Source organism: Zophobas morio, unplaced genomic scaffold, assembly GCF_036711695.1.
Source record: "Zophobas morio isolate AGI-343-1 ecotype UQ-CSIRO unplaced genomic scaffold, CSIRO_AGI_Zmor_V1 ptg000014l, whole genome shotgun sequence".
Lineage (NCBI taxonomy): Eukaryota > Metazoa > Arthropoda > Insecta > Coleoptera > Tenebrionidae > Zophobas > Zophobas morio.
In genome coordinates, this window is record NW_026972119.1 from 3,880,004 (window position 1) to 4,144,508 (window position 264,505).

At 31.3% G+C, this 264,505-nt stretch overlaps 1 protein-coding gene across 6 annotated transcripts; it reads left to right on the top strand.

Annotated features, from left to right (window-relative positions):
• Nucleotides 1-41,296: 41,296 nt before the first annotated feature.
• LOC135129211 (homeobox protein abdominal-B-like) lies at nt 41,297-243,289 on the top strand. 6 transcript variants are annotated; one of them, XM_064056344.1, is made up of 7 exons: nt 41,297-41,647; nt 135,050-135,095; nt 167,173-167,248; nt 229,130-229,220; nt 229,626-229,672; nt 236,419-237,174; nt 241,689-243,289. In XM_064056344.1, the coding sequence occupies exons 6-7, from the start codon at nt 236,460-236,462 to the stop codon at nt 242,138-242,140; spliced, it is 1,167 nt and encodes a 388-aa protein (XP_063912414.1). In that variant the 5' UTR covers nt 41,297-41,647; nt 135,050-135,095; nt 167,173-167,248; nt 229,130-229,220; nt 229,626-229,672; nt 236,419-236,459; the 3' UTR covers nt 242,141-243,289. The 6 variants fall into 6 exon arrangements, with proteins under 6 accessions (XP_063912414.1, XP_063912416.1, XP_063912413.1 ...); XM_064056343.1 differs by lacking the exon at nt 41,297-41,647 and adding an exon at nt 61,902-62,004; XM_064056342.1 differs by lacking the exon at nt 41,297-41,647 and adding an exon at nt 125,845-125,935.
• The last annotated feature ends 21,216 nt before the right edge of the window (nt 243,290-264,505 follow it).

A 264,505-nucleotide genomic window follows, 5' to 3' on the forward strand; every position in this document is an offset into this window, starting at 1 on the left:
TCAGTCAGATTAGATTAGCACCAGTAGGTCAGAGTAGTGTAGGTCACTTTCCAAGTGATGCGCGGATAAATGATAGGTAGTTACGCTAGACTTTTGGGGATGGTGTGAGATTAGAGAATAATAGCAGACTAATTTGTATGCTGTAATTCTAGAATCTCGAAATTTGTTTTGTTAATCTAATCAATGCATATCATTACTTGGTCTTAGTACCCGTAATGATAGAAGTCTTGCCTGAATGCCGGTCATTTCCGGGTCAGTGGTGGGTTTTAATAATAATAATAATTTTCTACAGGTGTTACTCAGTTACAGAAAATAATAATAAATTAACTAATAAATTTCTAAAAATAAAGTAAACTTAAAAGAATAGGAATGAAAAGAAAAGCCTACCATTTTTGTACATTTCCACGCTAATTATAACCCAAAAACGCAGATAACCTTTCTTTTAATAAAATTAATTTTGTCAAAATTTATATCACATCAAATTGATAATACAAGTGATACGTAAGAATCTACATAACAATGATTGTGTTACTTCGAAATACACAGCAATGAAGGTAATAATAAGAGATAAAGCAACTCTAAATGTGTTCAAATTTATGAAGTAAGGTCACTGGACCCTATATGGCCTACCTAAGCTTTGAGATTTTTTTTTTATTTTTGTAAGAACTTGAAATGGAAGAGTAATGATGGGAGTTGAAAGAAGTTACATTTTTGCACATAATAATTTTCAAATTTCAGACTTTTTCAAAATTGTAGAGCCCAACAGTACCCGGTTTAATTAAAGTGTGTCTTTAGGCTAAATTGAGTACATAGAAATAATGATACCCAATATGGCCTGTTTTTAAAAATAGAAAAAAAAACAAAAATAAGCACGGAAAAAAGTTTATTGACAAACAAATTGTTAATTTTCACAATATGGAGAAATAAAAATATCTTTATCATTATTAGTGAGATCTACGCACTCCTCGTGCAGGTATTTCTTACATACGGAGCATATTCTTATATCTTTTACAATATTTTCTTGGAACATCTCGCAAAAACAATTTTCTTGCTTCTTCTGTGAGCTTGCTTTTTGTTCATAGTAATTTAAATCAGCTTATTCACAAAAAAATCAAACGAGAACTGCAGTATGTACCTACCCAACAGGCCTACAGCCCGCCTAGGCCATATTGATTCCACATCACAAGCGAACATATTATCAGTAACCCCAACTGAAAAGCTGTTAAGAAGTACAACTAATGCAGATCATATAGGTAAAAGCGGAAAAAAGGAGTTACACAATTATAAAAATATGAAATTGCTAATGTAATTGAGGTTAAAACTATCCAGAGAAAAGTTAGTTAGTGGCATAAAATAGAACGCACACTGACTCGTCAAATCACCATCACAAATAATTCAGTTGTAGGTAAATGAAAGGGTGTATTACTTTATGATTGCACCTAAATGGTATAAAAACGTTCCAGAATGTATCTCAGTGGCGATCTACCACATTTTGTTTGACACATATGAGAAAAAGCCAATAGGCCATATTCGGTACTAGGCCATATTGAGTTGAGTTACCTTACTTGGTCATCAACAGAGTAAAACTCTCTGTGGAGTAAATACTTACTTTTTAATATATATCAAAAACATTTTTGCACTCATTACCTTTTTCAATGGCTTTCGAGCATTCACCAGGGTGCGGGAGTTCGAACTTCCCGCACACGTGCATTTTAACTTTCCGTTGCCATGGTAACCTTAAAAGAGTCGGGTAGTGTCAACACTGTGACGTGCTGACGGCGCTGTCAATGCCGTTGTTTATAAATAACTCACAGTTAATCTCTTCAGTTTAAAGGTTTATTCGTTGCAAAAAATATTGTACACAACAGATTCGTGAGCCCGTGAGCCTGCTTCCAGCATTCACGCAAATGCAGCACTCCCTTCGGTCGTGCCGCAAACAAGCGTTCATGCGGGAAGCAGGCTATCCCGAACTAGTTGTGTAAATTACTATTTAATATTTTATTCGCAAAATGATCCCTATGTGTTTTCCACGTAACACCAAGAGATTTTGTAAACATAAGTATATCTTTAACGTCATTTTTTAGACTACACAACACAGTGACAGTTGTTTTTTATTTAACGATAATTAGTTAGGAATAAACCAGTCTATTGATTAGGTTACAAGAAATATGTTTTTACTCTGGCTTGGTCAGCTGTTATTCCTACGTTGCCTATAGAGGTGTCACCTGCATAAAGTGTGACTTCTACTTGTCAATATAAAGGTAAGTCATTCGTGAACAAAAGAAATAAAATCGGCCTAAAAATTGAACCTTGCGGAAATCCGTACGCAATGTCGCAGGCACCTGAAAGTACTTCGCTAACATATGTGATTTAATGAGATTTTTTAATATGACATGATAAGTTTCACACTGTTTGGACAAAAATTGTAAAAATAAAGTTTACGTATTAGAATATCGTGCTGTACACAATCCAATGCTTTACTTAGATCTATAAAATCTGATTATTTTTTTCAATGAGATTAATAAGAACTTTAGAGATATATCGTTCTTTTTTGGATTTAGCATGTTATATTTTTCTAAATACTCTTGTGTTTAATTTATTAAAATTTTTTCATATGTATATAGATATTTTTGAAATCATGGGAAGCAAGTAGATACGTCTATACTTAGTTATTGGAGTCATTTATATCCCCCTTTTTAAAAATTGTACAGCTTTTCCTGTTTTTAAAGTCTGGACATAGGTATGCCTACTGCTTTTAATGCAAAGATTTATCAGTTTGGTGAGATATTTTTTATATCTTCAATAAGTTCCATGTTAAGGCCATTTACATTCTTTGAGGTAGGTACTTATTATTTCAGCTTTCGATGGAAATGATTTATAGCTCAAGATTCGTCTAACAAAGACGACAATAAAGAGCTATTTTACCAAAATTAATTAAGAAATTAATTACGCTCTTATTTTGGTCTCTATGACCCTAGGTCTTTTACAAGTATGTATAACTCATTTTCAGTTAATGAATTTTATTGGTTGCAAAACCGGGCAGTTCTAAAGTTTTAAAAGGGCAAAAAATCTACAGAGCTAATAAATTTTCAGATGGTACAAATATTCCTCTTGTGAACTGGAATGGGACACGTAAAGTTTTATCTTGTGCTAATAACATTTTCTACATTTTAAAAATAAAAATGGACAATTTTAAAGCATGAGTTAACAGCCTAATGACATACAAAATGGTTAATTCTTTATATTTCTCAGATTAGGGTGTATTTAAAATACGAGGACACTCAACAAAATACCATAAAATCAAAACGAAATCATAAAATATCGAGAAAATTTGAAAGATCTAAAATACAAAAATATTGGCAAAAAATTAAAACATATTAGAGTAGATGATATCAAAGCTTTTGAGGAAAAAACTTGAAGACTGTAGATCCTAAAACACTAATTTTTCATTCATCTTCTTCAAAATCCGGAGAATGTCGTATAAAACATTGTTAAATAAATTTCAGTATAAAATATGCGACGTGGGTTTTCGTTGTAATATACCTAAATATGTGTCCCAATATTCAAACATTGTTTGAATAATTGTGCAATGAAGGCTGCTTTTTATTTTTAGTTTTAATTACATGTAACGAAAAAGTAAATTTTAAGTGTAATAATAATAAGTATAAGGTAAATTTTATAATTCATTTGGAAGAGTAAGTACATGATGCACTTACTCCAATTATAACTAAAAAATACATCAAAAAAATTGTTTACAACACATGCAAATATAACAGTTTTCCTTATATTTGTTTAAAGTTATTGACATTAAATGTAACAGTTTCTCTTCTACCTCTTCGCTCACCCAATTCTCACTAAAACAAAACAAAAACCTGCAAGTCCGCTATAAAAGAGGATATAACGTCTAAATAAATCCCCCGATCATTAAAAGCCATAACTCATTGTAGAAGTAAAACGTTACAGTATCTGGTGTTGACAATAGCTCTCACGCAACACATAGTTACCTACTACCATAATTAAATTGAACAAATAAAATTTATTCCATAAATAAAAATCTCCCAGAAAAAAGCTCATCTCACATAAACATTTTCTGGATAGAGGTCGTAAAACGAGCAAAGAAAATGAATCGCTCCACACATGTTTTTCTGTTTCTTATGTCTTAATCTGATCTTAGCCTCACATTCTGGTGTTGAAAGCACTAAGGGGTGGGAAAGGGGATGACGCTGAGCTTTGGTTTAGTACTTCCGCTCAAGTGCTTCACGATTGCAACTTTGCGTGCGTCATCACTTTTCCATAGCCTGGAAACTGTTGCAATTTCGTTGCTTCCATAAAAGAATAACGATTTTCCGTTCTGGGATGGTTAATTTTTGTACAGCGGAGAAGGAATCTAGAAAATGGAAAATTGTGTGAGCTGAATAACCGATAAAAACGAATAATAGTCATAAAGTATATGTTAAAATACATGCGAGGAATCTGTTACAAGGTGGGCGAATATTTTTTCAGAAAAACAGGATACAAATTTTATTTTATTTTTTTTTATGTACAGCCTAGTTTAAATAATCTAAAAATTTAAAAATACAGTCATGGAAAAATATCCACATTTAATATGCGCAATCCCATTTTGAGTCGATTGTTTAGAAGCCACGTTTTGACAACATCTTTCTCTCGTAAGCCATTGACATTTACCGTTGGCTCTTTGTAAAAAGAAAAACGATGCGTTCAACCATTAGCTTTTGAAAATTGGTTACGTTTATAAGTTTGCACAATTGAATTAGTTCTATTTAGTTCTGTATTATTTGCCACGGTATACAGGCGCTTAAGAATGCAAGAAACAATCCAGTAATTTGTTTTCATGTAACTCACGTACATATTCCTTATTATAATTTTATTGCTGTAGTGGTAAATTCAATAATAAACGGACACAATACTGCTTTTGTTAAATTAGGTGACTTCGGAAATAAACATCGTTGTTAAGTAGTACTACCGTGCACAGACACTTTATTAATCAGTGTGGAACCTTTAATGAATTAATTTGCTGAAACTAATTCTGGTTGTTTGTTGCAGGACTCAGACGTGTCGAAGTACAAATGGCAATAGTATTATGAGCTCCGAGACGCATGTATAAGTAGAGAGCTACCAAGAAAGGCTATACAAGTAATTTAGCAAAGTTAGAAGAAAGAAGGCAGAGTAAGGAAGACAAACCAACAGACATTTTACTATGCACTTTAATTTGTGGATTGCAAATCACGTTTTTCCTCTGAACGGTTAATAGAATTTAGAAAATGATAAAATTAGATTGCATGAAACACATGATGTAAAAAATGTTAATTTAAGAACTATTACATTTTTTAAACTGTATGTGACAGAGATAGATCCTACCTTTATAGTTTTTGCTAATAAAATGTGGTAAATTAATTTTATATCGGTAATTTGTTATTGAAACATAATATTCTTTTAAATATTGCTAGAAATTTTGAAGATTACCATCAATTTATATTTTGTGTTCTATACTTAATGTCCAGTTAACGAAAATATTTCTTGTTTCATGACATTCATTCGACTTGTTTATTTAATGCATACCTACGTAAAACGGCTAGATGGAAAATACCTTCATTTACAAATTTCCATGGAGTAATAATAATTCGAATCTTCCATGTTATTTTCCGCTTTAAAGCCCTGTACCCACTATTGTCATGTTCCTTCTTTATTGCCTTTTAATGAGCGAGAGTAACATTCGTTATAAAACAGATTAAGGTGTCGGCACCCATTTATCAATGAGAAAACAAAGTTTGACATTTTCGCGTTTTTATTTGAAATTAACAAGCAATAAGTTAAAGCTATAACAACATCATCGTAATCATAAAATAGTCGCAATAAGCCAACAACCACAAAACATAATAAAAACAAAAGAAGAAACTGTAAAATACAAGAGCTAAACATTAAAAAGGCATAAAATAATTTTACTCGTACCTTTACTATAAGCGTATTATTTACCACAATGAATATAAATTATCCACAATGTATTCAAGTAATCGTAACCTATTTTTTATGTACTCGTGGCTCATAAAGGAGCACATAAATCGAACACCACAAATGAATATTTTAAATTGGATTGTAAAATGTCGAATTTTCTGGATGCTATGTTTTAAGCGTGGAACTGAAGTTAATGAAAATTCATACAAGCTCGTATTTTAGAAAAAGAGGATGTTTAACATGATGCTATTAGAATGAATTATAGCTTAATTTATTGTGTTTTTAGAGATTCTAAAGCGCTAAATGGTGGTTGTTATTGGAGAATAAATCTTGAAACTACAACTATGACGATTAAGTGCTTATTCTGCATTTTTTATTTCTACCTAAATATAACGAGTGATATAGAGAAAATCTCGAACTTTAAATAAAACTGTCGTGGTTTCAAAATTGGAATTGGAACACAGACGCATTTTCTTGTTTGAGCAACTTCGGTTTCACTTTAACTTAAACCAAAATAACTAAAAAGCCCGAGTCCCTCCCACTTCGAGATTATAAGCCGGCCATCGACCACAGCAACCACAAATTTTCAGGCAAGCTGGCATTTCCCTCCCAAAAAATATAATCCAATTATTTACGACTCATAAAGCACTTCTTCTCTGAATGTAATTTCAAGACCATGCACGTATGCAAATGGCTTACCATATTTTACGAGCGGGCACTTGTTCTGAAAGCGAGATGTCAAGATATAAAACTATCACCTGATATAATTGCCTGTCGAAAACGCCTGCGTGGATACTTTAAGGATTATTCGTTCCATTGTTGGTTGGGCCGATATCTGGAAAATAAATTAATCTCATCCGAAAGGTTCGTACATAAAATAGGGGCTTTATCGGCGGTTCTTGGCCTTCTTATTTTAATAAACATATATTTTAGATAGGTTATTATGTTATCTGATCCCGGCTCGAGTCCTGACATTTAGTAGACACATTTACTTCTATTTTATTTCTTTCCACCAATTGGTTCGGTTGGGTTGGAACGACGCTGGTGTCTATCTACCTGTAGGCTTGTTGCTTTATTTATTTTTGTTAACATGACGACGTTTAAAGGCTTGGTTATAAGGTGATGGCTGTTGGAGTTGGTCGGAGTGTTTCATGCATATTTCACACAGCATGGAGGTATGGTATCGTTTTCTTTTATTTGTAGATAGTAAATTATTGTTGTAACCCACAGGCAACATGGATACATTTTGATAGTTACGGGTTATAAACAGATTTTTATTTAATTTTTTTTATTGAAGATGACTACCTGCATATTTTACAGCAATTTTCAATTTAATTTTGGGACCCTTTATACTGCTTATAATTACAAGCGAAGACAGTTGTTATTTAAATGGTTCCATCAGATATCAGCATTTTTAAACGTTCACAAAATGTCAAAAGTAAAGTTATAACTCCATTTTGATACTTTCATTAATTATGAACCTGCTGCTAGTAAATCTCTGAATAAGATTTAATTTCTAGAATTTATACAAATATAAATTTCAGATCTTAACTTGGTTAACGAGAAACATAACAAAAACTGCAAAAGTCCTACAAGTTTTTTTGGTCAACTCGGTATATTATCAACATCAGCCAAATCATCTACTGAACATTTCACAACAGCTTATTATCGACGTGAACTTCTAATAGTCTGACAGAGTTAGAAGTACTATCTTTATTAGTAGTAAATGTCGGATATTGTGTTTTACTGTCGGTTAAGACAACTTTGTTGTTTGAAAACTATTTTTTGACCGTTTGTGCACTAGTGTTCTGCCTTTCTGTAAGTTCATTTTTAGAATAAGCTATATTTAAAATTGTTGTGTCGTTCAGTAATAAAATGTGGTGAGAGCTAGTCATATTTGAACAATGGACCCAAGACTAAACCTTCTGGAACACCTTGTACTACAATACTATACGCTATCATTAAAAAAATAAAATAATTACACGTCATATGCAACTATAATATTCTAAATTTTAAATAAAATTTCTTGGCTGATATAAACATAAACTGAAATTTCTTGTCAAAACAATCAAAAACATTTTTAAACTACTAACGTGTTTTTATTTTTCCTAAAGCTAAATTCTATTTTGAAAAACATTTTTTTTAATAATTAACCAGTTTTTTTTTTATCCAAGAATTTGTGATTTTGAAAACAACAACAAAAGGTTTTGCGATAAGATTGCTAACATGTTTAATAATAATAACTATATGCATATATGTATGTATCTAATAATACATACAATAAATGGTTTTCACTAACCTTCTCACTTTCACAAAGTTATAGCAGAAACAAAACCGGAAGAACTGTGTATATACCTATAACGTTATTTCTAAAGACAGAATTAAACGAAAAGTTTAATGTTAGCAGTGAGCAATTGTGTATTCCATTGTTGATGTATTCTCTCAGTGATTCAATAAGTCTGAGTATACCTAATAAAAAGAAAAAGATTCACTCAATATGGTATCATCGAATGTCATACACTGAGCGATTTTCATGATCAAAAGAGGCAGAGGTTTCCCGAACTCAAAAATTCTGCAAAACAAACAAATTTCAGATTTTGAAAAAATATCTTTTTAGAAAAACATGCTGAAAAGAAAAACTCATTTGCTTTATTAGGTACTTAAGCTCCAACGAGTAAGAAACCCAGTTTATTTGTCAATTCAAAGTCAAATAGTCAATAGAAAGAACCACAGAAACATGTACCTAATCAAAGACCTAAGAGTGTGAGAAATGAATGCTGTCTACTTTCTAAATAAAAGAAAAACTAGAAACGATTCAGCGTTCAAATAGGGCAAGATCGTTTACAAAAAATTTGTGAATCAAATTTGTAGACAATAAATTAAGTAAGTAGGTATATATAATTTTTGATTTATGAATTATAAATTACTCCAAGTGTTTTGTAGTTTGACCTTTCAAAACAACATCAGTCTGATGCAAACTAGCGACACTAAACATAATTTGTAATTTTGGACTTTTACCTGACTAAATATGTCAAATTTTTTAACCCATTTTGTAAACCATATTTTCATTAATAGATATCTTAATTAGATTTGTCAGTGGTATGTAGAGAATATTATAGATATTAGTTAAAACTTAGTTTAGGTACAAATTTTCACTTTATCTATTAGTAAATAAGATTTTGCGTACTTATATAACAAGTGCATTTCTAAAAATTAAGCACTCCAATTTTTTGTTTTTTTTTTTTGTTAAACATCATATATCTGAGCTTTTAACAAGTCGAAAAAAATATCAAAACTAAATAAACCAAATTTCCACCTATTCATAAAGTAATGGCGATGTATAATACATGGTTTAATAATAATCAGGGTTTTCAGTATTTGTGAAAAAGTTAATTAGACAAGCTTCCTCTAGTATTTTCAAAAATATGTGCAGTCCAAAAATTGTGAATAAGCTCAGATTGAGAATTCAAGTTTACGTTATAGTCGGTAGTTTAAGTGTTAACACCTTGCATGCTTCAAATCTGTTACTGAATGATTTGGCTTTTGAAGCTTTATAAAATATAGGAGTCCTGTTGTAGTAGATCATGGTAATGAAGCTTTTGATTTATGCTCCGTAGTGAACTTCAAAATTCTGGAGAATTAGGAGCATATAAAAGAACCAAGTGTAAAAATTATGTACATCAAAGGGCTGAGTGTGAAGATTCTCAATAGATCTAAACCTAAAATTGATTTAATTATCAAAATAATCGCAATATAAACATTCAAACATTCGTAAGTCAGAAACATCGATAAGAGCCAGGTCCGACGGATTGACCGGCCGACGGCTATTTGCTTAATGATAGGGAAAGGACGGACTTGCCCATAAAACTACTCATCTAAGGTGAAGAAATAATTGGGAAATATCGAGCGAAGAGGAGGAAGAGAAAAAAGGACTGGAAAGATGATGGTGAAGAGGAAGAAGATATTTTCAAGGAAAGCAGAATAGTAGGGAAGTCAGTAGTACAGTACAGGGTTGAAATGGAGAGAATAAAAGTGGAGGTGGATAGAAGAGTAGAAGATCTAGAAAATGAAAAACGAAGGACGAGGTAGTCCTCCAATGCTTAAAAATAGGTACAAAACATCAAGATATATTTAAAAAATGCGAGGAAAAATCTTATGGATAAGTATTCAATGTAAAGGTAGGAATTACAGGTTCCATAAAACTGGGAATTAATCATGTGTAGTAAAACTAATAAATCACACAAAAAATTACAGGAGCAAAGCAAAACTGTAAGAAAGAAAAAGGATATTTTTTATTCAAAAATTACTTTTCCCAAAAAAGGAAAACACATACATAAACAAGTCTGGGACAATAAACCAAAGGAAGCAAGTAATAATGTAAGAAATAAGAAACTGTAAATAGGAACGGAAAAATGGAAAAGGAAGAAAGAGGAAGTGACTCTAGAGTTAATAAGGAAAACTAAAATTTTAAAAATACCATTAAAATAATCCAAGTAGTAATAACAACAGTTATAATCTTGGCCAATCGAACAAAGTAGAAATGAGTAGGGAAATAGTTAAGACAATAAATTGACAATGCTAACCAAAAATAAATGTCTATGCAAAACAGAAAAAGAGAAAAGACCAAAAACACGATATGAACGCAATACCAGAAATTAAACAGAAGGGAGATCAAAAGATGAAAATAGTGGACTATACTTTTGTGATAGTGAAGGAGATAACAGAACATTAGGAACAAGGTTTATAATCTTCGCCAAAGAGCTTGAAATTGCACTAGTGGAATTTAAACCAATTTTTGTAAGAATAAATTTGTACCGTTGAAGAATAAAAAGCAAATACGTATAAACAAATACTTATTAATTATTCAGAGGATAAGAAATAGTGTTCATTTTTCTGATTGCTTAAAATAGCGAGATTGGTACCTATCCATAAAAAAGGAAATCCAATATTACTTATATCAACCATTGCCAACATTTTTTAACGTGCTGTAAACAATCAGTTATCATATTTTCTAGAAAAAAAACCTAATTTCTCCATCACAGTGTAGCTTCAGATCTAATAACTTAATAACAAACAATAGGTACTAATAAGTTAAAAAATATACTCGTAAGAAATATAAATAAGTCTTTTTTTCCCTAGCAGCCATGAAGCATACAAATGTCGACTTATTTACAGGTAGTACAGTTCAACTTGTGCGACCAAGGTTCAAAAAGAAGATTGAGGTTATATACGAAATAGTAGATGTAACTTAATTATGTCTTAAAGTGAACAAATGTATGCGACGACCATTACTTGAGTACACGCATGGTAGTTGACAATGGTGGAAGATAACATTTTAGTTAATCAAAAGGAAATGCTACTGCTATGTTACTAAAGAAAACATAGTAAACACGAAAATACCAGTGAAAATGGGTAACGTCTGACATATTTTCCAAGAGAGAAAAGAATAATCATTAAAAGCACATATTTAAAAAAAAAGGAAATACTCCGAATGGAGCTTATACCAACCAAATCGATCATCTGCTTGCAGAATAATACGAGTAAATATAAACCTATAACAAATATTCAGAACATCCGGGGGGCAGACACAGATAAGAACCATTTCTTAGTTGGCATAGAGCAGCCAGCTTAGATTAAGAAAGGAAGAAGTTAAACGAAAATTTAAAAATCTTTATAACTGAGCAAACATAGAAAGATAAAAATCTCAAAACAGCACTATGCTATAAAAAACAAACAAATAAAAAAAAGATATATTCCAGTACGACAAAATAAAATAAAACACGTGGAGAATGTTATTACAATGACAAGAAATTGAAAAAACCATAAGAATAAAAAAGCAACAAACCTGTCTGGGAGATTACACAAGGAAAGGATGTCGGCAGAAAATGTCTAAGTATATTTTAAAAGAAAACGGGAGAACTTGTACAGAACTACTGAATAGATCAAAAGATCATGGCGAAGATGAGGAAAAACTGAGCAAGCAAATGGAGGTGAACAGTTGGTGAGATTTATGAAAGAGTGTATGGACGCAAGAACAAATGCCGAAGTACCGCGAGCGGAAATAATAGCCCTATACCTAAAAATAAAGAATAAAGAACAGATTGTTCTAATTGTAGTGGGGTAGCAATCTGGAGTACAATGGATTCTACTATTCGTTGCAAGAGCAAAAATGTGACGTATCGCAGAGATGGGTGTCGTAAATGCTTTTTAAGTGAGAATGAGTGAAGGATTGTCTCTGATTCTTCTATCTTCTAGCGGCAGTAATTTCATTAAACTAAACCTGATGTAGTATCAAGGTTTATACAACCCAAAACTGACTCCAACAATTGTTTATCGTAAATAAGCGTTGGATTCCACACAGGATTTGCAAATTCGAGACGAGGACGCACGAATGCTTTGAGTAGTTTATAGAACAGTTGTTTTGGATGCCTTGATAAAGGATTTCGAAATTACATATACTAGAGAATTTTCTTCCTTGAGTACGCCAGCAGTATGAAGCCACTATGATAAGTCGGATGTTAGGAGCACCCTGAAGTCCCTGTGAGATTTACGCTTTGTACTATATGGTTTACGACAAAGTACGTTTTTTTTTGGATTGTTTTTTCCAAGATGAAGAATTCAACATTTTGTAGTGTTCGAATTGTTGCTGTTATTATATATTTTTAAATCATCCGCAAAAATCCCAAAGGTTAATTGTATGTTACTAACCAAATCGGCTTATAAGCTATGAAGAAACATCGATTGTCGTGAAACGCCACTTATAAGAAACCGTTTGCTGCTAAATTTGTCACATATGTTAACTGAAAAATGTCTGTCATTAAGGAATTATCCAATCCATTTTAGCCATGAATCTCTAGTGCCATGGTATTCGAGCTTATGTGGTAAACGTTGAACTGATATTTTCTTTTAAGTTTTTGCGAAGTCAAAATATGTATATAATGTCGACAGATGAGCAGAAAAAGCAGCTCCCTGAATCAGTAGTTAAGACAACCATAAGAGAATGTTTTCTACCAATTTACCAGGAAGGAATAGGTGTTGTTGTTTAAGGATAATGTCGTTCTCGATCAATAATTACAACATGTTATCGACAATTAAGAATTCCATCGTTTTTGCTTAAGTGATGTTACACTAATTGGTTGGTAACCATTCAGTTGCTAGTCTAGAAAAATCTGGTGGTGCTATCATGCAAGTACCACATGCAAACTCGTTCACCTAGACGCACTTCCACATCTAGCTTCCAACACATTGTTTAAAAATTCGAGGTACTGTGCTGCGTTTCGTCTATTCGGTAAAACTAAAGGTCCAACTAAGCGGTCTTTTACGATACCGGCCCACACTTTTATGGAAAACCGTCGTTGAAATCGTACTTCTTGACGAGCGTGTGGATTTTCGTCGAGCCAAATGTGAGTGTTGTGGGTGTTGAAAACAGCATTCCGAGTGAATTTTGCTTCATCCGTAAATAGAAAGCAATTTAAAAAGTTAGGGCGTTCACGACATAACAACCATTCGCAGTAAATTAATTACATGACGAAAATCAGCGGGCTCCAAAGCTTGCAGTTTTGGAACCTGGTATGGATGTAGGCCTTGTTCTTTTAATATACGATGCACTACAAACTGTGAAACTCCAAACTGCAAGTCGTCAAGTGCTGATGTTGGGATCTTCTTCGACACGGTCCAAAATTTGTTTTTCAGCTTGCAGTATTCTTTCGGTCCTATTACGGTTAAGATTGTGAGTTTGAGGCTTGAAGGTACCATGATATCGGAGATGCTGTACCATTGATGTAAATGTTCGCGCACACGAAATCGCTCGATTCGGAAAATGCTCGATCCACAATTCACGGCTCAACCTGGCGTTTCCATCAGCTATACCATAAAAGATTACCATGTCCACATGCTCTGAATTGGAAAAATTCACCATTACCAAAGACGTTAACCGAACATACGATGGCAACCAACTGATACAATACTGGCCCTTACCCTGTTTTTGCACGTTGCTTATCAGTGCGCATTCATTGAATAGTAGTTATGGTAGGTCAACAAACACGACCAGTGGCGTGTATAATAATTTAAATTTAATTTCAAACTATCTTTTTCTAGACATTGCTATACCACTTAGGAACGTGAACTTTACACAGTGCAATAAATCTCATTGTGAGCTATTCCCTACTTTTTTTTATTGCACACATTTCGAAATCACCCTGTATCTTATGAATAAGTTATAATGTACCTGTTATTCTTAAAAAGAGGAGCTATTAATTGCAATCAAAATTAAAGGTAAAACGTGATATTACTGAAAAAGGTAAATCTGGAATACAAAGATAGAGAAGAAGTTTGTGTACCGTGGTTTAGAAATTCATGGCAGCAGATGATACTGCAGTTGATACCGCTTCACAATCAAAGAACGCCTTATGATAAACGTTAATTAAGAAAAACAGAAAAAGAAACACGGAAATTAGTTGCACGCAAGAAACGATCACAGGATAAGAAAAAAAAGGTACAAGTCACTCCCGGAATGAAAAGCAATTTTATGGTTATGACGTGGAAGGATATTCAGCGTATGCCCATACACAACAGAGAAAGATGTGATCGCAGATTACGGGTTAAACATATTCAAAATCATAATGAGGCGTTTTTTTTTTTTTTAATATCTTTCTCTCAAAAGAATTAACCTGAATTTATAGTAAGATTGGTTAGTTCATGAATAAGTAACCCATGGTTAAATATTTGTAAAACTGTCCCATAAACTTATACAACAAATACATTTCCTGAAGTACGTTCCACAATTTGAACTTATTACCAAGAAAATCAAATTTAAAGATTTTTATAAATCTTGTTCAGTTGTTAACACTTGCATTATTGTAATGTTTTGTGTTGTTAAAGGTATTTTACAAAATATGTGACCTCCGAAATAATTATGTGTCTAACAAAACTTATCGTGTTAAAGTCATGCACACTAATCCCCCTGAACTTTCCAACGTGCCAAACGCCCCCTTTATGGATATTAGCTCTTCAGTATCCCAAATAAAGGAGGTTAAATTCAATTAAATCCCTCCAGTTCCATCAAGTTATGGCAGATCTTGCACAGGGGGGATTTGATTAAACATTGCATTAAGCGACTTATCAGTTGATTACTCGAGGACTAACCGGCACGTTTCGGATGTGGATCCGCCTTTACGACCATCGATCTGCACAAGAATTGCACACGTCTAAGACGCCATCATCCTCATTAAAACGATACACTACTTAATGCAATTAAACCCCAATAAAATCCACTTTATGACTCCACTCCATATCTAATTTAATTCGTAAAGTGCCAGAGTTATCGCATTATTCAAAACACGCGAATGAATTCAACCATTAATGAAATATATGACGTGCAAAGATAAAGGCATCTGCAATTTGCTGTATCGGTTTTGAAATGATCAATCCCTTCTTTTTATTCCCCGAGGATACGCTGTAGTTTCATAACTTCTAAGTATAGTACGAAACAGTTTCCGTTTTATGGACACTACATATTTATTATATTGTTCAGAATTCTTTGGGTATGTATGTATGTATACTTATATGTATATATCTTTTACATTTTAGGAGACGGCCTAAAATTGACTTATAGCAAATGTGTTTTTTTTGTCTAAACAGATGGTTTACAACTGAATTTTTCAATTGCTGAAAGGCAACCCCACATTAAAAAATGCAATTTTTCAAGTTTTATAGTAAATACATATATACAAATTAACACAACACAGTGCTTTTATTTTACATAATGTGAACAAAAATGAGCAAAAATAGGTCGGGTTTACATCGTCAGGTTGTTAAAAGTCTCTTGTTATATTGCTAGGTGAAATAACTCTTCCATTTTACACCCATTGGATAAGGAGATAAATATAGTGTTATCTCGTAGATATGCAACAAATGAAAATTCTGCAGACTATACTTATAATTGATATTGTTACGAAATAAATCCATACGCCGCCCCGGTACGACGCCTATGGGTTCTGGTATATATGGCGACGATGACTCATTGTCCGTGACGGCGGTCGAAGAAGAGCCTCGAACCGGATGAAACGACGGGTGTTCGAGAATAAGCCTAAAAGTGGTAACGGAGACCTTCGAGAAGGACCGCGCGGCTGTTTAAATGGGAACCAGTTATATATATAGTGTCGTCGAGAAAACGAGAGCTGAATTCAGTCAACAAGTCGGTCCCAACCCGTGTCGAGAAAACCCACTGAAATTGCGTCGGAATTATTTTGTACATAATCGCTCTGTAATTAGTAATGTAAATTCGAATTATTAAGAAATGAAATTGTTGAGTTTTACCCACGCCGATTTTAATAGATACCCGTTCAACGTAACAATATTATACATTTTGCACATAGGCTACAAAAGTGTTCAAAAGAATGCTAAACACGAAGAACGGGAATCTAAGAATAGACTGATATTATGCATTAATGGTGTATTTTCATCATCTGAATAACTTTTATTCATTGATTTTATATTTAAGTATCTATACATATTGTTATTTACCACGAATAAGGACTATAACAGGGTAATTTTGACGAACGATTAGTTTTACGGATTCTCGGCATTTTGCCGCTCATACAGTGTAGAATGCGAAAATGTGCACCAAACATATTGAACTGAATAGAATGAATTTTTAGGTATTTACTTTTAGAACATAGTGTAGAGTGTAGACGGTAATTTTACTCTATTAGTATTTAAACCTCATTTGATACACGCAGCTTAGCTTATTCATTTACCCGTGGTTTGATAATCCAATCTTAGGTATAACATACTAGCTGACTCGGTGAACTTCGTTTCACCTACAATTTAATTTTGAATCTGCAAAACCGAATGCTTTGAAATCTTGCAGATGTTTTAAGCATAATAAATTTCTATTCAAAATATATTTACTTATCCCCTCCAAAAAATTGATGACGTTAGACCAAAATTTTTGCCAAATAAATCCTATCTAAAATGTCCAAAATAGGATGAGTCTAAACTTGTGATTTATCATTCCATTCATATTTTTTAGATTTGCTTATATAGGGTGACTCAAAAAAATTAATGAATGGGTGAATTAATTTTATTGATTTAATCAGGAACTGCAAAATCGAATGCTCTGAAATCTTGGAGATGCTTTAATGTTATCATAGGCATGGTAATTTTTTGATTAAAATGTATTTGTTCATTTCCCCTAAAAAATTGATGCCTCACTTGAAAATTTTGCTGAATAAATCCTATCTGAAATGTGCAAAATATGATGAGTTATTAGTTGTATTTTATCACTGCATTAATATTTTTTTGCTTATACGGGTGTCTCAAAAAAATTAATCACTGAGTCAATTTATTTTATTGATTGAATCAAGAATTTCAAAACTGAATACTTTGAAATATTGCAGACGTTTTGAAGTTACTGTAAGCATGGTAGCTTTTTAAACAAAATATATCTCTTTATCAAGCCTAAAAACTTGATGGCGTCATCTCAAAATTTTGCCTAATAAATCCTACCTATCTAAAATGTGCAAAATATCATCAGTATATACAAGGTGATTGCGAAATACATGCAAAAAAAAAATGGGGAATAGCTCACAATATGATTATGTCACTGGGTAAAATTCACGGTCCTAAGTAGTAGCAGTGTCTAGAAAAAATTATTTGAAATTAAATGTAAATTGTTGTACGCGCCGCTGGACTGTTTTGTGACCTACATAATTACTACAATGAATGGAATAGAGCGAGTCGGATTAAAAACCAAAAAAGTGACTTTATCAGGCACTTTTTTAATCCCAACGTGAAAAACACGAGAAGGGCCAGTTAGCATCGAGCGGTCGGTGAAATCGGTTTATGGTGGAGTTTTCCCATGCAGATTGTGTCGATATGGTAATTGGTGTGGATGAACATTTGCATGAGTGATAGAAAAACTCCGAGATCATGGTACCTTCAACTTCAAACTCACGATCGTGGCCGTGATAGGACAGAAAGAAGAAGTTGGATTTTCACAGCTTGTAGTGCATCCTACATTAAAAGAATACGGCCACATCCATACCATGTTGACAAAGTAAAGGGTTTGGAGCCCGCTGATTGTCCACGTTGTGTAACTCACTTTTTGTCCGATCAAACTCCACATGCTCGTCCACAAATACGATTGCAAGAGACAGTTTTCGATAAATGTGTATCGGTTGGATGAAACAGTTCGTTTGTGGAAATCAACAGTTGTCCAGAAATTATCGAAGAGCTTCAACGAGTGAAAGTGGTTTTTACCTATCAACACACCTCTTGCAACGCTCTGACGCCTGTATTGCTAGTCAAGGACAACATTTTCAAAATTTCTTGTAACAAGGTAGTAGCATTCTAAGTTGCTCTTATTTCTGTTCCAATAAACAATCTAAAATTGTTGTGACAAGGACCAAACATCCATCAGAATCAAAATTACCAAAAAACTTTCACATTGACCTTTAACGATGATGAATGAGTAAATGAATGAACGAATGATAAGCAGCAAAAAGTCGGTTTTACTTTTAATTGAAACTGAAAGTGTTTAGGTCGTTTTTATTCGAACGTTTTTCCAACTCTGTTTACAAGGTGGCTCAGTGCCTTCGTATCGAGGGTGGTTCATGCGGGTTTTGCCCCATTCGATTTTTAATTTGTTTTTTCTATATTTCGGCTCTACTAGGGTGGGGGATGCCGTGGTTAAAATATTTGCACTTATTTCGCAGTCACCCTGTATATTCGTAATTTATCATTGCATTCATATTTTTTAGATTTGCTTTTACAGTGACTCAATTATGGATCAGTCAATTTATTTTATTGAATAACTCAAGAGTTGCAGAAATGAATACTTTGAGATCTTGCAGACGTTTTAAAGTTATTGTAAGCATGGTAAATTGTTAATCAGAATATTTATTTATCCCCCCAAAAATTGATGGAACGGCTCACTCGATTTTCGCAGATAATTTTGGGAATACAATAAGTTATTTTTAGTATTAGGTACACTGCACCAATCCAAGGTGATATACGTGTTGATTGTAAATGTTGATTAGGTCATCACAAAATTGTGTCAAGAAAAGACTCAACTCGAAAATGCTGAATATGTTTCATTATACTTTTGGTGCGAAGGAAGTTCTGTCGAAACAACGTTCGATCAATTTTTTGACAATGGTTGATATAAATAAAACACAGTAGATGCTCATACTCGAAATACGAAGTATCTACTCGAATATCCAATCAAAATGTTTCTAGTTTTTCTAGATGATGCCTAATACTTCAGTAGGTACCAGTTGATGCTCAAGTAGCATCTCGATACAACAAAAAAGGAAAACAGTGACAGTATTCAACCATCAAGGCAAAAATCGAATCACCAAAATAAAAGATGGGAATCTCTATGATCAGTGTATGACCGTTTTCCGGGTTGGAACCGTGTAAATTGAGTTCTTGGGCTCAACGTTTCGCACACTTTTGTAAGTGACATCTTTAGGAGCAGGGTTAAGAATCAAGCAAAAGAGCACGGTAACTCAGTAGGTATGTCAACCACACCAGAGGCGAAACTCTATTGACGAGAACGATTTTGTTACGACCTATTTATAGACATGGTGTGGGAAACTGTCGTGGTTGAAGCTGATTGGCCGACTCCGGAGGGAGTGGGGGGAGATGAACGAGCTTTTGCATCGAGTGCGGGCTTCCAAATATTTGACAGATATGGATAATGGCCATTCCCTCGGTTGAGGTTATATGGACATGGATTTCAATAGCTTCACGGATTTTCCGGTCATAGAAATGTGGTTCTTTGGACAGAACTTGGGAATTTTCAAACAGGATGGTGTGACCAGTTTCATGTTGGTGTTCAACTACGGCAGAGTGAGTCAGAAGGCCTGTTCTGAGATAACGTTTGTGTTGACACATTCCTAGCTTCGAACTATGTGTCTAAAGCAGGATTAAACAAAAAAGATTATAATAATAATAATAAACCAAAAGTACAGGAGGATGTCATTTTATAAAGTTTAAGTTGACGTCATCAGGTTGTTGGTGGGGATGATTAGACAAATTTCTCGGATATACTCGTTCTTAGTTTACGTTGAGAAAGTAAAAAACTATTATTATTATTATTTACAGATTTTGGTGTAAATCTTATTTTTTTAGACGACACTGGACACGAGTAAATCACAACCGTTAGTAAAATAATTAATCACAAATAATAATAATAATAATAATAATATTTTACAAGAACTAAAAATAAATTCCATCATTAATGTACAAGGAAGAGAAAATAATTCATATGTATAAACATCTAACTAGAGAAAAAATATATCTTTACCGAGTGTAGACTGCAATTCACTGGTAAATTCTTCAAGAAATTTATTCTAGCTGTATATGGCACGAATATAGATGTCGACCGGAAATTAATCCTTGGGATCCTTATTTCAATGCTTGAGCAAATATCCTGATAGTGTAGCTCACCTTGAATAAGTTTTTGAAGGAACATAGACTTTGCTTGACATTTATTATTGTCAAGGTTACTCAGTCATGCTTCTGCAGAAGAGTTTCATAATTAATAACTTTGCCTTTCCGAGTAACAGTTATCCAACTTATAGACAAATATTTCAAAGCCGTCGTTATAATGTTTTCAACTGTAATAACAATAAGTAAGTATAATCAGGGTCGTTAGAATGTATGGAAACGGTTAAATATCTTGAGAACCAATTGTACAAATCATTTCAAATTAGATATCGAGGTACAAGTTGTGCTCTTCGTGAAAAATTTTTTTTTTTGCTTCATTTGTTTTCGAGATGAAGGTCAACTTGATTTTTTTTAGGTAGCACTACCAAATAATTGAATTAATTTTTGAATGGAGCTTTTTTTTCTAAATTCATTAATGTAGCACAATAATTATACTTTCTTTCTGATTGAAATGGCAAAATAAATTGTTTTAAATAAGAATAAATAAAAAAAAAGATGACAGTTCACAAGATGTTTCTTGCAAAAATAGTGCACCTAAGTGAAACTGAGCGCTTACCTAGAATTATTAATGATTATTGGTTACTACGGTGGCGAAAGACGAAGGGTAATTTATTTGTTGTTCAATATTATTTAAAATTATTAATAATTAATTAATTTATTTAATTATTGTTTAACAATTTATTTTGCCATTTCAATCAGAAAGAAAAAAAAAAAAAGAAAAAAAGAAAGAAAGAAAAAAAGAAAAAAAGAAAAAAAGGAAGAAAGAAAGAAAGAAAGAAAGAAAGAAAGAAAGAAAGAAAGAAAGAAAGAAAGAAAGAAAGAAAGAAAGAAAGAAAGAAAGAAAGAAAGAAAGAAAGAAAGAAAGAAAGAAAGAAAGAAAGAAAGAAAGAAAGAAAGAAAGAAAGTAAGAAAGAAAGTATCAATGAATTCAGAACAAAAAACTGTATTCAAAAATGCATTAATTAAGTATGGTAGTGCAATTTAAAAAAAATCAAGCTGGCCTTGCATCTCGAAAACAAATGAAGCAAGAAAAAAATTTTTTTGACGACTAATTAGAGCACAACTTCTTGTAGCCCTGTACCTAATTTCAGGTGATTTGTATGTAGGTACAATTGATTCTCAATATATATATATATATATATATATATATATATATATATATATATTTAACCGTTTTTATACATTGTAGCGACCCTCTGTGTATGTATATGCTTCGATGCATATTGGAGCTTGCTTACAAATGAAAACTATAAAGCATTTACTACATTCATTTTAGAAAAAGATTTTATCGGCATAATAAATGTCACCATTTTCAGTTAAAACAAAAATACAAAATTTCCAGGATTAATCCATTTACTTCCTCCAGAGCTGAAGTTGCTTGAGAAATTGACAATATCTGCTGAAAACTCACATATTAAATCTATTTTTCTTAGGTTTTACCCTGACAAGTATACTAAACGTGAAAGTAGGTATATAGGTAGGTATAGACTAATAATATTTTTTCTTAACGCCTTCCTTTACAGGACATTTTACTGATTACCCTATGATCTGCATACGAACTGCACCCAACTAACAAGACAGCATCACCTTCGTCATAAAACAACACACTGCTTAATGCAATTAAAGCGCACTAAAACCCATTTTATCACTCCATATCTAATTTAATTCGTGAAGTGGCAAAGTTGTTACATTATTCAAAAACGCATGAATGAATTGCACGATTAATAAGTTACATAAATTACAAATGGTGTTATTTAAAGATGGTTTTACGACTTCAATTTGCAACAAAGTAATAAATTACGTCGACATTAAATCCCGCTTGGGTCTCCGAATAAATAAATTTTTGTCAAGGGAAGTGAAAAATGTCTGCACGAGATGCCGTATTTATGTGATTTATGACGAGACGTCATAGAGTATGTTTAATGATGTGCTAAAATATTAGTTAAGTGAGACATATCAAAGATGCGAGTTCTCCTCCATTTTTAGGGGGGCTACGCTTGTTCTCAGCATAAAGAGTTTTTCTAAAGAACCAGTCCAACATTTACCACGACCAGCTGTCACATAACTTACGGGGCCCCTCCTGGGCTGCCATGAAACATGCAACGCAGGCTCAGATTCAGTCCCATTTGCCTTACAAAACCCCTTCTTGTTCCACAAACTCTGATATTCCTTTCGATAATGGCCGGGGTTCTTGTTTCTAAATTGGAGATCGACGCAGCTGATACGCGAATGTGAAGTTTGGTTAATTGAACGAAGAGGTGATCGGGTCTGTTGGGGCTTAATTGGGACCCTTATATTGAGAACATTTTTTACAAGGAATTTTCATTAAGAGGTGGACGGAACTGGGTCGTAAATTATACCTTGGAGCTGTGATACCCACGATTATCTTTTTTTAATAAGACAAGCTTGTGGTTATTCTGAGAATGGTCGTCAGGTGCAACAATAGTACCAATAACGTGAAATTTAAAATAATTTTAAGAATGGCGGAGTTTAATGTACCTAGATAAAGATGAGGCAAGATGAACGTCACAGGATTTACACAAAAATATTTTATAAAATATTATATAAAATATTTGATTAATTTATAACAAATTTAACAACTTTTCAGTTATCTATGTAACTAATAAAAAAACATTATAGAACAATGGCTCATTCAAACTGTACATGAGTTTGACTCCATAAATTTAGTTAGTGTTTTGTCATTAAATAAGTATTGGTGTCTTAGACCTTAGCAAAATTTTAAAACAGTGAAATAAATTGCGGAAGTTGATTGTTCTTATAATATTTTTTAACAGTCACTCACACACGTAATGATAAAAAACAGAGCTGGATGATATAATATGCAAGTATCTTTAAAATGTAAAATGTATCGATTCGGTAGTTGGGAAGTTATTTACCTACAGGTATCATAAATTTTTAACAAACGAAAAAGAGATGCCTGCATTTTCACAGTCGACTAAGAAACGGGAAAATATTGATTTTTTTTAATATGAAAATTTACCGTTTTTTTTTAAATATTAAATTTTCTTTAACTGATTTTAGAACATTGTACAACATTAAACAATATGTCTACTTACACAAATCACCTGTCTATAGGTATATATATTTGTTTTTTAATAAGGTAGTATTTTAGTTAGTTTTATTTTAAATTACAACCAAAAATAATACTTAGCACTTCTTCTCAAAAAAATTAAGTAATGTTATTTTCAGTGTATTTGGGTGACCTTTTAATACATCACAACTTTTTCTGCTTCAAGTTTGATGAATAATAATTACTTAATATTAATGTCATGTTGAAAATAGACATTAACTAAACATTTAAAAATAAAAAGAAAACTTATTTACACAAATATTTTTTATGATCAAGAGGAATTTAGTTTTTAAAAAGCATGCAGGATATCTAGATAGGTATACCTAATAAAATCAATTCGAGGAAAATAAATTATAATCATTCATAAAAGATGAGTAACTTTACCGAAGCTGAGGCAAGTATCTACTGTAAGATTTGAAAACAATTTTTTTCAGGTTTTATGAAAAAATTTTAGCTAACGATATCATAGTTCAACTAAGTACGTCATAAAAAATCGCTTTTAATGTGTACTCCTAACATTTTTTATTACAATTAATTATTTTGCTTGCAGTTGCAATATTTGTATTGGGTGTTAAGAGAAAAGAAGTAGGTATATACAAAGCGAAATTCGTGGAAATTATTGTTGTTACACCTTAAGCTATGTTTTATACTAAAAATAAATTGAAACAATGTGTCTTTTAAAAAAGCTATGAGTTTTGATTAAATTTAAAATTACTTTCTATTGAAACAATAATTTATTATCCCAACAATCACTTCTGTAGGGATGATTAAGTAAAATAAATTTATGGTAAATTACGATTTATAGTGACGATAAAGTTACGCAGTTTAAAAAAAATTGTGTGAAATCTATAATTTTTATTTATAACATTTTGAGGCCAATAATTTTAAATATTGTATGTCCCATTTATTGGAAAAAATGATCGTAAGTAATTACACGAGTGCTTTGAAATTATCGGTAATTTCGACCCGAAAGCTGAGATCAAGTGATGACGAGTGTCACTTTGACGTTTCAATTTTCCGACGCGAAGCGGAGGGAAATTGGTCAAAGATGACACGAGTGATCACTTGCTCAGCTTGAGGGTCGCAATTACCTATAATTTCAAAGCACGAGCTATAATTTGGTAAGATTATTTACTGAATAAACCATTACATTTTCTCATGTTATAACCCCAGTCTTTGAAAGTTCTGGCCAATTGTTCTTCGCTGGTGGTTGCTGTCAGTTCGTAATTTCTGTCAGTGCAAAACGTCATAAACTGTTTCCACACATTATTTTTGCACTTTACCGTGTTTAATGGTGTCTTCTGTTTAATTGCTTTGTTAATTTCCGCTTCTGAATGATGACCAAAACGATTCATTTTGCGAAATTCAAATTATTGACAGACAATGAAAAAATTATTGATTCGTTTTCAGAGCAACCAACAAAATGACGAGCTACTTGAAAAATTATCGAAAATTACCGCTGTAATTTTTATCCTGTTGCTTTACTATTGGTCGAAATCTACAATGAAGTAAATAATCCAGTGATAATTCTGCTCTATAAATTCAGGTCTTTTAAGTTTACACAAACGTGCAATTGTTCTATCAAGCCGTTTTGATGACAGTTCTAAACGAATTTTTACTTTCGTTTAAAAAAATAATAATATTTTCAAGTCTGCAAGTTTGAGTTACTTTCCAGTTTCACTTTCTTTTCCAAAAAGAAATATGACAAGAATAGTACAAAAGAACAAAATATTAAAACTGAAAACTAGCATTGTTTTGATTTTTCTAAAACCTGTCTAATAGTAGATTTTTTTTAATATGCTAATGCTGCATATTTTTAAAAAATAAATTGCAAAATTACGTCACTTTTCCTGATTTTAAATACTTATTTAGAATTCGAGAAAATATTTTCAAACGCACGACAAGAAAATAAATGACATTTTCTCTTTCTGTTATCCCTCTGGTTGTTGGTGGAATGAAAAAAAGTTGAAGATATGTTTTGACGGATGAGGGCGCTCAAAGAACAGAAATGGGTCGGAAATTTTTTTTTGACGCACTAAAAACTAATTCAATATATGGCAATGTATGACCCTTCGACTAAAAAGTGAATATTTGGAAAACTGTGTTCACATCGTTAAGATAAGACAAGTATACTATAATTAAAACTGTTTAAGAGAGACGAAACGTTATTGGTTAATATATTTTTGTGCATTGCTTCAGCATCACAAATCTGACGAGGCTAAACATTTTTAAGTAAACGCCTCAAATGTAAATCGTGTGACATGTTTGACATAGAAGTTCTTATATTTTGATATTGAGTAAGTAATAAATAGTCAAAAAAATAATGTAACGCCTTAATTATACTTAAGTTTAGTTTTTGTATAATTTAAAATATGGCTTAAAATTATGTGTTGTAGAACTTCCACAAAAGTAATTTAAATGGTTTCGTTCACAATATTTTTAACATAATATACAATTAAACCATAGATCAAAAATTGGTTTTATCTTATTAGACAGAACTTTCCTTGTCCCCGAAGTGTTTAGGAAAAACAATACTAGATAATACCATATGATCAAAGAAAAACTCGTCTTATAGGTCATCCAATTTATTTTTAAAATAATGATGTTGTCATTTCAGCTTGCAGCTCTTTGACCCTCTATTTCACAGTCAAACTGAACAAATAACACGTTGGTGTTACGAATAATTTTTTTAATAATAATTTGCCCAGCTTAAGGAGTTTTCTTTCGATTATATGCTTCGAATCGCAGTGTAAAAAAAACGGGTGGAACTTGTTTTCCTGAATTCATTAATATTTCATACTCTAATCAGTAATCACCCATAGTCCACCATTACTTTTGATTCTAACTCATTACGTTACGAAAAGACACTCTATTGACTTGATGTTTGTATCCGTCTGATGCAGAGTGTTACTTCGCACTACTCCACTGATGATAGGAAACGGAAACTTAATTAACAATAATTGCTCCAAAAATATAAATATATAGTTAAAGCGAAGGGCTATTGGAAAATGTTCGGATCAACATTGCAGCAAGGACAAGCAAGTATGTCAATTCCGAAACGTGTAATATAACACTAATAGATAATTAAAAAAAATGGTTGTAACGTTTTTGACTTTATTAATAAAAAAAAAAAATGGAAATATCGCCGGGGATCGAACCGTGGACCTTTTATATGTAGGTAAAGCAGAGTGACCCTCCACAGGTCTATAAGTCAAGCTTATGTGTATTATGTTAGCAAAGAAAAATAAACTTTAAACCCTTAAAATTATAATATTGAAAGCATCGAATGCAGAGATATAGATGTATCTATGTATATGTATCTACATATGTACTAAGCCCAATGTAGAGATCTAAATAGATTGAAATCTAGTTTAGCCCCATCTCTTCGAACAAAAGTTTTTGCGATTTACAAATATTAATAAAGTGTATTTATTTTGGTATGTAGATACGTGTTAAGTATCGATTTAAGATCATAGCCCAAACCTGCTCCATTTTTTAACACTTCCAGATGGTCTTCACTTTAAATCTTCCCTGCAACCGCCTCATAAACAGTAGAAATATTTACACTAGTTAAAAAAAATCCAAACCATGTGTACAAAACTGACCTACTTCGCCAGCTGTTACTTTTCGCACCGCCTAGTTCAGATTCTTCGAGTTTGAGGCGCGATTTTCTTAAGACGCAAATATGCGCAGAACAATAAATTATAATCGACAGACTGAAACATTCAACCTTGTTGAAGCCGTCTTTTACGAGGTTAAGGCACTTAGGAATTATTGCAAGTTTAATTATAAAAGTAGGGGTGACGCTAGTAAACAAGTCCGCTTTATAGCTTATAGATCATCGGTAACGTGATGGCTCTTGTGTTGGCTTGCGTACGTAATTGGTCACAATGTAACAATCTTACCTTGCCTGAAATTACACCCCACACATCTATAACTGAAATTGTTAGACGGTTATGGGTATAGGTGATGGGTCTGTAATTACCGGGATTTTGCGCTGAGGGCACTCAACACTTAAGTGATTACTTATGAGGAAATGGTAATGTTATTGTGGAAAATGGTCACTAATAAATACACAATAATGTGATCGTATAAAAATTATTCCAGTGTAGGATGTTTTATTAACACTTAACAGTAATCCACATTTAGTACTTACGATTGTTTACAGAAAAAGATAGGGAAACACAATTGCATTTTTTGAGTGATGGGTTTAAAAGAAAATAGTATCAATTTTAATAATTATGGACGGACACTAAATTTTTTACAATTTTTTTACAATTTCAAATCCTGATTGTCTTTACTAAAATGTATCATGTCACATTCAGGAACATTGTAGGAAGTGTTTTATAATTTAGTTACAAACTTGGAAAAATTCTTCGGCCTGGAATGTATCCTAACACTCCTAACACTATAAACAAATATTCACCACAATACTATGTAGATACTATTGAAATATAGTAATCTTCCTAAATAATAATCACATTTTTTTGTACCTACTTATATTTTTTCAAAAAAATTACAATTTTTATATATTTTGTTCCCATCCAGGATCTAATTTAAATTTAACAATTCACCACAATTTTTCTAGTGGGTGTAATTTAGGGTTTTAAAGTTTATAGTTTATTAAAGAAAATTTTATACAATGTGTAGATACGTAAAAATGTTTCTTTTACTTTCTTAAATTCTTGGTTAAAGTTAATTTCTTCCAGCAGAATGTTCCTTTTTAATAGGGGCGTAATGAATTGGATTCTTGTAAGCTAGTAAGCCGCAATTATTTGAAAAATTTTCATGGTTTATTCAAGAATTCTTACAAATTTGACCTTTTTGAAAAAAAATGCTTTTGGCGTCTAGATGGGATTTACAGCCTTTTTTTCTTACACGGGTCACATAATCATAAAACATAAAGATAGACAATTATGTACTGCAGTAGGTACTTATGAAACTTCAATAAAGAATATAGTTAAAAAACTTATTACAACACTATCACATCAATACTAAATACCTAATGCAGATGACACTGAATGAAATTTTCCAAACCTTTACAAATAACTAACTGCAACTAAAAAACATTTAAATTAAAAAAAAAAAAAAGATTTAATCGGTGTGTCAACAACTCTTGCTTCAAAAATTGATAAAATACTAACTATTTAACAGAATCTGAAGAATAATTTGCAAAATACACCTTTGAATGTTGCAATTTTTAAAGAAGATATTTCTAAATTTCTCTATAAAAGTAAATAAACAATATTATTTTATTATAGGGTGATGATATGGAAAACTTAAGTGAAATTGTTGCCATGTGTGATATAAATAAGCAGGTTTTAAGAAATTTTTCCTACGACACTTTCCTATTTTTTTCGCACAATGATTCACAAACGATTTACCGTGTCCTAGAAAGACAAGTGGAGATTCCAGATGTTACCAGTTCAAGGATTGGACTTTTGAACTGTATTCCATTTTGAATTTATTACATCCAGATGTACCTATTTGTCAATAGTTTTGGAAATTATCCAAGGAATTTTTTCAACATACATCTCTATCAACGATGTACCTAACTCAAAAAAAAATAAATACAACCAACGCAAACTAAATAATGTAGCAAATGTCTTTACTGAAATATGTATTTTTTATCACAGAATTTCGTTTTGCATTTTTGATTAGTATTAAATATAACAATAATGTGAATACATTTACAAATATGTACGTGAGATAAGTATTCCTTTCAATGTAAATTTACAAATGCAAAAATTATATTTCTCTTCTAATTTTACATGTCATTAAATAATAATAATTCTTAAATAAGTATAAATCTTACTACTACTTATTAAAATTTTACTTTTATGTTTTCTTCACGTTTTTTGACCCCTAGAGTACCAAAAAATAGGTCTCCCTTTTCCGTCTGTCTGTCATCTATCTGTGTCGATATTCTCCGAAACTATTGGACCAGTTGTTGTCAAATTTTATATGTATGTTATTGGTAGGAATATCACATAAAACGCTAACCTAAATGTGGCTAATCATATTCATCAACAATTTACAATAGTAAATCTTATTTAAATTTTAGAACATAACAGACTGTTAGTCAAAATTTATCCGTCTATCCTCTGCCAAAAATTGATGACGTCACCTCAAAATTTTGCTGAATAAATCGTACCTAAAATATCAAAATATTATCGATTTATACTTAAATGGTTTATCAGTGGACTTACTTCAGAATTACTTACACAAGATGACTCAAAAAAATTGAAGAATTATGATAAGATTAGTATTACACTATCTATTTGAAACATACGCATAGTTTGCTTCTTTATTTGTACTTTAACAGTCCACACATGTCTTTATTTTAACTTATAAGAGTTATCATAAAAAAATTAAAATTCACCAAATTTAGTTTTATAATTTTCGAAGAATCTGGATTGTTCGCCTGTATTTCAAGAGCGAGGAGTCCATCAGCCGAAGTGCCACTTTCTCTTTCCTCGACGTGTCATGACCTCTACAGTACAAAAAAAGTGGTCTCCCGTTTCGGTCTGTATCCATTTTTATTAGACAAGTAATCTCCGAAACTACTGGACCGATTATTGTCACATTTTGTATGTATATTAAGAATGTCATGTAAATGGTTAAGCGCTAACTAAAATTTGGCTAATCATCCGCACCACCAATGGGATGTCATCTCCAGAATTTATAAGAAAGGGTTTTTTTAATTTTATAAAATAAGATACTCCTGCACTTGTGGTGTGTGAATCCGTGTCGAATTTTCACCCTAGATATCCAGAATTTTTGGAAAAAATTCAAAACTGAATAACAATATTTTGCAATAGGTAGATATAACTTTCAAACTGCAAAACCGATTACTCTGAAATCTTGTAAATGTTTTAAGGTTATTGTAACTATGGTAAATCGCAAAATTTATTCGTTTATTCCCTCCCCAAAAATTGATGACGTAATCTCAACATTTTGCCGCATAAATCCTATCCAAAATGTGCAAGAATGATGAGTTGTAATTTATCACTACATTAAAAGTTTTTAAATTTGTTATACAGGGTGACTCATAAAAATTAATGAATGAGTCAATTTATTTTATTGATTAAATCGGAAACAGCTCACTCCCTTTTCCTGAAAATTTGGGAATACAATCCTGTTATCATTAGTATTACACTGCGCCTGATATACGTGTCTTTGAAAAAATGTTGATGACGTCATGGGCGAGGGAAGTTTTGTCGAAATAATCTTCAACCAAATTTTTTTTCAGTAAAAAATGCCCCAACCACGACGGTAAATACACGGATGAGTCAAACAAGTTTATTATCATAAATTGTTTCATAAATTTCTCATTTTTTCCTATAGTAGATGTAGACACTCAATTGATTAATAAATTTTAGAATGACAAAAGTCATCGTGTTTCACATACCTACATTTCATAATATACAATAAGAATGCCCTTGTTATAAAAAAAATATCTAATATTACTAAGTATTTTAATTGTCCCGAAATCGCTACAAAAGCTATTGTCAGAGCATAATTTTAATGGATGTCTAATTTCATGTTTACTTGACATTTTACAGCTAGCTCATAAAATGCGAAAATGCAGATTTTTCGTTTCTGTTTGTCTGTCACTGTCTGTTAATTGATGGCCTCTAAAATCTTATTCGATAAATTTCAGAAAATGTGCAGTGGGACAAGTTCTTTGCCTGTAGTTTTGCTAAACTAATCTTTCTAAACTCACTCTTATTTATATTGCCTTAAAATAATTAAATCTAACCAACAAATTTGTCAGTGTTTGAAAAAAATAAAACAAGATCAGACTGTTAAATTACAGTTTATTTCAGAAATTGTATAGGAGGTATCTTTCAAATTTGGTAATGTAGCATTGAATTGTCACATTGTTTTTGTACTAATTATTATCAATGATTTACTTAGTTCTTTAATTGTTACTTGTCAGACAGCATTTAGCACAAAAACATAAAATAAAATTAATTAACATCAACAAAGTTACTGATCGTGACTCCATTTTGCTTTGCGACTTGCTTATGTTCTTTATTCATTTTTATATTTCTGATTTTCATAACATTTTCTTGAATAAAATCTTCAACAGTGTTGTCTTTTTCCTATCCTATTTACCCCTTTAAAAATCAAATAATTTTTTCTAAAAACAAAAATATTATCGAATTTCATTAGTGTGTAATGTTTGGATAAATTCTGTAAATAAGTAAATCAGTTTTATATCTTTTGAGGTCCTTGTATTCATAATGTTAAAATAGAGTTGGATTAAAAGCATCACAACACATTTCAGGTGAGTTATATTTAAGAAAATTTCGACAAAATTCTGAATCTTTTGAGAGAATGAATAGAAAAATTATGATTATAAGTTTACCATTTTCATGATGGTTTTCACAAGGAGATCAGTAACAAATCAGTAATCTATGAATTGTGATGTACCAACAGTTTCTGTAGTATAAAAATAAATAACCACATATGTCTATGACCCGGATCCATTACTTTCCAGTAAAAATCTAAAAAATGTCAATACCACTTGTTACGAACGGAATCACTCGTAAGAGAGCATATTGTATCTTCCATATCGAAGATGAAAATTACCAAACAGTGTTAATTCTACGCAGATAATACCTTTGGAAACAAAGAGCAGGTAGTTAGTTATATCTTGTTTTTGTATCTAGAAAAAAATATATACTTACATAAAAAAACAAATCAGTGGTTAGTATATTCATACATCAATACCGAGTAATGTGAAACAACAATTAAAATAAAAAATATATTTTCGTAGTAATGGCCATGGTAGAAAAATTCACACACCTCTCGATTAAGATATACAATACCTAACAGATTATTCATGTAGGAGCAATATCGATCCCAGGGCGTATTTTTCAATACAAATTTACATATTTTTTTGACATGACCTCCCCAACTCTCGTTCAGATAAACATTTTAATATACCTACAATTTTAACACTCATATTATGTGTACGTTGTTGTGTTAAAATTTCAGGGAAATTATTTAAATATTCCGTACATAAGTAATTACTAATTACAAATATATTTAAAAGCATAATACTTAGTCATATTATTTGATGAGCAGAGAATATTTATTTAACATATTTTCGACAACGTCATCAGCTTTATAAAGGAAATGGATATACATCCATAAATCTTAATGCATATTTTGTAATCATCGGATAAATATGAGTGTAGTACCAAAATATCAACTTTATTACGCAGTTTTAAAAGCAGACGTAAATGTACATATTATGTTATACATTTCAGATATACCTAGCTCAACAATATTTTCAAACATCATCAGTTTTTTAAAGCATGGGAAAGAATTCTGATTAGTGTTTTACCATCTTTCTAGCAACCTTCAGAGCAATTATTGTAAAACACTGTCTTGTAAGTAACAATGAGTAATAGCAAACTTTTTGTGATACCTGCATCGTCCTCAAGTTAGCAGTGGATGGCAGATGATAAAAAAGAGCTTGCATATGCAGCGCTAACGTAAGAACGTTTAATGGTGATTTTTATATAAAGAACGAAAATTTATTATACCTATATAAACAAGATTCTCAACACCTGAAATAAATGTGATATTTATATGATTATCGTAAATTTACTTAATATAGTTAAGTTTAAAAAAAATATGTTCCCACTATAAATTACACTAAAGTTCTTTTTATATTAGTTATGATCCAGTTAAAAATTATATTAACAGATGAAACACTTTTGAAAATCTTTGTTCTTAATTTGCTGCATTTGCACATTTCAAAGATCTACCTAGAGCCACAAAACTCGGTGCACAAATTAAAAATAAACCAACTTTAAAAAATTTAAAAAAATATAATTTCAAATAAGACTGCTTGAGGAAATAAAATAAAATTAAATTATAATTGTCGTTTCCGGTAAACGGTTTTGTATTATTGTTGGGATAGAATTATCATAACTCTATATCGATTTTAAGAAAACAGAATAGCACCATTCACTCTCAATTTTTTTTCGTGGATCGTATTCCCTTTCACAGTGCTTTACACCTTCCTACATTTTGTCACTTACAGTTTACAAAAACTGTTTAGTAGATGATATACAAATGGGCGTTACAAAAAAGCCATTTCAATAAACGGTGTACGGAGAATTTACCATGACACATGTTTTTACAGAAAATTATGACTCATTTTTAATTGCTTTTTTCAAACATTTGATTTATAAACTGTCAATAAGGTTAAAAATCTAATAATAACAAATCGACAAATTGTGTACTTTAGCTGTCGGATTTATCGATTTGCAAACAACGATTAAACCATTGCATCACAGAAAATTTTATTACACTGTTTAGTTTAGTGTTGCTATATTTATACGCAATTTGTACCAGTCGAGAAGAATAATATTAATTTTAAACATTTATGTTTCGAATATACTATTTTCAAACAAATATTTACACTCAGATGATGAAGGAAACGTATTAAGCGTTCAAATTTCAACCGAAATCAATTTTACAGAAGACGAGAAAATGTTGATATTTTTCATCGTAATAAGCTGAATTAAGAAAAGTTATGTACGTGTTTGCGGAGGTATTAAAACTGCAATTACCTCACTTTATGACATTCCGAGTTTGCATAGTATGCAGCTTTCAGGTTTACGATATTAATTTTCATGAATATTTACACTGACAGCTCTTGCAGGATTTTCAGTTAGGAATTTATTTTCCATGAATAAATTAACTTTTAGTTATGATTTCCGTAAACGTGGTTGCGATGATCTCAACTTAATAAAGGAAATTTAATTTAAAAAGTTTTAAAGGCGAGCTATAATTTCCAAAGAATAAATGTCATGATGAAAAATAGCCAGTTCTTTCTCGTTAATTTAGATATCGCCGTCCGAGAAATCCAACGGATTTATGCGGGAGACTAAATCGCCGGACACAAAAATAAATTCGTTTTTCTTTCTTTTTTCGATAAAACAACAATAAATCTTCATACCGTATTAAATTGCCCCGTCGTAAATGTCGTGCACTAAATTCTCCCTTCATAATTCGAAATGTTAGGAGAATGTCAAAGACAAACATCCTTAAATATATCAAACTCCAAATTCATTAAGCACAAACACCTCCAAGCACAAAAATTCCCTGTGCGCAATCGGCACGAATCTCGGGTTTAACACCGACTTAATTAACATTCTGGAGGTGAAACAAGCACACAAACCGCTTTGTCTTTAAATATTTGCCGAGCGTACACAAACACATAAGGTGTAAACAGCAGAAACATATTGCACCGTTTACTTTAAACTTTCCCAAACATATTTGCGAACGTAGGAAAAATAAATAAAAAGGGTAGCAAAAAGTGCGGCCGGCGATTCTTCTGAGAAACCATACAGTAGCCGAAACCCTTTGCGGCCAAGAGAACCCTTTATTTTATGCGGGCCAATTCGCTACAATTTATTTTTACAACACTCGGTCCCTACTTCTTGTATACGCTCTTTTATGTTCTGGCGATTTAACCCAAACATGCACAACTTTCGCTTTCTTCAGAAACTTTTTTGTCAAGGAGGAGAGTTCCGCGTTCTTGCAGACTTCGAGCTTTTGTGAACGGTCAGGAATTGGGTTATAAATATGTAAATTTTATGGTATGGAGAGGAAAAGGAATTCAACCTGATTGTGATTATGTACCTGACAGGGAGACAAGTAACATAAGTGCATCTTATCAGATATACCTACTTCATAAAATGGTATCTGATAGCGGAAAATTTGTGCCTCGTTAGTGATTAGGTTTACTAAGTATTAAAAGCATTATTTTAAATTTCGAATAAGAGGACTCTTTTTGTGTTTCCACAACAAAACTGTAATTTTATTTACAATCGTTTAATAAATTTAACAGCTTGTTTTAGAATGTTTTTAAAAAAGGGAAGCATTATAATATGGTTATTTAACAAACATCTAACTTGCCCTTGTCTGTCGAAAATTACACAGACGTTCAAAATTTGGAAGAGACACGGTTTTCTGTCGAATCAGCCTTCTCAAAAACAAAACTCAGTACACAACAAAATGTAAGATTTAGCAAACATTATTTTGGCTACAAAATTGATTTAGGTATATAAGATACCTATATGTCTTTTTTAAATTGATCACTGCCCCATTTTTAAAATCTCTTTTAAAGTCATCTTTTGCATAACGGTTTGTTGTATTAAGTAGTAATTATTTCTTTTATGTTGTTTAACAACTTGAGGAACTTTTAGGGCATGAATATATGGTTCCTGGCTTCTAAGAATCCTTAACATAGATATCTTCGACGTGTGGTACGAAAACTAGTTTCTCTAACCTTTACTTAAAAAGTTCGCGTAGTTGTATGAAGGTAGGACTACAATTTTTGCATACATTCCTGGTTGAAAACTAATTAAGCGTTGGTTTGACAGTTTTATTAACGTATTTTTAATGTAGATTTAGTGTTGATGCAGTGTACCTATATTATTAATTATATTCTGGTAATGCTAAAAAATACCCGTTCGTTATTAACTTACTATAAAAATAAAATTTAAAAATGTACCTAAAGTACAGTAACCAAAACTTTGCCTTTCGATACCCTTTTTTCCGTTTTGAATTACCGACGTCAATTTGGCGTCAGAATTATTACACAGATAACATTTTGATTAGAAAAATGTGTGTATCTATGTCTTAAGATTATTGTGGAAATGATAAACCATTAACCAACATTGATGTGCAAAGTAAACTGCCTTTTAAGTTATAGACAGTTTCTCTTAGAATTTAACCAAGCGAATTTATCCACAAAAATTAAATGTGAATTTGAATATTCCATGAAATATCCAAAAACTGTCAATCCAAATTAAAAGTTTTTTTTTAATTTAAAACCTATTTTCAAATTGCTGTTTTTGAGCTTGTGTTTCCTTATTTATAAAAATTCAGAGTGAGTATCTTTGTATTTCATCACTACTTTTTAAATAGTGAAATCCAGATACAAACTAAAGCAAATTTTTCTTCCATTTTCCAAAAAAGAAAAATTAAAAACAGCTTGTTTCTTAAATATAGTAAGAAAATATTTTTAAAAACATCCTTCAAGAAGAAAATTCACAATATTCCAAATTTTAAGACAGTGTCTGTTTTGACAACGAAGACATTTAATATTTTCACATCGAAAGTTTTGTTTAACACTTACTTTAAAACTTGTTCTAGTTAGAATAATACACCTAATAAACAGTAAATATATCCAGATGAAAAGAAAAATTCTTTGAGAAACTGTTTTGCAGTTCCAATCTAAAGTTTAATTTACACTGTAGTATTTTTATCCATTATGTGCGGTATTCCCCTTCAGTCCAGAACAAAAGACACTCGTACCTATGTATAAGTACATTTATTTCTAAACAAATAACATAAACAAAATAAACAAAATATCCTCATTAAATTATTTCAAAATAGTTTTGCAAAATAATCATTAGTCAAAAATTTTTGCTATTTATTTGATATTCTATCTGTAGAAATCAACCTCAATTATATATAATTTAAATAATACTTAGAAACATGTTTTGTGCATACAAATTACTATTGATTAGAAATTTTAAAATGTAACGTAAATTAACTTGAAAAAATCGATCGAATATTATTTCGTCCCTCTCCTTTGAAGTACACTACAATCCAGCTTTTCCGAAAAATTATATGATTTGATTTTGCGATCTTTGTTTTTGATAACCCTTATAAGTTAAAATAAAGATATGTAATGTTAAAGTAAACGTAAAGAAGCGTGCGACAGTTTGTTTCCAGTGAGTTTTACTATTACAAAATTTTGTGATGACGTCATCAACATTTTTGCAAGGACATGTATATCATTTTGGATGTAGTGTAATACCAATAATAACAGCAATAGATTCTCAAATTTTTGGGGAAAATATACTGAGTCGTTCTTAATTTAATCAGTAAAAGAAGTTGTCTTATCCAATACATTTTTTGAATCATCCTGTACAAGTATTTTTAAAAACTATGAGTGCATTCATAAACCACAAGTATATAAGTAGTTATAATGTTAGGCATATTTTAGAGAGGATTTATTCAGCAAAATTTTGAGACGTCATCATTTTTTTGGGAAAGGAAGCGAACACATTTTGATTAACGATAACTTCAAAACATTTGCAAGATCTTAGAGCAATCGGTTTTGCAGTTCAAAGTTAAGTTGCAAAATGTTGTTATAGGTATACTTAATTTTTATTTACTTTTCTCCAACATTCTGAATGTCCAGGATGAAAACTCAACACGGATTTATATACCACGGGTGCAGGAGTATTTTACTTTTTAAAATAAAAAAAATACTGTTATAAAATTTGGAGATGACAGTGACGGTGGGGATGATTAGCTAAATAAGCGTTTTACCATTTACATGACATTCCTAATGTAAGTACAAAATTTGACAACAATCTGTCAAGTAATGCCGAAAGTTATCTGTCTAATAAAAATCCACACTAACGACAGACAGACAGAGAGATCGGCAACAATAGAAGACCACTTTTTTCGTATTTTAGGGATCATGAAACTTCGAGAAAACATGAAAGTGACCAATGGACCCTATTACAATACTTCTTTCGCTTATGCTCTGGAAGTATAAAGTAAAATAACGCAAAAAATAAAAATTACAAAAGATAAATTTTAGTTAAGGTGTCGCTACCTTCAATCGATTCGGTAATTCGGACAATAATGTGCCTAATAAATTTTTAATAGATTGCAACCCAATAATTTTAGAAAATCTAAGTTCTTGGTTAAAACTGTCTATACCAATTTAACTTAATCTATGTTTTTCTCATTTTTACTTTCTAAGCGTAAGCTACGGAAATATTGTAAAAGGATATAACTAGTTTTATGTTTTTTTGATGTTTTATAATTCTTAGGGTATGAGACAATGTCTCCCATTTCGGTCTGTCTGCCGTACGCCGTCTGTGTCGATTGTTATTAGACAGATAATCTTTGAAACTACTAAACCGATTGTTGTCAAAATTTGTCTGCTCATCCCCACCAAGAATGGGATCTCTAAAATTTACAATAATTAATTTTATTTAAATTTTATATAATACCATACAACTTGTGGTTTATTAATCCGTGTTGAGTTTTTACTCTTGACATTCAGATTTTTAAAAAGAAATATCAAAATTGTACTTCTAACAATATTAGTTAGTTAGTTAATTTGCAAACTGCAAAACCGAATGCTTTAAAAACTTGTACACGTTTTAAGCTTATCGTAAATGGCAAATCGTTAATGAAAAGGTATCCGTTTATTCCCCCAATTAAACTAATGACATCATCTCAAAACTTTGAATAGTAGGTAAAGTTTGTCCAGAATTATAAGAATTTTATGGACTCCCAACGTTAATTCGTTTTACAACCCTGTCGTCAATTCTATTGTACAGGTAAAGAGCCTGTCAGGAGAAAGCCGATGTTTTCTGTACCTGAGTTCGCCACGCTCTTCAGCTGTACAATAAAATTGACAACAGGGCTGTAAAACGAATTAACTTTGGGAGTCCATAAAATTCTTATAATTCTAGACAAACTTTACCTAATGTATGTGCTCTATACTTGTGGTTTATCAATGCATTAATATTTTTTAGTATTACTTATACAGGTGGCTCAAAAAATTAATTCATGAAGCACTTTATTTTATTGGTCAAATCAAGAACGCCTAACCAAATTCTCCCGAAAATTTAGGTATACACTACAGTTACTATTAATCTTATACCACACCGATTCAAATCAATGTACTACGTATCCTTGCTAAAACGTTGATGACGTTATCATAAAATTTTGTAATGGAAAAGAACTCCCTTAAAACACACTCGCCGCATGCTTCTTTAGCTGTACTTTACACACTTTACACGGGCCAGGAAACTGCTATCTAAATAACTTTAGATCAATTATTTTGAACAATAATTACCGACTGAGTTTCAGTTGACAGCATTCTTTTTTCTCTTTATACCTCTAAACTAAATTCTCACCAAAATCGACTGTTTTGCCATATTGTCAACTTGTTCTTTGTTTTGTATAGTCATACTTCTCCTAGTTTCACTGTCTTAAAATATAAATAGGTACAGCACTAATTTATACCAAACTAAAACGTAATTGAAATACAAAATACAATACAAACGGATCAATTTTGCTTAACAATTTATCATGAGAACTTTAAAAGGTTTGCAGGATTTCAAAGCATTTGTTTTGCAGTTTCAAAGTTAAATTGCAAAATATGGTTATACAATTTTAAATTTTGTTTTTTCCAAAAATCTGGATGTCTAGGGTCAAGACGGATTCATACTCCTACACCTGTAAGAGTATGGTATTTTTGTAAAATTTAAATAACATTTTCTACTTACATCTAACTGTTTCAGATGACGTTATCGCATGGTTGGTGGGGATGATTAGACAGAATTTTGCTAACGTTTTATTATCAACACAATATTCTTGATACACATATAAAATTTAAAAACATTGGGTAGTTTCAAGGATTAGGTATCTGTCTAATAAAAGTGGATACAAAGGGAACAGAAGAAAACGGAAAACTTATGTTTTCGTACTCTTGGGGTCATAAAACGTCGAGATAACATGAACATTCGTCCGATGGATGCTACCTACTTATTACAATACTTCCTTAGCTTAGGTTTTTGTGTTATGTTTGCGTAGCTTCCCACGGAAATAATTTTCGATCCAATTCTTATTCTGAACAAAGCTGATTTTTATATATTTTCGAATTTAGAAGACTCACTTGACTGCTGCAGTGTGAGATCATAATAAGTAGTCTATTTCAGCGGAAAAATTTTAATTTGAAATAAACACCGATTCAACAATAATAAAGAAACAGAAAAAAATAATAGCAACGCACTTCCAAACACAGTATTGAGAAAAATTAAACAAAATGGAAAAATGAATACTTATAATAAGTAGATAAGTAGGCATATACGAGTACGTAATATGAACCTTGAATGTGAGCCGACGTTGTATTTACTAGCCCATTCAGCCAAATGTTTGACAACGAGGAAAGAGATTTTTAATCTAATGTTTCTTTAAACTTATGTCAAAAAATCTATTATAACCAAAAAAAAAAATTCTTTGGGTAGTACCTACATTCGAAAAAATGTTCATAACTTTTTGGATTTTTTTTTTTTTGTAATTTAATTCATACTTAGTATAACAAAGTATTAATTACATTTCATCTATAGCAAAAGTACCTACTACGATTTTAGTGGATATGAGTTGTTTCTACTAATCTCAAATTTTTCATTGCATGCAAATATAAATATGTAAGTAGATTGTGAAACGATCAATATAAACCGCTGTACCTTATTAATAGGTAGGTGTATGTAAGTTTTAAACTTTAATGAAAAGATACATACTTATTTTGAAATTTTAATTATATTAAAAATAAAATAAATATCACACACTGACATGATGAAATTAATTAAAATTATGTTTACATCAGATTTTGGCGAAATTCGTCGGTCGTGGATCCACCCCACCTAGAAATGTATTTTTTATTTTATTAACAAAACAGAATACGAAAGGAGGTACATGTAGCGAGTTTGATAAACTTGAAGACTTTTTACCTGGCATAATGTGACCTTTGTGGAGCCAAACCGCGGACGCGATGAGCAACATGAGACAAGAAAAACAGTTCGCCGAAAGAGGTAAAGCGGCTTACTCTGCTAATTAGCACATCTATACGAAATTCCGAGCCAGCTGCGCTCAGAGTTAGCTCAAAGCTTAGGGTTATTATATGATTTTATGGCGGCTCAGCTGTTGTTTGAATACATCCGAGACAGTCGAACTAAAGATGTTATTCTTCAATATCACAGTGTCGCGATAAGCCTAAAAGAAAAGACGTGTTATTATTTTTAGTGTGAGTGTTTCGTAATGGAGTGACGACAAGACAAGGGTATCACTTGTTTGGATATTTGTCTTTGACAGTTTACTAAATAAAGTAAAACGTAAATAATTTATACAAGTACAAAATGAAGTTTGTGACTAAGATCCTAACATGTGTTCAAATAAACTGTGAAACAAGAAATATGTTGTGCCCGCGTTGCCAAAAGAAGATTATTTATCGGTTTCTACATGTGAATCGATAAAAAATTCCTCGGATACATTATGGTATGTTGGGTTTTTTTTGACAGAGATTTATCTGTTTTTCAAGTTTTTTCACGACGGGACGGATTGGTGTATCAGCGATGGGCGTGTTGAACTTTGTTTATAATTTCCTCCAATTGACGCACGGCTTATAACTGTTTGCGCCTAGTTCTTTATTATTGTACAATGAGCGGGTGGCAAACATGCGATTGTAGAATCAGTAGGTGGCGATCTTTCCAAAGTACAAGTGACTTTGCAAGTGATCAAAGACTCCAAAACCGGAAGCTAGGTATTTCACTAGGTAGTGAAATGCAAACATATTTTTTTTACAAATAAAACTTAGGTACATGTGTGATACAAACACAAGCACTTTTATAAAATAATTATATTTAAACACTGGTTGGCATTATATAATAAATTCTAAAGCTTTTGTTAAAGCAAAAATTATAATTTATCTTTCGTTTCTTTCATTTTTGAGATCATTTTTTTTTTGTGAGACAATTTTTTATTATTACGGAAATATTCAATAGACTGATCAGTCTGTTCGGGCCTGATGAAAACAGACGCCCCAAATTAAGGTCGTCTTTTTCAAAATTTCACAAAAATTAAAATAAAATCGGGCCCGAAGAAGATCACTGCGGCGCACATATATTTCTTTAGTCGGTCTCTGTGCACGTGGGCGTTTAACATTTCAAATTAACGTCGAACTAACTTCTTTTGTCTCGTTCAACCATTGGAATATAGTAGATACTTTTGTACATTATTTATGAGCAATCAATCAGAAAACGAAATAAAACTGAAGCCAAAAAACTGTCCTGTGAATTTCTTTATCCTGTTTTTAATATCATAAATCAGAATTAAAACTAACCTCTTTTGTCTTTTCCGGCCTCCAAAACTCGAATACGCTGGTGATTTTTTGTGTAGGCGAAATTTTTCCCGCCGTCTCCACTGGACGAATTGATTCGTAAATCATAAAAGCAAAACCGGAAGCTAGGTATTTCACTAGATAGTGAAATGCAAACATATTTTTTTTACAAATAAAACTTAGGTACATGTGTGATACAAACACAAGCACTTTTATAAAATAATTATATTTAAACACTGGTTGGCATTATATAATAAATTCTAAAGCTTTTGTTAAAGCAAAAATTATAATTTATCTTTCGTTTCTTTCATTTTTGAGATCATTTTTTTTGTGAGACAATTTTTTATTATTACGGAAATATTCAATAGACTGATCAAACACCTGAAACTACAGAAAATTTAAAATTTGTGGTTTTATAATATCATCACCAAAGGTAAAGAGCTGTATTTAAGATCAACAAGTAAAATGTTAATTAAAACATATTTAGGTATATGTTTGAAATTCTGTTAGGTGCAATATAACGCTTACCTACCTACTAATTGTAACGAAATTGTGTTACCAGAATTTCAGGAATTCTTAAAATGATCTACAAATTAAACCGATTAGTAGGTACATATTTTAGAAATATCTGTTCTAAAAAATAAGCGCTTATTTTTATAATTGTAAGTTTTATGGAAAATTTAGTTATTACCTACTTTTTCGACATGATCATCAACTTTATGGAAAGGAAGAATAAGTAAGTTTGGTCTAACATTCTGTAACCTTTCAATTAGGGTAACTGAATTACCAAAATGTCAAAGAAGTTCGTGATATTCTAAAAAATATACAATGTAAGTATCTGGATAAACTTTCTTTAGAACAATATTATATTCTTAAGATTGTTGCCGCGATGAAGTGGATAGAATTAAATGATGCTTCCTAGTAAGCATGTAAAGAGCGATTGGTTTTCTATTTTACAATAATTCACAAATTCACAAATATCTCTTAGTTTGATTTACAATATTTTGTAACCTGTGAATCCCCATTTCCATTTTACATTAGGTATTTGAAGACATCTTTTTAAAAAACTGGAAGAAAAACCACAAAGTTTGTTAACCAGTTTATAAAGTCAAAAACAGAAGTAGATTATGTTCGAACAAGGACGATCGGTTGCTTACCTAGATCCTCCAAAAATTATTAATTAAAAATTAAATTAATTCACAAAGTAGGAACTAGGAAAATATTTAAACAAAGAGAAAAACAATTAACTATATCTATTATATTATTTTCAAAAATATGGTTTCTCGGTATCATAATAAATGACGTTATTTTTTAATTTCTGATTTAGTCTAAATACGATTAAATCATTTTACTATAAAAAATATTTCTTAATGATTGAAATAAGTAAAAAAATAAATAAATACCTACTCGTAAATGTGTCATGCCGATCATTTTTTATTTTGACCTGTACGACTATAGAATAGTATATTATTATACTAGTTTAATAAGACGTCTTATTGTGGCACGCATGGGTTTGGGGCACGACGAGCGCAGCGAGGAGTGCTCCAAAGGAATAAGTGCCACAATGCGTCTTATTAAACGAGTATAATATACTATTTTTTCTACTTTGCATCTTATCGGAAACAAAAAATTAATAAAAATTCAAGGTTATAATTTAGGGCCTTTTAATTCGAAAGGTTAGTTGTAGCGTTGTGGCTAACTTCACAATGTCAAAGTTTGACATCTAACCACCGAACACTAACAATCTAACCTAAGTTTGCCTCAAAAAATGGAAAAAGGGGGCCCCACTTCTTGCACGCCACCTGAAATACAGTTTAACAATTGATTCCATTATTAAACTGTTTTCGGTTTAATAATGAGGCCATTGTTAACGCAAAGTAGAAAAACATATTTATTTTGTAATAATAAGATTTATAGATATTATATTCCTCTATAATATGTTATAACGAAACTATATATTTAACAATTTTTTCTATGTTACTTTTAACCATATCATATTGTTATTCGTGAGAAGTAGAGAGCAATACCTGCAATACTATAAAAGTTATATAAGTTAACTTTTTATTTAGGTAGTTTATTATTTTTTTTCTTGTATTGAATAATCGGCTCTTTTTTATCTTGTCATTATATTTCCATCTTTTATTTTTTTAAATATGTTTTATCGAACCTGGTTTATCATACCTTACTCATAGTTATAAATAAAAATTCGATTACAAATTTAATAACTTCCATTTTATTACCGATTTATCAATCTTACATTTTCCTTGACAATGGGCCTCGCTATCAAAATAATAACTTTTGCTCTAGATAAAACTCCAAATCCCCACAACAAATAAATGAAGCTCAAATTATATTTTTCAATAAAGTTGAAAATAAAACAACCGTATTAAGCAAAATAATGGCTCTTGTAATTTACGTTTGAATGAGATACTATTAGCGAAATTGACCATAATTTTTAATAATGAGAGCACATTGTTCTTTTCTCTTCTGCAATAACAACAAGAATCGTTTTATAAATCTTATTATATTTACAATAAAAACTCGTAAATGTACACTAAACTTAATTAATTAGTTTATTAAGCTATAAAGTTACGGTAACATGTTTAATGTGTTTGCGAGTAGGTATAATTGATAATTTTATGATTAAGCTTTCTAGTAACACCAACAAGGTGTTTGAAGGCGCTTCTTTAACCATTTGAGACGCCCAAACTTTGAAAACAATGGAAGATTTATCGACGGAACCACCCAAAGCATAACCGTCCATTTTCTAAGCCATCTGACTCACACGATTTAATATGTAAAGTGTTGCACATAAATTCGTTAAATTCCACCTCATTTTAAGTATGCAAATTTATAGGCTGTAAACTCTTCGGCATTTTTGATGTTGACCATTATTTGGATATTCCCCGAGAATTTACTATTTCTTACATAATTTGTTTAAGTTAATGGCACATGTGTTTCTAGCCCGGCAACTGAGATACATTTTCGCAATTTGCTTGTTTAAATTAGCATGATTTATAGCTGATCAGTCTGTTCGGGCCTGATGAAAACAGACGCCCCAAATTAAGGTCGTCTTTTTCAAAATTTCACAAAAATTAAAATAAAATCGGGCCCGAAGAAGATCACTGCGGCGCACATATATTTCTTTAGTCGGTCTCTGTGCACGTGGGCGTTTAACATTTCAAATTAACGTCGAACTAACTTCTTTTGTCTCGTTCAACCATTGGAATATAGTAGATACTTTTGTACATTATTTATGAGCAATCAATCAGAAAACGAAATAAAACTGAAGCCAAAAAACTGTCCTGTGAATTTCTTTATCCAGTTTTTAATATCATAAATCAGAATTAAAACTAACCTCTTTTGTCTTTTCCGGCCTCCAAAACTCGAATACGCTGGTGATTTTTTGTGTAGGCGAAATTTTTCCCGCCGTCTCCACTGGACGAATTGCGTCGTAAATCATAAAAGCAAACGTTCGGTGTTTATCATGAGCGCCGATTTCGTGTATGTACCTCTGGGTGTTTTGCGCATCGAAGCAAAATTTCAGCTCCATGTCGATGTGCGGGTTTCAGCATCGCGGCAGGCTGATTATCGGTTGCCCCGGCAATACAAGTCGGTCGATACCGTGTCTGGTGCTCATTGGTCCGTCGGAAGAGGCCCTGTCATGGTTGATGTATGGCCGGGATACGTAATTTCTTCGAAAACCTGAAACACCAGAACGGCTTTTAAAGTTTCGACGAGGATGTTAACATTCGGCGGGGGTTTTTCGTTAAGATGCAACATGTGTGGAAGCACCATCTTGTAAATTTTGTGGAGCATTAGGATAAACAAGTTCCAGTTGAACGTATTTGAGTCTCTTGTTGTTTGCTTAGTAATTGAACTTATACTTGCAAATTAAGGAACGTTCGGTAATAAATCAGTTCAGAGGAAGCGGTTAGTTTTTTTTTTAATTTATCATCAGTTTACAATTACTTTGACGTCTAAATTAAATATCTGTCGATAATAACACGCCGGGATGCACAGTTAATTTCAAATGAGTAAACTTTTTACATCAGTTATTAAGAAATATGACTGTACTACACATTTCTAAAAAAATATTAAAATGTAATCTGAAACATTAATCCTTAAATATAGAGTACCATTTATCAAAATTTACCTAAGTGGAAAGAACTTTGACGTTCTGCGTTTTAGGGTAATGCACAAGTTCTCTTATCCATGCTATACCTAGCATATACCTACCCGTGAAATTAGCAAAAGTATGGATCTACGATGTATTTGTTTTTATTAGTCCATTTTGACCGAAATACTTAATTGAATTCATATACCTAACTTTTATTATAATTAATTAAGTAAATTAACATAAGTAGTAGTGAGGAAAAAAACTCATTTACAAGACGCGGTTGTAAGTTCTGAAAGAAATATTTCGACATATTTTGGACATACATATTTCTACATACCTATAAGTATTTTACATGATTTTATAATACCGTAATAATTTTTTAATACTGAACACAATCAATAAGTACTTATTCTTAAATTCTTAACAAGCAAGTAGAAAAACATAAAAGGTGTTATTATTTACTAATTATTATCATTTGATACACTCGATAAATATATCGTTGCATAAAATGTCTGTTAAATGCCGTCTAGAATTAGAAAACGGGTGAAACCAAAATTTGGGCTTTATAAACAATGAATGAGAAATCTCGAAACACAACTGTAAAAATGGCAACATTCTACCTACCATCTGTAGTTTTCATTTCTTTGCATCAATTTAACATGACAGCAGAAATTCAAGTGAGAAAATTATTGATTTGTAGTTTTTTTATTTTTAAATAGGTATAGGTATAGATAATATATGAATCCTTAGAAAACTTTGAGTCAAATGACGTTGCCTTTTCGTTAAGTTTTGTATGCGCTTCTAATCGATTTGTTTTCAAACGGCAAACAATAAATAGGTACGTTATATCTGGTAATTATTCTGAAACAAGTTTAAACTTATGAATTAATTTTAAGATGACTTTTTTTTTAATTTGATTTAAATTTTGAAACCTACATCACATTTATATCGATCTTAGTAGGTTTTTAATTTTTTAGATTTTTAATTTTAATTTCACAATTCTAGATTTTTCCAGATCGCAGCTCGAAAAAGAAAAAACTACAAAATGTTATTTTTATTTTGAGAGCATACCAGTCATTTTACAGTGACGAAACGCAAGTGCGAAAGCAAATGCTGCCCAAATCCTCGAGTAAGTGGTGCTACCCCGGGTTTAATAAAAGAAAACATGATTTTTGTGTCGTTTTTTTAAAGTAGGTATATGTATACCTAGTATATACACCTAACCTATTAAAAACACTGTAATAAATATGAATATCACCCATGTTGATTCGAAATTCATTACAAAAATTATATCTAAATTTTTCGCATGGTCGTATTTTTTAAACAATAGTTAATTTGTTTTAGTTTTGTATTTAAGATTATACTGATCATATAAATCTTTTTCCCATCTCAAATTATTGGTTGTGTGAAAATTAACGCTTCTCTTTATTTTCGCTTGTAATACATACGATTCCTACTGTAGGTACACGAAAATGCAGTTTCGTTTTCACTTTCTTATCTTCTGGAAATTACCAGAAGATAAGAATTACTAAAAACTGTTGAAGAGATAAACTTGGAAATTATTTTTCCGACTAACTACTCTGAGAGTTTAATTTTCTTCTCCGAAAAATTAATGACGTGATCTCAAAATAGAATGCTACATATATATTAAGTGAACCTCACTTAAATAGTTGTAAAATGTTCGTGTACCCACCTATATTTTGACGTACCATCCTTACTTTCAATTTAACATTTTTTTACATATTTAATTTACACAATTACTTTACTTTACATAAACTGCACTGCAGAATATTAACTAAAATTTATTTATGACTCCAGTTTAATTTGTTGACCAAAATTTTCTTTTGTAGTCTCTCACTTATAGAGAAGCTATTAAATAATATCAGTTTACGTTTTAATAACGGCCGTTCCCTTTCTTTCATTGTGCTAGAACATAATTTACATTTCAATGTTGTTCCATGTCTTTTTTAGTTTTTACGAGACCACTATTTTACACTTGAAAATCAATAAAAAAATCCAAAGAAATATAAAATGATACTCAGTTTTATTTATAAAATATTTATTTTAGAAGTGAAAAACTAAACTGAAAACATTTAAGCAAATGAATAATATACAGTGCATCTTTTTTAAAAGTGACCATATGGATTATCATGTTAAATTTTAGTCCCCATGTTAGCTTTTGTTAGGGTGAAAACACGGAGATGATTTTTACGGTGAAAATAGCCGCAGGGTTCTACTTTAATTTCCATTACCACTTTTTGTGGTAAATCGTTCATTTGCGTTTTAAAAAATAAAAATTATTTTGATTACAAATTTTTGGTACATCATAGAAGATTTTGACTTTTTTGACAGCATAATTTTAATTTAATCATTAAAATACTTTCTTTGGAGTTTTTAGAAAAGAAACAGACTGTTGGAATCAGACATAACAAGGCTGCCTATAATATTACCGATAAAAATATCCAAATAATTTTATTTTTTTAAGGATTATCCTTTCACTTAAAGCATAATCTTTAATAAAATCGACCAAGGATGTCGCAAATTACATCCAGTAAAAATTTCAGCTCTAAATATTTACTCAAACATAGGTTAACATGGGGTATAACATTTAACATAGGAATTCCTATAGCCACTTTTCTGTAGGTATATCATGATTAGAATTACATTGTACACCTACAATGTAATAAAATTTTAAAGTATCTTCTATAATATTAACTTATGCAAATTTATTTTCTTATTGTTATAAATAGACACATTAATAAAAGTGATTGAAATAAATTTTTCTCTTGATGCAGCTACTAAAACTTAAAAAAAACAAATAAGCACTCTCGGTATATATCCTTAAAACTACGTAATTGGTAACATATAAATACAATAACTTATAGCAATATACGTACAGGATCGCTAGAATGTATCGAAACGGTTAAATAGTTTGTACTTTAATTATTCGTCAAAAATTTTTTTTTTGCTTCATTTGTTTTCGAGATGCAAGGCCAACTTATTTTTTTTTAAATGACACTACCATATAACTAATGTATTTTTGAATATTTTCTGAATTTATTGATATGCTTAGCACAGTCATATTTTCTTTCAGACTGAAATTGCAAAAGAAATTATTAAACAATAATGAAATAAATTAATAATAATTATTAATTTCAATTAATATAAAACAATACATAAATTAACCAATAACAACCGAAACCAAAATTAAACTTCTGTTTCCTACAAAAGATGCCCAAAATGATATCTATTGATATAAACGTGATTCTTCAAATAGCCCCACAAAAAAAAGTCAAGCGGTGATAAATCTGGTGACCTGGCAGGCCACTCAATAGTACCCCTTCGGCCTATCCATCTGCCAGGAACGTTTCATTTAAATACTGTCGCACTTGAAGTTCAAAATGGGGTGGAGCACGGTTTTGTTGAAACCAAATAGTTTCTGCTGGTAACTCCGGAGATTTGTAATTGGGAAACAATTCTCTAAGTCTAGGTACTATACGTTCTGTACGAATTTAGATTCAATTTTTCTAGATGCTGTGTGGATTTGCTCCATCCAGTATGGATTTCTGTTAGACCAGTCCACCATTTAAACAAAGCGTAGATTCGTCAGAAAACAAATTCCTGTTGATAAAATTTCCATCTTGTTGTATTTTGTTCATAATAATTTTGGTAAATTCTACACTACGGTCAAAATCATCTCTTAAATATACCTACCAAATGGATTTTGTATGGGTGAAATTTTTCCATTTTCATTATTGTTTCAATTGATTTTCTACAAACATTGAGATTCAGCGCTAATTAATGCACTGACGTTTTGGGATTTTCTGTTTCGTCTAAGAGGACATTAAAACCATTTTCATCATTTGTAGCAGTTGTTGACCTACCAGGTTTTGGACATTCTTTAACACTTCCAATTTCCTTAAATCTTCGTAACGTTTTTGAAATCGTCGACTTAGAAATGGGTTCTCGTTCAGGATGAATTTCGTTGAAAAATGTTGCTACTTGAGCAAAACTTCGTCTTTTGTCACCGTAACCAGTAATCATTAATAATTCTATGCACTCAGCTTCACTTAGATGCACCATTGTTGCAAGAAACACTTTACATCTCAAATTAAAATTATTTTCAAAGGTAACTACGTCATTTTTCTTTTTTTATTTATTCTTATACAAAATAATTTACTTTTCCATTTCAATCAGAAAGAAAGTATGATTGTACTATATCAATGAATTCAGAAAGAAAGCTCTATTCAAAAATACATTAATTAGTGCCATTAAAAAATAATGTTGGCCTTGCATCTCGAAAACAAATGGAGCAAAAAAAAAAATTTTGAGGAATAATTAGCGCACAGCTTCTTGTACCCATATACCTAATTTCTGTACCTGTATATTGAATTCGAATTTGAAAAAATATCTATACATCCCACGTAAACAATTAGTTGAATTTGAAACGCGTTTGAATTTGTTATTTTTCAGTTTGATGATATTACAAAGGCTAAGAAAAACGACTTTATTACACATTTAAATGGATGTTTTATTGAGAGTTTTAAAATATTTTTGAAAAGTCATGTTGTTCCTCATACAGCACTTTCGACGTGTACAACAATAGTGCTAACTTCTAACCATCTCCGTGGCAACCATAGTCCAAATGCTATAGTTACTCTGACAGCTAATATTTTGACCATATCAAATAAAACATTTAAATCGTTTCCCATTACTAAAAAGTGGCAAATCTGCAATTTTTTAAATTTGACAGGTCATTGGATAGGTATAAGAAACATTTATGAAAGACTTGTATAAGAAACATTTATGAAAGACTTGTATAAATATAACATATAGTTGAATTTCATGGGCAAGCATGCAGGGTGTAAAGTCATATATATTCAAGATTCTCTGATCGATTAGACTTCACTAAATATTTGTGCTACCTGTCCGGGGTATCCCAATTTAACTTTTATGCGTTCACTCTATCTTTCATTCAATATCACGTTACCTTTTGTATATTTAAAAAGAAAAACAAACTTGGTTGGACGGAACAAAAAGAAAAACTACCGTGTAAACATTAGTCTAAAACGTGTCGGATATTATTTACATTGGCATGAGCTAGTTTAAACAGAGCCGGGAAAATCAACAAAAAAAGTGAAAACTAAATAAACACAGTATCGAAGAGAGTTCGGTGGATCTTTTGACATTCAAATTACTGGTAAAATTTTGCTTCATTAGTCAACGAGGCAATTTACTGATGGAAAAATTTCATTATGTCAGACACCTGCTATAAATATATTCCCTGAAATCCTACTTTACTAAACAGTCGATTAACGAGTCGTGTATTAATGTTGTAAAGTTAAAAGCTTTTTTATGCTTATGATGTGAAGCCTGGAACTCTTAAATCGAGCCTATCGACTTCTATTCCATTAATATTTCGTACGCAACCTATGATCATATATGTGCCATGAATAAATTAAAGCGTAATGTCACTGGCACACATTTCGCTATTTTTTTGTCTGGACACGCAATAAAATTAATTGTTTTAATTAAAATTCTTGGTTCATGTTTGCTCTTAATTATCCACTTTGTGGCATATATGATTTAAACTAGACCGTTATATGTCTGTCTACACTCATAAATCTAATTATGCTGGAGCGAGAATTGTACGGACAAAAGCTTGTGACAAATTGTGTTTAATTTAAAAATTTACGAAATAAATCTATTTTTGCATAACAAAAGCTTTCTAATTCCTGTATTTTAGTTCGAATATTTAGGAAGCAAACAGCAACCTTACACCTGCACTGGAGGTTCAATATCTTTTGTGTTTAGATGGTTACATAATTTCGACGTGTTAGATATTTTTTATAAAAATTGTCAATTTTTATATAAATTTTAAATACGCACTAAATATAAAATTTGTAAAATGTTAACTAATATTTTAATACAACAGTAAGCGTTTTGTTTCGAAGTTAATTGATTGAGTCTACATCACCTTGAATTATACAAGATGTAAACAATCATCTAACAAAGCTCACATATTAGAAAGAACAATATTTTCATTTTATCTTACAAACGTTAAAGTAAATTCTATAATATTAGTGTTTACTTTTGCACTAAAAACGTATATATATGAAGTGCGTTAATGATGTCTTGAGAAAAATAACAATTTAGCAAAAATTAAGAATACCTAGGATATAGGTACACGTTTTTGCACTTTGGGATGTGCAAACATTACTTTTTGAATAATCGCTTTTCGTCTCCTAACAATAAGTTATGTAAAAGTTATGCAGTTCTTAGGTATATATTTTAGTCGAAATTTTTAACTGTGTAGAAAAACGGGCTGTATCATATACTTAAGTAGCTACACGTAAATTTGAGAATTTCAATTATCCAGCAAAAACATGGACCTAACAACACCCACGTGTTTTAAATTATCGGAAACCGTAAACCCTTTTTATCAAAATCTACATTTGAAAACTATGTTTAAAATATTTAAACATTTCGAACAATGAACCTGTGGCCGCGTGAATATTAAAACCGTAAGATGGAGCAATAAAATACACGGTGTTCTACAGGAAAAAAACTAAAAGATGACTTTTTGAAAATTTTTATTAACACAGTGTATACTAAGACTCAATTTCATTGATACTTGAAAAAAGCACATAGGTACGTTTGCTTTACAACACTAATAGCAACAATAATCCTACCGGGATTTGTTTTTGTCTAAACCATTGCTAAAAATTTTCTAAAAAATTGGAATAACTTGGCAACGTCGTAGCAAAGTTTGGAAAATAAAATTAGTTTAAAAATAGGTCATTTAAAACGAAAAAATATGTTAGAAAAGAGGAAAACTAATTTGTATGTTGGACTTGAAAACAGACCACAAGAGCTTTTGTCCTACACTGTCGGGCCAAAATTAGTATATTATTAGCCAAGGTTGCAAAGCCAAGCATTCTAGACCGAGCGCAAATTAGAACCCGAGACGCGCAGCGTCGAGGGCTCTGAAGCGCGAGGTCTAGAAGTGGCTTTACAACCGTGGTTAATATACTATTTTTTTCACTATCAGTCATGAAGCATGCAAATGTCGACTCATTTAGAGGTAGCAAATTCAACTTTTGCGACCACGGGTGCAAAAAGAAGATTGAGGTTATGTACGTAATATTTGATATGATTATTTCTTAAAAAATGAATAAATGTGTGCTACTAATATTACTTGAGTATACGCATGGTAGTTGGTAGACGGTAGAAGATAAAATGATTAATTCAGCAACAAGTGTAGACGGTTTTCTTTGTGCTGAAGATTTAGATTAAGTTTGATTCGAAATCAAAACAAAATCATGTTGCGTCAAAAAAATGAGGTTTATTTTTTCAATTTATTATGGTTTCTACTAGTAAAAAAACGATTTTAATTAACCTAATATTTTAATTAACCTAAGATATAGTATATTATTAGCCAAGGTTGCAAAGCCAAGCATTCTAGACCGAGCGCAAATTAGAACCCGAGACGCGCAGCGTCGAGGGCTCTGAAGCGCGAGGTCTAGAAGTGGCTTTGTAACCGTGGTTAATATACTATTTTTTTCACTAGTAGAAACCATAAGACAATAAACTGAAAAAATAAACGTTCAATTTTTTGACGCAACATGATTTTGTTTTGATTTCTAATCAAACTTGATCTAAATCTTCAACACAAAGAAAACCGTTTATACTTGTCGCTGAGTTAATCATTTTATCTTCTACCGTCTACCAACTACCATGCGTATACTCAAGTAATGTTTGCAGCACACATTTGTTCATTTTTTAAGAAATAATCATATCAAACATTGCGTACATAACCTCAATTTTTCTTTTTGAACCGGTGGTCGCAAAAGTTGAATTTGCTACCTCTAAATGAATCGACGTTTGCATGCGTCGTGGCTGCTAGTGAAAAAAATATAATTTTATTGCTATTTTCCTCAGAAAACGGTGTAAATAGTGTAATACATACATACATACATACATTTATTAATGCACAAATACATGAAAATAAAAAGAATTGTACATAAGACCGTGTCAGAAAACTTAAGTGTTCAAAAATTCTTCTGTCGAGTAATGCGCTGCATTTCTTAAAATAGATACCTAGGTATTACGTTTAATTTGAAATTATTAAAACCCAAATTCTCACTATCAATACCGAACTTCCTTATTTTATTAAAACAAATAATACCTATAATATATTTTGGATTTTATTTACCAATTTCAAGGCGGGAGAATGGAGTTCTTCAATTATTATCATCGCTACATAAAATATAATTCTGTACATATCGCACGTCCTGAAATTGACAGACATTTCGCTTCATATTTAGCACTAAACTTAGAATGTACTTATAATGATGGTGCCATTAACAGACCATATTCTCTAAAAATTTGTCGACAAGAGGTTCTAGGATGTAACTTAATCATACTTATCTAATAAGCAGAAACTTTAGTAGTAACGCCTTTTACTTTATTATAACAAATTGTCGACGTTGGTCGACAATAGTATATTATTAGCCAAGGTTGCAGAGCCAAGCATTCTAGACCGAGCGCAAATTAGAACCCGAGACGCGCAGCGTCGAGGGCTCTAAGTGCGAGGTCTAGAAGTGGCTTTGCAACCGTGGTTAATATACTATTTTTTTCACTAGTAGAAACCATAAGACAATAAACTGAAAAATAAACGTTCAATTTTTTGACGCAACGTGATTTTGTTTTGATTTCTAATCAAACTTGATCTAAATCTTCAACACAAAGAAAACCGTTTATACTTGTCGCTGAGTTAATCATTTTATCTTCTACCGTCTATCAACTACCATGCGTATACTCAAGTAATGTTTGTAGCACACATTTGTTCATTTTTTAAGAAATAATCACATCAAACATTGCGTACATAACCTCAATTTTTCTTTTTGAACCCGTGGTAGCAAAAGTTGAATTTGCTACCACTAAATGAGTCGACATTTGCATGCGTCCAGGCTGCTAGTGAAAAAAAGTTATTTTAAATTTCATTAATCATCTTTTGCCAATTACGTCATAACCTTGAAAAAATTATCGAACCACCTTACATTTTTAATGAACAGATTCTCTTTGTTTTGTTAACAATATTGATCTTAAAATAGAGCAAACCTAATAAAATTTTCCATTATTCCTTTTAGGTGGGACAAGCAAGGATTCCTTTGTGTTGGTGGTCAAAGTGTAAAGCACATTCAACAAAAAAATTGATTTAAATTTATTTAGATAGTCCTGCGATGTCATTTTTGAATGCGATGAATGTATACCTACCTAATAAATATGTTAATAATGTCAGTTAATCACTAAGGTTTTAGTATTTACCTAGTGTCTTAAACCATCTTTCATCTTAAAATTTTGTGTGATAAAGTGATAACACCTGCAAGTTAAAATAAAAATTATCAAACCTCATAAGAATGAGCATGCTTGTCTTAAGTGACGTTTTCTTAATCAAATTTGGTAATCACGTTATCAACATTTAAAAGGAGGATATAAACACAATAATAAAAATTTCGGGAACTCAAATCAACTCAATTAAGTGGATATTTTATACAGACTAAGTATAAACAAAAATATATACCACCAAATCACAAAAAAAATCCATGTTAGGTCATATTAAATAAAACATTTAGGTATACAATAAAGTGTTGAGATGATGTCACAAAATTTATACTGGAAATAAATAGGCAAAGAAAAATTGATCATAATTAAATTATCATGGTAATGTTTTACTAAATTTTCAAAAAACTGCGAAATTTCGTAATTTTTGTACAATAATTCGTCCAAAATATTTTTAAAAATTTTGTATACTATGTGCTCGCAGCTTCAGTATATTTGCTGCTATTCACTTTGTTAAAAAATACTTATTAACTGATGTGCTTACTGTTCGTATACATAGTAGTGTCAGTTAATATAGCTACAATAAAATTTCAGTTCTAAACCAAGATTATTATGGTGCATATTTTTGTCTTCTTCCATATTAGTGTCACATCCGTTACTATAAACAGTGTTATCTAAGGTTATAAACTACAAACAGTATAGTGTAATTTTTTAGGTATTAAGTAAATAGGCACGTTACTTTTCTTATTGGAGTAATTTCTGTAATTTCGTTGAATTTGTACTAGTGAAGTTAAAATAACACTTGTAAAATCTTAACTTTTCTTGAAATTTTAAGTAAAATTAATTGTAATTAGTACCACGTCCCATAACTATGCAGAAATTAAAAACCGCCTCCCATGCAATATACATTTGTAAACTGGTGTAACAAAAATAGAAAAAAGTATCTAAAATTTAAATCAGAAAAATCACACGCAGTAGTAGAGTAAGTAAGTATAAGTATGTAAAGAAGTATTAAAATATTAACACTAGATGATATCAATAGTTATGTTTGTTTTTTTTTTTCAAAAAGTTCTATTTTTAACCCGTCCGAATAGGTAAAGATAATAACATGTAAAGTGTGCGCAATATCCAGAAATCTACAAAAAAATAAATTTTGATTAAATCACTCTTAAAAATAATAAGCTTCTGTGGATCCTCCATAAAGTTTATTAGCCCAAACCGCACGAATTTAAAACAAACACAGCTGGTTGATTAATAAATGGCAATTATAGCAATCAAGAACAGTAATAATGCAAAATTATGAATAGTAGAATGTTAATCACGTAGATTTCTTATAGCTTCAGAATCTTAGCTCCATAGAGACGTTAATTTTTGCACTATTTATCTAGCTCTTCTTATTATTTTTATTTTGATGACAAATATAAGTTGAGTTGTTCAATTAAGCGCTTATTTCGATAAAATGGGCGATCATCAACTCCGGTCCAACGTCATATCTCATAGTAAAGAAGTTAAACTAGTGGAAAATTTTGAACAGCAAAAAAATTTGCAATATTATGAATACCGCATTTATACGTATGATTTTGAAAAATGTGTGTCAAATATAAAAATATTACCTATGTTATAATTCATAACAAATTTTGTAACTTGATGAATACTAAGTAATACCTATTGTTTAAATAAACACTCGTTTAAATCATTTTTAAGATATAGGTAAGGTAAATGTGTACCAGAGTGCGAATATGTAGGTATAAGTGTACGCACTGATGATTTCTGCTTATTAGTGCCATCTGGGTAAGATGAAGTGATATCTTTCAGAATCCAGTAAGATACAGTTCTTTTATTGTATTTATAGTAATAATTTTCATTAGCTGTAACTTTTAAGGTGTCGTTATACACTAACAGTTTTATACTTTCTATCCATCAAAAGCTTTTAACTTTGGAAACATTAGGTTATGTATATACAAATGTACAAGAGTGCGCAGCGAGGTATTGTATAAGAGTGCGGAATGCTTGCGATGTCTTGTAGACACATGTCATACTATATATATATCTAATGAATTATTTAACTTCACTACTTTGTACTGCTTCTCAAGATGTGTGCTGGTGGTTATGGTGATGTTTTCTTTTATTATTTTACTTCCTGAGCGTAAGCGAAAGAAGCATTGTAATCGAATCCGTTGACCGACTCTCTACTTTCACGTTTTCTCGACTTTTCAAGACCCCTAGAGTACGAAGAAATAAGTCTCCAGTTTCAGTCTGCCTCTCGGTCTGTCTGTCACCTTTCCGGATTTTTATCAAAGCCTCGACAGTGAAAGTCTCAAATGCTGTCGAATATTCCATTTAAAGATGAATTGGAAACAAACGTCAAAGATACAAAAAAACAAAAAAGGTATTGCTAAGCTGAAAACAATAAAAAAGTAGAGCAAGTGTGCACTGCCACAAACACACGGCAAAAAAAAGTCTAAAGGACAGCAAATTATTCATTGTCTCGGATGTGGTCTATAGAATATACGGAACCACCAAGTGAAGACTGGATTATGTGTAGTCTGTAGTCACTTATTCCCATTTATTTTCACCTTAGAAAAAAAATGTTTTCATAAAATGTAATGCGCACTCTTAAGCGTTCAAATGCGCACTCTTGTGCAATGAAATGTCTAAGAGTGCGCATTTATATATCTTGACAAAAATTGAAATTACTCTTAAAATATAGTGGTCTTTGGACGTACAATTAAATATATCTGGTGTCTAAACATATGTCATATCATAAAATTTGTCTATCCAAAAATATTAAAAAGTTGTTAACAGTTTTACATTAAGTGCGTACTTTTGTACTGTAACCTCATTTGACATACACCTGTTAAAACTTTTATGACTTAAGTGGCTTAAGCCAAATCACCCTTATAAGTCAAACTAGCTATTGTATTACTTAACTCAGTTCACAGCTACATTATGCCTACAATGGACAGTAATAATCTTGAGATTCGGGTCCACAAAGCTTACAATAGCCAGTTTGACTTATAAGGGTGGTTTTGCTTAAGCCGCTTAAGTCATAAAAGTTGTAACAGGTGTATGTCAAATGAGGTTACTTTACATCACATTTACCCTACCTACTTATTCGGTCCATAATCCAAAATGAACTGAATGTGTTCCCGTACTAAATATTTAAACATGATTAGAGTGAGGTGGATAGGTATTTGCCGAACCGGGAGTTAAGGCCAGCCCAAGGAGCGAACATAACCGTAGACCGGAGTTAAGTGTAGGATTAGTGAACGCCTGATCTAGACCGGAGTTGAGGTTCTCCGGAGAAAATAGGACGTTCTTCCTACAAAAATTATAGTAAATAGAGTACACAACAAGCCGGGTTACGCCTTCATTGTAGGTACTTACTATACCTACGCGTCGCTTGTAGGTATTGTATTAATTTCCTCAGACATGGTTGCGTAACAAGCTTTTTACCACCTTAACAAATTGATGCTGAAGCGTATAACAAGCTTACTTTCAGTAAAATTTTAAGCATAGTCAGGTTTACTGTTTGTTCTTTTGTTGTTAACATTTAGTAAATTGCATTTAATACTCGTACTTGTATATCTAGATGTTAATTAAAGTTTTACAAATAGGCTAGTTTTTTTTTAAGAATCACGTGTCGAGAAGAAAAAAATTAATTCTTATTGTTTGATTGACAACCGCTTTTTTTGCCAGTTACCACACATCTACTAATTGGTCGAAAAAGGCCTGAATTCAACGTTTTTGTCAAAACTTCCCTGAATTACGTTTCATTATGGATTAACGAATTTTTCTATTCTATTCTGATTTTTAAATAGGTATGTACCTACATACAACCCTTTTAAATTTAATTTTAATTTTTTATTTTTTTTGTTTTCATACAATCACTCGCAGTTTTATAATACTACCTACTCGGTGGACAAATTTCCATTTCAATAAATTTTATAGTAAGTAGGTACCATTTGAATTTAAATAAAGCATATATATACATATAGATACTTATGTACCTACTGAAAATTTTCAGATAAAACTCGTCACTTTAAACAAACTCCTAAAAGAATGCAAGAGATAATAAAACACCTGAAGTTTATTTGGCTAAATTTTTGCTTTGGGTTTGAATGAATTATTTGGGAAAGCAATCCGTTTGTTTTCAGTTTAATAAGTTCCTGTAGAATTGTAAACCACTGTTAAAATTAACTTGGCTTGACGCAATATTAGCTGACTCCGGAATCACATCCTTTTTCTTAAGTAGGTACCTAATTTTTACGTTTCTTCGGCATTTTCATCAAAAATAATCGTTTGTTCAAACAAACAAATATTTTTAAATTTTGAACACTGAACTTTATGTTTAGTTTTACAATGTATCTAGGTACATATCGAAAATAATATCTAGACAACAAATGTTAATGGCATGATATTAGGTACATTTTTTTTATTAGCCTTGTTTCAAGTATACCTAGTCGAATTTTTAAGTATAAAGTACTTTATACTTTGATTTAATATTCTGACGATACTTTCGTTAAGGTCGAATACCATACAACTCTCAAAAACTTAAATTTGATAAGTAGGTAGATGATTTTGCAAAATTTCACAAAAATTGCTTATTGGGTTTATTTCAGCTGAGAGGCATAATAAACCAAATTAATTGAAAGTAAACCATATAGCTAAATATAATTTTTCGTTAAAAAAATGCTGTGTTTTCTGTTATCTGTTAAATATAATCATTGTCCAAAAATGATCTTTGATGCGAATGTTTACAGTGTATCTAACAACGTAGAAAAAGTGTAATATTGTGTACACAGACATCCGTCGTCTTTGGAGTACAACCGGTACTTGCACTGAATTTACTTCAGGATTTTTAACTTTATACATTTTTCGAAGATGTAACAAAACGGTGCACGTGAGCTTGAACATAAAATAAAATACCGATTTTCAGCTGACAGAAAATGCATTTTTGTGCTCCTAAGTAGCTTTTATGCCACATGATCGAAGATTACAAGAGGGTTTGAAAAGAAATGCGTGTGATACTTAGATCTAATAAATACCATGAACTGATATGTTTGAAAATATACTTTAATCCTGTCGCACCTTCCTCTACTTGAATAATTTTGTAGGAAGACAAGTTAATCGAATGAAAAGGAAATGAATTAAAATTTAATCGCCTTTTTTAGTAGAAAAACTATAAAAAATTAATAGTAAATTAGTTCTTCCGGTGATGTATTTAAATTAATGCAACTTTTTATACCATAACACTGATAGTTATAGCAAATCATTTTTGGTAATATTTTTTTTCAATAGAAAATATAAACATTTGCTTTTTTTAATGTTTTAATCGTATGTGTTTTTGTTTTAATAATTTGCCTCATTTGTCAAAAATATTTCAATTGTCTTAAGTTTCGCCGGTTTATTTTCCTCTCTCTACTACTTCGAAGCTTGCTACAATAAAATCCAGTATCACATGAATGGAAACCACTTTATTAAACCGTATAGGTATATGGAGTAACAACAATGCTAATGGCAGCAATTCAAAAGACATTTAAAACAGGTGTCGCGTCTGAAACCAATAAATTAAAAATAACTAATGAATCCAAAAATACCCCATAACCATTCCTTGGGCATATATCAATCGGAATGCCGAGCCTAAAACCCTATAAAAATCTTGGGATAATGGCCGTGCAGCTCCGAAAGGGAGCCTCTTACGTGCGTCCCACGGGCCAGACCGAGATGGACCCATCCCAAGGCGCATGCCCTGCGAAGTCGCCAGCATTTGCTTGCCGGATCCAGAATAGATTAGTAATGTCTTCTGGTGCAGTGGCGCAGGCGCCTTGGAGTTGACGTGTGGAGGCTCCTTGGCGGGCGTAACCACTCTCGAACTTCGGCTGATACCATGAATCCAAAACCTGCATAACAAGTGTACTGTGAGTGATAATAGTTCGGAAGTAATAGTGAAAATAAAAATTTTATTAAACGTTTTATGGATTCTATTTTTGCCGCCACCGTCGCCACAATACGTCTTTGAATCTGTGCGCCGCTGGAGTTATTGTTATTGTAAGTGTTAATGCCTTTATTTATTAGTTCTTTAAATTGACGGCTTTTTAACCGCTTTAGTTTACAAGAGGGTGTCAAAGCATTTTTTTTTTATTTTGGGGCCGAAACTTTAGCAGCTAAATTTTAAACGATTTGTGGCTTCAGAATATCTAAACTAAAATATTTTACACAATTATCTTACTATTATTTAATATTCTTTACTATTAATACATTCATTGATGGATCAAAATATTACAAGGAAATGGTTATATAGATATGGGTGTGCAAACACTGAAACATTGATACCAATTGGAAAGATAATAGTTCTTATTAGAATTTGTACAAACTCGGCATTTGTTTAAATTGCTGCGCGCCAAAAAAAATTTTGTATGTATAATTATAATTTCACCGTATTTGTTGCTGCAAAAAGCAAAAAGCAACATTTGTTATATACTGGGCAATTTAACACATTTAGCATTGTTTTAGTATTTTAGTTAATTGAAGCCTCTTTGGGTATCATTATTTGCTTTAAATGGAAGTACCAATCAAATATTTAAACATTAACCCCTGTTGGTAATTATAAAAATATATACCTACTCCTATATTTTTACTCTAACCCGCTTTTTTATATACTTACGTTTTATAGTGACAACAAACTTCAGTTTTTTTTTCTTTAAAACTTCCATACATTATTTTTGTTTTGTTCTTGTTGGTATTTAAAGAATAACTACTTATTCCGAAAAGTAAAAGATTTTGTATAACATTTTTTTAATGACGCGGCCGTCGTATTCGTGTGCAATGAAAACGTTCGTGATCGGCTTACGCATGTTTTTTTTTTCAGACCAATTCACATCTTAGCAAACAAATTAATTATGAGAATTACTTAATTAAAGCAATATGATAAGTGGTGTAATCACAGTAGCAACGTAGATTTACAACGGATTATTTTTTTATTTTATTATTTTAGATAGTCCTACGTATCTTCGAAGGTACCTTCGTCTTCCGCCAGAGTAGTACGTTTTTAGCGTTATTACGGAAATTATATTGTGAGACTCAAATGATAACATGAAAACATTACTTCTTTACCAATTAGATTAATCAACAAAAAAGGTGCTAATTAAAAATAAATTTTTGAATGAGATTTAAACGGTACCATCATCTTTTTTCAATAAATTCTTACATAATAGAGTTTTACGCAGGTTACAACTTCCGCAACACTACAGTTATTACACAAAGGAAATTGATTATTTGATGCAATATAAATTATGAGTGACAGAACTAAATATCCCATTAAAACGACTGGATTTAATAGCAGTAAAATACGTTTACACAGTTCTAGATTTAATAAAAACCTGCATGCATCGCATAGTTTAATTTTAATTCAAGTTTATTAACTAAAGAAAGCGAAGAGGCAATGTTTACCTTTATGCACTTTTAAATGTAACTTGAATGTTAAAACTGTGTAAGGTATGGTGTAGTCAGGTGTAAGTTGTTATTTTTTAAATCGTTTCTTATCTTAAACAAAACCACATAAACAAAATAGAAATTTTGTCTTCTCTTTGACTATTCTTTTCCCTACATTAGGTATAAATAATTTGAAGAAATTTTGAAAATTTAGCATACAACGAAAGTGTTATTTTGTTTCGTATATGAAATAATGTATGTAATTATATTCAAAGGTAAAATAAAGCCATAAATCATATATGTACTTATAACTGAGGAAATTAATATATTAAAAAATTATGCACCTGTATAAGTACATTATGTATTCATTTGAAAGTAAATACTAAATTATTACAACAATTTCTTTTACATACAAAACCGTGTTTATTATTAAGAAAAAGATATGAAAAACAGTTTAAAACATATGTTTGATGGTGCCAAAGCGAATTAAATATTTAATCGTCAATTAATTTAATAGAGGACTAAAATGTAGAATATGAGCCCGTGATTGATTAAAATATGCACGTTGCCTAGCAACGGACCTCACTTAAAAGTTAATCGCAAATTAAATTTAATTCGCGTTTTATAAACCGGGTCTCTAAATGTTGTATATTTCGCTATTTTTTTTTTAACTTGTAACTTTTTCGAAATCAATATTTTCAAATTATATTTAAAATAGATTATACATAAACATATTAGTAGATAATTATGTCGCCGTGCCAGAATATAGTTAAAAAAAATTGCCCAGCTAGGGGAGGGTCAGGAAAGATATAAGCCGACTGCAGTGCATTGTATAATACAACATATCAGCACTAATTTAGTTTATTCTCGTACATTAATCTGATGAACCTCGTCTTCTTCAAGTTTATACGAAGTACTGGACTATTCTGGTAAATAAAAATATAAATGCATTCTTAGTCAGTTCAGCGCATGATTTTTGTAAGCAACTTAACAAATTCCATTCTTTTATTCATTATTACAAATTTTTGAGCTAGAAAATATAGTCTTGATGCACAAGGCAATTGAGCCAAAGTTGTTGATATTGTAGAATTTGCACTATCTGTTTTATGTAAAATGTCAAAAATTTCGCAATTGGCTGTTTCATAAAACGTAGGTATGTTGGGACTTTTTAATCTCCACTTATTTCTTTTTGAATTTCAATTTAAACGTCATGAACATGACTGCCAACTCAGTGACTTTTTACACAATCTATGTATGACTAAGTATGGATTAAAAATTTTGTTTCCAGAATCTTCTGCTATCACGAATTTTGTTGCTCATCCCTTACTTATAAGTATGGGACCCTAAAGCTCACAAAACAAAATTGTTGGAAAATTATTAAATTTAGATCAAAAACTATGGCCTTCTCTATTTTGCTCAGCAAAAAAAAATAGTAGAAAGTTTGCATTTTTAATTTCGATCCCACTTCCCAGTAAGATTAATTTTAATCGACAAATTCATTTTATTCATTTCACTGACACGAAAAACTAACTGTCAAAATCTGTTAATAGAAAAATCATATTATGCATGTTAAATTTAATTACTTTTTAAATATGCACTGAACGGCAAAAAAAACCGACCACCCTGAAAAATTTCGCAAAACCATTTTAAAAATTATTAATTTAACTAGTGATCGTTATTTTATTAAAGAATCATTCACTATTGACACGTGATGTACAAATTAGCAAAAAAAAAGAAGACATTTAAACGCAGAATTAAATTTAATTTAACAAAATAACAGAAACAGACCAAGTACGATATTTTCTTAAAAAAAAAAAAACAAAGGAGGATGTTGTTGTAAACAGTGTTTTCATATTTGATTATAAGTCTGGCAATCAATAAACTTTTTCACGCGAAAATAATTCCGTTAACTCTTACAGACGTCTCTCAAAGTGTCGTTCTGTTTCTGTTAAGTGTATTAAAATACAGCATTCTACTTCCTAGATTAAAACAAATATTAGGTACTAAATGGAAATCAAAAATTATCCTTCAGTGCTAAAGACTATTTAACAATTATTATTATTAATCAACTATACCGGGACATTTTTTAACTCTGAAGGTATGAAAACAAGTACTCTAATTCAGTTTTAAAAACATATCAATGCCACAGTAGATATAGAGAATATGGTCTCTCATTAATGTATTGGAAATATGCAACGAATGTTAGTTAGGTAACTCAACTTACTTTATATAAAAAAAAACACTGAATGTCAACTTGTTATCTATTGTCGTAAAATATTTTACAAAAATGTAAACAATCGATGCGTCGAGTATAAACACCACTAAAGAAACAGAACAAACGATATTTCAACTGAAGAACAGAAGTTAAATATGTTATGTTACGCAGTAAAACACCCAATTTCTTCATTAGCTTCATTTCAAGTACCTACTTTGGAATTTTTATTTCTATAAAACCAAGTATGTATTTTAGTTATACCTACATTGCCTTTTCATTGATGTGTGTGTGTGTGTGTGTTTTTTTTTTAACTGAATATAGAAGTTAAGCCCATATTTCTTTTCTTCCCTAAGTGTATTTAAAGTTAAAAAAAATTGTCCCCGTTAAACATCGTTACGTTGCTTGGGTAGTCAATTTGACTTTTATACTAACCTTAGCAGAAATTTGTTTTTTAGAAATAATAGTTATACTTTCTGTTTTAATTTACATACCTACATATTTTTTTAATTTTCCACTATACTATACACTTGTGCCACAACATCTTACCACAGAACGGTGACATACATTTACAATTTGTCACTTAATAGACAGTTTAAAAAGTTACATGACAGAAAATTCCAAATGGACACAATATGCAAAATCTTCTATCGCAAAGCTGAATAGTGAAAAATGTCTACTAACTTTCAATAAAACTGCAAAAATTAGATTGTGTTACAAATGTTAATCATTCATTGATACTTATTTGTCCTTCATAAATCCAAATTCGTCTTTTATGTTAAGTAAACAAATTGTTTTTAAAAATATTTCAAAATGGCTTTTATTTGTGATAATTACTTTTGAAACATTTCTGATATCAAATTAGAACAAGTCGATATGACATCTCCATGTAAAACATATACATCACCCAACTAGGGAAAGTTAAAACAACTTGTACGCGTTAAACATTTAATAAATGGAAAATTACTTTTTTCCGCTTCCTATATTGTGAATACAGTATTATGACATCATTTGATGGGAGTAAATCCATTTTGCTACACAAGTTTTGGTTGCTATTAACATTAACACCGGAAGTAAGTCGGCAACCTATATCCATGAGGGAAGTGAGAGAAAACATTCAGACTAAAGCAACTCCTAAAAGTCTGCTTCCTCAGTTTTCATGTTTCGCTCATTTTCATTAAAATCCATTTAAAACAAATTCGACTCTTTTAACACTGTGAAACAATTGGATGAATGAAAGCCACAGCAATCAAAGGGGACCTTACATGAACGTCAAATTGTGCATTTTATATAATATAATATCATAAGCAAGTTTTTTTAGTTAAAATCAGAGTATTGCTTCGATTAGTAGTATTTAGAACTAGCAACACAGTAAACGAGAAGTGTGAATTAATTCTTGGCACAAGAAAATTAAGTTTTTGAAAAAGATATGGGCCGTCAATTTGACTCTTAACTACCCTAAGCAGAAAATTGATTGTTAGAACCATACACCGCATCTCTAAAAAATTAAAGTTGAATTTAGGTAGTAGGAGTGACTGGCCATAACCTTTTTAGAAATAACTAACTGTGAAGATAATAAACAGATTTTAAAAATCGTCTTTGCAGTTAATTATGTGTCCTACATCTTTGGTATTAATTTCACCGATGTGATCAGCAAAAGTTATTAACTTTGATCAAAAGATCAAAGTTACCAAGATCTTTTTCCACCAGGGTGCGATTTAGAGGAGTATCTTGAATTTTGTATACCTAAATAAAGTAGGCAATTTTGTCGTCTAATGAAGATTTTGGATAATTTAATAATAAACGGTGTTGCAAATACCAGTTATCAATTATATGATTAATGTCGGCTTGAATAATCTCAGTTTCTATTGAAATTATTTCCATATGTAAATAGCTTCAAATCACATGCGAATGACAACTTTCCTGAAGATATCACGTCAACTACATTATTTATAAAAATTAAAATTAACCTAACTTAGTACCCTGTGGCACTCCGCATGTTGGGACAAATGGGGAAGAGTAGTAATTGTGTTATCTTCCAACTGTTTCAAATAGCTATGACCTAATAAAGGTAATTAGAGAATCACTGAAACCACAATAACGTATTTTTTTAATAAAATAAGGATATCTACTGTATCGAAAGCCTTCTGAACAGCGAGTATAATTTATGTCAAATTGACTTCGATTTTCGATCACTTCCACGATATATTGAATAAAAGAAGCCAGGTTAGTGATTGTAGATCTTTTCCTAAAAAAAAAAACCATGTTGTAAAATTGATAGCGATGTACAAACCAACTACGAAATAAATGTAGGTATTTATATAAAAATCAATCCGGTCATAGTGTTTTTAGAACGTCTTGGCGCGTTACAATAACGAGATTTTTGCAAAAATGATTGAACACAGGTACCGGAAATATAGAATATAGACGCTACTAGGTAAAGTAGTTTGCAAACGCGTTACATATTTCTGGTGCAGAAAGTTAACAATCGTTATACAGCATAGGTACATCTAGAATAGAGAGAGCAACAAAATACAAAGACAGAGAGCCATAGATTTTTGAAGATTTGTCTTCGATAGTCTTGTTAGATAACCTTTAGTTTGAAAATTTGAGTTGATTTTCTTCGCAAATGACATCCGAAATAAAAGCCTGTCAACTTGTTCTATTATATGCGACAATTTCCAAAACTACTGGAGTGATTACTGTTAAATATTAGACACATATGCAGAACGATTATCATGTGGACGTGAAACGTTTACCAAAATTTGTATGTTTATATTATTAGCAACCAAAAACTTGATGTGTGATCTCAAAGTTTTGCCACAGAAATCTAGCTTCAGATTTATACTATAACATGTTCCTTTATCTGTAGTTTCAAACTGTGTTAATATTTTTAACTTTATGCATAGCTACATCGTAATGTTTGGTCTAATAATTAAGATCATTTACTAAATTTTATGCATTTTTAATGTCACTATCCCAAAAAATTGTAGAATAAATGTTTTTAAAAAGTATGTCCTGTGATTCTATGTTATTTATTTTGCTCATACATTTTTACTTTTTATAGTTACTTGTTACTCGAAAGATGAACAAAGAAAGTAATTCCTTTATTATTATCAGTAATGCCCTATTAAGAAAACCTTGACTAGATTTAATAATAATAATAAACATATGTTATTTTCAGTTTTTTTTTTACTTTAAGAACAATTTTTATCGTCTTGTATTGAAATTTTGCTTCATAAGTTCTAAACAAAAAGTACTTAGTATTGGTTAATTATAATTATGTTATTGCCAGAAATTTCCTTACAAGGTTTAGAACTGTGGATGATCTTAGAGACTCACTATACTTACTCTTAGTAATAATATTTGATCTTCTCGCGCCAAACTGATGCTATTTAAAATGAACAGTAGTGAAATTTAATTTAAATTTACTACAATTTTATTTACGACTACAAGTTATTAAAATCACATCAATAAATCAGAAAGACCCATGCTATTCGATTATCACTTATAGTTCTTACACTATACTAGTGAAGCAATTTTTGTGACCTTTGCTATACCATATAATTTCCTTTTAATTCTCACTCGACTTTACTACTGCGGGATATAAGGTGAAGAAGGATCACAGTAAAACACATTTCTTATAAATGGCGTCATAAAGGTGAAATATATTTATTAGGTTTTCGGGGTGTAACTGTTGTACCCTATTCAATTATTGTTTTATTAAGGAAAACACATAAATTTGACGTAAATAATATACATACTTACACAAATGCCAAGAATGTTTTCGATAACTGAACAATGTTTTTCTATTTGTAGTTTAACACTATGTTTCGTAGGAAATAGTTTTCTATTTATTCTTAGATACTCGTAGGGTAAATGTGTACAAGAGTGCGCATATGTATAAGAGTACGCACTGATGATTTCTGCTTATTAGTGCCATCTGGGTAAGATGAAGTTATACCATTCACAATCCAATGCTAAACTTGAGATAAAGGTGCAACAGTGACCTGTATATAGTTTATAGTTTGATCGTACTGACGATTTTATGTTTACGCGTTGTGTGGATGTAATTTTTACTGCTCATAGTTTTAGTTTTTTGTAAGGTACGTACCAGTTCTTTTATTTTACAGTAATAATGTTCATTAGCTGTAACTTTTAAGGTGTCGTTATACACTAGCAGTTTTATACTTTCTATACATCAAAAGCTTTTAACTTTGAAAACATTAGGTTATGTACAAATGTACAAGAGTGCGCAATACTTGCGATACGTAGTCTTATAGATACATATGATACTATAATGAATTATTTAACTCTACTACTTTTTACTGCTTCTCAAGTTGTGTGGTGGTGGTTGTGGTGATGTTTGTTTTTTAATTTTTACTTCCTGAGCGTAAGCGAATGAAGTATTGTAATCGAGTCCGTCGACCGACTCTCTACTTTTACGTTTTCTCGAATTTCAAGACCCCTAGAGTACGAAGAAATATGGATCCCGTTGTATGTGTAGTCTGTAGTCACTTGTCCCTATATATTTTCACCTTAGAAATAAAGATTTTTTCATAAAATGTAATGCGCACTCTTGTGCAGTGGACTGTCTAAGAGTGCGCATTTACACATCTTGACAAAAATTGAAATTACTCTTAAAATATAGTGGTCTTGGGACGTACAATTAAACATATCTGATCTCTAAACATGTATATGACGAACCCATATCATAAAATTTGTCTATTCAAAAAAATTAAAAAGTTATTGACAGTTTTACACTAAGTGCGTACTCTTGTACACATTTACCCTATGTGAATTCCCCAGACTCAGTTTTGGCAATATTTTTCTTGTTTTTCTCCGGAGTGCTATTTTTATTTTTTTCCATGTTTAGTCTACCATTGTTCCTATTCTGGTAACTCGTGTCTTTACATATTTTATAATTTACAAAGTTTTGACTAACGATAAAAACTGTCTTTACGGGTTAAATTTATTTTTTTAATTAAAACAAATATAAATCAGATACTTAGTACTTTTTACCAAGTAAAATTAATCAACATAGATTCGTCTAGCATTCAACTGGCAGTTCGAAAAAGATTAACATTTTAATTTTGGAAAAAGTTTGTATTTTTTCTTACTCTTAATTGCAAAGTTATCTACTATAAGTTGCCAAAGCACTTAGTGTTTTTGAACACAGGTAGCTATCCAACCACTGAAAAAGTTACCAGTTCTAGATTTATCATGCATTTATAATTTTATAAATACTAGATACAAAACTTAATGTACATCTTAATCTATTTACTATTATACTTATACTTTTTTTTATTTACATCAGTGTCCTAAGTTATTTTACGCTATTTTAAAATAGTTTTTTTCCAAAAATTTCCGAAGTTTATAAAATAAAACATTAAAGTAAACATTATATAATAACATCTACGTAAATAAAACATAAATTTTAAAATGACGAGCTGTTGAAATATTAATTTGCTGAGGTAAATATTATTGTGGACAATGGTTTTTTTTATATTCATGTGTAGGTATCTACCCATAGGTTTAATTTTTATGTTTCAACATTCCGTATATGTAATTAGACGGTTATAGATATATAAAATATAATTAAATATGAAAAGAATTCTTTAAAAGAGACAGACAGTATCAAACAAAAAGTGAAAAGAAAACGAAGAAATGAAATTGCTAATAAGATGTACATACTGGGTAGATACATGTAAATCATTCACATCAGTATTTAAAATCTAAAAAAAAAATTATCATGTGCAATTATGAGCATAAAGTAATGATCTACAGTACGAAGTTTTTGCAAGTAAAAGTATAACATATTATAGTGTTTTGCGTGATGCTGTAATACTTCATACCTGATTAGTTCTGTGTATGAAATAAAACTGATAAAATCTGCAGTCCTATGTTTATGCTTTTAAACCCAATTATCCTACCATAAAAGATTAAAAACCTTGTTATCCCACTGATCAAATAGAATGCAAATGTGTCAGCTACCACAATGCTATAGCTCATTTATGCAGTTTATGTGTTAAACATGCAATTAAATCAAAATTAACTGCTTTTTATGCCAACAAATAATGTATGCTCCGTCTCACGAGAATAATGTATCTTAAGCACCTTGTTTAAATCAACAAAAGTACATTATCAGCGACTAAAATTTTGATAACAATACACAACTTACATAAAACAGTGAAGTATTTATTGATGCCGTTCTAGTGGCAGCAATAAATATTAAATGGCTTAGAACAATAAACTAAGTACAAGTAATTTACCAATATACGTCTAATTTCTTCTGAATCAGTGTATTTTTTTAAATCATACGAATTTATAGTCGTTTTCTAATCTTACTAACAGCCGAATAACATCATTCTTTATGTAAATTTTATTGTGTTATGACTAATTTAATAATGGCAGTTTACTTCGTTCAGGGCATTTGTAAATATTTTGCATTTGCGACCAAAACATTGCGAAGAAATCTACCAATTATATGCTAAATATGTAAGCAAATGTGAATATTTGCTAGCGTAGGAAATATCACAACTAATGATACTGCATAAAAATGCACTGTCTAATGCATGCTCTATAGAGAAAGATATAAAATCTATTCATCCATTACGTTGCAAGTATTGTTTATATTTTACAGTTATAAACGCCTCATCTTGATCACCTGTGTTTTATTTCAACAATAATAGCAAACAATAGAAATTTTAATTATTTCACCCCTACGGCTATGTCGTAACTTATCAACTTATTTTGAACTTTTACTACAGCATCTTTAGCAATAAAATAATATAATAATTACTATTAGATGCTTTCTCTACAAATTGATTTTTTATTAAACTTTGGAAATCTCTTTAAAAAATAATTAAAAATTTGTACTTGTCCATCTTTTTAGAAGAAGAATTATAATGTTGGTCAATAAACAAATATAAAAATGGTGCAGTTTAATTCATGTACAGCAACCAACTAAATTAATGTCTTACCAAAACCGGAATACTGTTTTGCACAACGGCTGCGTTGTACATACCTACAACATTTTTATACTTAACGTTTCTAACAAAAATATATAGATATATAATTCTGACCAGTATTTTCACTGAACTGTCTTGTAAACAGGATGATATTATTTTATTGCTTGCTGATATTCATTTTATTGGTGTTTACTTGAACTTGTCATGACATAAGAACCGTACAATAAAGTGTCTGTTAATGTTGTGGACTTTACACAAGTTTCTCAAGACTTTGGTGAATTCAACAATGTATTGTTATTATCTCTATTTATTAAATGATCACAAATTGTCATTATTTTAAATATTTTTTTCTCTACATGTAGTAGGTATTACACGTAGCTTCGTATGAATCCATCGTTAACTTGATGTGGTCTTTTCGAAAGAACGATAAAGTATTCAGATAACAGAAGACGTTAAAGCCATCAAAAATATAAGAACGATTGTGTGCCCAAACTGCAGTGGCAAGTCTGTACGAACTATTATACGATTTATGTACAACAATAATAAAAAATTGAACTAAAGTTATTTGAATAGAACTCTTCTCGCCTCTGAAACATAAATTCAATTTCTTAGATAAATTATTATAAACGTTGATTCCGCTGATCCCAGATTTTAAAATAAAAACTAGCAGTGCGTTCGATAATTTTAGGAAAATTAAATGAACCATTTTGAATTTAATTTATAAAGTTAACTTTCCTATTCATTAATGTCTTATCTGGTATAAACAATTCAGAAACTAAACATACATAATTCAGATTGCCTACTCACGAAAACAGAAATACAGTTTCAAAACCATCTTTGATATTCCATACCATTTTAAAAAAAAATTAGAACATGGTTTTCTGTTTTGTGTAACAACACTGACCTAGTGTCAGATATTTTCACAATTAATGCAGAGTGTGTTCAAACAAAAAAAGACTGATGTGATTTTGATTCATGGTGAGTGCCTCACGTTACTGCAGCGAATATTATCTCTGATAATCTCTTGTTTTGAATTTGTTGGTTTTTAATTTTAACCCACCTAATAATTGATATTTATGTCTAAATTATCAAAACCAAACAGCTAAGTATGTTTAACTTAAAACAGAAATGGTGGTAAATATCAAAGACTGCTACGAAATTGTACTGTTGGTTGCGTCTTTAATTTTTCAGGCGTGGAACTTCTCATGATTAACCCTGTATAATATGCATATTTTTAATTAAACATATATTCCACACTTTTTTGCTATGATGTCATTAGCTTTTTGGAGGAGATGAATAACTAAATTTTATTCAACACATGTGTGTACATACAAGAGCTACTGTGGTGATTTTTAATAAGTAAAGTGGTTTATAATTTATCAGTAGATTATAATTTTAACTCACTAGTGAGTTATAAGGTATATAGGCAAACAAAAACAAATAGAACGTAAGTTAATTAATACAAAATTTGGCCAATTTTTTTATGTCACCTGCCTTATAAAACATATCAGTAGTTTCCCTAAGTCTCTAACTCACTGTTACCATGTACCTAACCTCCTTGTTTAGAAATCAGATTAATTATTATAATCTCATATAACTTTGACACAAAATATCGAAATAATTTAATTTTGACTAAAATTTTGTATGTTATGGCTCTAAATCACTTGAGAAAATTGCTTCTTGATCGGTCGAGACTAAAATTTTTTGCGGCGTTTTTTTAAATTACTTATTAGTCTTTTTTGTATAATTATTAGGTAAATTACAGAATAATGACTACAGATGGATTTTAAAAAATAGGTACGTATATCTATATATACCTATTTTTTAATCAAAGTAAATGTTTCTATAAACTTTGGCATCGAAATGTTCACAGTTTTGATTCTGTACAAGCGGTGCAAAAGAATAAACAAAAAACAAAACAAAACAAAAAGACTACATGTTTTAAATTTGAAAAATAATTTGTTGCTGACTGTTAAAACAGTACCTATTTGAGGATTACTGCACTTGTTTTTAAAACTGTTTTAATAAACTTATTATAAAAACTTAAAGTTAATTTTGTTAATTATGAAACTTTTCTTAAAAAAAGGAAAGGCATTTATCCATTAAATTAACGTCATAACTAAAGTTAAAGCACCACTGAAACGTTATTTTTTCCAACGAAAATATTTCAAAGTGGCTTTCCTTTACATAAACTTAACAAATAGGTATATTTTAAGGCTCCTACAATTTTTTTTTACAAATTCTTCATTCAGAGTTTTAAGTCGTAATTTTTTTTGCCTTGCACAACCCTACTGGCCCAAAATTGTTTTAAAAACTTTTTTCATTTGCCATTAACGCCCTCGTCTTTTCTACAGGTTTCCCATTTTCTACTTGCTCTTTTCACCTAGCCTTTAGGCTTTCTTTTCCTTAAGTTCCTAATGATCCTGTTTCCATAGCTTCCCTACAGATCTTTTCTTTTCCATATCCAACTGGATATGTACCAACTGTTTTAATGATCTTCAGAAAATTAAGCTCTTGGTGGGTACAGCTTTCAACGTTCTTTATTAGTTATTGTGATCACTGCTATCTTTTTTTTTAAATACCTTTTCTACTTGCTCTTTTCACCTACCCTTTAGGCTTTCTTCTCCTTTAGTTCCTAATGATCCTGTTTCCATAGCTTCCCTACAGATCTTTTCTTTTCCATATCCAACTGGATACGTACCAACTGTTTTAATGATCTTCAGAAAATTAAGCTCTTGGTGGGTACAGCTTTCAACGTTCTTTATTAGTTATTGTGATCACTGCTATCTTTTTTTTTAAATACCTTCTCTCTAGAATTTTCTTAACCTTCTTATTGAATTCGGTCTCTCCTTTCTTTATTTCTTTTCCTAATTTTATTTATTTTTTTTCTACATACATTCTATAGGTATGTGTCTACTTATTCCATTGAAATTAGTCATGCGCCCTTCTGATGGTATATTTAGCGTCGTCGTCAATCTTAATTTTTTCCTTTGTTGTAACAGTCTCTTACACTGATTATCAAACTAGTCTTTTTCCCCGAATTTTTCGGATTCTATTTATTTTTATTTCATTAAAAATGGCTTTCTGGGCTCTCCCATCATTTCCAGTTTATATCTGTTGATTCTCCATTTTATTCCAGTTTGTTTTTTCTTTTTACTATCTTCTTTCATTTCCTTCTCTTTAAGTAATTCTAAATTATACATTCTTAATGTAATTAAATTATATTTTGAATACTATACTGGGTGTCTGGAAAATGGCGGATTAACTCTCTGCTACGCTCTTAACAATCAACTGGTGAGTCTGGGAAAAATAGTAAAAAAAATCCTTCTCACATTTTAGTGGAGTTATGATAATTTTAAAATTAGTTATTTTACTACGTTTAACAACTAAACAACTCATTCATTATCAGAATAACTAGTAGTAAAACTTTTAGTTAATATTTTTCTCTCGCATGACCATGTTTAATTACCATTTCAGTTAGAATGCACAAAGATATGGCTGTGTTGTTTTTGTAATAATTTGATAAAATTCCATTTGACAACAATGTTTGCCTGATAAAAAGCGAAGGTGAATTTCAGTCACCATCGTTACTAAGAAACCAGAAAGTAAGCCGGAGGTATTCACGCAGTAGGTGTGTACAGTGTTGCCATTTTTCGTTGTCATGTAGGTATGTGTGTTTAGTCATAATAGGTTCGTACCTACATGTTTTCTTTCTCCACTTTGATGTTGAAATGAACTAAAACCACATCATACTTGGTATTTTTGAAAAGACTACCTACTTAGGTACACCTAACTACTCAAAGGACTGATATTTTTCTTTGTAATATATTTTGTTTGACTGCATCAATTTTTTTATAACCTGTTTAATTCATCATGAATCTCCCTCCATTCGTTTTTCCGTTACATTCACTAGACTTGAGTGCATATTCTTATATTTTCAATGTCGTACTTTCTTTCTATTTCAATACTTCTCTTAATTTTAATACTTCTCTCAAAGGTTTCAACTTGTTTTTTGCACCGATTTGTTACCTACACATTTCAGGATGACATTTATTAGTTTTTTGGATCATTTATTAGATACCTTCCTATCTTTCCTCTAATTTTTTAAAGTTATTATTTAATTTTATCTCTTCTTTCTACAATTACTTACTTCTGATAACTCATCTTAGCTTTTTTCTCATTGACTTTGCGTTGCTTCACTATTTTTGGATTACCACTTTTCAATAAGATCGTCGTCACTGAAAATTTTACTATTCTTTATATAATGTAACTTATTTTATATATTTTAACTTATCACAAGTATCATTTTCATCCTACTTATTTTATTCTATCAACTTTAACTCGGAGGTTTTTTATTTCATTTTTTAAATTTTTATTTCCTTTCTCAGTAATTTTATTTAGCCCTTATTTTTGAGAAATAGGGCTAATTTCACGTTTTCTCGACGTTTCCTAACTGCTACAAAATAGAAGACAGGTCTCTTTTTCCGTCTGTCTGTCAGCTTGTGATTTGCTGTCTGTTGGTGATTTTATTAGATAAAAAATAAAGCAATGATTACTGTGAAATTTTTGGGTGTATTTAAGCAATATTGTATACCTAGATAGTAAAGCTCTGACTAAAATTTGCTAATCATTCCTGCTAACAATTTGATGACGTCATGTTTAGATTTTACTATGTAAATCCTACTTAAATTTTATAAAATAAAGTACATACTTCCATGGCCGTGGGCAATGAAACCGGCCTTATTTTTTTGCCTTTTATCAATCCATTAATATGTTTTTGATATTCTTATACAGATGACTAAAAAAAATCAAACTTGAATGAAACAGTTTACTTCATTGATTAAATCTGAACCGACTTATCTACTTCATTATTCTAAAATTTTGGAAATACAGTAGGACTGCTGTTTTTAGTATTACCTACATAGTAAGTATTACACTGTACTTATCCAAAAATTAATTATGTCATTAGTTCATTACACAATTTTATTATAAAAAAACTTGCTTGAAACGCACCCATAGGTTACTTCTTTATATACCTGTATCAAAAAAAAATATATACCTATAACATGATTTATCTAAGAAACTAAATTTGTTTGATTGTACTTCAGAAGCAAGGAAAGTTCTGTCTAAATAATACTAGATCATGTTTTTCAATTTGGTATAAGAGATGTTCATGACTTCGACTTTGTCTCTAATATCTTATCTCTGCTTATCGTATCTAAACCGGAAAAAGCCAAATGCCGAATCGACTACTCATAGAATTCGCTTTTATCTGAGGCCATAATATTCCTTGCCAGAAAATGAATAAAATTTCATTCAGTTAGGAATAAAATGATACAAGCAACGTTAAAATAAACGCAATTCTTTCACTGGAATCCTTAGGAGACCTATATATATATATATATATATATACAGTGCCCTTTTTTAAGCTGACCATAAAGATTTATCCACATGCTAAAAACTTTAGATCGTGTTATTTAGATTTTTAGCAGGAATTTTCAAGTGAATACTAATAGAATATTAGACTGGCATTTTATAAATCATCAGTTTATTTTACCGTATGAACAAAATAATTTAATTATTTAGAAGTAATAAAAGAAGTACACTAAATTCGTCACATAGGTAGGTATGCTTACCTAGGAGGCCATGTCACATTTTTTTGTAACCAACTTGGCAGCCATGTGGTGAATTTCATTAATAGGTATGTTTTTGGTGTTTAAATTGTTTTAATAAATTAATAATAATAATAAAAGGTAATTCAAATATTGATCCATAATTAGTTCTCTATAATAAGAGTAGGTAGATAGATACCTACAAATATTCTAGTTCTCGTAAAAAATCAGTCATTTTTACAAATAGAATTGATTTAGAAAAGCTAGAAACTTCGCTTTGTAAAATTAGTGTAGGTATATAAGTACAATTATACACATCTATCATAATTTCCGCAAATTGCACGCTTTACCTACACACTGTCATAACAAAAACAAATTTGCCTTATCCATTAGAACGACTTTAAAGTTAATAAATGTGTAAAATGCAACTGAATCAGAGTTTACGGTTTTTTAACCGACGCAAAAGTTAGTGAATATAAATATGACATAAAATGAAACGTAATAATTTTATCATTTGCATATTGAAGAGACGTGGTTTTATTGGAATAACTGATTGTTGTTAAATGCAGATTTAGAAACGGAAACTCACATTTGAATTCTGGTACCATCAAATATAAACATGCAATAAAACGACTATATCATTGTTTTATGACAGGTATAACAATTAACAGGCCACCAAACGCTAATTATTCTTATTATACCTACCTGTCTGAGCCTCGTCTACCGTTCATCTTTTACAGTCACTCATATGTCTAGTATTTTTATGGAGGCCATTCAGAATTTTTATTTGTTTACAAGTTTATTTAACTTAATTATATTGCTGCCTATTAACTATTTACACAGCATGAAAGTAAAAGTACTAAAAACTGACCTATGCCATGCACTAACGGTGTATAAATTATGCCATAAACATTGTTTGTGGCTCTGGTTAGTAAGTACTTTAAAACAGAGTAAAATATTAAGACTGTTTGCTTATATGTTTATAGGTTCATTTGTGTATTTAGCTTTATCATTACATCAATCACATTGGGTAAATAGCTGCCAACAATTGACAATTACAAAGAAACAACCACTGCCTAATTTATAATGGCCACAAATAAACCACAATCACAATTCAAGCCACTATTTACACAGATTCTTCATCGTTAAATGCCAAAGCCCTCTCCCACACCTTCTCTCTTCTCACTCCCCCTTTATGGTAATTTCCTAAATTACAAACTCATGTTTACCTCCCTTTCTTGATTAAGCCCCAAGCTCCCCAAATGCCGATAGGCGTGGCCGAAACTTTAGACCCGGTAATTTAGTAATGGCTTCTGTGACGTCATCAAACGCATCCAATCGGTTTGCAGCGCGGTTCCCCCCTTCTTTGAGCAAAGTACGCCGCCATTCGCTCGAACGCCATTAAAGCACTTGAGGACGGCCATAAATTTTGACAATGTCATTGGTAGTGGGTCGTAAATAATTCGAGAAACGGGATTCTTGCAAGTTTAGATGGTTGGCGCTAGGGCGCGTTCTCAATTTGAGGGTTTGAGGATGGAATAGAAAGTTGCTTTAATGGAAATTATAGGGCGCTGTAATCGTTACAGGTAATGACACAGCGAAGAAATCTGCATTAGAGCTATTTAGTTTGGAGGTGGAAATTAACTGCCCAAATAAGAACAAGAAATACCACAAAAAAAAACTGTAATGACACTGGATGGTATTTTCTGAATTTTAAGTTTGATAGTTAAATTGATTTTAAATGAGCGCAACACAGATTAAATAATTATGTGATAGATGTCGCACCTATCGTTTTAAAGGGTTCTGCACAACATATTTTGTTGGATCGATGGAAAACTTATTGAAATATTCACTGGGTGCGCTGCCTGTTATTAATGCATTCCGGTATGAAGTCATGCCTGCTTTAAAAATTAAAAATGCCACAATAAAATGAAGTTCATTTTTAATGAACTGCTTATATTTTAAACCAATATAAATGCGCTTTTTTGTTACTATAAATCAATTTTTAAAAATATTTTACGATATAATTTGTTTAAATTTTTTGTACATTCCTAATGTTGATTTGCTTACAATTTTAGGTATTTTTTCTGTCTTAGATATTTCTATTAACTATAAGTGGGCCGTGTTGAAATTTTATTGCGAAATAAATTATTATGAAATACTAACTTCGTATCCTGTTTTCATAATTTAGATAATTTAGTGGTCTTATAAAAAAGAAAATTTGTTTTTTCATGAATAATTGCACATAGCATAATTTATGACTTATTTTTCCCTTTTTAAAAAAATAAATATTTACATACTTATACCTACACAAAATTTATTAGATTTTTTTTTTACAATTTTTATAAAATTACTGTTTTTCTGCTTTACAATTAACAAGTGACATCAATAATTTCATAGTTATAAATATCCAAAGATATGAGAAATGTCTCCAGTACAAATGTTCTAGTCACGTACAGCCACGGCCATAGAAACTGGATCAATTTGACATATAACAAAGTTTTAGTCGTTATGTTTTTTTTAATATTGTAATAGCAATTTGAATGTACGTTCTTAATTTGTAAAGTAGAAAAATTATTTGTTATGTCAAAATAAAAATTAATGGCTATTTTTTTTTTAAATTGGAAGTGTGAGTCAAACCTAGTGGTCCAGTTTTCTATGGCCGCGTTTGTAGTTACATTATGTTAATAATAAACCCAGTAATTACCTACACTGAAAACGAAATTGAAAATATGAAATACGCTGTTGTCCCAATAGGTGTGAAAATTAGAAATTATTACTTTTTCACTTGCAGCACATTTTTTCTTAATCATTGTAGGTATAAAGTACCTACAACTCGTAGTGTAGTTTTTGTACTACTGCAAAGTTTTAGGTACACTTTCTGTACATCATGCTTTTGTTATTGATACAATGTAGGTATCTACTCGTAGCAACATAAACATATTTTCTGTAACAAAATATACCTACTTAGCTTTTCTTAAATCTGATGAAATATTTGACTTCTTGCAATTGCCCTTTTGAGTGTTTCCAATAAGTAAAAACTTTAAATTTTAATATTTTTTAAGTCTTAGAAAACACCCCTCTAATCAGAAAAAAATGTTCGTTTTAATGAGCACCTGTAATGTCAACCTTGTAACTAAAACGAGCAAATTTACTTTTTACTACATTACCAGCAACGATAAGATTTGAAAAAAATGTAGAAATCTTAAATCATCATCAAATCGGTGGCTCTATACATACCTATTATTATTTAACGAGAAAAGTTTAGAGTGAACTCAATTATTTTTCAGTTCTTCAAAGGAAATGAAAGGTTAAATGTAGTAAATTTCGTTGTTCTTATTCTTGTCTTTATAATATTACATCAGATAGATTAGCTAAATTATGTTTCGATTTGTCAGAACTACTTCAAAATTATTCTCCAGTGGTGTAGTGGCAGCTTGTTTTAATAGTAGCAAACGATACCTACAATAGGTAGGTATCTGATTTTTTCACTTTCAACAACAAAGTGTTTAATTTTAAGTATGCATGAAATCTATACATCACAAATAACGTTCTCTCGCAGTGTAAGCGCACATTTATTCAAACTATCTTTTTTACTTTTCTTATAGACGACACTTAGTGTAATCTGTATACTTTACGATCAGAATACACATAAATTACGAGCAAATATATCCCAGATACAACTAGCTGTTCTAATCCTCACAGAGTAGGCGACTGATGGTTTTATGCAACGTTTTTGAAAAGGTCATTTCTTTGTTAGATCTGCGTGGTTCATACATAGGTAGGTATACATTGTAGCCTTCAGTTTGTTCTACAATGACAAACATGTGGTAATAGAAAAAATCAATAGTTTCTTTTTTTGTAAAAGTCGTTAACAGACATTTACATCACGTTGCTTTGTGTTTTTGCAAATCGTAAAATATAACGGTAAACTTATTTGAAAATAAGACGATATCAGATGGATCACATATTTAAAGATGTTAACGATACCCGTCCCATTTTTTCTGATTATAAAAAATGTAACAATTTATTGTTGTTCACTATACAGTAATTTGTTTTGTTAATATTATGCTATTAGCTATCTTAAATTCTTATTTTTATTTCAATGGAACGACCAAACTACTTCAGATGAATGTAAATTATTATTAAGTATTAATAAAAAAAATCAAAATTTCTATAATTTTTTAAACGTGTTTTTTAATTAAAAGACATTAAACTTGTTCCATATTATATGCGTAGGTACCTATAGTCGCAGCCATACAAAGCTGGCCCACTTTGACATAACAAAGTTTTACTTAGTTATACCTATATATTTTTTCAGATCATAATAGCAACTCTTCTAGCAACAGTGATTTTGTCAAAATTATTTGATTTCTCAAACAAAACATTAATTAAACCGTATTATTATTATTTTAATTTGGAAGTGTGTGTGTCAAACCTAGTAGTCCAGTTTTCCATAATAAATTTTTCAGTTAAATTCGTTTTGAAAACTGCTTTACTAAAACTGCTTACCTATCTATGTTGTCATATTTTTGACAAAAAGCACAGTAAATTCACTTCTTTTAGTTTAAATTCAAAAATGTGGAGTTTGAACTAAAACCTTTTTATAGGTATTAATTTTTAACGTCTACTTTGAGAAATCCTATACATAAACAATTTTGTTATCTGTGTTATCATTTATACTGAATTTTAATAATGCCTCATTCCTTAAACATGATAAGAAATTCATGTACCTACAAATAAGTGCTATTCCAAACATGGAAAGAATGAGTAACATTTATATTTAATATTTACACAGGCACACCAATAATTTTGGAAGAATATTTATGTATTTATCTGATATATCAAATTGATATACCACAATATTTACCTCCACAGTTTTAATGTTTTTTCTAGAAAAATAAACATGAAACCTAGAAAATTTCATAGCTTGAAAAAAAATTAATAAATAAATAACAAATAGACGATATACCGATAAAAGGTTTAGAAATTCTCTCCTTTAAAAACTTAAAAATTTTTATTGATTACCTATATCTAAGTTGAGTCTAGTCATTAGGTGTCTACTTATGAATAACAAATTATCATGTCTTTTACCCCAAATTTTAAAAATGGCATTTTTACTAATTTCTTTTATTTATATAATACAAACATTTAGACAACGCAATGAAAATCTGTAAACTGCAGTTTCGACCTCCTTAGATCTTATCAGTTCAGCATATTTCAGTAGTAGTCTATTATTCAAATTCTTAATCCTTATAAGCCTATAAGCTACATTGACGTTGGTGAGATAGTTTTCTTACCTCAAGCTTATATTTAAGGACAAGAATTCGAATACTAGAAAACCATTGGAATATGCTATATTGATGTGTTGGATGTATGATTGTTATTCATACATACGTACCGAAAAAGATTGATATAAAATGAAACACAAACATGTGCTGTGTAACACTGTATTTACTTGTTGTTGACAGTTCGGAGTCTATGTACAAAGTGGTTAAAATCGGAAGCGATACATTGCAGGTAGAAGAGAAAGTTGGGGACGCTTGTTGACAAGGGTTGCGGTTGGTAGGTAAAACCGAAACCCGAACATGGTCCGGCGCCTTGAAAGAACTAACTTTCAACATGGCAAAATATAACAATTGCAAATATGAAATACATAATATGTGTCTACATGACAGGTGCATACATTGACAATGAAATAGAGTACAGAACACATAGAAAAAAAGGGGTAAATTTAGACACTGCACATTTGTTTATGTCGGAAGCACACACAGCTTAGTCACTTGCAGGTTAATCACATCATGCGCGGTTCTCACTATCATTACGCGAATGGGGCCATGTAGACCGGGATGAACAGTAATAACGCGTCCCAGTGGTCCATATAAGCGGGGGTGTGTGGTCTTCCTTAACGACCACCAAATCGTCCACCTTATGCTGTTGCGGCTGGCCTTGGTCCATTTTGGGCGATGATGAAGTTGACCCATATGTTCTGCTGTCCACCGTTTCCAAAATTGCTGCTGAGTGCGGCTGAATTGTTGCCACCTGGAGAGCCGGTTCGTTGAGACCGTGGTGACGTTATCCTCTGGAATAACAGTTAGAGGGGTTCCAACGAGGAAGTGACCGGGAATTAAAGGAGTCAGGTCATTTGGATCTTTGGACATGGCGGTTAACGGGTACGAATTCAAACAAATTTCGACTTGTATTTGCAACGTCGGCATTTCTTGCAAATTAAATAAAAATATACCAGTAACGCGCTTCAACTGACTTTTCGCAGATTTGACCATTGCTTCCCCGATAATCCCCATATGTGGTGCGGAAGGCGGAATGAAATGAAAATTCATGTGGTTAGTTGTCAAATGAGGATCATCCCGCCACAAAATTTGTTCGTATCGTCTTTCTTCGGGATTAATTAAAATTTGACGGTACATCTTGCAAATGTCCGCTGTAAAGGCAAACCTATACGTTCTAAATCCAATTATTAAATCAAAAATGTCGTTTTGTACTTTTGGCCCTGTACTGAGACAAGCATTTATGCTTTTTCCGAATGATGGTTTGGCTGACCCGTCAAATACTACGCGAATCTTATCAGTGACCCCGTCATTTTTGAAAACCGCGTGGTGAGGCAAGAGGTAATAGGGTTCACTTTCGATTCTATGCTCTGTCAATGGACCTAGTAAACGCATATGACCCAAATTAATGTATTCTTTCATAAAATCGTGATAATTTATTTTTAACATGACATTTTTTGCGAACTTTCGTTCCAATGTGTTGAACCGTTTGAGCGCGATTTCTGTCGGATTCCCCAAGTTTGGTAAAAATTCGTTAAATGTTAATCTGACTTGAAATCGTCCGTTGGATAATTGAGTGGCATTGTTAATAAAATAGTTCTCATGTTGTATTTCAAGAGCTGTGGGCGGCTTATCATCGTTTGAATAACTTTCAAGTTTCCAGAACTTTTCAACCTGGTTTTCTAAATTGACATTATTGACCGCGCAATGTAGATTTTGACGAGTGTTACTGGTGGGGCATCCATGCAATGGCCCTCCTGCAATCCAACCTAATAAAGTTTTTTGTAATATTAAGCCATGTCCTATCGTTTGAATTTGACCTACACATAACAGTTGCCAAAATAATCCAGCTCCGATTAACAGATCGATTGGCTGTGACAAATTGAAATTAGGATCGGCAAGTTTTACCGCTTCAGGTATGTCCAGCTCATTTTTAGAAAAGGTACGGACAGGTATGTTCTTCGAAATTTTTGGGATTACCAGACAATTTAAAGCTGTTGTAAATGAGTAATGCAACGACTCGATCTGTACCTGAACCTTTTGTCTAGCGGTCGTATTTGAACATTGAATACCTGCTACGACCACATTTGCATTTTCTGTACTTAAACCCAATTTGTTAGTGGCGGCTTCAGTAATAAAATGCGATTCTGAACCCACGTCTAACAAAGCCCGGAATTTTTGAAATTTGTTTTTACAATCCTTTATTAGAATTATTGCTGTAGACAAAACGGCTTGTGGAAAAAGGGCGGATGAGCAATAAACTCCACTGGTACTAGGCTGGTTTTCGTTTGAATGGGAGGGTTGGTCACTATGTAAAAGTGTATTATGTTTCAATTGGCATAATTTACATGACATAGATTTACAGCTATCGGACGTATGCGATGGTTTGAGACAATTTTGACATAATTTCAACCTATCTACCTGAGACCTTCTTTCCGAAACACTGAGTTTTAAAAAGGTAACACAGTTGTAAATTAAATGAGATTTTTTACAAAAATAACAAGTGGATTGTGTACTATTGCGATTTACTGCCGCTGTAAATGTAGACACCTTTTGTGTTTTAAATGTATTATAAAAAGGTAGCCATTCAGTATAAATTCCTCTAAACGGTTTAATAACATTCGGGAGCAACTGCACCGATGGTGACGGTGTGCTCGTAGGTGCGTTACCTTGCGGTGCAGGTGAAGATGTGTTAACGCGTTTTTGTTCAATAGCATCTTCGACATCTGCACATAAATCGTAATACGCGTTTTCAAAATAAAGTCTTGTGGTAGCTTGTTCTAAATCGGGGGTGGCGTCATCAAGAGCTTCAATCTGAGAATGGATTTTGTCAAACTGAGCCTTAATACGTACAAAATCGCGCAATCTTACTCTTAGTCGAGAAGCGGATGTACTTAGATTGTTTGTTTCAAACCACAACTTGAAACGCGATATTTCGTCGTGAATGCGATTTCTTTTTAAGAGTAAAATTTGTAAATTTCCTGCATCCTCTGGTGTAGGATTTGAGTCCGAAAATGTTTCGGCATTGTCGTCACCTTCCGCGCCTGCCATGTGTGGAGCATCGAAAGTTTGCGAACGCGTCATAACCATTTGAAAAACCGCTTAGTTGAAATACGTAAAACTGGTACAGTTCGGGCAAGGTAAATGGTACTTGCCAATGAAATTTAAATAAAATGACGTACAATTACGGTCGAATGCGTGCTTGACCGGAAATAGATAAAGAAAAGGAATAGTTGGAACCCACTCACCGCAATAAGGCCCTCTGGCACCTGGGACGGCTAGACTGATTCGCTGCTCTCCTGTCCGGTTGGGAATTTCCAATGGCTGGATCCCGTCTCCCGATGCAGGCGTCGAAAATTGCCAAAACCGTAATAAGATCACCTGGAGCCTGGGTGAATTGACTGGATGGGCTGAATTCGCTGCTCTCCTGCTCGGTAGGGAACTCCGATGGCCGGTAGGTCACGTCTCCCGATACAGGCGTCGAAAATTACCAAAAACGTGATAAGGTCACTTGGAACCTTGGATGAAACGACTGGATGGGCTGGATTCGCTGCTCTCCTGTCCGGTAGGGAACTCCGATGGCCGGTAGATCACGTCTCCCGATACAGGCGTCGAAAAATGGCACCACCGCGTTTTATTGTTGAATTCACAGCACTGGATCACACATGTGGAGAGATCCGGCTCGAAGGACCAATGTTGGATGTATGATTGTTATTCATACATACGTACCGAAAAAGATTGATATAAAATGAAACACAAACATGTGCTGTGTAACACTGTATTTACTTGTTGTTGACAGTTCGGAGTCTATGTACAAAGTGGTTAAAATCGGAATCGGAAGCGATACATTGCAGGTAGAAGAGAAAGTTGGGGACGCTTGTTGACAAGGGTTGCGGTTGGTAGGTAAAACCGAAACCCGAACATGATGAGACCTAAGGAGGTCAAAACTGTATCATTTGTCTAAATGTTTATAGGTGAAAAACGTATAAAAACATATCAAGAAGGGGTGACACCAGTGATGGCAGGTGTAATCCAGCTTCCGGAAAGTAGCTGTTTCCACCACTTTTAACACCAGTGACATGAAATGACACTTTCAGCGTTTCATGACAGACGTCAAAAGGCTTACGTTTAATATACTACGTTCGAGGAGAGATTGAGTGACAGAAAAGTTACTAAATCTACACGAAGAAAAGTGTACCATCCGCGAGAAATTTGAAATTTCAAAATAAATCTTATCTCAACTGCTATGAAAAATAAGTTTTACATTACTCGAGAAATATGTTTGTAGTGAGTTTCGTTTAGGAGCCCTAACTTTACGATACGAAAATGTATCCTTGGCTTCGAGTTCATGCTTTTTGCTACAAAAATCTCTCGTAATAACAGAAAACGACGCCTATTATCATTATACCTCCGTATTCTCCTGAAAATTGTTTAACATATCTCCTCATCTTTAAGGAAGCACTGGAGATGAGAATCAGAAAAGTGACCTAATCTCAGTAACGCAAATCTCAGTAATTTTACATTTGCAGCAGAGACAGCGACAACGTAGGAATTTCAGTGCATTTTGTAGTGGTAGGTTGCTGCCAACTTAATGTCAACTGTCAAGAAATCCCAATCTCTCATCGGAACTACTATAGTGTTTGTATAAAAATATTTTTTCTTAACCAGTACATCCAAACGCAAAAAACAAATAGTGCATCAATTAGCTTTGCCTAAATCAGAACAAGACACTTTTTTCCAGAAATAGAGGATCGGTTAACAATGCATTTAGATTCAGCATATGAAAGAGTTTTTGTTTTTTGGAATATCATAAAAAACCAAAAATACGCTGATGAGAGGGAATTCTACATTTCCCTATTAGTTTTAACCCACAAATATCTGTATCCACCTATCTATACTGCAGTGTATTCTGAACAAAACTCTAATTGCTACAGCTTATAGGATGTTAACGGAATAAATATATATTTTTATTTCCCGAACGTACCTACGCTAAGGAAGTATAATATATTGTAATCGAGTCTATCGGGCGACTGACTACCTTCATATTTTCTTGTTAGGTCATGACTTCTAGGGTACGAAACAATAGGTCTTCCGTTTCCGTTTATCTGTCTGTCTGTCCGTGGCTGTGTCGTTTTTGTTAGGATAATCTAGGAAACTACTGAACAGATTGTTGTTAAATTTTATGTGATGTGTATTACGAATACTAGGGTAAATGTGTACAAGAGTACGCACTTAGTGTAAAACTGTCAATAACTTTTTAATTTTTTTGGATAGACAAATTTTATGATATGGGTTCGTTATATACATGTTTAGAGATCAGATATATTTAATTGTACGTCCCAAGACCACTATATTTTAAGAGTAATTTCAATTTTTGTCAAGATGTGTAAATGCGCACTCTTAGACAGTTCACTGCACAAGAGTGCGCATTTGAACGCTTATGAGTGCGCATTACATTTTATGAAAAAATCTTTGTTTCTAAGGTGAAAATAAATGGAGACAAGTGACTACAGACTACACACACAACGGGATCCATATTTCTTCGTACTCTAGGGGTCTTGAAATTCGAGAAAACGCAAAAGTACAGAGTCGGTCGACGGACTCGATTACAATACTTCATTCGCCTAGGCTCAGGAAGTACAAATTAAAAAACAAACATCACCATAACCACCACCACACAACTTGAGAAGCAGTACAAAATAGTAGAGTTAAATAATTCATTATAGTATGATATGTATCTACAAGACTGCGTATCGCAAGTATTGCGCACTCTTATACAATACCTCGCTGCGCACTCTTGTACATTTGTACATAACCTAATGTTTTCAAAGTTAAAAGCTTTTGATGGATAGAAAGTATAAAACTGCTAGTGTATAACGACACCTTAAAAATTACAGCTAATGAAAATTATTACTGTAAAATAAAAGAACTGATACGTACCTTACAAAAAACTAAAACTATGAGCGGTAAAAATTACATCCACACAACGCTTAAACATAAAATCGTCAGTACGATCAAACTATAAACTATATACAGGTCACTTTTGCACCTTTATCTCAAGTTTAGCATTGGATTGTGAATGGTATAACTTCATCTTACCCAAATGGCACTAATAAGCAGAAATCATCAGTGCGTACTCTTATACATATGCGTACTCTTGTACACATTTACCCTATGTAGATAGCAAAACGCTGACCGAACTTGTCTAATCTTTCCCACCGACAATATGATGACGTCATGTCAAAATTGTACATAGTAAATGGGTTTTAAATTGTATAAAATATCATACACCTACACCCTACACCTGTACCTAATTTATAAATCCGTGTTGAGTTTTTACCCGAGACATTCAGATTTTTGAAAAAAATCACAATTTTAGAACTTTTTACAATTTGATTTTGAATATTCAAAACCGAATGCTTTAAAATCTTGCAGACGTTTTAAAGTTATTTTAAGCATGATAAATTTTTAATCAGAATATATTGGTTTATCCACCTCTTCCCAAAATTGGTGACGTCATCCCAAATTGTTACTGGATAAATCTTGTTTAGAATGTGCAGTGCAGTCTATGCTTGTGATTTATCACTGCATTCATATTTTTTAGAAATGCTTATACATAAAAGGTGACTACAAAAAATTAATAAATGTGTCAATTTATTTTATTATCTCACGAAAGGCTTACTTCAATTTTCCGAAAATTTGGCAATACAATGCTGTTATTATTAGTATTTCATGCATGTATCCAAACTAATCATCACAAAACACACGCTTTTTAACATTCATTTTAACATTACACACGTACCTTTTATATTGACTTTGAGGTTCTCATAAAAAAATTTAATTCAAAATCAAATTTTATAATTTTTTGAAAAAGTTGAATTTTATTGTAGTTACTTCAGGGGCGAGGAAAGTTCCGTCGAAATAACCTTCAACCACTTTTTTTTCAGAGAAACTAACGAAAATATTTTGTGACAGATTCAATGTTTTAAGTGTTAATGAATTTAGTTATCTACCAATCAAAAAAAAAATTAATGTGACAAAGATTTTATGTTTTTCCATACATCTATAAAAACTGTGAGGTATAGATAGTTTTTTACTGCATGTTATTAAAATGATTAAAATTTACAGTTTTTTTTGTTGTTTACACTCAACACAGCTTGTTTAGTCTTAATTTTAAATGAATTTTTGCCAAGATTGCTAATTATTAATTCTTTATGAACCATTATTAACACAGTAATAATGTTAATATATCTATACATATACACATATATTAAAACTACTTTTTTGGGAAAATGACTCTTTTCCTTATGTACTTATATGATGACGTTATCTCATACTCTCATATTTGCACACACTAATTCTAAGATAGATTTTTGTGTTTTCATATACACATGAAAATTTTATGAATGTTATATCTTACTTTATCACCAGCTTGCTTACGGTCTGTATACTGAATTCTAAAAATAAGGACATATAGACGTTTTACGCATACTAGAATTTTTTGCAAAATAATTCAAACATTGCTTTTGAGTTTATAATATTAAGAGGGACGGCCGGATCGTATTAACTTATGTTTAATGAACGATGTAATCATTAAACTTGATGCTAAGCATTGCAGTGCTTTACTAATAAAAAAGTAACATGCCAATAAGCAAATGCTTTTATAAAATTGTTATTTTAATAATGAATTATTTAAACTGTTTATTGACTTTATTTGCAACGTCGTGGTTTGAGCTTTTCTTACCAATACCTGTTTTTTTGTAAAAATTATAGATGCTTTTCGCTAATTCAAAACGTTTATAGTGTACAAAAAAATACAAAGGTTTTACGACTTTGACTCCTTCATTACCCTTGTCAACAAATAATGCTTTATTAGATGCAAATTTACGACACCATCGCAAACTGTACTTCAATGCATTCCTCTTATTTATCTGTTTTGGGGACGGCTCATCTATTTAGGGATATTAGTTTGAAGATGCTCTTTCCTCGCAAACTTCGAACACAAAGGTTTCTGTGGATGGACCACAGTTTTAAAGAACGCCTTAACTAGGGAGGACCTTACACACTACGTTCTTGTTCTGAAGACCGATATCTCAACAAATTTAGCATTATTTTCAGTGTGCTAGTATAGTGAACCAAGAGTTATAAGGTTATATGGCCATCATAAAATCATCCCATTGTGTCGAAGTTAAGTTGTTTACAATAGAAAAGGTTTTAGGGTCGTAAATACCGTGTCCACTGCAGCTCGACCGGCTCTTGTGGTTTCGTTCAGGGGCGGCTTTCACTAAATATGAAAATCCACCACTCCACTATTTCTTTACTACCTGCAGCCGCTGAGGGTTCCGAAATAACCACTCGCTTTGAAAGCCGGCCCTGTTAAATATGAGCAAGAAATGTTTAAAAGATGATTTATTGCCAACCGGTAAGCTTAGTGCGAACCACACAAAGGGGGTATTTATTTGCGGTCAACTACTTTTATGATGGCCATATAACCTTATAGGTCTTGGTTCACTATACATAAACTTTGATTGTGTCAAAATTTTTGCATCTGCGCTGTACCTGTTCTCATTGATCTGTTATATTTTCCGTTTTTGTATTTTATTACAGTGTAATAAGTTTTTTATTGTATCGTCAATTGTTTTTTCGGACCCTATCTAATCTTTGTGCTATAATAGTTTTTCTACAAACAATATTGGTGCATAGTATTCTACGCAAGATGTTCCTATTTGGCTCTTAGTAGTAGATAAAAATGATGAAAAACATGTCGATTTGAATTATATGAAGCAACATTGAAGACTGCTTTTTTTAACTGTAAATATATACGTAAGTTTATTATCTAGATTATACTCATTACTATTAGGGTAAATGTGTACAAGAGTACGCACTTAGTGGAAAACTGTCAACAACTTTTTAATTTTTTTGGATAGACAAATTTTATGATATAGGTTCGTTATATACATGTTTAGAGATCAGATATATTTAATTGTACGTCCCAACACCACTATATTTTAAGAGTGATTTCAATTTTTGTCAAGATGTGTAAATGCGCGCTCTTAGACAGTTCATTGCACAAGAGTGCGCATTTCAACGCTTATGAGTACGCATTACATTTTATGAAAAAATATTTGTTTCTAAGGTGAAAATAAATGGGAATAAGTGACTACAGACTACACATAAAACGGGGGACCTATTTCTTCGTACTCTAGGGGTCTTGAAAAGACGAGAAAACGTAAAAATAAAGAGTCGGTCGACGGACTCGATTACAACACGCTCAGGAAGTAAAAATAAAAAAAAATCACCATAACCACCACCACACAACTTGAGAAGCAGTACAAAGTAGTAGAGCTAAATAATGCAGTATCGTATGATATGTATCTCCAAGACTATTAGACTACGTATTGCAAGCAATGCGCACTCTTATACAATACCTCGCTGCGCACTCTTGTACATTTGTACATAACCTAATGTTTTCAAAGTTAAAAGCTTTTGATTGACAGAAAGTGTAAAACTGTTAGTGTATAACGACACCTTAAAAGTTACAACTAATGACAATTATTACTGTAAAATAAAAGAACTGGTACGTACCTTACAAAAAACTAAAACTATGAGCGGTAAAAATTACATCCACACAACGTGTGAACATAAAATCGTCAGTACGACCAAACTATAAACTATATTCAGGTCACTTTTGCACCTTTATCTCAGGTTTAGCATTAAATTCTGAATGGTATAACTTCATCTTACCCAGATGGCATTAATAAGCAGAAATCATCAGTGCGTACTCTTATACATATTCGCACTCTTGTACACATTTACCCTACTATGTACTTAGTGTAGAACATAAAAGGTACACCAGATGCCTATACTGTACACCACTATAGATTGTCTTGCCTCCAGCCGACAAACAATTTGATCATATCATTTTAGGTAATTTTAGGTAATATTGAGCTACTTCATGTCAATTTTTCTGCCTCAAGCATTTTTGAAAATTAATAAATTAACGATTTTTTGTTCAAACTAATCTGTCATGAATTTGCCCATGCACATGCACTATAATACTATAATAAGAGAGGAAATAACACTAGTTTATTATATCCATACTTACTATAGTTATGTTACTGAATTATTTAAAGAACGATTTAGTAAAGACACAGTCAGACAAACTATTAACTTTTAGAGAAAGTTCGATCCTATGAAAAGATAATTCTGACAAATTATCATTTATATATTTAGCTAATGCAGAACTGATGTTTAGAAAGTTAAAATAAAGTATTCTTAGCTAGGTGTTCAGTATAAAATAAACAAAAATATCTGAAAAGTCTTTTGTTTTGTCAGGAAACCTAAACTGATTACCATACTTTGAGCAAAGTAAAAACATACCTAAATAACGTCAGAGCAAACCTTTTATTGTACTTATCTAAATATGTAATTTAAGTACTTGTAACATTTTTTGTTTATGATTACAATGCATAAAACTGTAATGATATAAACGGCTCTGGAATTATGATCTTATTTAGGTAATCAAGTTAATCACAAGTTTTTTGATCACTACTCTTTAGTCAGATAAACTCAGTTCAAAATTAGTTTTACTCCTGACAAGAATCCCTTCTCGCTTCTAAGCAAGAATATCTGGCCAAATACTTATCCTGATTTGCAAATTCAAGAAACATGGGTAGAGGCTCACATTAGATGTGTAAGCAAGGGGAATTTACTGTAAGACCTTTAGTATCTGAGGAAGTTATTCATGAGTTGAGACGACTCGAGCAAAATCCGCAAACCGCTTTGACAAAATTGTCTCAGATGAATGGAATCCTGTTGCAACATGAAATTGAACAGTGGGTCCAAAGCATTTGTATAAGGATTTTACAAAACATTTTTGAAAATAAGAAAAAGAGAAAATGGTCAACATTTTCAACATTTATTGTGATGTTTAACCACAATATATATACAAATTTGTTTCTTCTTAGTTTTATTTATTAATCAGATATGGAGCATTTAGGCAACCGTTTTTACAGATACGTGTAAAATTTGTCGTGAGTCCTTGAGCATGTAGTAAAGTCCATATAAAGTGATGCGCGGCTCGCGTTTATAGAAACCCTGTATAACTATTTATTCATAAAAGAGTAATTAGACCTTATCTGGAGTAGGTATGCAGACAGTATATGATCGTCTATCCATTAGACATTTACAGGGTTGTTCACAGTGATGAGTCCAAATAAATTTAAAACGCAACCCAAAATACACTGCACAGCTTTCGTTAACGGTTTTGTAAAAAATTCATGCAAGTGTTAAACATACCTAATGATCTCATTGTTGGTTTGATTAACAGTAACCTCAAATTTGGGGTTTAAAAAATGTATATATTTTTCCATTATTCAAGTAGGTATAACTCAGTAGGTACTCAATGATTACAACAAATGTTCAAAAAGCCGTTTCTTAATGAAGTGTCGATTCGGTCCTGAAAGACCGTTTCATGCACCCTGTTGTTAAGAAAGACAACATTAGTAATATAGCAGAGATTTTTCGAGGAAGCTATGAGAATGTTTTCTTGGATTGCATTTCTAAAAAAATTGGGCTCATGGTCACTCGTGGGAAATCCTGTATTTTCTCACTTGACTATTGCACCTAGTGTACCTAGTGTTTACGTTTTAGGTAGTGGATATTCAGTTACTCAAATGATTTCCTTCTAAAGCCAATCCAAATTCGGTCGTTATCCAAAATATAAAAAATAGTAGGTACATTTCCGTTAGGTTTTTTGTTGGGTTGTTTAGTAATTGAATTGATTTTCTTGTTGAAAGCTGTAAGATGTTCTCAAATGACTGTAAGATTAAAATTCTTAAAAGTGCATAGTTCAATCAACCTTGATTTAAGTTTGGATTCTCTTGTATGGGTTCTAATAAACGAAAAAGACGAATATTCATTATTTTTGTATCCTCTAAAATTGTATGGGCTGATTAGGCGCTAAACGCCACAATAACAAGGTTGGTGATAAAAAATGAGCCTTGCCAACTAATATTCAATGAAAACACTAAAGTCGTAATTGAAAAAGTTGGGCCCATAGAAAATAAACGCCATACAAACAAAATAGCAAAATATAAAATATTTTTTTAAACGCACGGAACATTTTTTTCACTGTGAGCATATGAAAGTAAGTAAGGGCTTCATCCCTATATTCAATTTTAAAAACGCACATCGGTGACTTGGAAGTATGCAACCAATGTTACATCAACCCACATGTTTTAGAAAAAACAGTAAATGTCAACTTGTTTGAATTATTATCGTAAAATATTTTACAAAAATGTAAATAATACTGTGTGCGTCAATAAACACTACTCAATAAATAGAACAAATGATGTTTTCACTGAAAAAAAGAAGTTAAATATCTTATACTAAGTATTATGCATAAGAAAACCGAATGTCTACATTAACTTAATTCCAACACTTCCAACTGCTTTGGAATTTATTGTCTACAAAATCAAGTGCGTATTTTTGGCATAACATTGGTTTCGTACTCTCAGTGCACTGATGTGTTTTTTAAAACTGAACATCGGGATAAACTTTTTTTACTTTCATACATTCAGAGTTAAAAAGATGTCACAGTTTACCTACCTACAAGTTCGTGACAGTTGTCACTCCGATGTCAAACTCAGCAGTCACAACAGTCGATGTGACAAGCGGTTGACAGCTTTCAAAATTCTTTTCGCAAACGACATACGAAAAAAAACAAAATCTGGTGACAACACTCTTGACCAGGTTTTTCTTTAGACACCTGATATTGCCTTCTTTAAGTGTAGGTGTCTCAACTGAGCAGAGTTGTGTTAAAGTAGAATAAACCTTCTTGACACTAACTAACAAATTATGAGTTTTTTCACTCAATAATGATTTTTTTTAATTCATCGTTGTGTAAGAATCAACGGTTTGGATAATTTGTTCAAGTGTTACTCAAAATATTTGCATTCACTCAGAATTTAGACAATAATGCAGTGAAACACGAATGACAAGGTATTACCATTTTTATTAAGAGTTGTTGGTGGTTGACGAATCATAAAAACCTTCACTGTGATTTAAAACGTAAAGATTTGCCAAAACAGAAGAATCTCCTTCTTAGATTAAGTGTTAAGAAGATTGCACATACTTTACATTTCTACACAAACATTCTGTACCTACACAATATTCGAATTAGTTTTGTTATAATAAAAACAAAAACTTTGCAAGAAATGAAGTGGACGTTATTACATTATAACAATAGTTGTAGATATGCACTTGATCGAAAATATATGATCATACATTGTTTCGGATAATGTCATCACTCATCACTGTAACATCATGTTTTTTGAGAAATTAATTAACAAGAACAATGGCAGCTCACTTTCAAGTGTTTTTTCAATAATATTCAGGTATGCAATCAATTTTGAGCATAAACTAACTCAAATTTTATTGAATTCTAGGTACAAACAATGGACTATAATGTAAAACTCAAAATACCGTCAATTTATGAAAAATATCCACCCAAAAGTACATTTGACGCCGAATTATTTAGTTAAATTATTGTACCACATTATGAAACACTAATTTTTGATACAATTTTAATGAATATGACATAAAACAATATTGTGGATCTCTTGATGAACACTCACTAGAAATAGATTCAAATAGAGGTCATTTTAGTAACAATAGCTTACGTGCCTAAGAGGGAAAGGGATGTAGGTGTTGTTCACGTTTTAACTTTTTTCAGCATCACTACGATATTTGACGTTTGGATTTACGAACAACTTAATTTCCCAGAAGTTTTATAGATTGTGAAAACGAAAATATCGTCCTACCACTTTGTTTTGTCTCTCCGTGATTTTATTAACTCCATGATATTAATTATTTATTTGAGGTTAACTTGTGACTGGCGAGGTTCAAGTATTTTATCGCACTTTACTTCAGACTGTGTACTTAGTACAAATAAGATATTTCAAATGCTGTTTAGGAAGCAAGGACCATATTCGAAACTTCTGGATTGATTTTTCTAATAATGGCATATACAAATTTTGCTAAATAAATAACTTTTAAAATACAGGCTATTTCTTTTATTTGATACAACTCCTGTAACTTTTTTATTCTTGAAAATAAACCTGTAGTTCTTTGAGCAAATTTGTATCATTTTAAAAGATCTGTGTGAAGGCAACGTTACATTTTTATCACTTCCGGTAGAACCGGGAATGACGTGAATTTAATTTTTTTATAGAACATTAGGTATATTTTTTCATAAATGGAAAGATTTTTTACAAAAAAAAAACAAAATTAAGCAATATTCTAAAATCATATATAAGTACCTACTTAAAAAGTTATTCAATAAAATAGACGAAAAATTCATATTTATTGATGACAGTCAAAAAAAAAAATTGACACTCGTGCCATTTATTTACATAAGTGATCTTTTAAAATGATACAAATTAGCTCAGAGAACTATGCGTTTATATTTAAAAATAAAAAAGTTATAGGGGTTGTATCAAATAAAAGAAACACAAGGTATATATTGTGGCAAGTTTCTTTATCTATGTATTCATATTTTTAACTTTACGCATGCGGATGATTGTAAAAAAATGGTCTTATGTTACTAAACAGCGCTTCCCTCGTCCCTGAAGTACAAGCCAACAAACCCAGCGTTTTAGAAAAAAATATAATATCGGCTTAGTGTAAGAAAAGTGACTCATAACCGGATCGAATCCGCCATGGGATCAGACTCTTAATTTTCACGTTATTAACACAAGGCACTAACCAACTGAGTTGTTATAAAAGTTGAGTTTTTTGTGAAAACCTGGATGCTTAGAGTAAAAAATCGAGGCAGAATGATTAACCACGAATACAGGAGTATGTTATTTTGTAAAATTTAAGTAGCATTTATCATGTAAAATTTTGAGGTGATGCTATCAAATTGTTTGTGGGGATGTTAAGATTAGATTCGCGAGATGGACGCTATTACGAAATTCGGGAATGAAATTTTACAAGCTGTCTACACAGCAACAAATTTAACATTTCGTCTAAGAAACTGAGCTTGCTTAAATTTTAAAAACAGCTCACTTTGAATGACCAATAAAATTCATTTTTTTTGGGTCACCTGTATAAATAATTGTACACTGTAAAAAAAAGTGTAATTTTACCGTACGTACCTAAATGTAATAATTACCCATAATAAAGATGTGATTTTACCTTAATTTTTAGGTAAAATCACAGGTGAAATTTTATTTTACCTCCAAATTAAGGTAAAGTCACTTTTTTAATGTGGGTAATTATTACAATTATTACGTGCGGTAAAATTACACTTTTTTACATTGTAGAAAGTATGACTGCATTGATAAACCACAAGTACCTATAGATTCATTATCTTTTGCACATTTTAGGTACTACGATTTATTCCGCAATATTTTGAGAAGACGTCGTCATTTGGCCTTAAAAGGTCACAAGATTTCGGAGTCTTCGGTTTTGCAGATCAAGAGTTGGATGGTAGAGTAATTGTAATTTTTCCAAAAATTTGGGTTTCTAGCGTCAAAATTCAAGACGGATTTATAAACTACAAGTATAGGAGTAGGATATTATATTGTAAAATTTAAATAACATTTACTACGTAAAATTTTGAGGTGATGTCATTACGTTGTTATTCAGGCCAGTTGGACAAACTTTGATTAGCATTCTACCATCTACACGATATTCTAAACAATCGGTCCAATAGTTTCGGAGATTATCTGCCTAATAAATCGATATCGACATAGACATACGACAGATAACCATAGGAAAATGAGATTTATTTTTTCATGCTCTAGGTGAAACTTCGAGAAAACAAAAGTAATCATTCGCTGGATGGATCCTATTTTAGAATACTTCCTCAGCTTACTCTCGAGAAGTAACAATGCTTTTATTTAACGTAGTGGTTCCAGCACCACTTTTTTTATCTTTGACACTTAGCTGATACCTATTAAGCAAATTTTCGATGTTGTAATTTTTTTTGACTCTTAATAACGCTCAGTGTATGTTTTCCCTCCAGTCAGCCACTATGTTTCTAAGACTCACCGATTTATGAGATAATATTTCGAAGTAAAACCGCCAGAGGGTGCCACATATTTAAACATCGGGAAACCACATCAGTGTTACTACATTTTAGAATTCTACAGAAGGAGCAGCTCACAAGTCTATAATATTGACAAATTTAGGTTCAGTTTATAGAAAGCAAATTAAAATTAATGCCGCATTAAATATTTAATGATGTATTAAGTTCGATTTTGAGAATTTGATTTACTGATTTTCATCACATGATTAGTTTAACGCTTTTATGAACCAAGTTACAGTATTGTTGTGTATATGTGGAGATGTGAGGGCCGGGAAGCACATCATTTTTGATCTCATACTTCTATAAGTTATATGTATGTAATATAATTATTAATTAATTGTAGACGGTGGTTTCAAACGAAAAATCTGTATGTAGTAATGATCATATTTCAAATATAAATTTGCAGTAAACGTGTTCGTACAGCAGCAGTTTCAGTATCTGCACCAATTTATGTCCCAACCTTCACCCAGCGCAATTAATTGATATTTACGCCTGGTAAATTCTCTCTGGCCGCCGCAATATAAAATTTTTATTTTAAAGTTAATACGAGAAGGCACGAGGGGTTTCGCAGATAAATTATTATGAATGCCAGGCCAGCTTAGTACAGATGGTGGATCAGTATAAATTCAGCCGTCGCATGGGAATGGCTGTTTTACCGACGGGACGCAGCACTCATGGCGGCCATTAAGCGAACGTGGGCCGACTCTGCCAGCAATTAAAACCCTGCTTTAATCCTGTTGTGACTCCCTTGTTCCCAACTAGCTCTCTGTTTATAAATAGGTACCCTTATCTCGTTTACATCTGATGCCAACATGGAGGAGACCGCAGCCGGATAAAGGGTTAGATGACACGTGAAGGGCATACGGGCTGCTTGTGATTCAATTAAACTTCTATCGTAAATTTCGAGCTAGATTTGAATTTTATTAAAAGTTGGTTGCGAAGGATTGCAGTGACCTGTGTTAAGATGGGTGAAGTCGTAAAATGGAGAGGAGTTGGGAAGGGGCAATTTGTAGTGTTGTTGTTAAAAAATCATATGGGGTCACAAATGTATGACACCTATTTATACAATCTCTCTCGAAGAGATTTATTTTCTCTCTTTCTCATCTTTCATCTGACTCACTCATGATACAGAACAAAAAAAGCCATGTCTACTGTGCAGAGATTCTGAAATAATGTGTAAAGTTGAGTTCGCTAAATAGAGAACGTTGACTTTTTGCTTCCAAAAGTGCTCATTGAAAGTTTCCAATAAACTGTTCAGAATTACAATGCTGAATCGGACATCGTTGATCATGCAACCTAAAATGTGGAATGCAAACGTAATTTATAGAAATTTTGTTCCTTTTAGCTAAGGAATCGGAGACGAGGTCAGGGTGTAGATTATCATTACCATCATCCTAAACGGTTTGCCTGTGGCTTCCAATCGATAGAAAGTGGATGTTCACTATTTGGCGGACAACGGTTCTAAAATCCTAAATTAACCCTTTTATTCTTCCCTCCCGTTTTTTATCTTCTTTTTGATTTCCAAACTTCCTTCATTGCATTTCCATAACATATCTCTGTTGTCTCTTATCCATTTCTACAAACTCGGCATCGTTTATCTTTTTTTTTTTCGTTCAAAATTTCTTCGCTCTCTTGTCACGCCTTTCTCGTTTATGACAGTTATTCTGTTATTAACTTTTCATGTTGTCGGTTGTACCTAGATTTTCAAATCGGTTTTCTCCTTTTTTGGTTATCGATATTTCCGGTGGCAGCACCAGTATAATTTTGAACTGTTTTCCACATTTTTGTATCTGTCATTAAACCAATCTGTTTAAACCAACTCCACAGGAAAATGTGCAAATATGTATTTAAAATGGTCTTGCCGCTAGGTAATTAAATTTTACACAATATATACAAGCACATAGTAAAAAGTCTTTGACAAATGAAAATTTAAAAATTTCAGTTGCAGTATGAGCAATATTTCTGATTGCCCCCTCCCCCCTCCATCCCATAAGTTTTAGTTTCCTAAGCGCTAAGCGATAGCTAAGGAGATTTTTGTATCGGCCATTCACGTTTGCGAAGACAGAACGTCTTAACTAATACCTCTAAATAGATACGCCGGTCCTGTTTAGGAGAAGTATGTCGGCCAAATACAACAAAGAGCTATTAAAATCGTTAACAAGAGTAGCGAAAGAGGCAAAGTCGAAAAGCCACTATTTTCGTGGATGGTCTATATAGGTACTCATTTTGTGTTGCAAATTTGTTGAACAGATGATCTTTGAAACTATCTTTCTGAAAATTTTGAAATTTAACACATATAGCTTAATCTAAGAGATCTTAATACAGACGTAATCAAGATTTATCGGTTTACTCCATCCCAAAGAGTAATGTCAACCCAAAATGATTTTGGCTTTTGTAAATTGTATAAATAAGTATTTCTACACTTCCATTTTTAGGATTACGTTATAGGTTATAATCAAAAATAAGTTTTGTATAAATAAAATTTACAGTTTGTATCTAATTTAACTAAACTAAAATTTAACTTTTGGAAACATTAGAAAGACTGTTCCTACTGTATCATAAATGTTACACTTGACATGTTACTTTAACATGTCTTTGTCTACCCAAAATTTATTAACACTATTTTCAAAAAATTACAACAGTAATAAAATACAGGATGTTATAATTGAAAAAACTGAAATACCTATCGATATTTGAAATTTCTTATGAATATTTTTTATAAACACTTTGCGCACCTTTATTTGTAACACAGCAATGTGCGTATTTTTATTTATTTCTCGACGAAACATTGTAAGACAGATTTAAAAAATAACCCTATTGCGATTTTTTGTGAATATTTTCACTGCTAAAAAATTTTAAGAAAATTGGAAAACGTCGCAATAGAATTTCGAAAACAGATTGTAGTTATAAAAAGAAGGGTTCAATCAAAATATGTAAAAATAAATAGGGTGTTTGATTTGAAAAAATGAAGTTGTATGTTACGCGTTAAAAACAGACCACTCTATTAGTCGAAAATAATTTTAGTATATGGTCCTCAAAGAACTGTACAACTGTGGTGTTTAACTTTTTTTTTATTTCTAATGATTAAGGAGACACGTGATGAACGTGCCCTCACCCTGTATAGGTATACACACATTCTTGTACTAGTTTAATATTAATTAAAGTAGTACAAGATTGATATTATTCAACCATTTTTTCGATGTCAACCAGATCTCAAAAAAGTAAATATTTATGTAGAATAATTTTACGTAATAGGAGTACCTATCGTAAAACCAGCTTATGTCACATCATTCAACTTTTGAAACACCATGTAATTATCTGAAGAAGTAGAGCATACCAATTACCATTTACTTGCTGCGTCCTCCAAAAAGCGATAACGTAATTTTTTAAAAACGTTGATAGAAGTGCTTCTATATCAAATACTGATATATACGGCTTATGTATTTTCATCCATTCAAAATGTTTTCTTTTTTGGAATGCGGTTGTATTTTCGTAATTTTAAAACAAATATGCAGACAGTAAATATTTTGTAGGCGATAATTATAGACAATAAATTTATAGCATACCTATGTTATAATAGTTTCAGTGACAACCATAAAACTTTTAAAAATCTGTCAATTGTATTTCTGTAAATTTCTTTAGTAGGTATAATTAGTGCAGTAGGTACATTAAACATTTTATTGCCTAAACTTTTTGTTTTTAAATCGACATGTGACAGAAGAATATCTGCTCTTGTTTACTACTTGGGAGTGTTTAAACACCTGAACAAATTGATATTTTACCTGAAACGATATAAACAGCAAAGTTTTTCTAACCCCATGATTTACAAGCTCGAAAAAAAATGGTTTGTCAAAGTGAATTTTGTAATAAAAATAAAGAAAAAGAAGGTGTCTTTCTATCTGTTATCACCTGACGAGAGCATCTTCTTTACGCAAAAAAGCTAAACGGATTTTAATTTTATTTAATTAAAATAGAATTAACAAACATTTTATTTTATTCATATATGTCGTATTGTTATATCGCACTGTGACGTTGCTATTTTTGCCTTGGCGAAATTCATACCTGAAGTCTATAGGACCATAATGTATGCATTTTTAATTACTCTACGTCTAGCATTAAATTCGCTAGGTATGCTCATATTTATAGTAGCCTGCATAGATATTGTAGCCGTCCATAGAGTCGAAATTTGCGAATAAAAATAAAATAAAACCGGCTCAAACGGAGCCGACGACGGCTTGCAAGTTCTGTCACTACGGCACGCGTCGTATCACACAGGGGCGTATTTAAGACCGATTGCACAAAATCTTAGGGTCACTGTAATCTTACTATTTTCTATCTACGACAAACGATTTGTCACACAGCTACGAAACCCACGATCTAGAGAAAGATGGAAGTGTGAAAATGTATTTCAACAAGTGTAATAACCGTTTGGTGCAACGCAATTGGTTCAAGCAAACTAAAATATGACAGGAAACAAACAGTCCACGTGGACTAGTTTATACCCGCGTTTGCTGCTAAGATGACCAGGTTTTTCGCTCCACCTACCTCCGCAACGATGAATATACCATACCACAACTTGTTTACAGTGAACAGAGCTTCGTTTTTATTGACGAGATTGAGCTAAGAAATGAAACAGATTATATCATAACGGAAAAGATGACATTTAATATTAAATACGTCTCTGTGCAACGTGTGCCAGAGTGATGTCAGAATTTGCAAGCCACCGTCGGCTCCGTTTGAACCGGTTTTATTTTATTTTTATTCGCAAATTTCGACTCTATGGACGGCTACAATATCTATGCAGGCTACTTATACAAATGGTAACAAGCTTACGAATATTAACATATAATTTACTAGGTCAAAAAATCTTAAATTTACATTTAATAAATGAATTTACCATTATAGAAGGACTAAATTAGCAGAAGATTACATATCACACAGGATTTTTTCGAACACACTAATCAAAGAAATCAAGAAAGCTAGAAATAACTATGAAGAAAGTATTGTAAGTAGCGAGAATCCTAAGGTAGTATTCAAATATATAAAACGCGCATTATCGTCTGTAACAAAGGAATTGAGGTTAAATCGTCCAGATAACTCTAAAACTATGAGTGATAATGAAACTGCAAATTTGTTGGCAGAATTTTTCTTAGAATCATATAATAATATCAGTCATAAACTGCCGTCACCTATTAAAAGTCATACAGATGGAACCCTTTCTGATATCACATTTGAGATTAATATGATCTCTAAAAATTTAGAGTTGATTAAACCAACATCTTGTCCTGGACCAGACATGATATCCCCAGCTGTATTTAAACACTGCAGTCAATTACTTGCAATACCGTTACACATTATAGGGTAAATGTGTACAAGAGTGCGCATATGTATAAGAGTACGCACTGATGATTTCTGCTTATTAGTGCCATCTGGATAAGATGAAGTTATACCATTCAGAATCTAATACTAAACCTGAGATAAAGGTGCAAAAGTGACCTGAATATAGTTTATAGTTTGGTCGTACTGACGATTTTATGTTCACACGTTGTGTGGATGTAATTTTTACCGCTCATAGTTTTAGTTTTTTGTAAGGTACGTACCAGTTCTTTTATTTTACAGTAATAATTTTCATTAGCTGTAGCTTTTAAGGTGTCGTTATACACTAACAGTTTTATACTTTCTATCCATCAAAATCTTTTAACTTTGAAAACATTAGGTTATGTACAAATGTACAAGAGTGCGCAGCGAGGTATTGTATAAGAGTGCGCGTTGTTTGCGATACATAGTTTAATAGTCTTGTAGATACATATCATACGATAATGAATTATTTAACTCTACTACTTTGTACTTCTCAAGTTGTGTGGTGGTGGTTATGGTTATTTTTTTTTAATTTTTACTTCCTGAGCGTATTGTAATTGAGTCCGTCGATCGACTCTCTACTTTTATGTTTTCTCGATTTTTCAAGAACCCTAGTGTACAAAAAACTAGGTCTCCCGTTTTATGTGTAGTCTGTAGTCACTTATTCTCATTTATTTTCACCTTAGAGACAAAGATTTTTTCATAAAATGCAATGCGCACTCATAAGCGTTCAAATGCGCACTCTTGTGCAGTGAACTGTCTAAGAGTGCGAATTTACACATCTTGAGAAAACTTGAAATTACTCTTAAAATATAGTGGCTTGGGACGTACAATTAAATACATCTGATCTCTAAACATGTAAATGACGAACCCATATCATAAAATTTGTCTATACAAAAAAATTAAAAAGTTATTGACAGTTTTACACTAAGTGCGTACTCTTGTACACATTTACCCTAATGGATCAGTCCTATAAATTGTCAATACTACCAAACGACTGGAAAATCGCTCTTATATGGCCCATTTATAAAAGTGGTAATAGGTTTGATGTTAAAAACTATAGACCAATTAGTCTCACATCTCCAGTAGTTAAAATTATGGAAAGCATAATAGTTGATCAGCTAGATCTTTATCTGCAAAAATATGAATTACTTCCTAGGCAACAATTTGGGTTTATTAAATGTAGATCTGTTGAGCAAAATCTGTTAACTTGCATTAACGATTGGTCAAAAGCTTTAGATAACTCTGAAACTGTTGATGTTGTCTACTTAGATTTTTCAAAGGCATTCAATAAAGTGCCTTTAAAGTTACTACTAATGAAACTAAATTCTTATGGTATTAGTGGAAAATTATTAAGATGGATAGAATGCTTCCTTACTAACAGAAATTTTTTTGTTAGAGTTGGAAATGGTTTCAGTGATATATTCGATGTATTAAGTGGAGTACCACAAGGGTCTGTCTTAGGGCCCAAGTTATTTCTTCTCTACACAGCCGATATACCTAAGTCAATAACTTCCTCCTGTGCAATGTATGCCGATGATATCAAAGTGTACAATCATATTTCTAATGCATCTGTTTTACAAAATGATATTAACGTTATCTTTGAATGGGGACAACAATGGGGTATTCTACTCAATAAATCTAAATGTAAAGTCCTTCGCATTGGTAAGGATAAATCGAACGCAAATTATCAAATACAAGGTGAATGTCTATCGAGAGTCACAGAACATAGTGATTTAGGAGTTCAAATTCACAGAAATCTAACATGGACAAATCACATAATAAAACAAGTGAAAAAAGCTAATTTAAGAATGTACACTTTATATGAAACGTTTTCAAAAAAGAATATTTCTTTAATGGCAAAGATATTTAAAACATATGTTCGCCCAATTTTAGAATTTGCGAATGTTGTTTGGTACCCAAATAGAATTCAGGATCTTGAAACTTATGAAAAAGTACAACGTAAGTTTACTAGATGGCGCTTTGGCGCTAGAAGACCCAATTATAACAGACGTCTAAAACATATGAAATTGATAACACTTTCAGATCGTAGACTAAGAGGGGACTTGATACATACATTTAAAATTTTGAAACTTGGAAAGGAAGGTCACCAAATTTTTCAGATTAGAGGATCCCAAAGATTAAGAGGGCATAGTTTGTCACTGTCCGTACCAAAATTTAAAACCGACATTATGAAAAACTTTTTTCCGGTTCGTGTAATAAAAAGTTGGAATAGGTTACCTACGGAAATAATAGATGTGGTAAATGTTAATTTGTTTAAGAATCGCATTGATAAGTTCTTTCAATGGTAATACAAGACACATTGATATTCTATTGAGTTATATAGTTCCAAAGGAAATCTACTCTATATTATAATATAATAATATTAATAATAATAATAATAATAATAATAATAAATTATAAGATTTTAAAACGACCTATAGGGTAAATGTGTACGCACTGATGATTTCTGCTTATTAGTGCCATCTGGGTAAGATGAAGTTATACCATTCACAATCCAATGCTAAACCTGAGATAAAGGTGCAACAGTGACCTGTATATAGTTTATAGTTTGATCGTACTGACGATTTTATGTTTACGCGTTGTGTGGATGTAATTTTTACCGCTCATAGTTTTAGTTTTTTGTAAGGTACGTAGCAGTTCTTTTATTTTACAGTAATAATGTTCATTAGCTGTAACTTTTAAGGTGTCGTTATACACTAGCAGTTTTATACTTTCTATACATCAAAAGCTTTTAACTTTGAAAACATTAGGTTATGTACAAATGCACAAGAGTGCGCAATACTTGCGATACGTAGTCTTATAAGGTAGATACATATGATACTATAATGAATTATTTAAACTCTACTACTTTGTACTGCTTCTCAAGTTGTGTGGTGGTGGTTATGGTAATGTTTGTTTTTTAATCTTTACTTCCTGAGCGTAAGCGAATGAAGTATTGTAATCGAGTCCGTCGACCGACTCTCTACTTTTACGTTTTCTCGAATTTCAAGACCCCTAAAGTACGAAGAAATATGGATCTCGTTGTATGTGTAGTCTGTAGTCACTTGTCCCTATTTATTTTCACCTTAGAAATAAAGATTTTTTTCATAAAATGTAATGCGCACTCATAAGCGTTCAAATGCGCACTCTTGTGCAGTGGACTGTCTAAGAGTGCGCATTTACACATCTTGACAAAAATTGAAATTACTCTTAAAATATAGTGGTCTTGGGACGTACAATTAAATATATCTGATCTCTAAACATGTATATGACGAACCCATATCATAAAATTTGTCTATTCAAAAAAATTAAAAAGTTATTGACAGTTTTACACTAAGTGCGTACTCTTGTACACATTTACCCTAACATACATAATTCAGTACCTACCTATTAGGTTACATTGTTTATTTGTTTTTGTCGCTCACTTATTAATTGAACTAAACTAGTGGGTGGAAACAAGTAGAAACATATTTCAAAATAATGACAGATTAGAAAGATTACCTAATTGGTCTTATTAGGAAAATACAAAATTCGATTAATACAGATATAGAAAATAATAAAATATAGTGGGCAGAGAAAATAAAGAGATAGTAAATAATATTTTAAGGTGGTGTATAAATCGTGGAATTATTTTAAATCACTGAAATTATTCTCACTTTTCTTCTGTGATCTTTGAAAGCTACTTGTACTTTTGTTAACAAGAGCCGGTGCAATAAACACGTAGCCAACCTATCTTACTTAAAAATTTTAATTAAATATGATTATCGCTTCACTCACTAACTTCATGCACATAAAAACTCCTGTTTAATGCAAATTCCGATATAACGAACATGCATTTACATGAGCAATAATTTATTCGTACAAAGATTTGCAACTTTTCATAGTTTTATCTGTTGAATAATTGTCGTTGTGCTGTTTCTATTTGAATATTTTTAAACACTATGATTATAATAATAAATGCAACAAGTTCGCTCCACTTAAAAAAATAACCCATCGGCTTTTTGCGAAGGCGGGAAACTGAAACGTCCTATCCACTTAAAATCTAGCAAAATTTTTATGGACCAATTATAGCATTTTAAAGTCGCCGAACAAATCATAAATAATTTATGACCGACACTATTTTTTATTTTCGAAATGATTTGAATAAATCAATATTACATTAGATGCCATCGACTTGACTAATTGTTTAGTTTTGTTTCGTACACGAACTTCCTATGAATTATTTATTTTTATTTCGAAAATATGTATTTATGCTGATTCAAAATTTCCACGGAATTTTACAACACGACAAGTGGAGGTTTTGGCATGTGAGTTTTGGCGCAGATAAACATCAAGTTCTTGGAATGGAACGCTACATGTTACGTAACTGACAGCTAGAAATAGTAACAAAGCTTTTTCGGATTTCAAACCGGTTTAGGAGTTTGTGCGATTAAACCGGTTTTGGAAGAAAATTACTGCAGTGCAGGTACATAAAAACATTTTCGGCTAAAGCCTAATTCAGTTAAACAATCCGTTTTAACATTGCAGAGGATGATAACGATACAGATAAACGGATTGTTTACCTAAAACTTGTATTTACTCATTTAGATAAGTAGGTAACCACCTAGTTTCAAGAGATATTGCTTACTCTTAAAAAAAATATTTATATCAATGAAACATCAATGGCATTAGTTGAAGTAAGTAGATACTGTATTTTAGAAAATATTTTTTTTATATATGAGCTAATGTCGTTAGAAAAATAGAACAGTATTCAACTTGCATGGGGTATCATTTCTCAAAACTTGATAGCATGAGGTGTCAGCCGACTCCCTAACTGCTATTAAGTACGAATTTGGGATATTCTGAGTTTCTAACTTCTAGTCGACTTCACAGTCGTCAGGAACTGTAATATGGAAGTTCGTCAGTTATTTCAGGAGGGTGCAAGTAAATCGCCTAATCTCCAAATGTGAGAGAAAATGAAGAGGGTGTAATTTTAAACGAAACAGTAATTAAATGCACGCCCTTTCAGATAATGGTTATAGAGCAATTACATTTATGCAAAATAACCCTTTGAAGCCCTCTCGATTATCTCCCAACTCTTCACCAGCTCTTATCGCTTTAAATAATCACGGATCGTAGTTTCAACTTCCACAATAAAAATAATGTGGCATGGGATGGCCAAAACTTTAGTAGTAACTGTATATCAGTAGACATAACTCCAGAGTTCCAAACATCCCTATAAACATAACTAAGTTAATTTAGTGTAAGACATAAAACAGAACTTCTGGGTCATAGACAGGATCTTCTTGCTCTTTCCTGTTTGCGGAATTTAATTTCCGGAAAACTGTTCTTGGATAAATTCTCTATCAAACTTGATTTGAATAAATTATTGCGGTGTTTCCAAGAATACCAGCCAATAGCGTAGCAGAATTTCCAATACTTTCAAGGGGAGGCATAAATATTGTAATGTCTGGATAAAAATTACTTTATTGGAATTTGGGGTTGGCTTTGTTTAAATCTAATTTCAGAAATGGACGTTAATATCCGAGGCGGCAGTATAAACAGATAAAATATTCAATCTACGTGTTTTGTCTTGGCAGTTTTATTAAAATCTCTTTAGACATTTATTACCGTGGATCTTGCAGTAATGTAAGCACTTCAGAGTGGTTGCTTTTCAACTCGGAATGTTTTATTGGATAAGTTTAATTTTATAGGTGCACAATGCAAAACTTGAGGGTTGCCGTATTTTCTTAAACGCTCACATGTGTTTTCATAACACCAATTAAACTTACTATATCTTACACTTTCTCATGACATAAATGTGCCTCAAGAGTTTTGTAAACAAACATATTTTTTGTGAATATGTTGTTTAACAAAAATTAACTAACAATAAGAAAAGTTTGTGTGATGATTTCAGTAAAAGACTCAATTATCACAATGTCAGGTCATGTGAGTTAGTGTATTATTCAGTACGATAAAATTCATTGTTTGATTGTTTGGTTATGAATTAATATTAACAAGATACTCTTATACCGAAAATGATTCTGTAATAAGGTTATTCTTCCAATCAACGTCTCATTCAAAGCAGTAGTTCTGTCAAAAATCATAAAACTGTTCATCCCGACGTAATTAATTGGCAATAAACCTAAAAGTTTGTAAACCAGCCATTGATTTGCGGAACATTCGTAGAACAGATGACAAGAAGAACATCTTTAATTCACGCAGAAGCTCTAGCATCCGCCAGATGTACGCCTTCAGTCGGATTAAGCCAAGAAAAAATTAAATATGGTGTAATTAGTACATAAATCTGTCAGTGTTCTTGAGTCATAATCGATTTTCGGTTAGAAGGGGATGGTTTCCGACGTTCCAACGTATCTTCTTAAGAAGGGTGGTTGTTTCTTTACGCCCATATTATTCATGAGCTTTAAACAAGTTTTCATGTCATTTTCACGTCTTCCCTGGGGAAATAATGCAGTTCTTTTTTCGAGTATATTTTTCTTCGTCCTTTTTTTATGTGTCCTTATATAATTATAAATTTAATTAAAGTTTCCCTCGTAAAACGGGTTTTATTAAAAAGGCAGCTTTCTTATACTATTCGACTCGAGTTAATGAACTAATTTTGGAATTTACAAGAGCCTTTTGTCATTATGTTGGATATACCAAATGAAATTGTTAACTCTGACCAAAATGGCGCAGAAGCGTGACGGTTAAGAGAAATCGATTTGCGTTCTTGAATTTTTTTCTCACAAGAATAGCGCACAATGGATTACAAATTGATAAGGCGTGCCCTCTCTAAGCAATAACTTTAGTTTATTTTAATGCCAGTTGACAGCTTAAAATAAATGCTGACCTTAAAGTCTCCATCATGGGTTACAATTTATCAGATTATCCTGGCGGTCTTTCTTTCACATCGGGTGTGTCACATTTCCAGTGAGCAGTGGGTCGTTATAATGTGAAAATATTACACTTTTGGGCTCAGGTTCCGCTTTTTATTTACTTTTACCTTAACGGGATATGTAGGTAAAAAAAGTGAAAGAATATTATTTTTTACCTATTCCATTTTTTAAATGTTTGTATAGAGCAGTATAAATTGTTACACAGGCCTGCAAAATTTAAATGTTAAAGATCTGTTTTTGTTTAAACAACTGTTGTATTGCTAATTACGAATATGAACTTCATTGTTTGCTTTCACGTAAGGATAATATTATAATATTGCCCGAAATTTTTTGGAAACGACTGTAAATTAAAGAAAAATTAGGTATCTATGCGTTTTTATAAATACTTTTGTCCACTTATCAAAAATTTTTGTGAAATCGTTGTCGCTTCTCCTCAAAAATTATGTCTAGTGTTTCTCTCATGAACTTTTAGTGATTATTATTAACGGTCCAATAATGCACTTCAAATGTACTTATAATATAATATTATATGAATTTTTAATTTTATTTTTTTAACTGTACATATGTGGTGAAATTTTTTAATTAATTTTACGGTAATTAACATCCGAAAATCTGTCACATTAATCGAAAAATGAAAATTTAAATCCATTACAAATTAGAGTTCTGCTTAATTTTCTGAATAAAAATCTCAGTACAAACGCCATGTTTGTAAAAAAATGAGTATAGAAAAATATCTTTTTTTTGGAGCAAAAGTTCTGATTTAAACCATACAATCGAAATACTAATAAAATGTAATTACTAGAGTCTACGAAGATCGAACCACTCTCTGACTTCTGATCTGTGATTCAATTAACTGGCTATTTAATGAACTAGGAAAGCGCAATAAATATAAGGTAATAAAAATACAATAACGAGATTAATAAATATACAATGTAAAAATAAATGTGTGTTTAATGAGCGCAAATAGCCATTATCCCGATAAAAATATTGGTAAAATTTTATGAATATTGCAATAAAACGACTTCTAAAGGAAAACAACTAAAAGAATAATAAAAAATAAATATCCATCATTACCGTGATTTATGTCACTTGCATCAAATCCGTCTGGTTAAATAATGCAACAAATGAGGAACTCATACTTGAAGCAAGGTGCATTAAATTTATGTTCAATGAAAGACCGATTCATTTCATGTTGACAACTTTAAACCCCATTAAATATCCTATAAACTCTCTTTATTTTTCTTTAACGCAACGACGTTAGTTTTATCGTGTCTGCACTAACCCTCTCATTTCCAATTTCCGCCGATAATCGAGCGCAAATCCCAAATCTCTACATTGTAATGAGTCTAAAAGTAATCCGGTGTTCTTCTCCAAAAATTCGCCATAAACCGTCCCAACTAAAGCGCAAAAGCTGGTATCAACCCATATAAGCTAACGAACCGTGGATCAGACGCCGCAAGAACTCTGGCATACATAACTCAAACACTTTGACGTTTTCGGACGCTTTTGGCTTCATGTGGATGGTAGGAGGTCTTTGTTCCTGTTTCGATGGATCGAGTACGATGAAGGATGTGGCTAGAAGACGTGCAGGAAGCGGCAGGCGGGAAAAATAATCGGCTAGCCGCTTTGCCAACGTTGGAAAAGAAAAACCCCAGGAGCCAAGCGGGCGACTTGCTCGTAAAACTCGGGGAAAAAGAACAAAATACGGTTATGCTGCAAAAATAGATCAAGTCTCAGCAAAATATATTTTTTCTTCTAGGAGGGATGATGTTATTTCAGATGCTGTGGGGTGGATTTATGTGTGGACGGGTGGCGAGAAATAGAACAAATTGAGGTTTTTGAATGTGCTGACAATAGGGCGGACGGGGTGTAAAAGCAGTGAAATGGCTGGGATTTCGGTAAATTGTCGTCTTCGAATGTTTTTGAAACGTGATATAATTTCATTTCAGCACAGTTACTTTCTGGTTTTGGGAGAATCATCCATTCGTTATTGCAATTATAATGGTTAAAAAATAGTATTGTATTTTAAAGTTTATTTTTACAAGAAATTTTCTTTCAAAATTTTCCTCCCTTTTTTTTCTTTTTTCCAGTTTTGTTTAGTCGTTTCAGTAATCTTTGAACAAATGTACAAGATTCTTTTACTGGCTGTTGTCTTTCAAGCTACTTTTTTGATAAGCAGTTAAATTATTACCTTAAAAATACATTTCTACCCTGGACCTAGAATACCTTGCGGCGACATGATCAATTTTCACTTAGATGTTTTATAAAGGAAATTTGATAAGAATGATGTCAAACATTTCTCGCATACAATCTTCCTGCTTTTTAGCGTAACATATTTTTCTAAAATTTTAATATACACGCATTAAAATATTGAATAGTACAATGAAATTCGTACGTAGAAATTGTAGAAATATTTGTTGATCACTTGGTACACGAAAAATTGGTGACGCGTTTCGCAACCACGTTGGCATTAAATAGACAATTTTGTGTTTTTCGGTGTTTGTGGGGTAATAAACCTTAGAGTAGGTATCTCTCGAAATTTTAGATCTTTGGAACAAAAATACTGAAAATTCAGTAAAAGTTGATGACTGAATTTTTCTAGTTCATATAGCATTGTGACTTTTTCCATACCTTTCCAAGGATGTCAGATTTATTATCACAGCTTTTAAAATGAACTGTTGATAACATTATAGTTTTGAAGTATAAGAGGTGACAATCAGTCACGAAAATATGACCGTGAACGCCAAAAACACAATTTTATTGTTATCTTTACTACGCTAAATTAATTATAACTTTAGTAGCGTGGGCTGTTGAACACAAAATTTTATTTTGATTGTATTCACTTATAAAATTAAGTTCACGGAATAATCTTATAAAATTATGTGAAATGAGATGAACTTACCGAGATTTAACTGAAAATGATTCAAATTTCTTGAAGTTTCAAGGACCTACATATATATACAGAACTCGAGAATATTCCCAGGATTAATTGGTTTTTACATTAAATACATTAGGACTTTTTCCGTATCATTTCCTGACAGATTCGATTTTTTTAACTTTCGGAATAAAGAAAAAGTTCTTTGAAAGAAACTTATAAAAAGATCAACTGAAGAGACACGTAGCTCTGAATTAGGTTATGTTTGTTATACAGGAAATACTAATCACGTTTTTTTTTAGAGATTTCAATATCATCATTCATCACCATTACAAATAGTGTCTATTTTTTGTTAACATTTTTAAACACTGGTTAGTAAAATAAATCGAAATAAATTTCTTGATTTAAAGTACTTTTGAAAGTTATTACATTTTCACACTAAGATTTCACTATTGTTGAAAAATTGTTCTTATGTGAAAAATTTATCCCGGCCTGTTTAGTTTGAATAGAATTCTAAATCATTAATCTTACATAAGATCCAACTACATAGATTTACTATCCTCATACAGTACTATAAGTAATTTAAATCTAAAAAATTTTAAGCAGTTTCATCTACGTACGTTTCAATCATGAAGAAATTGGGATAAAAGCAATAAGATATGCCTAGAATTTTGTTATTTTGCAAGACGGTTCCTTGAAACATTCTAACGAAATAAATTTAAGTCTGTTAAATTCATATTTTCTTTTTTAATTTTGATCCTCCTCCTTTATGTAATTTTTTACAATCAATTTTATCGTTGTTCTGCATTTTTGCAAGATGGTTCATTTTTCGTTTTAAGATTATTTTAGACCAAATTTTAGCTAGTTGTATGACTATCTATACTATCTGTACCACGATTACATAACTAATTTTTCATTTATTAGTTTATTTTCTTCGCATTGAATTAATTTCGTCAGTCTATATTTCCTCCAATAGTTACTATTCTTTTGAAATTAAAATTAATAAAGTTCGATTTAAAGTTGCACTAATTTTTTGTTCTGACCCCAAACTTAATTTTGATATAAAAATGTTTTTTCTCTGTAGATATACCTATCGGTGTTACGTTGACAATGTTGTTAAAAATCTTTGTCACCGTCTTGGATTAGATTTTCTTCAGAGAAATTGACGTTTTTATTGGTGAGATTATCTGTTTTATGGCCTCAGTGAGTATCTTAGATATCAAGGCCACACGAAAATCGTGCTTTTAATTTAGTATCCTTAAAATAGTGTCCTCTGATAATAATTCGAATGGCGCAAACTGAGTAGTTACTACCTGTTGGTCGTGAAGCACCTATAACTTGGCTTTATTGCAAAATCTGGTCGCATGGTCATCCGTGTTATTGATGATTTTTGTGCTTAGCACTGACACCAAGAAAACATGGTGCCATTAAACTTACCTGGAATGATGAAGTAGTATCCTAATGAATATATGTGTTCTTGCTGATGACAATATATTTTGGTTATAATCCATGACCAAGATACCTAAGTCCTGAAGATGCATTATTACTAAAATGTAGATATAAGTTTTTCTATACAGGCCTACATGTTGTTGGTTTTATACCAGTGACATTTTCACGGTTTTCGAATTATTTGTCTGTATATTTTTAACAGTAGACCTATACAGTTTTAATCCTTCAGTCTTTCCATTACATACATCGCGAACCTTGCTGTTAAGACCAATATGACACAAACAACGTTTACTGGGTCTGTTTTAGTAGAATTTTATTTATTTTATTAATGTTTTGAAACTTTAAAAACTTAGGAGCAGTTTAGGTTTACAATATTATACTGATATTAAGTTAATCACGCATTTAACGAGGCGTTTAGTGACGTCTTTGGCGTAGAGTCGAATGGTACTTTAACGCTATATTAAAAATTTAATCGCAATCATATACCTATTTAATTGAACTTCTGTAAATCGGGTCTTAAATTTTCATATACCTACAGGCTAAATCCCTAGGCGCACTTCTCAATATCTAATTAATAACAATTATAAATTGAAAAAACAGTAAAACTTCTTTGAGGACTATACACTAAAATCGTTATAAAATATACAGGTGTTCTGATTTTAAGGCATAAGACACAACTTATTTTTTTTTTGTAATTGAGTGTATGAGTAGGTATATGTACATATCAGTCAGAGACTGATATTTTCTTAGGATTTGAAACAACAGTCTCTTTTTGAAAATCTCATGCGACGTTACCACACGTATTTAAAATTTTTTTGAAAACTTGCCTAGGAACAGGCCTCAGTTAAAAGTTAATCGCGAATTAACTTTAATTTGGCTTATATACCTAAATCGGCTCTCAATATTCAAAATGTTAATAGGAAAAATTAAATTATTACAATTTTCAAATATCGATATTTTAGTTTTTCAAATGAAACAGCCTGAAAATTATTTTGTTTTTTTATGTCTTTCTTTTTTATATCTTTTATATTTAATGTTGATAGTTATTGTGAATTTTTTAAGTTTTTAAGAGACACACCGATATAGTGAAAGAAAGAGATCAAAAAATAGAGTAAATTCCAATAATAAAATACAGGATATTCTATTAAAAAAAACTGAAATATCTATATTTGATGATTTAAGCATTTTAGCATTTTTTATGAACGCTCTGTATGTGTTAAAATTTAATCGATATCAAAACAAAACGTATAGGTATTCTATTTATCTCTCCAAAAAGTAAGTATTTTAATACAGATCTTAAAAATAACATCACTGCGATTTGACTTTTTTGTAAACTCTTGCATTGCTAAAAAAATTCAAGAAGTAATAACGAGGCAATGGCACATCACAATTTCAAAATGAAAAGATGGTTGTATAGGTAAAAACCTAGGAAGAGACCAATGAGAGTATGTAAAGGTGTTCTATTTTAAAAAACTAAGTTGTAAGTATGCTATGGCTTAAAAATAAAGCATTCTCTATAGGTACTCAAAAATAATTTTAATGTTTGACATTCAAAGAACCCTGCAATTGTAGGCGCTAACAAAAAGTTCACTAAAATAATCCATGTCTCATAGAACCGCTAAATTACTTACTTAAGGATTATTAGACATAATATGAAACAGTTTTACCAGATTTATAAAAAGAAATTATTTAAAATCAGGCACATCCGCTTAAACGCAATTTTACATATGTTCTTTTTTTTTGAATAGTAAAACAAAATAATTCATATTTCAAAAATTATGATAGGTACATCAGCGTATGAATACCATCAAAACTCATAATGGCTTAACAGCGACCAAAATATTCATATGTAAAATTAAAAAAAAAATGAAACAAAAGTCGAAATATGCGCTTTTGCCAAAAATTAAAAACTTATATAGGAGTATATATAGATAGAGTTACAATTTGTAAAGTAATCGTAATAACATAATGTCGTACGTATCAACAATTTAAGCATGTAATTTTTAAGATTTTTTGTAAAAAGAAACGAATTTTAGGTCAACATTTATTTCTTTATTATATCTATTTATTTTTGGGACGTGTTTTTCACTGTGATGCCATTTCAGATTTTAACTGCTTCCATGTTTTAATCATCTTACCCATTAATACATTTTGTTCTTTTCTTAACAGTTAAGTCAAAGCAGAAACCACTCTATAGAAAAATAAAAGTTTTTTAAAATTTTAAAAATATATTTAAACAACCTCATCTTAAAAATTTTCCGCTCACGAGTTTGGCCGGTGTTCAGGTTCACAGCCCCCTCTTAATTAGCATGTCATACCTGACCTCCGCGATAAACAATTCTGATTATCGTTGATTTACAGCTCGATCTTATCAAATCCCTTGTTCATCTTTGCATCGTCCACCCCGTATACAAGTGCCAACCTATAAAATTTATGTATAACGTGCGAGGTGTGCTTTTATGCCACGGCAGGGTCCTATTAGCCATCTCGATAATTTTATTAGATATGAAGTTTGCTTGACGAATTGGAAACAAGCCGTAAATAAAACAAACAATATTTTCTCATAGGTCCCACGGCGTCTCCGCAATAAAATAAATTTGTCATCCGACTGTCAAACTGGATGTCTAAGGTCAACAAATAAAGTAACAATAAAATATGCATGGAACTTCAAAGGTGCTTGTCGCTCTGAGAAGAATAACGTCTTTATCCCCCATCAATGTTCCAAAGTTCACGTATCTGAAGTGACATTACCCTTCGTCAAGGGAGTAGGGCTGTTTATGGCATCACGCAACGGGTTGATTGCTTTCCTTCGAAAACGACTCCGGAGTGATCTCTGGAAAACGCTCCAGTCATTATTTGCCCAAAGCTCATCAACCAAAACGGTCTCCTTATTTCTTATCGAAGCCTCTCATACCAGACGTGACCCTTGATCTTGCCATCACTCCCTTCCGGACTCTTTATAATTCATTGATTTGTTCTCCCTTCTCCTTGTTTATACAAGACGGGAATTTTTCCTTGATTCGGCCCTTTCAATTTTCTCATTCATATCAAACTGTATACTTTTCAATCTAATAAAACAACAATCGTTTACGTTTTACGACTGCTGTTACTCCGAAATGCGACTACAATAATAAGGAAAATACTGTTTTATTGTTTGCTTTTTTTAATGCATTAATAATTTCGGCTTTATTGCTGTCATTAGGGATGTAAAGTTTTAAGTGGCTGTTGACAGACGTTGTCTTACAGGAAATTTTACTTTCAATAAATTCGAAATCGATTATATATAACTTTCGAGAGGATATACCTATTTATATACAGGTACGTATGCAACAAAAGTTGCAGAAAGACGAGTTTTACATAACATGTTATTTAAAATGGTCGTCGCAAACATCTTGTCTTAACTGAATGAACTTGACAGATTCTGTATGTAATATCCAGTTGCAATGAAACGACAAATTACGAATAATAATCGGTTGCACCTAAAGAAGTCGTAGGTATTATTTATAAAACTGAAGACAAACAAATTTAGTTCTTAATCTGTTTAGAAAATAACTAAAAATACTTACGTACCTACTAACCTTTTCGGATTGATACAGATTTTTATTTAATGATATAATTTATTTTCATGTAGGTATTAGAGTTTAAATTATAATTACACTTTTTTTTAGCGAACACGATGGAAGGTTTTACTACATTAAAAAAAAACGGCGAAGTTATTTAAACAAACTTTCCTCACCACTGAAGTATGTACCACCAAATTGTGTATCTTTCAATAAAATATCCATTTAACCGTTTTTTTTAAACGATGAGGCCATTGCCTTTAGGTAGTCATTTTTAAATAACCATATTAATTTTGAAATGCTCATCATAACTTTATTGTAGGTATTACCAAAATTTCTGAGAAATTAGCTCAACTGTTTTTGAGGTAATTAATAAAATTAATCTGCAAATGTATTTGATTTTTGGCTTAAAAATACAACATTTCAGGAGATATCTTTTCAAAAAAATTATTTTAAACTATATACTTACATATCTGAAATGGTTTCATCAACTTTGGGAAATGAACCAGAGAATTAGTCAATTTAGTCTATTGTCATAAAATGACTATGAAGTAACTTCATAACTATTACCTACTCAAGCAGTTTATAAAATAACCTGTAAAATTTTGTGATTAAAAATTTATTATTTTTGCAAAACTCTTCTGAGTAAACTTAAATATTGTTCAGGATTATTAAACCATAGGGAACGAAATATGTCATAAAAATGAATGAAAATAATTTTGTTATAGTTAGGTATTTTTAACGACTAACGAGGGTGATAATTTTAAATGATATACGCATACATACTTATTTAATTAATAAATTGCAAGCAAACATTCAACGACAGATTCAGCTAGTCAAAAATTATTATTCAGAAAATTAAAACAATAGTTTAGTGTTCACCATTAATTAAATAAAATTATTCAGGGTGGATTTCACCAACTTCAGCGATTGTTTTTAACTGTTCGTTAACTTTAACTGAAATCCACCCTCAGTATTAAAATTACGTAGAGAAGTCAAATTCATGCCCTTTTTAGAATGGTACGATATATTTTTATTCTCCTGTATTCATCTTGATATAACCACTGCAACATGTTTTTGTAAAAAATAAAATCAAAATTAGTAGGTTGGTATACCTATTAAAAAAAAGCTGTGGAGAATTTAATCGTGGTTGGTACGAAAAAGGTTAGATTGTAACACATAACGGTTAAATGTTGACAATAATAAACTATTAATAATAATTTGTAGAGTTAAAGACATCTTACGTCCCCACAAAATAATACGGAATATTATTTACACCTAGTTACACCTAGAATTTATTGCCGGATAAATCTCTTTCTGTGTACATACGAACAATATCGGTTTGTTTTTTGAACGTTTATTATTATTTATTGTTGCTTAATGTAATGACACTTGTAATGAGTACCAATCTTGAAAACATAAATTACACCAGTTCTATTACGAAATTCAATTATGTTATTAAAGCACTCAATTAGGTGCTTGAACAGCTCGACTATAAAGGCGAAATAGAAACAGTATATTAAAAAACAAGTTTCATAAAACGTTATTTTAGAGTACGAATGGCAAAATCTAAGTGATGAGTGCTCTAAATTTTCTTATGAAATGTGTACCTATTTTATACTTTTATTCTACTGTATTACATTCCGAATCTCATATGTTTAGGTCAGTAGTGTGTAAGTCTAAACATGTCCAGATGCTCCAGAGCTCCACAGGTGCAGTTAGATGAATCACGTAGCAGTAAAATGGATATCGGTGAAAATAATTTTCAGCAAAAGCACCTTACAATTCCTTGTAATAATTGTACATTTCATTGTAAAATTTAATTTTAATTAAAAATATCATTTCATTCTTTTGGTTATTTTGTTTGTTGTTTGACGGTTACATTTGTGGTGACTATTAGTTTTGGAACCATAAACTACAGAGTTCTGTGAAAACAATTAATTTAGGTGCTTTAGTAATTCGGTTATGGACACGAAGTAGAGAAAAAATGTTAGGATGAAAAATTAATATTCGCTAAAAAAAGGTTTTTTTAGATATTTAAAATCAAAAACTACTTTGTATGTCTACGCTTCGTTGTAAGAGAAAATATTCATATTACAAAACTTGTCAATAAAATTTTATAGGGTACAACGATATTTCCTAAACTATACCTACCAATAATACGTTTTTACAAGTTTTTTATTACTTAATTACTCTAATTCCTACTAATTTCATGAATCGGTTGAAATAGAAATTCATACAGATTTTGTAGATAGGTACACAAATTTGTATGTAGGTACATACCTAAGTCATTATTTTTATTATGTTAACGCACTGTAATAAAAGCGTTTATGGTGGAACTGATTTAGGTCACATTGACAGAAGTAGTACTACTCAAAACTTGGACACTGTCATCCAAATTTATTTTATCTAATAACACCCTATAACAAATGTTGCTTTTAACAGTGTCTTTATTTAGTAAGTTATTTTAAAATCTGATATAAGAACAAGATTTTAGAAAAGTGGTAGTAAGTACAAACATTTTCAACAATACTTAGGGACGCTAATTGAAAAGAAGCAGATCAAAGAAATCAACAAAAATATAAGTCTGAAAAGGGTGATCTAATTATTCACATGAATGATACTATGTAGTACAAATTTTTGAAAGAACCTGAAGAAACTGAAAAACTCCGAACTTGACACTTCATTAAGATTTCAGTTTTGTTAAGGAAAACAAAAGTTCAAGGACTGGAATACCTAATGGACATAAACATCTATCAAACGAGAGAATACAGAACATATTGTTATCATAATAAGCCGGTAAGAGAGAGAAAAAGAAAGAAAGAAAGAAACTGGTGTAGTTGACAATCTTAACAGGGAAATTAAGGTACAATAAATCAAAAATTATTTTTTTTTGTATAACATCCCTGACTTTTTTCAATTTTGCTTGTTTCGAAATTATTACAAGTACAACTTTAGAGTCTTACAATTTACACCTTGAACTATTTGCCATATTGTATTGTAAGTACTTAGGTACTTAAATTTATTATCAAGTTAAAATCATAATTTAAAAAAATATTTTTTTTTGCACTCATGACCTTTTTTGATAGCTTTCGCGCATTCACCAAAGTGCGGGAGGTCGAACTTCCCGCACACGTGCATTTAACTTCCCGTTGCCATGGTAACCTTAAAATACTCGGGTAGTGTCAACATTGTGATGTGTTGACGGCGCTGTCAATGCCGTTGTTTATAAATAACTCACAGTTAATCTCTTCAGTTTAAACGTTTATTCGTTGCAAAAAATATTGTACACAACACGTTCGTGAGCCTGCTTCCCGCATTCACGCAAATGCGTCACTCCCTTCGGTCGTGCCGCAAACAAGCGTTCATGCGGGAAGCAGGCTATCCCGAACTAGTTGTGTAAATTACTATTTAAATCCCTGTTAAAAAGTAACAAATTTTATGTTATACACTTATTTGTACCTACTGCAAAAATAACAGACTGAACAATTATAGCTTTCGAGCTATCAAGAATCTTTAGTTTTATAACAAAATTGTTGTGAATGTTATTAAAAATAAGTAAATAAACCTGGTTTACTAGAATTTTTCATAGGTAGGTAGGGTAAATGTGTACACGAGTACGCACTTAGTTTAATACTGTCAATTACTTTTTAATTTTTTTGGATAGACAAATTTTATGATATGGGTTCGTCATATACATGTTTAGAGATCAGATATATTTAATTGTACGTCCCAAGACCACTATATTTTAAGAGTAATTTCAATTTTTGTCAAGATGTGTAAATGCGCACTCTTAGACAGTCCACTGCACAAGAGTGCGCATTTGAACGCTTATGAGTGCGCATTACATTTTATGAAAAAAATCTTTATTTCTAAGGTGAAAATAAATAGGGACAAGTGACTACAGACTACACATACAACGAGATCCATATTTCTTCGTACTCTAGGGGTCTTGAAATTCGAGAAAACGTAAAAGTAGAGACTCGGTCGACGGACTCGATTACAATACTTCATTCGCTTACGCTCAGGAAGTAAAAATTAGAAAACAAACATCACCATAACCACCACCACACAACTTGAGAAGCAGTACAAAGTAGTAGAGTTAAATAATTCATTAGAGTATCATATGTATCTATAAGACTACGTATCGCAAGTATTGCGCACTCTTGTACATTTGTACATAACCTAATGTTTTCAAAGTTAAAAGCTTTTGATGTATAGAAAGTATAAAACTGCTAGTGTATAACGACACCTTAAAAGTTACAGCTAATGAACATTATTACTGTAAAATAAAAGAACTGGTACGTACCTTACAAAAAACTAAAACTATGAGCGGTAAAAATTACATCTACACAACGCGTAAACATAAAATCGTCAGTACGATCAAACTATAAACTATAAAGAGGTCACTGTTGCATCTTTATCTCAAGTTTAGCATTGGATGGTGAATGGTATAACTTTATCTTACCCAGATGGCACTAATAAGCAGAAATCATCAGTGCGTACTCTTATACATATGCGCACTCTTGTACACATTTACCCTATCTTGAATTAGATTTTAGTTTATTGTATTAGGAAGACACTATAAGTTTTCCAAGAACAAAAACTTATAGACTTAAAAACGAAAGTTATTTTAAATTTCAAGTGTTACGATCAATTTTATGATGTGCCTAAAATAAACTTTTTTTATCGACTTGCTCTTTCGCATAATTTACTTCTAACTTTAATTATTCAGTTATGGTGGAAAATCCTATACATACCTACATGCTCGATTTCGGAAGCTATTCTTTCAGTTTTTGTTAATTAATTTAACGTTAAAGTTATATGTTTGTAATTTTCATTCTTCTCAAATTAATTTAATTTTACTTGTTTAGGAATCGTTTTGTGTGACATACCTACTTATTATAAATAGCACGATAATTTTTTCTTAAAAAAAATAGTTGGATACACCAATGAGTATTTTGTTGCAGAGAAAAAAAAATGATTTTTTAAAATCTTAATGTCAGGCTGTCGAATACACAATTAGGAACTAGGGCAGAATTACATTTACCACATATAAATTCATTACATATTTTTTTAATATTTGCTTTTACATTTCGGTGGACACATTTGTTAATAATAATCTAATAATAATAAAAGATTAAAATTAATTAATAGATAAACTTATGAATACAAATCAAAAGAGACAGAGAAATTTTGAAAAAGTAGTATTTTTGATTTACCGATGTTTATGTAATGCCTACGCAAAACACATGAAATAGCAAAATATGTCATAATTTTTTGCATATTTTTAAAGTGCCAGCATCGTATAAGTCAAAAATTTATTACATGTCATAATAGTACTCGACCATTCATAACAAGTATATTTTATTATCCCCAAATATCAAATTCAAATCGTAAGCATTTTTCTCTAAAACACGAAATTGAAAATGTGTCCACGCACATAAAATCGGTAAACATCTGATACGTCAGATCGCTGTCACATTTAATTCGAAATTTATGTATAAGAAATGTAAATTCCCCGGTTCCATATTACGTTACGTGGTACTTTTCAAGCACACAAGTATATGTCACCTTGAAGGCAACGTATCATATGAAACACCGACATATAGTGAAGTTGATTGGTGCGTGAGCGAAACAACAGCCGTTCTTTTCCCCTGATCAAGTACTCGCCGCTATTTCCAATAAAACTTATGAGCACAAACAGTTTCGTGCGAAATAGCAACCGGACTGGATGTTTTGTTTCACAGACTGGTCCGGGAATTTTAAAAAAGCCATTAATTGCCCTTAAAAAATGTGAAACAAAGTGCCTTCGCTCGACTCATTAAAGCTTCGTGTGCGGCTAGTTATTTCAAGAATTTCGTTTAGGAACATCGGGATTTTGTGTTGGTGCGACTGTTATTAATTTTCCCCAAACGTGCGTCGAGCTTAAAATACTGAGGAAAAATCGCTGATACAAATCAAACTTGTTTTACCTCCCGTCGCAGCTTTGGAGAATGGTGTCTTCGTTCCACTCGAACGCGAGGGCATCTTCTGTTTTTGTCGTCCATGGGCGCCATGTTCGCTGACCACGCTGTCTTAAAATATGTAACCTACGCTAAGTTGGAACGCGTTCAAGATGGTTACAAGACACAACATCTTAATAATGCACTTTATTGACGGGGCTCCATTGACTTTTTTCCTTCGGGTGATCCAGTGATGTGTGCGCACAAATTTTATCACCGCCAAAGGTACACACAACACCCAACACGAGTAAGATTTTTATTAGTTTTCTCTCAAACATTCATTAAAAATCTAACACGACTAATAGCAGAGTGTTCGAGTTGCGTTAACGTACACGAAAAAGGCTGCGAAGTAAAAAATGGATAGATTAACGAGAGATATAGATTAAAGTCTCCAGATACAACATCTACAGTTTGTCAAAAAACTGTTCTATGCGTTTGGGGGTTTTTATAAAATTTGTTAGGTTACGGTTGTCATTACTGAGACATATAGATAAGTACACTAAAGTGGTAGAATTTTTTTTGTTTTTTGTGGCTTATATTTTGAAGATAAAGCTGAAAATCCAAACACACATTTGTTATAACTTTGGACAATTCCAATCTTAGCGAAAGATGTACTCTTATTATAGATCACAATTAGCATAGGTATAAATGGATTTTTATAAAGAAGTAATCCTTGTTCTAAAGAATGAAAATTTTAAAAACAAAAGTAAAACGATAATTTTGATGTTCTACATATTTTATTAATGACAGTGACTAATGAATTGGGAATTTTGACTGTTTTCTTCCGTTTTAATAAACAATAATCAGAAGATGTGTAGTTTTAACGACAGATGAAATTTTGATAAATTTTTTTTTGTTCATTATTTTTTTTTATACAGTTTTATTCAAAAAATATTGGGCAGTTGTAATTTACTATGTCATAACTTGTAAAATGTGCTTTATTTAGATAACCTTAATTTACTGACAGTAGTGTCATATTTGTCGGATATTAATAATATCAAAGGCATCATTTGTCAAAATAGTTTTTTGAAAAGTGTCAAAATGACAGTAAAACTTGAATCACATATGATTTGTCATAAATGATAGAATGACAGTGCCTAATATTTTTTGAATAACATAGTAATTCTTTATTCGTTTCGTTTTTGCTTAACCGTTACCTAGGTACACAAAAATTATTTTCAGAAATGTTAATTTCACCTCCGCCAAAAGTAGATGATATCATCTTAAAATAAAACCTTGAGGTACGATTTAGCATTTTCTTTAATAATATTTTTTCATTTTTAAGAGCCTACACTTACGTACTGATGTACTTATTTTGTCGATTATTACCTAAAAACTATTCATCTGAGGATTAGTATCACGTTAGATATATCAAAATGACTATCTCAAGCACGTTATTATTCCGGTAGAACCGAAAATTTCAACACACTGTCGACGTCTTTCAGTAGTTACGCTGTCGTTTTGAACTAATAAAGTTGACAACGTTGCTGTTGAAACCCGCCGACAGTTTATTGAAATTCCCTACATCAATTTGACGTTCACTTATAAAAAAAATATCGATTTAGATAGGTGAATTAAAAAACGTAAAAAATTAGCCACTGTTGTTAGATTCATTCTGGATATTTTTTAATTTTTTTGTAATTTTATAAAATTATTTTGAATAATGAAAGTACGATAGACATCATGTACCCAACACTAAGTAATGAATGAAAATATGGTCAAATATCTAAAAGAAAAATTATACCTACTTTGAAGACCTATATCTTCTACATTTGGGCCGAAGGATTTTTTAAATAATTTTTTCTTTGTTTCATAAACAGTTGGTGTGCCATTTCTTGAGCACCCTGTATATTTACATTATTAATAAAATATTAAGATAAAATTGGACAGACACTAAGCACAAAAGCTTTTTCATCGTTAAGTTTTGCTGCTGCTGAGTTAACAATAATTCTATTTTAAGGATTAGGTACTTGTGCAAGAAAAAAAAAATAAAAACTCAACTACATTTGTATATAGGTAGTAGGACTACACTTTGTTTCAAACATTGTTTTTATGATACATTGGTATACCTAACAAAATCTGCATATAAACTACTTAACATTCAGTTATTGTGTATTATAATATTTACTTACTTAGTATAATTAATAAATATTAAACTAATTAAATGATAGGTAGGCTAGTAAAATATTATCTTCAAGCTTTTGAAAGGAATCACATTATATGTTATCAAATTTTATAATTTAACTAACGAGATTCAATCAATTTTATACTTCAAGTTGGTTGTGCATTATTAAACATTATTTTCTACAACCGTTATCACTCACATTAATTTAAGACCTAAAGTTAAATGATATTTTCATTATTGTATATATGTTTGCATATTCATATATAGCATATCCTTTTGAGAAGTATTTTACAACAAATTTTCCACTTGAATTAATTAACAACTTTTCTTTTTTTAATTAATCTGTCTGTAATTTTCAAAATTTTTCTTAATATTCGATATTTTTGGCGTTTGTCCTAGCAATAATTCTTTCTTTTTGTCTGTATTTTTATTTTTAAAATATAGTTCAAAATATTTTCAAAAAATGTTACTATTTTTTAAACAAAACTTGTACCATGTTATCCTCAGAAAAAAACTGTAGTAGACCGTGCAGTTTATTTTTAAAATTGTTGTTGGCATTGCATCGATTTTGAAAATTTGTCTTTGATCGTTGCATTTTCACCTTTCAAATTTCCAATATTCTGTCAAGATAAAAATTTTATGAAAGATAAAACGTCAAAAGCCCATGGTTACCTTTGATCGTATTTTTTATTGCTCTCCAGGTTTAAACTACAACTGATAATATTTTTTGAAAATATAAAAAAAGTAAGGTCATAGTACCCAGAATAATATACTTAAGAAAGGTGGTGACAAAGTAGATGTTTGAACAGAATTTTTTTCTAAGCAAAAAATTATTTTTGTTACGTATTTCCCTAACATAAAATTAAAAATATGTAGATAATATGTAAAGTGCTCTTATTTTTTAAAAATTAGACACGCACATTGACGCACCAGTTTAACATTGTATTTTAAAAAACTGTACGGTATATATGTTATTCACACTTACATATAGAAGATGTTCCAAAATTCTCGCAGAAAAATTTTCGAGCAGTCTATAATGTGTCAGCAACAACTTTAAACGAAATTTCTCTTTTTGTCTCTAGCTTAAAAGTTCCAGCGCCTTTAATTAAAAAAAAATAAATGTATGTATCTAAAAATCTATATGAATATGAATGCCTAGACGCACATGGACGCAATTTTGAACATTTGCTTTAATCTAACTTTTGTTTGTGTTTTTGTTTAATTTTTGTTTGAATTGTTGTTCGACTTTCTTTAATTTTTTAGTAGACTTGTAATTAATAAAGTGGTTACGGTGCAAAAATTGTATATTCAACATTATTTTATTTATTAATGTTTCCTATATAAAATAAAACAATTTTCAGTTAACGATTCACACAATATGTTTATCCTTATATTTTTCTACGAAAATTTTCGAACACTTGTTGGTAAAAAAATAATTTTTGGATTTGTCACTCAAAAAAAATGTTTCACGTGGAAAGTAATGAAAACTAAAGAAATCACTTACTATCGAACAAAAAAAGTAATGACGCACTTGGAATAACTCGTAGATACATTTTCGCATTTATAAATAACCAAAAACGTCTGTAGGTACGTAAGCGTACCTATGCATTTTCCTTATACTTACGTCACAAAAAAATTACAAAAACTGGAAAATAAACCAAAATGAAGGCAGTATTTAAGAAGAATCATCTTTTTACAGAAAACTGGAAATGAAGTGTAACATTCAAAGTCGCATAAAAAATAAAAATTTGCATTTAATTAGCTTTGTGTACATAATATATTATAACACATGGTTTAAAATTTATGGGTGTTTTTCTAAAATCAAGGCAAATAAATAATTTAAAACAAAATTAATAACTTTCATTTTAAAAAATACGGTACAGAATGTCATAATTAATATACTAATATAGATTAAAAAATGTACAGAATGTTTTGTGTAAATAAATCTGAACCATTAATTTTTATTTTCAAAATTAAATTGTAATGTATTGTTCCTTGACAACCAAAAGTGGTTTATTGAAATGTAATAGAGTTGCGAATAATAACCGAAAGTTATCTATAGTGTGAGAATAATCATCACATGTGACATGAGTATAGCATAATCAAATTTAAGTACCTATAAAATAAAAATGTTGCCATTTATGAGTACTTAGTTTTATCTAAATCTAAACCACATGTACACACATTAAGCACTATTTAGGGAGCTAACAAGTTTTTAACAATATGTTAGCGTAAAATTAAAATTGTACGACTTTAATTAAAATCTCAACACAAAAACTACAGTGGGAAATCTGAACAGCGAACAAGTTTTTAAAAATCATTATAAAATTAGAATTTTCAAAATCCTAATTATTTATTTTTATAAATTATATAGCCACCTAAAATAGAAATTCTTACCAAAATCATTTATTCGTTGGGTAGTAATTGTCACATTTAAGTTAGAGCGACACCACACACATGCCATTTGTTAACAGATCATAGACGTTGAACCACAGATTTTAAACCAATTTAGCTAATTAAAACATTCTTTTTTACAATCAGACGTCGTTTACAACGAATCCCCAAACAACTATCTCTTCTCAAGAGCAAACCGCAACTATTCTGCGGTTTAGAATTAACCACAACCCTCTCAATTACCTGAAAAGTGAAATCTACATGCAAATGCAGAGTTATTTACGAGCGCAAACATTTTTTCTACGTGCAGACCCCTCGAGCATTTTAAACTTAGACTTTATGGGTTTATTGGTGTCTTCATTTCACCCTGGTAATTATGCAGCGGGTTGACGTGTGTTCCATCTAGATAAAGCCGACCGTTTACATTCTTTAGCTGAACAACTTTAGAGGGGTCCGAGGCTGCTACCCCTTGCTAAGTCACTAGTTTACGCTTCTGGGTTCTGGTTGGTCGCTTCAGACATGGTTCCGATTCATAGCGCGTTTGTATTGTTAAAGATGTAGATGTGTTTTTGCACGAGTCGAAGGACACTGAACTTGAGGGATGATGGCTGAAAAAAAGTGGTGAAGTGAAAGTGACAGCCAAGGTCCATTTTGCTTTGCTCGGACGCATTGAGGTATGGTGGAGTGGTTTTGAGTGCGGGGGCTGTGGCTGAAAACGTTAAAAATCGAGTATTAGTGGTCGAATTATAAATGTTCTGCATTATTTGATTGTTTTTTTAAGACTTCTATTGTTTATTTATTTATTTTTTTTTTGTTAAAGAAAACGCTAAAATGGTAATTAAACTTTTCAATCATGAATTCTGTTACTATAACTGATACAATGAATATAATTTTTCTACGTTACTGATAAAATTTAGTAAAATGACGAACAAATTAGAAGATTTTGTGAAGACAGACAAAGTAATTATTTTGTTTAGTATGTCTGGTCAGGTGCAACGGTTGATATTACTAATGTAAACGATGACATGATTTTATAAATGTTCCTAACATCTTCTAAGTAAACTGAAATATAAAAATTCATTGATGATTTAAATATTGATAGTTAAAAAAATATTATCAGATATTGCTACAATAAATTTGTAAATTATAGGGATGTATTTAAATAGTTTCCATTAAATACACTACTGTTCTGTTATATGTTATTGTCCTGAACCCCATACTATGATATTTAAGTATCATATTAAGCCACAATTTTATCAGTTTGCCTACAAATGTTTAAATTTTAACGGTTGTAGGTTCTAATATTTTTCATTTAATTAATTCAATTCGGTAATTATAAAGAGGACAATTATTTATTGAATACTTCTATATTACATTAAAACTACTTTAACAGAATATTACAATAATAAATTATTAACAACATATACATTAATTCAGATTTATTGTATGCCATACATTTTTTACCTCGTCCACTTATTACCTATCAAATAAAATTGACCATAAAGGTGACATCCACGTGTCAATCACTGAAATTAGTTACGACTTCATAGCTGTAAAAAATTTGCAAGTATTGAAAACTCTTCCTTTATATATCAAAACATTTAACAATATTTTATTTAGAGCGTAAAATCTACTACTAAACAACACATGGTAGTCGTGATAGTTGCATATAAAATTGTATAATTTTTATTGCAATGAGTAGGGGCGCTGGTATTAATTAAAAATTAAATTTTAGCATCGCTGATATCCTACGTTTGATGCGTGAATTTTATATAATATAAATTATTAGCCTAAGAGCAGAATAAATTTGGAATGCAACAGAGAATACACAACAACATGTCAATTTATTTGTTGTTCGGGTAACGTGTTAATAAAAAAATCTGCAAACTGTCTGAGATCATCAATTACAATTTTTAAATGGCAAATCTGTTTTCATCGTATATTTAAAAAGATAATAAAAATGAGGATGTAATCTTGTATCGGATGACACAAATATCGAAAAAAATAAGTAAATTTATGTATCCGAAAATTGAACAAATGTCAACAGTTTCATACTGTTCAGAAATACTTAGTTGACAGGGAATCTAAACGTAACTGAGAACCACAGAAAAACAGCTACCTAAATGTATTTTTATTTTATTAGTTGTGCTTTGCACGTGTGACGTATGATCATACGTGAATACAACCGCGTAATACTACAAACTTAATTTCGTTCCACAGAAGAAGCGTGCTTAATTTTATTTTTGTATTGATACATTAGGTTTGTCTTATTTTTTATTTATTTTGCATAATATAGATCTTTTTTTTTTCAAAAGTAGTACTGTAAGAGATATGTGTTAAAATGTATCCATCGTATGTATCCATATAAACCTATTTATATTATTATTATTATTATCATCAGTAAACACCCTATACATAAATGATTAAGAAAGAAATGAAATAAAAATTTTAGGCATGTTTTACATTTGTTTTTATTTTTTTTTTACATCTTTATTTACATTTTTCTGGTTTCTATTTATTGATCTTTTTTTCAAAGTTTCAAAAATGTAAATATCTAGGTACTTTTATGAGATCAGTGACTTTTATAATTATGTTTACTTACGTATAAGTAATTATATTTTCGCTATTTACAATGACTTCATGAAAGACGAATATGCCCAAAAACCATTAAACAACTGAGGATCAAAACCAAAATTTAACATCTTGGAACAACATTTAGCCACACAAAAATACGAGAAATCATATATAAAGTTATAAATAAACTATATCTATTAATAAATCATAAAACTAAACAACTTTGCAAAAATTGTTATTTTCATTCATTTTTTTAAGTTTTAAATTTAAACGATTTTAAAATATAACTTAAAGTTTTATTCTTTGCTGCTACCCCGACGTCCAAACATATGTTTAATCATAATAGATTACCTATACTTACGCAAACCATTTTGTGTGTTTATATGTACATTGGCAATCTATTAAATAATTTAAATATTGTCATGGTATAATGTAATTTTCCATTTTCCATGTAATGTAATTAGGTATATATTATTTTATTTCATAAAATAAGAAACATTATTTTGAAAACTAACAAAAATTCAAACAAGATAGGTATACCTATGCATGCTTAAACATGTAATATACTTTTTCATGGATCTATTAAGCCGTTAAAACTTTACGATGGCTACTTTGTTTTGTCTGAAAATTTTAACTCGCGATCATTAACAAAGTGTTACTTTTATTGCAATGATTGCAGTTAAAACCGTTTATTAACCAATTAATATTTACTAACTAATAATAAATAAAATTGCATAAAACTCAAAGAATAAATTTAATTTATTGCCCAAATATCTATATAGGTACATATATTTACATCTGACGCTGGTCTTTATTACTTTTCCAATCAAGTTTTTATCTGTTCGTAGGCATAATTCTTGATTAAAATTTAAATTAGGTACCCAATCTTCAAACTGCCTAAACTATTTTCTTTCAGCATTTGAATGTCTTAATTATTTCCTGTTTAATTAGAGAATATTTCGTTAGGAAACCGTGATCTTAAAAAACTAACCGGTTTCGAGCAACAATGACTTAATAAAAAATGGGAGTTTATAGATGGCATAAAATTATCCGGGATTATGATTAGCATTTGTCATGAGGAGACGAGGGGTCCACAGCAGGAAACCAAAAAAAGACATATTCGGAATTTCTGTAGACCGAGATTTCTAATCGTGGAGGTCTAATTATGGTTACATGATTTACTAAACAAAAACAGATTTTACTTTCTCGATTGAAAAAAATTAAATACAAAATTTCAGTTTTTGAATGGTTGTTTAACACACAATATCGTCTAGAAGTAAGTGAATCTAACGTCGGTTTCTTGTTGCACACCTTAGTAACAACATTTTTCAGCTATCGGCGTGGTTTATCCTTATCATAAATAAACATATCCTGTACACGTTTTGGGTAACTTTATGCGAAATTTATCAAAATTAAGCGTCACACTTTAGTTGACTATAATGAGAATATCGTGGTCTGTCCCTTCTGCCGATAACCGTTTTATTTAATTTATAGCGAAAAATTAAACCGAGTTAGATAACCGGTTAAATATGCATGAACCTTAGATTGAATACGGTTATCCTTTTAAAAAAGCGCGATTAGATCCGCGTGTGTTGTGTAATTTAAAATGTGAAATTAAAGTTGTGAAATCGATTCAAGCAAAGCGCTTTCAGGAACGGATTTTTCAGCTTTTGTCAAAAGAAGTATCGTGGTTTATTGGCGAGCTAAACCGGTTTCATTATCTCCATTAAAATTTCTCAACATGGCCGTCGCTCGGCGGCTACGATAATTATTAAATGCCTCTAAAGATCGAAACTGGAAAGTGACCGATTATCAGTAAAAATGGGCTCGATTATTTCACGGTAATATTTTCAGTCATGAGGTTGGCAGCACGTGCAGCAAACATAAAACTAGTGTAAATTTTCCTCAAGGTTTTCATATTTTAGTACATACGTAGAGGCTTGAGTATTTACGTTGATGGTGTGTTTTTAGATATTTCTGTAGAATGAAACGATGTAAAGTTGTTTTTCGACGGGAAAACGTCATCTGATGTATATGATGTAGTTTTCTCGGTTTCGCTATGATAATTGCGTTTACAGATTTTCGCGTAATAGTACGTTTGAAATAAAATTTTTATGGCGAAATGCAGGACGTAAAACGCAGACGAGTTTATTATGATTGCTTACTTGGTAAATACGCATTTGATTTCTAAATATTTAACCAATCTGAGTAAAAATTGATTTTTATTGTATACTCGGAAATTGTTTAATTATTGTTTATTTTTTTCAGAACTTCTTCCAATCCAAAGAGTTTAAAGAATTTTTTCTCTTTCGAGGTGAGTCTTGTTGTCTGTCATTCTAGCCCTACTAAAATTAAAGTTTTATGTCAGAAAGTGTGGTGTCGTGTTGATAGCATCTGAAGGCGGTTTGTACGTTCCGTCGGGTTCTGTCGTCAACTGTATAAATTTTTTATCTCTATAACTACTTGAAAGTGAAAAAAGCCGTTTTATAAATAATTTACTACATACAATACTTAAAAATTATTTCAACGACGTATTCGATTTTTAAAATGAGAACAATAAATTAAACTTTTTTATCTTGAACACGAGTTTGAAATGTAAATGGCTAGGTATAAGTATTTTTATTCGACTATAGTATGCTAAATAACAATAAGATAATTAAATGATAATTTTTTCTCTGAATTTGCCATTCTAAAACAGAGAAGAGGGTTAACAGATTACTTGATGAATTATATTTTTACTACAATATCAAAGCTTTTATTCTTGTTGATTTAAAAATATATAATGTCAAAAATATTTAAGACTAAAAAATGTATAACAAAAACATTTGTCAAAGTTTGTGTTTGGGTGTATGTTATACCTACCAATATGCTATGATTAATTTTTTTTTGTCAGAAATCTGAGTTTATTTTGCTAGATATTCGAGAATATTTGACCACGTTTATGTACCTACCTATTTAATTTAGTTATTAGGTTGTCACCCATCGCGACAATTCGACTAGAACCTTCCGAAAAAGTCATATTCTTTGATTAATTTCGAATATATTGAAGTTGTTAAATTTACAACTCAAAACCTAGAATTATAATCTTCTTGAGAAAAAAAAGTGGCAACCATGTCAAAGTACCTAAAATCTGATACTTATAGTACCTACTTTATCTTAAATAAGGATTAGAGTTTGTACCGTAATTGACATAAATGATACCAATATTTTTTTTTTTGGTGTAATCGCTAATCAGTCATATTTGTATACTCTCAATAATTTAGGAGATATCAGAGAATTTCATGATGTTGACTCACGCGCTATTGTTTTAAAACATTTTGACAACATTTTTGTCGCATGAATCTTCACGTTGATACCTAAGTGACTCAGTTTATTTCGTGTTCTGTTTCTGTATCGAAATAAAAGTACCTATTACTTAGTATTGTTTTTCCGAAGGCTTCAAACAATTGACATACGAACTATACGAAATAAACAAGCTTTTTGCGATTTCTTTCATTTAGATTCAATTATTTTCTAGCGTACTTTATGTTTTATTTTAGTATTTATCACTCCTGTTCATGATGCATAAGTAGGTATACCAAAACAGCAACAAATATCCATTTAATTTTTAAAAAGATTTTTTTGCAAATATTCTGCTACAGCTTGTTTGAATTTTGTAAAGTACAACTTTCTGTTGAAAGTAATTTACACCATTTTTCACTTACCTACATTAAATTTATTTTGTGGATGTGTGGTATAATTTTTTTAAAATGCAAGCAAATCTTTTTGTTGATTTAAAACGATAATAATTGGCAGTATAAAATGTTTAACACCCTACGTTTATACACACTATTCAACAAATGGAGCACCAACTCTAATATGACACGTTGCTCAGGACTATTTTTGAAGCAGAGAAAAAATAATTTAAAAAATCCTTTTGTCCAATTATAGAAGATCTAGCTAAATTTTTTTTTTCGAAATTTCACCATGTCTATTTCACTATTTTGTGTTGGGTATCTGAAATCGATTGGGATTTCACTATTGAAAATAATTTTGGACACATCTTGTCTTTATCCATGGATGTCTTCATTTTACAAAAAACTTAAAAATTGTTTAGGATAAATGTGGCGAATGTCACGTTTTTTGATCTGTTTATCTAAGTCGATGTTTTGTTTAGGTAAGTGAATATCAAATTAACCTAAAGAATTTTTTAATGATTTTTCCCGAACTTAGACTTGTGGTGAATTCACTTATATATCATTGATGTGGTGCGTCATTTTTTGAACACACTGTATGTAGTAGAATCACGTAGTATTGAAATTTTTTTGTGTAAAAAGATAAAAAATATAATTTGGAGAACTGAAAGAGCTAAATCGACCTCTTTGTTTGAGTTTTTCCAAAAAAAAGTATTTTGTAAATTTATAATACCTACTTAATTTCTTATATTAGCCTACATACTTACAATTTGGTTTTTCTTTTTTAGAAACACCCTATATATTTTTACATATTCTCATTAGCCTCATGCTTAGGCATTTTTCTGACACTGACGTTTCTAAACACATATAAGCAAACTTTGATACAATTCAGTTTTGAAACATTTTTTGTAATCTAGGTTTAAGTGGAAACGGTATTATAGGTTGCCTATTTTAAAAACACAAATGGGTCATCTTAGCTGAATCAGCCTGTATATTCTAAGTAATTAGATAATCTTTTCCTAGGTTATGAAACCATTTTAATTTTTGACATTTGGTCTATTCCAATTGCATTTTTTTGACAATGCAAGGCTTCATAAAAAAATAGCAACATTGTTACTTTTAAGATTGTGTTGCAATGTTTTATGGAGTGATAAGCAATCGACGCACGTGCTCTATTTTGGCGTCCATTAACTAAAATTTTAACATACAGGGTTTTATAAAAATTTGAACATTACAGTTCTTATAACTATAATTAAGTATATTTCAGTTTTTTCAAGTAGAACACCTTTGATTTTATTACTGCTTCCTAATCTATTTTTTATTCTCTTTCTTTCGACATGTCGGTGTGTCTCTTAAGAAACTAAAAAATAAGATGCATTAATAAAATATTAAATAATATACCTATTTGTTCTGTTTGAAAAAAAAAACTGAAATACTTATCGATATTTAAAAATTGTAATAATTCATTTTTTTAGTAAACACTCTGTATAATAACAATCAATTTTATTCGTACCACAACAAAGCGCGCACATTTATTTATCTCTCTAGAAAATATTGTACCTATCATCAGACTTTAAAAAATAACCCTACTGCGATTTTTGTGAATCCTTCCATCACTGAAAAATTTCAAGGACATCGGAATAACATAGTAACATTGTATATATTAGGTACATCACCTTAAAAAACAGAACAGCCTGTATTTTAAAATTTTTGTTACTAAAAATTACTCCATATAATGTTCTTTCAAAAAGTCAGCGTATACTCTTGCAAAATGAATAATTCTGGGTTTACCATACATTATATTTCACTGTATTATGCGACAGAAAAGTTTTAATTGAATCACCCCTAAAATTATTAGTTCATGAGCAATATTGCATCTCTAATAAATAAGAAAAATGTTGTAAGTAGTTAAAAAGTAAAAAGTTGTAGGTATTACCTACATACCTATAATTTGAGAGTTCAAAATTAGTGACAGATTTTGGAATATTCACGTAATTAATGTAGTAGCTACCAACAAAAACATTATTTATTTATATCGCTGAAGGACTGTTTATTATGTTATATAGAGTGCATGCTAATGACTAATTGAATATTTTGTTAGGTCATTAGCCCATAAGTAAATTTTAGTTTACTTACATAAATTTAAACAAAAACATATCTATTATTTATTTATTCTTTTTGTACTCAATATATCTAGAAAATAGTCGAAAAATATGACAACTACTTATGCATTTAGTATTAACCATACAAAAAATTCTAGTAAATTAGTTAAAATATTTTTAACATAACACATGTTGTTACTAGAGAAATAAATTTCTGTTTTTACACAAAATTTTATAAATGATTATTAAAAGTATTTTCTTTTTATTTCATTCATTTGGTTGACATGTTTAGGGTTTTCATTTGCAAAGCATTCGCGTTCGGGGATAAAACATGGATTGCATATCATAAACTACACGAATCAGTTAAACCTATAAGTTTGAACCCAAAGTGTTTGGGCCGCATTCCATTTTTTCCTTAAATAGGTAAAATGGTAACAAATACTTGCTGACGTCTAGGATACTCTAAAGACCAAAGAAAAAAATTTAGTTGGTCGAATTGTTCCATGTCCCTACTCAAAACCGTAGGTCGTCTATTACGTTACCTTCAAGTTGGAGTTTATAACTTCATTTGTGTTTTATGGGCAAGGTTTGCTATATAATAATAATTAGGCATTAAAACAAATGTACCTACTACCAGCTGTAAATAAATTTCACAAGGTTTTGTCCATTGCTTCTTTGTAGTGTCGATATCTTTACAATTCCTTTTGCTTATTCAAAGTCCACATTGCGTTTCCTATTCGACGAATTTGTTTTATTTTTAACCCGCTCGAAAATCCCACGAAACCCTCCCCGATAATCTCCACTAGTATCGTGTAGATACTTATATCTTATATCAGAATTCTGAAAGCAACGTTCATAAATATTATTGAATATAATTTACGGCCAAGTCTACATGTATATATAAACCGTCGACCCACTCGCTTGGTCATTACTGCAACCACCACACGTAAATATTCTCCCTCTTTGTTCGAAACGTCATCCATCTTCAGCGAAAAGGCGCAACGTGTGGCCCATAAACAGTCTGATTGCAATTTGCAACATTGTATGCCGATGACTATCTGGTCTTACAGGTTTCTGCTAGATGAAGTTACAAGTCGTAAGTCATTTATTTTTTCCCTCATTATCGTACACACTACGCATTCCATTAAAATGCACTTAATTGGACGCCATTTTCATACACGCTGCATAAAGGTGAAACGAAATTAATTCTCGTGGCAACAAAAAGATTAAAAATGCAAAACAGCAAAACAAGTTTTATGCGTATATCGTTTTGTATTTTTTATTTCATTAAATTATATGTAAATGGCCGCGGAATGCTAAATACTACGATAATTTGTAATAAAACTTGCATTGATCTTTTGACCACTAAAAAATTATGACTGTTACTACTACTATACTACTACTACTACTGCTTGTTTAGAGCTGAACAATGATATCTCTGACAATTTGTCAAATCGGGTTTTAATCAGAAAAATGTCTTTCCGGATTAATCCGGCCTTTAAGCGCTGAATTAGCGTCGATCGGTGGTTGTGTATGGGGTTTTAAGAGTGGCTACTGAAAATTGCATTAGTTTATTGCTCGACCTCCTCATAAATCAGAGGAGAATGCGTCTATACGGATGCAGAGAGAAGCAATAATATTTAAGTTAATAGCAATGCATATAGGTAATGGTTTTATGATAGCTATAACATTGCATGCTTTGGGGGAAATCTTAACAGCGTAAATACAAATTATTTGTGTAATTTATATCAAGTGCACCGGCTATAGGAACCGCTACTTCGTCGTAATTCTCTTATTATTCTTGTTGTTATCATCTTTCGATCGGTTAGGCTGTTTTAATGGCATAGTTAATGACGATAAGCATTAATATACTAGCTACATGGGGAGATAATGACTGTAAAAATAGACTAGTTAGAATATTAATATGTAGGTAATTCTAATTTATTTTTTAAGTTTACGCACTCATCATTTGCAAGTCTAATATTTTTGTAAACAAGTCGATATGCAAAATTATGTGGAATGATTTACTTATTCTAAATTGTAATCGGAATTAGAACTCCTTGCGCAAATGTCTTTTTTCAAGATTTTCCAACATATGATCACAAAATACAAATTTTTACACTCCATAAATGCTAAGTGACAACTTTACTATGTGATCCAACAGGATGCAAACATCTTTTAAACATGATGTTTCAAAATTGTGCATCGGAGAAGGTACTAACAATGAAATTATCACAAACTTCAACCGAAACCTTCCCTCCTACATAATAATTGTTGCATATTAATTAGTTTCCCACTTAATTTGCAACCTACATGCGTCAAACCTTTTTTCTTATCTCGACCGTCCACACAAACACTAGAATTATAAAAAGCCAGCGTTTAATTTATGCCGATTCGCTGCCAACTGAATGAAATTTTAATTCATTAGTCCCCATTAACCCCAACTACATTATCACTTTCCGATAAAAAAATCCAATTATTTAAATGAAGCAAGCTCGTCTAAGAATCACTCGAAAACGATCATCTCGGCGTTTGCGCGCGATTTTAAGAGAAGAAATCGAGTTAAGTGACGTCCGCCATTAAAAAGTTTTATTGTCACGTTAGTGTGGTAGTTCGCACGTGGCTGAACGACCCATAATGATATTGTTACATCAATAAACCTATCTACTACATCTAAACATTTGACACAACTTTTATATGTCAATAAAAATTTAATTTCGAATATGATTGACGAACCTGTTAGATCATTAGTTAAAGTTCGTTTAATGTGCTCCGAGTTAAGTTGGGTCAGTGTATTAATTACCTGTCAAGAATCTACGAATGATTTATTGATTATAACGCATGCAATTTAAGTGTAATAATGTATGCTTTACGATTTGTCATATATCTTGCGGAGTGACTGCATAATTCACACAATAATACTAAGTACGAAAGTACCTACACAACGTGTACATTTCCATTTTTTTATGCATAAGAATTAAATTGTTTAAAACTAGATGTTCAGATCTTCACTCATTGCAACTCTAAAAAACTTTACTAAATATTGTCATATCTTCATATATTAATTTTAACGTGTGTTAGAACTAATATTAGAACATTTTTATTTTAACAGATTCATAATTTTTGGGAAAGATACATATAATAAGATAATGTAAAAGATCTTAAACTGATAAAATAATGTGTTGTTTTCAAAGAGCTAGGTTTTTCAAAAGTGTGTGGAATAAACTATGTTTCTGATGTTTGAATTGGTAGGTAATATGTTTACCTTAGAGCTAATGAGAATTTTTTATGGTTATTAATTAAAAATTTTATGGAATCGTAAATATACTTAGCCCATACTGACAAGAAATTTGTAGTTTCCAACACTTCGTGACAGAAAAATTTCAGAATATTCTTTTCAATCAGTTCATGTTAATCAGTAAATGAAAATTTCTGTAGCAGTCAGTTTTGAGAAGTATTTGATAATTACAAAAATACTAAAACTAAACTAAGTAAATACTTCAAATTATTTTTCTTAAAACGAATGAAGTATAAAAAACGTTTTTTTGATTTACATCTAAGTAGTTCGTGAAATACTGTAGAAGATTTGTAGTCGGTACTGTCATTGTGATGATATTTAATTGATCTGATTTCACAATGTACGACTTCATTTAGATGCGATTTTTCTCAAGAGATGGAGCTTGATTTTTTGGTCTTGATATACATAATTTAAATCACACTTTGAAATGACAGCTGTTATAAGTATATCTAAATGACTTAATATATAAAGTGTTATACAAAAAAAAAAACTGTATTCGTATGTTAGTGCTAAACATAAAAAGTTAAAAATCAAGAAAACTGCTTGTAATATTAATAACATTTATTATTTTAAAAGACTAATAATAAATAAAATGCCAACAGTTATACATGCGTTAAAACTTTTTGAATTACTATTTATGTGATCGTAAAGTCTATGTGTTTTTATGTACTCATATATTTTACAAAATATGTTGTGTATTTGTTTTCGCTATTTATCCATTATAATACAAAATGCTAATAAGACATTTAAAGAAGTATTATTTCTTATAATTACCCATTTTCATTGTGCTATTTTGTATTGATCGTTTATAAAATGTAAGAGAATTTCCAAAATGATAAATTTTAGTTTATTACGACAATTTTCAAATTTGTAAATAAGTTTATCGATTAACTATTATTGTCCACTATATACAATGCATCTTCGTAATAATTTTTTATTCAAATTATAGACCAATATGAAAATCTGCATCTGTTTTTCACTAATATTATCTTATTTTTTAGATTTGTGCAGCATACTAAGATTGTGTTTAGCGTTGCAGTGTAGGCATACAAAATTAATACTACATTTACTTCTGTTTATTACTCCCAAAAAATACGACATTATGTCAAAAAATTACTAAATAAATTTTTATTAAAATACTACAACCTTAAATTTATATGTATGTGATGTATTTACTGTTCTTCAGAAGTAAGAGAATTTAGATAATTTTTGTAAATTTTTAATTCTGTTTAGGGAGTAATAAGGCATACTTGTAAAGTCGACGCTCTTCGGAAACTATGTGGGCAAGTGTATTTCTGCCAGTGCCAAGATAGTTGGCAAACCACTGCAGTCATCTGTTAAGAAGTACATGTCGTTTTTAAGTTGGAGAAGTTAAATTTTGAAAATATTTTCAATCTTATTATTAACTACCATATTTCAATTTAAACTGTGACCAGTGACCACCCATATTTGAAACATGTTTAATCTTCCTACATATACAAAAACTAAAATTTTTTGTAACACTATGGAAAAACTAATTATGCATAACGATTTTACTTACATCATTTTTACTTTTGCCTTAAGCTTATGAAATAAACATGCAAGGTGACTTTCATCCAAGAATGATAGAGCTGTATTTATTAATTCTTGTATGTAAATTCAAAATGGAATAAGCCTTGAACGGACGTATATTTCAATGTTAATTTTTCCTTATTGGACAGGTGTTGGCCACAATTCTCTTGGACTCAATTAAAATAATTAGCCACATGTCGTATGTAAAAGTTAACCAATTACAAATAAATAAGTAATGAATACCCGCCTCTACATCAAGAGTGTAATAGGATAGCACCAATGTTGCAAAATTTATGGATCGTAATTTTATACAAGTGTGCATAATTAAGAAAGAGTGATAAAGAAGCGTCATGCATACTTAATGCATCGTTGATTATAAATACATATTACAATATAACATTATAAAATCTTGAAAAATATATATAAATGAGTGCATCATTTGAATAACACTACTAAAGAAATTTGGTTCAAAACCTCCCTTGAATTTTTTTAGATTAGAAATATATAAGTATAATAGAAGCTTTGTGCCGAAAAAAAATTTTGTAGATTGTGATATTTGACTGGACCAATATAACACTGAACATTGAAAGAACTGTAGTTGTTTAAGTAGGTACCTACATCAAGGCAAATTTTTAGGTAAACATTTTTGTGCGTACTGCAATATATTTTAACATTCCAGTAAAAATTAAATCAAAAGTAACGTCATCGGAAGCTATGAAAATTGCATTTGGAAGTAAAAACAGGATATTACTAAATGTCACAATGTGTTAAATTTTTAAGGTCAAACGGAACATAAATAAGTATTACAACAAAAACTAATCAGTCAGTGTCAATGAGCAATAGTCAATGTGAAGGATCATGCAGATATAAAAGTGTAAAATGTGATGGGGAGCAATGACTTATTATGGCGTTTATATTTTTCTCGTAAAGTTCGTTTTAAGTTGTAATTTCATGGCTGATCAATACACGACGAATGTTCAAGGATTATTTGCCATTTGATTATTTTTATTGACCTCTGGGAACCTCAGTTACAGATATTTTGCATTAAATTTAAGTACTCCATCTTTCCCCACCTTCCCCTAATATAGTTTACCAATAGGTGTAGATAATTGTGCACTTTGTTGCCGTCAACGTAATTTGTAATATAAAAAATGAATTTGCATTTCCTTTAGTATGTTTTAATGGCTCCTAACACAAATCTATAAAAGTGCCATTACTTTTTGCCGGACAGCTATTAGGTGCTTACTCTTATAAATAAAAGAGTAGTAGCGAGGTGATATATGGGATTTAAAAAGTCGTTTTTTGTGTGTACTGTAACAATTACTGCTACCATAAAATTTAATTGATTGTTTGCTTACGTTTATCTAAAGTTGAGCGGAAAATCAGAAGTCCGTTTTATATGTTTGCTCAAAAATTATACCATAATTTACGATCCATATATTACTTTATGTAAAGAGGGTTATTTTACGTTCCTTCGAGATTCCATCCAGAAATTGTGTCGTACGCCTTATAAAGTTTAAATAAACTTTATGAAAATTCATCACAGGATTGATACATCTTTTTTATGACCGCTCTATTAAATTTTTCTTCGGCATTAATTTTATTATGGCGTGCATCTCCAAAAAGTGGCCCTATCGATCCTCCTATGCAACTTTTGTGCAACAAAATCCTACAGCTCGTAAATAAAATCGCAGTATTCATATTGGCAGTAAATAAAAAGCAGGATTGAAACCTAATAACTATCAAGAAAAAACGCGTATCATAAATATCGGCCAAAAGCAAAAGGAACTGTGTATCCCATTACAGTTGTAGCGTTGCAATTTTCCTTGCATGTCAAACCAACTGCGATATTTTAGTTCAAGTCTTGCACAAAAAGAAATGGAGTGAACCGTAAAAGTCACAAACTTGAGTAAAATAAGAGCCAGCGTCGGCAAGTTTTCTTCCAGCGACTGCAGTAAATGGAAAAATCTAATCGAAAACCTTAAAATATACAAATGGAGCAATTCCGCTGCTAAAATAAAGATTTATGACACGTTCCCTCAATAATTCAGGAGAAAGCAAATTAAAAACGTTCCGAGTTTAAACAAATTTACAGAATGAAATTCATGATCTGTGAATATTCTAAAGCAAAGCCGTTTCTTCCGTATCATTGACCGCGAAGAAAACAACTAAATTTATTGTTGATTTTAGTTGGGCAAAAATAGCGCTGTTTTTTGCAGCGTCGGCTCAATCCAGCCAATAAAAACGGGGATGTTCTCGTAGTCGTGGTTTCTTTTAGAATATTGCGTTATTTTAAATTTATTGAACGAACGTGCGCTTATCTTATAAAATAGTCAGTTTTATTACAAAGAGTAATTTAGACGCACGAATGCATTTGCGGTTAATAGCTTGCAATCTCGGAATTATGTAGCTGGGTGCTTTTGGAGCGGCGTGTTTGGTCATGCAGAAAATGCAAAAAGCAAATGGCGTATACACATAATGACTCATTCGATAGCAATTAACGATAAACTATGCCAAAATAGCTTCCACTTTAATTAAGAATATTTCTAGGTACCATTTTATCGCGAAGATAAAAAATTTTTTCCGATGCAATTTTACAACATGATATTCGCTTTCATCGGACGATTTCTAAACAATAAATTGACACCTTATATTGTAAGAGTAATTTTTGTTACTATGTACTTACGAGCCAGAAAAGAATACTCTCTATATTCTTGCTCTCACTATGTACAAGATATCTGCCACAAGATTTAGACTTCTTGCAATCTTTCCATCAGAAAATAGGAATAAACGTTCTGCAATTGTTAAACATATCAGAATCCAATAAAATATTTTAATGGATATTTTCTCGAAACGCATTTAATTATTAAAACGAATATACTTATACTTACTGTTTGAAAATTGTTGCTTCTGATATTATATCATTACCTATCAGTTAGACGTCATTTTCTGGCACTGACACGGCCGTGAATATTGTAACGTACAATACATTTTGAAAAATCTAATCAAAGTATAAGTTTTTGGACAATCAGTGCAAAGAATACTGACAACTTTCATCGTCGCTACACGTTCAAAAAACGAAAGCGAGTATTTCAGGATAGGTACATCCAGGATAACTTTTTTTTTAACATTTACAATGTTTTACGAATCTACGAATCTGTATTCTAAAAGCTCAGTATATTTAATATATAAACATATACCTATTAGTAAGAGAAATTGAAATAAAAAAAAATTACAATTTAAAATTTTTTCCAATAACTGTGCACACGATTTGAACCAGTAACATTTTCGTTGCGAAATAATTCCTTATCTGCAAAGGTAAATAAGCGTCGGAATATCAATCAGGCAAATGCGTTCAAAGGAAGTAGGTATAGTAATAATAACCCTTATGATATCCTTCTATATTATTAGATGAAATTACATGCTGTAAAGTAACCATAGTTTTTGCATAGTGTTAGACTAAACAGGTAACATTAAAGAACAATAGAAACGCTGACGGTTTCGGTAAATGCTAAACAATTATTAACGAGTTTAAATGCAAGTGTTTAATTAACGGTTAAATAGCACTGTTAGATTGCTTTACCGTAGAAATATATTATCCATTAAATCAATAATGCCAAACGTAACAAAGTGAAAGTGGAAAGTGCGTGCAAAGGTAAAATATAATAATCTGGAAACCTAATTACATCAACTTACCTTAGCTTCTTCAGCTTGTAAACGACAAACAATACCGCATAATTCTCAAGATAGCATGGATTTATTATTTATTCATTTATAGGAATATCATCCTTAACTTTTACGAGCTAACATGTACGAGCTATTTATTAGGAGTCATTAATGAAGCAGTTCTATATTGTCAATTTTCGAATAATTAAATATTCACAGTGCATAACATACAATAGGTACCTAAATATTTTTTTATTTGTGTTTAAAACAGTGAACTGGACGTTTCCCAACTTCAAAAATATATCTTAAAACAAAACAAAAAAAACACGTTGAGATAACTTCCGTGTTCGAAAAATACGAAATTTTCAGTTTATTATTGTAGCGGGACTTCGTAAGGGATTAACTTAGTGCAACTAATTTAAAACATCTTCCATCGAATTACGAATCTGTGTAGCTACTCTTTTGTTTTGTATGACTTGCTTACAGGGGTATGTCATAAGAGCAGAAATTATCTGTAACCTCTTTCTAAATAAAAAATAAATTATATTTCAAAGATTAAAATGACACTCTAAATATTGGGGAGATAAGAGTTAATGAATGAATCCAGAATAACTTCCCAATTGACAAATTTTGTATAGGTAGTTCCTAAAGAGCAAGTCAACAGTGTCTAATTCATAGCGGTTTAGGATACGAAAAACTAGTGGATTAGCGCTCTGTTAAAAATACATGATTTGACTTCACACATGTAAAAAGCACCTGTATGTACTTACGTATCTACAAACGACATTTGGTTTGAATTAGTTAAAATATAGTACCTATAAAAGCGAAGGTAGAAGCTATTCAGAAATTGGGCAATCTTAACTCTCCGTTTTTGAATCCTGTGGTGTTTATTTATCAACGTCTTATATTTTTTAAGATCTGAAAATATCCACCCCATAAAATATGTATGCTGTATGGTGCAATGCTAATTAAAATTTGTTTGTTCTTCCCCTACAACAAATTTGATGACCTTATGTCAAAATTTTTCAAAGTAGAAGTTCATCCAAATTTATATAGTGGTATGCTTCTTTATCTTCTTTCTCTACGGTTTAATATTGCATTAATATTTTCAAAATTACACATATGGGATATTAAAAAGAAAATAATTTCTGTTAAAGAAATTTTTGCAGTTTGTCTCAGAACCAATATAACAAATCTCTTTGACATGTTAGTAGGACACTAAACTTGATCAAGTGATTCCAAACATGAACTAAAATTTTTCTAGTAATTCTCTACAGAAATTTAATCAGGCTATCTTCAAAAAATATGAAATAATAACTAATTAATTAATAATACCATGAGACCCAATACTGTTCGTATTTTGGTAATCTAGTTATATTTTTTGAAGATACTAATATGCCTAGGATTCCCAAAAAATTATGACCAAGACAACTTCTTTATTGATTAATTCAGAAATGGTTTATGTAATTTGTCTGAAATATATAAAAACACAGGACTATTTTTATCAAATTTTTATGTTAAAATCTATAGATACATTTTTTCCAAAAAACTTATAAAGTCATCAACATTTTGTTAACAAAATTTCACATTAGTTCACCCAATTCATCTGCCTGTGGTTTAATAATAATAGATCAGTTTTTTGATTTTGCACATATAAGTAGTTTATTTAAAAATCCTCCTTATTAAAATTTATGATTTATCTAAGAAACTAAGTACATAACAGACACCGATAATTCCAAGATAGGTAAGTCATACATAAAAGAAAACTAAGTATATATGTAATAATTTTCAGAAAAAAACCTATTAATATGTAAGAAGAAACTACTACTTGGACTTCCTTTAACACTTTTAGTAAAATATTAACTCACATTGATTTAGTGATTATTTACAAAATTGTAGGTATTTTTATACTTTCAAAAAACTGGTGACGTCAGCCCAAAGTTTCGTTAGGTAGATATCACTTGAAATGTCTTGAATGACATGCTGTTTTATCTGTGGTATAATAATTCACCCTTATCGTTAACTTTACACTTTATGTCAAAGTCCTAGATAAAATTATAAAGTTATAGGTACCATAACTACCATTGCTACCTCACCTGGATCCTATGAATTAGCTTTAGTAAACATTTTTACTTCAAGAAGAGAAATATAGAAATATACAGGTAGCGAAAAAACATATGGCAGCATCAGTCAAATATCTCGAAACCATTTATTGTAGCTAACTGTAAACTATAATCGAAAATTTTTACGCAGACTTCTTATCTCAATTAGTCTATCAAATTCATCTTAGCATAACTTTTTCTTTCTAATTCCTTTTTTGAATTCAGGACCTTCATATAGGTATACGAATTTTTAGTGAATAAGAAATATGTTTATTATCAAGTCCCAGTTTCAAGTTATAATGTTTACACAGATCGATTGGGATTGCTGCATAGTAAATTCAGTTCACATCAGCGATGCAAAACCAGTTTGAAATTTGACCTCAAGTGGATGAAATGAAAAAAAACTCTTATTGTGTTCCACTCCATTAAAATAAATCATTAATTTTTGTTTTGTTATACTTACTTACTTAATACCTAGTCATTCAAAGGACTCGCCATTTATTTCGTCACAGGAATGAAGACCTATACACTTTCTTGGGATTTTCAATTTTAAAATGCCCTAACATTTTGAACCAGAACTTCTCGTTTTTAAAACACAATCACGCATTCCAGTGTCTTATATAATGATAAAATTTGATTTGGAGGACTTTATTTTCGTATGATAACGACTAAAAATTAAGTTGAAGATCTGTTTGTATGGACCATTAAACTACAGGTAAAGAAACATGCTTAATATGCGTACCTATATTTCTCATGAGTTTTTCATAACAAAAATTTGTGACGACGTCATTAGCATTTCAGTAAAGGTACCCACATGTATTAATATCAACAAATTCAAGAAACTGAAGTAAACCGTTTTTAAATGTTCCACGAAATAAATTGCTTCGTTCATTTTATTTTTTGGAAACACTTTGTAAGTATATAAGATGCATATGTTAGGGATGATGTCATTAAGTTTTGGAGGATATAGACAGATACATTTTTATTAACTATTTACCATGCTTACGAAAGTCTTAAAACGTTTGCAAGATTTGCAATTTTTAAGTTCAATTGTAAAATATTGTTAGGCAGGTACCTACACGGTTTTGATTTTTGTACAAAAATCTGGATGTCTCAGGTAAAAAATAACCCGGAATTCATAAACCATAGGTATAAAAATAAGTTAATTTATCGTAGTAAATTTTAAACAGGATTTAATTTGCAAAATTTTTAGATGATGTCATCATCAAATTGTTGATGGAGATCGGTCTTAGCGCACGATATTCTTAAATACCTTGAAAAATTCACAACTTATATGACAGAAAATTAAAGGGCCATTGAAAGAAGAAAAAACGAATAGGAAATGAGATACAGTAGGTAGACATAATAGAGATATATATAGCTCCTTCGATACATCTGTTTTTTCTGCGATTGTAAAGTCGAAAATGTTGCCCTATGATTTAGAGTTCTGTGAGCTGAAAACAGTAGTGTAAACTGCGTTCCGAAATTTTTAAATAATTAAGATTTTGGTTTTGAAGATGCGCGTGATGCAAAAATTTAACAAAAATTTTAAAAATAAGATGACAGTCAAATGTTTTTATAATAACTGCCCTTGCGTTATACAGAAAAGTTGTGGACAGGTTATATTTAAAATTTCACAACAATACCTAAGTCTGTTAATAATACTTGGAATATCACATTTGGAAATGTATTGATACCCCACAAGTAACTCGCCTTAAAGGAGAAGGAAGCCTAAACTCCTTAGATTATTTATTTTTAATTTTACGGCACCATGAAAAATTAACCTAAAGAAAATAATTTTTTAAATTACAAAAGACAGAGGGCTTGGAGTATAACGTCGTCAAAACATTTAAGAAAACTATGAAAAAAAAATGTCTCTTGTCTTTAATTTGAACGATTCGAGTTGTGCTTGAAATAACACACAGTTTTACATTTTCAAAATTTAGAATATTTCATACATACACAATATAACAAATGTTTCGAAATTTTAGAAATAACATTAAAAAATGCATTTATTCTACTCTCCAGAAAAACAGTAGATAACTTCGTATCAATAAAATATTAAATAAATTAGAATTGATGATGTTTTAGTAAAAAATACTTAAATTTATTTTCTACTAAGTATTTCTTGCATTACATATTGGGTGTTCATTTGAAAATATCATCTAGTCTACGTTTGCACAGATATTTTCTAACATATAGGTAATAGGATTGTCTCAAAACCTTAATATTTCGCTAGGTATAGGTAGGTACTTGATTGGAAGGAAAATCCATTCCGGGGATCTAAATTTTCAGTTTTATTCTGCTAGATTTAATGCTTCTAATAAAAGCCGCTGTAAATATTGTTTTCTTCGTGGTTTTATCATCTTCAAAATATTCAATATTCAATGATTCATCTGTAAATAATTGCAGTCCAAACACCAATTTTGGAGGTTGTAATGCATCTTCAATAAATTCATGTGGATTTTTGTGACCCCAAATTTTTGTATTTTGTAAATTTGTATAGGTACTCATTCACGTGAAGTCAATCTTTATATTCACAAGCAATTGCAAAATTTTGATCGTCGTAGAAGTCGACCGGCAACAATTGTGATACCGCTATGACACTATAGATATATGGATAAAGTTCCAAATCCTAACGTAAGAGTGTGTGGGTTGTTTCAACAGGAGCATTAAGTTGTTGGTGTAACTGACGATTCGACGTTTTCGGGGCATTTTCCATATTTTCTTCGGCATAATCAATATTCTTTTGTACGTTTTACATTTGCTCAACTCCCAGATTTGTAGTAATTTTGAATCAAAAACAGTTCGTGCTCTAAGGTGTAGGTAAGCGATAGAACCAAAGTGAAACTGTTGCTGGTTAGTGGTGAAACAACACACAAGCTCAGAGTTAAACAACTGTGCCAAATGTCATTTACAGCATAGTAGTATGGATTAATAAAATACATGCCTTTTTCGCTACATTTTCTTCTGTCAAAAAAATAACGCCACCTTGATGACTTTTTAATAGAACATCCCTTATATTCATCCCCACCGAAACGTTATTGACATCTTCTTAAAAATATAATAAATAGATATTCACTAGCTTGACGTGCAAAAGGTATTTAGTGTACTTCAAAGGCTAGGAAAGTTCTGTGTAACTTTGGCAACATGAAGGGGTCCAGCACACATCTAAAGCTGTTTAGATTTTCGTTCTTTCCCTGGATATTTTTAAATGTCTTGTTTTCACTGGGTCACTCGAGCCCTTTGTGCCCCTCGCTCGTTGCTCGGCCACGCACCCTCCCGCCGCCTTACCCGGGTGTGCCGTCCATGGCGCATGTTCGTTCCGCCGCTGGCTGTATCGAGCGCGTTCCCGGGCCCGTATTGATCCGAATCCTAGCCAAGATGGCCTCCGTCTGACAGCACATTGGTGCTCGCTCCGATCCCCTATCGTTTACGCTAGACTTGCACGGCATGATCTCCCTGCTGCGCCCCTTCCCAAGGCACCAGGCCGACTTGATCTACGATCCGACACCGTTTCAAACGAATCGCGACCGCACGTCCCGTGCGTTTAAGGTCGCGTTTCGCTCAGCTTTTTAACTACGTGCTTAGAGTCTGGAATGGATTCCGGGAATAAAATAAATTGCAAGACATGCTTGCTATCTCAGAACTTTTTAGAGAGACTGATGCCTGCAATATCTGGCTGAATTCCAAGCAAGAGAAGTTGTGGATGCTTTTTTCCTTTTCCCAATTGCTGGCGCGGTTAATGGGGCGGGGATTTTTTCAGCAAAGCGGAACAATAATGTTTGAAATGTAGCAGCAAATAAATTATGGAGCACAAATACAGAGACCACAGTTTTGAAATTGCATGACAAGGTGTCATAAAATATATGTATGTTAGTGATGTCATAAGCTTAGATATTTTAAATTGTAGCTTGTAGCTAACACGGGACATTTAGAAAATTTTTGCACGCACATTTGATATTTATCCTTTAAATTTTAGTAAATCAAACCTCGAAGACGAAAAAGAAAATCTAAATTTTTGTCAGCTGCAAGCTTTCCCCATAAATGTGTCTTCTCGTTTTCATGACGATATAAGACATCGGGTTTTCCTGCCTTTTGACAGTTTTTGTTATCAATGGCTGATTAAATCAAATTTATCTTATACATTTACATTATTAGACGTGTATCTACCTAATTCACTGTATCTTTTTAAGTTGTCGAAACTATTTTTTTTAATGTTCGAAAAATATATCAGTACTTGATTGATTCCTTAAAAATGCCCAGGTCCCAGATACCTATAATCTGAAAATATATCTGCCCGAGTAAATCAAATAATTGCTATTTCACATTAATTCACTATAAGGGAATAGTAATAGAAAACCTTTTATATAGTGAGATTTTTTAAATTTCTGCTCTAGCGGCTGACGCCTAAAGCAGAAATTTAGAAATTCACCCTATATTATTATACCTGTAGGTTTCATTATTCCTGTCTGTTGGCAATTTTGTTTAACATGTATGTAAGCTCCGAAATGACTGCAATTGCTGTGGAATTTTGGGTATCTATACTTTGGGGAAGCAATTTCAAGTTGATTTTGCGACGTCGCAACACGGCGTTGCTGTGGTGGTATAGCAAAATCTATAGATTCTATTTACTAGATTTTTGTGACACCACTATAGCAACTCCGTTTTGCGACCTCGCTAAATCAACTTGAGATTGACTGTCTAAATCAATCTCAAGTCACAATAGTCTATATTGTGAAGATGTTAAAAGCTAACCAAAATTTGTTTGTTCATTTTCATTAAAAAATTTGAACACGTCGTCTTAAAATTTTAGTAGGTAAATTCTCCTTAAATTTGATAAAATATTGTAGTTCTAACTATAACTTGTGATTCATTAAACTGTTCTTATTTTTTACTTCAGATAAGTACCAAGGTTTTTAGAAAAAAATGAGGGATTGTAAGTACAATAAAATTTGAAAATTTATTGTCAATGTTGGAAGTCTTGTCCATTATTCTTACAATTTTTGTGTCAGATTTATGGTAGGTATTTGTTGTCGTTTAGCTCTGCTTTATTGTAGTTTCAACAGGACTAGGAGATTTTCGATTAATACATATACCTATCTATTTAACAAAAGAGAGGTCTTAAATTAAATCAATGTTGATGATGTAGGTATAGGGTAAATGTGTACAAGAGTACGCACTTAGTGTAAAACTGTCAACAACTTTTTAATTTTTTTGGATACACAAATTTTATTATATGAGTTCGTTATATACATGTTTAGAGATCAGATATATTTAATTGTACGTCCCAAGACCACTATATTTTAAGAGTAATTTCAATTTTTGTCAAGATGTGTAAATGCGCACTCTTAAACAGTTCATTGCGCAAGAGTGCGCATTTGAACGCTTATGAGTGCGTATTACATTTTATGAAAAAATATTTGTTTCTAAGGTGATAAATAAATGGGAATAAGTGACTACAGACTACATATAAAACGGGAGACCTCTTTCTTCGTACTCTAGGGGTCTTGAAAAGTCGAGAAAACGTAAAAATAGAGAGTCGGTCGACGGACTCGATTACAACACGCTTAGGAAGTAAAAATAAAAAAAGAATCACCATAACCACCACCACACAACTTGCGAAGCAGTACAAAGTAGTAGAGTTAAATAATTCATTATCGTATGATATGTATCTCCAAGACTATTAGACTACGTATTGCAAGCAATGCGCACTCTTATAGAATACCTCGCTGCGCACTCTTGTACATTTGTACATAACCTAATGTTTTCAAAGTTAAAAGCTTTTGATGGATAGAAAGTATAAAACTGTTAGTGTATAACGAGACCTTAAAAGTTACAACTAATGAAAATTATTACTGCAAAATAAAAGAACTGGTACGTACTTTACAAAAAACTAAAACTCTGAGCGGTAAAAATTACATCCACACAACGTGTGAACATAAAATCGTCAGTACGACCAAACTATAAACTATATTCAGGTCACTTTTGCACCTTTATCTCAGGTTTCGCATTAAATTCTGAATGGTATAACTTCATCTTACCCAGATGGCACTAATAAGCAGAAATCATCAGTGCGTACTCTTATACATATTCGCACTCTTGTACACATTTACCCTAACATACATTTTTATATTTATCTATCTAATTAAATTGCGTTAATACCTGACAACCTAAATATTGCCAATTGTCTAAATTCTAGTTATTCTCCTTTTAAACTGAAGATTTATTTTGCAAATTAAGTACAAACCCGGCTCTCTAAATCTTGCACTTTTTAAAGTTATTCTAAGTATTTCTAAATTGTCATAAAACTGTGCAGTTGTGCAAACATTTTTCCATATTTTTGACCATGCCTATGCAACTTGGAAAAAATTCAAAAATGTATCTACACCAAAATTTTAGAGTTTGTCTTAGAAACTACTAAGTTGCTTGATTAAAATTAAACACATGCTTTGAAGTTATCACCAGGCTGATAAATTGCTAACTAAAATTTGTCTATCCAGTCTCGCCAAAATTTTTAAAAAATCACTTCAAAAATCAAAATACTTAGTTATATTTAAAATGTTTAAAATAATAAGTGTCTATAGGTATGTGTATTTTTTTATCTACCCAAAGTCTTATTACAATATTCTATTGGTGTATATACGGGGTGAGTGATCAAGCGCGGACTCCTTGATATCTCATTAATTATTAAAAATAGACAAAAAAAAACTAACATGTACGGTTCTTTGAAGTCCTTACACTCAAGTTATTTTCAGTTATACAGACTGATCTGTTTTTAAGGTATAACGCATATTTTAGTATTAAACGAGATACTCTATATACATACTATATACAGTTTATTTCTGAAATTCTGATATGACGTTGCGACGTTATTAAAATTTTCTTGAAATTTGTTAGTAATGCAAAAGTTCAAAAAAAATAATACTGTTATTTTTAAAATTTGGTTTACAATATTTACAAGATGTGAGTTTTGTTGTAGTATAAATAAATTTCACCCTTAATGTACAGAGTGTTTACATTAATTACTTATTACAATTTTCAATTTTTTCAAATAAAACATTCTGTATTTTACTACTGCATCTTATTTTGTTTTTTGATCTGTTTCTTTTATTATGTACGTTCTACAATCTACAAAAAGCAACAATTAAGGTGGATGGGTCATGTTAACACAGACAGCAGAGTTACAAGTAGATTCCGCACAAGCACAGGGGTGCCTTAAGGCGAAAAGGCAAACCAATAACGAGATGGAAAAAGGTGGTAGAGGAAGATATGAGGAACATTAAAATGAAGAACTGGAAGCGGAAGTGTCAACAAAGAGAAGAATGGAAGAGAGTGGTTAAACAAGCTATGAACCAACTCGGCCTAAAATGTTACCTAATAATACCTACCTATAATTTCTACGTCAATTAAAGTTGATAATTATTGCTATTTATACTTTTTTTAAAGATACACCGACAAATTGAAAGAAAGAGAACAAAAAATAGAGTAAGATGAAATAATAAAATACAGTGCTCTATTTGAAAAAACTGAAATATCAATATTTGACAATTGTAACATTTTAGAATTTTTATTAACACTTTGTAGATTAAAATTTAATTCAATTTATACCTACTACAACAAAGCGCGTCCTTTTGTTTATCTTTCCATAAAATATTACAACCCAGCTGTTAAAAATTACTTCCATATCGCAATTTTTTTGTGAACTCTTGAATTGCTAAAAAATTTCAATAAAATTGGAATAACATTGCAACGTTGCATCGGAATTTAAGAAATAAACTATAAGCTTATAAAGTCTACGATGAGGCTAATAAGAATATCTAAAAATGTACTATACCTACCATACAAAAATAAAACATCTACCTAATTCTAAAAACATGTCTTAGTATTATGATGTAGTTGCATATCAGACAGTTGCAACATTTTTCAGTTGGATAGTTTCAAAATTAGGACGTCATCGACTTCTTTTAAGTGATAACTGTACTTTATGATGCAGATCAATCAAAATGTCCAAAACTATTTAGGTAGAGATTTTTTTGCCTACCAAATGCAACAACTGTGCCTATGTCAAAGAGTAATTTTGAACAAAAATTTATGTTGTCATTTTTTGTAAATATTCATTTTTATATATTTAATACCTATGCTATAGTTTAGCACTGCCAACATTACTTTGTTCTAAGAATTTAATAAACAAACTGAGAACATATGGAATCGAACCCATAACTTTTCACATTTCAGTTGTGCTCACCATTGAGCTCCGTAGGGTAAATGTGTACAAGAGTACGCACTTAGTGTAAAACTGTCAATAACTTTTTAATTTTTTTGGATAGACAAATTTTATGATATAGGTTCGTTATATACATGTTTAGAGATCAGATATATTTAATTGTACGCCCCAACACCACTATATTTTAAGAGTAATTTCAATTTTTGTCAAGATGTGTAAATGCGCACTCTTAGACAGTTCATTGCACAAGAGTGCGCATTTGAACGCTTATGAGTACGCATTACATTTTATGAAAAAATATTTGTTTCTAAGGTGAAAATAAATGGGAATAAGTGACTACAGACTACACATAAAACGGGATACCTATTTCTTCGTACTCTAGAGGTCTTGAAAAGACGAGAAAACGTAAAAATAGAGAGTCGGTCGACGGACTCAATTACAACACGCTCAGGAAGTAAAAATAAAAAAAAACACCATAACCACCACCACACAACTTGAGAAGCAGTACAAAGTAGTAGAGTTTAATAATTCATTATCGTATGATATGTATCTCCAAGACTATTAGACTACGTATTGCAAGCAGTGGGAACTCTTATACAATACCTCGCTGCGCACTCTTGTACATTTGTACATAACCTAATGTTTTCAAAGTTAAAAACTTTTGATGGACAGAAAGTGTAAAACTGTTAGTGTATAACGACACCTTAAAAGTTACAACTAATGAAAATTATTACTGTAAAATAAAAGAACTGGTACGTACCTTACAAAAAACTAAAACTATGAGCGGTAAAAATTACATCCACACAACGTGTGAACATGTTAAATCGTCAGTACAACCAAACTATAAACTTATATTCAGGTCACTTTTGCACCTTTATCTCAGGTTTAACATTAAATTCTGAATGGTAAAACTTCATCTTACCCAGATGGCACTAATAAGCAGAAATCATCAGTGCGTACTCTTATACATATGCGCACTCTTGTACACATTTACCCTATAGTATATTACGATAAAGCCTCCAATATGTCATATTTACAAATCAACTCTGCAAGGACATCAGCAGAATAATAAAACTGAGAATAAAAACATTACTTTCAATCAATATTCTTTATGTATTAAAGAAGTTACGAAAATTTTAATGCCCGTACAAATATTATTTTCTTTTACGATAACCAATAGTAGGTACATAGGTAAGTACGTTTAGACTTCAATATATTTACAAACTGTCTGTTTAAAAATTGCTCATGTACCTATACCTAAACCACAGACGTTGAAAAAATATGAAATTAGACTTACCTTAAAATGACAAGCTTACACTTGGGAAGCAAAAAGAATAGAAAATTGAATATGAGTATAAGTGAAAAATTACGTAAAAATAACAAAATATTTGACTCGATTGTATTAAAATAATGAACGACCTTTTTAATTTTGTAGTATGTACATACACTATAAGGAATAATTCCAAAAGCTTTTAATGTTATTTCTCTTGAAATGAATTACGCCAGAGTGAGGTTAAAAAAAATAAAAAAAAGGACGAACTAACAACTTAGTGTTATTCAAACTTTCAAAGTAATGTAAACATGGCATATATTAATAATGTTTACATGAAATTACCCACAGTGCAGTTTATTTTAAATAGCAACAATTACGTAAGAGTGTAGATATCACAAAAATGATACGACCATGTCTGTATTTTTAAATAGTGCTTTTGAAAATTTGTAAGTCAAAACGTTTAATAATGTCTTAACTTGCAACATTCTCTTATAAAAGAGTTGAGTTCATAAAAACAAAATTGTTAGAAAATATTAAACTTCTTTAGTGATTTCACATTTTAGTGAATATTATTTTTGGATACTTGTTACAGTATAAATTATAATAATTATTCCTATATTATAAGTGCAAAAAGAAAAATTCGTACTTAAATAAAAAACACAATACTTTTAACATCACAACCAGTAAATAAGAAGGTATTACCTACTTACAATATTAAAATTAAATATAGATATACTTATTTTTTACTTTTGTTTTACAAAATAAATATTAACAATACACATACTTAACAGCTCTTACTTGTTGTGTGTTCCTGACAGGAGTTTAAAAAAAATTAAAACTTTTGCTTGATAAACTAATTTTAAACAAACTTAACTGTGATTAAACTTACGAATCAAATTTCAGGAGTAAATAAATTGAAACACAGCAGAAAAATACATCGTTTCAAATTTTCTGACAAAGAAAGGATGTCTAGTCCTTTTTCCAACTGCTGTCACGCTTAATCGAGCGAGGATTTTTTCCGAAATTGGTTCGGAGAAGATAAACAAACAGAATCGTAAAACAAAAGGAGAGTTTGCAAACGATTGGGTTTTTGTGCGGGATATGGGTAAACAGAATAGTACATAAATCGATGATTTATTGTGCGGAGTCACGACAGAAATGAAGTGTTGAAGTTTATCTCTCATTGTTTTAATGAATGGAGAATTGTTTTGTTTTTTGTTTATGGTTGTTACGATTTTTTGCTTGACGAAAGCGCACAACTAGCGCAGAAATAAACGGGTCGTTTATTTTAATTCGAAATCTTTATGATATTTTATTATCAAATCATAAGCAACTGAAGTTTAAGTTTAAGTTTCTTGAAGAATTTTTAGTTTTGCATTTCAGGTTAACAATTTCAACATCATTAATATAGTTTTAGTTATACTACTGAATTTGTAACTACGAGTACTTTTTTATCAACTTATCATAACGATACGATTTTTTTCGTCGTTTCAAAACACTTTAAAACTGTAAGATCTTGTGAACGTAATCTTAATTACCACTCCAAAAATTTAATTTGTAGGTATTTTTTAAAAGTATAACATAAATATATGGATATAAAGATATCACTATATTAACTTTAAACTTAGTACGTTTGATTTAAAGTATTCAAAACTGAAAAAATATTTAAAATACAAACCACTTGCAACCAAGGAAATCTAAACTAGCTATTGTATTTTATAAGCGCTATCACTTACCTAATAGTTTCCAAAACAAAGTTATAAACCATGTTGATTACATAAATTCATCAAACACTAAATTAACGTTAGCATATTGCCAAAATAAAAAAACGGTTTAGTAGATTCTAAGAGAAACAGTAAACCGGTAAACTTCTCTAGTTTATGTTCGGGAAGTAAACATTGTCTGCATTTATGGCTTTGATCAAAAACTTTTTGGATTAAAATCTTTGTTTCACAAACCAAAAAAAAATATCTTTCTTTAACATAGGTAGGTAGTAGGTACTCCTTGTTATATAAAATTTTTCAAAATTTGTATAAACAAATACGAATATGATGGGTTATAGATAATGAATAAAATTTAATATTGTTTCTGCCGTCTCGTTACAATTATTTATATGTAGGTATTTATGTCTTCTAGTGTATAAATATAGATGTACCTCACTCTCATTTTGCAGAAAAAGTATGATTAATTAATAATCGATAATTTTTATTACTGAATTTGTCTTACGTCGTAAAATTTGACATAATAATTATTATAAAAACGTAGTTATGTAATCGTCATTGAACTCTAAAATAAGTCTAGACAGTTGTTGGTGTGTGAAATACAACACAACAGAAATAAGTTTAAGATATGTGTGTCACAAATTATAAATAATAGGTACAACATAAAGCGTTAAATTTACTTTTGCCTATTAACAATTAGGTATGTTTTAAAGCCATCATTTACATATCTATAACAATGCGTAATTGGTGGTCTTAGGTATTTAAAATATTTTAGAAATATTTCCTGCCTATTTAATAAATTTCAAATAAAAAGTTCACTTCATTTTTGAAAATGTGAGTTACAATTTTTGAGAAACTGTTGTAACTGTATATTTTTATGAATAATAATTATGCCTAATTTAATCAAGTTCTCTTTTTTTTGAGGTTTTTATTAAATAGTTGGGCTGCTCAGTTATTTTAAACGTGCAGACTTAATTATATTCCTTTAATTTCATCTATACCTAACCTCATAACTCAAAAATATCAAGGTGATTTTTTTTTTAATTTTTGCTGTTGAACATGTTACAGTCGGAGACTACAACTAAAAGTTCAAAACAATTTGCAAAAAACCGACTAACACAAATTAATTTTGTGGCGTATTTTTCACTTAAAATAAAATTCTAAAATTGTGTTGTCTTACAATCTGAACTCACGTATGAAACGTAATTTCAAACATTGACAAACATATCACAATTATAACCAAAACACTTTACAGCACTTCAAAATTACTTACTGTCGCGACATTTTCCTGGTTTAACACATTAGAACAAAGTTACTTTTAATATTTAGGTGTTATTTATAATTATGATCACTTTACACCCAGCAGTGTTCAAAATTCCTACCAAACTGAAAATATTTTGTCATTTTCGACCAACTCACCCCAGTAATATCCGACCCTGAAATCAATTACATCCCATTCTGAAGAAAGGCACTCTCTCCTGAACACACGAAACGTAAATATTGTAACACTTTCATTTCATGCTTTTTTTTTGCTGTAGGGTTGAAGATACTGACCTAGAAACGCCAAATTTCAACCCTTTCCTACAATTTAGTGAAATCGTATGTCGAAACAGGTAGTTTTCTGAAAGTGTAGGTATGTCATTTAGACTCTCAATTTTGTTAATTTTGATGACTTGACCTCTGCGAAACTGTGTTTACAACAGACGTTTTCTCATTAGCCATGTTTTCTTTCCCTCCTGAATTAAATTAAGTGGGTGTATTAAATCCCGGCACCTAGTTTATAACCTTGAAGGCGAAATTAAAAATATATTTGCTCTTAAGGTGCGGCGAGAATACATAAACTTAACAATATTATTGCAGAGCTTGACAACTATTATATTCTGTATATTGTAAACGTGTTGTCAGAATGTGAAACGGTCTGCACGTATACAGATAACGTGGACTAAAATAAGTACAATTTTATGTCAGTAAGGCGTGACAACATGTAAGGCATTCCCCGATAAAAATAAATATAAAAAGGCACTTCACTCGGTTCCACTTGTTTACTGAAACGATATTTTCTTAGATACTTGCAGCTTTTATTATATTTTAGTTTCGGTTAACCAAGCTTTATTAAAATAAACCGAGTTATCTGGAATTCTTGCCGTTTAGCTCACAGTTATTATTGTAATTTGTATTAAAATATTTCGTTTTTGGATCAGAATCTCATGCATATGCAAATAGAATTTAGTTTAACAAATTCTCTCTGAATCGTAAAATGCGGAGATTAAATTCTTGATTTTTTATAGCTGTCATCTGCGAGTCGAGAAATTTCGACATTTTTGATACACGCACTGATCCAAGCTTGGCAATTGTAGCTACTTTGTTAAAATTCTGATGAAGGTAGTTGAACAGGCGAAACGTCTTTGCTTCATTAGCAGTCAATTTTTTTATTTCTTTTATCTAATCGCATCCATTTAATAACTAGATATCACTACATCTTTCATCAACAGAGCGATAAGGTAAATTACTAGATTGATTTCTAATCTTAATTCCGTCAATAAAACGAGGTCACCCTTTAATTGTCGTCATAAATTTTTCCAAATCCAATTTAACATTTCTGTCACTAACGATTTCGAAGAAGATTTCCCGTCCGACGGAATTAAATTACCAACACATTATTAATTAAAAAACGTATTCTTTCTGGGTACCGGTATAATATTTAGTCTTACCGAATACATTCCTCACGTTTGAATAACAGAGTTGAAATGGTATTCGTCTATAAAATTCGATTTGTTTAAGTGTGAAATTAAAACTAAAGTGACGCAAACAAAAGCTTTTAATTAAGTAAAGAGTAATAAAAGCCGGCTTAGCGTACATTTCTGTTAACACTTAACAAAATGAAGGTCTATTTTTAGGCTTTTTATTAAGTAACGCAAAATAAATACAGTGAATGTGGAAAGCTACAGAAAATTTAATTTTTATTTTAAAATGCTTTTGGCTATTGGAATGGCGTAATTTTATCTAAAATGGTTTGGTACATTTTGTGCTTAAAATAACTTTTAATAATAGCAGCGGCATTCGCAAAAAGCTTTATCAATCAATGAATAATTTATTGTTTTTGGTATAAAAATTAATATGTATATTATTGTGTATCTATGTGCGTGCTGTACGTGCCTATATGATGTGTTCCAATAATCATTTCAAATGCAATATTAAGTATAAATGTGTTATGACTAGCTTTTGATAATATTTAGCTCATTAGTTCATTCTCAGAGGGTTTACACTTCCACACAGCCACCTCAAAAATGGCACTAAAAGTCAAACAAAAATGTTGAAATTTTCAGTACAATTTTTTGGTACCTTACGCTTTATCGAATTGAGTCTTTTTGTTCTATTTCGAAATTTTTAAGTAAGAATTGATTATTTTTTTTAACGATATGTAGCCTCCAGAGGGTGCTTCTGAAATGAGATTAATGACTATCTAATTAACATATCTAACAGTATCAAAGAACGAAAATAAGTCTGGAATGTGAATAAAAATAGAAAGTATTAAGAATCACTTTGTGTGTGCATTTTTATCTACCTATACGTTTCCCATTTAAAAAAATAAATAAATAAAAATCGATATACATTTGAGTTACTTTCCAAACAGTCTTAATTAACTACCATAAATAACTAAGAATGTCAACACTTTTTGTAATTTCATTACGAACAATGAAACATTTAAATAAAAATTGTAGAAAGTGTTACGATTCATAGAATTATGTATTTATTCTAGTTAACTTAATAGTTAACTACATACAAGATGCGAATTTTATTGAATAGACATAGTTAACAATGTATTTACGGGGTATTTTAAAATTAACATATGTGCATGCCTTCTAAAAAAAATAGTGGTACCTACCTATTATTTCGTGATAGTATTAAGATCTCATTGCAAATGTAGATAAAGCATAGCATGCATACCTGAGGATGAAAATCTTAAACTAGAGTTTCAAGATTAGATAATAATTAAAAATAGATTATGTAAAATGTAGAATAATTTGCCTAATACTTACCTAATAGCAATATTTCTCTAAAAAATTCTATCCTTTTAAAAACATATTTCATATGGTAATCTCTTGTAGAGAAATGAGGATTTTGCAGCTAAACTCCGCCCTTCAGCTCAGGATGAATAAAATATTATTTACTCCGTTTTTTCTTAATATACGAAGTCTTCTTTTCCCAACAAGAAACTAAAAACATATTTAGCTATCCTGTTGCTGTACGAAAATTCTATATATTAAAAAAAAACTAAGATTAAGCTCCATGTAATCATAGTAACATTTAATCAAAGTGTATCTGTTGATCAACCCCATTTCAAAATTTTGCCGCATAAATCCTTTCTAAAATGTAAAAAATATGATCAGTCTATCCTTGTAATTTATCAATGCATTTATATTTTTTAGATTTGCCCCCTATTTTCTGAAGGGTATGGCATTTGCCAAAATCAGTTTTATCTTAGCAAGTACAATCTATTTCAAAAGCATTTATATTAGCATAGGGTAAATGTGTACAAGAGTACGCACTTAGTGTAAAACTATCAACAACTTTTTAATTTTTTGGGATAGACAAATTTTATGATATGGGTTCGTTATATACATGTTCAGAGACCAGATATATTTAATTGTACGTCCCAAGACCACTATATTTTAAGAGTAATTTCAATTTTTGTCAAGATGTGTAAATGCGCACTCTTAGACAGTTCATTGCACAAGAGTGCGCATTACATTTTATGAAAAAATATTTGTTTCTAAGGTGAAAATAAATGGGAATAAGTGACTACAGACTACACATAAAACGGGAGACCTATTTCTTCGTACTCTAGGGGTCTTGAAAAGTCGAGAAAACGTAAAAATAGAAACTCGGTCGACGGACTCGATTACAACACGTTCAGGAAGTAAAAATAAAAAAAAAATCACCATAACCACCACCACACAACTTGAGAAGCAGTACAAAGTAGTAGAGTTAAATAATTCATTATCGTATGATATGTATCTCCAAGACTATTAGACTACGTATTGCAAGCAATGGGCACTCTTATACAATACCTCGCTGCGCACTCTTGTACATTTGTACATAACCTAATGTTTTCAAAGTTAAAAGCTTTTGATGGATAGAAAGTATAAAACTGTTAGTGTATAACGAGACTTTAAAAGTTACAACTAATGAAAATTATTACTGTAAAATAAAAGAACTGGTACGTACCTTACAAAAAACTAAAACTATGAGCGGCAAAAATTACATCCGCACAACGTGTGAACATAAAATCGTCAGTACGACCAAACTATAAACTATATTCAGGTGACTTTTTCACCTTTATCTCAGGTTTAGCATTAAATTCTGAATGGTATAACTTCATCTTACCCAGATGGCACTAATAAGCAGAAATCATCAGTGCGTACTCTTATACATATTCGCACTCTTGTACACATTTACCCTATGTTCGAACTGTCGTCAAATGGTGATAGTCCATTTGTTTCACTTAGGACCTCTCATTTTTTTTATGTTTATAATTTTGTTTTTCAATTGAAAATGAAATAAATATCATAGTGTTGTATATCATTGTAATCGTAGTTTAACGGCCTGTCAAAATCTTTTAAACAAATATTTGTTGCAATTTAAAAAAATATAGGTAGATATAACCTCACGGTATGTAGGTATGCTTCATAGTTGAAATGTACTAAATTAAGCTTTCCCCTTCAAGCTAAAAACAGTGGCGTTTACAAAATTTTAATATAGCTGTCGGTTCTCAAGATACTAAGCCGTGAAATTTTAACGGGGACACTTGTAGGTATAGAAAGGTACATAAGAAATTACGTAGGTTTTTTTTTAATTTTGGTATATCTAACACTAACGTTGCTTTAGTGATTAAAGAAAATTAACTTATTAATTAAATTGTGTTCCAAACAACGAATAAGTAGATATATTAAGCAATTTATTTTATTTAAAAAATATTAATAATCTGTCTAATAGGTTAGAACAATGTTTATTACTTTCTGATTATGTCCCATGAACATCATAATAAACTGTATCAGACTTGGTAGAACAATAAAATTCGTTTTAGACTTACAAAACGTTACCAAAACAGCCTACTTATTCATACTCTCCAGAAAGTTACGTATTTAATAATAACATTTCACAAAAAATACATGAACCTGTACCGGCATCAAAAAAATTAAAATTAAATTAAAAATTGCAGAACCCCGAAAAACCATGGCAATTATTTCTCAAAAAACTTAGGACCAATCTTCAGAAATGATTAAACTGAATATTTTTTATAGTGAAAAGTAATATTTTCTGTCTTAAACAGGTAACGTAATTTCGAACACACACATTACTTTCGTTCGATAACACAATGTCAGAACTAAAACATTTTGGTGGTCTTTTAAATCAGTTCCTGGCTCAAAAGCTACACACTTTCAATGCCAACTCGGAGGTAATGCGGAAAGCTTTAAAAATTACTGGTCGTCAATTTATGTGCAGCCTCTTGAACACAAGCGACAACAAACACAGAGTAGTTGGCATAAATAGACCACTTCACCGCTTAATTGTGATCAATTCCAGACTTTATAGCTGGTCCAAATCCAAATATTCCTTGTTATTTACAGTCGCCCACCACCATACGAGTCCATCAAGCCCCTGGGCCTCAGACCACATCCTCTAGCCTCTCCAATAACAGCATTATTAAGCCTCATCTCCCATAATATACGATACTAATTTAGCAAAAAGCAATTAAAGGTTGAAAAATTCCAGATCCCCCAACTAACAAGCATGGAGTAAAGAAGACGTCGTGCAAGTTATCTCGCATCTGCCTGGCCAGCCATCTTAGGTGAGTAGACATTTTGTTCTTTTTGCGGCCACATCTCGGTAATTGGAAAGGCAAGGCGGAGTCCTTGTTGACATATTTATCTGATACAGCCGGTTTTATCAGCCGCGGTTCTGGTTTCAGAACTCGTATATGTCAACCGGCTTCATTAACTATACTATCTAATGCATTCGCCCGGAATATTTTTATTTTCGTTGGCATCTCTACTATTCTGTCTCGAATATGTTTCTTCCATCAACGTTTTAATTAATGACCGCTTTTTCAGGTATGTGAAAATATGTTCATCTTTTTTAAAGGGTTAAGCACCTTGCGTACGTGGGAACTAGTTGATTTTTTTTAAGTTTTTAGGTTTATTCACATCGTTAAAGAATCGTGCAATTATTTTCACATTTTCACGCTTGGGTTTGTTTGGACATTATGATTTACTAATTTAGTTAGGCGAAGAGGGGACTACTGTGATTTATAGTTTACAGTCGCATTAAAAATTGCTATAAATCTGTCGAAATGATGTGCTAAAGTAATTTGTTTAGAAAATTATATTTCATATTATTTATAATGTTTAATCAAATATCATCAGAAACTTTAGTCTGTGAAAAAATCAAAATATAAAAATATTCCTTTCAGCAATTTTGAAAATTTTTGGTCTATAATTTTGATTTGTCGAATTTTTTAATAACGTTGTCCATATTCAGTAAACAAAATTCTATTTAAAAAACGTTCAAATAGGCCTTAACAGTCGCAACCTAATGTATACTTTTAATCAAAGCGACAAAACCTTTAATCAACGTATTTATTGGAAATATTTGCGCTTTATTAGATAATATCCTAGAATCATTTTTCAAAATTTTTAAAATGTTCAAATAATTCTCTTTATAATAAAATTGGTAAAATCATTAAATTTGTTGTCGCAGATATTAATAATGATCAGAGTTTATAGGCTTCTTTTTTCATGGAGAATTTTTTATTTAAAAATAGGTATACTTAGTTAATTTTACTGAAAAATTAACTAAGAAAATGAATCCAAATTCATAGTAAGCAAAAAATCAAAAAGTGTGTAAGTAAATAAGTAAGTAGGTATGTGGCGGTCATCAATAGATATTCATTTACCTAATACCTATTATTGAAGTTAATATTTCTCGTTATTAACTTATTACCTATACAATATACCTAACATAAATTAGATAAGCGTTTAGGAGATAAGTAAAAAACAAATACATGAAAATGATCTCGAATTCTCAGAATTCTTAACTTTTAACTTATAGGTATACCTATTATATCTATATTTTAACAATAATGTACCTCGTACGACTTTTTGGAATGATGTACCTACCTAGTAGATAACTTTTACATGCACTTTTGATTTTTTTTAGTAGGTACCAATTATCCTATTTACGTATGCTTAATTTTGCAAAATTGTATTTGTTTTATGATAAACCCTATGAGTAAAAAAAATATATAATAACACGAGAAAAAATGTACACTCGGTACAGCACAAGTCCGATCAATCATCAACCCCACTCGACTACGAAGCATTTGATGCAGAAGTGCGATATCAACTATATGAACCACATGTACAAACAAAATTTTTGCTAAATAATTGTGACAAAAATCAAGGCGGATTCATAAACCACCAGCACAGGAGGATAATCGAAGATTATCTTTGTAATAAAAATCGCCACAAACGACAGACAGACGGAAACGCGAAACCTACTATTTCATAGTTTATGGGTGGGAATGAAACGTCGAGAAAACATAAAAATTGTTGGTCTTTCGTTAATTTGTTGGTAATGCGATTCCATATTTCACAGACATTTGTTTAATTTTATTTCCCTAGTTAAATTTATTCCATGAACGAAACTTCGAAATTGACAACCAAATTCTTCCTATGTTTGAGCAACATAAATTTGCAATTCATAAACCTTCCACGTCAAAACAGTCTCTATCGCCAACAGATTATCCTCCAATAAACATTTCAAATTTTTAATTTACGCCGATCAAAACCTGATTAATTACGAATTAAAAAACAGCTGAATTCAACTTACAGGTGTATCGACATTATCTTATGTAAAAATTCGACTCACAAATTTCGATTTTTTATGCCCTGTCAAAATCTTGAGGTTAAATTAATACCCCAGTTAAGTTATTTCAAAAGTGGTTTACGTTGGACTTATCAGAAATCGGACACGAAGCAATTTCGAAAAGAGCAAGGTTTTAAATTAAGAAAAATACACAAGTGTTACAGCATTTTCTTAATAATCGTAAATAATCTGCCATGCGATTTTATCGATAACCACTTATCGATTTATGCAAATTTGCCTTTGGTCGATAGCCTTGATTAGGTATTATCGCTGTTACAAGGAGGAATGTTTTACAAACTTTCCATTAAGCAAAATGAGTTCTTACGAACAATTGTAATTTGCGTATTAGCTCAAGCACAATAATAAACATAAATCATAGACTTTCAAAGAATCGAAAATTAAACGTTTAATTTACAATAATAACTTACGTGTTATGATGAATATTTACAGTTTTTTTAGTTGGTGTTTGTTCTAATGTCACATTAAAAATGTTTTGTTGCCGAATCTTGTGTTTAATTGCTGTAGCATTTGATGTTGTGTGTTTTAAAATTCCCAACACTGCACAACTATAGTGTGACAAGTTATTAAGACCACTAAATTAAAATTTTTTTTAAATATTTTGAAAACAATTAAGAGTTAAGTCAGTTGTCGAATTACTGCCTCAGATAATGCTATATGAAATGAAAATTCAAAATTTTATTAACTCACACATTTGTTCTTAAACTTTAATTAAGTAATAACCTTCCTGGTATTGCAAAATTTTTGCAAACACTAGAGCTTACAATTATTTTCTAGTCAAAATAACGAGAAACAGTTTGTTTGCATCAGATACCTATTGTAATAAATATGTACGTAATACTTCAAAATTTTCAATAAGTAGGTACATAGAAAGAATGATCTTTCAAAAATGTAAAACTTTTATAAGAAATTTTCTGGTGGTAATTTGTCTTTATGCTAATATTAGAACTAAATATAAGTAAATAAACATGAATTTAAAAAAAAAAAAACCTCAGAGCGTCGGAGACAAGGAAATTCAGTCTATATACCTAATGTTACACTGTTTTTTGAAACATTGTCAGCTGTTTCGAAATTATCACTTTTAGAATAAAGTATCACTTTCGGGAATTTTAATTCTCTGTTATTTTTAAATAAATACCTATGCTTGATATTTGGTTTTACTATTTTATTTAGTTGTTTTTTTTTTTGTTCACTATTGGCTTTTTATATTTCTGAGAAGAAAAGTAGGTATGTCTTAGATACTCTTGGCGTCATTTTAAAGTTTCTTTACAAATTTTGCCTGCATTAAAAATAAATATTAAGTAAAAGACAGAGCAGTAAGGCTACGTTCTTGTAGGCGTGTTTAGTTAATTAACTGTAGCAAACATAAATTGCCATAAAATAACGCAAAATTTTTGTAATAAACTAAATTTTAACTGGTGGGAAATTTTAGTAAATAAAACTTTCGCAACCCTGTATAGGTAAATAACTGATTTATAGGTATATATTTTATTTCTTCTTGCGTCATAAGTATTTGCAAGCATTATTAAATTTGCACAATATTCCGCACAAGTTTAATTTTCATCACGCTAATGCAGTTTTTTGCCAGTCAGCCCCCTCCATGGCAGCTTGTGTTTTGTTTTTGCTTAAAAAGGCAGCAATAAATTACGGTTACGGAAGCATATAAGCACGTTTTCAGGAAGAGTAACTAAAATGCCGGTGTTTGCCCCAGGGTGTCATGGACCGGCTCGTAGACGAGCATATGCAAAAACAGAGATAAGATTTAGGTCCTAAAAGTAAAAGGGTATTTTGCGAAAAGCAAAAGCGTATCTAAATTTAGGCTTTGTTATGCTGAACACGCCGTCGTACGCCCGCACCCTTATTTTACGACAGGGGTTTTCATTTCCGAAGGTTATATTTTTTGATAGTACCCTTTGAATATGCCAAGATTATGCAAGGGCCTCGGCTCCCATTTAAATGACTACGGCATTGTAAACTATTCGGAATATGTTCGGCTTTGTGTAAGTTTCTGGGAAGGAGAAGGAGAAACAACGAGCAAAAAAGGCAATAAACGGGAAGGTCAAGGCGGCACAAGTCGGTGTAAAGTGGCGAAATCATAAATGGGTTAAATTTTACACAACATCATAAAATTAGTGGATCAAATTATCTTTTAGAAAGTTAATTACAGTAAGTGCAAAAAATTGGGGTATTTTTTTTATAATTTCATTTCTTTTTATTTATTATTTTTGAAGAAAAAAGGTAATTATCTGATGAACTAATGATACAGTTTTAAAATCGTTGCTACTTTTTAAAAAGAATGCTCAAAAAAAAGAACTAATTTTATTATTTAATTAAGTATAACTACTTAATTATCTTAAAATTAAGATTTTATCTCAACAAGTTTAATGACCAAATTTTTACACACTTTTTTTTATCACAAAATATTTAATAACAAAGGAAAGTTTTTGAAACTGGGAGCAAAGTTTTTAAAACGGTGACTCCAGTACCAATAGGATTATCTGAATTTTCCATTAGAAAATATCGCATTTTATCCAGTTTTTTTAAAAAAACAAAAAATAGTTATGGCAACTTTAGCTGTTCTTAGAAGTAGAATCGTATTCGCCTTGAATGCATTGTTGATTCATGGAATGTTAATGACAAAACCGAAACGAATTGTATAATAAAACAATTTTTGAAAACTTGTTGTAAGGTTAAGAAATTAATATCTATTTAATACAAAATTTCCTTCAAAAATTAAAAAATAGTATGAATGAGTTGATGAATGACAAGTATTGTTTTGCGCATTTCAGGTTCGTGTGATGTATCGGGTGAAATTTGGTGGTGACGTCATTAATTTAGGGTTACAGGGAATGGGAGGGAAAAGTTTCATTATCGATTTTCTATACTTACGACAACTTTAAAACGTTTGCAAAATTTCGAATCGCAACGTTGTCCGCTTCTAAAATAAGATTGTAAAATGTTAAACAATTTTGATTTTTTTTCCAAAAATCTGAGTGTCTTTGGTAAAAACTGAACACGGACTCTATGTTATTTTACAAAATTTAAACAATATTTTTTCAGTAAAATTGTAAGATATTCTCATTAATTTTGTGTATAAACGGATACATTTTCATTAACGGTTTACTCTGTTTCCAATAACCTCAAAACCTTTGCAAGATTTCAGAGCATTTGTAAAATGGTAGGTACCTAACTAATGTTATAAAATTTAAATAACATTTCCTTCTGTAAAATTTGGAGACGACGTCATCAAATTGTTGGTGGGCATAACAGAAAAGTTTTGGTCAGTGTTTTACCATCTATGTATAAGACATTCCTTAATATACAACTAAACTTTGACTACAATCGGTCTTGTAGTTTCGGAGATTATCTCTCTAATAAAAATAAACACAAACGATAGAAACACAGACAAGAGAGACAGATAAACCAACAGACGAAAATGGAAGACCTATGTTTTCGTACTCTAAAGATCATGAAAGGTAAAGAAAAGATGTAAGTAGTTATTCGCGCCGAATGGACACTACTACAGTACTGCCTTAGCTTACGACCGGAGAAAAATAAAAGTGACATTTATTTACTTAAATAATTAAATAATAATTACAACAGTTGTTTGAAATTACGCCTATTAGAATTTATATTATTCAGTCACGATCTTTTCGACATAGGGTTGTCATTAAAATCTAGTTAGTTAGTTTGTTTGTAGTGGGTATACAGGGTGTTATTGAAAGGTACGTAGAACAAAATGCACAGTTCTTCGCGAAGTCTAAGAAGTCGGAAAAACTTATTTTATGTTATCAAAATTATAACGGGAAAATTAACCCTTATCCAATCTCTTTAGACGCTACTGAACAATAAATAGGTAAAATTAATTTATTTTAGTAAATCCTAGCAACTGTAACAATAAAACTTTTGTCAAGACTAAATGTTGCTACGGAAACGAAAGATGATCTTTTTATCAGAAGCGTAGGTACAACGAATTTGGACATAAACTTTAATATTTTTTATCTCTAAAAGGAGAACACTTTTACCTGAACTTTTTTTAACTTTTAGCACCTATACTTCGAGACCAATTGCCGATTTTATTTTGTACGTACCTTTCAATAACAGGCTGTAGAATAATCACAATTCCCTCAATTTTTATTGTTAGGTTATGTTGTTTAAATATAAGATTAGGGAATGTGTCAGAAACATGAAGATTGTTGCTAGTATTTTCAGCTGCAATCTTTACGAAATTGAAAGTAATATTTTATTATTGCGGAAATTATTTGACATTGACAAAATTAAACTTTTTGTTTAATTCCTAATTAAAGAATGTGTCTTATAAAGGAGACAGAAATCTAGCAAACCAGATCGAAGTAACTGCCAGGATACTTATGTCAGACTACTGACAGTCAAAAACTACACCATCGAACCAGTTTGCCCAAGAAGAAAAGAAAAGAAAAGAAAAGAAAAAATATCAAAAAATTACATTTTGCCTGCATCTTCTGGAACATATTTACATCAATATTTTCAGTGGCCAGTCTAATGCAGTTCATAAGTTCTTCTTGGTCATCTAATGCACTTGAATAAACATGCTTAATTTGGCGCCAAAAAATCTGAAGGTATCCAGTCATGTGACCTGGCAGCCTACCTAATAGGACCGTTATCCAATTAAACTTTTAGAATACTCTTAATTTAACCAACAGAAACCATGTATTAGCTATAGTATAGGTACGCTCAATTATGTTCATCCCATTTCTGCTGAAGTTGGTTTTGTCAGTCCATAACATGCGATGTATGAAATTTAGTTCTTCTGCTAAGTAGCAAGTGTTCTAAGAAGCAATTGCAGAAAAGGGCCACTTTCCATAGCAAAGATTGAAATTTAGTGAGTGGTATGAATTATAACTATCTTTGTGGATAACATGATTCTCTTCTCGAAATACAAACAATTCTGTAACTTTCAAGGCAAAGTATTCCCTGTGGTGTAATATTTCTAGTGTCCCTAATTCTTTGATATTTCTTCCTGAACACATTTACTGGAATTTCAAATTTTCACTTAAATAAAAAAGAAATAAGTTGATCATAATCAAGCAAATTATTATAAATTTATTAATGACTAAGTATTTAACTGTATATTAAGACATACAACATATTAAAGTATATATCAGAATTACGAAGTTAATGAGATATAATTAAATTCAACTGCGAATTTTAATGTTTTTTAAAGTTTGACTCAGCAATTTCTTTAACTATTTATTTTAGACACGTAAAATTATAATGACAATTATACCCAATTGTATCTAAGACGCAAGTTATGGCATGTTATATCTTGAATCTGTAGTTAAAACTGTGATCACATTGCATGTGATAATAACTCCTAATTAGTCAAGGTTATAAGATGATAATGTGTAAAATCTCATTTGCAATTAAGTTGTTCAAGTAATTAAAGGTTGCATTTAATAAACTGTTGAGCTGGCAGTCCGAAGGCAGTTAGCGTCATAACACTTTTGTTAGAAATATTATCTACTTAACATACCGTTAAATTTGATTTTTACTGCGTGCAGATATCTCCGCTAATAAACCAAATATTGCGTAGTAGGCACTGGTGCTAGAACATATAAGTACTTTATAAAATATCTTAACGTTAAATATCTATCACAATATATTTATATCTTGCTATCGAGTACCTATAAATTAACGTAGTCACATGACTATAGTAACGCTACGTATTTCTGACGTATTTAAGTACTTAGAAAACAGTCTACTTTACTAATATCAGTGTAAAATGTGGTAGTGATAAATAACATAAACTTTAAGAAAAAAACAGGAAAAAGTGTCAAAATAATTAACACTGAAGACAATTGTCTGAACTGACGACATACCAGTGTCACCTACTTTGTATGAGAACTTTATTTGAACTTCACAAGAAAATTACATAAATTGTATCGAAAAATTTTTACAAATTTGTTGCAGAACTTTTATCATTATCTGTCTGATCACCTAAAACTTGTGAGCATAACTGAACTGATTATTATTCATGTGAAACAAATATGTATCTAATATTAAAAAAATATCATATTGTGACTTTGTTTAGTGGAACCAATGACCAATATATCTAATATTTACAGGAATCGTCAAGAAATTTTCATTAAGGATAGGCTGTGGGAAAAACCTGAGGCCTCAAAAGTCAAATTCGTCAAATTAAATTTAGAATAAGGTTATGTTTCTTTTCCGACTCATGAATGATGCGTTGCCTAAAGTAAAGGCGCTAAAACTTCGAAAGACGATTTCATGGTGGCAAAAAGTTCATTTTAAATTCGTTCTTCCAATATTAAATCACTTGAATCGTGGTTTTCCATTTTGATTTTTATATCTTCGATTTATTTACATTGGCATTTATGGGTTTATCTGTTTAATCGAAGAAATGAAAACAATTTGATCACCCGTTATTAAATTGGCTGCTCAACCAACATTGTTTAAACTTACCACTTGTAGGTTTAAGAAACAAAGTAGGCGTTGAATATAAATTCTGTCAGAAATGAACACAACTTTTATTTTGTAAATTTAAGTGTGTTCTTTAAATCTTTCCGAAAAGGTTGTCTCTTCAGTACACTAACATGAAATTTTGAATATCAAATTCTCGAAGCATATACCTAAGTTAGCGGAAAAATTCAAAATTTATTAGATTTTTTTTTAGTTCTACGATAATCGCTTACATGGCAATAGAATTCTAGTGTTATTCAAAAATTTTGTTTTCTAGTATGAGATAAATTCTTGTTATATTTACGTTGGCAGTCTTTTAAAAGAATGTTGGCAAAACAAATAGTAATACAGTAAAAAATTGATTTGCTGCGAAATTAAAAATACTACCAAGTTTCTGTCTGTTTTGTAGTATTATTTATCTATTGGTATAAGTGAAATGACCTGTATATACAAAAAATCATTGTCTGCGAGCATTTCCATCATTCTTCTTTAATTTTAAGAAATTTGATAACTTTTTTGACAAAGGACTCTTTTTGTATTTAAATACAAACAACATTTCAACGGATTTCGCGTGCACATGTACATGTAAAAAAATATATAAAATATATTTATTACCAAAGCAATTTCTTGCAAAAAATAAAAATAGGTATTTAAAATATATAAAAAAAAAACTAAAAAAAGAAGAAGAAATATCGTATTACACTTTTTAAAAATGTTTGAATATAATTTCTGTTGCTTCAAGAACATAATAATCCATATAACACTTAAACGCAACACCTAATAATAACAGCCATAACCACTTCTCTTACGATTGCACTTATAGCAGAATTTATAGTACTTGGTTAATTACATCTTTAAAACGATTATCATACCAAATGTTTAACAGCAATTTAAACGAAATTGGTGTAAACAAAACACAAAAATTTTATTATTTATGACACTCTTGTTATAATTGCAATTTTATGTCTTAATTTAATGGGTTTTTATGGTTAAGTTAGTGCCATAATAAATTATTACATTAATGCTTTATCGCCTGACAAAATACAATTAAGATTTTTGTAAGAAACATTTCGCTTTTAAAATTATACAGGTTTCGTCCACAGAAGCGCGAAATTGCAAAAATTCAGTCACTGGTAAAGAGATGGCGCTGCTTCGGACCGGGCTTTAAGAGAATCGATCCGAGTTTGAAATGGACAAGCTTAAATAATAATTACAACAATACTATAATTACACTGAACGTAGTGAATTCAAATTTACAACAATTTGTTTATCTTATGTTATTGCATTGATAAAACATAACTGGTCAAGATCAATATTTCTAAGCTTGTTAATGGGTTTCTAACTAATTATTATTATTGGTAAGATATTAACCATTATTTCTTTTTTTATTGGAAATGGCTAGTGTGGTTTTGTTTTAAAGCACTGACGCTTAAATAAAATTCTGAAAAGGCTTGGTTTTATGAACACTGAATGTGAATGAAAATAGAAATCATTTGGAATTGAATGCTACTAAAAATAAAAGGTTTTGTATTTCGAGAAGGAAATACGAGTTCAAATGAAGATCCAAAGCGCTCTAAAAACATCCGAAGTGATTATCAAAAAAAATAGATGAGTTTGTGTTTATGCTTTTAAGTTAATACTCAAGAGCCCTCTTAATTTTCCTGTTATAAAATACACACAAGAACTGATTTACTGTTTATTTCTAACTTTCAGAGTAACCTTAAATAAATAGATATAACTTAAAGTTAAATAAGTATATACCCATAATACGCGTTTTTTAATACCAAATATTATTCTTATGAAAAGTTTTAACACTGGACTATATTGTAAAGTTGTAACTATTTTAGGAAACTGGATATAACATTTTTATCGTTACTACAGTTTTTACTGTTACTAGTCCTAAAACTAAAATTAAACGTAAAATAGGGCTACAGAGTTCTAGAAATATGTGCATAACAAGAACATGCGTAACAAATTTTTACTGAATTTGGCATTTTGGTTTTTTAATTTTAATCAGTTGGATTAATTACTAAACCCTTACAAGTCAGTCGTCAGTAGTATAAATTTCTGAGGAAAAAAGTTCATGCCTATTATTATATTATTCGTTAACTTCCATCAGTGTAGACTTACGCATATTTCAACATCCATGTATAAAATTCTTTTTTTAATACATTTTAAAGCCGCATAACACTTACTTATTATACGCAAAGAAATCTAAAAATACATGATTATATTTATAATCCTTAATCAAATCTGTAATTCAATTGCAGCAAAAAATGGAGGGTGTTCTTTTATTGTGCATTAAAACTACAGTTTTTTCGTCTTTACATTGTTAAAAGAATTAAAATACCTACACGTTAATTTCAAAATTAATACTCAAAATACAAAATTCCTTAGTCTAAAGCAATAAACTGACTTCTCTATAATTTTTATTTTTTAATTCTTCTTATTATTAAAACTATCGCTACCTTATTTAAAAGCATAGAAGAAAAGGAAAATATACTTAGCATAGACAGGTGCTATATATTTGTAATTAAACAATTAAAACGTGACTTTTTTTAAAGTACCATGTACGCAAATGAGATTTACTTTTTCTAATTATAGCACATCACTATTTACAAATTGAAATGTAGAAAATACCTAAATAACAGTTAAGACATTTAGATTAAAAAAAAATACATAGGTAAATAATGAATAAATAAATACGCGTAGTTTTATATTTAGAAATCAACCTACTTATAGAAAGTTACTGTTATTTAATTCATACTATACTTATTAAGTATAAATCGAAAAATATTGACACTTTGAAAAAGGACGCTTATATTTTTTACTCTTAAGGTTTCAAAGTGGTTTTGTGTGTTTATTTTAAAGCTAGATTCGAAAATTAAAAAAAACTTACGTAAGGTTTGATAAAATAATTAGGTATTGAATTTATGTTTTAACTTTCTGTTATTTAAAATTATAGTAAGTATAATCTCAAACCAAGACACATAATTTCTAAATATTTTAATGTAGCTATTTACTCGTATAATTTTGTTATATGGTCCTTTGATTTCAATTTTGATTGAAAAATAAAGCTGTTCTCGAATTATTTAGATTCTGCTTGAAAAATCAGTGTACCAAAACATGACTAAACCTACAATAACTTTTAAATATGCCAGTAACATAAATTTACATATTTTTTTTCTTTTTAGTGGTTGAAGACATAATAAAAGTATCATGAATCATTATCAGTTCATCGTTACTCTAACAGTAAGTACCTGCTTAAAAGCAGCCTTCAATTGGTTGAAAAATTTTAAATCTGCCGATAAGGGCGTAACATATGTAAAATATTCAAATGTAAAATAAAGCTAAGCTCAAGTATCACGCTTATATTTTTTTTGTATCTTCAAACATTAAATTTTTTTAATAGTTTTAGCTACACAAGCGCCAATCAGACATAACATACCAAATGAACAAAACATTACTAAAATATAAAATCTGAATAACTTGACATAAATCTTTTGTTATACTTATTTATATGTTATATTTGTTGCGCGCTTTTGCCTTATACAAAATATTCCGAATTTAAAAACTAACTTATAAATAAAAATTAATTTCTAAAATGTAATACGTTATACGTAATATCCTGACCGTATCATTCAAAAAGCATCTAGTAAGTAGATTAAGAAAGTTAGTTAATTGAAATACCCTCTCTCTTATGAACAATAGTCATGCGACCATTTCCTAAATTATCTAGTCACAATTATCATAAAAAGATAAATTATCCGACATATCTCCTTCCTTTTTAGTCTTCATTTTCCACACCACCGACCATAAAGCTCCACCTGAATATCAAAATTTATGTAAATAAATTTCTCCATTCCTGGAAAACTTATTAACATTCTCTTCCTTCCAACCCGGCAAATTTAGGCGAACACGTAGACACAACATGGAGTCAACTAAGCCTTCTGTTCAAAATATATTCAGCAGACAATAGATGTATAGGACGTTCAGCCATTGAAATGCAAAACAGTTTCCCTCTTCTTAATTAAATTGCAGCAGGTTCTCGCTCTCTCCAGTTAATTTCCTCCTCAAGTCCAATTTCCACTGCAGGTGTGGGAGGTCATTACGGCAACTGAAACAACATTTGTTTAAAAAAGGAGTTACGACACGCTAAAAAAGCCAAAAATAAAAAACATATTTGCGCACGGAAAAATTAAAATAATTAAACTTGTGGAATTTTTGCCGCTACCCTCGTTAAGGGCCGGACTTTTATTTTGGCTATCTGGCATTTACGGCATTAATTCGTTTAACGAGGCAACTGTTCTATTTCAGAGTGTGTGTATGGTGGAAGAACGTAGGTAATTAAGGCATTCGAGGCATTTAAACTTAATGAACGTTACGCGTCACCACCTTTTGGGACGCTGTGAGCCCCACTAAATACTAAAGTACACATTTGATAAACAAGCATAACTACTCGTAATTAATGTAAAATACACGTATTGCTGTTATTGCCTGCGTGTTTTACAACGCGTTAATTCTGCTGGTTTCACGATGACTTCTGAATGTGATCGGAGAATGGAAAACGTGAGCTCGATTTACAAACGAGAGTAAACCGGAAAATGGGATTTTAGGATAATATTGATACAGAATACAAGTGCTTGGAAGAGTGTTTAAACACGGCTAGAATACCGTCACTGGAAATACACGCAGGAAGGGGCAGGCAGGGTATAAATCACGTTTATTAATTAGCTGTGATACAATGTAGTTGTGTTACACTTCACAGATATTATTTTTATGGCATCCTTGAAGTTGTTGTTTACAAGCTTAGAAAAGTACATCGAAAAGGAGCTTATTTTATGTACAATTCCATTACGATTTTAACCGTGAAGTACTCTAATTTATTATGTTTACGTGCAAAAGTAATTTGATAATAATTAACAATTACTGAATATTGCTACAATTATACCAATATTAAAAAGTATTACCATGTTATGTACTACGTCACTTTAACAAGAACGTGCATAATATATGATAATATTTGTACTTAATAAAGACTGATGCGAAGAGTTGATCAAAATATGTTTGCAGTAACATATATTTGAAATAAAAAATCTTGGAGCCCATGCATTGCAGAATCTGTATTGTTATTAATAATAATTTTTTAGTTCTGAAAATGTGCCCACGCCCGTCGTGAAGATAACTTCACATATTAAACTGATGTAGTAAACTAACTAATTAGCTGACATAAGTTTGAATTCAATATTTCCTATTAAAATATAATAATTTATTTGTCCTTTTATTATTTTTTTTTTGCACTAGTATACCTTAACTGAAATTAACTAAATGGTATTCTTTTTTATACAAAAAAATACCTTCGAGCTGATTTTTCCAATTTCTCTAAATTTTGGTAAAATTCACTTCACATTTGAAATTAAAACAAAACTCACATTTAGGTATTACTCAGTTACAAAAAATATAGCAGACAAGCAAGCAGGGTTCAAAATGGCGTACTAGCTCTATGATACGTTGATAAGGACTGTTTTTGAGCAGAGAAGAAATAATTTTAAAAATCCTTGGACCCAGGCGTTAAAGACATCCCCCAACGTTTCATTTTTCTTGTCAATATTTCATGATTATTTAATTCACTAAGTACAGTTGCGGCCCCCCAAAAGTGCACGATTTTTCGTTGTCATGGAATTTTTTGAATTTTTAAATTAATGTAAGTCTGGCTATTACCAGTGGCGTAGCATTTTTGAATAAACAAAATGTCAAATTTGACAAATTTTGTTATTCGAGCGCCCATGATTTGAAGACACATTTACAATAGAGAAAATTATCATGCACTTTTGGGGAGCCGCAACTGTACTTACTACATACATGAAATCCATCGGACTTTCATTCCTCAAAATAATTTTGGAGGCATTTTATCTTTAGCTATCGTTTTCTCACATCTTACATTACGATATCACAAAAAAATTAAAACTCTTCAGAATAAATCTGACAACCGTGACTAATTTTTCAGCCTTTTTAACTGCTTATCTCCATCGATATTTTGTTTTTGTAAGTAAATATCTAATTGAATTGGAATTTTTCAATGTTATGTTCCCCGAAAAAAATACAGGATAAAATTAGGAGTCTTAATATTGCTGTGAAATGGTAACCGTGGATTTTTTGGAAATTTTAAAAATCAGCGTTAAGTTTCTTTTAAATAATAAGTACAAAAAGAAAATGTACCTACATCTAATGATTAATTATATCAGTTGAAATAGATATTAAATTATTTTTTTATGTTATCGGTATACTTCAGAATTAATTCATAATTTATCAGATTTTTTTAATTTCTGTTCTTCGTTTATATTGTCTTCTATAATATTATCACGTCGTCCTCGTATATTTACAAAAGATCCTAGGTTTAGCGGGATATTTTTAATAAATAATGTTGTATTTATTATGTGTATAAATTTTCATTGACAATAGAGTCATAATTAGGGTAAATGTGTACAAGAGTACGCACTTAGTGTAAAACTGTCAACAACTTTTTAATTTTTTTGGATAGACAAATTTTATGATATAGGTTCGTTATATACATGTTTAGAGATCAGATATATTTAATTGTACGTCCCAACACCACTATATTTTAAGAGTAATTTCAATTTTTGTCAAGATGTGTAAATGCGCACTCTTAGACGGTTCATTGCACAAGAGTGCGCATTTGAAGGCTTATGAGTACGCATTACATTTTATGAAAAAATATTTGTTTCTAAGGTGAAAATAAATGGGAATAAGTGACTACAGATTCCACATAAAACGGGAGACCTATTTCTTCGTACTCTAGGGATCTTGAAACGTCGAGAAAACGTAAAAATAGAGAGTCGGTCGACGGACTCGATTACAACACGTTCAGGAAGTAAAAATTAAAAAAAAATCACCATAACCACCACCACACAACTTGAAAAGCAGTACAAAGTAGTAGAGTTAAATAATTCATTATCGTATGATATGTATCTCCAAGACTATTAGACTACGTATTGCAAGCAATGTGCACTCTTATACAATACCTCGCTGCGCACTCTTGTACATTTGTACATAACCTAATGTTTTCAAAGTTAAAAGCTTTTGATGGATAGAAAGTATAAAACTGTTACTGTATAACGAGACCTTAAAAGTTACAACTAATGAAAATTATTACTGTAAAATAAAAGAACTGGTACGTACCTTACAAAAAACTAAAACTATGAGCGGTAAAAATTACATCCACACAACGTGTGAACATAAATTCGTCAGTACGACCAAACTATAAACTATATTCAGGTCACTTTTGCACCTTTATCTCAGGTTTAGCATTAAATTCGGAATGGTATAACTTCATCTTACCCAGATGGCACTAATAAACAGAAATCAGCAGTGCGTACTCTTATACATATTCGCACTCTTGTACACATTTACCCTATTCATTTGAGTTTATGCAGACCATTTTCTTTTCTATCATAAAATTTCAGTTTTGGTAAAATATAGGCACGAATTACTTTAGTATAGCATCACAGGATTTCTTTTACACAACAATAACGAGCGATCAAATAAAAAACACCTCTAGTTACTTCTCGATGTTCAAATGTTTTCTGAATGTATGGCGTAGCTACCGTCGTAAGAATAATTTGAGGTTAGATCGATAGATCGAATAGTGACAGATTAGAGCAGTAATAGAAATGACAGAACAAGTTCGACACTGACAGGTGATTATTGTACAATGTCAGCTACGCCATACGTTCAAAAAACATTTGCGCATCGAGTAGTAGTACCTGGAGATGTTTTATTTTTGATCGCACGTTATAATCTTAATAAAAAAAAAAGTTGTACAACCTCAAATCTAGCTTGCTTTACTCAATTTGTTTCCGTGGCGATAGATGATATAAAACAAGTTGATGTCATTTATCTCGACTTTACGAAAGCCTTTAATCAAATCGATCATTTCATATTGATTGATAAACTCAGAGGGTTTGGTTTCTCAGATAGCCTTATACAGCTATTTCGTTCGTACCTTTTCAACCGTGAGCAATATGTGAAATATCATAACTATCAATCCGATATCATCAGGCCTACTTCTGGAGTACCGCAAGTGTCCAATTTAAGACCGTTGCTTTTCCTATTATTCATTGATGATATAACAAATGCTTTATCAGGTGAAAAACTTCTCTTTCAAATTATTTCTAAAAATTGACTCTTACAACGATTGTGAAATTTTACAACAAAACACTATCAAAGATCTTGGAATACTGTTTGATTCAAAACTATTTTGTTAATCACATTAATAATATTGATATGTTAACTAAAGGATATGATATATACGGATTCCTATATAGAAACTGTCGAGACTTTCAAATACAGACACTTTGTACTTTATTTTATTCCTTAGTAAAATCAAGACTCGAATATGGTGCAATAATGTGGTTTCCTATGTATCAAATCCATATTCGTAATATTAAATCAGTTCAGCGATCATTCCTGAAATTTGTTACTTTCCTATTAGATAGCACTTACCCACAGAAAGGCTATGATCACACATGATTGCTCAATAGGTTTAATTTCATTTCCCTTAATACAAGACGCATAATGCTTATTATCAAATTTGTGGTACAAATTGCCAATAATAAGGTTGATTGCCCTTCGATTCTTGAAGAGTTAAACGTTTTGGTCCCTAGAACTAGCTCTAGACAATATAATGTGTTCTATTGTGCCTCTAATAGAACTAAGATTTTAAAGCGGTCCCCAGTAGTATTACCGTGCGACTTATTTAATAATAGATAGGTATATCTCCTTTTTGCGACATAAATTTTAATTCAGTTAAGTTTATCAACGACTGTGTCATTAAGGTTTTTGGTAGATAGGAAGTTTTATTATGTTATATTCTTCATATAGGTACATTTATGTTATGATAATCATACACATTCTCTTTTAGATTTTAGTTTAATTATTTTCAGTTTCCTGTAACTGGGTTTTGTAACCTGTAGGAAATAAAGTATTATTATTACTATTATTATTATTAATAAATATTAATTTGTACCTGGTACGATCCTATAATCCATCGTTACGGCAAATGATATACAGGGTTAGTCACGAGAGAATTACTTCTGAAAATTATTTTTACGCAACCCAAAATACTAATACCCTGTACCACTTGATATTATTTAAATTTAAAACGAAATGCCTAATCCATGATTGCTTTGACTTTGGCAGTGTCACTTTGACGTTAATTGATTTTTAACATTTTTTTTTTTCATCGTTGACTCGCCTCTAGAGCCCCATTGCTATCGTGCCCATTGGATCGACGACATACAGTCAGATCGATCTGGGCTATACTGAAGCCGTAAGTACTCCACCAATGTTGTTCACCGCTCTGCGTCACCTAGAGCCTCTTCGAAGTGCAAATCTGCAACCTCTGGACTTCTTCGGCCATCCATTTACAAAAAAGCCCAACATTTTCAACAGATTAGTAGTTAAATAATTTACTTACTTATTTGAGTTTGTGTTGTAACCTTTGAATAAAATGGCGTAAAAGGAATTTTTAGAAATAATTTTCTCGTGATTAATCAGTTGCAAAAGATCAAGAGGCATACTGACTAATTTATTAGCGGCGCCGGAGGAGATTTCCGACTGGCGCGGGACCACCATAGACACTCGCGTAACCTCCTTTTCCACAATTGTCAAAATGAGTTTGCCAAACTCAAAGCAATCATGGATTAAGCATTTCATTTTAAATTCAGTTAGTATCAAATGGTACATGGTATTCGTATTTTGGGTTGCGTAAAAATAATTTTCAGAAGTAATTCTCTCGTGACTAACCCTGTGTTAGGCCAAATATTGTATGTAAGAGGAAACTTCCACTTTGCTTTAAATAATCGTTTTTGGATTTTTTTCTGTATCTTTATACAAAATTTGGATAAAATTTATAAACTGAAGCGACTGTGAATATATTTGCAAAATACTGGTAATTAGTAATTACACATTTCTTTGCTAGCGCTGACATTGACAACAGGAGCGTGTTATCCCTGTAATTAGTTTAATAATTAATTTTCTACTTTTTTACTTCCCGAGCTAAAGAAATAAGTACCTAATAGAATTCATCCGGGGAACGGCATATTTCCTCGACCATTCATGATTCCTAGAGAACGCAAAAGTAGGTGTCACGTTTCCGTCTGTCTGTCTGTCTGTCGTCCGATAATCTTCGAAACTACCTGACCGATTGTTATCAAATTTCATACCGATACATTTATTTAGCTCTGAACGTGTGACGGTAACTATGGACTTAATCCCTATATTCAGTTTTACAAAATCCACATCACTGCATTGGAAGTATGTAACCAATGTTACGTAAAAAATACCTAGTAAAAGGTATTTAATTTTTTTCTTCAGTTAAAACACAATTTGTTCCATTACTTTTGTGATGTTTATGTTCGACCTATCCAATATAAACATTGTTTAGGTACATTTTGTAAAATATTTTATGACAATAACACAAGCAACTCGACATTTAGTTTTTTTAGTGAAAGAACCTTGATGTAACATTTATTGCATACTTCCATTGCATTTATTGTACTTTTTTAAACGGAACGTAGGGATTAAGTCCATGCTTCTTATCTTATGTTCAGGGCTAAAAAATGTCCCAGCATGTTAGGAAAATCGTGTAGATAGTAAAACGTTAACCAAAATTTGTCTGATCATCTCCACTATCAATGTAGTGACGTCATCTTCAAATTATGCAATTGTAAATGGTATTTAAGTTATGATCTTTTACCTTAGATCCTAGATTTCGAAATTTTTTATAGGGGTCATCTTAAAAAAAATTGCAAAATTAAATTCTATACCTAATTTTTCAAAAAGCTGTAGCTACCTATTCGTCTACCTGAGGGGCGGGGGAAGTTCTGTCTAAATATTGTTTTCACTGTCGTAACTCTAATTGTAATTTCTGTTCGTCCAATTTATTGCATTTATTATTTGCAAATTATTAGGTACTACCTTGTATATTATTCAAAGTTCTTCAGTAAAACTACATAAGTCACATATCTTTGCTTCCGGCGCGTTAGCCAAGAAAGTGTTACGATCGAGTGCAATGGGCGATTCGCTACTTTTATATTTTCTCGACGTCTCATGACCCGTAGAATAGGTCTTCGTTTCCGTTTGTCTGTCTGCCGTCTGCCGTCTGGCATCTGGCGTCTACCATCTGTCCGCGTCTGTGTCGATTTTTATTGCGCAGATGATTTTGTACGTATATTAGAAATATCGTGTAGACGATAAAACGCTGACCAAAATTTGTTTGATCATTCCCACCAACAATGCCAAGATGTCATCTCCAAAATTTACAATAATAGATATTATTTAAATTTTATAAAATAACCTCCTCCACATGTACCTACTTAGTGTTGAGTTTCTAACCTAGAAATTCAAATTTTTGTAAAAAAAATCAAAATTGTTAACACTATTTTACAATTTATCTTTGAAATCGCAAAACCGGTTATTCTGAAACCTTGCAAACGTTTTAAGTTTTTCGAAAACATGATAAATCATTAATCAAAATTAATTCGTTTTCATCTAAGAATTTCATAAATTAAATCCTATTTAAAATATAGAATCTATATTTGTGATTTATCATTACATTCATATTTTTTATAAATTCTTATACAGAGTGACTCCAAAAAATTAATGATTGAGTCAATTTAGTTTATTGATTAAATCAGGAACGGTTAACTCCATTTTCACGAAAATTTAGGAATACAGTACTGTTAATATTAGTTTTCATCTAAGAATTTCATAAATCAAATCCTATTTAAAATATAGAATCTATATTTGTGATTTATCATTACATTCATATTTTTTATAAATTCTTATACAGAGTGACTCCAAAAAATTAATGATTGAGTCAATTTAGTTTATTGATTAAATCAGGAACGGTTAACTCCATTTTCACGAAAATTTAGGAATACAGTACTGTTAATATTAGTACTACACTGCACCTATCCAAATTGATACAAGTGTCATTGCAAAAATGTTGATAATGTCATCACAAAATTTGTAAATAAACTGTTAGAATTCACATGGGTTATCTACAAAATTTTCAAAACAGAAGTTTCCATGATTTCGTAATATCAAGTGAAAGTCATAGATAGGCTTTTAATAACAAATAAGTATTAGTTAAAGTTTTAAAATATTTTATCCTGTATATGTGTATATTATACTATATGTTTATATTTTGAGCGTAAAAACTTTGTCTTGTCAATCTGGTTATTTTTAAGTGATCGATGTACAAGAAAAACAAAAAACACGTACAATACTTAATAAAGTTGTCGTTTTTGAAAAAGTTATACAAACATATAATGTAAATTAAAAGTAATTTTGGTACAACAAAAAGATTTTTATGGCTTTGTGTGTTTGTTATACAGGGCTTTTATAAATGATTCTAAGGGCGTCATTGGCCATGGATTTCAAAAATTCCGCTTCGCTAAAATTATGCCTCATTATGACAGTTCTCACTTGTCATTAATGTTATTTGTGACCTGTCATTTAAAATCATTGTTTTTATTGTTTTAACGTTTTTCAATTGTAAATTACAGTAGTTTTCATTTATCCAAGCTCAAAATAACAAAATAGCTGTTTTCAAAATTCTTGGTGGTTGGGTACGAAAATTTTGTTTTTGTGTTAGGAAGCGAAGACGTGAAAATGTTTTATTCTGTTGAATAAGCCACTTTAATTGTCATGTCTTGTTATCGCAAAAGGACTTCGTAAACGAAGAGTGTGTTCAAGAAACATTGTTAGAGGCTCACATTAGAGATGCAATCAACAGATTTGTTCGAATTGGCAGTGTCAACAAAGAGAGATCTCGTGGAAGACCTTCAATATCTGTGGAAGTTTGTTGATGATTTGAGACGACGGGAGCAGAATCCGACATCTTTGACAAAGTTTCCTCAGCAGTCAGGATTTTCTGCTGCAACATGAAATTGAACAATGGGCATTGACGAAAGAATTACAAACGTTTTTTAAATTAAAAAGAGAAACTGAACATGTGTCTTGAACAAAATGGTGAACCTTTTTTACATTTACTGGGATGTTTACCGGCAATAAATTTTTAAAAAGATACGAAGAATTTAGCCAACCAGTTATACAGATGCGTGTGGTCTTTGCCATGCGTCTTTGGACATTTAGTACAGTTCTAATATGAGAGGCGGCACGTTTACATGACCTACTGCGACCCTACAATCATTTTTAGAAACCCTGTACAAGAATACAAGCAATGTAAGTGCTAGCTTTTTGTCCTGAGCTAGTTTTGTTGTTTTTTATTTTTTAAACGTCGGTATTCAAATCCAATGACTTTTTCAAAGACGAATCTGTAGTGATTTTACTCAAAAAAATGTTTTTCATAATTGATTTTTGTTTCTTATCCTGCATATTTGTTAGATAAGGCATCAGCAACGTCATTCTTATAAGATTTTGTAATGGGTAACAGATTTTTGGAATTTATATCTCCGTGAATTAAATTTTATAATGACATTTGTGTTGTCTAAAATGGATATAAGTCACGATAATTTGGTGTCCTAATTAAGAGCGTCAATTCTAGAAAGAATACAAAATTTTGAAACGCTTGTGGTATCTGTCAAGTACATAAATCATAATGTAACTCCATTTCCAGTTTCAATTTTCTGTCTCTCAAATAATACGTTATAACTTAATTAATGTTTTATATACTTAGTTACGTTATTTATCGCAAAATTGATTGCCCATAGTTGTTGTTTTCAAGACTAAATATTATTGTTTCTGAACGTAGTCTACGAACAAACTTTGCTTTACAATCTAATTTCATTGCGACAAATACCTACACTGACCGGCAAAAAAACCGGCCACCCTGAAAAATTTCGCAAAACCACTTTAAAAATTATTAATTTAACTAGTGATCGTTATTTTATTAAACAACCATTCACTATTGACACACATGTTGTACAAATGAGCAAAAAAAGAAGACATATAAACGCAGAATTAAATTTAATTTAACAAAATAACAGAAACAGACCAAGTACGATATTTTCTTGATTCAAACAATAAAGGAAGGTGTTGTTGTAAACAGTGTTTTTCAGCATTTGATTATAAGTTTAGCAGTTAATAACCCGAAAACAATGCTGTTAACTCTTTAGGACTTCTCTCAAATTGTCGCTCTGTTTCTGTTATTTTGTTAAATTAAATTTAATTCTGCGTTTGTCTTCTTTTTTTGCTAATTTATACATTATGTGTCAATAGAAAATAGTTCTTTAATAAAATAACGATCATTAGTTAAATTAATAATTTTTAATGTTTGGTTTTGCGAAATTTTTCAGGGTGGCTGATTTTTTTTCCGGTCAGTGTATCTTGAAACTTTCACGTATATATTTTTAATTATAATATTACATTGTACGATATAGATATCTTTTATTTGTTGATGTTTGTCTTGCTAGTTTTTCCGAAGAATCCTGAAACGTTTACACACTGAAAGTTATTTTGATATTCTTATTTTACATGTATTACTATGTGTGTGGTTTATATTGTTGGGCATTGAACATTATTATTAATGATGAACAATTTTGGCAGCGCATTAGCTTATAAAAATTATAAACATTAGTTCTGATTTCATTACGAACCCAAATATTTTTAAAGAACACCCAAATGCACAACCTTGACAAAAACTTATTTATAAATATGTTCTTTCTTTTGATAGCTTCACGTCTTCATAAAACAGAATAGACTCTCTCGACAAATGATGGATGTTTCCTGACAAAAACTAATACACAGTATATACCGCCACAACTCGATTTATTATTATAGACCAAATCAATACCCACAAGCTTTCCAAATAATCGGCAACATGCACTCAGTTTATTCGTTTATTGAACCTAACCTGCCTGCAGGGTAGGTGAAAATTCAATATGTACCTATTACATTTTATGTACCTAGGTATGAGCATGCAATGTGTACTTAATATCTAGCAGCTCCCCTACCTGCAGAAACTAGATTTTTTAACCTATAGGATGTTCATGAGATATTTTTCTTTTATTAAGTAATAGTGTCATTGGAAAGATAATGAAAACACACCTCTTGCTAATACCACCAAGAATGCAAGTACAAAATAACAGTCGGTAAGATGGGTGTAAACAGTTTTATCCAATTTGAAAATGGAATTTTGTAGATATTAATACTTACGTGAAAAACGTCAAAACCGAAGGTGTTTGTTAAATTCTTCGAATCCATCAAAAATCTAAAACATTTAACGTAACCAGAATTTTCTGTCCGGTGATATTTCTTGAAATCCTGTTTTGCAGCTCCATTGCGGATGTCTATACTTCATATCCGTCATTAAAAAAATCGTTTAACTGCATTTAATGTATATGACGAGACAAGATCATTAATACGATCTTCAAGTCATGGGAACCTTCAAATTAATAAATTAATAGTAAATTCATCGTTGAAGGATCGTTTTCGATCGTCATTAACATACCCATACGAAATAATTTATCCTCTATATACCCAGTAATCGTCTCGGGATTTTTCTTTTTCAAATAAGCTCTTGTCGGTTGATTCCATATCACAAGGTACCCCAAGAATGTAAAAGCTCCTCTTCCAAGTTTTAATACTTTGCAATTTGTTCCTTCCTCGTCTTCTCCGCGAGCAGCTCACGTACCCGTTGAAAACGACCACCCAAGTCGCTGACGTCACTTTTCTGACTGCTGATCTTCCTAATTACTTTGCTCCGAGCCAGTTTGGTTAAACTCAACTAAAAATTTATTGCTAATTAATTTGGGGGGTAGAAGCATGTCGGAATTATGAAGCATGTGTCGATCAATAGTCGACAAGGTATAATTTAGGTGTGTGCAATGAGGTTTTATTTGCAGCTTGCAACTTTATGGCTTGCAGGAAAATAAGTTTTCTACAATGGATGAAAAAATGTAGATTAGCTACTCAGGGTTTATGAGTATATAGCGTCTCGAAAGAAAATGAGAAACAAAAAGGTTGGTGCGGCTGACTAGGCTGAATTTTTTTCATTTAGTTGCACGATGAAAACATAAGGTTAAACGTGTCAGGTTTTTTTTCTATATTTTATTTGCACTTTTTGTAAAATAATCTACAAATTAATACGATTTTAAACGATGACATTTTAACAAATTTCGGACGTGGTTTGTCCTCTGGCTAATGTAAGAATCTTGAAATAACGTGAAGTCTGATTATAACAAGTGGCAATATCAGTATGCGTGAATTATGTGCAATAAAAATCAAATATCAGTTACAGTGCATATTTTACTTATTACTGTTTGTTTAAAGTTCAAGAGAGTGTAAACACGACGTAATTTTTATTGTTGTGCATAATTTACAATTTTAAAAATTTGACGTTAACTAGAGATATTGATGTTACGAAATTAATCATGTTGCACGTACTAGTAGCACGTACCTAGTAAATGTTCATTAAACTGTCTAATAAATACCTACATTTAAAAATGCAGAGTACAAATTTCAAAATAAAAATTATTTTTTTGAACTGTCAAATTTATGACGTTGCAAACATTTTTATGCACCTGCCTATATTTTAAAGTGGAATAAAAAATTATTAGGTGACTGTTAGTAAATCTTTACAAGAAATAAGTATAATATGCCCGAATGTCGGACCGCCCATTAATAATAGTATACCTACATGTAGGTACCTACTTATTTGTCCAAAAACAAATTTTAGAAGTTGTTTGTTTTTATTAACGCTTTCACAGTTAGGTATAAGTTATAACATATAACACCATCACTTTTTCTTCACGAAAAGAATAAGTTGCCTATTATTTAAGTCACAAAAAAATACACACTCATCCGGTCTTTTAAAATCAAAATACGAAAGTTCTCGTTCTCAGAAAGATATTGGTTTGGAATTGGTTTCATCAGCTTTAATATCTTTAAGCAAAAACTTTTAACATTTTTTTCAAAATTTGTAGTTCTTGTTCAAAATCTGTTGACAGTTTTTGCTTGATTTTATTAACAATTTTAGTGCAACATTTTTGGTAATTTTTTTACAATTTTTATTACAACAGTTTTTAATTTCTTTTAATATTTGCGGCGAAATTTTAGAGCGCAAGCATTACCAAATGTTTAATCGCTTTGCAAAAAAAATTCAGCCAAAAATTTGTCTCTTATCACTTTTTAAATAACTTATATTATTATATACATTATGACTTATGATAGTTAAGAACGCAAAAGGAATACGTTTTCTATTTATTATGTAAATAATGTTTACAACTTTAATTAAAAAAGTCTGATAAATGTTACTAGGCCAAACACAAAGAAATCTGAGAAATTCATGATGCAAATATCACGACAAACGTGACAAATCAGTTTCTGTAAAATATTACTTAAAAAGTAAAAATTAAAGAATACTTAATACCTTTTTGGAAGTAATATAGGTAGGTATATCAAAAAACCTGATGGTCACTGTTTATTTAGTCTTTCATAATACCGAGAAAGCAATAAAAACACTATCAAAGCCATCATCGTGTTTTTTCCTGCTCTCTCGGTGAATAATTAGATATTAATTAGAAATTAATTTTATTATTTAATTAACTTTGTTTTGTAAAAGTAGAGAGACAGAAACATCTACATACCTACATCAACATTTCTAAAAATTTATCGGTACATTTCTTTCATTTCCAACAAAAAAAATAAATAAATATTAAATGAATGAGAAATTATTTTATCTTGTTATTTTATGGCAATAAGTTTTAAGCATTTTCCTTCGTGATTTTACAAATTTAACGTCACATAAAACTGGATTGATGAACAATTTAAAATTTTGGTATACCTACCGGTTTTGAGATACAGGGTGAATCACTAAGCGCGCGATTCTCGATATCTTATTACAACTTACTTACCAGAGATAAAATAAAGTCGAAGACGAAAGCTGTATTGTGCTTTGAGGATTATACTACATAAAATTATTTTTAACTGTACAGAGTGTTCTCCCTTTAAGGCATAACCCAGCACTTAGTTTCTTTAAATAAAATAGCCTATGTATTTTTATAGACTCTCATTTGACTTTTCCTAAGCTGCAGTTTTGTTTTGAAATTTCAATGCAACGTTGCCATTTATTCCACTTTCCTTGAAATTTTTTGGCAATGAAAGGGTTCGCAAAAGGCACAATATTTGTGGAAATGTTACAATATTTTGTGGAAAGGTACACGCTTTGTTATAGTATCAATTAAATAAAATTTTAGTATCAGAGTATTCATAAAATTTCAAAAATCGATATTTGCGTTTTTTCAAACACAACATCCTGCATTTTATTACTGTATCTTACACTATTTTTTGTACTCATTCTTCTAATGTACCGATGTGTCACTTAAAAAAGTAGAAAACTGCAAAAAAATCAATTTGACGAAAAAGAAAGAGAACAATTAATAGAATAAAATGCAATTGTAACAATTAAATTCTCACCTGTAGGTATATGAAATTTTTTTGTGATTCATTCCATTACTAAAAAATTTACATAAAATTGGAACAACGTGGCAACATCGCATGGGAAATTCAAAAATAAACTATGGTTGTAAAGAAGAGGTCAATCAAAATATGTAAAAATGTATAGGTATGGCTTCATTTAAAAAACAAAGTTATGTGTTGTGCGTGAATAACAAAACATTTTATATAGATAAAAATAATTTTAGCGTATAATCGTCAAAAAACTGGGTAAATTTGATCTTTGACTTTTTTTATATTTTTAATAATAAATGAGATATTCAGTAACGCGCACTTAGTGACTCATCTGTAGGTAGGTAGGTACCTAGGTATATCTAAAAATAAATTATATTTATATCCGCAGTTCAACGTGTCAAATTTATTGTGAAAAGATAATGTTTAAAATAATTCTTTATTGTACCCACTTACGTTAAACAAAGAACTAAAAAAAATATTTTCCATCAACCATTTAAAATTTTGGTGATTGTTCATCTAGCATGACGATTCAGATTTTCTAAACTATATATAATAATAATAATCTTTATAAGTATGTGATAACTGATGTAGAGATTTCATAAGTCGGTAGTGAACCTTTGTTGAACACTTTTGACATTATAGAATTTATCGCTTTAGTTTATTAAATTAATAGCAATTGTTAATTAATTAAATTGATACCCGAAAATGTAATACGTACAATCAAAACAATCTCAGTTGTGGGTATACGAATTTAAGCTGCTTAGAAGTCAAAGTAGGAAATTACACATAAATCAAAAATGCAGTTTTTAAGGACAAACTAAATGTCCTAAAAGAAAACGTTTTTATGAGTATTCAGAAATTGTTTAACAGTTGACGAGGATGGTAAACTTGTCAAAAAATTGTAATGAAACCCCTTTCTTACAGATAAGTACCTAAGTATTCTGCAAAAATCGATTCTTAGTACTGAGAAACAGATTGCGGAAACATAGTATTGTTATTCCGATAAATAATATACTTAGATATATGTGAAAAACAAATTTTTTGATGTATTTTAATCCAGAGTATTTTTTGAAGTTTTTTTTTATACTGCTGTTTACTCTTTAGACAGACTAGTAATAATAATTTGTGGAATATTTAACACTAACGTGTTTTAGTTCTATAAATAACAAAAACTGAACTTGATAACTATACCTATTCTTTACTTTAAAAAATAAGTATATATTGTAATAATTTGTTTAATTAGAAGTTGGTTAGAGTGTCATTCGTGAAACTGATTAATTAAAAAATAGCATGTTCAAGAAGAAGGTACCTAAACATTATTCTAGACGAAGCTTGAATGTAAACAGTTTTATATTTTAACATGCTTTTAATATTTGAATTTTTACATTATATTCGTGGGTAGATTTTGCTATTAATTGCAAAAATTTATACTTTTGTTTTGATGCATATCGAAGGCTTATTTTTTTTAAGTCAAATAACATCTCATCTCAATTTTTACAGCACCATTTACACTCTGAAAAGCTGCCAAATTTTCACAGAGCGACGCTTCTACAAATAATCTTAATTCCAAACAACGAACAAAGGCAACAAAAGAATTGGAACAATTAAGAAATAGTATCAAATAAACAAGTAGTAGATATTTTATGAAGTAGCTGTAATTTGTTAAGAATATAAACACTTCCACTACTTTACTGCTAAATCGATCATAAAGTCGTAACTTTAATGTTTTATGGGCAAACCAGGTGTTTAAGCTACAAGTGGTTCTGAATTCGTAATATTTTTTACACACATCGAACATGTGTCTACAAGCTGAGTAAAAAGCATTTTAAGAAAAAAAACAAAAGCCCAATTTCGGAAATAATGGAAATCTAAACAGACGGCAAAGTGTTAGTCTGCATAAAACGTTGAATTTATTTAGTATTTACACGAAATGTTCTTCCATAGATGCAAGTCTTATAATAAATTATAACTTTATAGCGCTATTCACTTTTTTATTATAAAATATATCAAAATGCTTGAATAAAATTATTTGAAACTAATTTTATTACAGTTGGCAGAGCTTTCAACAGAAATGGGCGTGTGTGCATATTAATCTAATATTTTTCTTAATATAGTAATTAAGAAACGTTTACAACAGTTAATTTACTTTGCTTTACAACTTTCCCATTATTTAGATAATTTATCACTCATGCTTAACTATCTTCAGTTAATTAATAAAAAAACAATTTCTGAGAAAACGTTAATATGCAAATCGCGACGAACACGACGTCTCTATTGAACTTTAGAAACCAACTATAAAAGCAAATCTTTGTCTTTTTGTATAATAAGAGAAAGGAATTTCTGGCATGGCTCTATAAATAATTCAGCACGGTAAGATGGAAGCTTCAGTTTTAGGTGTCGTCTTTTAAAAATAAGGTTTGTTTTGAAATACTTCGGCCATGCTTCGGTCTGGTTAATATAAATCTGAGTTTATAAATGTGTATTTATTTACTCACCGCCTTTTGTTTATCCTTCACAAGACAGCAGACGGCGAATTGAGCTGTTTACTTGCAATGGCGTCGGAGTAGACTTCTACTGGTAGCTTAAAGGCGGTTCATCCATCCCAAATATAACGAGGGGACCATCATACAGCTGCACACATGGTTGCTAACCATTTGCCTTCAGTGGAAATGGGAGGGAAAATTAAAAACGAAATCGAAAGTTCACTTTATTCAGGATGTTTGCTTTCTTTTTTTGGCTGTTTGACGTGTCAACGAAACTTATCAGATATGGACGGATGGATGATGTTTTTCGTTAAATTTTCAAAAGTGGCGATAAGAATTCCTGGGATTTTGATAAGCACAAGTACGGCTCGTGACTTTGGTTTGGTAAAAAATTCCATGAATTCTTGAATGTGGCGACGTTTTACTTGCATGCCTTAAATTATTGATGGGGCGATATTAAAGTGCGTAGTGCGTGGAGAAATTTTGCAAGTTTTTATCGAGTAACAACGTTGATTTAGAAATTTTATTTTGAACATTTTTTTATCACGTAAAACTTTGTTTTGGAATAAAACAGGTGAATGAAAAAATAAAAGAAGGCTACTAATAGATATACCTAATGTAGAACCTTGCTTAAAAAAATCGTTACCATTTCTTTATTGTTAAGCATTTCGGTACTTATTTTTAACAATTATCTGACTCGCAATATTTTGTGCAGGTAATTTTAATATACTTAATCCCACTTTTTATTTTGAGTGTGAATTAAATTTATAGCAACAAAAAAAATCAAAAATCCAAAATACAAAGAATATAAACAAATCGTTACTAATTAACTTAAGTTAATCATGATAAAGAAGAGCTACATTTTGTAAAATGTAAAAATCAGATTATTTCTTTTAACATTTATTGATTTGAAATAAAAACGTGAAAAAGGTTATACCTAAATTTAATTATTATACCATTCAAAAAAATATCAAGTATAAGAGACTGAATTAGGTACATTATAGTTTTACTTCTATTAATTAAATTGGTTTTATTCTTAAACATGGAAATATACAGGGTGTTTTTAAAAGGTACGTACAAGAAAATTGATAGTTACTCGCGAAGTTTAAGAAGTCTGAAAAACTTATTTTGTGTTCTCAAAATTATAAGGGGAAAATTAACCCTTATCCAACCTGTTTAGACGCTCCTGAATGATAAATGGGTAAAATTAATTTATTTTAGTAAATCCTAGCAACTGTAACAATAAAACTTTTGTCAAGACAAAATGTTGCTATAGAAACGAAAGATAATCTGTTTATCAGAGGCGTACAACGAATTTGGACATAAATTTTAATAATTTATAGGTATCTCTAAAAGGAGAACACTTTTACCTGAACTTTTTTTTTACTTTTAGCACCCATACTTCGAGACCAATTGCCGATTTTATTTTGTACGTACCTTTCAATAACACACTGTATAATAATTATTGTTCAATATTTTATGAGTTATGCTTATTTCAAGACGTAGGTACATAGGAAATTTCTTTGAAATTATGACAAACAGTAATGGATTAGTGAAGGTGAACTTAAATACATATACCTAATCTATGTAGGTATTTATCCTTTCTAGAAATTGAATGACGTTATTAAATAAATATAGGTATGGATGAATCTTATGTATAATTGGATTAGTTCTTTCGAATTATGTATAGGCACAAGATATTAAAATACAATTAATCTATGAAACCATCTACATTAAATTATCTCAAAAATGGGGATTATCTCATTTGTATTTTTCTAAAATACTATTAGCACCACAATAACGAGTATTTGTCATATCAAAATGAATGTTTATTTTCATCAAAAACGTAAAAAATGTTTGTTAAAACTGTTTATTGAATCCCAAATGTAAGGAATAATGATAAATGATTAACATTTTTTTACATTAAAATGAACTAAATTATTAAAAAAATTCTGTTTTTGCTAACAAACCTTGACACTAAAAAATTAGTTTCTTTAGTACAAAAAAAAATTGTATATATATACAATATTTGCTTTTCAGTGTCCTAAACCATATTTATGCAAAATGCATGATTCTAACAAATTTATCTAATCAAATGTAGTTAATCTTGAAATATTGTGAAAGACAAAACAAATATATCAAATTTTTTTTATCATTATTTGTAAACTTTAGAATTGGTACAAATTTAACCATTAAAAACAGCTTCTAGGATGTCTAGATTTTTCAAAATTTCTACATACAAAATTTTTGTTAATGCTGAGTGCAACGAGACGTAAACGAGTGTTTTTTTTGCGGAAATGATAAAACATTCTGAAGTAATAACACTAATAACATCATGTTCAAACGTTTTTCATTTTATACCCAAAATTTGAATTTTGTACCTAAACTTATTTTACCAAATAAACATACAAAACAAGGTCAAATTATTGAAAATAAAAAAATCGCTTACTTACACATTATTTTTAATCAAGAAGCGATAAGCATATTTGCATGGAAACTTTTGGCCACAATATCACTTTTTACAATAACAAAATTAGCACATCAAATTATGTATTTTAAAAATTCGCCTAACATCGACCTTCTACTCTGCACAAACATTACTTTCCTTGACTGTAAAACGCACTTAAACAATTATTTTTATTGAACTTGTTGTTGCACTTTATTTAAAGTAGTATTTTGAAATGCAAATCTGTATGCACTTTAAAAGGTAAACACTAAGTTAACCTAATATGATATGGGGCGATGGATTTGCGAATATAATCCAAATCATAAAATTACTTTTACGATCATTTTATGATCAACTTGTCATGTCAGCGGTGGACAACTCCTACTGCTTTCTTTAATAGGGGATAAAGAGATAAGGTTTATATTTAAACCTCTCCATTTTAAAGTCGTGTTTCGCTGGTGGCATATTGTTGCTCCCTCCCTTTTAATCTAGGAAAATCGCTGTGCGCATCGGAATTAAGAATTAAATGAAGGTAAAAAAGGTTGGCTTTGGAGGTACATGTTTGAAATGTTTATTTTTCGCTTTTTAAGACACATTATTTTTGGAAAAAATAATTAGAATAATAAATTTGTAAAATTTAGTACAACTATATAACACATCAAAATTTTATTTCCCCATTAAACAAAAATAACAATGCTGATAATGAGCCAAGATTACATACCCCTTTTATAAGAATTTGTTCAATGAAACAGAAAATGCTGCACAATTTACTCGTAAAAAATACCTACTACTTATCACATTATTAGACTTTTTTTATTTGTATACCACTGTTAAAAATAATATTTATAAAAATGAAGAAGACTTAGAATATTGTATGGGTTGCACATCTGTTGTTGCAAAAATGTTTGATTTATTTAAAGGAGTTTTGAAAAATGTAGTTCTATTTTGCATGTTTGTTTGCTTGTTAAGTCCGCATTAAATTATTCTTCATTTTTGTTGTAGTGTAATCTGGGTGGTTGTGTTAAAAATGAGTTTTTTAGATAGCGGACAATAATTAATCACTCGTGTGAAATTACGTTGAATAAAATGTGTCTGTATTACTGGTTGCCTTTAAAATGGTCGAAGGTTTATTAATTGAATGATTACACTTTTATGACCGTGTAATAAAAAAAAATGGTCAAAGGTTGTTTCTACAGAACTTCCCCCTCCCCTTAAGTACAAAGAAACATCTAGGTTTTTCGAAAAATTAAACGGACAGACGGCAAGACGGAAACGAGGGACCTATGTTTTCGTATTCTAGGGGTCATGCAACACTGAGAAAACAAAAAAGTAGCCGGTCGCCTGATGGCTTATACACACAGGAAGTAAAAATCAAATTTGGTCGTTACAAACAAATATCACATTTCAGTAAACTTCGCTGAGTGTTTAATTTTTCCAGCACAACTGCATTTTCGATCTTCCTTCGGTTTGCTGTCTGAAATTCCGTACCCCCGTTGTGCCATATGCAAGTGGCCTAATCCGATTTCGTTCATTACCCGAACATAAAATGTTTTCGTTTTATTTTATAAAAAGCAATAACCCGTAACTGAAGTGCTGGAGTCAAACACGAGCAAAGCAACAAAATGCAGACATTTTATTTAAATTTTAATTTAAAACCTTGTCTTTTCCCCATTCCGCATACATAATAAAACTGGCGGCCATTCGTGTCTCGGCAAACTGGATGCAATCGCTGTAAATTAGCATTAGCGTCTACTAACTTCATGCTATTTGTGTCAAAATAAGCCCACGAACCTCTAGCCCTGCCAAGACTTGCCATTTAAGTTGATATTAGCGACATAACTGGACGATATAAGTGCAGCTTATTTGCACAAATAAAAGTGCATAAACGAGATTCGAGAATGGAATTTCGAGTCAGACGACATCTTGGCTCAGCGTTGAGATAAGAGGATTGCATGGATAAATCAGGGAATGAAAATATTAAAGTGATTTTGGGAGAGTGTTTTCGGGTCTTTTGTCGGCGAGGATTTCTTATGTTTTTTGTTCCTCATTCAACTTGTTATATTTTTTCTTCGCGACGTGATACAAGACAGCGCAGTAAAAAATTGTTTCATTTTAACATTCTAATAATAAATAATCTTGATTGTCCAACACTGTCATATATAGGACAATAAGAAAAAACATGTCAAAAATTGTGTACAAGATAGGTATAATGAAAATAAAGAAATTATAAGCAGAAACAAAAACATGAAGATCCAATTTCAATTTAGTAACTTAATAATTAATTTAAAAAAGGAAGTTTTTTTTTTCTCATTTTTAGAAATTTACGAAAACTGGTCTTGTTTTAAACAATCTTAGAATTATCTTCCAATAAACACTTCAGTTTACTTTTTTAACGAGGTAGGTACCCCTGATTTTATACAAGGCTTTAATTTTTTTAAAGCTTTGAAAAGTATTTTGTCCAAGACTAAACGAAATAATTTCTGGCTCCAGTTAAATACTATTAAATTAGTGACATTGTTTAACATGTCTAGTGATTTCTACTTTCTGATATTTTAACCAATTTACATTTTTTTAACTTGAATCCACGTTAATATACAAAACATCAAACTCTTGTGACAGTGATGCGCACAAATCTCTCGTCGGAGCGATCAATCTTCAAGTGGCTAACTATATGATACAAGAAAAAGTTAGTTTTTCCTTCAAATTCACGTAACTATGTCTAGCTGCTTTTATACTACACATTGGATATAAAACGTAGAGATGATCACATTGCAAACTGAATTTTGTGGAGGAAAATATTGAAAGAACAATAATTATTAACGTACATAGTGTCAACTCACGAGTACCTACTTACTTGAAGCCAGTCGCTACGTTTTCTATATGGGATTTCAGTACATTTATTAACAGAATTATGGCTTTGAAATTTTAAATATAAAATATCCACAACTTTCTCTATTAACGCAAGGGCAGTTTTGTTAAAAACAGTTTATCATCTTGTTTTTATTTTAGTGAGATTGTTGCATTAACGTCTCTATAAAAATCAATATCTCAATTATTTACGGAAATTTCGCACTTGTGTGGTACACGCTGCTAGACGCTTCTTTTTACTGTCTCTCGAGGTTCCAAGAATAAATATATCCGGTACGATTTCTAAAGATTTGGAAACTGAAAACGGTGGTGGAAAACGCGTTCCAAAATTTACATAAATACTGAGGTACCTTCTGATTTTTTAAAATACATGATGCATAAATTTCAACAAAATTTAAAAAAACTGCTCCCGCATTTATATAGTGAAAGTTGTGGACATAACAACAATTATGTTAATAATGGAGATATTACATTCTGAAAATGTATTGACACCACCAAAAGAGCCAAACGTATAGTGACTCTTTTTAAACTGCAACTTAACCCTCACTAAATGCAGTAAGAACGCGAGCCTATAGGCGAGGTTACCCTCGTGGGTCCGGTCTCTGAGTCTATTATTAGAACCAATTGCATTAAAACTAACGTATGAATTAACATTTATTTTGTTTACGCTACCAGTTTACACTAATTAGGTACATGTTGGTTTTCATTTGGCGGATTTGAATTTTTTAATTAAAACTTGATGAAAATTAGTCAATTTTCTTCAAAATCTGAGACAACTAGAATTCTTCTTTAAAAACGTAAATATTTATAAAATTGTACGTAGGTATGTGCTTATTATTAATAATAACATTTTATAAATACTTAGGTATATTTTTTTTAAAGACGGGTAAAATCTGGCATTTTAAATTTTCGTTTTCTTTAGTTATTTGATTGTCAGTTATTTATATTTTTGTAGATTTCACATGCTGAACTAACCACAATATTTTTAATTTGTGTGATGTTAAACATTAAATACTATTACATGTAACAACATACAAACAGACATGAAAAGTGCTTTTATATTTTTAGTAAAGTAAAAATGTAATAAAACTAAAATAACGGAAAATTTTACACCTGGATTTAACTTAGGAAAGATTAACATGGTCGTTTTACCACAGTTTGTCAATTTAAGCAGGTTTATTAAATAATACTTAATAGGTATACGATTAATAATGTCCTACAGCTCGTTTCAAACTTAAAAGCATTCGAACAAATTGGAAAAAACAATTATAATTAAAGAATTATGAAATAATAAATAATATTAACACGCTTGTTAAACAAACATTTATTAAATAAACGTTTATGATAAATCATTTTCTGATTAAAAGTTTATACCTAAATGGTTTCATTTAACGTAAAAGTTTTAATATTTACTACTATTTTAAATTGCCTATATTATGTAGGTTAATTTAAATCAAATATAAAACACACAGTTGTATAGAAGGTAAGTTTTGAGGATAAAAATAATTTATGACATGTTTACGGCATTTGTTATACTTATATACAATTTAAGTACGTGGTAGGTTTCTAAAATTAAAGTATTTTTTACTATTATTAGCCAGTACATCATTGTTGTTCTTTATTTGGTAATTATGCGTATAATTCATAACATTTAAATTGATTTGCACTCACGTCGCATAGATTTCTCAAGTCAGGACAGGTCATATTTACTATCGTCTATTTTATTAACAAAACAATAGGTAGAGGTAGAGAAAAACTATTAAACTGGGAAAAATATTGCAAGTGTTTTGTAAAATTTTAAAGAAATTAGCTTAGAGAAAAAAATCAAATCATTTTGATGAGATTTAATTTATAAAAATGCATATTTTATTTAAGTTAAATGTAAACAAAAATTGAATACCGAAAATAATGAAAATCGGAGAGATTATTCAAATTTTTCTCTACAAGTTGTTTCTTACACAAATGAACCCCGAAATAGGGATACGGTGTATTTTCGCCCACGTAGATGCAACTGCAATTTATAACCTTTATGTTTCATTGCTCAACGCAAGTGCAAAATTCTGGAAAGATGTAAATCTTTCCATGAAAACTCAATTTGTCAAGTCAAACTCCACAACTCAAGCGTTACTAATATCAACAACAAAATTTTTGTAATTTTTAGTATTACCTTTATTAAGTTACCTTGAATAAAAGTTAAAAAAGAAACCCGATATCAATGTTTGCGGGACGGCCATTTTACAGAAATAGAAACCTCTTCCCCACTCGTACTATAATAGGGGAACTAGGGGCTTGTTGTAACAGGGGTAAGTTGTAACACTAAATTTTTACCCGGAATTTAAAGTTTTTAACGTCAGATTTTTTACTGAATTTAATTCTTGCACCATAAGACATCATGTCATCACAACCACTGTTCCTTGAGATAGCGCAGTGAGTGGATGTGTGCACGTGTTTCGTTTTGGCCAAGTAATGTAAAATATTGCTTTAATAAAATTTGGTTTTTCGTATCAGTTATTAATTAATTTAAAACGTTTAGTTTTGCATGTAGCTCAAAAATTACTCAGCTTTGATATTCCTTACACATTTTGACGCTAAGCCACATAATTTTGTCGAAATGTAATTAAATGTAGAAAATTGTGCTACGGGGCATGTTGTAACAATAGCTTTGGGGCAAGTTGTAACATGTTATAACTTATCCCAAATTCACTTCTACAAATCTCGTACCTAGCATACGAAAAGCGAGCCAAAATTTTGACCTATGCCATATATCGCTTTCCAGATATATTAAGAAAACGGAAGACAAAACTCAAATCTTTAATGTTGACTCTTTTTCTAAAAGTTTATTTCAGTTTTACTGAAAAAAAAATTGTATATAATGAAGTGTTGTGTTGTTTTGATTACATCTGTAAACATTTGTATAATTTTAAAATTTTAAAAAATTAATTCAACATGATAATTTAAGCATTTCTCTGTCGCGACTACAATTTCATAAACAACAAATTAAAGCTCGTCAACAATCTACGCTGACAGAAATTTCATTCGACTGTTTGTTCGTTGGCCCGACAGCCATATTTCATTATAAATTATCATTTAATAGACAAAACATTAACCCGTCGTCGAATGATTTTTCTTAACAAGTTTGTCTCTCCAGTGAGGCCCAAGTTCCGTCCATGCTTCCAGCATGTTATGTAAACATAACTTCATTAAATTGATAAACAAGTCGTAAAGCATCGACCCATAAATCACCCGAAAATCGGCATATCTTCAGAAGGTTTTTACTTATCACAAATCGAAGCAATAAATTTAATTCGAAAATGGTTCCATCAGGATCCACTACGGCTCCTGAAAATATGCTGGATATTGTGGGCTTTATAAACCGAAACCCACACGCCAAACACGTCTTAGCACAGTCGTCTGTAATTCCTCTTTACATTTGTTGCTCTTTCTTTTCAAAACAGAAACGTAGCCATTTTCAGACGTTTTATTTCGAACAACCCAGACAAGAGCCACACTGAATGCAAAATAAAAATCTAAGTTATGCTGATAATCGATAATATCTAGCAGGGCGATGTTACTGACTTTGTTTGAATAACGTTTTTTAATTAAATTAAGATTCAAAATAAATTTTGATGTAATGTAACTTTTATTGTAAATGCACAGAAAAATGTTTCCCTAAATGTTATATTCTGAAACATCAGACGATTTTCAGCGATGATACTTCAAAAAAAAATTAAATCTAATTTTTCAAATACAAATAGGTAATATGTTCATGCTAAATTTCAAAACGTGTACAATAACACTAGTTTTGAAAACAAAAAGGTAGCATGCGTTAAATATTTGAAATAAAAATACGTTTCAGCGTAAATTGGCAGCACGTACCTGAAAAATCGCTGGAGATAACACACTCTTCAAACTCTTCCTCACATCTCGTTGATATACAGAACACTAAAGGAGATTTCCCTTGTAGGTACTTTCATATAAAACCACCGCAACTTTCTAAATTTTTTGCATCTGAAATGTGAAATCCTTCTGGGAAACTGTAAAATTCTTCCATGCATTTAAATGCTTTATTTGCTTATGCATGGCGCAAAAAATCTGAATAATTTCAGCCCCCGACACAAACACTATATTATAACCGTGTACCCTTTGTTGGGGAGAAAATGGGTCAATTACTTTGGGTAAGCTTTCTTGAGAAGCGGCGGGGTCTCAAAGGGTGGGTTTCACGCCTCGTTGTGGTACAATGGGGTTGTGGAAGAATGAGTCCAGTTCAGTTCAGATCAAAATAAAAGTGATTTTGTTTTATTTGGAAGACATGTGTGTTGTCAGCTGGTTTTATTACGAAAGTTTCAAGCGAAATTCGTATGTGTAATCATCTTTTCCTTACGTGAAGCTGCTTCTCATAAAGTTGGCGATTTGGTAGGGATGATATTTTGGGGCAATGATGGAAACATCAATACAGAAAATGATATAAACGTCAAAATACTTGTTAGTTTATTTTAAAAATGAATTTATTAGTGTAAATATGTGTCTGTGTGTAGGTATAACGACAACGTGCAACGTAAAAATAATTATAGACGTAGCTTTCTAATTATAGAAATTGTAAACACATTATTTGTGTCACCGACTTTACATCTGAAAAGTTATGTTTATAAACAAAAATTGACTGGGCTGTAATAAGTTCGAATTATGTTTTGGTTTCGCATTAGCTGCATGTGTGTTTATAAAGTTGATATTTTAAATGTTACGCAGACTATTTAGGTAATTTAAAAAGTTGTAACTTTCCCAAGTTGTAATTAAATATCTATGTATTGACAAAATCAATTTCTGAAGATTATTTTCGTAATTTTTAGAGACGGATTTTTTTTTATTTTCACATTGTAAAAAAACTGTCTATTACACATACATTCTACTATTTATTTGAAAAAGATAAAGGTTTTTTCATTCTGCTGACCGGTGGTGAATATAAATTTTACTTACGCATACAGTGTGATTCTTTTAACAACAAAATAGATTTCTAAAAGTTCGAGCTAGTCAGTAAAATAAAGTAAATAAAAATTTTAGGAGGTTGTATAAACCATTTTTGATTTAATTAATGAAATTGTTTCATTCATCAATAATGTGTTTGAGCATTGCATAAATACAGGGTGTTATTGAAAGGTACGTACAACAAAATGGACAGTTCTTCGCGAATTCTAAGAAGTCGAAAAAACTTATTTTCTCTTATCAAAATTTTAAGGGGAAAATGAACCCTTATCCAATCTTTTTAGACGCTACTGAAGGATAAATAAGTAAAATTAATTTATTTTAGTAAATCCTAGCAACTGTAACAATAAAACTTTTGTCAAGACTAAATGTTGCTATAGAAACGAAAGATGATCTTTTTATCAGAGGCGTACAACGAATTTGGACATAAATTTGAATAGTTTTTATCTCTAAAAGGAGAACACTTTTACCTGAACATTTTTTAACTTTTAGCACCCATACTTCGAAACCAATTGCCGATTTTATTTTGTACGTACCTTTCAATAACAGGCTGTATAATAAAAAAAATACAAAATATAACATTAGTTTATTTATTTAGTTATAGGTACCTTTATTCTAAGTATTTGATGTAATTAACTGGATGAGAAAATAAGTAAATAAAGTGTAAAAGCTGTTCTGTAAACAATAAATCAATGTTAATAACTAGGTATATGGTCAAACTAAAAAAAATATTTCGCAAATTCTACGGCAAACTTTAAAATTTGCTTTTATAATTTTTTTATGATTGCCTGCATGTGTATGTTTAAAATATGGATACATTATTAATAAACCACAAATAATGGAGCACGCTACAATGTAAATTTCAAGCAAAATTTTCTTAACAGAATTTAACATCACATTTTTAGAAGTAACGAATAAATGAATTGGATTTAGCGATTTAATTTTTTCCAAAAACCTGCATACCTACGTAAAGTTGAAAATCGAGATGGCACAATTTAAACAGCATTTAATTCGTAAAATTTTAAAAGATTTTTAGCATTTTATCCACTACATGATATTCTTAAAAGACATCTAAAATTTCACAATAATCAATCAAGCGGTTTCCGAGATTACGTAAGTGTCTAATAAAATCGCCAATATACGACAGATAGACGAAAACAGGAGATCAACTTTTCAAATTCCAGAAGCTACGAAACAAAAGAAAACATGAAATTAGCCATTTGCCAAATGGATCCTATTAAAGACTTCCTTAGCGTACACTCGGGAAAATAAAAACTTACGGAGAGCATTGAGTTGCTAGGAATCATTAATACAATGCAAGATAAAATTCACTCTCAGTTTAAAAACACGATTGTCAGAAATTTGCAAAAATATAATTAAATTAAAACCGTGCACACTGTCAAAATTTTTTTTTTTTTTTTTGGTAGAAAAAAAAGGATTTTCATAAATTTTATAATAATTCTTTCTTAAATTACGGGATCCACTTTTAAATATTAAACACGACTTCATAATTGTAACATATTTAGTGGGCAATTCTTTAAAAATGTTTGAATAGGTATAGATAGAAAATAAAAAAATATATTTTCCCAAAAAAACACAAATTTAATACTTATTTAATCTGTTTCTTTTAAAAGTTCATGGATTCTATAGCAGTAAACGACTTTATTGATTTTACTGGATGTAAACAGTAGCCTGATCTTGTTGAAAATAACCTGCTTCATCGTCATCAAATTGTGGTATAAAACTTGCCAAAATTTCTTGCTTATATCTAGCATCGGTTAAGATTACCTTGAAGAGGATTACATTGAATAAACTAGTTAGTCAAATGACTAATTGCAACCCAAACACCAATTTTTTGAGAATGAAGGAGTCTTAGCAAAAAAATTACGATTTTCGTTGTTCCGTATTATTATATTTTGAGAATTGATGTAGCGACTCAAGTGAAACCAGGCTTAATCTGTAAAATAGGCTTCTCCAACAGCTGATTATCAAACGTGTCCAAAAACCACTGACAACCCTATAGCTGAAAAATAGGCTCCATGTAATTCTTACACACATGTTAGGTATTCGGTAAGGAAATAGTGCTAAATGTTAATATTGCTCGGTAGCCATCCATACGTTAACTCCATTTGCTGTGTTAAATACCACATGGATGTTGTAGGGGTTTGATTTATTATTTGTCTAACATTTCCAATATTTTCAGAAGTTCTCTTATCTTTCAAGCTGCCACTTCCTTCCTTGCTTTATAGAAACGAGTTTTTCGAAACTTTGTCACAGATTGTTTTAATACTGAGTTGCTACAATGGGCATAGTCGACAATGTTGTTGGGAAATTCTTCCCGAAATTCATACCAAGCCGCTTGAATCGAGTATTCTCATACCTTCTGTTCGCTTCGAAAATATAAGTCAATCAATCATAAACGCGGATACGCAAATAATATTCTGAAAAGAACTGTTTTCAATACTCCTAATGTAAATATTGTTTCTCCAAGAAACAATAACAAGCAAAAATACAAGAAAATTAAGGTTAGAAGGGACGTTTCATGTAGCGATTGTTAAAGTCACAGCGACATTGATTAATAAACTGACGCAAAATTTAAATAATAAAGTTAAAAATAAATTTTTAAGGATCTGAGTTTTTGCCTTTTTGGATGTCTAGGTATTTGAAATATGTACCTAGGTATCTATTACGTATAAAATTATTGGCAATTAAAATTCGTTTTGTTAAAAACTTTTCTGTGACGTAACTTCAGACGCAACATGAAACATATTATTTCAGAGAAGATACTTATATGAATTCAATTCCAAGAATGACTCGATTACAAATTATGTTAATTATGACTTCTTTTTAAAACCAAAAAAAACGTTATTACATCAGTCAGGTCAGAAAGTGTTTGAGTGGTTTTGTGAAGAAAAAAATAACAGAATGTAGTGTGATTAGGTTAACCCATTTCACGATGTACTAGAAGAGCCCGAGATTAATGATAAACATTAATACATATCACTGTAAACTTGTTTAAGATTTGAATGAAAATACTTGAAAAAATTTAAACTCGTGGGCGATAATTTTTGAAAGTACTCCTAGTGAAAAATTTTCAAAAATTTTCACGTAATTCGCATCTTATTGCCCAAAATTAAAAAAATTCAGTACTCTGGTTAAAATGTTCTGAAAGAAATGATCGTCATAATTTCTCGCAAAGTTTTTTTTTTATTTAAACTACAGCGTAATCATGGAAAACATGTGTGCATGCAGGTTTATTATGGTAAATTGACAATTGTAAGTTCCAATTTCCAAGTACAAGTAGTACTTACTAAATTATCAAAACAATAAACTTTCGATAGAATTAATTGTCATAAATGAATCGCAGACGTAATGACAACAAACGCAGTATGTTGCAGACAACAATAAAATGTAAAATAATAATCGTAATCTACAATCTGGAAACGACACACATTAGAATTTAACATGCAATTTCTGTACGGAACATCACATTCCATCTTACAACCACACTACATTAGTATCAGATGATTAATTGCATGAAACGAGATTTTCACGCATCGAAATCTATACGTTTTGTGTTATTTCATTCTATCGTAAAATCAATGGAAATTCCAGTCACAGGTATTGAACAACCTACAAAGCACGATAAAATCCAGTTGGAAATTATCAGTGACATGCACCGATGCACATGGGAACAAAATTAATACATCATATATCAGAATAAACTATTGATTTTCACAAGAATAATAGACAGTTGTAACAGGTGGTGCTGCTACCACGATCCAGTAAACGTCTTAGTCCGGGCCTTTCCTGAAGTTCCGGAATATTTGCATTATCTCGAACGGTGCATGTTATTGGTTTAAAAGTGGTCATGATGCACTTCCCCACTCCAAGCATGCAATAGTTGCGGCTTTGCCTAGCCTAGACAAACAGGTCGATATCACCTCCACTCAATTTCTGGTTCCCTAGTGGGAAATATATTCAGAATGCAATGTGTATTAGTTTAAATAATACAAAACAAATTGTTTATTTATAAAGCGTATGAAATTTTCCGTCTCTGTCTAGGCGAGGAGGTATAGGACCGGCAAAATTTGGCAACAGGAGTGGGGAGCGCACAACAAACCTAAAGAAACTGCAATTTGATTTAATTTCGCTGAAATTCGGCATGCACTTCAAAGGGCAACGCTCAGAAAATCAGTGAATGCATCTCAGGTTTTATAAAAACGCATCCTTTTAAAATTTCGGCCCATTTCGGCCCGCCTCCATTAAATTAAAAAAACAAAAACGAAACCCCGCAAACTGCATCCAGATTAAATTTTATTGTAAAATACCTGTTCCAAAAGGCCCGAGATTCGCCCGTGTAATGCAAACGGAATATAAAAGATAAGCGTGTTGGTACTAAAGCTGCATCGTAATGCACTTGCAGCTGCATTCTTGAAAACAAGAAAATAAAATCTGGTAAGTACACCAGCGGTTTTATCAACCTGGTGTATGATCTGTTCCTACGTACACACTACCAGGGAACTAGAGAGGAGGAGAAGGTGCATGTTTATAGCATGTTATTATGGCGTACACATCACATGTTAAGTGACCTCTATGTACGGTATTCCAAGTGTTGCGTGCAGAAACTGCATAAACCTGATTGGTAAGTTGGTGCAATTTGCAAGACAAGTTTGCGAAATTCCTGCAGGCTGCAGGCAGAGGTCGATTGCTGGGTGCTTCTGTTTTATGGTAATTGCTGCCTTATAGTCCAGAGGTTACTTTTTGGAAAAATTAAACAAAAATCTTCACTGCAACAACATCAGGGCCGGCTCCAGCGTTACCAGCCCTGAGGCAGCCCCTAAGAAATTTAACCATTTCCTCCCAAAATACATGAGATTCATAGCTAATCGTAATATAATAAGTATTATTTTAATGCAGAATTTGAATAATTATTATAATTAAATAAATTATATTAATTAGTTTAAAAGTATTTCAAACGGAGCTTAATGAAATTATTTTACTTCCACGAACAAAGTTGTATGGATACACATTTGGTTTAAAAAACGATAAAATTTATGGCGATATTTTTCTAAAGTTTATAGTTTTCTGCCAGAAAATGACATCCTAGCTGAAGCCAGTTGCCAGTATACTGGATATTTTTCCATGTTGCGGGAATAATAATGTACATATTTGAGTTAGTATCGGTGCATCGAATTATCTTTCACAAGATTCTTATGCTAAAATCGTCTAGCAGATGCAGTGACGAAAGGGTACTATCAACTCGTGAGTAACGCACTTACTGTTCCTGTTGGTTAGAATCCCGTGTTTTGAAACCAGATCTGGGGATCTTGGCGCTGACTGTTCAATGTTGATACCACATTCACGTGATTACTTGGGTGATTTTGGTCAAATATAATGTATTTAAATGTGTGAGCAGCAAAATTAAATGTTTACAACATACAATTTATTTCCTTGAAAAAAGAAACACAAGTTTAAATTATGTTTGAAATAAATGCAGATTGTACATTGTAAGTATATATTCTAAACTAATCGTGTCCTCATAATTTTTCTTTTGTGGTAAAGTCTTTTATACAAGTAGGTATTTGAGAAAACTTAAAAATATCTAAAATTGTCAGATTCTCATATTTACCTATAATCGTTCAACAGGGAATATTTTTGTGATGAACGTATTTGCTTGTATTAACCCTCTAATATATTAAATACATATTATATAGGTACATATATACCTAATATGTCAAACCCAGAAATACAGCGTGGTTGTCCAGTACCTACCAACCAACTATATCCTTAATAGGCGGTTTTTGTTGATACCATCTAGGTATGTGTTATTTAGTTTTAGCTTTGTTGTAGACCCATATATAAACACCAGAATTGTAAGTTAAGTATTGTGTCTTGAAATTATTTTAACAAGACATTGTTAAAAATCCACCGAACCATGTGGCACTCAATACAAGTGATCTGAAACGATAAACATAGGTATATAGTTTTTTCTTCAGCTTTAAACTCAAAGAGAAAACATGAACGAATATGTTTTGTTTATTATATGTCTTTTTGAATAAAAGTTTCACCATTCAGTTAAAATTTATCAGTATTGAATAAACATTTAAAACATATTTTAAGCAAAACAAATATTAAAGCGTGTAAAGAATTTTAAATAAAAATTAAATTGTTTCACTGGGAATTATTTAATTATATTCTTTTAGAATGTACACAGAAACAAAATTTAAGATATTCAAATTTAGGATAAATTCTAATCTACAACCAAATTTTAACTAAATAGGTATGTAATAGAAATTTATTTTCTACACCAATCTATGCTACACCAGGAAGAATCTTCAGAAATTCGGTCGTTTGAACAAGTTTGACAAAATTGCCTCCAAAAAATAAGTACCTTTGTAAAGTAAAAAGTAATTTGTAGTTTAGCAGCAAAATAACAGCGATAAAAAATTTTTCATTTAAAATATCCACAGCAAGTTCTTGTTCGTATGAAATTTTGTTATTTGATTTGTTAAATTCTGAGCTGAACTGTCAGCAAAACTTCTAAAAGAGTGCAAATTTTAAAAACTATACGTACCATATCTACCGAGGTACCAAGTTTTTTACTCTCCTTAATTTTGTTACGTTAAAAATGAAAATATAATACATAGGTATGTTCGTACCGTTTGGCTCTCCCTTTGATGAGCTTGACTTCCTGCCCTAACGCGGCTCAACACTGAATACCAAAAGTACGATTACTCGTAACCGCAACTAAAATAAAACTGCACCCTCTATGTATACCTAGTAAAATTATCTGTGTTCGGTGGTTGAAACAGTAAAATTGTACGTTGTCGAGCATGTCGTGATATCACAACGTGTGTTGGTGTTTTAAATTTAAATGAACCAAGTTTTTGCGCTATTTGACCGAATAATTGAAGGTCGTGAAGTCTGTTTGGGCGAGAGAAATAAATTGGGATAGCGTACAATTCTAGTTCATTGAATGTCGTAATAATTTATGTGCGTTCATGTAAATAAAGTCAAGTTGTGCTATAAAATGAATGTGATTGACCTAGTTAAAAACAAACTGGGTAAATATAAGATGCCGATTTTTAGCAACACGTTGAACATATGTCGGGAGTTAACTTGTTAAAGAGGAGTTCTTATGTAATGAAACAGATGCACGGTATCTAATTCTTAGATGTAGATTTTTTTTAATAAAACTGAACAATGTTACGGTCATAAGAACTCATTTGTGTTAATTATATATACATTGCCAAAAACAAGTCGCACGTGTGTGGTTTCGAAATATGTCGATTAATGTTAAATTTGGTAAGTATAACAGAATATACATAATTTATGCATTAAAAAAAAATTGAAAACAATCTCATAGACATCGGCAAGATGATCCTGTATTGGAAACTATTTTTACTAAAATACCAATGCTTAGAAGTCTTCTAATACCTACAAGTCCATTTTTTTATTAAAAACCCATTTTTCTAATTCCAGAATCATAATTCCGCTACAGATATTTCTATTACGTTAAGACATCATCTAAACTCAATTTTGTATACCTACCTACCTACATTTTTTCGTAAATTTTGATAAAATCTCAGTTGTAATTTTTAAGTGTTGTTTTTCATTGTGTTAGATGCGTCGATGTATTAAAACAAAGACACCCAAATAAAATAAAAGCCATGAGTGATAAGTATTTGCCAAATTACCGGAAACTATCAAACTATATTTCTAATGAAACAAACATCAATTTGAAAACGTTATTTTTTTTACAAATGACGCCATAAAACAAAACAGCAAATCAGAAAAAGTTAAATTCGTGAAGCAGTTATAAGATCGTTGCGTGTTCCAATAATACTGCAACATTTTGTTTCAATTTTTTTTAATATGACTTCAGTTTCAGAATCAGGTTTCAGCTAAAATATAGCTTACAAAATAATAACGGAATAAAACATAGTTGCACGAGACCAATTATATATTAATATAATTAATTAATTGCTGTAAACCGAACTGTTTTAAATTCGCCGCTCAGCTCCTTTGATCTTTATTTCATCACATCTAAAAAAAAAATGTAATATGACTCTTCTAAATCAAGCAATACTGTCATAATTATTCTCGTAAATGCATGAGCATTAGTGTACACCTAATTATTACTAGTAATTTGCAACGCATTGAACAAGGAATAAAAATAGCATTAAAATACAATGTCTAAAGAATTAAGTAATCGCCAAACATAATATTATTGCTACGTATCCAATACCTACAGATCAAAAAGAAAGCTAGTTAGAATATATCGTACTTATAGGAAGTAAACATTTCAAACTATTTTTATGTTTCTAGTTTGCGTGTCTAAAAAGACACACTTCTATTGACCTAAATCTTATTCCTGAATAAACAACCTTCATACATTCTTCAGATATTTTTGCAAAAAATTGTGGTTATAATTTACACGTGTTACACCTTATACATTTTATATTTGGTAGGAAAGTCGATACACAAGAAATGAAGTCGACGAAAACCGACGTGTATAAAAATTAGCATATAGAGAAAATATGTACCTATGTTCAATTTTACGACATTTTAGTATTCGTAAGGGGTAGGATGAAGCTTCCCCACAAGCTATATTTATTCTCAACTTACAAACAAGGACCCTTTTGTTCGTTGATCGAGGCTCTTTTATTACACGCTCTGTAAAACATACAAATCGGGTCTTTTCTGGTTTATTTAAAGTGTTTAAAATTTTATATGCCATAAATCATAATTTTTTCTAATTTTGATAGAATTCCCGACGAGGGAGCCTTTCTTAGATTATTTTTTTACGCAAAACGCAGGCACTAATTAAAAATGAAACTGTAAAATTATGTTGCCTTATGCTGGGTGCTGCAAGTAATCAACGCTAATTGGTTAAGTAAATTAATCTTAAAAACTATTACTGCAGATTTCAATTATTAGAACTTTCAGGAGGACACAAACAACTAGATCTTTTCGTCTTTATATAGGTACATATATTATTTTATTAAAATCTGAATAATTAACAAAATCTCTGTGAGTTAACTAACAATAAATGGTACCAATAAACAATATTTTGATAAGTAAGTAATCAACATAATACGACTATTTTGTCTCAGCCGTGACTTCGACATTTAATTTTTTTGTTTGTTTTCATTTACAGTGATCTGCACATTTCTTGTCATAGTCAGCTACTGCTGTTCTCACAAAAGAACGAAATTTCGTCATGAATGTATTTTCAAGTTCTAAAATATAACACGCAGACTTCCAAGAAGTGAAAAAAAATCTTATACTATCTATTTTTTTTTCTCACGTTTTGAAAATCGGAACTTGAAAATAAATTAATGACGAAAATTCGTTCTTCTCGTAGGTATACCTACTTAAAAATACACTGCCAGGCAAAAAAAACCCGGAGACTTTAATAAAGCTTATAACCAAGTAGTTATTAAGGTAGGTATATAGGGTAAATGTGTACAAGAGTACGCACTTAGTGTAAAACTGTCAACAACTTTTTAATTTTTTTGGATAGACAAATTTTATGATATAGGTTCGTTATATACATGTTTAGAGATCAGATATATTTAATTGTACGCCCCAACACCACTATATTTTAAGAGTAATTTCAATTTTTGTCAAGATGTGTAAATGCGCACTCTTAGACAGTTCATTGTACAAGAGTGCGCATTTGAACGCTTATGAGTACGCATTACATTTTATGAAAAAATATTTGTTTCTAAGGTGAAAATAAATGGGAATAAGTGACTACAGACTACACATAAAACGGGAGACCTATTTCTTCGTACTCTAGGGGTCTTGAAAAGACGAGAAAACGTAAAAATAGAGAGTCGGTCGACGGACTCGTTTACAACACGCTCAGGAAGTAAAAATAAAAAAAAATCACCATAACCACCACCACACAACTTGAGAAGCAGTACAAAGTAGTAGAGTTAAATAATTCATTATCGTATGATATGTATCTCCAAGACTATTAGACTACGTATTGCAAGCAATGCGCACTCTTATACAATACCTCGCTGCGCACTCTTGTACATTTGTACATAACCTAATGTTTTCAAAGTTAAAAGCTTTTGATGGACAGAAAGTGTAAAACTGTTAGTGTATAACGACACCTTAAAAGTTACAACTAATGAAAATTATTACTGTAAAATAAAAGAACTGGTGCGTACCTTACAAAAAACTAAAACTATGAGCGGTAAAAATTACATCCACACAACGTGTGAACATAAAATCGTCAGTACGACCAAACTATAAACTATATTCAGGTCACTTTTGCACCTTTATCTCAGGTTTAACGTTAAATTCTGAATGGTATAACTTCATCTTACCCAGATGACACTAATAAGCAGAAATCATCAGTGCGTACTCTTATACATATGCGCACTCTTGTACACATTTACCCTAAGTAAACCTATATTTTAAGCAAAACACAACAAACGAAAATAACTTGTTTAGCAAATCATTTTGCATTAAATTTTGGAAATTAATTACAGAGCAAAAGGTTTTGAAAATTTAAATTGTAGTCATTTAATCTAACCAAAACACAAAAATTCATTAGCCTTTGATAAAATGAGTTCAAAACAAAAGTTAAATAATTTTATTTAAATTGTGAAAGATCGGCATGTTTCAACAAAAAAATTTCAATTTATAATAAGTAGGCACCTACCTATAGGTATATATAAACTCTAACTTTTTTATTATTTTTTAGTTATTCCCAAATTTTCAAATCGCCTCATATAGAGTTTAATATAGGTAAGCTAATTTTGGTAGATATTTAGAAAAAATTAAAGGAGAATTTTCGAAAATATTTCTGCGTATGAAATTACCTACTGTAAGAATCGCACTTACTTTTTTAGACGAAGTTCACGAATTTACACAGTTATAAAAAACGATTCCCACGAATTGCTAAAGAACTAAACACACAGGCATTATAATTAGAAAAAAATACATTTGTTTTTTATTATTTTATGCTTTTGCGTACAAACGCTTTCGTTTTCTGTAAGTTTAATTTTTTACGTGTAGAAGTAAAAATAAACGCGCAACACATTGTTCCCAGTTGACAAATTCACACTTGGACTTCAAAAGGCCTTGCCGCTAAAAGAAGACGTCATTTAAGCAGCCGATAGTTTAGAAGGGTTATAGTCTGTATTTAGTGCGTTTAAATGCGAGAATATCGTAAATAACTCAAACAAGCGTATTTTCCACATATGCTTTTAATTATTTCCATCACGTAGAGGCCAGAACGGCCGTACAAAAACCCGTTGTAACTATTTAGGGTTCCGTGAAAGCCGGTCGGATTTATTTGACTTAATTATTACAGTCTTAATTTTTACACGTGGACCTTTTGTCAAACGCCGCCGAACTACATATTAGACTTTGGGCGTGCCTTATTGCATTTAATGAAATGTAAAATGTCTGCAAGAGCGCCTGTATTTTATTGCAGAAAGGATTGGAAGAATGAAGGAAGAGATTGCCCTTTAGGGAGGAAGAGCGAACAATGAAATCTTCTCGCTGTTTTATGTCATTGTCCCCGAGAAAGGGTTACGTTCTATATACATGCAGACGGGTAGCTAACCAAACTTAATATGTTCTTGGCAGATGAAGCTACGAGATAATTTAATATCGCTTAAAGCCCAGTGTTAAGTGTACCATAAGCGGCCATAATTGCTCGAATACTTTATTATTAAAACAATTTATTATTCCACAACAAAAGACGCATGCGGGGACTCATTAGAAAAAATTTACGTAATTAATTCAGATATTCCATTCGGCTTGATTCATAATTAAAATTAATTGAAATTCATGTGTGGTCTGGCTCGTTATAGAAAAAGAGGACTGGGAGAGTCGGACTACCGTTTTCAGCTGCGAGTAGTTTATAATGTGGGGGGCAATTTTAATATTACGTTATATCTTTCGGAGATCAGTCTGATTAATCTCGCCTCGACTAGAAAAAAATTAACGAAAAATATTTTAGAAGTTTAAAATATTTATTCTACATTTCGTGCATAGTTTTAATTTTAAATGCATACAAATCATGTGCCAAAGCCATGTGCGATTATTCTAGAAACATGTATGGAGTTTCATAAAATTTTAATAAATTAAATAAATCTTAATACATTTTCAGGTTATTTACTTATTTATGGCCCGATACGTGGACAATGTTCAAGGCTAAAAATAAATAGTTTCTTTGTCGGAATAAAAAAAAGTTTTGTGTTATTTATTCCTTTAAATTAAAATGTTACTCTTTGTTGTTTGACATATTTATTAAAGCGATGAACTTTTTAATCCACAAAACCTAATGTAAATTTCTATATAATTTGTGGCTATAAATTAGTCTCAGAAATTCTAATATTTTTTCAATGACAAGACAAACATCAAAAGGTAACGGTTTAAAATTAAAAATTAAAGCGAGGTTAGAATGTCACCTGTAATTTAAATTCAAGCCACTCTTTTATTTAAGATAAAGCATGTAAAGAATTTGTAAACAAATAAATGAAAAAATACCAAAGGATTAAGTTTTGTACAATGCGTCACCTTAAGGTTGTACTCCTGACATTTAACAACCGCATGAAATCGTGTGAATTTCTTATTATTTACACTCTCCAGTTTTTGTCTTAAATTAGTTCCAATCCTCAGTATAATAAATTTATTGCAACTCTATTACTGTACTATGGTTTGATTATAAAAAAATACCTACTAAAAATAAGTAGGTACTTCGCAGAAATTTAGAATTTTCAAAAACGAGCTTCTTTGAGTATTGGTTTATATTTTAATTTTTATTTGATAATTTTTATCTTAAAATTGAGGCAGGTATTCTCTTAACATCATGAGTGGATTCTAGAATGTTGTTTGGCACATTTTGATTTTTTTAATTATTTCTATTAATAGAAAAATAGTTATCATAATAAATTTAATAAAATTTATAGACCTACGTTTACTATCGTATCTTGTGATTCTTCTTTTTTGTAAAAATTTTTAATCTTGAAAAATTAATACTGTGTGCAACTGTTAATAGCGTATAATGTACGTAAAGTTGGTCTAAACTTATAAGGAAACCGCGTCAATTACTTTATGAGAAACATTTGCCAGCTTGCAATAAAATCATATTTATTCCAGGTAGTACCTATTGTTCTGACCAGTGTCTAACAGAGCCGGATTTAAATTCTTCTATGAAAACTGCATTCGTTGACAGCTTTGCACAGGGTTTTGGTCCCAAGGAGAGTCAGAAAATTAAAACTCTTCATGAAGTAATTGACGGCGCCTGAAGGTTACAAAATAAAAAAAAATCTTAACTGTATTACAGTATAAACGTGAGTCTTTTAGTAACTTCAAATTTTAAACAACAATGAATATTTTACATACTGTACTAAATTATTTCACGATACAGTGTGGTAAATATTTTATAGAACTAGATATTAATTTCGGTTATTAACTTAGCTGTTTGCTTCGCAGTACCCAAAGTTAAAAGGGCGGTAACATTTTTGAGTAAACAGTTAATTTGGGCAACATTTTAAAATCTGTTATTTATCTTAATTATTAACATTTTCCATAAGGTACGGGTATATGTTACATATGTTTCACAGTTAAATGATTTTTTAAAATAATAATTAAACAAGAGTTGAAAACAAAAGTTCATTAATAAAAACTGATCATGATACAATTTTATATCGGCACTAAAAAATCATAGTACCTAGTTTGGTACAGAAAATGTGTATGTAGTACACAATTTATTACAAATTATTACATTTTTTGCCCAAATTGCCAATGGGATTCTCTAAAAAATGCAAATTACAGCTGCGTCGCTTCCGTAATTCTGTATCAATTTTCTCCACCATTTCCATCGATACAGAGTAAAGAGGATGAGCAAAAAAATAAGAGGACTTGATTTTATGGCCACCTAATATCCTGTATATAAATAAGCACCTCAGTATCAACTCTCTTGAAAATGAAAAATCCCAATTTCCAAAATTAACTTCCAAAAGCCAAAAATCCCCTATGCGTGCCTCCATAAACCTAAAGCGTTTAATTATTCCTCCGGGTCTGCAGGACTTTAATATAAACACGTGATTAAGCCGTGAAATTTATATGAGCGTCACATCCCAGCCGAAAAGTCCCAATTGAAATTCTTATCTGCTGCCGTCTTTCTTGTTTTTAAAATAAATTCGAATGAGAGAATACCTGCGTTCGATCAGCAGCAGGAGAAAGGCTCCATTTCCGGAGCAGAGTTATCGCGTGCGCAGGAAGCTACCTTCCATAAACTGAAAACGTTCGGATCCTACCAAATCCTTGACGCTTTCCTAAATCCCCGCTTTGCATTCAGCAAACGTCTACAACCTTTCGAGGCGTTCCCTCCAGCCGCTTAATACTGTATTCCTCTTCGGTAGCGAAAGCTCTTAACATCTGAAAACATTAGACATAATCACAGTTAAATGACAATATTGTAAATAGGAGCTTGATTTAAGGTGGCTTTGTCACTGGCTGAATTTATTAGCGTTTTTATGAGCGATAAACAAACAGGTGTTGAATAAATTATCGTTTTCGTACACATTCACAACTCTGCATAATCACAATTCTACGGAAATACAACAAACTTCCCACAAATAACAACAGCATTTGTTAACACTGTTCAAATATATTTTATTTTAAATGTTGTGATTTAAATAAGAAACACATTTTTTCAGTCAGGGCAAATGTTTTTGGTTTCTCCCTACGTTTCAAGGAATGAACGAATCAAACAAAAAAAAATAGGAGTATCTACTCACTGTCGATTCAGTTTTGTTACAGCCTGTAGTACTACCCTGAACAAGATAAATCCTAAAATTTTTTAAAGATTTCTTTTGTTTTTCGGATCAACAGCTAAAAAATGTTGCAAAGATCAAATCTGGTATTATTTTTGCGGCCAAATGTTTCTGAAATTATTTTTCAAATAATAATCTACTGTTACATTTTGATGAAACAATAATAATAATCTAACATTTTTTATAAATCTAGCTCTGCTACAAGAATGGAAAATAATGATAGGTTTGTCAGCGTGATGTCTTGGCACTAGATTATTGTTTAAATAAATATACCTACATCGTCTTTATTAACACCAAACAAAATATTTGATTGGTGGTGTTTAACACAATAGCTATTCCTTCCCTGAACCACCATCCTAAGAGCTTGGGTATATATCTCTGACATATAGGTACATTGATTTTCGGAACACCGTCAATAATTAAGCGATGAAAGGCGTGAAAGAACCCAGAAATTGTCACAAAAGTTGTTACTGCAGCAAATTCTATTTTTTTTCCTTCTTAAATGTATCTTTTAAAAAAATGAAAAATTGCAGAAATCATCAACTTTAGATATAGAAAATACTTAACGAAAAAACAACGACAATAGAATATAGCCTAAGCGGCTTTAATAAAATACAGGACTTTCTATTTGTAAAAACTAAAATATTGATGTTTGAAAATTGTAATATTTTAGAATTTTTATATAAACACCCAGTATAGTACGACTTAATTTAACTTACATCACAACAAAGCGTGTACCTATCTTTGTTTTTTTCTCAAATAAATATGTATTGTAACACAGATTTCTAAAATAACTCTATTGCGTTTTTAGAAGACCTCAAGAAAATTGGAATAACCTGACAACGACGCGTCGGAATTTCACAGACAGATTACGGTTCTAAAACCTAGGAAGGAGCTAATGAGAGTACATAAAAATATATAGAGTTTTTTATAAAAAAAAACTAAGTTCAGTGATAGGTGTCTCAAACACAGAATACTCTCCCTGTACAGTAGAAAATAGTGTATTACATTTAAACAACCGACTGTAATTTCTCACTTTTAGTATTCAATAATGAATGAGATATCGAGGAATGCACTTTTAGTGACTCACCCTATATGTATATAGAAGAGGTAAAAGAATTGTGATTTTAGTTTAGTACCTAAATTTCCAATAGAGCAATTTTTTGCTGTAAATTCGAGAATATTTCCAACAAGAAATCTGTTTTCAGAACTCAAATCTAAGAAAAAAGGAATCGATGACATTTCAAGTATAAGTTCTCAAGTAGAATTTCGATTACAATTCATGAAAGATGATATAGGGAACTGACAATATTTTGAAAAAGATCCTGACGTATTTCAGAGGAAAAATGGTGGCTATCATTAAAGGGTCGAAACGGAGAAATTTTCAATAATTCGAGATGTAGCAAAAAGAGATACATCTGGTACACTTCATACCTTTTAAAAGAATCATGTGTGAATGAAAAAAAATCTAGAAGAAAGTTGGTACCAATGGAAAATATTGATAATGTGCACTAACTTTCTTACGAAATTCGAAGTGTGGATATAAAGAAATTCGGGAGAGCGAACTAGAATAGGTATATTTGGCAAGAATTTTTTCCCAAACATACAAAGGAAAAAAAATTGAACTTTAGAATATATTCTAAAATAATGTTATTAAGGAATCTAGCAAAGATCTGTTATGAAATAAACAATAGAAGAAAGGTTCTTAATGGGTGTCTAAAACATTTCGTTCGTAATACGAAATAAGGAAAAGGAAATTCAATGATGTTTTTCAACATTCTGTTGAACGCATTTCAGAAAGTTTCAGTCATGGTAGAAGAAAAAGTTAGAAACTAAAAACAGTTATTGGAAGATTTTTTGTAGGTATGTCAGTGAGAGTATAATAATACCGTATATCGCTGTAACAGACGAATACACAATTAACCAACATTATCATTATTATCAACATACTTGTAGATATGATGAAAAACTTGGTTTGAATTGATCTATATCGTAAGAAAAGGTACATACAAAAAGAAAATGTTGCAGTATAATTATAGGTACAACTCCGGCGATATCTCAAAAGAAAAAATCATATTCTTTTAACAATACCTCAAAATCGTTATGATTTGTTGTGACCATTGTTATTTATTGTCTGTTATTGTTATTATGCAAAGAAAATACAACAGATTCAGGTGTGAAGCTCTAAACAAAGATACATTGTATTAAATATTTTTTGATTTACCTACATGCAAAACATAATGAACCAATTTTTCAGTTAAACTGAATTGTTATATGTCAAAATAAATATACAAGAAATTATCACAACTTTTACAATCTAGAAGGTGATGAATTATAGGTACACAATGCGAGTATAAATAAAGTAATGACAAAATGATTTATTAGGTAATGTAGAGTAGCACAACTAATAACTCAGAATTTAACGCATTTTGTTGAAGCAGTAAATTCTCCTTTATTTAGTTTAATTAAAACAGCTCTTCCAAATATTTTATAAGTTGAAGTTAATTCTGTAAAATATTGTTTACTAAGTACTCTTCGCATCTTTAAATTCTCAAAATTTCCACCGAGACTCAATTATCTCGCTCCTCCTTGTGCACTTTCTTCCCTAACGGACAGTCTATTTAAATTTTTCTTATTTTATCCGAACTCATTACAGACCAACGACTTTCTTTGTGTTTTATCTTTAATTAAATCATTATTTTCTCCCTCGGGCTGCAAGTTACTGCAAACAACAAAAACACTCTTTATTTAAAAAAGGGAGAATCTTTTTATTCGGGGAGGATGCGTAATTTAAAATCAATACTCTATTGACTTTATAATAGAGTATAAAATACATGTGTTGCTTCATAAATACTTATGTATTCATACTTCAAATGCATAAAATATATTATGTAACTGCATTACTTGGCAAAAATAAGGTTTTTATGCGAATGACTAACCTTATGGTAACGATAAAATGACCACATGTTCCGAATGTATGGACTTTGAGAGTTTACCTAATATCATTTGTTGGAACATGACAAAATATTTGATTCTGTTGATTACTTTTTCCCTGCTGTTTGACGACTTGCTTCTATAGAACTTTAAAAATAGTTTCATACAACTGTTTAAACCTAAAAAATCTCTTCTGTGTCGATCTTTCCGTTCAACATTTATGTGAGGTGTCGTATTGTTTTAAACTATCGAAGTAGTTTTTTAAACTTACTTACTTACCTATTTTATACCAGTATTATAAATTTAACTTATTATTTCTTACAATTTGAAAGATAGTATCATTGATCAAATAGTTTCTTAGTACATTTACTTAAGTAAGTATATTTCGCAGGAATAAATTAACAATTATATACCTACACAAATAATCCTCAGTAGGTGCATATAAAGAAAATGTGGGCATATCAGAAAAAGTGGTACACATTACATAACACTGAATAATAAAATATGCAGAAGAAAGAAAGCGGAATTATTTTGTCTTATAGATATAAACAAAATTTGTAATCGAGTCATTCTTGAACACAAAAACTTGATACTGTGCTTATAACTCAAGTCATATTTTAAGCAGCTGTAGACAAAAAGTTTTTTGCCAAGAATTTAAACATTGAATTTAATGCCCTTACAATAAAACGACCTCAAGAAACGTAAACAGCAAATAGTACGGTCTATCTAATATTAAAAATAAAAGGATGTAGGAGAAACGAAATACCAGACAAACATAGGTATGTAACAAAAAATAACTGATAAACTTTTTTGGTACGTACAACACCTCCCAGGACCCTCAAAGTCTAATACTAAACATTCATGTTTTATAGTGTCGTTTACGAGAAACAAGGAAGTAAGAATTGATTGCCGGTTTGCAATGGCGCCTTCGTGGAGTAAGAGCATAATTATTTAACATCCGTGCACAATTTTATAGTCAAACATGTTTAGTTTGTAAAGCAGTCGACCAATTAATTGGCTCCGACTCTGTCCCGGGAAAGAAATTTTTGGCCAATTTCTACCCATTTAATTTTCGTCAAGAAATAGCGGATCCCGTAGTCCAGAGGTGACGATATAAATAACACAGGATCTGTCAGACCAGTTCGTTTTATTGTTATATGTAAGTGAGAGCTAACACGAGAAAGCTTTCGACCGCTGGGGCGCTGAAAACGGAAATTGAACTTGCAAACTCCCCTCTAAAACGTACACATATTTTTTTCGATCGAAACTCGCTTTTCTGGACAATGTTCGTCTCGAAAACAACAATGTTTTTACTTTATGCATGAAAAACGAATGAATCATGTTTACGACTACACATATGCGCTTATTGAAATTGTTTTTCTGAGATTGCGTATGGAAATATTTCCATTCACTAAATTGATTTTTTATTGTGTGCTGGAGCTCGGAGGAAAACTTTCTTGATGGATTCTGATTCTGATCCTTTCTTATGGAATTAAATTTAGTGCTTTCATTTAGAACTAGGAAGAAGTAATAAAACTATATAACCGGCCCTAAACCTCTCATGTCAGGAGGATGCCAGCGTTATGCATAAGGAGATTTAATATGAATAACATGGCCATCAACAAGGGCCACACTCGAAAAGAATGTTTGACAGCGATAACCTACCGCCACCTAACACGTGCACGAATAAAGTGTTTTAGGGAATATTTATTTCTTATAAAGATTAAGATAAAGAATTTATACATGCAATGAATGAAATATTCGTCTCATTTTCGGTTTAGCGTTCATTACAGAAGCCATCCCCAGCACCTCTATCCTTTCATCTCTATCAAGAAATTGAACAATTTAATATTCCCAGAAGCACTCGGGCTTGTTATGCCAAGTCTGGTCCGGAATAAGATTTAATCGTAAAATGGTAGCTCTTGTGCAGATCTCTCTAAGTGCCTTTGCTTGCCTGACTTCAATCTACTTCGCTTGGATTTTATACCATTCACACTCGCTCAAAAAGCTTTTTCTCCGAAGATTTAAAAGCCGACACCAAAAAAATAAACATATATTTTACTGATTAGCTGTCATTAACGACGACAGACAGGTTGAGATTCTCGTTACCATGTTAACTTGTACCATTTGCACGGCCATTTGCAAAAACGACTGCAAGCAGGCAAGAATCTGGAACACCTTTCGATAATAAAACGAAGAATAATGCAGGTGCATGAGATGCAGGACAGGTGGGGGAGCTCTCTGATTGGATTTTTATATTAAAAGCCCAAGTACTGCACCACCGCTATTATAAACATTTTTTTTTTGACGAAAAAGTTAATTACGGACTTCATTTAGTTGTCATTAAGAAAATAATTCAGATAATATAAAGTAATGAATACTAATTCGACTATAACATAAATTAAAAGAAAAGTATAAACCCGACAAATTTTTATCCGTCTGTAATAATATTTATGTACGTACCTACACGTTTTTTCATTTATTAGTAGGTACCTGATATGTATGATAAAAATTAAAATAATTATATTTTGCTAAAATTACTCGTTAAATAAAAAAATTCACTTTATATTAAAATCGACATTAAGAAACCAGATCTTAATGGCATATCGAGTAAAATTCTTAATTACAACAGGCCATAAAAATCGTCCTTAAATTGACATTCTATTTATATATCAGCCACGTTAAGAATTGTATGTTTTTGTTCTTGTTTTGGTGTTTTTGTTTATTTTCTATTTACTTACCTTCTGGATGCTGTAGATACGTTTGCTTGCTGAACAATTCTTGTTTTTTTTTTTTTTCTACTAGGTAAATCCCATCTGTATTCTTTTTCTTTAATTAATATTTATTTTCTGTTTGTCTAATACCAAGATGCTTATTATCGTATTATGTCATTAATTCTAACCAAACTTTAGATAATGAATGACTTAACGAAAGGAAAAGGATTCAACGTTTATGTTACTAAATTAGCCTAAAAATGGATTTCAGGAAGTATTATGTATCATTTTTCCAGCTGCAAATATGTATTACATGACAAATATTGAAAAATCCTATAGATTGTACTCGTATCTACCCAATTATAATATAAGACTGATCGGTTAATTTTTTGAAACGGATAAACATCAGAATTTAGACAGCTACTTTTACGTTTGTGATCAAGTTTGAATAGTACTTATCTAGATAATTAAGATGTTATTAAATTGAGAGAAAATTTTCCCTAACGCAGAAACAATAATTTGTCATCATTTCTCTTAATAAAACAAAGTATTCGCAATTATAAATAGTGATATTACACAATCATATTCATTAGTTATTAGTAATTCAACTATACTTCGACATTCACTTTTCCGCAAAAATAAAAACCAAAAACCATTTCGCCGAATTTCCTTTATTTTGCTCGTGAACCGGGCGAAAGGGTGAAGAGAGTAAATTAAATTTCTATCTGAATTATTAAATTTAAACTCAACAGCAATGTTGTAAAATATACAGAAACAGTAAATTTTTACAGCAGGAGAGAGCGAAATTAAGTTAATTTGGGTCTTCTCGTTCGCCGCTGGAAACATTTGCCTCAGAAAAGAATCACGAAATGTCGTGATATAAAAGGGCCGTCCCTTTGCTTTAGGTATTATCAGGGTAGGCTTATAATTGATATTTGTGGTGAAGGTCCCCAACGAAATGAAATAGTTCCGGTTCAGTTGGTCTTTATCTCTGCTAAGATGTCTCCATAAACTCTGATTACTTCCAAAGTCAACGGCGGAAACAATGATAGGAAAAGTTTGGGTTTTCTTGCTCCTGGCGTCATATTTTTTTATTTTAGGGTCGTGCTTGACGCACTATTTCACTCCAATTTAAGTTTTATGCTAACCTGGAGGACAATTAGGGGAAAGGCGCATAAAAGTGCACACTTATTTTGAACTAAAAGTAATGATGTAAGTATACATACTGAATACACAAGAAAAAATAGTATGCAAACTGATTATACAGAGTAGGATAATTTTTTTTTTGTATGCTACTATGCGACTTCATTTTACCTGCAGTTGAATTTTCAACAGGATCTACCCCAATTAAACATCCTACTAAATTTTTCATTTATTAAAAATAACTCAACAAAAAAAAAATAGTTGAAAACTCTAAAATGATGGATGAGTAGTATTTTTATTCACAGTTAATGAAAAAAATGCATGCTAACCCAACTATTATTAATTTTTGACATGCGGCATAATAACTTAAAATTAAAGATGAAAATAACAATTTTATAGACAATTTTTATTTTCGATTATATTATACACTTTCTATATACTTAATTAATTAGTATTTTCTGAATTACATTACATAATTTTTTGTTACAGGCTTTGTGTTTCTTCCCAGTGGTTAAATCCAATGCTTCAAGCTGTTCGGGGACGTGGAAAGAGTTCTTCATCCCTTCGAGTTGTCTAGCAGGTGAACTAAATAAATCAAAAAAATTCCATATAATAGAGACGTGACAAAATTCATACCAACAACCATTTCTACAATACGTCCAAGCTCCGCCTTGAGATTTACTTTCTACGTGACTTTTCTAAATCTGAAAAGATTAAAAGTTTGCGCCTTGGAGCTTATTGTGTTTCCGCTACATTCGTCGTGAAAATTTAATTTATTTCGGCAAACACTATAAGTTGTAGTAAAGCTGATTTAGTGTGTGAGAATTAGGTTTCACAAAATATTAATAATTCTTTCCAGACCATGTAGTTTACAAGAGCGGCTTTGTTCGATTTGCTTTTATTGACTTTCTATACCGGAAGATGTATTTATTTGAGTAAACTGACGTATGAAGGGAAGTGGCATTAACTGAATGTTTTTTTACAGACTCTCGAGAGTGTTTCCTGGGTCGAGTCTGGCAACTTTTCACCAAGGTATACATGGTTTTGTAATAACGTAAGATATACATAGTGAATCCTACAATTATTATAAAGTCATTTTTTAAGGAATCAGGACTATTTTTTTACTGTAATGTAACGATAAAATTAATGCATAATCAACATGTTCAATAAATTTTATAAGCACTAGCTTGGAGTACTTTGTTTTAAACAGAGTTGTGTACCTGCACAATATAATGTTTTTTTTTATTGCATTTACTTATTAAAAGTATTAAGTAGGTATTACTATTATTTGGCAAATATGGCTATTATGAGTATTTTCTAAAAAAAAACAATGTTTTAGTATAATTATAGAACTGTAACAAATATTTTGTTGATTTTTTGTTAGAATGCTGGATACTTATACATAATATAAAAGATTATTTTTCAGTAATAACTAGATCAATTTCAGCAACAGAAACATACGTAAAAAGTTCATGGGTGCTTTATTTTCACGAATTATTAGCTGCTATAAAATTGAATAAAGCAATCTATTTAATATACCTAAATTTGGCTTTTTGGTGTTCAAAAAGCGGTAATTTTGATAAAAATATAATTGAAAAATTGTACAGTGTTGTAAAAGTAATCAAAGTTTTTTTCGTTCAGAAGTATGAATTTAATTTTAAATTTTTTCTTTACGAAAAAAAAAAGACAAAAAATATTAAATCTTCTCTCAAGATATTTAAAGACTTTTACTAAGGAAAAAATTCACCTTCGTGTCGTTTTTAGAATCACATTGTTGATCTTGATAAAACTCTCCAACTAGTCCATGTAACACTGAAATGATAAGGTAAATGAAAGCTAATTGCTGACTGTAAGTACTTCAAAGGTGTTGTAATTTTCTCAATACAAAAAACGTATAGGTATAAATTTAATTAATAATTGATAAAGTGGGCAGTCCACGTATTACAAATTCTATTTCTGTATTTTGAATACATATATAATTAATTTTTTATTATTTAATAATCTATCAGGATGATTTTTTGATATGTGACCAAAAAAACATCAAATTTTTTTGCTATATAACTACATAATATATTCAGTTTTAGTCAAAAAATGTCGGGTGTTTTTTGATTAATAATAATTTATTTTAAGTAATTAGTCGTGGATGATACATATTTTACATTTCGATCAATTCCCTAGATAGTACCTACACTAAAGTGCATCAATTTCTAAGTTATAAGTGTACAAGCAAAATGTTAATTGACGTCAAGTCAATATCAAAATTTAAAGTTGTATTTGACAATCACTTGCACAATAATTTTTGTAAAATTACACTTATTTGAGTTTTGAATGTTATTTTATTTTTAACAATGTTCAGATTCGAATAATAATTTGAATCAGTTTATGTTTACTCAAAGTTTACAGAACTAAGTCACTTTTTTTAAATAACTTCGAAAATTCCATTTTTCTGGTTCATGAACTTTTCTGTAAACATTTCTCTGTGTGGTATGTTACATAAAATACCCATCGTTATGATCCCAAATTAACGAATAGCAAATTTAGTAAAAACTTACAAGATGTAAGTACAAAATTTCATTAAACCAATACATTACGATTTTTACGTAAAAAAAATATGTTTTTCTAGTACTTACCTATAGCTACAACAAAACATACCTGGTTTCAACACTAGTTGAAGTGGTTCTGAAGTTAAAAAATGCATCTAATTGATCGTCTTAACAATGTACCATAAATGCTTATTAAAACGCTTTATAAAAAATTGCGCAACCATATTTTGGAAATCATTTTCTCACCATTTTCAGAGTTTTTTTTTTGTATGTATAAGGGATATTAACATTTTTTTTATTACTCTGTTGTTCACTTTCGTATAAAGAATTAAAAACATAAATAAATTTAGTCCTGATTCCACTTGGAAAGATTTTTAAACAAATGCTGTACCTACCCATTTTTTGTTAGTTTTTGTTCAGATTCACTTTGTAGGATCTATAGCATAATTTTTCCTTTCTTTGACGTTTTTGTGGTTATTTTCGCTTCTCAACAACATAACCTGCGTTGAAAGGACAACCCACCCTATCGCACCCTCCCATCTCGCAACCATGCAACAAAGCCGATGCTTTTAATCCGCCGTCGAAGTCCATCTATCGCGAATTTTATCTATTCTGTGTGCAATCTGTCCCTGGAACATTTCCATACAAGCCGATGGCGGCCAACGTAGCGCAACGAATGGGGCTCCATCCAATATATAGTTAGTGACGGGCGCCGCTCCGCAGTGTTAGCTCACACCCCGACAGGGGGGCGGAGAGATGCGCCATTCCAACCTACAACCATATCAGTCGCTGGCACAGGGCCAATATCACAGAGAAGCAAAATTACCTGATCAATCGGTCGGGTCATGAAATAAAAACCTAATTCACTCAATGTCAATAATAAGCCGGGTTTATTGCACGAAAATTCTTATAATGGGGCGGAAATGCCGTACGGACACAATTGGAGGAGTATCGACAAGTTCGTGAAAGGGATGTTTTGAATGATCTGAACTTGAAGATCGATAATAAAGTGATCAAATTTGGGGCTGCCGTGTTTGAACGTATGTAGAGTGTAATTATGCTCAAGGGTTGGTTCGGCTTGGAAAAGCGGCCGACGTTCGTAAAGCAGATAGTCTGATAAATATTACCACTACTTGCTTTTCATAAAATTAGTTGAAAACATTATGTTTAACAGCTACTTTGGAACAGAAGTCTCTCGACACCAATATTTCTAGTGTAATTTAATTTTAGTACAGAAAAATATTTCCAAGATATAGGTAGTGAGTGAAAAAAGTTTAAATCGTAAAAAACTACTAAAATGGACTAAACAAGGCAAAAACACGTAGAAAATAATTTAAATAATGCCGTATAAATTTAATAGTGATGACAGTAATAATACAATAATAATTTTTCTTTCCGTTAATGTAATTGTGAATGTTCAGAATAGGTATTCCCTATTGGATAACAAACCAAGATAAAGTTTAATTCGCAACACATTTTACAGATAGGAAGTACATATTCAATTCAAACCAACGTTCTTTTTAATTGTTAATTAAAGCTTGTTATGTTTTGATGTGGCTTAAAATGACATAACATTGAAATTACTATCAGAATATCTACGGAAGATAAATTCATCTATTTTATCCACTTTGACTTCTACTATCACCACGCTAGTTGTTTCCTTCAAATAATGGCAGCTAAGTAAACATACGTCCCACTGCCGCCAACTTTAAAAACTTTTTAAAATTGAACTGCCCCATAGATTTTCTTATTGGAGCATCCTGTATATCATATTTAAAACACAAATTGCTTTAGAATATTTTGAAAAATATTTTTGCACCTACACAAATTTTTATGCATTTTTTTCATAACACATCGTTATTAAATACCTAAACTAAAATTATTTACGTACAATATCCAAGAAATGGTGTAATTGTTTTCCCAGAAAGAAAGTTATGAAGCAGAAAATTAAAATCGTATTGTGTTAGTAGCGGAATGTATTTAGTTCATAATTGTTTATTAAATATTCAAAACAATCTTTATTTTACGTATGTAACTTTATATAATTCTTTTGAGCATTTTAGCGAAAACAGTGGAAAAAGTTCATATTTTTTATTTGCTATCATTTATTATCATTTTATCAATTTGGCAGACCTACATGCAATTTATCATTAATAACAATAATTAATTGAAACAATATAAATTGTGGGCGGTGGAATAAAATATAAAAGGGTTAGGCAACTGTGTTGGCAATTTTCGTTCAGACTGTATAGGAATTAAAATGGATAATTATTTAAAAGTTAGATAATTTGTTTTAAATGAAAAAAATGTTTATGTCGCTGTGTTGTATACTTGCAGTATTTGCAATTCTTGTTTAAAAAGTGTTTTAATTTGGACGAAAATAAATAACTTTGACAAAAATAAATAATTTCATGTAAGACATCAGATGTAGGTAAAAAATTTCGATTTTTATTATAAAGGTTTGATATTTTTACTGATATACCTATATCACATTACAAAGTCAAAACTACCATTCCAATTTCACTACGTCCAACATTTTTTTATCTTAAAACTATAAACAACGAAATTTATAGGATAAAGGTTTCTTTAGGTTACAAAAGTTAAGAGTCTATCAGAATACAATGTTATTCAGTATGAAATATTTTTGTTGTCTTGTTCTATATTTCCTAAAAATACAGTTCTCAGTTGAATGTAATGCAATTATTTCATTAGGCAGAAATATGAATAGAAAAAAAAAACCAAAAATAATAATTATAGTTAATCATCCCAGAATTTTTCAAGAAAACACAGATATAGATATGTACTTAGAACATAAAGAGCCTTATGAAAAAAAAAAGATAAGAAAACTGTGGAAAGCAAAGGGATTGATATAGTCTTTAGTAAAGCAGGACGAAATATGTTAGAAAAATGTGAATTTTCTAAAATCATTCTTTCAATTTATGTCCAAAAAGTTCCCAAAAAACAGAACGTCAGTGCTTAATAATTTAGATTTATCTGTTAAAAAAAATTTTTTCTTCTGTCTTGTACATATAGGTATACCTAACATCCTAAGAAGAACATAAAAATTTTCATGATCATCACGAAAACTCCTGTTAAGAAAGTTCTACTGTATTCATTAGTCAGATACCTAACATCCAAGACTTTCGCACACAAATTTCAGAATCATGTTCACTACTGAGCATCAAAATAATAGTAGTAGTATTTTCAACACAATTATTACTATCACTCTTATATATTGTTAACAATGTTTTGATGCGAATATAAATCTGCATGCTCAACAAATTAAGAAAAACATACACACACGTCGAAAGTACGACATACCAAACCTAATAAATATAATAGTGTGAATTCTTTTATGACAAATTTATCACCTTATTATACAGTGGAAAAATTTAAACTAAACACATATTTACGCTCACTCAACGAAAATAGTCTAAAAATAACAAAGTCTAACGTGAATAAACCTACGTATGCGCATCGTCTTTTTTTTTCTAATTTGCGATTTTACTAACGTCAAACAATAGTTAAAACTGACCGAATAACTTAGTTTTGCAATAACAAATTTTGAAGGTTACAGAAACACGCGGAACTGCTTATTAATGCCATGATTCATTTTCTTGGCAGCATAAAATGCTAAAAGCTGCCGCTGTAGGAAAAGTTTCCGTTGTTTTTGTATAATATGGCTTGTGTGTAGCCCTCTTTGTGTGCAGCAGTCGTAAGAACCCTAATCTGCTTTACCACTGACAAGTTAATGGAAGAGGGCATTTATTATATCAATATGGACTGACAAACATACGCCAGTGATTACAGCTTGGACGAAAAAAGCTGTTTCGAGAGTGTCGGGTTTCTGTATTTCATAATTAATTAGAATATTTTTATTGCGTGGGCGTGGTTGTAAAAAAGGTTCCCGATTTATTTTCCGTCGAGAAAGAGCCCCCGGTCGGAAATTAAATAAATTACGTAATTCGGTGGTATCATGGTGATTTTATCATGTTAAAGTGACAGCTCTTCAATAAAACATCCCCTATACCTGAACTTTTATGACTTCTGCCCGTGTCCAATTTTAACGGCTTAACAAGTGTCGTTTCCATTGTTGATGTCCATCGAAAGCACTTACATCAGCAGCGGAAACCTCCCCATTAACGCGAGCATTTTGTAGAATTCGATTCGCGATTATTATTAATCGAAAGAATTCGCGAGATTTATTTAATTCGCAGGCCGTCGAAATAAACCCAGGTGGATTCATCTCCCTCAATTTCGTTTTTACGTACGCTTTTCCTCGATCTGATAAAATCGCGCGAGAAGGGTTTTAAAAGGGGGCGTCTCTGCGAAATTCCGCGAAATTGCTCGATCCGCATTTTTGATATATTTTCATTCGCCAAGAACAAATAAAGGGCTTAAAATTTTCGGAATAAAATCCCCATAAAAAATAGTTTAAATATATTCAGAGCTCGGCAAAATTTCCAGCGGAACGGCAAGAAGAGTCTAATAAGAACCGCGCTCGTCCGGGACAATCACCGAAATTGGAGCAGGTTCTCGGCCATAAACCCGGCAAACGATTGCGATGTTACGTACGTCTTTGATATATTCGTGAATCGTCGTTGTGTCGGACAGCCGCTAGATCGCACGCGCGTTCCCGATCGGAGCCGACCGTGTTTTACGCGAGATACTCAAAGACTTCAGTATGTGTTTGCAACCTGTACATGTCGCTGTCAGTACGTGTGCTCATGTCGCATCGCGATCTGCTCGCGAAGTTTCAAGAGGGACTGATGCTCACTGCTCACGCCTGAGGCCGGCCCTGTGTCCGCATTTTCGATGTGTTTGGATGTGATTGTAGAGATTTATGGGGGGTCCGCACGACGGGGGCTCTAGGCAAGAATAAATACCGATAAAAGTGAGAAAAGTTACGAGGAGCAATAAATTAATTTACGGCTCATAAAAGCTCGTTTTTGTATACACATTGTGCATCGGCTGATTTATGTGCACATTCGCACCTGAAGTGTGGCCGGTTGTGTGATGGGACAGTGACGTTGGTCGAGGAGGGTTGTTCGATAGTCGATGGCCACTCGCTCATCTGGTTGCGTTTTTTTCTTCTTCCATTGACCCCGGCGCCCGCCCGCCCCCCTTCGATGCTGTGATCCCGTCTCGCGACCATCATCCTCACCATCGCGGACCCCGTGGCGTGCGCCGCGCCCACCCTGTACGACCATGTGCATCCCCCCGGATCCTCCCCAGCCACCGGAGCGGGGACTTCCGCCGGGGTGACGTGGTGGTCGATGATGAACGGCGGCATCTACGAGGAGAGCCCGCCGCCGGCGCCCCAGAGCGCCGCCACGCCGATCAGCAACAGCGGCATGACGAGCCCCGCGGCGCCTCCTCCCGCCACCACCTCCGCCACCTCCAGCTCGTCGCCGGCGAGCGTCACCAGCAACAGCGGCTCGGCGGGGCCGCTCCACATCCCCGCCAAGCGCCTGCCGTACGGGGAGTGCGCCGAGCCGGGCGTCATCCGCCACCACGGCCAGCCGTGGAACTACTCGCCCTCGGACAACCACTTCGAGCCGCCGGTGCACCACCAGTACCCCAACGCGCCCACCTACTACAACCTGGCCGACCCCGCCGCCGCCCGCGACTCGCGCAAGACAGCGCTCTTCTGGTCGCCGGCGGCGGCCGCCACCGCCGCCAACAACACCCCCGAGTACAAGTACTCGAGCGTATCGGCGGCGGGGCCCAGCGACCCCTCGGTCTCCTCCTGCCACCAGGGCTTCTCCTCGTCGTCGTGGTGCAACTACTCGGCCTACTCCTCCGCCTCCAGGCACCACGTGGACCCCCACCAGGCCGTCCCCTATCTCACGCCTGCAGATGACCGGGGGCGAGTCGCCGCCGCCGCAGCCATGGTCGCCGAGAGCAGCTTCGCCCATGCCCACGATGGGGGCTACGGACTGAGAAACTACGGACCCGAACCTGTTCCCTCCACACCGTACCCTCCACCAGGTGAGCATACGCAGCTACTACACTTGCTAGCACCGACCTCCCGCTCCACCGCGCTCGCTAAGGTGCTTTCCACAAAACCCAATTCAACTTCACACGCGCCGCCACTGCGCAGAATCCGAACACATGGTCAGCTGTGCCACAACTTGCGACCAATTTGCCACCTCATACATTTTTATTTATTTCTTTTTTTTTTTTCATACGCACTATATTTTTTTCATCCGAATTGTACCTGATGCCTCATTTGATAAAAAAAAAACATCAAAGCACGTCGTAGCAAAGCAATAACAATGGTATTACCGACGACGCTCCTACCCTTGTCTATTTTCGACATTTTCAAAATTTAGCCGAACCTTGACACTTTTGGCGTCTTTTTGGCACCTCCCGCGCCTTCCGTGCACTTGCCCCAGTAATAAATATGTGTGTCACTAGATGGCACAGAGCGGTCTAAACCGGAATATATTCTAGCGAGGGTGTCTTTCCCCTATCTATTATTATCACCGTGGCCTGGGGCGCCGAAAAACCCGTGCCCGCCGCTGGTTCTTGACCCTGCCCGAATCCACACATTTACGACCCAACTATGCAAATTTTTCTCATGATCAGTAAACAAACAATGCAAGTTGTAAAATGCAAATGACCCTCAGGTATTCGAGTATTTCGCAACCCGAGTCATAACTAATAACTCTTCATTGAAGATTTTTAAACTCTTTTATTGTCTAGGTCAGTTTTATTACATAGTAAAAGTGCTACGGCGGCAGTAGTGCCAACTGTCTGCATTCACGACCATTCATTTCCTCCTCGCCACTTGGAAGTAGCTAATGACACATAATTCGGCCACTTTTCGATCGATTATCGGGATTATTGTTTTTGCACGGTTTTATTAAAACCGTTTATTGGTTTTCGCCCACGGAAAACCGGAAGAGCTGGATTGGTCTTCATTTGTTTCACACATAGGAAAAATGACTGTTTGCGCCATCGAGGCTGGATAATGGCAATCGATTTGATTTTCTTCCACGTGGAATTGTTTCGTCTCGGCGAGAACAAATACGCGCCGTTTAGAGGGACCGGAATAACGACCGCGCGTTACTACGGCTGACGTCATTCGGTCGTCACGTGACCGCACAGCTGACTATCACTTGTCACGCACACCGCACAACTCGGTAGGCTGTGGAACGGCACTGATTTTGATGCGGGTGGAGCGGGATGCAGATGTACGAAGGACTAAGAGCAGCAAGAACCGAAAAAAAGCTGTAGAAAAAATTACAGTTACGACCCATGTGAGAGGTTTTGTACTGTGTCGGTATGTATATATAATAATAACTTTGGAAATACCATTTTTTGTGAAGCGAGCTGTCATGGTCACGATACTTTACAACCAATAACTAACTAGTGAAATTGCCTAGAAATTTAATCTTGCAGTAGGCGTCAACATGGATACTGACAATAGTCAATTTATATAATTGTACAATTATGTCTGTAACGTAAGGGGTGATTTAAAATTTAATGAACTAATCACGGCTTTTGTGTTTTCGCTAACTGTTTTCGTATCTGGTTTGCAGTGGTTTGTAAAAAAACACTACCAAGAAACGTGTCAATTAATTTTTTAATATTGTTTTAAATTAATAGTTTTTTAATTCCAATTAAAATTATTTTAGATCAGAGAGATTCATAAAAGTAAAAACCTTCTGGAACTAGTATCCCATTGTTTCCTAATTTTCAACAAATAATTTTAGCTTATTATGCAAACTATTATGAAATTTCATATTTGCTGGGTGTGTGTTAATTTAAAATTGATTTACTTGGGTTTTTCTCCACATTACACTGTTGAGAAATTTAAAAAGTTTAAGAAAGTTGAACCTATTTAATTATGTGATACGATCTTGATTAAAGCTAGCTCAAAAGACTGTGTGTCTGTTTTGATAAATTAGTTTTCCTTGGATGGTCCTGATAATTAATACTCTATTATGTTTGGAGTAAGATGTCGCATACAACGCAGATGTGACGTTGATCTGGATCAGTTTCACTCATATTACATTTTTACAGACACGTTAGTAACGATAATCTTTAGTAAAACTGCGAGAATTCAGAACATCAAATGATAATTTTAGCTTGATATTATCAAGTTAAAATTTTGTTATAAAAGTCGAAAAAGTAGCAATAAGTAGGTAAGTAATTAAAAAAATGAGCTTCTAAATAAATATACAATTCGTTCTTAAAAACCCCAAGTTATAAATATTGTAAATTATACATTTAATGGTAGTATTTTTCTGATTTTGGCATTCTTTTCAGTTCTAGCAATATCATAAGATGTTTATTTCACCGTTAAAAATAAAAATTAAAACCATGTGCTGAACAATAAATACATCATAAAAAATCCAGGAAAATCTATCTAGTTGAATGTATAGAAGTACAAGAGGGTAAAGAATTTGATTTTAAAAACCGAAAAAATAATTTGCGTTAAATAAAAAATCTATATATTGAAAATGGCGCAGGCCAAAAAAATATGATGCTTTTCTGTTAAAAGTTTTTTAACGAATGTTTTTATAAAAATTTCGCCACGAAAATAATTTGACTTTGTAATAATCACTTTGACTTACATATTGTGTTTGATTTCCTTATTTTCTTTTGTCATCTAAGGACTATTTCGCTCAGAATATTTCCACACGAAAATTTGGAACTTACGTTGTGTTTTTACGATAAAGTTATCTCCGATAATTCAATTTTGGAGAAAAAGTGTGAATTGAAGAAAAAATAAATTTTTTCGACGAAAATCATCATGATGAAATATTTTAATTCTGATTAAATTTTATTAACGGCAATCTTTTTACATAATATGTTATCGTAAAACACAATACATACTTATTACAGCCAAACATGTGTTTAAAGATAAGGAAAAGCAGTTCTTCGAGTAATGATATACTATATCATGAAAATTTTAAAATTCTCAAAGACTGCGTTGGAGGAATATTAAAGTGTTTGTAAATATACTGTAACTTGAATATCATGATAAAAAAAATACTCACTTTTTTGCGGGTTGTTGAAACATGTTTCGCTTCAATGTGATCATTTAAATTTATAACTTCTAATAATTTTCTATATAAAAATTGTTGATTTAAGTTCCACATCAAACTTTCATTAAATAGAACACGTCGTGTATTATTGTCAAATTTTATCATTTCCTTGTATACTTGTCTCTAAGTGAACTTTCTTTTGATGACATTTTGGCTGTGCTTTTCTTGGTAGTTTTTATTTAATAATATATTAATACTTCATGAATTGATTTTATTTAATTTCTATAATATTTAAATCGAAAGAAAAAAAAAATGTGTGTACTATAAAATTTTGCTGAATTTCTTCATGAACTCACATACTTTGTGAAGTTGACTAAGATCTTAAAATTGAAGCAGTAGATCAGAATAGCAAGTTAATGTGCAGTTTATAATCTTGAATGAAATGCCACTTTATGAAAAAAAAACCTGATATAGATAAGTATAATTTACAAAATTCAAAATACTATGCAAAAGTGTAGTTAAACAAACATCTGTGTACCTACCTATTTAGTCACAGTCTGTAAATAAATTGTAATTTTGTGTATTATTTTCATGCATTTATACAAGGATATTAAAAATGTTTTGTTGAAATGACAGATTTTTCTTTTTAAAAACTGCGAAACAAGCAATTTTTAAATAATAATGTTCTTAAATAAAAGTGGAATTATTTTGAAAACTGTTATGGTTAAAAAACTTCGTTGTCTTTTTTTTATCTTTCGTTGTGGAAAATTAAAATATGTAGGTAAAATTGTAGAGTTGTTTCCTTGTTAAAATGAAACGGTGATGCAAAACTTTTAAGTTTAATGCAGTAAAACTGTTGGAAAAAATGCAGTTAAAGTACCTAGTGCACTGTGTGCCGAAACAATTTTTCATTAGTGTACAAGAAATGAAGAATCTCCCAGCAGTAGATCGATGGGACAATTTATGTGTAAATTTTGAGATACAATTTTCCGCGATGATAATTTCCTAATTTTGGCAACCTTGCGTTGAAAACAGCAATTATTATTGCATGCTGCTTAATCAACGCCAATTTATGTAATTTAATTTCGTCTTTAATACGCTTCATAATATACACATGTAAGTAACCCTTATATATTAGGTATATTATGTTGTAAGAAAACTGTACTATATAAATAAAATTACGTTTGTATAGTTTGTAAGTTTTCAATAAAAATTAAATTTTTTTATCTTCTTTTTTACGTCAAGTTAATACACCTTTACAGTTTGCAAAAAAAATATGCATATTTTCAAATGGTATAAAATAAATTTTATTGCAGACCGACGTAGTCTTGCGTTTATATATATTTAGTACTCACTCATGTTGGTTTTAAATTTCCGGTATTTTTTTGAATTTTCCGAAATCCATTAAAATTTTAGACTTCACGCTGCTCTTTGAAATTTCTGTCCATGCCTTCGTATATGCCTCCAGCCCCAGCACCCAAATAGCGACTGCTTAATTGTTCACAGTTATGTGGGGATCATCCCCATCTCTTTTTTCCTCAGGTTCTCTGGGTTCGATGGGCGTGAGCGTTCCGTGCGGGACGAGCGGCAACCCCCTGGAATGGACGGGCCAAGTGACCGTCCGGAAGAAACGTAAACCCTACTCGAAATTCCAGACGCTCGAGCTGGAGAAAGAGTTCCTTTTCAACGCCTACGTTTCGAAGCAGAAGCGGTGGGAGCTGGCTCGCAACCTCAACCTGACGGAGCGGCAGGTGAAGATCTGGTTCCAGAATCGGCGGATGAAGAACAAGAAGAATTCGCAGCGGCAGGCGGCGCAGCAGCAAAATAACAACAACGCCGCCACCAACAACCAGAACCACCACGGGACGCACCACCACGCCGCGCACCACATACACGCCCAACACCACGTGGTCAACCACCACGTCTCGGCCAACGGCAGCCTGAAGCACCATCAGTGACCTATGGCCTTTTCCGGGGTTGTTTTGGGCCATCACGGGCTGGCCACCTAGGCCCCGTGCCACAGACTGTTCGAAGGGGTGTGGACTTGCGCAACCCTGGAATGAACGTTCTTTGCAGTGCCAAAGAGTTAATTAGGAAATTTAGGTATGTGAACGGACGATATGGACTTTTGGGCGTGTGCAAATTAATTTTGGTGCGAAGCACATCGTACCCGTTGTTGGGGTATCGAGATTATTGTACCTATTACTGTACGTGATGAATATTTGCAGCATGTAAGACTTCTTGTACATAAAATGTCGACTGTCGTTGTCATAGATTGTAATTCGTTGGTAAACCTTCAAAGTGTAATCAATGTTGCCTGTAGTTCAATGTGTATAGTAAATTATTGCAGGTATAGATGCTAACATTACCAGCCATAATTTCCCTGTGTTACTTAAGTTTTTATCTCCCAGTTTATGTATATATTAAATAAAAAAAATACTATTTAGGTACCTGTAAATCTGTGGCTTGTTGTATACGGTTGAGCAAAAATTTTAATTTTCGTTGACAGTTTTTTAGTTGATCTAAATATATTGCTTGGTGTAATGTCACTTACTACTGTAATATATTTTGAAAAAAAACTTCTCTAGAAATCCGAATTTTATTAATATTAACTATTAAACATGTACTAACTGACCTAAGAAATAGGTTTTCTTCGTCGCGTGTCTGTATCAACATAAAGGAATTTTTATTATTCCACCTAGCTAAAAGGAAGTGTATATAATCTCGATTTGAAAAATGTTATTTCTAATAGAAAAATAATATGTATTTTATTTTCTATCGAACCGATTTTTATTTCAATTAGAGTAAGTGAACGCAAATTGTGTTCATTACCGGCGCCAATCACGTTGCAATTTTTAAAATGATCTCTGATTGTGCGCACATGTTATACTTAGTTGACTACTTACGTTTTACTTTCAAAAATTAAGTTTGCTAATTATTTATTGACGACGTTTGCGATTAGAATTTTAAATTTATGTAATTTTTAAATCATTTTCTACCTAAATGTTTTATTATGATCTTTGTATTTTTACTTGTTGTGTTCAAAATACATATTGTTGTGTTTATGTATGTATATGTATACACATAAATATTATTAAGTATCCCCTAAATGTGTTTTATAAACATCCATTTATGTTTTGTTTTATATTGTACAATGTAAGTTACTCTATTAATAAAAAGTTCCATTATTAGGCACCTTCGTTAATAGCGGGCTGAGTCTTAAACGTTTTTCTAAATTGGTCGAACTTTTAATCGTAGTGCAGAATATGTCGGAAAATAAATAAATGACTCATTAAGGCTAATCGTACAATAGTTAACACCGTGTCTGACATCAATTCGTTACAATGCGTGACGAAATTTCATAGTTGTAAGTCATATGAGCGAACGAGATGGAGATATCGCACAATTATTGTATTCATGCGATGTAAATATACCTTGATTGTTGTTATTAACTGCGTTTATTTCATATTGAAAATTTATTTTAAAACTTCACCAAATAAAAAAATCCCATATACGACTAGTGGATAAATATTTTTTAATGAACATTTCTTTCGCACTCTCAATTCCAAAATAACCGTTGTTACGTAAATACGTACAACTTGATGTTTATATGCATCAGATCTTTTATCTCTGTCCCAAACAACGTAAGTATCGATCAGCACTCGGTCTGGAAAGGATAGCACAAAGAATTGAGGAATAATGTTGGGAGTAAAGGTAAGTAAACAGTGGATTTTTTTCTACGCGTTTCAAGTATAGAATATGATATTTTCTCACCACTCATTCATCATATTTTTGTGACAGAAAAAAATCACCGTTTAAAATTTTTTTATTAATTAATTTAATAAACCAATGAGGCTCAGTTACCTTCGAATCACTTCCTGTTTGCCAAAGACGTCATAGCTGTTATTAGCAGAAAATACACCTCTATTAAAATGCACGTCATATTATTTACGTGCATCTGAATGAATGGCACGTTCATGTTTTTTTTACTCCTACTCACGCAAAGTATTGTAAATGAAACAAATCTTTTCACCAAACAAAAAAAAATAAATTCACTGGCATTCCCTTACTAGATCAACACAAAGTGTTTTGTTTTTTATTAAATAATTTAGTAGTTTTTGTTAACTGTTTTGCATATGATTATAGTTCCAGTTCGCTGTACAATTGGGAAAAAATCAAACAAAACAATGGAATAACCTTCAAAATGCTTAAATTTGGAGGTCACATCCATTGGGAGTGGAATTTCTATTTTAAAACAAACTTATTCAAAAATCAGGTTAGATAAGTACGTTCTTACATATTGGTTATTTCACACTTGTGTGAAGGATAACTAAATTTTTTCAAAGAATACTACCAGGAAAACAGTAGGTAGTGTGTTAGCTAATCACAAAAAATAATTTTCAACTACTTATTACTACTTACTACATACACATAGCCAAAATAATTCAGCACATGATATTATAAACAGCGATGATTGTAGTTTTCTTATATAACTTGCGATAGCGGAGCAAACTGTCTTTGTGTAGATTGTTATTTAACGCAATAAAGGCACAACAAACAAAAATTATAAATACATTTTCAGCTGTTACTAAGGTTCCTTAGGTGCTTTATATCTGTTAAGTTTTATTTTGTGTCCAGTCCGAGCTACATAAACTTCGACAGAAAACGCTTCATTCGTCCGAATGTTTAAACAAAGCATATTTTAAAAGACCTAACAACGCAGGTTATAGTAATTTAAATTCCATGAACCTAATATCGTCAGCGGAAGCTCCGTGATTACCGTGATAAAACACAATCCTTTTGTGAATAGGCTTCTCAGAAGTATCATCGATGTTTCAGTTTTTTTCGTTAATAAAGTTTTAAACATGACACATTGTCTTCGTCTACCCAAATAAATGTCACATAAAATTCGAGACATTACCTGCATGTCTTTATAGATGTTCATATAGTGTAGTAGGGTCAAGTGCGTGTTGATATTTAGGTTATTGTAAGCAACGAAGACATTTTTATTTATGGTGATATTAGGTCTGTAATAGTTTTACTCAAAAGAATGTATAGTAATAAATTTCAAGATCGAGCACTTGGCCAGAACCGGACTTACAGTTTTTCAGGTGGTTTACCAGTGAATGTAAAAAATGTAAAATTGCATTTTACTGTTCTACTTACTAATCCCTGAATGTATTCACACGTACCTACATGTTAAAAAAAAAACAACCTTATTAAACTTAGAAAATTTATTTTCCGCCAATATTTGGGTTGACTCATTTCGGGTACTCGTTTATTTATGAATTAATAAAATATAAGGAAAACGTAGATTTATTTTAAGTGTAATCCATAATTACGAGTATATCATTTATATCATTAGAGAGAGAGTTAAAGAACTAAACGGTCGGCATTTTATGTCGCTCTTGAACATTGCCATTTTTTGAAGGTATTTCTACGTGAATTTTTGTGATTTTTGGTGTGTGACAGGAATCCTATGCACTTTGCCATTTGTGCAATTTTTGGCTTGCTCCTGTGTATCCTGGCTGAGATTTCCACAACTTTAGTAGTTGCTGCTGGCACGCATATCTTATCAGTGAGTTTTTCGTACCTCTATTAGTTGTTTTTTGTTGTCAGTTAATTACTCACCTCATTTACTTTACCTTTTCCATTCCGAGGTCTACCTAGTTTGTCTCGTTATAAGTCACCATAATAGGCCCTATAGGTGCGAAGAACTGTATCCCTGTTTATCCCTTTAAAATTTGTGTTTCCTTTACCGATTTATTTATATTTCAATCACGCCGGCTTACTGCACAATATGTAGTTCTGGTGTAACGCCATCTACACCCCATCTTAAATGTAGTGTTTGTAATAAATATTACCACATCAAATGTTACACTGAAGATGTGCCTGACGCTTACTCCGATGCATCTTGGGTATGCAAAGCTTGTTCCTTGTCCAACGCTTTGTCAACACCCATCACTCTATCTGCTATTGAAAACATAATTGAGAAGCAGTTTCTAAAATTTAAGGCTGATATTATGATTGAAATGTCACAAATTATAGATAGTAAACTTGTTTTAGTCAACAACAGAATGTCCGAGATCGAAAACAATATGCATAGATTGCAAACTGAAATTAATGAAATTAGAAAGTCAGCTCCAAACAACGAAGCTACCAATAACATCGATGACGTAGCTCGGGAAATCTGTGATCGAAATGAACGCAGCAAAAATGCTATTTTGTATAACATACCTGAATCCGTTGCTAATTCAGTCGAAGTCAAGGTTATGGACGATCTAAAACAAGTTGTCTCTATTGTGGAGCCTTTGGGTAAGTTTCCAAAACCAAAAAAGATTTTTCGTTTGGGTATTCCCAAACCCAATGCACCACGCCCTTTAAAGATGGTTTTCGAAGATTGTGAAGAAGTCCAATTATATTTGCGTTCGAATAAAACTAACCCCAACAAGAAATTCCACTTTCGAGCGGATCTTACTAGACTTCAAAGAGCTAAAAACTATGCGGTGATTGAAGAAATTAATCTTCGAAAATCACGGGGTGAATCAGATCTGAGGTTAATTTATAACAACAATGTTGCTCAAATCACTCGTGCTAATAAAGGAAGAAGGAGTCAACATTTAAACTGACTTCGTCACCCAATTACCTTAAATGTTCTCAGTGCTTTTACCAAAATGTTAGAGGCTTGCGATCTAAATGTGTACAATTTTTTAATTCAGTAGCTGCAAGTGAATATCATTTTATAGCAGTCACCGAGACATGGATCACACCGGATATCTCCAGTAGTGAATTATTTCCAACTAATTTTGTTATTTATCGGCAGGATCGAAATTTAGATTCTCTTAATATAACTAGAGGTGGCGGCGTTCTTCTTGCTGTCGATAGCCTCTATAACTCAGTACGTATTGATCTATCTTCTATCACAACCTTGGTTCCAAGCATTGATATTGTTGGCGTTAAAATTACGGGTAAATCAAAATTTTTAATGTTTGTAATTTATATTCCACCTACAATTGCTTTTGATGACTTCTACTTGTTTTTTGAATCCTTCATGAACTTAAATATCGTCCAGAACGACAAATTAATAATATTAGGTGCCTTCAACACTCCCTGTTTTGTAGATGGCTTAAAAAATCGATCTAGTTCTGTCCTAACTAATTTTAAAGAATTCTTCAATTTGATCCAACTTAATTGTATTTGTAACAGCTACAACAAGTATCTAGACTTAGTGTTCTCCAATATTAATTGTAAAGTAAGTAAAGGAGATTCCCCGTTAGTGATTGAAGATAAACATCACCCAGCACTGGTTGTGGACTGTTATGTAGATGATCAGTTTAAGCCCAATTTTGCGATGAACACGGAAAAATTAACATATAATTTTAAGAAAGCCAATTATCATTTAATGTACAAGCTCTTTTCAGAGACTGACTGGTCTTTCATAAACTCAATCTGTGATGTCAATCAAGCCTGCACCGGGTTTTATGACTGTATATATAAAGTATTTGAAAAGTCGGTACCAAAGTTTAAAGTTAGGCCTCCATCTCGTAAAAGTTATCCTCCTTGGTTCACTGGTGACATTATTGCCTGCATTCGTAATAAATCGATGGCACATCGTAACTACATAAGATTTAAAACGCCATACTATTATAACATCTTCAAGTCATATCGTTCCCAGCTCAACATTTTAATCGACACAGCATACAAGAATTATATTTCTAATATCGAGAACAGCGTCTCCACAAATCCAAAAAAATTTTGGGCTTTCGTACATGGCAAAAAAGGTCACTCTAAAATTCCAGGCGTAATGGAATACAATGATACCGAGCTTACATCACCGCTATCTATAGTTGAAGGATTTGCGCACTATTTTAACAGTGTTTATACCAACTCTAATCCGCTTACTTCTTCTTCCAATTCTAAAACTAGGTCGTCTGTCTTGGTTAATCTTGAAACCATATCAGAAAAGGATGTTCTTACAGCACTAAAAAGTTCTAAAGACTCTTTTACTATGGGACACGATGGTGTGCCCAGCTTCCTTTTAAAGGAATGTGCTTATGTTTTTATTAAACCTTGTTTATATTTATTTAATTTAATATTAAGGTGTGGTGTCTTTCCTGTTATTTGGAAAAAGGCAATCGTTTGTCCGATATTTAAAAAAGGAAATCAATCGAAAATTGTCAATTACAGACCCATCTCGCTGCTTTGTAATTTTGCTAAAGTATTCGAGTCGATTTTATTTAAACACATTTATGCTTCGACCAAAACCAATTTGTCACCGTTTCAGCACGGGTTCATGGAGAAACGCTCTACAATTTCTAATCTAGCATCTTTTACACAGTATACATCTGAGGCCATTGACAAAAAAAAGCAGGTAGATACCATATATCTTGATTTTCAAAAAGCATTCGATCAAATCGATCACTATTTACTAATCGATAAGCTTGAGCACTTTGGATTCTCTGACAGACTTATCCAACTTTTTACTTCATACATTTTCGACCGTGAACAGTATATTCGATATCGCAATTTTACATCTACTGTTATCAAACCTACTTCAGGTGTTCCCCAAGGATCTAACCTTGGACCACTTTTATTTTTATATTTTATTAATGATATCGTTGATAACATCTCTTGTAAAAAGTTAATGTTTGCAGATGATTTAAAACTTTTTTTCCAAATCAACTCGATACAGGATTGTCTAAATCTACAAAACAATTTAACAGCTGTTGTTAATTGGTGCTCAGTTAATCGACTTTACTTAAATCTTGATAAATGCTCCATCGTAACTTACTCAAGAAAACATGATGATATACTCTTTTCTTACAATATAGATGGTACTTTAATTAAGCGATGTGAGTCTATTAAAGATCTTGGTATCCTCTTTGATTGTAAGCTTAGTTTTGTCGATCATATAAATGATATGGTTTCCAAATGCTTTCGGACGTATGGATTTATTTACAGAAATTGTCGTGACTTTAAGCGTGTCGACACGTTACAGGCTCTATTTTTCGCACTAGTCAGATCGAGCATTGAATATGGTGCCTTAATTTGGTTTCCAATTTATCAAAACCATATTGATCATATAGAATCGGTTCAACGCTTGTTCTTAAAATTTATGTCTTTTCTTTTGGATGGGGTCTATCCTTGTCGAGGATATGACCACTCGTTATTATTATTAAGATTTAATTTTTTATCATTACATAAAAGACGAATTATTATCGCCATTAAATTTTTGTTTTTTTTAGTTAGAAATCAAGTAGACTGCCCTGAATTGCTTCATTATTTAAATTTTCTTGTACCAAGAATTAGTGCACGCCATAATCATGTATTTTATTGTACTGCTGACAGAACTAACGTTTTAAGAAGATCTCCAGTTAGTATTATGTGTAGTTATTTCAATCAAATTTCACACTTATGCGATATAAATTTTGACTCTATTAACAAAATTGTTAGTTGTGTTAAGCAATCATTATATGGGTAGAATTTTCTTTTCTTTTTAGTTTTACTTTCTTGTTATTGTTAATTTTTAATTTTAATTTTTAGTTTTTCCTGTAATTGGGTGTAACCCCGTTGGAAAATAAAAAATAAAATAACAATAAAAAATAACAATAAAAAAATATCTGATGCTACACATGAAATCTGTTTGATCGGGTGATAACAGAGTCCAAGAGCATTTGTTGAACGAATTATATCAAAAAGTTTTCCTGCAGCTGCATTTTAAGAGTAGCATAACTTTTGTAATGGCATGTGTGTCTATATTTTGTGTGTTGTTGCTTTCCTATGATCTGTATAGTCGACTTTCAAAATGATCAAAAATTAATTAAACTATAGTACTGCTAAACTAACACAACAAGCAGGCAAAACTTTTCAAAAAAAAAAAAAACAAGTGCGGCCTAAATAGTTTCTGAGTGAAATGAGAATTCGTGAAAAGAAAAAACTTGTTATCATTTCCAAATGAGCTAATATTTTCTAGAATGAGAGAATCAATGAAGAATAACTGCTGAAAAGTTATAACATAGATTTTATACAATATTAACATACCTATCTAATATATCTCATAATTAATAACAGCTAGTCAATAAAGACTGCTATTGTTAGAAATTAATGCGGCTCAAAATCTTCGAACAAAAAAGTAGGACGTACTCCTATTGCCTTGAGCATATTAAAATGTAGAGATTTTACACCATCACAGTCCTTATTTAAGAGATCATCAATGGCAAAGCATAAAAATCAAATTTAATTATAAAATTATAAAAGATTTGTAGGTGGTTGTTGGCAATTTTTACTTTTGTGTTGATGCCTACATGCACTTTTCTACATTTTTTTTTTATATTTTTTACAAAATTACAAATTTTTATTATTAAAAGTCAACGTAATTCATTAAAGTCACACATGTTGAATGATACGTGAAAGGAAAGTAGCTTGATTCTTGATTTTCAACTTGCTTCATTTTGACAAACTTAGGGACATTTGGGTGAAATTTTTCAAAATATCGTTAACTTAAATATTAGACAACAAACCGCAGTGATTTGATGTAACTTGTGAACCAGTGAAACTAACCTAACCTAATTGTCTTATTTAAACTGCTTTTGTTGTTGTAGAGTGAATGCCACCTAACGTTAATCGGTTCAACTAAAGTATAATCTCTTTCTAAGCCAAGGTGACTTACAGAAATATTTTTTTTTTTAGATAGTTTTAAGTACAACTTACGTGAGATATTAATAAATGTCTTAACCTAATTGCCTTATTTATTCATTTGGGCTACCAGTCTATAAAATATAGATCTACTGGTCTAGTAAAATATGATGGACTAATTTAACACAAGGAATACAAGAAAACTGTTAAATTGCGTTTTCTTAATTTTACCGAAATTTACTGGAACAGATAGTAGAATCAAGATTTATGAGAAAAAAAAGTAGTTTATACATACGATATACTTACCACACTAGGCCAAGTGGTCAGCATACACACATAATCTACATCCATTACTTTTCGTCTGTAGGATACATAAGCTTATTTGATCATTTTTTGGTAAAATGGTAACAAATGATGATCTACCTAATTAATAAAAAAAGAAATATACAGCAAAAATCTTAACTCTGTTGAGAATCGCAGACACGCTTTTGCATTAATTGCGACATTTTTCGTTCCTAATACTTAGTTTATCTTTTAGAAAAAAAATTAAATAAAATTTACATGAAGAAAATTACGCGACATAAGTAGTCAGCATTTACATTGGATACTATACCCTTTCCCATCCCCTTTCTTCCACCAATAAAACACGATTGGCAGATATAATTTTCTAAGTCTTAATTTTTGCTAGAAGCATGTTAAACAAAAATGATATTTTCTTCTCAAACGTAGATTAGATTATTTAATTCTCTGCATTTCTTCCCATAATAATAATAATAATAACAACAGGGCTTTTGCTGCAGAATCTAAATAATAACAAATACGTACCTACCTACGTTGAGAAGAAAGATGAAAATATGAGTCGAAATTTGTGTAAAATTTGACGTAAGTGCGAAAGATTTCACACCTAAAAAAATAACGCTGGTCTTAACAGTTTCTTCTAGCTTTCTACAACTAGCTTTTTTTCTCATAAATTCAGATAAAACAGAAAATACTTACTTCAGGTACAATAATTTTTTAGTTAAATATCTCGTGAACAATGAGCATTCTTTTTTATCAGTGTGTTTACATTAGACATATCTTCCATTGTTTTCATGACTATGCTGTTATACACAGATTTTGCTTTTATCTCAACAAATTTAAATGCAAGAAAGTTTTGGTTGTCACGCTTGTATATTTTTCTTTATGTTTTTATAAAATATTCAAACCTTTATTTTCATCATAATTACTTTTTATCTTTGAAAACTTAAGTCACATAAAAATTATCGTAAGTTAAACGAAACCACTCGGATTTGAGACTTATCTTGGTCAAGCAGTTCGATGTTTTGAAACTGAAAACAGTTTTCTTTATGAATGTTTTAGTATCATAATTTCATATTATTGTAAAAACAGAATCATAGAATAAAAACACGTGCACTTATCTCATTGGCTTCTTTACCCTTCATGAAGGTACATGTACATGAAGAATTAAGTACGTTTGTAGATTCACCAGATCACCATTTTTACGTCTTTATTGGAGCAGATACAGTCATATATTTTTTTAAACAAAAACTGTCTGTAACGTAATAAATTCTCAATTCTTAATCCAACAAATTAGATAGAATTATTTAGAAGTGTCAGATAACATGATAATTTTTAATAATAATTTTCAGATTTCTTATGGGTATCTGTGAGATTTGATTTATGACGGCTTATAAAGTAGAATCCGCCAAATAGTGAATACTGACTTTCTGTTAATTGGTGGTAACTAATTAACAGTACGCGGGAATTTGTTTTAACCGCTGCAATCCCCCAGTTGAAGTAAGGCGTATTTTACGGCGAGTAGCGGGGACGCCTTGATCTGGTCCACAAGGTCGTAGCCAGTGCGTCGCTTGGAGTGTTTACAACTAGTAAAAAACTACTTCTATATTACTATATTACTTCAAATAATAATACTTGATGCCCTTTTTAATTTTTCAACCACAGGACCACAGATTTGTGATCTTGAAATGTTATATTATGTTAAAATAGCCCAAAAGAAAAATATATTTGTAATCAAACTATCGCCGCGACAGCACTGGTTCTAGCGTATGAGATACAATTCCGCCCGTTGCTAATTAAACCGCTTAGGGTTATCTATAGAAATCATAATTTACATTCCTAACCTCCTATCCGATTACTTGCCTGAAAAAATTAGATGTGCGTGGGTGAACACATTTTAGGTTATAATGGTCCGGTTAGGACAAACAACTCAAAAACAGACAAACATTGTAAATTGTCCTGAGCACTTCATTGGGAGTTTCCAATAAGCACTTTGGAAACAGAAAGTCAATGTTCAGTAGGTATTTGGTGAAGTCTACTTCAGGTAAGTAAACTTAAATTACTGCAATGGTTACAAGTAAAAATTCGTCATATATGAAATGAAGTGAAGATATGAAGGCAACATATATATGTAGAGTATATTTGCCACTTTAAAACTCTATTTGAATAAATTTAAGCTGAACAGTTTGACATTTATCCCGCTTTCATTTGCTTTTGTTGTTTGCTGTCCCGATCTTCAATTCGTTGCAGTACGAAGTTTTAGAAAAATTTCTTTCTCATTTCGTTTGTTTTATTATTTTCTTGAACTGCAATCGATTCGAATCAGCAAATCTTTATTACTTCCAGCTATAAAAATGAACCTTTTTTATCATTATCTGCGTCCACGATGTAGTCAAAATTTTTCTCGCAGTTCCTGTCTTTACTGTAGAATTATTTATTATTTGGATAATTTTTCATCCGTATTGTCGCTATCTCAAATATTTTAGAAATTAGCTGAGAATCTATTTCCGCCTATTACATCAAGTGTGGCAGTAATCTGGATAGTCACAATAAAATTTCATAAATTTTTATGAAACACCGGTTCGTCTTGAAGGTTAGGTATATCTTGTTATATTTTTCCGATTACAACTTTTCTATAACCGCTTTCAAATATTTTAAATTTTTGTAGAAAATTGTGTATTTGCCCCTCCGTCCAAATGAACTATCGATAGTGTCTAAATTTCTTAGAGTGATCTTTTTTCCAAATCTTCCTCAAATGGATCCTTTTAAAAGTGTTTTAGAACTTTTTATATTCAGCCCTACTATCCACTATTCAAATTTACCAAAGAATCTTTTTTCTATAGAGCTAAGTTTTCTAGAAATATTTAAAAACTTTTTCAGTTCAGAATCTTAATTTTGTGAAGAAGTTGAAATTCGTTTATTCAATTCTGAATTTAATTCTTCCAGAACTTCTCTTCAACTATAATCTTCTGCGAAAGTCGAAATATCTCTAGCTTTTTCTAAAATTACCTTCACTTTTTAGTTCGAATTGTACTAAAATCGAATATCCTCCTCTCTTCTGTTTTCAAAATATTTTTTTTAGAATGTTTTGTAGTATAGAATTTCTCTAGCAATCCTTTTAAACTGTCTTACTCTGTTGCTCTTGACATCAAGGTTATCAGTAAACCCGATGTTTTGGAGTAGGTTCTTCAATGATATCAGAAGCCCATAATTAACAATGTAATGACTTTAATTATCGGAACGTCAACAATTAGTACTTTAATAGAGTAAGTACATGGTGATACCTCAACTCTCGGCTCTTTTCTTCTGAGTATCCGTAAATATTTCTCCTTATTTTCGCAATCTATTCAAAACCCTGACGGAATACTGTATCTAAAACGAAAAATTTACATTCTGAATATTTTCTGGTAAACCGTTTCATAATTCGCTCTCCATTCAGGATCCAATTCATACTGACGGAATGTTTTACAATAAAGCCAGAAATCTATATTCTGAATATATCGTGCTAAACTTTTCATAATTCAGGTTATTCTACTTTTTTACGTTTAGATGAATCTAACAAGCGTTATGCTATGAACTATGAGCCTCTTATAGTGTCGTCAGAGGAGAAGTAGTCGAAGAGTTAGCGATGGGTTTACCAAGTATATTTCAGTAGTCATGAAAACCAAGTCTCAAAAATGAGTAAGACTGGATTTTAAGAATTCATCATCAGTGAACCAAATTAAAATGTAGCAAGTTGGTTATTTTTCACTAAAATATAATCGAAATTTAAGTAAGAGTGCGGATTTTGTAACTAAGTAGGTATTACCTACAGTTTTGAAGGTCGTATACGAACTGCGGTGCAAATTTTGCTCAAATACCTATCGGGTACCCAGGAATATGGATAATATTGACCGAATTGCAATAAAAATTTTGGTTAAGTATAGGAGAGTAAGGTACAATTGACAGAACTGGGATACATCTCCGTTCGGGGTTAGGGAGCAGGGCGCAACCGGGCCAGTAGTAAAAACGAAAACTGATGTATTGCAAAGGATGTACTTCGTAAGTATATGTTTATAAAATCTAAAATTCTTAAATTCAAAAATAATGAAATTTCAAGGTACCTACGTATAATTTTGTGAAATGTGCCAGCTACAATTTTGCTAATATCATGTCACAATTGTAGATAATAAGATAATATTTACATAGTTACATTTTAGCTTAGTTTATGGTGATTTTATTTAACAATTTCAGAAATTATAACTATCAATTGGAACAGTATAAATTAATCACAAATAAAGCTACAAACTAATAAACATTAACTAGTGATTATACAAATCTGTCAGCATGTGATCTACGGGTCGTTTTTCAATAAATATTTAAAAAGAACGAAAAGTAGGTAAAGAAAGTGAAGTTATTTGAAAATTGATGTCCATGTTGTTTACTAAATTTTTATTCAGTTCTTGGAACCCGCAATTACCGCAGTTCGGTCAGTGTCCATTAGATACCAGGCAGTCAAAAAATTTTGAATTGCAATTCAGTCGAGGATTAAAAATCCACCCCAGTTCGGACAGGTCGGTTTTGAAACATGAATTCTACAAGTGAATTATACTTATGTCAATGTACTTAAATAAGGTAAAGTTATACAAAATTACGTTAAAATTTAAAATAAAACTAATTTCTAGTTCTAGGATTATCTGATTTTGACCAACATAACAATGTTATTGTTTATTAACTATGTACTATATACGAGTGATTTGAACATTTTCTTGGTAAGTAGGTATACTAAATAAGGTGAAAGGTTTCAAACTTCTGACGCCTTAGTAAGATTATTATTATAATTTTTCTTACGTTATCAGCTTGATCTGTCACGTAGTTTGTTGTAAATAGTTGAACATTTCATTTCGTAACCGAGGAGTTAATTTTTCGTACAGTTTGATCAAAACGGACACCGATTAATACTAAATATGTTAATTAACAACACTGTTTAAAAGAGATACAATCTGTTGTCAGGTCACTAATTTTTCAAATTAGTCTAGTAGCTAAAAATAACAGACTTCACACCACAAAACACCGGCATTTTACAACTTATTTTGCAGCGATGCGTTTCTTATAAGAATTCAGAGGCGGTTCCTTGCACCTTGCACCTGTGTGCAGGTCAAATTTACGATCATGCCAACGCTGACAGTTTCGCCATTTTTAACTTTAAAGACGGTATCTTATAAATTCTAATAAAACAAAATGTTCTAACATTGTAGAACTAATAGGATTGGTGTTATTCATGTTTACATCCCCCGACACAAGATTTAACTAAATTTTTGAACAATAAAATTCATCATGAAGCTTGTAAACATAAGAGTTAATTAGAACAAATCTGTGTACCCTAAATAATATGATTTATTCGATTGGCATGGTACGTTAAAGCATGATTTATTTGACAGTTACAACTAATAAAGCAACTTCTGTACGTACATATTCGCCGTGGATGTGACATGCATTATGTATTAGTATAGGGATTGCTAACTGGCTGTATCATCGCTGATGGTTTCCTCTTCGGAATTGTTTTTACTGTCTTGAAACAAATCGGAATCTCTTCTCAGAAATCCTGTTTTATTCATAGACTTTTTCTGTTCTTTTGTACTCCAGAGGTACATAATTAGCAGCCTTTGGGTAGAAGTACTCGGGCAAGATATAGACGTACGGACATTAAAAACTTTAATTAGTAATGTAAATTACTAGATCCTATCCTCGTGGTTCGTTTTATTAAATATTTAACCGGCTTCTGCTAATATTTCACTCTTACGAAAACAGTTTAAGTACAAATTCAAGTTTACTTGGTTTTAATTTACATCCTTTAATCCACAGTAATCGTGCCCAAGTCGCTCGAGTTAATTAGATTTTGTTCTGCAGTAAACTAAAATAGTGCGTGACATCCTAGCAGACCAAACAAACAATCCTGAAATGTTACGCAACGACTCTTCGAGAGCTGTCCCACTGTTCTGTGCTACACCAAGTGTAAATACACCACGCCATCAATAATTTTTTGATTAAATAATAAGTTTAGGACTCCATGCTTTCTGTAACATACTGCAGTTACATGTTCCAAATATTGCCACAAAATTAATTCGATTATCTTTGCCATCACTTGGAAAAAATTACTTTTCCTCAGACGCTAACTTTAAGATATTTTCGTTTATTGTTTTCATGCTCTATTGTTTGTAGTATCGATATATATTCTGTTATAACGGTCATTATTCTATCATAAAAAAACAATGCTTCCCATGGGTAAAGCGTTTACATTGTGGCTTTAATTAAAAATCATTAAAATTAGTACTCTGTGTTTGTAAACTAGTTACAAACCTTTGCTTATTTAAAGCGTGCAACTATGTAATAAATTAATGTTACTGATAAGAAATTTTAGATTCAATAAAATTATAAATGTCTGGTTTTTATTACCTTTTCAGCTAGACAGATTCCTTACGTATGTATACCTGTTCACCGAATCTCATTTAGACATTTAACATTATTAAAACCATTGGTTGACGTTTACAAATCTTGTTCACATTGGAGATGGTTTTAAATGGCAACTACTCGTTTAATATACATAGTGAACACAATTTTTTTAAAATTATAGAAAATAACAATAATGTAATTAGTGTCACATTGTACAGGTTTCTAAATATATTGCACATTTTGTTGATTTTTTGAAATTTTCTCCAAAAGTTCTGGACGAAAATGGGATCCGATAATCTAATATTTTGTTTCGATTTTAAGTGTGCTGTAAATATGTGGCGTCAGTGGTGGTGATTTATGTTAATAAAATAAAAATAAAACTATACGACCTAGCTAGTTTAAATATATGGAAGCGGAACGATGTAAATTTTCTCTGCAGGAAATGTGCAGGTTGTTTTTATAATAAATTTGTAAATTATAAAATTAAACAAGATCAAAATAAAATGATGTAATATTTTGTTGATATTTAAATTTAGAAAAAAGTGATTTGATAGTGAAATTAATTACGTGCGTATCGATTAGATCTCTGCTTAACACCTGTTGAAGTTTAGTTATATTTACAACTTATTTTTAGCTTCTAAAATGAAACAAATTGATTTAAATTTGTATATGTAGTCATTTAAGCATAATTTCTTTCTCCTAGTATAAAGTAAAGAAATTGATCAGCCGCTCCATTTGACTTAAATTATTTTTAAATGAACCAACGAAAGCGGAAATTGAAGATAAATCTTATTTTCACTTATTTTGAATATAAATTTATACATAAATATTTATACTTATAAAGTCAGATAACAACTACTTACCTACTTAGTTAAACGTTAGTTTCTGTTCAGTCAGTTATTCTGTACCTAGTCTAATTTTGACGCTTGAATGTAAAAACCAAAAAGTAATTTAGTGGTCTAATTAAAACAACGGAACGTAGGTAATTTTAGAGAATTCAAAAACACTTTTGTGCTAACAGCATATAAAAACAACAGGATTTTTAGGGTACATGATTTTCGATATAATATATCTGTTGCTATATATATTTAAATTCATTCATATATAATGAAATTTTTACGTAACACTCTAGACTTATACCAATTAACAAACAATACAGAGATGTGCGACTACATGAAAAATCATTTTTAATTTTCACTGCACATAACCCCTAGAGATCTTTATTAAACAGATCCAAAATTACAGGACTGATTGTTATCAAAATTTTTAGACATTTTAATATCGTGTAGATAGCAAAACGCGAACCACAATTTGTCTGATCATCCCCACCAACAGTCTGATGACGTCACATAAAAATTTTGCATGGCAAATACTATTTAAATTTTATAAAATAACACACCCTCCATTATGCATCCAGATTTTCGTTAAAAATTCCAAATTGCATAATAATATTTCACACTTACCAGTATAAAAGTCAGTGGTTAGAGCGTCGTGAAGGTCGCAGGTTCGATCCTCTCATGGACCATCTTTTTAATACTGTGACTGATATTAGGTATTTACATTTTTTTAACTTACAGGAGTTATTATAAAATAGTTAAATAAAATTTAGGAGATTCAGATGTTATAATTTTTCGATAAAGATGGATTTGTTGGACTGTAGTTTGGGCAAGAGAGAAGTTCTGTCTAAATAACCTTAGATCATTTTTTTCTTTAGTATTAGTTGTAATCCTTGTTTATAATAAATTTTACAATTTACCTACTTATTTTCATTTTAGTTGCAGATTTTAAAGATTCAATCTGAAATAATTGACAATGATTTATTAATTAAAAAATAATTGCAATTTTACGTTACTAATGAAGACGAATTTCAGATAAAGTCAACAAAAACAGGTAGGACATGCTTGAACATAATAGTAGTAGTGCGATGGTTTCCAAATAAATACAAGGTGTTCCTCTCATCAATGGCATTGAATAGAATTTTTCGAATGATGCATCATCTCAACGTACTTATATAAAATCCGGTTTTCTTAATAACCAACAATTTCTTTTCTACGTATATGATTTTTTTTTTATTTCCTATAGTATAAGGAAAACTTTGAATTAAGTCTGTCGCCACTTGACCACAACTCATTAATCGTGCAAATATTACATTTTATAACAAATTTTGACAAATAAGAACCACTAGTTTTTGTAGCAAAATAGTGTTTCATTGGAAAAAATATAATATGTGTGCCCAAGTGCTACATGCGTGCCTTTAATTCTGAAAATTTCAATAAAAAAACTACTAGTGGCAATTTTTGTTAAGACATCGCGCAAAACGATATACCTATAGGGTAAATGTGTACAAGAGTACGCACTTAGTGTAAAACTGTCAATAACTTTTTAATTTTTTTGGATAGACAAATTTTATGATATAGGTTCGTCATATACATGTTTAGAGATCAGATATATTTAATTGTACGTCCCAAGACCACTATATTTTAAGAGTAATTTCAATTTTTGTCAAGATGTGTAAATGCGCACTCTTAGACAGTCCACTGCACAAGAGTGCGCATTTGAACGCTTATGAGTGTGCATTACATTTTATGAAAAAAATCCTTATTTCTAAGGTGAAAATAAATAGGGACAAGTGACTACAGACTACACATACAACGGGATCCATATTTCTTCGTACTGTAAGGGTCTTGAAATTCGAGAAAACGCAAAAGTAGAGAGTCTGTCGACGGACTCGATTACAATACTTCATTCGCTTACGCTCAGGAAGTAAAAATTAAAAAATAAACATCACCATAACCACCACCACACAACTTGAGAAGCAGTACAAAGTAGTAGAGTTAAATAATTCATTATAGTATCATATGTATAAGACTACGTATCGCAAGTATTGCGCACTCTTGTACATTTGTACATAACCTAATGTTTTCAAAGTTAAAAGCTTTTGATGTATAGAAAGTACAAAACTGCTAGTGTATAAAGACACCTTAAAGGTTACAGCTAATGAACATTATTACTGTAAAATAAAAGAACTGGTACGTACCTTACAAAAAACTAAAACTATGAGCGGTAAAAATTACATCCACACAACGCGTAAACATAAAATCAACAGTACGATCAAACTATAAACTATATACAGGTCACTGTTGCACCTTTATCTCAAGTTTAGCATTGGATTGTGAATGGTATAACTTCATCTTACCCAGATGGCACTAATAAGCAGAAATCATCAGTGCGTACTCTTATACATATGCGCACTCTTGTACACATTTACCCTACCTTGTCAGTATACATACAAGTTTATCAGGTACAAATGAAGGAGGCAGAGTATACTTGCTTATGAATGATAACTATATAAAGGCTTATAAAATGAGTAGGTAAGTACCATAGAAAACTATCATGAAGTCTCACTTTTTTTAAGTGGTTACATAAATAAACCGTACTTAAAAGAATAACGTTCGTTGAAGCTTTTTTTTTATATAGCAATACGAACTTTAAAACCGGTTAGGTTGTAGACATAAAAAGACCGAATAATTTAGAATGGATGCATATTTTTGACCAATGGCTAATACAATGATACCTAGTGTGTGGAGAGTAATAAAAATAATGATTGTGCGGCGACAGTCGCCCAGGTAAATAAGTCGCAGTGTATCCGTGTGATCTCGATAAGTATCATACAAAGTTCAGTGGCTCCGGTTAATTTATACAAATAATAATTACCCAAAAAACGAATGTAGTGTACAAAACAAATCGACTTTGTTAAGAAAACAAGTACGCAATCTGAATGGAAATAGCTGAAGCTACACTGTCAAATGCCAAGCACAGCTGATTGTTTTGCAGCGTGCCGAGCTGTCACTGGTAAATGTAGCTTTTTCACCTTAGCAATAATATAGCAATAGATTTTTTGTTTAACAGTGAAAAACAATGGAAAAGTATTTTCAAATTTTATCGGCATTAAAATTTTGCAATACAACTTGGCACAATTTTTTGAGGTATCTACGTATTAAGGAATCCACAACTTTCTAAAAGAGTCGAAAAATGGCTTAAAAAAAGTTTATATTAAGTCCTGCGATCTAATATCTGATGTCCGAAATAGACTAAATTTTTGTTTTAAGTATAAATCCAATTTTAGAATTTATTTAAAAAACTCGATTTGTCTTTAGAAGCGAGGGAGTTCGGTCTGAATAACTTTAGGCTTGATTCATTTGAAAAACAATACTCTACTAACTGATGATCACAATTTTTTGTTGTTAAAATTATGCAAGCCCGCGTCTGCGAAATTTTACATCAAAAATGCTAATTTATTCGCAAATAATTCCTCCCTGATTTATTTAAGTATTTTTTAATATGTAGCCAGTTTTTTAAATTTGAAATTTCTTTAAAAAATAACATAATGAACTTAAAAACAAACAGATTTTTCAGCCACAATACGTCTGCATACAAGCATGTGTACCTACTGTGTAAGGGCATACCTATTGGTTAATACATTTACGCATCAAAACGGTTGTGATTTTTTTACATTTAAAAACTAATTGCGGAATTGTTGCATATTGCAGGGTGCTATAAAACTCTAAGGATGAGACTATTAAACCAAGCATTTATAAAGAAAAATTACGTTGTAGTGGATATTTTAAAAATATACCTATAGGTAACTAAAAATATTGTTTAGGTACTAAAAAGAAAACGTATTTCAGCATCACTTCTCAAGGTAGCGTCTCATAAATCCACACCACGTTAAAAAGGTGAAACTTTACTGAGAAAGATGAAAATAAACTATGTATTAATTATTATTATTACTATCTTCTATCAATATTATCTGATTTATTTCATAAAAAATTCTATATACCTACTATAGGTAATTATCGTTTACATGACGTGGTTGTACCTATTATTCATTTCTATAATGTAGTACACACGCTTTACATTTCTAATATTTTCAATTTTTAAGTGCCCGAATTTTTTTAGTAAATCATAAATTCATAAATCAGTCTTAATTCATTTTCATTACCAACAAAATTTCCGCAGAGATACTTACAATGAACACCCTTAAAATTCGATGACATACCTATCAATTTCAATTAAACATAAAATAGAACGTTAACAATATGGTGTCGTAAAATTAATGTTTTGCAGTTCATATAGTTTAGTTGTCGCCATCATTATTGAACAAAACATGCATTAAATGTCGTGAACCTACGGATATCTTCCTTCGATAAAAAAAGTACAAATTAGATTTCTTTTCGGGGCAAATAGTGAATGAATAAATAAATAAATAAATAAATAATAAACGCACAATTTGAAATAAAATCTGATCTTCTCGCTTCGAGGTTGAGCGCCAACCCGCCTTCAAGAATAAAAATCTCAGTCAAGGCAAAACGTAAACCGTTACAAAGATTCAAGGTTGGAATTTTTGCGGTAATGTCACCCATGCACGCATCCCATGGATCCACCATTTCCACCTTTAGCCACCCTAGTAAATTATGAATCCATCGTCATGAGCCATCGTGAGTGTAATTGAGCAAATGTTTGCAAAAATGTAAATACGTAATGCCGGTACCTGAGGCTCCAGAGTAGGGGATGTTTACGATTTCGTCAAGCGGGCCGTGAGCAGGACAGAGACGGAGCGAGCCATCCGGATATTAGAAGAGAGTTCGGTTCCGACGTCAGCCGAGGGGGGTTCGCAAAGTGTCCTAAAAGTTTTACAATCGCTAGCTGGCTGTGCGGTATACGGCATGCTTGATGGCCTATCTTCCAATGTGAGTAGCGGCCATAACGCTAAGATGTATACGGCTGCGCTGGGCCCCTCCTATATGCTATATGCAATCCGCATGCCACATACCTATAGGTATAACCCAACGAGTGCAGGGTGCTGTGACAGTCATTAGTCGTGTTCGACAGCCGCGGGCGAGTTACAGAGGTGAGCAACCTAACCTACTTACTGCTAATTACACCCTGCTTCAGTACAGGGCCGGCTCCGGCCGACCGATTAGCGCTTGCATGCAGTGTGCCATGATGCATGCGTGCATTCGTTGTTTCCAAGTGAACAAATGACGTTTTCACCGCGGCGTCACTACATATTTCTATACTACAGTATGCAAAGCGACGTCCACATGACCCATTTTGCATGACGTACGCGTAATATGTTGGAGCGATACGCTGACTTCATTCATGTTTTTGCATTGTTTGATTGCCGGCAAAGTGAGGTTATGGTGGGCGATTATGTTTGTCATAAGCGGTACGTACCATGTTTTGGGTCTCACGTGCGACGAAGAAGGTTGATGGAAGAGAGGAGTTGAAATGGCGGTTTTCGTGCTGCCAAAAGTTGGAGGGCACGGAACGTGATTTATAACTTTATTTGTTTTGATTTTCATACATTTTATCTACCAACTCTTGAAGCTATATTTTAAGCAACATGTTGTTGTTTATATACACTTATTTATTACAATTTTGAGATAAATAATTTCGCTTTTTAAAGGAAACAAATAGGTATTTCAAAAATATAGATCTGTACCTACATAAAAAATGTAATCAACGATGAACTTTTTTCAATCTCTCAATAAAATGTGCTAGTAATTTGACGTCTTAATACTAGTTGTTTATATAATTTTACTTTTACAAATAAAAAAATATCGTGTGTTGAAGTTGGCGTCACTTGACATTTAAACTACGTTGACAATGTAAATTGTGGTAAAACAACATATGGGACTAACAACTTCTGTAACACCTGTTAGATAGAAGTGCAATTCATTTGATAATCAATTAATCACAGAGTTTTTTAAAATTTCAAATTAGATGATCGCTAATAACTCTAATCATAGTCACATGTCGATAAATGCATTTAATTTGATTGTCCACGTGTCATAGAGAAAGAGAGAAGATACGTTTGAAAAATCAGCATCTTAAGTATTGTAAGCAACAGTGACTTTGATCAAGATAATTTTCCACCGCAGCGTGAACATTTCAGA

What these genes read in the sequence shown, in the direction of transcription:
- LOC135129211 (XM_064056344.1), top strand. Translation starts at nt 236,460, where the DNA reads ATGATGAACGGCGGCATCTACGAGGAGAGCCCGCCGCCGGCGCCCCAG. An exon ending in CACACCGTACCCTCCACCAG is followed by an intron (nt 237,175 to 241,688) that starts GTGAGCATACGC and finishes AATTGTTCACAG; the next exon opens with TTATGTGGGGATCATCCCCA.